The sequence below is a fragment of the Anomaloglossus baeobatrachus genome, chromosome 5, assembly GCF_048569485.1.
Source record: "Anomaloglossus baeobatrachus isolate aAnoBae1 chromosome 5, aAnoBae1.hap1, whole genome shotgun sequence".
NCBI classification, from domain to species: domain Eukaryota; kingdom Metazoa; phylum Chordata; class Amphibia; order Anura; family Aromobatidae; genus Anomaloglossus; species Anomaloglossus baeobatrachus.
In genome coordinates, this window is record NC_134357.1 from 117982757 (window position 1) to 118243114 (window position 260358).

Sequence of the window (260358 nt, forward strand, 5' to 3'; positions counted from 1 at the left end):
AAAACATTAGTATTGATACATAGAAAAAGAGGATGGGGAACAGATGGTATGATCAAAAAACCCTTTGCCGGGTATGGACTGGCAGGTAGAAATGATCTATATTGTTAATCCCCTAGTCACCTGACATAATTGGAAAAACAACCTGTGTGCTAGAAAAAATGGGGTCAAACAAATGGGTAATCCCTGAATGATTAGGACATGGAGGGCATAACCCTGTGAAAAATTGGTATGCTAAAAAGAGGGAAGACCCTTTAGAGGATCAGAATTGCTAACCAGGTGTATGGCTAACAATCAAAAACCATCCTGGGGTGAAAGGTATGTGCAAAATATCTCAAGTGAGAGCAAAAAACCCCCTATACAAAGATGTTCCTGATTGGATGATCAACAGATGATCAAGGGCTAAACCAGGGCATACCACCTCAAAAATAGCAATGTGTAGTAATAAAGGGGTATTGATGTAATAAACCGTGATAAGAAACATAAAACAGGGATTGCCCCAGGTATAATATGTGATCTTAATGGGTATTAGAATGGCAAACCCCAGTTTTGCAGGCTTAAGGCCCAGTCACAACAACGACTTACCAGCGATCTCGAAAACAATGCGACCTGTTAGGGATCGCAGGTAAGTCGCTGGGAGGTCGCAGGTGAGATGTCACACAGTCAGATCTTACCAGCGATGCCGCAACTATACAGGTCGCAGTAGCGACCTGTATAATGATCTCAGCAGTCACTGTGACCCTGTCACACTGTCAAACACAGCGATGCGTCCAGCCCAGCAGGACATCACCTTTGAAGAAAATGTCCTGGACCATTCTGCAACGACTAGAGATCTTATAGCAGGGGCCTGATCGCTGGTAGATGTCACACATAACAAGATCGCTAACGGGATCGCTACTGCGTCACAGAAACCGTGACTCAGCTGCGATCTCACTAGCGATATCGTTATGTGTGACTGTACCTTAAATTGTAGTTAGAGTGAAATCATGACAGATATCCAGTAATTAATGGCAGGAGTAGCCGATAGGGTAGTATATGATAGTGCAAAGATATTGGTGTAATAGACCGCAATAAGAAAAAAAGGGATTATCCCAGGTACAATATGTGATGTTAAATGGGTATTGGTATAACAAACCACAGACCTACATTGCAGTTTAACCCAAATCAGGGAAAAAGATTCAGTACTTATTAACAAGGCTAACCCTGGAATCAATATGTGATAGTAAATGGATAGCAGTATAATGAACCACAAGAGAGCAGCAATAAAAACAGGGACACCCAGAAGGCAATATGTGATAGTAAATGGATCATCAGTTTAGCAAACCACAGGAAGTACAGGGATAGTTGTGCAGGGTTAAGATACAATTAAACCCAAATCAGCAGTCAGGTAGGGGCATGGCAGGTTGCCCGTTTAGGAGAACACATTACCTAGGTCCAGTGGCAGGGGGCCCGACGCACGTTTCGCGGCTTTCAGCGCGTCGCTTGCCGCTTCATCATGGGGGAAGGTGAAAAGTGGTGCACATATCCGGTTGGGTGACCCATAAATACCTCTGCGGAAGTGGAAACCGCAAATGAGATTCGCAGTTCCGGAGTCAGATGGCGCATGCGCGGGCCCGCCGAGACGTCCCCTGTAACGCAGCTGTGGCGCCCCAGGACCTGGTCGCCACAACAGCATTGCCCTCCCAAAGGGTTAATGCTGAGCCTGGAGGTAATTGGGAGATCTATTGGCCAGTAAGTTAACACTCAACACAATTCTCCCTCCGGCCAGCAGAGGGAGCTCTGAACCTGGAACTTCAGGGAGGATTCCTTAAGTCTGGCTGAAGGGAGGAAGTAGTGGTTAGTCTGGAGACAGGAGTGAAAGAGTGCAGACGCAGGGTAGTGCTGCCTTGTGAAACTGGGGCCTAGAGCTTGGATAGCTTGGCCCAGTGAAGCAAGGGGAGCAGAGAGGCACAGCAGAGACTCGGACATCGGAGTCTGTAGTTGCCAGGGCATAAAATCCATCCCTGGTAGCTGAATCCGGAGGGCAGGAGAGCTGCAAGCCCCCTGTCCCAGAAGCAATCTGAAGGTACAACTGCATCCCAAGGGCCTGGTGTGGGCTCCAGCAGAGAAGCACCAGAGAGGGCCTGCGCAGTCTACCACACAGAAAAGGGGACGAACAACAAGTCCCAGCAGCAAGAGGGCAATTGCAAACCTAAAGTGCAGTGTCCTAAAACAGCAGAGAAAGATTAAGGAGTAGGCCTCATACTCAACTGGCCAAAGATCACCCCAGGCACTTTCAGGCCGGCCGGATCATCTTTACCATCTGTGACGGTCTCCCTGGACTAAGTTTCTGCCGAGTAAAAGAGGAGAAGGTAAAGAGACTACTGTTTGTGCCTGTTTCTTTCATTGCTTGTCGGCCCTGCACCGTGTTAGTCACACAGCACCATAGACTTCCACAAGCACCAACTGTGCCCCGGGCATTGCTCCACCTGTGGGGAGCAGTACCACCATTGCTGCTATAACATCATCCCGCTGGCCTCACACAGCAGCGGCGGCTTAATAGCCGCAGACCACAGGTGGCGTCACGAATACAAACTTAAAGTCATCCGCCACATATTCAACTGACACCCACCAGGGCCACGGAGCCGGGCCCAGCCACCACTGACTACCACCGGACTAGTCCGGCCCGGCACCGGGTGTCCCATAGCCCTGGGGTGGGCGAGTCAACTTTTGGCGTCACGAACAGGATTTCGTGCCCGGTCACACCGGGTACTGTGCGCCTGCAGGAATTGTGCTTAAAAGACTGTGTACTGTCTGTAAACCGCCGCCGCCATTAGCCTCGCCGAGCGCAGGAAGAAGGGGGGCGTGCCTGAAAAAGAGCGCGAAGGGAGCGCGCCATCAGAGCAGAGCGCTGTTAACCCCGCGCGACCCAGAAGGAAATTTGAAAAGTGAACGGAGCCTGGTAAGGTTCACTAAGGGGGAGGAAGATGTCCGACTCAGAGGGAGAGCAGGTGGCTGCCATCACCCAAGGCGCCGCAGCACCGGCCGAAGCAGTCCCAGTCGCCGTCGCCCCGGCCCCCACTGTAGCGCTGGTAATGCCGATCACCATGCCGTACATACCGGGAGCAGAATGGCTGCCGCAGTACTCCGGGGAGTCCCATACCTTGAGTGACTTCAGAGAAAGCCTGCACAGCTTATTCCGGGTGTATCCGCTGACTGAGAGCCAGAAGGTGGGCATAGTAATGGGACAGCTAGCCGGCGCAGCCCAGCGTGAAGCGAAGTCCTGGCCTGATACAGATAAAGGGACAGCAGCCCAGATACTGGCCAAGCTAAAGAGTACGTTTGACACCCGCACCGCAGCAGAGATAAAGATGAGATTCTTTGGGTTCAAGCAGCGGGCCACAGACAGCATAAGGGACTATGCCTTAAACTTGCAGGAGGCCCTGAAAGCAGTTAAACAGGTGGATCCAGAGAGTGTACGTGAAGAAGACAAACTCCTAACTGAGCAGTTCATAGAGGGGCTCCTGTCAGATGCCCACAGGACCCAGCTGCGTATCCTGGTCCTGCAGAACCCTGCTCTGGACTTTGCCAAGTTTAAGGACCAGGCCATCAGGGTACTGAGAGAATCTACACCGAATGACCCAGTACCCCTCCGGCCTCTTGCTATCACGTACCCCGGAGTGGTGCCTGCAACACGAGCCACTGCAGGGGCTGAGACGCAGTCCCTGGATAAGGATCCCACTGCAGAGCTCAGACAGCAGTTCCAGGAGCTGACCAAGACTGTGGCTGCCCTTGCCAAGACCGTGCAGTCTCTACAAATGACCCCCTCGCCTGCAAAAATCGAGTTGGCCTCCAGCCCAGAGGACGTCCCATGGATGCGACAGAGGAGGATTCCGCCGACCCGAGGCAGAGACACAGACCGGTATGATTCAACAGGACAACCGATCTGCCGCCACTGCAACCAGGCGGGCCACATTGCACGACGCTGTCCTTTAAATGGGCTGAGCCTGGGGCCAGGAGCCAACCCCCAGGTGTAAGGAAGCCCGGCTCAAACCCCAGCCGCAGCAAGTATGTGGGAGGACGACCGGTCCTTCCCATTGTGCTGGATGGGATCCCTTTGAATGCCCTCCTGGATACGGGGTCCCAGGTAACAACCATCCCCCACAAACTGTACAAAAGATATTGGGCGGATTCAGACATTGACCATGGCCCAGATGATGATTTAACAATTGTGGCCAGTAATGGTCAGCCCTTACCTCAAATTGGGTACAAAGAAGTAACCATTAAAGTGGGGCGGGTGGAATTGCCATGTCAGGGGATGATAATTGTAGATATTGATCGCAAAGAATCTGACCCACTGCTAACCATTGGTACAAATGTGATAGAAAATTGTATTGCCGAAGTGATAATTTTGTTGCAACAGGCGTCTGAAACTGCCAGCTCCGGGCAGCAGCGTGTCCTACAGAGGGAGATCAGAGCCCTGATGAGGAGGCAGCAGGTAGAGCTGGCCGGAGGAGAAATTGGCAGTGTGAGGGTAAGTGACCCCCTCCCCATTGTAATACCCCCAAGAAGTGAAATGTTGATATGGTGTCGGGCAGCAATAGGCCTCAAGGGTCAGGATTACCATGCCTTGGTAGAACCGGTGTATTCAGACAGTAGGCCTGGAGTCCTGATAGCCAGAGGGGTAGCGGACGTCCGCAAGGGGAGAGTGCCCGTCCGTGTCTTGAATTGTGGGGAGGAGGAGGCCAAATTGCCCCGGTACGCCACTGTAGCAAAACTGTACACTGTCAGCAACAATACCATTAAAGCAGTGGAACCCTTGATCCCGTCCGACCAGGCGGAAGACAATGGCTCCAAGGGGCAGCCGGAAGACTGGTGCCAAAAATTACATGTAGGCACCGACTCCACCCCCTCGCACCAAAAGCATGGGGTTTACAGGGTGGTACAGGAGTACGAGCGGGTCTTCAGCAAACACCCCCTAGATTTTGGGCAGGTGAAAGGGGTTAAACATCAAATCCCCACGGGTGATCATCATCCCATTAAAGAGAGATACCACCCTGTACCCCCCGCACAGTATCAGTGTGCCAAGGAAATGTTACGGGAAATGAAGGAGGCTGGGGTTATCAGAGATAGTTGTAGCCCCTGGGCAGCTCCACTAGTGCTCGTAAAGAAAAAAGATGGTACGATGAGAATGTGTGTAGATTACAGGCAAATTAACCGCATTACACATAAAGATGCTTATCCACTGCCCAGAATAGAGGAGTCACTAACAGCCTTAAAGTCAGCTAACTATTTCTCCACCTTGGATCTCACCAGTGGGTATTGGCAGGTTCCCGTGGCAGAGGCGGACAAGGAGAAGACTGCATTCACGACACCAATGGGCCTCTGTGAGTTCAATTGTATGCCATTCGGGCTCTGCAACGCCCCAGGGACATTCCAAAGGTTGATGGAGTGCTGCTTGGGCCACCACAACTTTGAAACCGTGCTGTTGTACCTGGATGACGTCATAGTCTACTCCAAGACTTATGAGGACCACCTGAAGCACTTAGCAGAAGTGTTTGAGTCCTTGTCGAAATATGGCCTGAAGATCAAGCCGTCCAAATGTCACCTCTTGAAGCCAAAGGTACAGTACCTGGGTCATGTGGTCAGCGCAGAAGGTGTGGCACCTGATCCGGAGAAAGTCACTGTAATCAAGGACTGGCCAAGACCCACCACAGTGAAGGAGGTGCGGCAGTTCCTTGGACTGGTGGGCTACTACCGAAGGTTCATTGATGGTTTCACCAAGATAGCAGCGCCCCTTCAAGATCTCCTGGTGGGCCAGCCAAAGCAGGCTAAGAAGCAGAGCCCTCCATTTGAATGGAGCAGCCAACTGGAAACATCCTTTGTCCGGCTGAAAGGGGCTCTCACGGGAGAAGAAATTCTGGCCTACCCTGACTACAGCCAACCGTTTGTACTGTATACAGACGCCAGCAACGTGGGACTGGGAGCAGTTCTGTCCCAGGTACAGGGAGGCAGAGAGAGGGTGATAGCGTACGCCAGTAGGAAGCTTCGGCCCACAGAAAGGAATCCAGAAAACTACAGTTCCTTCAAGCTGGAGTTCCTCGCTATTGTTTGGGCAGTGACTGAACGCTTCAAGCACTATCTGGCATCGGCCAAGTTCACCATCTTCACGGACAACAATCCGTTGACACACCTGGCAACAGCCAAGTTAGGTGCGATGGAACAGCGATGGATGGCCCGGCTGTCTAACTTTGACTTTACCATCAAGTATCGGGCTGGCAAGAAGAATAACAATGCTGATGCGCTGTCCAGAATGCCTCACTTACCCGAGTCTGGAGAAGACCTGGATGAACTCGAAGAGATAGAGTTACCGGCTTTCCATCACCAAGGTGTTTCCCAGTGTGAGCATGCTGTGGGAGTGAAGCGCTCAAGCCAGCACGAGGTCTCGGTCAACCCATTACTCCACCATAATTGGGAAGAAACACAGAATGGTGACCCGGCCGTGCGATTGGTCAAAGAGAAGCTAGCGCAAGCTGAGACCCATCTTGGCCCAGACGCTCCAGAGGAAGCCCAGCAGCTGTGGAAGGAGAGGGGACGACTGTTCACCTACCAAGGCAAGCTCTGCAAGAGATATGTCAACTGGCGAACAAATGAACTTGTCTGGCAGATAGTGGTTCCGCAGAGGGATGCTCCAATGGTCCTAGCAGCGTATCATGATAACGCAGGACACTTCGGGTGGAAGAAGTTGGAGGCCCTACTCCGTGATCGGTTCTATTGGGTGCACATGAGAAAGATGATCGAGAAGTGGTGCCGAGACTGTGGCCCGTGTAACCTGAGGCGGAAGGATGAGGCCAGCCAAAGGTCTCCCCTACAGCCAATTGTCACGAAGCAGCCCCTGGAGTTGGTGGCCCTGGACCACGTGAAGCTAACACCAAGCCGGTCAGGCTATGTGTACGCCCTCACCATTGTGGACCATTACTCTCGTTTCCTGGTAGTAGTGCCTGTGAAGGACCAGACAGCCAGGACAGCAGCTAGAGCGTTCCAGGCATCCTTTTGTCGACCTCACGGCTATCCGGAAAGGGTACTGACTGATCAGGGTCCTGCATTCGAGGCTGAAGTGTTCCAAGAGTTCTGTAACATGTACGGTTGTAAGAAAATCCGAACCACACCGTACCACCCCCAAACCAATGGACTGTGCGAGAAAATGAACCATGTGGTTATTGATATGCTGAAGACCCTACCGCTGGAGGAAAGGAACCAATGGCCAGAAAAGTTGCCAGATCTGGTAGACCTGTACAACCATATCCCAGTGAATTCGACCAACTGCAGCCCCGCTTACCTGATGCGAGCCAGGCCTGGCAAGTTGCCTGTAGACTTTGAGATGGGGACTGTGTCGCCTGAGGCGGTTCAAGAAATAGAGGATTGGGATACAGAACGGCAGCAGCGGTACCGTAAGGTCCAGGAGTGCGTAGAGAGGAGCCTGTCTCAAGCAAGAACGAGACAAGAGCAGCATTACAATCAAACAGCCCCAGCAACTCCCTTAGCACCTGGAGAACAAGTCCTCAAGAAGAAGCGGAGGACGCATAAATTGGATGATCAGTGGGAAAACGAGCCCTACACCATTATCCCCTCCAACTTTGACAATAGTAAGGTATGCCTCATAAGCAAGGATGAAGGCAAGACCTATCAAGCAATTTTCCGAGACCGCCTGAAAGCGTGCCCTGAACGATGCAGAATCCAAAGAGAAATGGAAGGAGTACAAGGAAGTCCCCAAAGTCAAGAGAAAGAAGGGGAGATGATTCAAACCATCCTTGGAAAGTTCCCCAAAACTTGGACCCGAATAAACAATGCTATAGTGGTACCAGTTTTGACGTTTCCGCAGTTGGTCGAGCCAGAAACAGAAAAGGTTCCGGATCCACCTAAAGAACCGTCCGCGCCAGCACGAGATGACACGCCAGCAGTGGAACAGGAGGATCAACCCCCTGTCAGTGGTGAACCTGTCATACCCTTGGCGACTCTTAGCCCACAAAGGCAACCATCACGCTTACCTATTGGGGTTAGGCCCACCTGTAGTGCTGAGATAGAAGACGCACCACGTAGTCAGGGGCAAACACCAGAGCTACGTAGGTCCCAGCGCAGCACTCGGGGACAACCCCCTCCAAGGTATAGAGAGTCAACTGTATAAGGGAAATAGAAGGAGTATTTATTAGAATGTACATAGTTATGCAAAATGTCTGTAAGGTTGTGTACAAAATGTTTTTCTTTTCTTTGATTGCGAAAATGGACAATTGGGCCACTGGACTATGGGTGGCCAACACCTAAATTGTTCATAGTTAGCACCAATGTGCTCGACACCCCTGAAGAAAAACCCGTCCGGCGTGCATAGAGTGGGGTCATCAATGCTCTGACGCACGCCCAGAGCCTACGTTGGGGGTTTGATCGCGGCGGGTCCCCCATGGAGCAGTGTAATGGACACCCGGCAGGTTGCCACACTGGACTCTTATAGTAATGTTTAAGTTTGTAACGTTAAAGTATTTGCGCCTCCCATAATGGGATGAAATGTTCTAACATGTCATGTTTGTTTCTACAGTCCGGGAGTACTGAATTTAACTAAGGGGGAGTGTGGCGCCCCAGGACCTGGTCGCCACAACAGCATTGCCCTCCCAAAGGGTTAATGCTGAGCCTGGAGGTAATTGGGAGATCTATTGGCCAGTAAGTTAACACTCAACACAATTCTCCCTCCGGCCAACAGAGGGAGCTCTGAACCTGGAACTTCAGGGAGGATTCCTTAAGTCTGGCTGAAGGGAGGAAGTAGTGGTTAGTCTGGAGACAGGAGTGAAAGAGTGCAGACGCAGGGTAGTGCTGCCTTGTGAAACTGGGGCCTAGAGCTTGGATAGCTTGGCCCAGTGAAGCAAGGGGAGCAGAGAGGCACAGCAGAGACTCGGACATCGGAGTCTGTAGTTGCCAGGGCATAAAATCCATCCCTGGTAGCTGAATCCGGAGGGCAGGAGAGCTGCAAGCCCCCTGTCCCAGAAGCAATCTGAAGGTACAACTGCATCCCAAGGGCCTGGTGTGGGCTCCAGCAGAGAAGCACCAGAGAGGGCCTGCGCAGTCTACCACACAGAAAAGGGGACGAACAACAAGTCCCAGCAGCAAGAGGGCAATTGCAAACCTAAAGTGCAGTGTCCTAAAACAGCAGAGAAAGATTAAGGAGTAGGCCTCATACTCAACTGGCCAAAGATCACCCCAGGCACTTCCAGGCCGGCCGGATCATCTTTACCATCTGTGACGGTCTCCCTGGACTAAGTTTCTGCCGAGTAAAAGAGGAGAAGGTAAAGAGACTACTGTTTGTGCCTGTTTCTTTCATTGCTTGTCGGCCCTGCACCGTGTTAGTCACACAGCACCATAGACTTCCACAAGCACCAACTGTGCCCCGGGCATTGCTCCACCTGTGGGGAGCAGTACCACCATTGCTGCTATAACATCATCCCGGTGGCCTCACACAGCAGCGGCGGCTTAATAGCCGCAGACCACAGGTGGCGTCACGAATACAAACTTAAAGTCATCCGCCACATATTCAACTGACACCCACCAGGGCCACGGAGCCGGGCCCAGCCACCACTGACTACCACCGGACTAGTCCGGCCCGGCACCGGGTGTCCCATAGCCCTGGGGTGGGCGAGTCACAGCCCCAGCAGTCAAGGAGTCAGGCGCATGCGCGGAGGTCCGAGCAAGATTACGCAGACCACCACGCATGCGCGGACTCCATGGAGACGCCGGAGCACGGCCAAAAGACGAGAGGCAGGCGCACGCATGCGCAGAAGACTCTGGACACAGTGAATGAGTGTATGCAGATGTGAGAATGGTAAGGAGGAGTAACAACTAGACTGGCGGTAGCGGCAGGACATATAGCAGGCATGAAAAACATAAAGTCATTCAAAATAAATTGCGCAAATATGGAGAACACACCTAACAATGCATATCACAGGATAAGTCATAGTCGTGTACAACATATGAAATGGCTAAAAGACAAAAAACTGCCGGATAAGATGTAAGATGAAGTCGCATCTCCAGAATGACACTGATACTTTCCAAATAAGCAGATCCACTCCATATTATTAAAGTCACATAGGATATGTTGCACCATATTAAAAAATCTAAAAGAAGAAAGGAAGAACAAATACATAAGTGAATTAAGGGGGCTTTACACGCTATGACATCGCTAATGCGAACTCGTTGGGGTCACGGAATTGGTGACGCACATCCGGCCGATTAGCGATGCCGTTGCGTGTGACACCTATGAGCGATTTTGCATCGTTGCAAAAACGTGCAAAATCGCTCATTGGTGACATGGGCGTCCATTCTCAAAAATGGTTACTGCAGCAGTAACGAGGTTGTTCCTCGTTCCTGCGGCAGCACACATCGCTCCGTGTGACACCGCAGGAACGAGGAACCTCTCCTTACCTGCCTCCCGGCCGCTATGCGGAAGGAAGGAGGTGGGCAGGATGTTACGTCCTGCTCATCTCCACCCCTCCGCTTCTATTGGGCGGCGTTTCAGTGACGCAGCTGTGACGTCGCTGTGACTCTGAACGAACCGCCCCCTTAGAAAGGAGGCGGTTCGCCGGTCACAGCGACGTCGCCGGGCAGGTAAGTATGTGTGACAGGTCTGGGCGATATTGTTCGGCACGGGCAGCGATTTGCCCGTGTCGCACAACAGATGGGGGCGGGTACCCACGCTAGCGATATCGGTACTGATATTGCAGCGTGTAAAGCGGCCTTTAGACAAAAAATATTAAAAGCCACAAAAAACAACAATAAAGGGGATGCAATGGATAGATGACCATGCGTTATCATAATCAGTAATTTCAAAATCCGAAATGCACAGTAACCGCATAAGCAAACAGCACCATTGCAATTATAAAAACCAGAGAAGAAAATATCCCATTAGGAGAAAAAAGGGGGGAGGAAGGTAAGACTGGCCTAAGGGAAGGAGGCAAAACTGAGGGCTTCATTTAGACCTTTAGGGGCAACCGTGTCCAAAGCCACGATCCATTTGGTTTCCCTTTGGGAAAGCATTTTTTTGATGTTGCCACCCCGTATGCCGCAGTGGACCACATCAATACCACGTATTTTTAAGGTTTTGGGGTCACAGTTATGATATTTTTTAAAATGGCGGGGTAGAATGTTTAATAAAGAAAAGTCATCCACTGTCCTGGCTGCGCCAATGTCCCTCACGTGCTCCCTCACCCGTAACCGGAACTCTCTTGATGTGAGTCCCACATAAATGTAAGGGCAATTACAAATAGCATCATAGATGATGTTTTCAGTAGTACAAGAAATCCGATGTTGAATGGTAAATGAGCGTAGAGAGTCGGAACTGGTGAAGGAGTTGCAGCGAAGGACATTGGTGCATGCAAGGCAGTGCTCGCAAGGGAAACACCCCAAAGTGGGACCGCTGGAACCAAATGGATTGGATTTTTTAGCAATGTAGTGGCTATGGACAAGGAAGTCACCCAGGTTTCTAGCTCTCCTGGCCGTAGCTAGCGGTGTGGGGGAAAGAGACCGAGATAGAACGGTGTCAGTTTTAAGAACCAACCAATGGCGGGTCAAGATGTCTCGCATTTTGTACCCTGTTGGAATTAAGGCACTGAACGAACGAGTCGAGCTGCTCCACCGTGCCCTGCCAAAACATCAGAATGTCATCAATGTACCTAATCCAGCACTGCGCATGGGCAGCGGCCTGCACGCCCTCGTCACCAAAAACCTGTCTCTCCCAAAAACCAAGAAACAGGTTAGCGTACGAAGGCGCACAGGTCGCGCCCATCGCAGTGCCGCGCTCCTGAAGATAGAAGGAATCCTTGAAGGTAAAGTAATTGTGTGACAGGGCAAAGTTTAACAGCTCGACTACCAATTCGTTCAGCTCAGGATCCCGACCGGACATTTCGAGGAAAAAGCGGGCTGCTCGGATGCCATCATCATGTCGTATACAAGTGCCTTAATTCCAACATATATAACATCCGACTCACCTATAAATTTAGCTCTATCCGTATACATTTCCTGGATATTGTCCTTGAAGTTGATGGCAACCAACGTGTTCAAACCGATGTTTTTCGCAAAACTACATCGGTCAATGCACTCCTCCATGCCTCCTCTGGACACATGGGATCTACGGTTAGAGCTATCCCGACCGGTCAGTTTTTGTGGATGAGGTGGATCTGTTCATCGGACGCCAGATTCGAGGTACAGGCTGATGATTTAAAATTACGTTTTATGGAGAAGGGATATAGTCGTCTGTGCATAAAAAAGGGCTATTTAAGGGCGAAACACACCCCTAGGACTTCACTCCTCCATCAGCCATCTAAGCGTATTTCTTGTGACTCCAATCCTCGATTTGTCTCCACCTACAACTCTGAGTGGTACAAAATGCGAGACATCTTGACCCGCCATTGGTCAGTTCTTAAAACCGACCCCGTTCTATCTCGGTCTCTTTCCCCCACACCGCTAGCTACGGCCAGGAGAGCTAGAAACCTGGGTGACTTCCTTGTCCATAGCCACTACATTGCTAAAAAATCCAATCCATTTGGTTCCAGCGGTTCCACTTTGGGGTGTTTCCCTTGTGGGCACTGCCTTGCCTGTGTCGCGGGCGGGGAGGACGCCGTTGCTGCTGCGCTCTCGCTAACGCTTGGGTCCAGCGCTGCTGCAATGGCTGCTCGGTGGCTCGATCGGTGGGCCGGATCCGGGGACTCGAGCGGCACTCCTCGCCCGTGAGTGAAAGGGGTGGTTGGTTTGGGGAATTTAGTCCGTGACGCCACCCACGGGTCATGGTGAAGATAGGCACCACTGCTGCTGATGACGGGGATCCTGGGAGCGATGGTAAGGAGCAGCTGGGATGTTGTTTCCCCCCCCCGTGGGTAGGGGTCAGTGGTCCCGGGGCCCGGTGATGTTGTGACGGGGAGCCAGGGTTGGTGAGGTGCAGGGTAGCAAGGACAGCGCGGCGCGGTGCCGGATGGCACGGGTGAACTCACTCAGCAAGAAAGGTACAAAGTCCTCGGTAAACCAAACGGCTGGATGGACGGGTCCCGCAGCCGGCTGCAGTGTCTCTCCCCGGGCAGGTGATGGCGGCTGTCTTTCCCTGCACCTTGATGTTCTCCTTCTGACTACTATGGCTTCCCAACGGTAGTCCGCTCCCCGGTGTATGGGTATCGGAGGAGCCCGTTTGCCCGCAGGCGCTGGCCCTTGGGTCTCTAGCCTTAGGCGGTAGCTGTATACCCTCACGGTGTGGGCTGTTGCCTTCAATCGGGACTTTTGCTGTTGTGAAACCCCTGGGGTTCCAGTCACATTCGAATCTGACTATTGACGGCGGCTCCAAGCCTGGTTGGGGTCCGATGGCCCTGCCTATGTGTGCTGGCTTCACTTCGCTCCCCGGTCGGTACCGGCGGGCCGTCGCCTGACCCCGGTCCTACGGTTCCACGTTGCTCCACTACTCCTGCAGACAGCCACCACTGTCTGCCAACCTTGCTGTCAGTGCCTGGGCCACAAACCCAGACACCCAAGTGCTTACTCCTCACTCCTCAAACTCCAAACTCTATCTGTCACTTTTCCCGCCTCCAGGCCTGTGAAGTCCTCGGTGGGTGGGGCCAACCACTTGGCTCCGCCCCACCTGGTGTGGACATCAGACACTGGAGGGAGGCAACAAGGATTTTTGTTTGGCTGGTGTCCCTGTCTAATGGGGGTGGGGGTGTTTGTATGTTATCTGTGACGACCTGGCTAGGCCAGGGCGCCACACCTGCGCCAATGTCCTTCGCTGTAACTCCTTCACCAGTTCCGACTCTCTACGCTCATTTACCATTCAACATCGGATTTCTTGTAGTACTGAAAACGTCATCTATTATGCTACTTGTAATTGCCCTTACATTTATGTGGGACTCACATCAAGAGAGTTCAGGATAGGAGTGAGGGACATTGTGAGGGACATTGGCGCAGCCAGGATAGTGGATGACTTTTTTTTTATTAAAAACTCTACCCCGCCATTTTAAAAAATATAACTGTGACCCCAAAACCTTAAAAATACGTGGTATTGATGTGGTCCACTGCGGCATACGGGGTGGCAACATCAAAAAAATGCTTTCCCAAAGGGAAACCAAATGGATCGTGGCTTTGGACACGGTTGCCCCTAAAGGTCTAAATGAAGCCCTCAGTTTTGCCTCTTTCCTTTAGGCCAGTCTTACCTTCCTCCCCCTTTTTTCTCCTAATGGGATATTTTCTTCTCTGGTTTTTATAATTGTAATGGTGCTGTTTGCTTATGCGGTTACTGTGCATTTCGGATTTTGAAATTACTGATTATGATAACGCATGGTCATCTATCCATTGCATCCCCTTTATCGTGTTTTTTGTGGCTTTTAATATTTTTTGTCTTATTCACTTATGTATTTGTTCTTCCTTTCTTCTTTTAGATTTTTTAATATGGTGCAACATATCCTATGTGACTTTAATAATATGGAGTGGATTTGCTTATTTGGAAAGTATCAGTGTCGTTCTGGAGATGCGACTTCATCTTACATCTTATCCGGCAGTTTTTTGTCTTTTAGCCATTTCATATGTTGTACACGACTATGACTTATCCTGTGATATGTTAGGTGTGTCCTCCATATTTGCGCAATTTATTTTGAATGTTGAAACTTTATGTTTTTCATGCCTGTTATATGTCCTGTCACTACCGCCAGTCTAGTTGTTACTCCTCCTTACCATTCTCGCATCTCCATACACTCATTCACTGTTTCCGGAGTTTTGTGCGCATGCGTGCGCCCGCCTCTCGTCCTCTGGCCGCGCTCCGGCGTCTCCATGGAGTCCGCGCATGCGCGGTGGTCTGGGCAATCTTGCTCGGTCCTTCGCGCATGCGCCTGATTCCTTGACTGCTGGGGCTGCGTTAAGGGGGACGTCTCGGCGGACCCGCGCATGCGCCGTCTGACTCCGGAACTGCAAATCTCATTTGCGGTTTCCACTTCTGCGGAGGTATTTATGGGTCACCCCACCGGATATGTGCACCACTTTTCACCTTCCCCCATGATGAAGCGGCAAGCAATGCTCTGAAAGCCACGAAACGTGCGTCGGGCCCCCTGCCACTGGACCTAGGTAATGTGTTCTCCTAAACGGGCAACCTGCCATGCCCCTACCTGACTGCTGATTTGGGTTTAATTGTATCTTAACCCTGCACAACTATCCCTGTACTTCCTGTGGTTTGCTAAACTGATTATCCATTTACTATCACATATTGCCCTCTAGGTGTCCCTGTTTTTATTGCTGCTTTCTTGTGGTTCATTATACTGCTATCCATTTACTATCACATATTGATTCTAGGGTTAGCCTTGTTACTAAGTACTGAATCTTTTTCCCTGATTTGGGTTAAACTGCAATGTAGGTCTGTGGTTTGTTATAGCAATACCCATTTAACATCACATATTGTACCTGGGATAATCCCTTTTTTTCTTATTGCTGTCTATTACACCAATATCTTTGCACTATCATATATTACCCTATCGGCTACTCCTGCCATTAATTACTGGATATCTGTCATGATTTGACTCTAACTACAATTTAGCCTGCAAAACTGGGGTTTGCCATTCTAATACCCATTTAAGATCACATATTATACCTGGGGCAATCCCTGTTTTATGTTTCTTATCGCGGTTTATTACATCAATACCCCTTTATTACTACACATTGCTATTTTTGAGGTGGTATGCCCTGGTTTAGCCCTTGATCATCCGTTGATCATCCAATCAGGAACATCTCCGTATAGGGGGTTTTTTGCTCTCACTTGAGATTTTTTGCACATACCTTTCACCCCAGGATGTTTTTTGATTGTTAGCCATACACCTGGTTAGCAATTCTGATCCTCTAAAGGGTCTTCCCTCTTTTTAGCATACCAATTTTTCACAGGGTTATGCCCTCCATGTCCTAATCATTCAGGGATTACCCATTTGTTTGACCCCATTTTTTCTAGCACACAGGTTGTTTTTCCAATTATGTCAGGTGACTAGGGGATTAACAATATAGATCATTTCTACCTGCCAGTCCATACCCGGCAAAGGGTTTTTTGATCATACCATCTGTTCCCCATCCTCTTTTTCTATGTATCAATACTAATGTTTTATTGTATTGCACTGTGCACTTTGAACATAATGTATAAATAAAAAATCTTTTGATATTGATTCAGCATGTTGCTCTAGTCCTCCTTTTTCTCATGTATTTTAAGCTGCTGTAAACCTGTTGCGGCCTCTCCACCAGGTTTTTCTTGTTTTTGAATTTCCAATGGAATGTACATTTCTCATAATGGATAACAGGTGTAGGTGGGGCCGCGATCCACCCGCGCCTGTTAACCCCTTAAATAGAACAGTCAAAATGTGACAGTGCAATTTAAATAGCCCCATGATGCGATCATGGGAGTCAATGGTTGTTATGGTAGCGAAAGGTCATGTAATGTAACCTGTCGCTATCATGACATACTTCCTGTTACAGCCGTCAGAGCAGTGGCTGGAACAAGAATGCAGCATTTCTGCTGATCAGAACTGTGCAACTCTGATCAACAGAAATGAATCAGCGATCAGACTGTTGATCCTTATAGTCCTCTAGGGGGACTGGTAAAATAAAATAAAAAAGTAAAAAAAAATGTAAAAAAAATAAAAAAACCTAAAAGTTCAAATCAACCTCCCCTTCGCCCCATTGAAAATTAAAGGGTTAAAAAGCTAAAAAAATATACACACACTTGGTATCACCGCATTCAAAAATGCCCGATCTATCAAAATATAAAATTAATAATTCTGTTAGTAAACAGCATAGCGGCAAAAAAATTCCAAACGCTAAAATTATGTTTTTTGGTCATCGCAAAATGCAATAACAGGCGATCAAAATGTAGCATCTGCGCAAAAATGGTGCCATTAAAAAAGTTAGCGCAATACACAAAAAATAAGCCATTACTGAGCCCCATTGTAAAAAGAGGAAAATTATCAGCGCACCTTACCCCTTTGAAGATCTATTGCTCGGATGCTGTGGTGCCAAACAGGAATTTATAATGAATGAAGGAAGTCCAGCAACCGATCTTCTAAAAATCCAAATCCTTTATTATCAAAAAGTTAAAATCATAAGGATGATAGTACAAAAAACAGAGAGCCATAGTATCAAAAACTGACGCGTTTCGGAAGTTTATTCATGGTCATTGTTCCTGACAAGAAGCAATATATATTTTATATATATTATATTTTATATGTATATATGTGTGTGTATATATATATATATATATATATATATATATTATATATCTGTCACTGCTCAGGTGTTCTATGGCAAATATACGATTGATTTTCATTGGTGTATTTATCACACATGATCCTGGGGAAATGACGTAAAATGCCATACAGCACGAGCTTCTTGTGAGGAACTGTGGCGCCCCTGACCTGGTCAGGCACCACTGAGTACTGCACCCATGCTGGGGACAGTACAATACAGGTAATCCAGAAGGCTGACCGGGGTGTGGAACACAGGCGCATAGTGATCAGGTCTCACACATGTACCCATGAGAGGACCCCTGGGGATCCCAGGAGGGGGCAAGCCTTCACCTTCACTGGAATAGTGGAGGGGGTAGAGCCTCCATCTCCTCTCAAGGGGTGTGGTAAGAGAATCTGGTTGCTAGGTGGCGTAGGCAAGAACAGGAGAGGAGGGGCAGTGAGTCAGTTGGGGCAGAACTCCATAGGGCTCAGTGAGGAGCAGACCTGTGGGGCTGTTGCTGTCTAACAGCGCCCGCGCAGTGGCTACAGACGGGGGAGAACGGTCAACTAGGAGTGCTGCCTGAAAGCCAGCTTCAGCTAGAGAGTGCACGGAGTGGGAAGTAAGGAGACTGCTAGAGAGCACCAGGCCCAACCGGGCGGCAGATCCCGAAGCGAAGATAGATCCAGCTTTCTTCTGCTAAACCTGCCGGTGTGGGGCTCTTAAAGCCCACACCACAACACTACAAAAGCCGCAGCCACGTAACCGCAGTGAGGGCCCATAGGTCATAGGAGGCAAGAGGCTGGAGTGGCCTGGTCCGGGGAACAAGCATACGGCGAACGAAGGGGAGAGAGGCTGCAGCATCTTCCCTGGGTGACCCCCATAGGGACTCAAAGTCGGGGTCACCCCAAACCACCAAGGGCTAAGGAAGGCGAGTCAGTAGTCACCCTCATAAAGTCAGCCTGAAGGATACCTGGTTCCTACCTGGTTCATCTCAGCTACGCCCGGGTTACTCACCCTGCCATCTAATGTGAGTAAAAACCCTGAAAGACATCCTGCCTGTGTGGTCATTCTGCGACTTGTGGTACTACAAACCTACACAGGGCCCTGGGGCTTGCCTCACTCTCAGGAGGCTCCTACATCTAACTGCACACACCATCAGCCCCAGGCGACCCTCAACCTGCAGTGGCGGTCCCTACTGGCCGCAATACTGAGAGTGGCGTCACGATCAAAAACAGAAGATTTCCTACCAGTGACGGAGATCCAGCTGAGTGGAGTCCCTGAAGGTAATGCACCGACACTACACCTGTGGGGCTTCACATCTGGCGTCACGAACAGGATAAGGACTAGACCTGTCCAGACAGGTGACCATGTGCCTGGGCGGTCCGCTTGAAAAATTGGAAGCGCCGCCATATTGCCACCATGAAAAGCGCGCTGAAAAACAACAGCAGCCCGCGCTGGAAGAAGTTACCGCCCACGAAGAGGTGTGGCTACCCAGAGATCCTCTGCAGAGTTCTGACCTTGCCGGCTATGAGAGCGGAAGCGTCCAGAGACGGCGGAGCAGAAGAGAAGCCAGCAGCTTGCTAATGAAGATGGCGTCTGAGAGCAGAGATCCAGAGCCAGGCTCCGCTGCCTGGTGGTGCCGGGAGCTTGCTATTTTCTGTGACCAGCTGGAGGCTAGGATTGTGCGACAGCTCAGGGAAGAACGCACGGAGCTCCTGGAGATGGCTGCGGCGGTGCGGACCTACGAGGAGGGAGCCGCGCGACGCCTGCCAGACCGAGCGGCGACGACGCAGACCCCGATGCTGCCCCAGATGGGTGAGTCGAGTGATGCCCCGGCCAGCGCAAGTGCCCCGACCCCTGCTGCCACGCTCGCGGTCCCAGAAGAGGCGCCCGGCGACGCTGGACCAGGCCGCAGCCACGCTAGAAGCGGCCCGCCAAATCCAGGCCGCCGCAGCGATGCCCCGCCTGTCCCGCAGGGCTCCGACCACCACGGCAGTGCTCATCCGTGCTGCAGGTGTGACGCTGACCCAGGCTGCCACCCTGCTGAACCCGGTCCGCCAAGACCCCACCGCAGCAGCGACGCTCGTTCGCGCCGCAAGTGATATGCTGAACCAGGCCGCAGCCCCGCCGGGTGCGGCCCGCCAAGCTCCGATCGCTGCAGCGACGTCCAGCCCAGCCTGCACAGAGCCCCCTGCAACAGCGACACTGATCCAGGCCGCCGCCCGCCAAGACCAGGCCGCTGCCATGCCAGGCGCGGCCCGCCAAGACCAGGCCGCTGCCATGCCAGGCGCGGCCCGCCAAGACCAGGCCGCCGCCATGCCAGGCGCGGCCCGCCAAGACCAGGCCGCCGCCATACAGGGCGCGGCCCGCCAAGAAGAGAAGACTACCTCACTATTTTCCCCGGCCTGCAAGGCCAGAGCAGACACCGCTCCCCAGCTCAAAGAGGTCCCTGCTAGGAAGACCCTGATAGGAGAGGACCCCGCATACTGGAAGCTGAAGGCTGATCTGGAGGCCCAGTTCCCGCAAGAGATGGTGGATCGGTACCTGCTCCCTCCGCATACCCCCAAAGAGATTCAGGCAACCCCTGCAGCCGCGCCAGAGAGTCCACCGCCCAGACCAGCTGAAGAGAGCCCATCCCCAGCACTGCCACAACCAGAGTGCAGTGAAGAACTAAGGGGGAGAGGAGGCCAGGAAGCTGAGGAGCTGACTCCGACGCCAACCGCAGCAGACTCCTACCCAGAGCCAGAGATGCTGCCCTATTCCCGCTGGGCGGAGAAAAAGCTGTGGAAAAACAAGCGCATAGGGTCTTACCCCAATATGTGAGGGGTGGGGGTGGGGGAGTGAAACTACTCACCAGATGTAGTTGTGAGAAGCCACAACTACTGTAATCGCATGTATCACACAATCCAAGGCTGCAGCCACCAAAACGGTAGATAACAGAGAGCACAAGAGAGTGGTGTTTTAATGCCGCGCCAATAGATCACTTCAGATGATGTTCAGACCAGTGTTACTTTATTGTTTTCCAGGTCAACGCGTTTCTGGGGCATCTGCCCCCTTCATCAGGACCACCAAAGAAACAGATAACATCCAATCGATTGGATGTTATCTGTTTCTTTGGTGGTCCTGATGAAGGGGGCAGATGCCCCAGAAACGCGTTGACCTGGAAAACAATAAAGTAACACTGGTCTGAACATCATCTGAAGTGATCTATTGGCGCGGCATTAAAACACCACTCTCTTGTGCTCTCTGTTATCTATTCCCGCTGGGAGGAGGAAGACCTGACACCGTCAGCAGATGAAGATCAACCTAAAGACCTCACCTGGAAGCCTGCAAGCATGAACCCAGCCCGCAAGACACGGCGCAGCAGAACGCAGGTTCCTCCAACACCACAGTCTCCAGAGCAGAGGGAGGTCACAGCTAGAGACCTACAGGAGAAAAGATTACTGAGAAGGTCTAGAGCCCAGGTCAGAGGACCCCTTTACAGAGGAATAGTAGAGGACTTCAATTTGAAAAGCGGATACGGCTTTATTGTAGTAAGAGGAATAAAAGAGGGCATATTTGTAAATCGGAGAGATGTTCAAGCCCACCTGCCCAGAGGACATTCAGGCAGAAATTTGAAAATTGGGGACTTAGTACAGTTCACCTTACATCAAGGAGAAAGGGGCTACTATGCCTTAGACGTAGCACCATGTCCAAGACAAGAAAGACAAGAAAGACAAGAAAGACAAGAAAGACAAGAAAGAAAAGACAGAGATAAAGAACCAGATGTAGAAACAGACGAAGATCAAGAAAGGAAAGATAAAGAACCTATAGATGAAACAACCACAGACAAAGATCCTACAGATGAAACAACGACGGACGACGACGGAGAGCAAGAAAGTCACAGGTGCCGGTGCCCTACATGCCCACGCCCTAGTGAAAAAAAGGAGTAAAGTAAAGGAAAGTAAGAAGTTACTCTTTTGACCAGTTTTGACAAGTTTTGTTTGCAACGTTTAAGAAATGCGCCCACAAAAACTATTGTGAGAAATAAACTTTAAGGCTATGAACTGGCTATAGCCACAAACTCTCGCAGTGTAAATAGTTACACCAGAGGGCACCACCGCCACCAGAGTCAGCCTGTTTAGGGGCTTGGCTCGTCTGCAACCAGGAGGAGCCCGTCCGTATATAGGGCCTTGGCTCACCTGCGACCAGAGAGCACGCCTGTTTATGGGGCCTTGGCTCACCACCACAAAGAGGGTACCTGGCCAGCACCAACTGTGGAGGCCGCCTCTGCATCCTGCCAGAAGAGGCTGAAGGCGCGGATCCACCAGGCCAGGTATGCCCTGAAACCACCAGCCCATGAAAGCCGCCTCTACATCCTGCCAGAAGTGGCTGAAGCCGCGGCCAACGGGAGAGGAAGATTGGAGGAAAGGTCTGGGGAAGTAGATGGCCCAGATCTGGTTACCAAAAGGACCGGTGACCTGCCTCCTGAGAGGGTTTTGGGTGGGTTAACGGACTTGTGGGTGGAGGGAGGTGATGTCTGATACCTGGTGCTTTTAAAAATGTTTTACCATGTTTTAATGTTTTATGCATTTTAAAATGTTGTCTTGCAGCCCGAGGACGTGCTGGTGATAACTAAGGGGGAATGTGGCGCCCCTGACCTGGTCAGGCACCACTGAGTACTGCACCCATGCTGGGGACAGTACAATACAGGTAATCCAGAAGGCTGACCGGGGTGTGGAACACAGGCGCATAGTGATCAGGTCTCACACATGTACCCATGAGAGGACCCCTGGGGATCCCAGGAGGGGGCAAGCCTTCACCTTCACTGGAATAGTGGAGGGGGTAGAGCCTCCATCTCCTCTCAAGGGGTGTGGTAAGAGAATCTGGTTGCTAGGTGGCGTAGGCAAGAACAGGAGAGGAGGGGCAGTGAGTCAGTTGGGGCAGAACTCCATAGGGCTCAGTGAGGAGCAGACCTGTGGGGCTGTTGCTGTCTAACAGCGCCCGCGCAGTGGCTACAGACGGGGGAGAACGGTCAACTAGGAGTGCTGCCTGAAAGCCAGCTTCAGCTAGAGAGTGCACGGAGTGGGAAGTAAGGAGACTGCTAGAGAGCACCAGGCCCAACCGGGCGGCAGATCCCGAAGCGAAGATAGATCCAGCTTTCTTCTGCTAAACCTGCCGGTGTGGGGCTCTTAAAGCCCACACCACAACACTACAAAAGCCGCAGCCACGTAACCGCAGTGAGGGCCCATAGGTCATAGGAGGCAAGAGGCTGGAGTGGCCTGGTCCGGGGAACAAGCATACGGCGAACGAAGGGGAGAGAGGCTGCAGCATCTTCCCTGGGTGACCCCCATAGGGACTCAAAGTCGGGGTCACCCCAAACCACCAAGGGCTAAGGAAGGCGAGTCAGTAGTCACCCTCATAAAGTCAGCCTGAAGGATACCTGGTTCCTACCTGGTTCATCTCAGCTACGCCCGGGTTACTCACCCTGCCATCTAGTGTGAGTAAAAACCCTGAAAGACATCCTGCCTGTGTGGTCATTCTGCGACTTGTGGTACTACAAACCTACACAGGGCCCTGGGGCTTGCCTCACTCTCAGGAGGCTCCTACATCTAACTGCACACACCATCAGCCCCAGGCGACCCTCAACCTGCAGTGGCGGTCCCTACTGGCCGCAATACTGAGAGTGGCGTCACGATCAAAAACAGAAGATTTCCTACCAGTGACGGAGATCCAGCTGAGTGGAGTCCCTGAAGGTAATGCACCGACACTACACCTGTGGGGCTTCACAGAACAATGACTAAGGAGTAAACTTCCGAAACGCGTCTGTTTTTGATACTATGGCTCTCGGGTTTTTGTTACTACCATCCTTATGATTTTAACTTTTTTTAACTTTTTAATAATAAAGGATTTGGATTTTTGGAAGATCGGTTGCTGGACTTCCTTCATTCATCACTGGGCCTTATATCTCAAAAAATGAAAATGTTACGGATCGCAGAAAATGGCCCAAAAAGTGCTCCACTTTTTTGGACAAACTTCTGAATTTTTTTAACTCGTTAGATAAATGTAAATCTATACATGTTTGGTATCTACAAACTCGCACCAACCTGAGGCATCACACCGACACATCAGTTATACCGTGTAGTGAACATGGCGAATAAAATACCACAAAAACAATCGTACAATCACACTTTTTGCAACTCTTCCTCACTTGGAATTTTTTTGCCGTTTTCCAGTACACTATATGGTAAAACTCATGGTTTCATTTACTTACATTTCATTTACCCGCAAAAAGCTAGCCCTCATATGGCAAGATTAATGGAAAAATAAAAAAGTTCCGGCTCTTGAAGAAAGTGAGCAAAAAACAAAACCGAAAAACAGAAAATCGACGGGGGGTGAAGGGGTTAAATAGCAAAAAAGCCACTGATAGACCCCCTTTAACAGTGGAATATAGAAAATGTAAACATTTTGGCAAATAAAGTACCTGGGATGGAGGGAGAAGGGGAGGAATTTACCCAATATTGTTATGGTTACTAATGCTGATGAACATCGTAATAATTTATTTCTTTTCCATGTACAATAGAGAGGAGGACATATTTATTCTGGCAAACCATATCCGAAAGGAGAATATCAAATTAGAGAAAGTAGACCTGACTCTGTAAGTACTTATTGCATAATGATATATTGTTACAGATTTCCTCTATCCTCCTGTGGACTTAAGGCCGCTTTACACGCTACGACATCGCTCAAGCGATCTCGTTGGGGTCACGGAATTTGTGACGCACATCCGGCCGCTTTAGCGATGTCGTTGTGTGTGACACCTATGAGCGATTTTAAATCGTAGCAAAAACGTGCAAAATCGCTCATCGTGATATGCCCCCCCTATTCCCAATTATCGTTGCTGCTGCTTGTACGATGTTGTTCGTCGTTCCTGCGGCAGCACACATCGCTATGTGTGACAACGCAGGAGCAACGAACATCTCTTTACCTGTGTCCATCGGCAATGCGGAAGGAAGGAGGTGGGCGGGATGTTACGTCCCGCTCATCTCCGCCCCCTCAGCTTCTATTGGGCGGTTGTTTAGTGACGCTGCTGTGACGCCGAATTAGAAAGGTCGCGGTTCGCCGGTCACGGTGACGTTGCTAGGCAGGTAAGTAGTGTGACGGGTCCGTGCGATTTTGTGCGCCACAGGCAGCGATTTGCCCGTGTCGCACAAACGATGGGGGCGGATACGCACGCTAGCGATATCGGTAACGATATCGCAGTGTGTAAAGCGGCCTTTAGGCTATGTTCACACAGGGCGTTTTTGCAGCATTTTTGTAGCTTTTTTTAGCTACGGATTTGCCTCGGTTTAATGCAAATCTATACTTATAAAAAGCTGCTTTTTACAGTCCCAGCAAAATCTATGAGATTTCTGAAATCTCGTGCACACACAAACACGTCAGATTTTTTCCTAATGGTTTTTTGACCCACCTCCGGTTTTGCTGCGCTATGAAAAAAATGAACATGTGAATTAATTTCAGCGCTTTTGCCACGGTTTTTCACCCTAATGACAGGTGGACTCGCAGATACCCTGAATCAGCGGGTCTAACTGGGTTAATAAAAAACCCGGTTAGGCCCGGAATTGATCCAGGGTATCTGGCCGGCACTTAAAAATGGTGGTGGGGATAGGGGAATTGGAGCAGGCGCGCTATATTTACCGAATCACTGGCGCGGCTGTACACTCCCGCGGCTCCTCCACGTCCCTGCTCATTACATATTCACTGCTTTCATCTGTGATTGGTTGCAGTCAGACGCACCCCAGCATCTGACTGCAACCAATCACAGACCTGGCCTGGGGGTCTAGTGTAGAGAGAATGAATGAGCCGCTCATTTAGCGGTGACCTCACTTAGGCTATTTACGGTCACAGGTATCGCCAGCTGTGACCGGGAATCACCTGAGTGAACTGACCGGTGATTACGCGGCTCATTCATTCTCTGGAGCTGACAGCGGGAAGTCCAGTTCTATGGCCACTCGCTGTGATCTTCAGATGTAGCAGAGCTAAATTGTCGTGGGACCTCGTGTGGATTACGTCAGACCTTCTGGGGTGTGATTATTGGGTTAATAAAGTGGTGAAAGAGGTGGCTTTTTGCATTTTATTTCAAATGAAGGATTTTTTCAGTGTTTGTGTTTATTTCTTTTCCCTTATTACAAATTGGTGATGGGGTGTCTCATAGACTCCTGCCATTACCAGTCTAGGGCTTAGTCGCAGCTATGAGCTGCAATTAACCCTTGGTATTACCACAATTGCCACTGCACCGGGGCAATTCAGGAAGAGTCGGGTAAAGTGCTGGGATTGTCGCGTCAAATGGATGCAACAATCCTGGGCGGCTGCAGACTGATATTTTTAAGGCTGGGTCTCCCCAGCCTGAGAATACCAGCCCCCAGATGTGGGTTGTATCGTGGCTGGGTATCAAATTGGAGGGGACCGCATGCTGTATTTTTTTAAATTATTTATTTAAATAATTAAAAAATAGCATGGGGTCCCTCTTATTTTGATACCCAGCCAAGATAAAGCACACAGCTAGGGGCTACAGCCTGTGGCTGTAAGCTTTATCTGTTTTGGGTATCATAATATGGGGGACCCTACGTCATTTTTTTAAATGTATCTATTTATTTTATTATTGTACAATAGACCCGCAGACTCCAGTGGGGGAGGGGGGAAGCGGTGAATATGCATGTTTCTAATGAGCGGCACCGGGAGGAGTAGGAGGGGCCGCGGGAGCAGATACGGATGAGCTAGAATGTATGGGCTCCTTCCAGGTTAGTGGGTGTGACCAGCTGGGTTAGTGGGCGTGAACGGCTTGTTTAGTGAGTTTGGCGATGTTTTCTCCCTTCCAATACAATCATGCTTCGCCCCCCTGCCCCCATGTGATAGGGGCCTGTTGAATTACGTCATACCTGGAAAGAGCCCATACACTCTAGCATCTACCGGAGACTGGTAAGTATAGCGCGCTTGCTTTACTTCTTTTTTTTCTTTCTACCTTTTTTTTTTCTAAACGAAGTCAATTCTGGCCCGGCTCAGCACTTGGGTACTCTTGAACCCTTGCTGGTCTTGACATCACTGATAAAACGCTGTAAAACATCATAAAAAATACCACAAAAAACGCACCAAAACCACACCAAAATGGCACCAAAACCACAGATGACTCCTAGGAGACATCCTGCCACAAGATCAGGTAATGGTCAGGAAAAAAATTCTACAAAAACTTCCGGTGTGAACATAGCCTACGTGTGCTCCTTAGTTACACTTTACACTGATTTACAGGGAAACAATGAGAATTTAACTGCATAGAAGAACAGTTACCAGCAAGACTCAATGAGAATGGAGGGGCCTCGATACAGCTCCACGTAACTCAGAGGACCCCAACCCTTGTGATATTCAGAGCCACATTCAGGCATGAGGGAGGTCATGAGCCACATCCAGAACTCACCCCGTTCACAGTAGTGACACCCAAAGCCCCCATTACCAGTATAAAGAAAGATTTTCCACAGAAATCACACTGAGGCAGTATACCGAGATCCAGGGCCTCCTACCATACCCTTATGACTTAGGGGTAGGTTCTTCTTTGGCTTTTCTGTCCCTCCACCTGCTTTTTCTGTTTCTTTTCCAGTTCACTGATTATTCATTATTGGGGTGGACGGCGCGTGCACACTGTGATTCCACAGACATTCTTCAATAAAGTGGTGCCAGAGGTAGATCAAGATTTCAGCTTACTAAGAAAGTAATTGAGTTGAAATCTCATTCTGTACATGCGCTGCCTCCCACACCAATTTATTTAAGACTTGCAGACCCACCGCAAAATCACACTGCATACGTGCCACCCACCTTAACCCCTTAACGACCGCGGGCCGTACTGGTACATCCTAAACCATCATAGTGTAATCACCTGCGGCTGCTGTGGGCAGTCGGCGGTGTTCTGCGCACATGTTTGCTGATTTGTACAGAAGACATGTGGACCTTGCAACCACGAGTGGATCAGTGATCCACTCGCGCCTGTGATCTCAGCTGTGTAGCTGTGATCAACAGAAATGAATGAGTGATCAGACTGCTGATCCTTATAGTGGTAAAATGTATGGACTCACTTAAAAGTACAACTCGTCCCTCAAAATACAAGCCCTTATATGGCAAGATTGAAAATAAAAAAGTTATGGCTCTCGGAAGAAGGGGAGCAAAAAAAAAAAACCCCAAAAAATGGAAAATTGGCCAGGGGTGAAGGAATTAATGATGGCGGTGGTGTGGAATTTCAAAAGCAGGCAGGTCCATAAATATTCATTCACCAGTAGAAGAAATGCAGGAGGCAGGTGGACGGGCAGAGGAGAAGAAAACTCTACCCACAAGTCTCACCCTAATGCACAGAACACATCATTAGATGAAAACTTACAGCATGATTATTCAAAAAAACGCAGATGGCTTCCTTCCCCGCAGGCTGCAGCCCCCGGCCGTGCACTTATCTTGGCTGTGTATCAAAATAAGAGGAGTTTAATATTTACATAGCGACAAATTGCGCCGTGTGCTGAAAGTGTAAGGATTGTAAATGTATGAATGGAAGGATTAGGCTGATGGCATCGCTGCCTTCCCCATACATCTCCAATACCAAGCAACATGTTACATGTAACATCACAGAATATTTAGAGAAACCGTTGATTTTTTTTTACTTTTACCAAGAATGAATATTACATGTGAAAACAACAACTGTAACAATTATTATCAGAGAATTCTGAACTGAAAGTGAAATATCCGTCCGAGAGGAGAAAGAAGCAGATTTCTCTGATAATATAGAGTAGAAAGTTGATGATGTAACAACAGTTACCGTTCTCCATAGAACTTTCTGAGCACCAACCGTCATCTCCTATCTCAGTAATGGGAACATTTGTACTCAATAAAGATTTTACCCATGAATTGAGAATTTTGAGAATGAAGAAGTAAGAGAAAGGCGATATCTATAATAAGGAATATGGCAAAGTTTCTTATTTTCACAGGTACTATTGATTCATGAGAAAAAATAATTAAAAAAAGGTGGTTACTCTTTAAATTGTGTGATGCTCACGTAGGTAAGGGGGCCACTTTCATCTCCAAATCAGGTGGAATTGTGCATTACGATAAGCTACAGGACTACACAGGCCCATATATTATTCTGGCACATGGCGCATATATTATTCTGACACAGAACCCATATATTATTCTGACACAAGCCCATATATTATTCTGGCACAGGGCACATATATTATTCTGGCACAGGGCACATATATTATTCTGGCACAGGGCACATATATTATTCTAACACAGGGCACATATACTATTCTGGCACAGGGCGCATATATTATTCTGACACAGGGCACATATATTATTCTGGCACAGGGTCCATGTATTATTCTGCCACAGAGCCCATATTGTTGTGAATGTCAGTTATGCTTTGGCTGCTGGGAGGCTCCCTCTTGTGGCCAGGAATGGTTTGGACATAGACCAGGTGTGTTGAGCTATGGGCATTTCCATTGCTAACTTTCTGCTTATTTAAATCCTGGTCTGATAGCAGGCTATGCTGGATGTCAGTTGTTTTTTGATCACCAGCCTGCTTCTTTCTGCTCCACACCACATCTACCCCAGATAAGTGTTTTGCTCTTTATTTGTTGTTTGGTTCTTTTACTCTTATCTGGGTTTGTCTTTTGCTGTGTTTGTGTTCAGTTTATGGGCATGCAGGGATCTTCCCTCTCAGTTGTTTAGCTGGGAAACTCCCTGCAGTTTTGTTTGGAGTATAGCTCCTATAAGTCCACGTGTTTTTGGCTTTTTGAATTTGTAATGATTCTTGTTTTCTGTTCATTGGTATGACAAGAGCGCCTGGTATAGGACGGAGTGCAGATCGTGCGATCTGAGGGCCTTTTTGTACTATCAGGAATTCGGAATTTTGCAGGGTTTTTTTCTGGCCACCATCAGCCCCTTTCCTGTCCTTTCCTATTTTAGTCAGTGGGGGCCTCACCTTTTGCTAATCCTATCATCTATCTGTGTATTGTGTTTTCCTATATCACCGCAGTCTTTGAATGTGGGGGGCTTGCTATTCTTTGCCTATTTTCTGAGACAGAGAGTTATTCATCTTTCCTTCCTTTAGGATAGCTAGTTCTCCGGCTGGGTTCGCGGTGCACAGGATGTTAGTTCACCCCTCGGCTACTTCTAGTTGTGATGGTTAGTAAGGGAATGGCGGCCAGATTAGTTGCCAATGCTCTTGTCACCTTTTACCAATGATTTATGGTGGTCTTCCATGGTTCCGGATCATAACACCTTATATTATTCTGTCACAGGGCCCATATATTATTCTGGTACAGGGCACATATATTATTTTGGCACAGGGCCCATATATTATTCTGGCACGGGGCCTATATATTATTCGGGCACAGGGCACATATATTATTCTGGCACAGGGCACATATATTATTATGGCACAGGGCCCATATATTATTCTGGCACAGGGCTTATATATTTTTCTGGCACAGGGCCCATATATTATTTGGGCACAGGACCCATATATTATTATGGCACAGGGCACATATATTATTCGGGCACAGGTCCGTCTTCTGTCTGTCTCTGATCCAGACATCAATGCTCATCAGAAATCCTAATATCCACATTCATAAATGTAATATTCCTTTAGTGCCTCGATTCCTCTGTAATTACTAGGTGATCGCTGAAGCCAATAATATTGCATCTAACATATTTATTTTAAGTACAGTTGTAGTGTAAAGTCGGGGTCCGACTGATGGGACTTCTAGCCATCTAGAGATCAGGGCTCTGACATTTAGTGAATAATCTGTCATGTGTGCACATGAGGACTATTTCTGGCCATTAGATGCCTTGTGTCCTATATTTTTCTCCAGTCCCTCTGTAATTTTCAGTTGTCTCTGGTCTAGTGGGAAGAGACTAGCTGTTATGGCATCTCCTATGCACAGTACACAGAAATAGAGGGATTCCTGATCTTTTTTCTCTACTTTACACATGTTTAGAAGCAGCAGCAGCATGAAGGACATTATACCGCAGCACTCAGCAGTGTAGCTGTGAAGTGAGCTCGTGGATAGGTTTCGCTACTTTCTAACTGCAGCACGATATTTCTGTGTCTCTTCCTGTTTTCTCACTTCTCCTCCCTCTCCACAGACTATAATGGGCTGTGTACTCATTCACCACAGAGAGCTGGCACTACATTTTGTTTAGACTAAGAAGGATTTAAACCTTTTTTTTTCAGAGTTGATGGTTAGTTCAGGATACAATAGAAGTGGCTCATAAGTGGATAAAATCTATAAAAAAACTTCTTATATTTGCTTGTATTATTGCATTTGTGACCATTTAACACACGTTGTTGTATTTTCCATGCACAATAGTGAGGACGTCACTGTGACAGAATTTTTGAACAAGACAGAACTGATATGCAAAGAGATTACCACTATGTAAGTGCAGAAAATTACTGATCTAATATAGAAAACCTTATAGATTCCATAATGATATAGAGGTTTCCTTATCTGTGATGCATTGTATTCAGGTATAGATAATATAGAGCCTGTCCGCACATGATATATATCTACACAGATAGCTGCACTTTACTGGGTGCCACTCATGCATCACATCTTATTTACAAAAATGCCAAAGTGTTTTTTATGGGTTACAAACATTAGAGGAATTGTAATCTGAATTGTTACATAGAAGTGAGAAGAAAAGAAAAATGAGACAATATCTTAAACTGGCTTCTGTAGAAATATATCAGACATTATATATAATAAACATATACAAAAAGTTCCCGCTGGTGTGTGGAGGACCCCAGATTCCATGGACATCCGCCCGGAGTCACAAACATTTGTTATCGGGGTCTGTAACAATGCAACGTAATGCACAAGAAACTCAATACAAATAGATTGACACATTGTATGTGCGTGAGAATGGTGTCCATAAACAGGACAGCTCAGGTCTACAGACACAAGTCCCAGAAAATGCTTTATTCACAAAAGTTTTTAATTAGTTTTCACAACTAAAGAACTGTTTGGTATCCTGTTTTTCAATATATTAAATGGTAAAGTGAATGGTGTCATTAAAAACTACAACTTACTACACAAAATACCCCAAGCCCTCAAATGAGTTTGTCAGCCAAAGTAAAAAGATTTGTCTCTTGGAAAAAGGACAGTAAAAAAATAAAAGCTCAAAGACAAAAAATTCCCAGTCATTAAATAATTCTGGGATAGACATATATGAAAAGTAAATTCTATGGTGGCAGATGCTCTATGAGGCCAGTTTATACCGCCGCCTTCTAGGCTTCTTCTGTCCCTATACAGTGAGCGCCCTCTAGTGAAGGTTCAAAACAGACAAAATTGTACCATGTGTGTGATGTAAATGGAAACTGCTGGCAAAGTATTTGGGATGGAGGGTCAAGGGGCGAAATTACTAATTATTTTCAAATTGCTGATATTGATACATTTATATATGAGCTAATGAAAGATGTTCCATGTACAACAGGAAAAACGCCAAACAAAAGTTAATAAACCAGTGGGAAAAGATGATGCAAGAACTGAACTCAGTGGACAAAACTTTGTAAGTGCAGAGGTTTACTTTTAGAAAGTTTTCCATTACATAATGTCACATGTTTCCATATTTCTGATCACTTTTTTCTCAGGTAGAGATGATATAAGACATGTCTGCACACACTATATATCTGACTACACTGATAGTTGTCATTTAGTGTTTGACAGTTATTTCTCACTTTGGGAGGTTTCTAGGACATACTGTGTGAATTAGATAAATTACTGTATATTTATTTGACAGTTTAAAATTGAGAAAAAAAACCCATGACCCATCATTATTATATGGCGTCTTTAGAATGACACAGCTTATAATCATAAGTAAATATACTTTGTTTAGCATAACTCATGTTTAGGACGCTGGATTTGGGAAGCTGTGTCAGGAGGTCGGCACACGCCCAAACTGTGTCCTCATAGATTTGGACGAACATAATAGTGGAGTAGGGAGCCGCCAGCTTCCTGCACCACCACAGTCTATGCTATTTGCCCCGTCTAAGGTTTGGTGCGGCAGACAAGATGATGTGGCTACTAGAGATGATCACATGGGCAGTCTTTAACCTTTCCTCGCGCCTGTGCAGGACTGCAATGCTGGCCTATAGGGATGACGTAGGACACATCATCCACACAGGGCTTGATAGAAGGACAGCGATCGCAGCAAAGAGGAGGCGCCGGACTGTAAACCAGCAAAACCCATTGGACCGGATCGCCCCCTAGGTGAGTATAATAAAAGGTATACAGAGTGACTTGGGCTCTTATATACAGTATTCTGGAATGCAGTATATAAGAGCCTACTGGTGGTGGCTAGAGGTGAGTGAACATTTAAAAGTTCAGTTCACCAAGCCTAACCGAACAAACGCTAAGTTGCCGAAACAAACTTTTTTAAGGCTTTTCGAACCCCATTGAATTCAATGGATGGTTAAATGTAAGGCAGAGAAAACACCTTTTGGAAAGTTGAAAACTTCCAAAACAGCAAAGAAGGGAATTTTGTTACTTACCGTAAATTCCTTTTCTTCTAGCTCTTATTGGGAGACCCAGACGATTGGGGTATAGCTACTGCCCTCCGGAGGCCACACAAAGCACTACACTAAAAAGTGCAAGGCCCCTCCCCTTCTGGCTATACCCCCCCGTGGTATCACGGGTTCTCCAGTTTTAGTGCCAAAGCAAGAAGGAGGAAGCCAATAACTGGTTTAAACAAATTAACTCCGAATAACGTCGGAGAACTGAAAAACCGTTCAACATGAACAACATGTGTACCCGCAAACAACAAAAAAATCCCGAAGGACAACAGGGCGGGTGCTGGGTCTCCCAATAAGAGCTAGAAGAAAAGGAATTTACGGTAAGTAACAAAATTCCCTTCTTCTTCAGCGCTCTATTGGGAGACCCAAAAGCTGTCCCTGGGTGGGTAAAGAGATACCTCATGTTAGAGCTGCAAAACAGCCCTCCCCTACGGGGATGTCACTGCCGCCTGCAGGACTCTTCTACCTAAGCTGGCATCCGCCGAAGCATAGGTATGCACCTGATAATGTTTGGTGAAAGTGTGCAGACTCGACCAGGTAGCTGCCTGGCACACCTGTTGAGCCGAAGCCTGGTGTCGCAAAGCCCAGGACGCACCCACAGCTCTGGTTGAGTGGGCTTTCAGCCCTGAAGGAACCGGAAGCCCAGCAGAACGGTAGGCTTCCAGAATTGGTTCTTTGATCCATCGAGCCAGGGTGGCTTTAGAAGCCTGCGACCCCTTGCGCTGGCCAGCGACAAGGACAAAAAGTGCATCTGAACGGCGGATAGGCGCCGTGCGAGAAATATAGATTCTGAGTGCTCTCACCAGATCTAGCAAACTTAAGTCTTTCTCATACCGGTGAACCGGCTGAGGACAAAAGGAAGGCAAGGATATATCCTGATTAAGATGAAACGAGGATACAACCTTAGGGAGAAACTCCGGAATGGGGCGCAGCACTACCTTGTCCTGGTGGAACACCAGGAAGGGAGCCTTGGATGACAGAGCTGCCAGCTCAGACACTCGCCGAAGCGATGTGATCGCAACAAGAAACGCCACTTTCTGTGACAGGCGAGAAAAGGAAACGTCCTTTAGAGGCTCGAAGGGCGGCTTTTGCAGAGCAACTAGTACTCTGTTCAGATCCCATGGATCTAACGGCCGCTTGTACGGGGGCACAATATGACAGACCCCCTGTAGGAACGTGCGCACCTTAGGAAGACGTGCTAGACGCTTCTGAAAAAACACAGATAGTGCCGAGACTTGCCCTTTAAGGGAGCTGAGCGACAAGCCCTTTTCCAACCCCGATTGCAGGAAGGAAAGAAAGGTGGGCAATGCAAATGGCCAAGGGGATACTCTCTGTGCAGAGCACCAGGATAAGAAAATCTTCCACGTTCTGTGGTAGATCTTAGCAGACGTTGACTTCCTAGCTTGTCTCATTGTGGCTACGACTCCTTGAGATAATCCTGCGGACGCTAGGATCCAGGACTCAATGGCCACACAGTCAGGTTCAGGGCCGCAGAATTCTGATGGAAAAACGGCCCTTGGGACAGTAAGTCTGGTCGGTCTGGCAGTGACCACGGTCGACCGACCGTGAGATGCCACAGATCCGGATACCACGATCTCCTCGGCCAGTCTGGGGCGACGAGTATGACGCGGCTGCAATCGGATCTGATCTTGCGTAACACTCTGGGCAAGAGTGCCAGAGGTGGGAAGACGTATGGGAGCCGGAACTGCGACCAATCTTGAACTAATGCGTCTGCCGCCAGAGCTCTTTGATCGCGCGACCTCGCCATGAATGCCGGGACCTTGTTGTTGTGCCGGGACGCCATTAGGTCGACGTCCGGCACTCCCCATCGGCGACAGATTTCCTGAAACACGTCCGGGTGAAGGGACCACTCCCCTGCGTCCATGCCCTGGCGACTGAGGAAGTCTGCTTCCCAATTTTCTACGCCTGGGATGTGAACCGCGGATATGGTGGATGCTGTGTCCTCCACCCACATTAGAATGCGCCGGACTTCTTGGAATGCTTGCCGACTGCGCGTCCCTCCTTGGTGGTTGATGTATGCCACCGCTGTGGAGTTGTCCGACTGGATTCGGATCTGCTTTCCTTCCAGCCACTGTTGGAAGGCCAGTAGGGCAAGATACACTGCCCTGATTTCCAGAACATTGATCTGAAGGGTGGACTCCTGCGGAGTCCACGTCCCCTGGGCCCTGTGGTGGAGAAACACTGCTCCCCACCCTGACAGACTCGCATCTGTCGTGACCACTGCCCAGGATGGGGGCAGGAAGGATCTTCCCTGAGACAATGAGGTGGGAAGGAGCCACCATTGTAGAGAGTCCTTGGCCGTCTGGGAAAGAGAGACTTTCCTGTCCAGGGACGTTGACTTCCCGTCCCATTGGCGGAGAATGTCCCATTGAAGTGGGCGCAGATGAAACTGCGCAAAGGGAACTGCTTCCATGGCTGCCACCATCTTCCCGAGGAAGTGCATGAGGCGCCGCAAGGGGTGCGACTGACCCTGAAGGAGAGATTGCACCCCTGTCTGTAGGGACCGCTGCTTGTTCAGCGGAAGCTTCACTATCGCTGAGAGAGTATGAAACTCCATGCCAAGATACGTTAGCGACTGTGACGGTGACAGATTCGACTTTGGAAAGTTGATGATCCATCCGAACGTCTGTAGAGTCTCCAGCGTAGCATGTAGACTGAGTTGGCATGCCTCTTGAGAAGGTGCCTTGACAAGTAGATCGTCTAGGTAAGGGATCACCGAGTGTCCCTGAGAGTGCAAGACTGCTACCACCGCCGCCATGACCTTGGTGAAGACCCGGGGGGCTGTCGCCAGACCGAATGGCAGAGCTACGAACTGAAGATGGTCGTTTCCTATCACAAAACGTAGAAAACGTTGATGTTCTGTAGCAATTGGCACGTGGAGATAGGCATCTTTGATGTCTATTGAGGCAAGGAAGTCTCCTTGAGACATTGAGGCAACGACAGAGCGGAGGGTTTCCATCCGGAACCGTCTGGCGTTCACATGCTTGTTGAGCAGCTTTAGATCCAGAACAGGACGGAACGAGCCGTCCTTTTTTGGAACCACAAAGAGATTGGAGTAAAACCCTCGCCCTTGTTCCTGAGGCGGTACAGGAACCACTAGTCCTTCCGCTCTTAGGGAGTCCACCGCCTGCAGCAGGGCATCTGCTCGGTCTGGATGTGGGGAGGTTCTGAAGAACCGAGCTGGAGGACGAGAACTGAACTCGATTCTGTACCCGCGAGACAAAATGTTTGTCACCCACCGGTCTGTGACCTGTGACATCCAAATGTCGGAAAAGCGGGAGAGCCTGCCCCCGACCGGAGATGCGGAGGGGGGGGGCTGGAAGTCATGAGGTAGCCGCTTTGGAAGCGGTTCCTCCATTTGCTTTCTTGGGGCGTGCGTGAGCCCGCCAGGAATCTGAGACTCTTTGCGTCCTCTGAGTCCCTTTGGACGAGGAGAATTGTGTCTTGCCCGAACCTCGAAAGGACTGAAACCTCTGCTGCCATTTTTTCTGCTGAGGTTTGCTTGATCTGGGCTGGGGTAAGGAAGAGTCTTTACCCTTGGACTGTTTAATGATGTCAGCCAATGGCTCGCCAAACAGTCTATCTCTAGATAAAGGTAAGCTGGTTAAACATTTTTTGGAACCAGCATCTGCTTTCCAGTCCTTTAACCACAAGGCTCTGCGCAAAACTACCGAATTGGCGGACGCCATTGAGGTGCGGCTGGTAGATTCTAGGACCGCATTGATAGCGTAAGACGCAAACGCAGACATCTGCGAGGTAAGGGACGCCACTTGCGGCACCGCTGGATGTATGATAGCATCCACTTTTGCTAAACCAGCTGAAATAGCTTGGAGTGCCCATATGGCTGCGAATGCTGGAGCAAACGACGCGCCGATAGCTTCATAGACAGATTTTAACCAAAGGTCCATCTGTCTGTCATTGGCATCCTTAAGTGAAGCGCCATCCTCCACTGCAACTATGGATCTAGCTGCAAGTTTGGAAATCGGGGGGTCTACTTTTGGACACTGGGTCCAGCGCTTGACCACATCAGGGGGGAAAGGAAAACGTGTATCCTTAGAACGTTTAGAGAAACGCCTTTCTGGATGAGCGTCGTGTTTCTGGATTGACTCTCTGAAGTCAGAGTGATCCAAGAAAGCACTCAATTTACGCTTGGGATAGAGGAAACGAAACTTCTCCTGCTCTGCAGCTGCCTCCTCTGCAGAAGGAGCTGGGGGAGAAATATCCAACAGTCTATTGATGGCTGAGATAAGCTCGTTTACCATGGCGTCCCCATCCGGGGTATCCAGATTGAGAGGGGTTCCAGGATAAGACTCCTGATCACTCTCTTCAGACGCATCACAGGGCGACTGATTGCGCTGAGACCCTGAGCAGTGTGATGACGTTGAGGGTCTTTCCCAGCGAGCTCGCTTAGGGTGGCTGGGGCTATCATCTGAGTCATAATCCTCAGCTTGTGAAGCCGGGGACCCCCTTGCAGTCTGGATTAATTCCAACTGAGGGGGATTAGAGGACAGAGACCTCGCCGTGTCCATAGACTGAGCCCCAGTCATGGATTGCAAAGTTTCAAGGATTTTTGCCATAGTCACAGACATTCCATCAGCAAAAACTGCAAAGTCTGTCCCTGACACCGGGGCAGGACTTACAAGCGTCTCAGCCTGGGTCACTACCCCTCCGGACTCCGGCTGGCGAAGCAGCACCGGATCTGAGCATTGCACACAATGGGGGTCTTTGGAACCTGCTGGTAGAGCAGCCCCACATGCAGCACACGCAGTGTACACAGCCCTAGCCTTGGCAGCCTTGCGTTTTGTGGATGACATGTTGCTGCCTCCTCAGAGCGATCTGGGGTATCCAGCCAGGGAGCGACCTCACAGTGCAAGAAATAAATAAATATATATATCTGGTGACACAGTACACCAATACACACTGAGGCACTAGAGGGGCCAGCTGAAATGCCGCTTACCGCCCGCTTAAGAGCGGGTGTGTGGTATCCAAAAGCCCCCTAGTCCAGGTCTCCCAGAGCCTTGCGTCCTTCCTCTAGCCAGACTGCATGTAATGGCTGCCGGCGTCCTGGGAGAGGAGGGGGGGCGGGCCCTGGGCGTTCCTGACTAAGAGCGGGAAGCCTGCTTCCCTCTGTGCCTAGTGAGAGGGCTGGAGCATGTAAATCAGGCTCCAGCCCTCGTCGCTGCTGCGAAACAGCGTCTCTCCCCTACCCTGATTGACAGGGTGGGGGCGGGAACGAAGCGGAGCTAGGCCGCAAAAGCCGGGGACTGGATTTATAAACGCCGCCGCCGTAAAAGCGCGGTCGGCGTGTCCCCGGCGCACTACAAGTCACAGCAGCGCCGCCGGTCCAGTGGGGGTCGGCGCTGCATTCCCACAACACAAAAGTCCCCCAGTAAACTGCAGGAACACCAACTCAATCGTTACGGTCCCCGGCGCACTACAACACCCAGCCAGCCCGGAGTGTGTCTGTGCCTGCCGGGGACACAGAGTACCTGTATGATGCAGGGCCTTGTCCCTGATTGTACTCCTGCTCCGTATCCATCAGGTGCTATGGGTCTGTGGATGGAGCCCGGCGTCAGAGCTTAGAGGCCGGCAGGATCCCACTTCCACAGAGCCCTACAAGGGGATGTGGAAGGAAAACAGCATGTGGGGCTACAGCCCCTGTACCAGCAATAGGTACCTCAACCTTACAACACCATCCACGGGTGAGAAGGGAGCATGCTGGGGGCCCTATATGGGCCCTCTTTTCTTCCATCCGAAATAGTCAGCAGCTACTGCTGACTAAAATCTGTGGAGCTATGCGTGGATGTCTGACCTCCTTCGCACAAAGCTTGAAAACTGGAGAACCCGTGATACCACGGGGGGGTATAGCCAGAAGGGGAGGGGCCTTGCACTTTTTAGTGTAGTGCTTTGTGTGGCCTCCGGAGGGCAGTAGCTATACCCCAATCGTCTGGGTCTCCCAATAGAGCGCTGAAGAAAATACATTTTACAGTGCAGCACCTCTTTTGGCGTTAGGTGTTAAGGCCGATTCTGAAAACCCGAAGGACATTCCTGAAGGATCCGGACCTTGAAGCTCATCCCAGTGGGCTTTGTGAGCTGACAGTGTATGACCTGGATGGGGAGTTGGGTCAAGGGAAATGGGACGATCCTGGAGCACCATAGACCAGTGTGAAGAACTCTGAGGATATTGACAGAGAAAGGAGAGGTTTCTGCTGCTCAATATGGTAACCTGGGAACGGTGAAGCTGCTGCACCCATAGTGGGAGCTTTTAGAAGGAAGGAGGGCTGCCACTGCATTTATATGGTTTTCCTAAAGGGAAGCAATACCCCAGTCAAAGTGAAGGAACAACCTATCTGATATTCAACTGATAATGGAAAGTATAGAACTTTTTGTTAAAAAGACCCTGGTGTGGTGTGAAGTCTGTCCGAAAGCACCTGCATGTGTGTACAGAAAGATGGACGGTGTCCCCCAGGAGCAAGTGACTGTCTTACACCCTACACAGAGATGCACACAACCAGGGGACCATTGATGAAGGAGCACGGCATCTTTATGGCCCTGCGCCTCCCTCCTTTACATGTAAGAGGATATGCTACTGTGATAGACGCTAAGTGCACTCACTACACATGACCTTCATTTCTGTCTTTCAAAAGTGGAAGGTATGATGCAGGAATGTGATCTTAAAAGCACAGTGGACCTCAAATGTGCAAATTAAAGACAGTAATTGCCTAAAACCATTTTCATGCCATCATCATTTATAATATTAAAGTTGATAATAACAACCAGAATGTCACTTTTTATTGTAAATGTTGAATTTATGCAACAAGTAAAAATATTGAGTGCACAACCGATCTGCATTAGGTGCATTTTAAACCCTTATTGATGTGACTAAGTTTAACTTTAAGAAACAGTTACGTTTCTTAATAGAACAAAAAATTGGGTCAGAGATATACTAAGAAAAGAAAATTAAGGTCTCGATACATCAAGACAGGTGATTTTCTCACCGCTCTTGAAGAAGGGCGTGGTGGTGTCAGACACTCCTGATCCATGAAGTGGTGTATGCATAGGCTGATTATAATGAGGGCAATTTGTGCTACCGCCCGGGGACCATAGCCATATTGCCTGGTAAGACGTACTCACCTTGCTCCTCTTCCCTCGGCGCAGATATTGGAGCAGGGAACTACGCTGTCAGCAATGCAGAACAGCAGCGCATTTACAGGGAGCTCACGTGGCCTGAGCAATTATGTTATCAGCCAGCGCTAACCCAAGCTCTAAAATGTATGAGTCAGTATCAAGACGAAGAAGAGCCCCGGGGGAACGGAAGTGTACCGCCCAGTTCTCGGCAGCCGAGCCGCTCGGATCCGGACCTTCAGTGGGTGGCTCGAGGGTCTCCGGACCCAGGGGTCTCGCGGTCCCTTCGACTGAAAGTGGGGTTGGGGACGTAGATGTACGGCCGGAGCTGTGTTAAGTTTGTGACGCCACTCACGGGATGTGGTGATGGTGGACACCACCGCTGCAGTTACGGGGCACCCGGGGGAGATGTTACGCAGCAAGTTGTTAACCCCTCCGTGGGCAGGGATGGTGTCGCCGGGACCCGTTGGGGAGATGTTTGGCAGTGCAGGGAGACGGGCGACCGGAGGATGCTGTTGTACTCACTATTAGTAAACACACGAGTCTCTGGTAAACCAAGGTGATGGTGGTCGGTGCCCGCAGCCGGCTGCGGTCTGGTCCCCTACCCAGCTGGTGGTCTCTGTCTTTCTCCCGCACCTGCGTTGGATGGTGGACTGCCTGCGTTTGCAACTTCAGGAGTCCGCTCCCGGCTTGTGGTTGCCTAAGCAGCCCTTTGCCCGCAGACGCTGGCCCGTGGGATCTCTGAGCCGTGGAGATGGCCTTTTATCCCCCTCTAGTCCTGGCCGCAAATCAGTTAATTAGCTAGCCCCCAGTAGCATCTGGACCTAGCTTCAGGGTCTGAGTACCCCCTTTGTGCTGCAGTTTCCGAGTCGGTTCCTCAGGTCGAACCGGCGGGCTACAACCCTGTCCCGGTCCACCTCGGTTCCACCGAGCAGTCTTCCTGGCTCCTGCAGACGGAGACCGCTGTCTGCTTCCTAGCCGAAGGTACCAGGGCTCCTACCCCGGCACCTGCTCAAATTGGTTTCTCTCCTCTGCTGGAGCTGCACACAGCTCCAGCCCACACACCTCTCCAACTTGAACTCTAAACCTTATCTTCTGGCTACTTTCCCATCCCAGGCTGTCTGAACTCCTCGGTAGGCATCTTCCAACCGCCTGGTTCCGCCCCCTGGTGTGTCCATCAAGCCCTGAGGGGGGTGACTAGGGTTTTAATGTTTGGCTGTATGTTACCTATGAGGAACAGGTGTAATGCGGGGCCCTATCTGTGCCTACCTGGCCGGGCCAGTGCGTCACACTCCCTCCTTGGTTAACCACAGACCGTCCGCGGGCTGTCCAACCATCACCGGTTTATTTTTGCTTTTGAACTGTAAAAGATAAAAGACATATTTACAATTATAATAACTTTTGTACAATTAAGCATATTTTTGTTTTCTTCCCTTGCGGGAGGCAGTTTACTTAAACGTTGCATAAAAACATTTTTATTAACCGGGAACGGGACGGGACCAGGTCCTTTTCACTTTTGCCCACCCAAACAAACCTAGCTCTGATGCTGCCTCTAAAAACCAGGTCAGCACCCCTTTTCCCCAGTCCAGGAAATGGGTTCGGGTCCGGGTGTTGCCCACACGGGCCGGGTAAAAAGTTCCTTACCCGGCAGTCTCACTCAGAGGCCCCACGTCCAGGGGACCCTTGACCCAGAGGGTAGTCACCGGTCTCACTAGTGACAGGACCTCGGCCTACAATTTCCTGCAGGCCCTTCCTCCAACCAGCCTCTCCGGAGACTGCCGGACTATGAAAAGGGTGGTCAGGGGCTATTTACAAGGCCCAATAGTTTTTGGGTTGGCCTGCAAGTTCTCGGCCTTGTCTTTTTGTATAAACGGGGTAAAACTGGAATGGGAACATCAACTTGGTCCCAACGGGGACTTGCAGAAAGGTAACCGGGAACCGCTACCAATTAATACTCTTCTTAATCAGGTGACATGGGGCCGGGCGGCTCCATCAGCTGCTTGGAGACGGGCTTTCCGAACCAAGTGCCATACATCCCGGGGTTCAGAGCTTGCACGGAAGTCTTGGATGGCTCCACAGGTGGCGGCGCCTCTCCCAGAGGCCAGGCCAACCGGGGCTCACTGGTCTCACCGTGAGCGAGTCCTGTCTCCTGACGGGTCAGCGGGACTGGAGGGATCTGGGTGGCTTTATCCTGCCGGGGTGCCTTCCATGAGGCGGGTCTCTCGTTTGCCCACACCACGGCCACTATTTTCTGCATCTCCTTCTTCCAGCCCAAGGTTTGCTGCATCGACTCCACCCGTACCTGGATACAGAACTGCGCCAGCTTCCGTTCTAGCCAAGCGGCGGTCCCCGGCGGCAACCGATCCCATGCCGCCTCTGCTCCTGCGTCCGGAGCGGAATCTGCAGCCTCCTCATCGGCTGCTTTCCCCTCAGGCGCCGCCGCTCCAGCGGTCGGCGCGAGGCCGGCATCAGGTTCAGGAGCAGACATCCTCCATCTGCTTGGCTGTATGTTACCTATGAGGGACAGGTGTAATGCGGGGCCCTATCTGTGACTACTTGGACGGGCCAGGGCGTCAGAAGCAAGGTGGGTATGTGTTATTTTATATGTGTATGGGATGTGTGGGGACTCATGCTGGATATACGGAGCTATGTGGGGGCTCATGCTCTATATAGGAGGCTATATGGGGGGTTCAAGCTGTATATATCAGGCTATGTGAGGGATCATGTTCTATATAGGAGGCTATGTGAGGAATCATGCTGTATATATGACGCTATTTGGGGCTCCTTCTGTATATATGATGCTATGTGGAGGCCCATGTTATATGTAAGAGTATGTGTGGGGGCTCATGCTGTATATAGGAGGATGTGTAGGAGTTCATGCTGTATATAGGAGGCTATATGGGTGCTCATGATGTATATAGAAGGCTATGTGGGCACTTCTGTTGTATAGAGGTGATCTGTGGCTCATACTATATATAGGAGGATCTGTGGACGCTTATGCTGAGGATGTGCGGGGGCTCCTGCTGTATATAGAAGTATGTGTGGAGGCTCATGATGTATATAGGAGTATGTGTGTGGACTCATGCTGTATATAGGAGTATGTGTGGGGGCTTATGCTATATATACGGGCTGTGTGTGGCTCATACTGTGTACAAAAGGCTATGTGTGGTCTCATGCTGTATATAGGAGGCTATGTGAGGGTTCATATTATAGACTAGAAGGTGGCCCGATTCTACGCGGGTATTCTAGAATTTACGTATTGTGTAGTTAATGTATGATTTTTGTTATTTTATATATATATATATATATATATATAGAGATATAGATATAGATATAGATATTGTTGTGTGTAGTTACCAAGTGTTTGTGTAGGGCGCTGTACATGTTCTGGGTGTGGCGGGGGGTGAGAGCGGTGTTGTTTGTGTGTTGCGTTGTCTGTAGAGCGCTGTGTGTCTGTAGCGTTGTGTGTGTGTGTGTGTGTGTGTGTGTTGCGCGGTTTGTGTGGGTGTGGGGTGTGTGTGTGTGTTTTGGAGGGAGGTATGTTTTGTGCAATGTGTGTGTTGTGCGGTATGTGCGTATATTTGTGTGTGCCGCGGTGTTTGTGTGTTGGGTGTTGTGTGTGTGCGGCGTTGTCTGTGTGTGTGGGTGTCTGTGTAGGGCAGTGTTTGTGGTTCCCAGTGTGTGTGTGGTGTGTTGTGCAGTGCGTGTGTGGCGGTGTGTGTGTGTGTGTGTGTTTTGGGGGGAGGTGTGCACTCCCCATCCCCCATGCTGCGCACCCCCCATCGTGCTCCATCCCCCATGCTGCGCACCCCCCATCGTGCTCCATCCCCCATGCTGTGTACTCCCCATCGTGCTCCATCCCCCATGGTGCGCACTCCCCATCGTGCTCCATCCCCCATGCTGCGCACCCCCCATCGTGCTCCATCCCCCATGCTGCGCACCCCCCATCGTGCTCCATCCCCCATGCTGCGAACCCCCCATCGTGCTCCATCCCCCATGCTGTGCACTCCCCATCGTGCTCCATCCCCCATGCTGCGCACTCCCCATCGTGTTCTATCCCCCATGCTGCGCACTCTCCATCGTGCTCTATCCCCCATGCTGCGCACCCCCCATCGTGCTCCAACCCCCATACTGCACACTCCCCATCGTGCTCTATCCCCCATGCTGCGCACTCCCCATCGTGCTCCATCCCCCATGCTGTGCACCCCCCATCGTGCTCCACAGTCACACATCAGACAGTATACACGCACACATCTGATCGCATACACTCACACACACCCCACTTCTCCCTGTGCCCACCGGTGGGCGGTCCCAGCAGCTGTGCTGCACGCCGTGCTCCTCTGCAGACACTCACAGATCCGATCGCATACACTCACACACTCACACATCAGAACACACTCACACACATCCGATCGCATACACGCACACACACACTGACGATATCGCACATACGCGCTCACACAATCACAACATCCGGAGATACCACATGCTTCCGGCCATGTGATCCTCTGGCAGGTCCTGGAAGGTCACTGCACGCACAGTATCGCCGCCGAGAAGCAAGCGATATGACGGGATGTTGTGAGTGTGTGGATGCGATCTGATGTGTGTGTGAGGTGTGTGTGAGAGTGAGTGTGATCTGATGTGTGTGTGTGTGTGTCTGTTCTTATGTGTGTGCGTGTGTGTGTGTTCCGCCGCTGCAGGACCTTGATGCGCTCACCTGGGAGCCGCTGTACGCTGGTAACCATGCTACAATATTACTCGATGTGTTCCATGGTTACCAGCGTACGGGAGCCCACACCAGCGTACGCCGATGTTGGCTCCCGGGGGTACAGCACTCACCTGGGAGTCGGTTCGGGGAATGCGTGAGGGCGGCGGGGCGTGGCCGAGTTGCCAATGCGTGCAGGGGGCCGGGGCGAGAGGCCAATCCGTCTGAGGGGGCGGAGACGAGGCGAGCGGCCAATCCGTGCGGGGGGGCGGGGCCATGGCGAGCCCAGCGGCCAATCCGCTGTTTGTCACCGTAAGGACACAATTTTGGAGCAAGACAGACAGACAGACAGACAGAATAAGGCAATTATATATATATATATATATATAGATAGGAAGATATGTTAGGGCTAATGCTGTATGTAGCAGGCTATTTGGATTATCTTGCTGTGTATTGGGGCTATTTGGGGCTATACTGTATTTAGGATGCTATGAGGGGGCTCCTTCTGTCTATTGGGGGCTATGTAGGGGCTTCTGCTGTCTATAGGGGCTGTATGGGGGCTCCTGCTGTTTATATGGGACATTGTGGGGGCTCCTGCTGTCTATAAAGGTAGTATATGGAGGTGTCTGCTCTCTATAGGGGTCTGTGTGGAGGATCCTGCTGTCTATATAGGGAGTTATGTGGGGCTCCTGCTGTCTGTAGGCGACTGTATGGTGCTCCTGTTGTCTATCTGAGACAGTGTGGGGCTATTTAGGGCCTTCTGCTGTCTGTGTTGGGGCTCCTGCTGTCTACATAGGGGGCTCTGTGGGGACTCCTGCTGTCTATATAGGGGACTCTGTGGGGTCTCCTGCTGTCTATATAGGGGGCTCCATAGGGTCTCCTGCTGTCTATATAGTGGGCTACGTGGGGTCTCCTGCTGTCTATATAGGGGGCTCCGGCATCTTTGCTGGACCCAGTGACATTTTTAGTGATCGAATATTCTTTTTCTATCCATCTTTTAGATCACATATTTTGAACATTTTTTGCTTGTTTATTACAAATGTGCACTTTTTTCATTTCAGTTTATCTATAAAAAAAATTTAATGAGGAAAAAAATGATATTTTTTTTTGGTTTTTTTTTTTAAACATTTTATCCCCTTGTAAGTAATTAAGTTATATAATTACCCCATATAATAATTTTGGCCAACATTTTGTAGTATTTCCATCCTGGTCCTCATCTTATAGTAATGTGCCCATCCTGCACTAATATCCCATTATGATATTGTTCACATGCAAAAAATAAAAATAAAAGATTCTTTCACGTGTTCTCTTACCTGCTTCTTGCAGCCTGCAGGCACCTAGACCCCATGACGATTGCTGTCCGGTGCACAGGGCCTCTGTCATCAGCGGTTTTCTTCTGGGGAAATATTTGCGCACTTCTATCCTCACATCTTCACTAATGGCCGCAGACGACCAATCAGAATACACCCACATTAGCTGCTGGCCTTTGATTGGCCGGTGGAAGCTGCCATTAGTAAAGATGTTTAGAGACATGTTTCTCTGTACAGTGTCACAAAATATATTCACCTGAAGGAAAGCATGGACGGTGGCGGCCCCGTGTATGTATCGGGCCGCAATTGTCAAGGGGTCTAGGTGTCTGTGGGCTGCAAGAAGCAGCTTCAGGGGCCGCGTGTTTGAACCTCTGCTCTAATCTATCTCTTTCAGTCGTCTATCTAGCTTTTGACTGTTTGGAAAACTCCATGTTAAAAATGGACAACACACTGAGACTAGGCAAGGGGGGAAAAAAGCAGTCGCATGACATAGGGAATGACACTCACATCTCACTGCAAGACACTTCAGGAGCAACAGGAGCTATAATTTAACATTAGCATATGGCATCTGATGTGAGAGCATCAGATAATCTAATGACCCTCATCTCCCGCTCTGCTGCGAGCGTGAGCCGAGTGTCATGCGACTGTTATCCGATCTTGTGATCGGATCACAGTTGTGGAGGAGAGGAAGAGATTGATCTCTCTATATTCTCCATTGTCAGCCTGTGCGTATATCACACTGCACTTGGTTGACATCTGAGTGCAGTCCAATGTTTCTCTCGCACCCATTGACTTGTATGGGCGCGAGTGATCCGAGACTCGCAGACTATCTTAGCATGCTGCGATTATTTTTACTCAGACCAATTAGGGCTGAGTAAATCTGTCAGGAAAAACTCACAGATCTGGGTTGCAGCATTGTCTTTGTTAGGCCCCCTTCACATGTCCGTGAAACACGTGCGTGTTTGGTCCGTTTCCGTATGTACTGGAGACACGGCCAAGCATGCACCAATGTTAATCTATGTTTGAGGTCACACGTGCGTTATTTCATAATGTCCGTGTCCGTGATCCGTATGTGTTTCCGTTTTGCACGGAAGCATGTCTGTTTTCTGCACGGAACACGCACACACGGACACCATGAAAGTCAAATGGTTATGTGCGCACAATACGTGACACAGATGCATCTCAGTATGCTCCGTGTACGTTTTGTGCTTTTTTTTTCTAGCGATGTCGGTCATTCTTTCTTTTCCTGTCTATATCGGTCAATCTCCCTCAGTCCGTCGGTCGGTCTCTCTGTCTGTCTGTCTGTCAGTCTCTCTCTGTCTTGTCTGTCCCTCTCTCGCTGTCTGTTGGTCAGTCTCCCCCCTCTCTCATACTTACCGATCCCCGATCACCGGCGCGGCGCTGCACGGCTGTTCACTAAACTCCGGCGGCTTTTCCTCTTTTGAAAAAGCCAGCCGCTCATTAAACAATCTCGTATTCCCTGCTTTCCCCACCCGCCTATGGATCCAGCGGTGGCCGCGGGTAATCTCAGTGACAGCTCAGCTGATCGCGCTACTCACCTCATTTGCTGCGTGGAGCTGACAGGAGCGGCGGTGTATTCTGCTGCTCCTGTCACCTTCATGCAGCAGAGCTGGGTGCGACGCTGGTGGTCCGTGGATTACGCCGGACATGGAGGGCTTTGTTGGGGTTAATAAATTGGTGACGAGGGAATTTGTTAGTGTTTTTTATTTCTAATAAAGGATTTTCAGGTGTGTCTGATTTTTAACTGTAACCTACAGATTAATCATGGAAGGTATCTCGGGGAGACGCCTGACATGATTAATCTAGGATTTAGTGGCAGCTATGGGCTGCCATTAACTCCTTATTACCCCGATTGCCAACGCACCAGGGCCAATCGGGAAGAGCCGGGTAGAGTCCCAGAACAGTCGCATCTAATGGATGCGGCCATTCTGGGCGGCAGCTGGCTGATATTGTTAGGCTGGGGGGCTCCCCATAACGTGGAGCTCCCCATCCTGAGAATACCAGCCTTCAGCCGTGTGACTTTACCCTGGCTGGTATCAAATGGGGGGGGGGGGAAACCGCATGTCATTTTTTTTTTAATTATTTATTTATTTTTTAACTGCACAGTAAAGTCCCGCCCCCCGGCGGCTGTGATTGGTTGCAGTGAGACAGCTGTCAATCAGCGTGGGGGCATGTCTAACTGCAACCAATCATAGGCGTCGGTGGGCGGGGAAAGCAGGGAATACGAGATTATTTAATGAGCGGCCGGCTTTTTCAAAATAGTAAAAGCTGCCAGAGTTTAGAGAACAGCCGTATAGCGCCGCGCCGGTGATCGGGGAACGGTGAGTATGCGAGAGGGGTACACCATTCAGTCACTCTGGTGATTAGCGGTCACCGGTGAGTCCTTCACGGGTGACCGCTAATCAGGACGCGACACAGACAGAGCCGCGGTATGACAATGAAGTCGGGTGAAGTTCACCCCAGTTCATTCTCCACGCGTGACTCTGTCTGCTGTCAGCGGGTATGTATCTACGACATTGTGCATCACAAACACGCATAAATTCACATGGACAACACATAGACATGTCAGTTATTTCTCTCACGCATAAACGGACAATCAACACGCACACACGGCTAGCATACGGCATTCACACAAATGGCACACGGACACAAAAAAAGGACACAAAAACGGAAAACGGACCCGAAAAACGGACGTAACACACGTGCGTGTTTTTTCATGTACGTGTGAAGGGGGCCTCACATGGGGTTGAGTGCAATGTGAGATTTTCTTGTACTGCCCTCGTGCGAGTCATACGCCAGTGTGACTCTACCCTTAGAATGAAGCTTATGATCGACTCAACCACTGATCCATTAATTCCCTCAGTGGTTGTGAGCGCAGCACTTGGCATTTTCTAGAAGCCCCAAAAAGGATTAATGGAGCTGCGGTCAGACATCCGAGCTGCCTCTGCATTTTATAATGGGATAAAAGTGCCTTGTCAGGGATAAAAGTTTGGATACCGCTAATAAGTTTACACCGATCTTGTGGATCGGTGATAACTTGTTCTCACAATGGAATCGTTTTATTACAAATTACCATCATTGTACATGCCAGTTATGGTGTGCGCACAGTAATGAGCAGGAGCCGCTGTATTTTACTCTCCACGCTCCATTATAAATGGGATAATGAATAACAGGTATTTGCATATAGTTGTAGTATGGGCCTCTAGAGTCAATGCCTTCTGTGGGCCCCAGACACCCCAGTCCGACCTTGATAGTGCCCCCTACAGTCACACTGCACCCTGAATGGTGAGATCTCTCTGATAGGTCCCCAGATCATTGTAGGTCGGAGGTCACGATGATACATTCGCTGTTGTGAAATCTTTGTCATTACTTTTCTTTTCTCCACTTCTTGAACAGATGGAGCCTCAGAATCCCGAGCGATCCCTGGGCAATGTACGTATATTATTTATGGTCATAAAATATTATACGACAAGTCTAGTATGTTATACAAGGTTAGGTTCTCGCGTGACCGAGTGGTGGAGCGCAGCAGTTTGCAGTGACCCAGTGGTGGGCGCAGCAGTTTGCAGTGACCCAGTGGTGGGGTGCAGCACTTTGCAGTGACCCAGTAGTGGGGCGCAGCAATTTGCAGTAACCCAGTGGTAGGGCGCAGCAATTTGCAGTAACCCAGTGGTGGGGTGCAGCAGCTTTCAGTGACCCAGTGGTGGGGCGCAGCAGTTTGCATTGACCCAGTGTGGAGCGCAGCAGTTTGCAGCGACCCAGTGGTGGTGCGCAGCAGCTTTGAGCGACCCAGTGGTGGTGTGCAGCAGTTTGCAGCGACCCAGTGGTGGTGCGCAGCGACCCAGTGTAGGAGCGCAGCAGTTTGCAGCAAACCAGGGGTGGTGCGTAGCAGTTTGCAGTGACCCAGTGGTGGGGCGCAGCATTTGTAGTGACCCAGTAGTGGGGTGCAGCATTTTGCAGTGATCCAGTGGTGGGGCGCAGCAGCTTGCAGTGACCCAGTGGTGGGGCGCAGCAGTTTGCAGCGACCCAGTGGTGGTGCGCAGCGACCCAGTGTAGGAGCGCAGCAGTTTGCAGCAAACCAGGGGTGGTGCGTAGCAGTTTGCAGTGACCCAGTGGTGGGGCGCAGCATTTGTAGTGACCCAGTAGTGGGGTGCAGCATTTTGCAGTGATCCAGTGGTGGGGCGCAGCAGATTGCAGTGACCCAGTGGTGGGGCGCAGCAGTTTGCAGTGACCCAGTAGTGGGTTGCAGCAGTTTGCAGTGACCCAGACCTTTATTGCTGACGCCCGCTGGTCCAGTGCTTTTTATTACTCCCTAGTTATCCCGTAGTTGTTTCACCACCACAGCTTAATAATAGCATAAATGGTATTGCAGGAGTTAATATTAAAGGGCTTGCTTTGTAAAAACCATTTCCAACATCTGAATGAGGCATTACTGTATTCTAATAAATTGTGGACCCTGCAACCCCCTGCATGGTTGCTACTAAGTAAAAGTCAGTGTTGTCTAATTAGTGGAATGTCCATGGGGATTTGGATATCTGCTGCCCTAATATTGGGGGCAGAATTGGTCATCAATAGTTGATCTTGGGAAAACCCCTTTATCTGTTATGTAGGAAATGCCCAAAGTTTGTCACGGAAGTATTTGGGTTGGATTGAGAAAATGAGGAATATTCTATGTCTGTCGTGCTCTTGAAATCCCACCTTTTACAACTCCTAATCTCCTCCATTACTTGTACATTTACATGAGATGATATATGTTTCATGTACTATAGGGATCAGACCACCGAGGATGAAATGGAGAAGAACGGCTGCAAGACCAGGTAAGAGCAGAGATTTACTGAGCAAACCTAGATGATTCCTTATTACTGTGTATATCTGACTACACAGAGCGGCCAGTTAGGGGTTATTTTGTGTCACTCATATAGTCCCCCATGTGAGAGCATTAGGATATCCTTTTATATTGTGCACACATTCACCTCTTACACACAATGCTTTATATTCCTCATAATCTTTCTACTTTTTTTTTCTTCATGCCACACTTCTGCATTTTATGAGTGCCTGGCATTATGCATGTGCGGGTTGTGTCCGGCTGGTTCCTGGCTCTCTGTCTTCCCATGGCTCCCCCGCATTGTAAAATCATTGCTGCTCTGCATTCATGTGACGCAGATGTCCATGTTCTCCCGGAAGACTCCACCCAAGCATGCATCACCACATGCTGCACCCTCATCTCATTAACCACATTCGTCATTTTAAATCCCCCTGAACCCTACTGACAGCACCCCCAGAAGGTTAGACGAAACGTTCATTGGGGTTGGGTGTCCCACACTACAGGATCTCACTGTCACCAGACACCCATTACTGAACTATTATGTGGCTTACAATCTTCACTTTACTATTACCAGGGACCCGTCAGTACACTACCATAGAGCTCATGATCTCCATCTAATGCACTGTCACTTCCCTATTAGCAGGGACCCTTCAGTACACTACCATTGGGCTCATGCTCTCCATCTAATGCACTCTCACTTCCCTATTACCAGGGACCCTTCTGTACAGTACCATGGGGCTCATGCTCTCCATCTAAATGCAGTGTCACTTTGCCATGCAATGCCTATGTCGCGGGCGGGGAGGAGGGTGTCAGCACACCACGCTCACCCCCTTCTGCTCGGGTCCGGCGGCTGCTGCTCAGTGGTGGCTCGAGCTGTGGGCCGGATCCCGGGGGTTCTCGAGCGGCACTCCTTGCCCGTGAGTGAAAGGGGGGTTGTTGGGTGTGGGGATAGTTTATTGTCCGTGACGCCACCCACGGTTGTGGTGATTTCACCACCGCTGCTCAATATGGGGATCCCGGGGATGGTGATGCGGAGCAGCCAGGTGTTGCGTTGCCCCTCCGTGGGTAGGGGTTGGTGATCCCGGGGCCCGGTGATGAGATGGGAGATGCAGGGCCTGGTGGGCGCAGGGACGCGGGGGCAGCGCTGTGCCTTGCGGCACTGTGGTACTCACTCAGCCTGAGACGTTGACACAGTTTTACGGTAAACCACACGGCTGGAAAGACGGTTCCCACGTTCGGCTGCACTTGCTCTCCCAGTAGGTAACGGTGATGTCCCTCTGACCTGCACCTGATGTTTCTAAGTTGGTAGCGATGGGTCCCCACCGGTAACCCGCTCCCCGGCTTCAAGCTGGACCGGAGGAGCTCTACTTTGCCCGCAGACGCTGGCCCTGAGGAACTGGTGCCTTGGCGGTGGCGGTGTTCCTCCTTAATGGTTGGACTGTTGCCTTCAATCGGGACTTGGTTGTTGGGGGATCAACGTCCCCTTCACTGACGGATTCGGCAAATTATGGCGACTCCTAGCCTTGCCGGGGTCCGAGAGGCCCCTGCCCTGGTGCTGACTGTCCTTTGCCCTCTGCTCCAGACCGCCGGGTCACTACCCGTCCGCGGTCCTTCCAGGAACTCCCGAACAGTCACCCCTCTGGACAGTCACCGTCGTTGCTGACCTTGCTGACCCGGTCCTGCACACAGCTGGACCCTTCAGGCTTTCCACTCTCTTTCTTTCCTGTCACCACTCTTGCTTTCCTCCTTTACCACTTTACTTCCTTCCACTTCTTGTTTACTCCTCCACTTAGCTCCTCACTCTAGCTCCCCCTGAGCTAATCTGCCCGGTTTCTCCCGCCTCCAGAGCTGTGAACTCCTCGGTGGGCGGAGCCAACCGCCTGGCCCACCCCCTGGTGTGAATCATCAGCCTCTGGAGGAAGGCAACAAGGATTTTTGGTTAGCTTTGATGTTCCTGACTGGGATGTAGGGTGTGTTGGTGCATGACCTGTGACCCCTGGCTTGCCCAGGGCGTCACATTCCCCCTTAGCAAAATGCAGACCGTCCGCGGGCTGCCCGTCCAACACCGGTTTTATTTTTCTGCAAAATATAACATGGTAAACGGTAACATATATACACATTTTTAATAACTCTTCCCATAACGAGAGGCACATTTCTTAAACGTTGCAAACGGTTTACGGTTACGGTTTCCGCTCTCTCCCACCCAAGCAACCTGGCCCTGATGCTGCCCCTAAAGCCCAGGCAGCACCCCTTGACCCACAGTCCAGCACAAATTACCCGAGCGGGATCTGTCCTTTCCCTCCAGAGGGTAGCCACCGGTTCCTTTGGTGGCTGGGCCCCAGCCTGCTCTGCTGAGGGCCCTCCCTCCAACCTGCCTCTCCGGAGGTGGCATTGCGGAAAACGGTAACGGCAAACAACTTATTTACAAGCCACTTAACGTTTGTGGTTGCCCTGCAAGTTCATGGGCTTGTCCATGGATAGTCCTCCATGCAAAACTTTTTAAACGGTCCCCACTGGGACAATGGTGCCGGCTCCAGCCGGATGCAAATCACTTTTTGACAATCAGGTTAGGTACTCGGTAATCATTTTCATCATTAGCAGAACTTTCAAACACACTGACTTCTGGTCCCAACGGGGACAACTTTTAGGCGGAGGACCGCCGGCTTAGCAGTCCATCCTCAATCGTGGGGCTCTAGTGCCACCTTCACATGGTGCACCGCCGTGGACCCCGATGGTAGCTAGCTGCGGGTCATCTTCCTCCATATTCATGCGGGCATGCACATCCGCTCTACACCCCTCTCGGGCATCGATCTCCCTGCGCAGCTGCTGTTGCCGTCGCTCCCAGCCGGGAGCACTTTCTGTTTGCTCCGGTTCAGCGTGTGCGAGGGACGGGCCCAGCCAGAGTCCCTCCGTGTCGGCTACGACCGGCACCTTCAGTAATGAGGGACCCCGCTGTGACATGGCCTGCTCTGCCTCCTGGCAGCTGCATCCCCGCCGTGCCTCCGGTGCATCTTTGCTGACGGCTTCAGCCTTCGGCTCCTTCCATGGAAGCGGATCAGGGCGGTCACGAGCTTCTGCTGCAGGGCGGTCCGCTGGGGCGGATTGGCAGGGTACCACTACCGGTGGTGGTGGTAGCGGGCCTAGTGGCGGGGCAGCAGCAGCCAACACGGGTAGCGGGGGAGGTAGCAGGGCGAGCGGGTATGGACCGGGTCCCTCAGCCGCGATGACCGACCCTCTAAGGGCACAGGGGCGTGGGTCACTTACCCTCCCTTCCAAGACTCCCTCCACCTCGCGTCTCCGTATGGCCGCCACCACTTTCGCCATGTCGGCCTCCCACTCCTCCATGAGGAGCTGCATCTTGACCTGCAGACGGCTGCTTTGCTGGACGGTCCAGACTTCCACCCGCGCTGCGGGGCCAGGCGCGGGGACCACGGTGTTGTCGGTCGGACTCAGCATCTTTAGCAGCGGCCCCTTCCAGGAACCAGTCAATGGCCGCAGGGTCCTGGCGTCCCTGCTTCTATAGCTGCGCTCACATGCAGCCAGCCGCCATCGCGTCCCCCTTAGCTCTTTCCGGCCCCTCCTCTCTCGGGGCGGGGTTTTGGCCTTCGCGCCTCTGCTACTCGAGAAGACGCTCGAGCGGGAACTTTTCGCGCCAAACATGGCGACTTCTGAAATTTTTCAGCCGGATACCTCCGGCGGTAACAAGGCGCACCTCTACCAAACGGCAGAGCAGTAAGATCCTGTTCGTGACGCCAAGTTGTCGCGAGCGGGGAGGAGGGTGTCAGCACACCACGCTCACCCCCTTCTGCTTGGGTCCGGCGGCTGCTGCTCAGTGGTGGCTCGAGCTGTGGGCCGGATCCCGGGGGTTCTCGAGCGGCACTCCTCGCCCATGAGTGAAAGGGGGGTTGTTGGGTGTGGGGATAGTTTATTGTCCGTGACGCCACCCACGGTTGTGGTGATTTCACCACCGCTGCTCAATATGGGGATCCCGGGGATGGTGATGCGGAGCAGCCAGGTGTTGCGTTGCCCCTCCGTGGGTAGGGGTTGGTGATCCCGGGGCCCGGTGATGAGATGGGAGATGCAGGGCCTGGTGGGCGCAGGGACGCGGGGGCAGCGCTGTGCCTTGCGGCACTGTGGTACTCACTCAGCCTGAGACGTTGACACAGTTTTACGGTAAACCACACGGCTGGAAAGACGGTTCCCACGGACGGCTGCACTTGCTCTCCCAGTAGGTAACGGTGATGTCCCTCTGACCTGCACCTGATGTTTCTAAGTTGGTAGCGATGGGTCCCCACCGGTAACCCGCTCCCCGGCTTCAAGCTGGACCGGAGGAGCTCTACTTTGCCCGCAGACGCTGGCCCTGAGGAACTGGTGCCTTGGCGGTGGCGGTGTTCCTCCTTAATGGTTGGACTGTTGCCTTCAATCGGGACTTGGTTGTTGGGGGATCAACGTCCCCTTCACTGACGGATTCGGCAAATTATGGCGACTCCTAGCCTTGCCGGGGTCCGAGAGGCCCCTGCCCTGGTGCTGACTGTCCTTTGCCCTCTGCTCCAGACCGCCGGGTCACTACCCGTCCGCGGTACTTCCAGGAACTCCCGAACAGTCACCCCTCTGGACAGTCACCGTCGTTGCTGACCCGGTCCTGCACACAGCTGGACCCTTCAGGCTTTCCACTCTCTTTCTTTCCTGTCACCACTCTTGCTTTCCTCCTTTACCACTTTACTTCCTTCCACTTCTTGTTTACTCCTCCACTTAGCTCCTCACTCTAGCTCCCCCTGAGCTAATCTGCCCGGTTTCTCCCGCCTCCAGAGCTGTGAACTCTTCGGTGGGCGGAGCCAACCGCCTGGCCCACCCCCTGGTGTGAATCATCAGCCTCTGGAGGAAGGCAACAAGGATTTTTGGTTAGCTTTGATGTTCCTGACTGGGATGTAGGGTGTGTTGGTGCATGACCTGTGACCCCTGGCTTGCCCAGGGCGTCACACCTATTCTTTATACTTACTATAATCAGAGTTTTATTTCCCACTATAGTCACTTCTATTTTACTAGTTGTTTCAATGTTGATCCATATATGCATATTGTCATCTCGCAGTGCATCTACTATTTATGTGACTGCTCTAGAATAAGTAGAAATTTTAGCTTCATTGTTCTACTTATTTACTAATTACTTTCTTATTTAATTTGTCTGCCATTATATTGATGGACATAATCTTACTATAACCATATGAATCCATTACCTCTTAAGGCCACTTTAGATGCTGCGATCTCACTAGCGAGATCGCTAGCGTGCGTTCCCGCCCCCATCGGTTGTGCGTCACGGGCAAATCGCTGCCCGTGGCGCACAGCCGCACAACATCGCTCGGACCCATCATGCTACTTACCTGCCTATCGACGTCGCTGTGACCGGCGAATCGCCTCCTTTCTAAGGGGGCGGTTTGTTCGGCGTCACAGCAACATCACTAAGCGGGCGCCCAATAGAAGCGGAGGGGCGGGGATGAGCGGCCATAACATCCTGCCCACCTCCTTCATTCCTCATTGCCGGCGGCCGCAGGTAAGGTGAGGTTCCTTGTTCCTGCGGTGTCACACGTAGCGATGTATGCTGCCGCAGGAACGACGAACAACATCGTACCTGCAGCAGCAATGATAATTGGGAATAGGGGAGCATGTCAACGATTAACAATTTTGCACGATTTTGCGACCTTTTTCAATCGCTCGTAGGTTTCACACGCAACGACCTCGCTAAAGAGGCCGGATGTGCGACACGCATTCCGTGACCCCAGCGACGTCGCTGCGTGAAAAGCGGCCTTTAGTGTGAGATGCCTGTTTTCTCTGCTGGAAGCACAACCATGTGCCCTAGTGTAACCTATATTGTTTAATAAAGTACAGTGGAACCTGGGTTTACAAGTAACCCGGTTTGCGAGTATTTTGCTATACGAGCAAAGCTTGCTGTAAATTTGTAACTCCGTTTACGAGCAAGCTTTGCTGAACGAGCAAATACTCACCGCACACACTTCTGGTTCCGTACTTTCACCGCGCTCTGACCCGCTCTTGCAGTTCGCACAAATACACACAAAACACGCACAAGCACGCACACACACACACACGCACACGCACACACATTATGCTCACCTTACCTTCCGTTCCATCGCCATCCTCATGGTTCTTGTACTTCGCTGATACAGGATGTGTATCGGGTAACCATCGCGACAATGGAGGAACTTCCACTTGTCAGCCGCTACTCAAAGGCTCTGCCTTTGACGTCAGCGCTCTGGCAGCGGAAGTTCCTCCATTGTCGCAATGGTTACCCAATACACATCCTGTACCGGCGAACTACAAGAACCATGAGGCCGGCGATGGAACGGTAGGTAAGGTGAGCATAATGTGCGCGTGCTTGTGTGTGTTTGTGCATGTGTGGGATGACACAATAGGGGACCAGGATAGGACATTGAATAAGTTGTGGAACGAATTGTCTGAGCTTGCATTATTTCCTATAGGAAATTTTGCTTTGCTAGACGAGTAACTTGGTTTACAAGCACACTCCCAGAACGGATTGTTCTCGTAAACCGAGGTTCCACTGTATTTACATATATATATGACTTATCACCAGTTTTTTCCTGTGTATCTCCTCCTTTGTTCTTACCGTCTACTAACAACCTATGCCCTATGTATACGATATACATATTTTCATACTTTCCATCTACCTGTATAAGCCATAGTATTCGTATATAATTATTGTGTTCCTACACAAACTCCTTTACAGCAATACCACAGTGTAGCTGTATATAGTAAAAATACACCCACTACCGACTTACACAATACATGAATGGTGGATATCGCTAAGGGTTAATCGATGGTAGTTTTATTCACTTGAATGGTGCGAGTTGCATTACCAGGCACTTCCATTCATACAGACAGTGACCTCAGGACAGACTATAACCCGTGCTACGTATCTACTGTACAGAGAGTGCAGGAGATCCCCATATTTCATCTGCCTTCTGCACACATTTGTACAGTATTGAGTGTATTCAGTATCACAGAATATCTGGAAATATCTCGTTACATTGTTTATATTTTTTAGACTACAACGCTGTGTGTCTGGGATATGTTGTGTCAGCAACAACTAACTCCGTGAGTATACGAGATTCTCTCTGTACAATGTATATCCCCAGGTCTTACCGTCATTCTGTAATATTCTGCTTTAGCTTTAAAAGTGGTTTGGTTTTTTTTGTTGTTTTTTTGTACTAATTTTTACTAATATATTACAAACTAGTATAATTCATGGAGGTCAATATGGACTCAATCAACTTTCTATGTCTGCTGTTCTTTGTCTGCATTTGGGCATACAAAAACATTATTCCCCAAATGGCAATAATTTAGACAAAGCTGCAAATCTGCATAATTATTGTTAATGGGGAAATAATGAGACAGCGCTGCATATGTTTAACTGATAGCATTTATAACATGTGATGGCAACAAGAAGAGGGGATTTGCCAAAAGGGCGAGAGTTACGGTAAATATAAGCTGCATTGGTCTAAACAAATACATATATATGTACAAAATTAAAAGACCATATTATGATATTGGAAGTACCCCTTGAAATGAACGTTTTGTAAAACATATCAATATTTTTAAAGTGTATACAATCCCAATGACCACATAATTGCAAAGGCATTTCCTTTAAATCGTGCAGCATTCAGCCATTGCATGTAGGATTGGTTATAACATTAAAAGCCATCCTTGTAGTTTTAGCAAATTACAGTTAGGTCCAGAAATATTTGGAGAGTGACACAATTTTCGCGAGTTGGGCTCTGCATGCCACCACATTGGATTTGAAATGAAACCTCTACAACAGAATTCAAGTGCAGATTGTAACGTTTAATTTGAAGGTTTGAACAAAAATATCTGATAGAAATTGTAGGAATTGTACACATTTCTTTACAAACACTCCACATTTTAGGAGGTCAAAAGTAATTGGACAAATAAACCAAACCCAAACAAAATATTTTTATTTTCAATATTTTGTTGCGAATCCTTTGGAGGCAATCACTGCCTTAAGTCTGGAACCCATGGACATCAGCAAACGCTGGGTTTCCTCCTTCTTAATGCTTTGCCAGGCCTTTACAGCCGCAGCCTTCAGGTCTTGCTTGTTTGTGGGTCTTTCCGTCTTAAGTCTGGATTTGAGCAAGTGAAATGCATGCTCAATTGGGTTAAGATCTGGTGATTGACTTGGCCATTGCAGAATGTTCCACTTTTTTGCACTCATGAACTCCTGGGTAGCTTTGGCTGTATGCTTGGGGTCATTGTCCATCTGTACTATGAAGTGCCAAAGAAAGTATGCGGCGATCATCCACCACTGTTGTCATCCGTGGACGCCCAGGCCTTTTTGAGTTCCCAAGCTCACCAGTCAATTCCTTTTTTCTCAGAATGTACCCAACTGTTGATTTTGCTACTCCAAGCATGTCTGCTATCTCTCTGATGGATTTTTTCAGCCTCAGGATGTTCTGGTTCACCTCAATTGAGAGTTCCTTAGACCGCATGTTGTCTGGTCATAGCAACAGCTTCCAAATGCAAAACCACACACCTGTAATCAACCCCAGACCTTTTAACTACTTCATTGATTACAGGTTAACGAGGGAGACGCCTTCAGAGTTAATTGCAGCCCTTAGAGTCCCTTGTCCAATTACTTTTGGTCCCTTGAAAAAGAGGAGGCTATGCATTACAGAGCTATGATTCCTAAACCCTTTCTCCGATTTGGATGTGAAAACTCTTATTGCAGCTGGGAGTGTGCACTTTCAGCCCATATTATATATAGAATTGTATTTCTGAACATGTTTTTGTAAACAGCTAAAATAACAAAACTTGTGTCACTGTCCAAATATTTCTGGACCTAACTGTATGTAGTAAACCGTTTAAAACATAAAAATATAGCTTGTCTGTTTCTTAAAAGGGTTGTCCTTTCACATCCCAAGATACTGATTATCTATACTTGGTATAGGTCATCTATATCACAGAAGTGGGGGTCAAACACCAGCTGTGATCCAATATGGAGCTGAATTCATGAGTTCAATATATAGTGGTTACCACCAGAAAATGTAGATCAGGTCCTAGATACAGATAGATCCTGAGGACAGCTCCTCAATATCTTATGAATGGATTGTACTTAAACATTGTTTGTTATCTCCACCGTATATAGGCATAACAGCATAACATCAACATCTGGCAAGAGTAACATCAACAATAACATCTGGCAAATGTAACAACATCTGGCAAGCGTAACATCAACAACATCTGGCAAGAGTAACATCAACAATAACATCTGGCAAGTGTAACATCAACATCTGGCAAGCATAACATCAACAATATCTGGCAAGCGTAACATCAACATCTGGCAATCATAACTACAATAACATCTGGCAAGCGTAACATCAACATCTGGCAAGCGTAACATCAACATCTGGCAAGCGTAACATGAACAACATCTGGCAAGCGTAACATCAACAACATCTGGCAAGCGCAACATCAACATCTGGCAAGCGCAACATCAACATCTGGCAAGCGCAACATCAACATCTGGCAAGCGCAACATCAACATCTGGCAAGCGCAACATCAACATCTGGCAAGCGCAACATCAACATCTGGCAAGCGCAACATCAACATCTGGCAAGCGCAACATCAACATCTGGCAAGCGCAACATCAACATCTGGCAAGCGCAACATCAACATCTGGCAAGCGCAACATCAACATCTGGCAAGCGTAACATCAACATCTGGCAAGCATAACAAAAACATCTGGCAAGCGTACCATCAATAACATCTGGCAAACATAACATCAACATCTGGCAAGCATAATATCAACAACATCTGGCAAGCGTAACATCAACAACATCTGGCAAGCGTAACATCAACAACATCTGGCAAGCGTAACATCAACAACATCTGGCAAGCGTAACATCAACATCTGGCAAGCATAAACAGCTGGCAAGCGTACCATCAATAACATCTGGCAAACATAACATCAACATCTGGCAAGCGTACCATCAATAACATCTGGCAAACATAACATCAACATCTGTCAAGCGTAAGATCAACAACAACTGGCAAGTTTAACATCAACATTTGGCAAGCATAACAAAAACATCTGGCAAGCGTACCATCAATAACATCTGGCAAGCATAACATCATCAACATCTGGCAAGCGTAATATCAAGATCTGGCAAGCATAACATCTGGAAAGCGTAAAATCATCAACATATGGCAATCGTAACATCAACAACATCTGGAAGCGTAACATCAACATATGGCAAGCGTAACATCAACAACATATGGCAAGCGTAACATCAACATCTGGCAATCGTAACAACATCTGGCAAGCATATCATCAACATCTGGCAAGCGTAACATCAACATCTGGCAAGTTCAACAACATCTGACAAGCGTAACATCAAAAACATCTGGCAAACGTAACATCAAAAACAACATCTGGCAAGCGTAACATCAACAACATCAACATCTGGCAAGTGGAACATCTGGCAAGTGGAACATCAACAAGATCTAGCAAGTGTAACAACAAAATCTGGCAAGCATAACAACAACATCTTTTAAAAATAAAATTTTCCAGCTAAGTGAATACATAATTTATTGTGTGCACACATAGGAAAAAATTATTTTCAATTTAAAAGCAATGGGGAGTCATGTGAATCCACTGGGTGAGAGAAAAAAGGGGCTCTGGAGACATTCGGGGAGATCATACAGATATTCCACTGCTGCAACCAAGTTGTCAGGAACAAGCCCTCCGCTCCCACCAATCATGAGGATAATACACAACTGACTGATGGACGAGAATTAGTATTGAGCAAGTACTTGACTATTCGTACTCGCTATGCTGTTAGCGAGTACTGTCCACTACTCACATATTCGTTACGAGTAGCGGACGCAATGTAAGTGGGAAATACTCGCTAAGCTAGTAACCTGAAAGCCATACTTTTCCTGCAAGTAGCGAATAGTACGGCTTTCGGATTACTCGCTACTTAGCGAGTATTTTCCATTGCCTTACATTGTGCCCGCTACACGAATATAAGAGTAGCGGACAGAACTCGCTAACAGCATAGAAAGTACGAATAGTCAACTACTCGCTCAACACTAACGAGAATACGGCTGCTTTTGCTACTAGATTGACTATTGGGTGCTTTCATAGTGAACGTATGTTATATACAGAAAGATAAATATAGATAGTACTCCTGCGTAGTGCCGTAACTACAGTCCAATGGAGCCCGGAGCAAAGTTGAATCCGGGACTGCCCCTCCCCTCCCCAATCTGGATCATCGTAGCATTCAGTATCCTACAAAGACATACAAGTTGCCCCCCCTTTCATTTTCTGTCACGCCTGGAGTAGCGGTGTCCGAATACGCTGCATGACAGCTGTGCTCAAGATTACCAAATATTCCTATGTTTTTCAATAGAGGCAGTAGCTCAGTGGTAGAGGTGCTGCCTATGGACAATGAGTTCACGAGTTCGAGTCACGGCCTTCCCATTTAATTTATTCACTCCACTGAGGGGAGGAGCAGGGACAACTGTGACACCCCTGGACTATTCAGGTCGTCACAGGGTACTGCACAATCTTTCTCTTCAGTGTAGGACTCAACCCCCCATGGTTCTGGGTCTCAATCCTACAGTACTGTCTCCACCAACAAATAAAATCCTAGATACACCTTGCACCACACCCTGTCAGGCACACCAGTGGTCGGCTTAAGCTGGAATAGGGCCGCCCACCTAGGAGTCAGGCAGGGAGGTGGAAGGTGTCAGTTAGTTGAGTGGTAGCCCTCGAGCTTTGAAGAGCTCTGAGGAAGCTGGGAGTTGCAGTTCCCAGGGGAGAAGCAGACTAGGTCGTAGACGGTGGTCTGGACCTAGAGGAGTCGGACCCCCGGTAGCAGGTGATTGAGGCTAGGTGCCTGGGACCTGTCTTGGAGGACGGTCAGCAGCCTGGGCCTAATCACTGGTCCGGGACCAAAGGCACGACGGGGTACACGGACCCTAGGTCGGGGAAAAGCTTCACACGACCCGGCAATTAACCTGCGGAGGACAGGGCTTCTATGGACTGTTCCCACGAAGCTCAGAGATCGGGGGCACTAGCGCAATGAGGGGGATAGGGCTTTCCAAGCAGCCCACTGAAATCCCAAGCGTGGGCTCCTGAGAGCAAGCTCTTCTACTTAGCCACAGTGGGGAGTGGGACCCAGAAAGCTCCAAGCTGACGGGCCACAAAGGACATTCTAAAAATACTGTGCCAGGAGGCAGGTCACGGACCACCAGGCAGTGCTACAGGGGACGAGACCCGGAAGAGCTCCCTCTAGAGGGTAGCGGCACCCAGAGACTTGGTTTACCACGTTGTCAGCATCTGCTTTATTGCTGAGTGAGTACCTGATTAACCCCTGCAACCAGCGAGCCTGCGCTTCCCCGCACCCCATCACACCATCCAGAGTCCCGGGGCCTTTCCCTACCCATGGAGGGTAATGTCATCTTGCTGCCCCTCTCCATCACCCCGGGTACTCCCAACGGCAGCGGCGGTACTCCCAATTACCGTACATCATGGGTGGCGTCACAAACTATATCTCCCCTGTAAATACCCCCTTCTTCAGTTGAGTGTGACCCCTAGCCCCCGGTTAGACTGCTGCAGGGGCGGTACACAACAGCTGTGAATCCGGGACGGTTGGGAGGTATTGCTCTCCCCCTCCACCCCGGCAGTCATCATTAGCTGAATTTCCCCCCGGCAGTCATTATTAGCTGCTCTCCCCCTCCCCCCTAGCAGTCATCATTAGCTTCTCTCTTCTTCCCCTAGCAGTCATCATTAGCTGCTCCCCCCCCAGCAGCCATTATCTCTTCTCCCCCCCCAGCATTCCTCATTAGGTGCTCTCCCCCTCAGCATTCCTCATTAGCTCCTCTTCCCCTCCCCCCAGCAGTCATCATTGGATCCTCTCTTCCTCCCCCAGAAGTCATCATTAGGTGCCCCCCCTTTCCCCCAGCAGTCTTTATTCACTCCTCTCTCCCAGCAGTCATTAGCTCTTCTCCCCCTCAATCATCATCGTTAGGTGCTCTCCCCTTCCCCACAGTCATTAGCTGCTCTCCCCCCACCCTTCCACGCAGTCAATATTAGTATTAGGAAGTGCCTGGCATTCAGAAGCGCGGTCATAGTGAACACAGGTACGCACGGCCCCGCTTGTGATGCTGATTTTAATAGCATGTTAGTACACCCCTGTGGGCATCCTAACATGCTAAGAGGGTGGCTATAACGCCCTTGGGACTAGTCCCCGCTCTCATTAGCATAAATAAAAGATCTTTAGAAATCTTTTTTGTAAAGATCTCTTTTATCTATGTTAGTCTATACAGGGACAGTTAGGCAGAGATTAGCAATATGCACCCAGAACGGATCGTGGCTCTGGGTGCATATTGCACCTGACAGGTTCCCTTTAATGAAATTCTGGTAGATAAGGAGACTCTCCAAGCTACCAAGTTTGCAGATGACATACTCCTGTTCCTGTCTGACCCACATGACCAAGTGCCAGAGATACTGGATATCTTAAAATCATTTGGAGATTACTCGGGTTTCAAAATAAATGTATCAAACTGTGAACTGTTGTTTTTTGGAAGTCAGGACTAGAGCTGGGCGACCTCGCAGAAAACCGTAACCGGCGGATCCCCCCTTTTTTTGTTTAAAAAATCTGGATCTGGCCCCCATATAAGTCTATGAGGATCAGAATCAGGAGATTAAAAATAGTGGTAGAAGGGATAGGGGAATGGGAGCAAGCACACTGTACTTACCAAGGATCCAGCATGGCTGTACGCTGCTCCCAGGCCTCGCATTCACTTTCTGGGCCGCTAATTGCAGTCAGGTGCGCTCCCACCCTGAGTGGCAGCGTGTCAGCTGGCTGCATCCAGGACAGGCATGCAGGGTTTTTTTTATTTTTTTTTTTAATTTAAATAAATAATAAAAAAAAAAAAAAGACATGCAGTGCCCCCCAATTTTGATACCCAGCCAAGATAAAGCCCCACAGCTGGGGGCTGGTATTCTCAGGCTGGGGAGACCAAGCCTAAAGATATCAGTCTCCAGCTGTCTGGAATTGTCACATCCATTAAATGAGACAAGCCCGGCGCTTTACCCAGCTCTTCCCGAATGCCATGGGGCGGTGGCAATCAGGGTAATTAGGGGTTAATAGCAGCCCACAGCTGCTATTAAACCCTTAATTAGTGATGGCAGCATCTATGACACCTGCATCACTAATCTGTAAGTGAAAGTAAACAAACACAGAAACAATCCTTTATTTGGAATAACATACAAAAAAGCACCCTCCTTCAATATCATAATAGAGCAGCATGATTGCCTGCTGTGAGGGCAGAATGAATGAGCTGCGCAATGGGCAGTGACATCATTTGCGGTCACAGCTGGAGGTTCCCTTAGTCCTTCACCTGTGATTTCAGGTAACCTGACCTCAGGTGAAGTCACTGATTTCACAAACCGTAGTTTGTTTTCCTGAAGTAGATTTAGTGCTGACATTTTTACACCATATTCCTGCACCCAATCTACACCTACCGCATGCGGTATGATGCGTTTTTTTGCGAGGAGGTGTATATTGAGTGCAGGAATATGGTATAAAACTTTCAGCTCCAAAATTTGCATCTCTTGGCCCAAAAATGAAAAAAAAAAAAAAAGGGGGTGTTCTGCCAGGAAGAGCAAATTTGGTGCTGAAATCTGGTGCAGCCAACTTCAGTACCAAATGTGCACCTCCTGGCAGAATAAAAATGAGCAAAAAAAACGCATCTTTTTTGCAGGAGGTGTAGATTAGGTGCAGGAATATGGAGTAAAATTTTCAGCATCAAATCTACATCTCTTGGCAAAACCCCCTATGGTTTTCTGCCAGGAGATGCTGGTCTCAGCTGAGGTGAGGTCACTGACTTTACTGAGGTCACCTGAGGTCAGGTTACCTGCTGTTGCAGGTGGAGGACCGTGAGAATCTCCAGCTGCGACCGCAATTAACCTGAGTGACGTCATTGTTCATTTTGGCTCAGTCATTGTCTGTGTGCACTCACAGCGGGCAGTCATTTTCTATGGCATTCACTGTGAGATTCAGATGTAGTAGGCCATGGAATCTCGTGTGGATTACTTCGGACCTGCAGGTGTCTTTGGGGGTTAATAAAGGGGTGAAAAAGAGTGTTTTTTGTCTTTTTTTCCAAATAAAGGATTTTATTGGTGTCTGTGTTTATTTACTTTCTCTTATATATTAATGAAGTGGGTTGTCTGCCATCACTAATCTAGGGTTTAGTAACAGCTGTGGACTGTTATTAAGCCCTGCTATTAACCCGATTGCCACCGCACCAGGGCAACGGAAAGAGCTGGACGAGCCAGCAAAACGAAGGGCTTGTCGCATCTAATGGATATGAAAATGGGGGGGGGTTGCATGTCGCTTTTTAAATTATTTATTTTTATACCTTGATACTGATCACCAATCACAGAAGACAGGACGGCCGGTGGGCAGGGAAAGCTGTGTGTATACGATGAGCCTAATATGAGGCACGGAGTGAATGCGCAACCTGGAAGCAGCAGTGTGCCACATGACACGGAGTCTCGGTAAGTATGAAGCGCTCGCTTCATTCTTGTTTTCTTTATGATTCCTTTATTTTTTTTTCCATTTCCCCAGTGCCAAATCCGAATCAAACACCCGGAATCCCGGGCCCGGGCCCAGCACCCGGGCATCTTTGTAACCGCACATATCCGGACTTTTATAGACCAGGTCCGCCCAGCCTTAACCACATTCCCAAACTCCAGGTCACAGACAGCGATGGGTCATATGGAACCGACACTACAAAGTAACGGTGAGAAAGTATCACACAGGAGAAGATTAGATACACCGTCCAGCAGGCAGTATCATACAGGAAAGGATTAGATACACAGCTCAGCAGACTGTATCACACAGGATGGGATAAGATACATAGCTCAGCAGACGGTATCACACAGGATAGGATTAGATACACAGCTCAGCAGACTGTATCACACAGTATAGGATTAGATACAAAGCTCAGCAGACGGTATCAAACAGGATAGGATTAGGTACCCAACTTGGCAGACAGTATCACACAGGATAGGATTAGATACACAGCAATACAGTATCACACAGGATGGGATTAGTTGCACAGCTCAGCAGACTGTGTCACAGAGGATAGGATTAGATGCACAGCCTGGCAAACATCAGAAAGCTGCTGTTGATGGATCTTGTTTATATAGCGTATTTACGACCGTGATGTAGTCGTGGCCATGGTGTGACGGCAGCAGGGTGTCCATGGCTTTCCCTATGATGACTACAGGCCCAACACTGAGTAGATATGAGTTATTTTACCTTTTTATATACAGTGGAACCTCGGTTTACAAGTAACCCAGATTGCGAGCATTTCGCTATATGAGCAAAGCTTGCTGTAAATTTGTAACTCAGTTTACGAGCAAGCTTTGCTGTACGAGCAAATATTCACTGCACACACTTCCGGTTCCGTACTTTAACCGCGCTCTGACCCACTCTTGCAGTCCGCACAAACACACACAATCACGCACACATATTATGCTCACCTAACCTTCTGTTCCATCGTCGGCCTCATGGTACTTGTAGTTCGCCGATCCAGGATGTGTATCTGGTAACCATTGCGACGATGGAGGAACTTCCGCTTGTCAGCCGCTTCTCAAAGGCAGCGCACTGGCCAATCAGAGGCAAGTGGCTCTGCTTTTGACGTCAGCGCTCTAGCAGCGGAAATTCCTCCATCGTCGCTATAGTTACCCGATACACATCCTGTACCGGCGGACTACAAGAACCGGGAGGCCGGCGATGGAACGGAAGAGAAGGTGAGCATAATATGTGTGTGTTTGTGTGTGTTTGTGCATGTGTGGGATGACACAATAGGGCACGAGGATAGGACACTGAACAAGTTGTGGAACAAATTGATTGAGCTTCCATTATTTCCTATGGGAAATTTTGCTTTGCTAGACGAGTAACTTGGTTTACAAGCACACTCCCAGAACGGATTGTTCTCGTAAACCGAGGTTCCACTGTACATTATTGCCTATTTTTACTCTGTTGTTCAATTGATTGACTTTTTATCACGTAGGAATTTATATTACTACCTGGAAACTGTCAGCAAGTTGCTGTGAATGGATCTTTTCAGAAATTTATTTTAAACAGAGCTAACAATTAGACTTTAATATCAAGGAATTAGGGAAGGATTAGAAAAAAAACAGTTGTTTCTTCCCTGTCCATTGGTGGAGCTAAATGTTTGCTAAATTTTTGATATTTTCACAAATAAACACAAAAAATATTGTCTTAAATTTACCACAATCATTAACTACATTAAGCCACAAAAAAAAGAACAATTTTAGAATCACCAGGATCCGTTGAAGCGTTTCAGAGTTATAACCTGAAACAGAATTGAAAAATAATGGCCTGGTTATGAAGCTGAAAACCATCCTCTGGGGTAAAGGGGTTAAAGTGTATACTAAACAATAACAATAATAATAATAATAATAATAATAATAATGCCCATTTCCTGATAACCCCAACCACAACTGTCTATTCACAAATTTTCCAAGCTTTATACCAATTAAAAATATTTGTCACTAGTTCATTTTAAGGGGTGAGGACATTTTCGCCAATATCTGAGTAACGAATTGGCTAGGTATGCAATGAAGCTGTATAAAATGTGATATTATAACAGTCTATACACACAGACTTGTATTTCTGAAGGAAGGGATTTCCATATAGAGCCACTCATCCTCCCCATACTAAAACTTAATGGTAAATTTATTCCAGCAGCTAAATAGGAAAGGGTTCTTTACAGTTAGAGCAGCCAGACCATGGAAAGCCCTGCCGCAAGAGGTAGTAATGGCAGATACTATAACAGCTTTTAAAAAGGGCTAAAGCAATAGCAGACATCATGAGGATTTCCCGTGAACATGTTTGTGTCATTATCCATGAACATTTGGACATGAGGAGGCTATTTACAAAGTGGGTCCCCAAATGTTTGACAACAGATCAGAGAACCATGTGAGTGACACCTTCCCAGTCCATTTGTCAGTGTTTCTGGACTGATAAGAACTTCCTGGATTGACTGGTCACCATGGATGAGACCTGGATTTATTTATATGACCCTGAAAACAAGGAGCAGTCAAAGAGTGGAGGTACCGTGTTTCTCCTCGTCCAAAGAAGTTCAGGGTGCAAAAATCACCAATAAGGTGATGGTGTCTGTGTTCTGAGATAAAGAGGGAGTGCTGCTAGAGGACTACCTTCAAAAGGGTTCCACTATCAATGCAATGTATTACATTGAATTATGGACGAATTGAAGGCAGCTCTGAAGGCCAAAAGGTGCGGCAAGCTGTCCAAAGGAATCTTGTTCCTGCAAGACAATGCCTTCGCTCACACTGCACTGCAAGCAACTACGGGAAAACTGGCAGAGCTGGGCTTCCAGCTGGTTGACCACCCACCTTATTCACCAGATCTAGCGCCCTCTGACTATCATCTGTTTCCAAACCTGAAGAAACACCTCATGGGTACCAAATTTCACACCAATTATGTTGCCATAGCTACTTTGTATGCCTGGTTTGAGGCACAACCGAAATCCTACTTTTTGCTAGGCTTACAGAACTTGGAATACCAGTGTAAGAAGTGTGCTGACAGCAGTGGAGAGTATGTGGAAAAAATGTAAAGTTTCATCATCCTATCTCTTTTCTTTCTGGGTAAAGCCAAAGACTTATCAACAGCCCCTCGTATCAGCACAGGAGCCTTTCATAGCAATCAATGAGCACAGTGATCAGGTGTAGTATCCGCACTGCGGCCGGTGATGGTGCACATTGCAGCAGCAATAACTTGCTCATAATTTCCTTCTGCAGCCAGACAGTGGTCGGAAACCAGGGCGGCATGTGCACTTCATTGTGGGGAATTTCATAAATTAAATATGTGACTTTTGTACAGTATGTACTGGAAAACGGGAAAGAAGGGAATTTTGTTACTTACCGTAAATTCCTTTTCTTCTAGCTCCAATTGGGAGACCCAGACGATTGGGTGTATAGCTACTGCCTCCGGAGGCCACACAAAGTATTACACTAAAAAGTGTAAGGCCCCTCCCCTTCTGCGTATACACCCCCCGTGGGATCACGGGCTGCTCCAGTTTTAGTGCAAAAGCAAGAAGGAGGAAAGCCAATAACTGGTTAAACAAATTCAATCCGAAGGAACATCGGAGAACTGAAACCATTCAACATGAACAACATGTGTACCCGAACAACCAAAAAACCCGAAGGAACAGGGGCGGGTGCTGGGTCTCCCAATTGGAGCTAGAAGAAAAGGAATTTACGGTAAGTAACAAAATTCCCTTCTTCTTCGGCGCTCCATTGGGAGACCCAGACGATTGGGACGTCCAAAAGCAGTCCCTGGGTGGGTAAATTAATACCTCAAGTTTGGACTGTAAAAACAGCCCTTCCCTACATGGAGGCAACCGCCGCCTGCAGGACTCTTCTACTTAGGCTGGCATCCGCCTAAGCGTAGGCATGCACCTGATAACGCTTGGTGAAGGTGTGCAGACTCGCCCAGGTAGCCGCCTGGCACACCTGCTGAGCCGTAGCCTGGTGCCGTAATGCCCAGGACGCACCCACGGCTCTGGTAGAATGGGCCTTCAGCCCTGATGGAACCGGAAGCCCAGCAGAACGGTAGGCTTCAAGGATTGGTTCCTTGATCCATCGAGCCAGGGTGGATTTGGCAGCCTGCGACCCCTTGCGCTGACCAGTGACAAGGACAAAAAGTGCATCCGATCGGCGCAGGGGCGCCGTGCGGGAAATGTAGATTCTGAGTGCTCTTCACCAGATCCAACAATGCAAATCCATTTCATATCGATGAAATGGACAAGAACAAAAGGAAGGTAAGGAGATATCCTGATTGTGATGAAAAGGGAATACCACCTTAGGGAGAAAAACTCCGGAATCGGGCGCAGCACTACGTTGTCTTGGTGAAACACCAGGAAGGGAGCTTTGGATGACCGCGCTGCTAGCTCGGACACTCTCCGAAGGGACGTGACCGCTACCAGAAAGGCCACTTTCTGTGAAAGTCGAGAAAGTGAAACATCCCTCAGAGGCTCGAATGGCGGCTTCTGGAGAGCAATTAGTACCCTGGTCAGATCCCATGGGTCTAACGGCCTCAGTACGGAGGGACAATGTGACAAACCCCCTGCAGGAACGTGCGTACCTGAGGAAGTCGTGCTAGGCGCTTCTGAAAGAATACAGACAGCGCTGGAACTTGTCCTTTAAGGGAGCCGAGCAACAAACCTGTTTCCCAACCCGATTGCAGGAAGGAAAGACAAGTAGGCAATGCAAATGGCCAGGGAGACAGTCCCTGAGCAGAGCACTAAGGTAAGAATATCTTCCACGTCCAGTGGTAGATCTTGGCAGACGTCGGCTTCCTAGCCCGTCACATAGTGGCAATGACGTCATGAGATAATCCTGAAGACGCTAGGATCCAGGACTCAATGGCCACCCAGTCAGGATTAGGGCCGTAGGATTCAGATGGAAAACACGGCCCTTGGGACAGTAAGTTTGTCCGGTCTGGTAGTGCCCACGGCTGGCCGACTGTGAGATGCCACAGATCCGGGTACCACGACCTCCTCTGCCAGTCTGGGGCGACGAGGATGGCGCGGCGGCAATCGGCGCTGATCTTGCGTAGCACTCTGGGCAACAGTGCCAGAGGGGGAAACACATAGGGTAGCTGGAACTGCGACCCATCCTAAACTAAGGCGCCTGCCGCCAGAGCTCGTTGATCGTAAGACCACACCATGAAACTCGTGACCTTGGTGTTGTGCCTAGACGCCATTAGGTCGACGTCCGGCCTCCACCGAAGGCCCCAGATTTCCTGAAACCCGTCCGGGTGCAGAGACCATTCCCCTGCGTCCATACCCTGGCGACTGAGGAAGTCTGCTTCCCAGTTTTCTACGCCCGGGATGTGAACTGCGGATATGGTGGATGCTCTGTCTTCCACCCACATCAGAATCCGCCGGACTTCTTGGGAGGCTTGCCGACTGCGTATTCTGACTTGGTTGTTGATGTATGCTACCGCTGTGGAGTTGTCCGACTGAACTCGGATCTGTTTGCATTCCAGCCACTGCTGGAAGGCTTGCAGGGCAAGATACACTGCTTAGATTTCCAGAACATTGATCTGAAGGGTGGACTCCTGCTGAGTCCACGTACCCTGAGCCCTGTGGTGGAGAAAGACTATTCTCCACCCTGACAGACTCACGTCTGTCGTGACCACCGTCCAGGATGGGGGTAGGAAGGACCTTCCTTTTGACAATGAGGTGGGAAGAAGTCACCACTGAAGAGAGTCCTTGACCGTCTGAGAAAAGGAGACGTTCCTGTCTAGGGACGTCGACTTCCCATCGCTTTGGCGGAGAATGTCCCCTTGAAGTGGACGCAGATGAAACTGCGCGAAAGGGACTGCCTCCATTGCTGCTACCATCTTCGCTAGGAAGTGCATGAGGCGTCTTAAGGGGTGTGACTGGCCTTGAAGGAGAGACTGCACCCCCGTCTGTAGTGAACGCTGTTTGTCCAGCGGAAGCTTCACTATCGCTGAGAGAGTATAGAACTCTATGCCAAGATATGTCAGTAATTGGGTCGGTGTCAGATTTAACTTTGAAAAGTTGATGATCCACCCGAAACTCTGGAGAGTCTCCAGCGCAACGTTCAGGCTGCGTTGGCATGCCTCTTGAGAGGGTGCGTTGACAAGTAGATCGTCCAAGTAAGGGATCACAGAGTGACCCTGAGAGTGCAGGACTGCTACCACTGCTGCCGTGACCTTGGTGAAAACCCGTGGGGCTGTCGCCAGACCTAAGGGCAGGTCTACGAACTGAGGATACTCGTTTTCTATAACGAATCGCAGCAAACGCTGGTGCTCTGGAGCAATTGGCACGTGGAGATAAGCATCCTGATGTCTCTTGATGCCAGGAATCTCCTTGAGACCTTGAGGCAATGACGGAGCGGAGGGATTCCATCCGGAACCGCCTGGTTTACACTGCTTTTTGAGCAGTTTTAGGTCTAGAACGGAACGGAAGAGCCGTCCTTTTTTGGCACCACAACCAGATTGGAGTAAAAACCGTGACCTTGTTCCTGAAGAGGAACAGGGATTATCACTCCTTCTGCCTGCAGAAGAGCATCGGCTCGGTCGAGAGGTGGGGAAGTTCTGAAGAATCGAGCCGGAGGACGAGAACAAAACTCTATCCTGTACACGTGAGACAAAATGTCTCTCACCCACCGGTCTTTGACCTGTGGCAGCTAAATGCCGCCAAAGCGGGAGAGTCTGCCGACCGACCGTGGATGCGGAGAGAGAGAGAGCTGAAAGTCATGAGGAAACCGCCTTGGTAGCGGTTCCTCCGGCTGCCTTCTGTGGGCGTGATTGAGCCCGCCAGGAGTCTGAGCCCCTCTGAGCCTTTTGAGTCCTTTTGGACTAGGAAAATTGGGACCAGCCCGAGCCTGGAAAGGACCGAAACGTCGACTGTCCTTCCTTGGGTTTTGTTTGATCTGGGCTGGTGTAAGGAAGAATCCTTACCCTTGGCCTGTTTAATGATTTCATCCAATCGCTCAGCCAACAGTCTGTCACCAGATAATGGCAAACTGGTTAAGCCCTTTTTGGAAGCAGGAGCTGCCTTCCATTCCCTTAACCCCAAGGGTCTGCGCAAAACCACGGAGTTGGCGTATGCCACCGGCGTATGGCCCGTAGAGTCCAGGACAGCATGAATAGCGTAAGTCGCAATGCATGCGAGGTTAAGGACGCCACCTGCGGCACAGATGTACGTGTGACAGTGTCTATCTGCGCAAGACCAGCTGAAAAAGCTTGGAGTGCCCATACGGCTGCGAATGCCGGAGCAAACGACACGCCGATAGCTTCACAGACAGATTTCAACCAGAGGTCCATCTGTCTGTCAATGGCATCTTTAAGTGAAGTCCCATCTTCCACTGCAACTATGGAGGATGTCGCGGTGGAGAAAAGCTTGTCTGGATAAGCGTAGTGTTTCTGGACTGCTCCTCTAAGTCAGAGAGGCCCAAAAGGTACTGAATTTACGCTTGGGATACCTGAAATGGAATTTCTCCTGCTGAAGCTGCCTCCTCCACTGGAGGGGCTGAGGGAGAAATATCCACCAGTGTATTGATGGGCGCTATGAGATCATTCACCATGGCGTCCCATTAGGAGCATCCAGAATGAAAGCGGTCTCAGGATCAGAAACCTGACCAGCTACCTTATCATACAGAGAATCCCCTCGCTGAGACCCTGACCAGTGTGTGAAGTCGAGGGTCTCTCCCAGCGAGCTCGCTTAGGCTGTCTGGGACTGTCGTCCGTGTCAGAGCTTTCAGTCTGGGTTGTATGGGACCCCCTTGGAGCACGGATTAGTTCCAACTGAGGGAGACCGGGGAGCCTTGATTCAACAATGCCCTTGGTCTGAGTCACCACCCTGGACTGCAAAGTTGCTAGAATTTTGTTCATAGTCCAAGACATTTTATCAGCAAAAAAAAAAAAAAACTGCAAACTCTGTCCTCTGGACAGTTTCACAGGTGGCCCTCTCTGGGTCACCACTAGCAGAGACTCTACCCATTAGGGGTTAGTGGAACCTGCCGGTACAACAGCCTCACGTGCGGTACAGACAGCATAGAAAGCCTGTGCCGTGGCCCCCTTGCTCTATGCTGACGACATGCTGTTGTCTCCTAAGAGCTATCTAGGGGTATATCGCCAAGAAGCGACCGTACAGCCACAAGTCTCAGCCGCGCCGCAGCCTCCAGCGCGGCAGTTTCCCACAGATAAACTCACTCAGCTAAGCTGCAGTGAGTATAGTCCAAGCGCGCAGCGCTGTTGTCCTCGGCGCACTAACACGCCCAGCAATGCTGGCGTGTGTCTGTGTATGGTCTTGCAAATATAAGTACAAGGATAAAGTACACAAAAAAACACTGTGGCAATAGTGGGGTCAGCACCAAGGTGCTGCTTACCGCCCGCATAAGCGGGTAAGTGGTCGCCAGAATCCCTTTGCTGGGTCTCCCAGAGCCTGTGTCCGTTCTCCAGCTTAGATTGCCTGCAGGAATGGCTGCCGGCGTCCTGTGAAGAGGGGCGGGCCGTGGGCGTGCCCCAGACAAGAGCGGGAAACTGGCGTCCCCCTGTGCCCAGTGAGAGGGCTGGAGTATGTAAATAAGACTCCAGCCCTCGGCGCTGACTATTGTACAGCGTCTCTCCCCTTCCCTGACTGACAGGGCTGGGGGCGGGAACGAAACGTAACTAGGCCGCAAAAGCCGGGGACTAGATTTATAAGCGCTGCCGTCGTAAAAGCGCGGCAGCGCGAAAGTCCCCGGCGCACCACAAGTCTCAGCCGCGCCGCAGCTCCAGCAGCGGCTGGCGCGGTAGTTCCCGACACAAACTCACTCAGCTAAGCTGCAGTGAGTAAAGCCCAAGCGCGCAGCGCTACTGTCCCCGGCGCACTAACACACCCAGCAACGCTGGAGTGTGTCTGTGCATAGACTGTACGGGGACACAGAGTACCTTAACGTTGCAGGGCCTGTCCCTGACGATACTCCGCTCCATTCCAGCAGGATCTCCGGGTCTGTGGATGGAGCCCGGCCTCAGAGCCTGGAGGCCGGTAAGATCCCACTTCACCAGAGCCCTTCAGGGGGATGGGGAAGGAAAACAGCATGTGGGCTCCAGCCTCCGTACCCGCAATGGGTACCTCAACCTTAACAAACACCGCCGACAAAAGTGGGGTGAGAAGGGAGCATGCTGGGGGCCCTAGTATGGGCCCTCTTTTCTTCCATCCGACATAGTCAGCAGCTGCTGCTGACTAAAAACAATGGAGCTATGCGTGGATGTCTGACCTCCTTCGCACAAAGCATAAAACTGGAGCAGCCCGTGATCCCACGGGGGGTGTATACGCAGAAGGGGAGGGGCCTTACACTTTTTAGTGTAATACTTTGTGTGGCCTCCGGAGGCAGTAGCTATACACCCAATCGTCTGGGTCTCCCAATGGAGCGCCGAAGAAATAAAAAATTAAACTTGGGGAATAAAGAGTAAGTCTACCTTTTTTGGGGTTTTTTTTGGAGGGGGGGGCATGGAATACAGAATCCTGCTTTTACGGAGTTTACTCTGTGGTAAAATTTACCCAGAAAAATGATTCTCCGGGTCAGAGCAATTACGGCGAGAAAAAACCTGCAAAGATTCTTCTGTTTTATTGTTACTGAAATCCCTTTTTGCATTTACAGCATTTATTACTCCATAAAGCTGCCCTGGCCCTGCTGCTCCTCAGCCCAGGACGGGTGCAGAAACAACAAAATTATCAGGGGTTTAATAATTTAAAAAATTCTGATCTTTATAAAATAGGAAAGATTGCTTTGTGTCGCCATTTTCTGAATCCCAAAAACTTTTATATTTTTCCATCAATGGAAATTTGTCAGTTCTTGTTTCTTGTTGATACAGTTTAAGTGTTAGACATTTGTAGTAAATCAGCCCCATATTTCTGAAGACGCCCCTCACTCTCCGTGGCTCACAGCCAACGTTATGTCCCGTGTCCAATACATTAAGGCCACGTTCCCACAATGAGCTTCTGGGGAGTTTTGGATGTTGCAGAATTTCTGCTCCTATTATGCAATTTACGTTACTTGCGTTTTTCATTGCATTTTTATGTCTGTTATTTTATCATGTGTTTTTATCGCATTTTTGATGCTGCGTTTTTTGTCTCTTCTTGGTGTGTCGTGCTTTAAATAAAGTTGCTTGGTTTTTGATACTTCCTGGTATTTTGATTTGAGAAAACTTAATTGATACACTTAAGTGTGGAAATGCACTAAAACCCAGACGCTTTTCCTTCCTGCAGATTTTCTGTATCTGATGCAAGTCTATGGGGGAAATCTGCACAGAGAAATTCAGTGTACCCGCAGGAGAAATGGACACGCTGCGGATCTGAGGCACGCACCGCGGTCAGATTACACTGAGAAGCCGAGTGCCGGAAAGCTCTATAAATCCTTCCACTTTGCTGTAAGCAGCATCAAAACCTCACCACAAGTTACTCATGGGAACGTTGTATAACTGACACTTCAGACATGAAATAATTTTATTTCTTACAGGTGCCTACCTTCAATTCATCTAAACAAACATCATGGATTACTGTGAGTGAAATATGTGGCTGACCCTGGCATTGCCCATGTCTGGGGCGGGGGCCGGTTTCCCCATCGCGGGGGCTGCTCGGGGAGATCGCGCTCGGATCAGGTGCCTTCTCCTCGGTGGCTCAAGTGGGGCCGGACCCGGGGCTCGAGCAGCGCTCCTCGCCCACGAGTGAAAAGGGGGTGGGGAATTGGATTTTGTTTGGGATATGTAGAGTTCGTGATGCCACCCACGGGTTGTGGTGATGGTAGGCACCACCGCTGCTGGTGACGGGGTTCCCGGGAGCGATGGCGGGGAGCAACTAGGTGTTGACCCCTCCGTGGGTAGGGGCTGCTGGTCCCGGGGCCCAGTAGGCCGGGAGGGTGGCCGTAGGATGGGGTTCGCAGGGTGCAGTGTTGCGGTGCAGCGCGGTGCCGGATGGCACAGGTGTACTCACTTAGACACAGATGGACAGAGTCTCTGGTAAACGAAACGGCTGGATGGACGGGGCCCGCAGCCGGCTGCGGTCTTTTCCCTGGATGGGTTGGTGGTGGCTGGCATCTCCCTGCACCTGTGTTTTGTATCTGGACTCCGATGCCTGGGCACAGGTAGTCCGCTCCCCGGCGTATACGTGTCAGAGGAGCCCATTTGCCCGCAGACGCTGGCCCTTTGGATCTCTGGCCCTTGGCGGTGGCACTTATCCATAACGGTTGGGCTGTTGCCTTCACTCGGGACTTGGGTGGGAATGAACCCCTGAGGTCCAGACCGCAATCAGGAAATTTGACTAAAGGTTGGCTTCAAGCCTAGTCGGGGTCTGAGTACCCTGCCTGGTGCTTGGCTCCAATTGGCTCCCCGGTTCGGTACCGGCGGGCCACCGCCCGACCCCGGTCCTATGGTTCCGCTGACCTTCACCAACTCCTGCAGACGGCCACCACCATCTGCCGACCTTGCTGGACGTGCCTGGGCTCCAACCCAGACACCAACAGTTTTTACTCTTCTCTCTCCACTGCCCACAACTGGACTCTCCGACTGACTGACTACTGTGTTTTTCCCGTCTTTAGGCCTGTGAACTCCTCGGTGGGCGGGGTCAACCACTTGGCTCCGCCCCACCTGGTGTGGACATCAACCCTGGAGGGTGGCAAAAAAGGTTTAATGTGTGACTGGTGTGACCTGTCCAGGGAAGGGGGTGTATGATGTTATGTCTGTGACTACCTGGCTAGGCCAGGGCGTCACACCCAGCAAAATCAGCAGCTTACTGGAGAATACAGAAGGCTTCGAAAAACTCAGGTTAAAGGGGAATTCTCATCTCCAAGATCCTATCCCAATATGTAGTAGGTGTAATAATAATATTAGCAAATACCTCCACTTAGAAATGTAGTATGGTTCTTCTGAATATCTGTTTCTTACCTCATGTGCAGGGCATTTCAGCTTAGGTTTCCATGGTTACAATCACAAGCAACTAAATAACCGGCTTTAACCATATGAGTGAGATGTAACCATGGATACCTAAGCTACTGTAATTCCCTGCACATGAGGTAAGCGACAGCAAATCAGGAGACCTATATTACATTTCTGATTGGAGGCATTTGCTAATATAATTATTTTTACACCTACTAAATATCGGGACAGGATCTTGGAGATGGGAATAACTCTTTAAGGCCAAACGCAGTGACAGAATAACTGATCCTGATCACCACTGTGTTTTCTAGTTTATCAGACAATCGCTTGATTTTTCAGAGGAAATGCTGAATTCCCCATAAACCTGAGCGGCCATTAGAAATGCAAAGGTCTAATTTCACCAATGTATCTACCATGTCACCCAGGATGAGTGTTATTGGTGACACACACACCACATTGCAGTATCTCAGTATCTGCTATTTCTCCACTCTAATGTATTATATTATTTAGAAATAATATTATTATTATTATTATTATTAATAAATAAATAATAAAAAATACATAAAATAATACAATTCATGTATTGTTTATTTTTTGGGGTGGGGGAGTTCAAAAGCGATTATTCCAGAAATTTGCCATTAAGTGCTTTGAAACGTTGCACTTTTTTTTTCACAAAGCGGGAGATGCCAAAAGTTGCAAACGTTTTGCACATGAGGCTCACGCCAGTTTTCAGATGCTCCTGACTCATTAAAGGATTTCCCCACAAAGTTAATTTTAAAGTTGATTTTAATTTATAGATCTTGGAATAATAATAATTTCCACAATTGGACGTGTTTAAAAAAAAAAAGTCCCTGTTCTGAGATAATCTTATATGTGTCCCTGCCATGTACTGTGTAATGGCTGTGTTTGACCGTACAGGGACATGGTCTGATCATACCACATCTCCTGGGCCGGGGAGGAAGCAAATGGGAGTATACAGACAGGACAGCACGGGATCACAGCTTATTTCAAAGAAAGAATAATATATGATCCCGTACTGTAATGTCTTCATACTCTTTTGCTTTCTCCCCGGCCCAGGAGATGTGGTATGATCACACCATGTCCCTGTACGGTCAGACACGGCCATTACACAGTACATAGCAGGGACACATATATAAGATTATCTCAGAACAGGAACAATTTTTTTAAACATGTCCAATTGTGGAAATTATTATTAGTCCAAGATCTATTGATTAAAATCAACTTTAAAATTAAAAACTTTGTTTCTGGTGAAAATCCTTTAATGAGTCAGAAGCATCTGAAAAGTGGCGTGCGCCTCAGGCCAAAAGTTACTAAATTTTTGCACAACTCTGATCTATTGAGCAAAATGAACTTTGTTGATGGGAAAATCTCTTGAAGAGACATGCGCCTCCCAAAGAATCAAAACCGTCTGACTCCAGCACGACCCCTCATCAAGACTGGCATCATAACCGCTAATCCTGATGATTGGGGAATAAATCTTCACTTGAAAGCTTTAAATGTAAGAGAAATGTGGTGTCTGCAGAGAGGAGGTCATGTGACCGGCAGGTGCCGGCAGGTGAGTGGCAGTTACTGGTCACTACGGCAACTGCACACTTCTTGGATTGAGAGAGAAGAGAAGAGCGAGCGACCGGAGCGACTTGTCTACAAGGAGCATCAGGAGACTTTTTTAGCCTCATAGGCACCTTCTTTTCCCCATTTTTTTCTTCCTTCCTATTGGTCCCTTCCCCCATTTTCCCCTTTTCCCTGTTTGTTTTACATTTTGCCGGATTTCCAGGATTACACCAGACTTTACTGATCATCGTGTGGTGAGGATCATTCTCTGTACCCCATGTACAGTACATACAGCACAATACACTCACATCACACAGTCTATATGCACAGAGATAAGGAGAGAACTGTTCCCATGATTTGGAAGGAGCTGTATAACATATTTCTAGTGTGAATCTTAATGAAATCCTCTCAGCGGATAAATATCTGCAGATAAATGCTGTGTTACATAACGTGTGGCGGTCCAATTGGGAAAATGGAAAACAATGAATTTCTGTTCTCCCTGCAGCCGCTCACTTCCAGCTCTTGGGGCGGCCCCAGGGCAGTGACCAGTCAGCGATCACTACACAGCGAGCGATGGGTGAGATTACAGAGCCCTCACTGTGTGGTGATCACTGACGGATCACTGTCCGGCACCGATGACTGGAAGTGAGCGGCTGCAGGGAGAACATCATTTATTTTCTCCCTGGAGTCACACTTCCTATTACATTGCTGCACATGGTTAAAACGGTATTTATCTACAAATAGCTCCTATGCCTGCAGATTACTGGCGTTTTATTGCAGACAAGTTTCCTTCTACAGCAGTATACCCCTCATGGTTTAAGTTTTATTGGGAACTGACCAGTAAGACTGCTTACATCATATGCAGACATTTCCTTAATGTATACACTATTTATATTTAATTTGTTTATGTTAAAATGACTGGTATAGAATAATTGTATTAAAGTTAAGAAAATTTTCTACCCTACAACCTCTCCATTTTTTTTTTTTTTTCTAATTCCTTTTAATTTTTTCTTTCTCCTCCTCTTCCTCTGTTGATTGCGGGTGGGAAAAAGAACACACAAGTGCTGTAAAGTGAACGTGTTTGTACAAAACTTAATAACCAATAAAGTTACAATTATTAAATAAAGAAAATTAAAATGTTAATTGTATACATTTTTCTGCTCTGGATTCCTGAGGTGACAGATGTCCCTGTGTATTATTGGTCAGAGGATCTGTTTAGCTTATACAGTGTCTCAGTATATACATTAACCTTGACAACGCCGACAAGTTCCGTTTTTGCATTTTCAATTTTTCCTCCACTTTTTCCCAGAGCCATAACATGTTTATTTTTCTGTCTTCATAGACATATGATGGGGTTTTTTTCAGCGTTGAGTTGTACTTTTGAATGGCTCCATTCATTTTACTACATAGTTTACTAAAAAAATGAGAAAAAAAATAAGATAAATATTCCAATTGCGGTGACATACAAAAACATAATTCTGACATTGGTTTTTGGGGATTGTTTTAACGGAATATACTGTATGGTAAAATGTCCTGGCAATATGATTCTCCTTATCAGTCCCATTACGGTGATACCAAACATGCCAATTTGTGGAATTTGGTGATACCATATGAGTATTTTTCTAATTTTTCTTAGCATCTTTATTTTTAACCCATTCACGCCTTGCTAGTTTTCATTTTTATGACCAGGCCATTTTTTTCGTGACACGTTTTACGTCATGTTAGTGGTAAATTAAGGATGATATTTGTTTATTTGAGAAAATATTTGGTGAAAATTTAGTAGTTTTTCAAAATTTTTATTTTTATGCCCTTAAGCCAGAGAGTTCTGTGACACAAAATAGTGAATAAACATTTCCCACATGTCTACTTTACATCAACACAATATTTCAAACATTATATTTTTGTTAGGAAGTTGGAGGGGTTAAAAGTTTGAGCAATTTTTCGTTTCTCCAAGAAAATTAACAAAAATATTTTTTAGTGCCAGATCACATTTGAAGTGACTTTAAAAATACCCCAAACTGACACCATTTCCCAAACCGCACCCGTCAAACTGCTCAAATCCACATTCAAGACATTTATTAACCCTGTAGGTGTTTCCGAGGAAATAAGGCAATGTCGAAGGCAAAAAAATGAAAATTTTACTTTTTCCCACAAAAATGTTACTTTAGCCTCAAGTTTTCCATTTTTACAAGGGTAACAGGAGAAAATGCCCTGACCCCTTCCCAACATTGCCCATACTGGGTACATCCTGATGGTCAGTGTGTTCCCAACCAAGAACATACCCAGTAAGCCCTGGCAATTGTGGGAGCACGGGAAATGTGGCCATGAGATCGCTGCCGGAGACTCTGCTTATGCAACAGCCAAGCCCCGGCTCTTACAGCCAGGGACGGTCTCAATTGTGTTTAACCTTCTAAATGCTGCAATTGCTATCGGGCTGGTTCGAGGGATTATGTTCCCTCTCCCCTCCGATTGGAACCTCCACAAAGTGATAGTGAAGGCCTAATTGTTGCTATGGTGCTTGAGGTCGTCATGACGACCTCCGGGTTACCAAAGCACAGAAAGCCTTTGGGATAATACCAGGAGCATGATCCCAGATGTCTGTCAGTGCTGCACAGAGTATAATATATTGCAAAGCGGGGGTATTTCAATACATTATACATGCGATCAATGCAATAAAAATTAATGTCTCATATAGGGACTAAGTAAAAAAAAAACAAACAAAAAAAACAAACGTTAAAAAAAGTAAAAAAACTAAATCAGAAAGTAAACAACAAAAAAAGACATTATACCAATAGGTATGTATATTAAAAAAAAACAAACAAAACACATTTGGTATTGCAGTGTCTGTAACAACCAGATCTATGAACCTGTCAGAAGAGTTAATGTCGCGGGCGGAGGAGGGGACGCTGCGCTCTCCCACTGCTCGGGTCCGGCCGCTGCTGCTGCGGCTGCTGCTGCTCGGTGGTGGCTCGAGCGGTGGGCCGGATCCCAGGGACTCGAGCGGCGCTCCTCGCCCGTGAGTGAAAAGGGTGGGGATTGATTGTGGGGATTTGGTTATTGTCCGTGACGCCACCCACGGTTGTGGTGAGTTTGGTGACACCACCGCTGCTCTGAACGGGGATCCCGGGAGCGATGACAGGGAGCAGCCTGGATGTTAGTTCTCCCCTCCGTGGGTAGGGGGGTTGGTAGTCCCGGGGCCCGGTGATGGGGTAGGGATGGATGGCAGGCGGGTTACGGGGCCTGGCGAGGTGCAGGGTCGCGGGGGCAGCGCTGTGCCGCACGGCACGGTGGTACTCACTCAGCCAATGATGAGGACACAGTTCTCGGTAAAACACACGGCTGTATGGATGGGTCCCACAGATGGCTGCGGTGTTTCTCCTCCCGGCAGGTTGATGGTGACTGCCTTTCCCTGCACCTGTGTAACGTGTACGGTTCCAATGGGTTCCCACCGGTAACCCGCTCCCCAGCTTGGATGGATGCTGAGGGAGCCCCTTTTGCCCGCAGGCTCTGGCCTTTAGCCTTGGCGGTGACTGTGTTTCCCTCTCTCGGTTGGACTGTTGCCTTCTGTCAGGACTTGGCTGCTGGGAAACCCAGGAGGTTCCCTTCGCTAACGGATTTGGCAAATTCGCGGCGACTCCTAGCCTTGCCGGGGTCCGTAAGCCCCTGCCGGATGGTGCTGGCTTCTCTTTGCATACCGGTCCGGTAACGCCGGGCCACCGCCCATCCACGGTCCTTACGGCTGGCTCCAATAGGCCTCTCCTGCAGACGGTCACCACCGTCTGCCAACCTTGCTGATCCGTCCGGGCCACACACCCGGACCAACTTCAGGCTTCTCTAATGCCACTTCCCTCCTTCCACTTTCACTTCCAACACTAATCTCTCTCTGCCCTACTTTTCCCGCCTCCAGGACTGTGAACTCCTCGGTGGGCGGGGCCAACCGCCTGGCCCACCCCCTGGTGTGGACATCAGCCCCTGGAGGAAGGCAACAAGGGTTTTTGTCTGACTTCGGTGTACCTGACCGGTAGTGTGGGATGTGTTGGTGTTGTTCTGTGACGACCTGGCTTGTCCAGGGCGCCACATTCCCCCTTAGTAAAATGCAGACCGTCCGCGGGCTGCCCGTCCATCACCGGTTTTATTTCCACAAACTGGAAAAGATAAAACGGTAAACATATTACAAGTATAATAACATCTTCCCACATCGGGAGGTACTCTTACTTAAACGTTGCTAACGGTGTTTGCTTCCTCTCTCTCCCACCCAAGCAACCTGGCCCTGATGCTGCCCCTAAGCAAACAGGCAGCATCCCTTGACCCCAGTCCAGCACAAGTTACCCGAGCGGGTTCTGTCCTTTTCAGGGGACCCACGTCCATGGGGAACCCCTGAAATCCCCAGAGGATCGCCACCGGTTCCGGTGGTGGCTGGGCCCCAGCCTGCTCCACTGCGGGCCCTTCCTCCAATCTGCCTCTCCGGAGGCGGTAATGGTTTAGCCATAAAAACCATCATTTTTATTTACAGACCACAAGTTCGTGGTTGCCCTGCCAGTTTTTGGGCTTGTCCGTAGTAGTTACTACGCAGTGGTTTGTAAGGGGTCCCAACGGGGACCAGTTGCCGGCAACGACAGGCTTCAATCAGGTGAATCTTCGGTTAATCATTCACTTATTCATTTTCAACTTTTAAACGGTACTTTCAACACATACAGACACAATTTCCCCCCCCCTTTAAAGAGTAGTTTCCCTGTACCTAAGTGGGGGTCTACCTAAGTTAGGACGAGTGAACCTTCGGGGTCCGGTGTCAGTGGTGACAGGCAGTGGGGCAGAGGGAACAATCAGTTCCTCTTCCCTGCTATCGTGTGGGGCAGGCGGAGGCATAGGGGAGCTGGGTACAGGTTCATCCCTGGGCACTGGCTCATGGTTGACCACTTCCATCACTTCCTCATCCACGGGTTGTGGGAACAGTATCACTGGAAGAATCACCGCGCCATTCTGTGTAGGCCAGTCTGCTGGAAAGTCACCCATTATGGTGTGGATTACCTCTTTTGCCTTCTCCGCCGGTCTAGGAACCGGAGCTTCAGCCGCTGCCCTCAATGCTGGTGGGCACCTCTTTAGATGGTCCCGGGAAACCGTGGCCAAAGTGCCCCCTTGGTCACGACTGATCTGGTAGGCCTTCCCATCTTCCCATCCTGTGGGCTGTATGACATATGGGGTTTGCTCCCATTGATCATCCAGCTTGTGGGTCCTCCTCTTTCGCTTCAGCACTACATCTCCAGGCTGGAAAGGGCCAGCAGACTCCTTCTGGTTGAAGCGCTGCTCCTGTTGTTACCGACTCCGACTCAAGTTCTTCTCAACATACTCCTGAATTTGTCGATACTGCACCCTCCGCTGAGTGTCCCATTCAGCTGTCGAAGGGAGTGCTTCTGGGGCTTCCAATCCCATGTCCAGATCCACCGGTAGCCGGGGTGCATTTCGTTGAGCTGGAAGGGATATTGTTGTACATATCGACCAAGTCAGGTAGCTACTCCGGCCACAGGTTCCGCTCTTCTAGCGGCAACGTCTTGAGGAGGCCCAGGACCAGGTGGTTCATCTTTTCACACATGCCGTTGGTTTGGGCATGGTAAGGCGTGATCCGGATTTTCTTGCAGCCGTACAACTGACAAAATTCATGGAATACCTCCGCTTCAAAGGCCGGGCCTTGGTCAGTAAGCACCTTCTCAGGGTATCCTTGTGGTCGGCAGAAATAAGCCTGGAACGCTCTAGCAGCGGTACGGCCAGTTAGGTCTTTGACTGGGACAACCACCATGAACCTTGAATAGTGGTCTACAATGGTTAGAGCGTAGGTGTACCCACTTCGGCTGGGGGTGAGCTTTGCATGGACCAGATCAACCAGCTCCAGCGGTTGATGTGTAACGATCGGGTGTAGGGGCACCTTCTGGCTGGCCTCATCCTTCCTTCTCAGCGTGCAAGGGCCACACTCTCGGCGCCAGGCCTCTACAGATTCCCGCATTCCACTCCAATAGAACCGCTCTCTCAACAGCATCTCTAGTTTCTCCCATCCGAAGTGTAGAGCACCATCATGGTATGCTTGCAGGACGGTGGGCACGTTAGCTTGGGGAATCACCAACTGGCGGATCTTCTCATGAGTCTTCGGGTTAATCACCTCACGGTACAACTTCCCCTGGTGTAGATACAGCCGGGTCCGTTCTCGCCACAGGCGTTGGGCTTCGGCTGGGGCGGCAGGGTCTATCCCAGCAGCGCCTTGTTCCACCAAGATCTTGACTAGGCGGATAGCGGGTGCCTAGTCCTGGGCTTCTTGCCACTCCTGGCTGGGCAGCGGGTCCAGGTTTACCCGTTGTTGATGGACATGCACCTTCTCAGTCGGTGGTTGATGAAATGCGGGCAACTCAATCTCTTCGAGGTCGTCATCCTCGGGCCTTTCTTCCAACAGGTGGGGCATCCGAGAGAGTGCATCAGCATTAACGTTGGCACGGCCGGCCCTGTACTTGATGGTGAAATCGTAGTTGGCTAGCCTAGCCACCCACCGCTGTTCCAACGCGCCCAGCTTGGCTGTGTCCAGGTGGGTCAGCGACTTATTATCCGTGAAAGCGGTAAACTTAGCCGCTGCCAGGTAATGGCGGAACCGCTCGGTGATAGCCCACACCAGTGCCAGGAGTTCAAGCTTGAAAGAGCTGTAGTTCTCGGGGTTCCTCTCAGTCGGTCGAAGCCTTTGGCTAGCATAAACAATCACTTTTTCTCTTCCGTCTTGGACCTGGGATAAAACTGCCCCCAAGCCTACATTACTGGCATCGGTGTAGAGGATGAAGGGGTGGTTGTAATCAGGGTATGCTAGGATTTCTTCTCCGGTCAGGGCCGCTCTCAGCTGATGGAAGGATTCCTCATGCCTTTCTTCCCACACCAATGGGGCTCCTAGGGGTCTACCACCTTTGGTCTGTCCCACGAGGAGGTCTTGCATGGGGGCGGCCATCTTCGTGTACCCCTTGATGAAGCGACGGTAATACCCCACTAGGCCTAGGAACTGCCTCACCTCTCTCACCGTGGTCGGCCTCGGCCAGTCCTGGATGGTGGAGATTTTCTCAGGGTCAGGGGCGACACCCTCTGCACTGACCACATGCCCTAGGTACTGCACTCTGGGTTTCAGCAGATGACACTTTGAGGGCTTCAACTTCATCCCATATTTGGCAAGGGACGCGAACATCTCGGCTAGGTGCTCCAGGTGGGCTTCATATGTCTGGGAGTACACAATCACATCATCCAGGTACAGCAGGACGGTCTCAAAATTTAGATGCCCCAGACAGCATTCCATCAGCCGTTGGAAGGTTCCAGGGGCATTGCACAGCCCGAACGGCATGCTATTAAACTCACAGAGTCCCATAGGGGTGGCAAATGCAGTCTTCTCTCGGTCTTCTGGCGCCACAGGCACCTGCCAGTACCCACTGGTGAGGTCAAGGGTGGAAAAATAGTTAGCGGTTCTCAGCGCAGCCAGAGATTCCTCAATGCGGGGCAGAGGGTAAGCATCCTTATGCGTTATCTGGTTAATTTTCCGGTAATCCACACACATCCGCATGGTGCCATCCTTCTTCTTAACCAGTACCAACAGGGCAGCCCAGGGACTACAGCTGTCCCTAATAACCCCTGCCTCCTTCATGTTCCTCAACATGTCCTTGGCACATTGGTAGTGTGCAGGGCGAATAGGCCTGTACCTCTCTTTGATAGGGGGGTGCTCACCGGTGGGGATATGGTGTTGGACCCCTTTAATCTGCCCAAAGTCTAGGGGATGTTTGCTGCTAAAAACTCGCTCATACTCCCGTACCACCCGGTATACCCCTTCTTTGTGATGTGTAGGAGTATCGTCAGTGCCTACATGTAGCTGTCGGCACCACTCGTCTAACTCCCCTTGGGATGGGTGAGTGCTGGCAGTAGGTGGTGAGGTTGGGGGAACGGCCTCGCTGATGGTGTGGGGATCCAGAGTGAACAACTTTGCAAGGGTAGCGTACCGGGGAAGCCTGACTTCTTCCTCCCCGCAGTTCAGCACCCTTACGGGCACTCTCCCCTTCTTTACATCTACCACCCTTCGGGCGGCCATTACTGTCGGCCAGTGTTCAGAGGGCATGGGCTCTATCATGGCGGGGTAGTCACGCCCCTGGGGCCCTACCGCTGCCCTACAGCAAATCATCATCTCGCTCCTGGGAGGTACAATCAAAGGGGCAACATCCATCACTCTCACCCCGCCAATCTCTCCTCCTGTCGAGTTCACATGTTGGCGGTACATCAGGGCTCGGATCTCACGCTGCACAGCTCTCTGTCGGCTCCCCGCCGCCGTGGCGGCCAGCTGCTGCAGTAGGGTCAGCACATCACTCATACAGTGCTCAATACGTTAGTCCCTAGCACTACCTTCGGGTTATGATCACTGGGTTCATTCATTATTACAATCATACCCTGGTGTTGCAGTTCAGCTCGTCCCACAGTCATGGCCACTTGCTTGTACCCCACTTGGGTCAATGGGAGTCCATCGGCAGCAATCAGTGTCATACTGGCATCTGGGGGAGCCAGTTCGTCTTTTCCCCAATACCGTTGATACAGTGTGTATGGTATGGTGGTTACCTGTGATCCAGTGTCCAGGAGAGCCATCACCGGTATGCCATCCACAGCCACGGGGATGATGGGCCGGGCCCCGATGTACCGGTCCCGCCAGTCTGGGGGCCATGGGGTTCTACTCCTGAGGATTGGCCCGTGCCTCCAGGGGTTGCTCGTTTAACGGACACCGTCGGGAGTAGTGGCCGGGTTTGCTGCACCTGTAACAGATTGGGGGTCCATACCGTGAGTCATTGGCCCTTCGCCGCTGCATCCAGGGGACGTCCTCAGGGCTGTCGACGAGCTGCATCTTCACCGGGGCCTGGGATCTGGTCAGAGGCTGGAGTGCGGCGAGGATCTTAGCGAGGTCCCCAGCCATGCGGCGAACCTGAGCAGCGAGTTCTTCCATCGTTCCGCTTGGGGCTGCAGGCACTGGAGGTGCTGGTGGGGTAGGGGCCACCACGACGGGAGCAGTCTCAACCGGCCAAGGGGCTGGCTCAGGGGCTTCAGCTGCGGGGGGTTGCAGAGCTTTGATGGCCCGTTCCTTTAATACGGCAAAGTCCACATCAGGGTGTTCTAGAGCCCACAGCCGAAGTTGTTTGCGGTCCTCTGAGGACCTCATCCCCTGCACAAACTGCTCACTTAACATTTTGATACTGTCCGCACTGTTGATGGTGTCCACCCGCTTCAGTGTGCGGAGTGAGGTTTGCAGGCGCAAGGCATAGTCCCGAATGCTATCTGCGGGCCGTTGCCGGCATTGATAGAACTGCATCCGCAACTCTGCCTCGGTACGGGTCTCAAAGACGGTCTGCAACTTCTCAAAGATGGTGGCTACAGAGGCCCGGTCCCCCTCAGCCCAGGTCTCTGCCTCTTGCTCAGCCGCGCGGTTAGCTGCCCAAGCACTAGCGCTGCACGTCAGGGGGTACAGCTCTAGTAGCGGACTAAGCTTTTTCCGGAAAACCTGCAAGGCATCAGGTTTCCCATCGTACTGCGGTAGCCAGGCAGCTCCGGGCACATAGGGCAGAGAGAACGGCATCACCTGAGCGAGAGCTGGGGCCGCGGCGCCCCCCGCCAGCGCGGCCGGGACCTGTGCAGGCCCATTCCCATCTACGGGTGCTCCCACGACTGCGTCCGCCGCTCCTCCAGCGGCTTCGTCGGGCGCAGACATCTTGTTTCCGTCCTCCTTAGTCTCTTTCTGGCTCCTCCTCTACAGGGGCGGGGTTTTGGCCTTCGCGCCTCCACGCTCGAGGAGACGCTCGAGCAGGAATTTTTTGCGCCCAAGATGGCGGCTTCTCCAAATTTTCGGCCGGACACCTCCGGCGGTCACAAGGCGCACCTCTACCAGACGGCAGAGCGGTAAGATCCTGTTCGTGACGCCAAGTTGTCGCGGGCGGAGGAGGGGACGCTGCGCTCTCCCACTGCTCGGGTCCGGCCGCTGCTGCTGCAGCTGCAGCTGCTCGGTGGTGGCTCGAGCGGTGGGCCAGATCCCGGGGACTCGAGCGGCGCTCCTCGCCCATGAGTGAAAATGGTGGGGATTGATTGTGGGGATTTGGTTATTGTCCGTGACGCCACCCACGGTTGTAGTGAGTTTGGTGACACCACCGCTGCTCTGAACGGGGATCCCGGGAGCGATGACAGGGAGCAGCCTAGATGTTAGTTCTCCCCTCCGTGGGTAGGGGGGTTGGTAGTCCCGGGGCCCGGTGATGGGGTAGGGATGGATGGCAGGCGGGTTACGGGGCCTGGCGAGGTGCAGGGTTGCGGGGGCAGCGCTGTGCCGCACGGCACGGTGGTACTCACTCAGTCAATGATGAGGACACAGTTCTCGGTAAAACACACGGCTGGATGGACGGGTCCAACAGACGGCTGCGGTGTTTCTCCTCCCGGCAGGTTGATAGTGACTGCCTTTCCCTGCACCTGTGTAACGTGTACGGTTCCAATGGGTTCCCACTGGTAACCCGCTCCCCAGCTTGGATGGATGCTGAGGGAGCCCCTTTTGCCCGCAGGCTCTGGCCCTGGGAACTTTAGCCTTGGCGGTGACTGTGTTTCCCTCTCTCGGTTGGACTGTTGCCTTCTGTCGGGACTTGGCTGCTGGGAAACCCAGGAGGTTCCCTTCGCTAACAGATTTGGCAAATTCACAGCGACTCCTAGCCTTGCCGGGGTCCGTAAGCCCCTGCCGGATGGTGCTGGCTTCTCTTTGCGTACCGGTCCGGTACCGCCGGGCCACCGCCCGTCCACGGTCCTTATGGCTGGCTCCAATAGGCCTCTCCTGCAGACGGTCACCACCATCTGCCAACCTTGCTGATCCGTCCGGGCCACACACCTGGACCAACTTCAGGCTTCTCTACTGCCACTTCCCTCCTTCCACTTTCACTTCCAACACTAATCTCTCTCTCTGCCCTACTTTTCCCGCCTCCAGGACTGTGAACTCCTCGGTGGGCGGGGCCAACCGCCTGGCCCACCCCCTGGTGTGGACATCAGCCCCTGGAAAAAGGCAACAAGGGTTTTTGTCTGACTTCGGTGTGCCTGACCGGGAGTGTGGGGTGTGTTGGTGTTGTTCTGTGACGACCTGGCTTGTCCAGGGCGCCACATTAACACCTTCAGTGAGCAACGTATAAAATAAAAAAAGTAGCAACAACTACTTTTTCATCATACAGCTGACAAAAAAAAGTGGAATAGAAAATGATCAAAAAGCCATATGTAATTAAAAATGGTATCAATGAGAACGTCATCTTGTCCTGCAGAATAAAACAAACCACCTGATCTCTGTCAGAGAAACCTTAAAAAAGCTATAGCCCTGAAAATACAGCAATGCAAAAACAGCTTTGATCTATTAAATTGTTTTTATGGTGTAAAAGTGGCAAACCATAAAAAAAACCCCCATAAATGTGGTATCGCTGTATTGCTACTGATTTGAAGAATAAAGCTGCCTTATCGCTTTTATGATATGGTGAACGGCGTAAAAAAAAACCAAAACAAACAAACAATGCCTTAATTGCTGTTTATTTTTGATTTTGTCTCACAAAAAAAAAAAATCAGACTAGAAAGCGGTGAAAAATTATTATATGGCCCAAAATGGTTGCAAGAAAAACTCCAACTCATCCAGCAAAAATTAAGCTCTCACATGACTCTGGAAAATAAAAAACTATAGCCTGCAAAATTCAGTGATGCAAAAAAGCTTTATTTTGTAAAAAAGCTTTTAGTGTGATAATAGCCAAATCTGAAAAAACTATATAACTTTGGCATCGCTATAATCATACTGACCTAAGGAATAAAGCTGCCTAATGACTTATACCGCCTGGTGTAAGTAAAAACAATAAATAAAGCCAATTCTTCAACTGATGTTGATTTGTTCATTATGCCTCACAAAGATGGCAGTATGGCACGGCTGACATTTATCCTGCGCTCCACACTGAGCGCTTACACCAGTGATTATGTGTAAATCTCTGACAAACGTGATTTAGATAAAATTCCCAATGGAATTCCCTAGATTTATTGATCATGTTTGTTCAACCCATTTGAGTAATCCAGATTGTTTAATGTTTGCTGGTATTTACAGTTTTTATTTCCCAGATAGGCGACAATACAAACAAAATTCTCTTACAAAAAGAAGCACGTAGGATAACTGAACTGAAGGCACCTTAGGCTTGAATGAAGAAAAAGAAAAAAAAGAACTTTCAGTATTATTGTGAACAAATTTAAATCTATGTTTTGTCAACTATCGTTCCTAGGTCCATCGATTTATTTTATTTTCTCAGATGATATTGTCATATCTATATATTTCCATGCTTGAATTATGTATTTTGTTGTTTTTAACTTTGATTTTTGGAATTTCTGCATTTCTTTTCGCTGTAATTATTACTATCCACTGTACTCACCATTAAGGATGTGAGGTGTATTAGTGACGTTTGGACCCGTAGAAGCGCTAGGAGCGAAACGGCAGTAGTCGTCCTTGCTTTCCGCATCCTCCCTTTATTTCATATGGGTGAAAAAAAAAACAAACAAAGGACTGTTTCTTTGCCTTGGGTGAGTGCCTTCCTCCTTTCTATAATTTCTTGAACTTGTTGTCCATCTCACTTTTGGTTGGCACCCCATTTTCCGGTCCTAGCTCTCTACTCCAGCTAGTTGCTATTGCTGGAGAAAAAAAAAAGGAAAAAAAAAAAAGGGGGCTCTCGTTAGGACTGTGGTGCTGGACTTTCTGCTTGCTGTGGTATTGTCACATTTAGACAGCGAGATGCAAGGCGTTAACAGGCATGAGTGGAACACAGATCCACTTGTGCATGATAACAGCACATATCAGCTGTTTAAATCAGCTGACATGTGTATGGGTTGCTGCCGGCAGCAACCAGCGGCGATTAACCTATCACAATCCATGACGCACTTAATACGTCATGTGTCATGAAGAGGTTAAGGATCCTGATATAGCCCCCCAAAAAAAAAAAATCCTACTTTGGTGCAATAAAACGTTTTGTGGAGAAACATTATGGCAAAATTATATAATTTAGTATTTTTGGTAGAGAAAGTTAAAAATCTGCCATGAGGAGGAGATTGGCAGAAGAAAGTGCTGCTAAGGGAAGCATATTGGAAAGGTAAAGTAGACACAAAATATCCAAAAAAAATGAACTGAGTGATACATTATTTACATATTAATGGTTTAGTTTTGGTATATTTTTGCTGTAATATGATGTATAAAGTAATGATTATTGTACATATATACACATACACCATGATTGGCTGATACTTGTTTTTAGCCCCTTCACCCCCAGATGATATTTTGGGTTTTTTTTTGCTCTCCTTCTTCAGAAAGCCGGAACTTATTTTTCCCTCAATTTTGCCATATGAGGGCTTGTGTTTTTGCGGCACGAGTTTTACTTTTAAATGTAACCATAACTTTTACCATCTAGTGTAGTGGAGAATGGCAAAAAAAAAAATCCAAAGTCAAACAGTCAGCTTTTTGCCAACGTTTCGGCTCTTATATTCAGAGTCTTCGTCTGGGCAAAGTTGTCAGTAATTAGTGCCTTGTTATTAGGACAAGGAAGCAGCAAAATTAATGTCAGGGCTGCAGTGAATCTGTGGTGAAGATAATGGAGTGCTGGCGCCTTAGGAGAGCAGCTGGGTGTCTGGGAGGAATATCCGGTGTGAAGGCTGCTGCTTCCTTGTCCTAATAACAAGGCACTCATTACTGCCTCAGGCAACTAGTGCTGCAAGTCTCTCAGTCATCCATAGGCTATGTGCCCACGGGAGCTTGTTTGTGTGGATTTTGCAGCGGAAAACCTGCGGATTTTTCTGGATTTTCCAGATAAATCCGCAGGTTTTAGCATGTACAGGCACTCCCCATGTTATCCTATGGGACATGGGGAGTGATGTGTCCACGCTGCGGAAAGTGCGGCCGCCGGACATGCTGCGGATGTAGGCATCCGCATGTATAATTGCATGTCAATTATTCATGCGGAATTACCTGCGGATGTCCCGGACCTCCGCTATGGAGATGAGAGGCCGAGACGTCCGCAAGTAAGCCGCGTGAATCTCCGCATGTTTCCCGCAGCTATTCCGCTGTAATCTAGCAGCTAAAAATAAGCTGGGGACGCCGGCGGGCAGCTGCGGGAAACATGCGCTCGTACCTGCGGATACATCCGCAGGTACGAACGCCCGTGGGCACATAGCCTCAGGATCAATTTTGCCCAGATGAAGGCTCTGAATATAAAAGCCAAAACATTGACAAAAAAAACAAAAAAAACAAAAAAAAACCACACACACAACAACTGACTTTTTGCAGAAATCACTAAAATAAAAAATATTTTCTCACAATCCCACATGTGCCAGAAATTTGTATTATATTGATCATCATTTTTCTGAGCAGCATTTACAATTATAAGGATCAGCAGTCTGATCGCTCATGTATTTCTGTTCATTACAGCTACACAGCTGTGATCACCAGAAACACTCACCTCTTGTCACTGGCAGCAGCCGGCCGAGTAAAACAAGAAGTGATTAATGCTAGCTACAGGAGTTATCATCACATGACCCTGTGCTACCATGACAACTATCGGTTAACAGCAAATATTTCAAAAAAACTGACCCGCACATCCTACAAGTGTGTATAGGTGCCAGCTGAAAAAACCTAGCAAATACAAAATGGATACAGCCGCACACTAAATGCCATCAATGTATAAGGGAACTCTGGTACTGCATTACTGCTATATGAAAAAATGAGATTTTTAGTTTATGTATTGGCCAATGCATGTAAGCCCGGAAACCAACGGCAAGGTAAATCTCAATATTCCGGGTCCCTAACTAAATTGCCACTATCTAGGTTAAAAACATCCATGTCTGGGCAGCTAGACTAAAAATCTAACTTGAAATGCCACTATCTGGACTAACCTCCATGTCTGGGCAGCTAGGACTCCTGGTATAAGGATTATGAACACAGCCTGGTTTATAGGGCGGAGTGCTCCTTACAGCTAAGGTGCTTTGCACTCAGTCACTGCAGGAGAGAGGAGACACATGTGAGCGTTCAGGGGGAAAGCGAAAAAGACAAAGAATTTCGAAATCAAAGAATGAGAAGGAAAGCGTGGAGAGAGAAACTGAATGGAGAACATGGACACTGAAAGGAGAGTAAAGACAAGAAAAAAAATAAAATAAAATAACTACTTCTTAGCGCACCTTCACGGAGCAATGACAAGACTCACCAGATGTAAATGGAGGACGAGCAATTACAGCAAATCTTCCAGAGACCCAGGACCACGTCACATCAGCCTGGTGGGCAACAAAGGTGAGGAGTTATGGAGATTATATACCAGTATTACAACTGTTCTTGTTACCCCATAGCAACCAGTCAGGCCTCAGCTTTTATTAATCCTGACTGGTTTCTATGGATGACTAGGAGAGGTTTGTCTTTTTTTTAAAAAATTATAAAGCCTTGATAAATGAGGAGAGGTTTCACAAGACTAAGGGGGGGGGGGGGGGGGGCTAAGTCAGTCTGGAAGGCCTCACATTGTGTTACTAAACTCTAGGGAGCGCACATACCATTAATCCATTAATGCCGTTCATCTGCACAGGGGGCCTAATAGGTTAGGGCAGGGGTCTCAAACTTGGCTGAGTATAAGTCGCATATAGACAGAAAAAAAGAAAAAAAAAAAACAAAGAAAAAATATTTGTGGGGCTGCATTCTTTGCTGGACCCAGTGACATTTTTAGTCATTGCATATTTTATTCTATAAACCTTTGGATCATCATTTTTCGCTCAATTATAACAAATGTGCACTTTTTTATTTCAGTTTATATATAAAAAAGTATTTTTAATGGGGAAAAAAAATCTTTTTTTCTCATTTTATCCACTTTTTGTAAGTAATATTTTACAATTACCACCATATAGTAATGTAAGCCAACATTTTGTAGTAATGTCCCCATCCTGGGGTAACGTACCCATATTGTCCCCTTGCAGCAATGTGCTCATCCTGTTGTAATATCCCCTGTTATTAGTGTAGATGTGTAGAGACGCTTCTCTGCGCGGTGCTGCAAATTATATTCACTTGAAGTAAAGCGCTAACCCCGTGTACAGAGCCGCAATAGTCACGGGGTCTAGGTGTCTGCAGGCCGTGTGCTTGAGACCTCTGGGTTAGGGATTCACTTACATTCTGTAATAGTCTCTTACCCATGTAGCGGAGCTGCGTGTATTAGACATATGTGGGCGGGTATGTACTGTGGAGGTGTATAAAACATATGTATCGGCTCTCATGATTGGTCTGTATGGTTGCTATGATATTTAGATGTGTTCACAGGATTGGACAGCATTGACACCTTTATGATTGGCCTTTCAGTTGCCTGGATACCACAATGCGTTGTGTGATTGGACAGTTCTACTATATAAGTGCTGGATCTTGGGACTTGGTATCTGCTAGGTTTACTCTTTTTAGACATTTATCTCTATGAGTCATACGGCTACCAAACATCAAATAGCATAATATCCTATCTAGGCCCACCACCCAATCTCTCCAGTCCCTTTTAGGCCCCCCAATCAAGTCTCTCCAGTCCCTTCTAAGCCACCACCAAGACTCTCCAGTCATGTTTAAGCACCCCCAGTGATATCTATGCCTCCAGCCCCTCATGTAGTGTATATACCCCCAGCATCTCCTGTGATGTATATGCACCCAACATTTCCTGTGGTGTCTAGTCCCCCAGTCCTGTCTGGGCCCCATCAGCCTCCACAGTCCCATATAGGCCTCACAGTACCATGTAGGCCCCTCCCAGCCTCCCCAGTACAGTACCATGTAGGCACCCCAGCCCTCCCCAGTGATGTATATGCCCCCAGCGTCTCCTCTGATGTATATGTCCCCAGTCGTGTCTGGGCCCCATCAGCCTCCCCAACCTATATAGCCTGCCCAGTCACATCTAGACCCCCCAGCCCACCTCAGTAATGCATATCACCCCAGCATTTCCTAAGTGATGTATATACTGAAGTCCCAGCTGACAAACCTGGAAGAGCAGTTGTGAGAATCAATAAGATCTATATCTCCTAATATCAAACCCGCACAAAAAAACTGCTCCAGCCACCACAGTAGGCATGAGTTAATTGTTTTACCAAACATAGCAGGGTAACTTTCAAGTTAATCATTTTGTGCGGCCCTCCAAATGATGGTAGAAAATTTCAATTGGCCTCCAGCCCGGATGTGTACAGATGCTCCCAGCACATACAATACCCAGGGCACACAGTGGCATACCGCTAATAGAGGCAGGCCACACGATCGCTATGGGGCCTGGAGTCAGCACTGATTACCATCGAGAAACACACTTTCAATTGTATCAGCAATTGGGGACCTGCTAGGATGGCCGAGCCTGCCAGGATGGAGGACATGCATAATGATGGGGCCATGATAGGGACAAATATACTAGAATGTAGGAAGTATATAACAGGATGGAGGACATTTACCAGGAAGGGGGATGTTAATACAGGATGGGGACATTACTACATAATGACAGGGGAGAGGAACAACTCATATGTCTTAATAAGATTTAGAGAGGTTCATACTTTGAAATGTAGATGTGAATATCAGGGTGGAATCTGATTGCAATCTAAGCTAAAATCTATGGAATATTCTGCAGTTTTTTCTGTAAAGATCGATCCAACTGCTGTCTCTAGAAAGAGCAGTGGCTCAGCGTCAATGTGTGGTAAGCATGCATGAGCTGGATGCCCCCTGCTGAAGAGAAGACTGCAAAGGTATGTTTAAAATTAATTGTTATCATAACAGAATTTGTTAAGTTACCATGTTGGCACTTTGCAGAAAAAAAAAAAATTGGGTTGTGTTGCTGTTTGGGCACGCAGCCTGTGAAAGGTTCGCCATCACTGCTTTATCATCACTCTCCGCGGTGTCTGCGGCACTCTGATGTATCAGCACAGCGGAGCACGGTCACGTCACTACTGCGTGCGGCTGTGCTGAGATGTGAAGAAAGCAGCAGTTCAGTAGACTTGCTAAGGAGACCAAAGCAGCGGAAATAGTGAGTATTTATGTATCACGGTAGTCAGACGACTATGGGGGCTGCACACTACTATATGGCAGTTGCATAAAAGTATATGGAGGTGCACAATTCTATATGGGGGATGCATAATACTATATGGAGAAATATAAAATGTGCATAACACTATTGTTATACAAGGGGTGCATAACACGAAATATGGAGTTCATTATAATACATGGAGGACTATGAAGAGTGCATTAAACTATATTAAGGACTATGGTGTGCATTATACTATGTGAAGGACTATGGTGGATGCATTATAATATATGGAGGGCTATGAGGTGCATTAGATGGTATGGAGTACCATGTGGGGCAAATTACTCTATGGAGGACTATGTGGGGCTCATTATACTATGTGGAAAGCTTTGTAAGGCCAATTATATTATTTGGAGGGCTATGAGGAAGTCTTTATACTTTACCTACAATTATTGGAGTGCCATTATACTGTATGCAAGCATCTTTTCAGTATGAAGATTTGTGTGGGATCTATCAGACTGGCCGTAGGGCTGTGAGGGGGCCATTATGCTGCGTGGAAGGCTGTATGGAGACCATTATACTATTTGGAGAGATACTGAACTTGAAGAAAAAGGATCCAGCATCCAAGTTCCAATTGAGTTACATTTTTTTCGTTATTCATTTAAGATAAAAGGGTTCTTCCATAATAATAAATCCAACTTACATGGCAGGGTGGAAAAAACATAATGCGTTTCGGAGTTGTGTGTGTGTTCTGATGTGTGTGTGTGTTCTGATGTGTGTGTGTGTGTTCTGATGTGTGTGTGTGTTCTGATGTGTGTGTCTGTTCTGATGTGTGTGTCTGTTCTGATGTGTGTGTCTGTTCTGATGTGTGTGTCTGTTCTGATGTGTGTGTGTGTTCTGATGTGTGTGTGTGTTCTGATGTGTGTGTGTGTTCTGATGTGTGTGTGTGTGTGTGTGTGTGTTCTGATGTGTGTGTGTGTGTTCTGATGTGTGTGTGTGTGTTCTGATGTGTGTGTGTGTTCTGATGTGTGTGTGTGTGTTCTGATGTGTGTGTGTGTTCTGATGTGTGTGTGTGTTCTGATGTGTGTGTGTGTGTTCTGATGTGTGTGTGTGTTCTGATGTGTGTGTGTTCTGATGTGTGTGTGTTCTGATGTGTGTGTGTGTGTTCTGATGTGTGTGTGTGTGTTCTGATGTGTGTGTTCTGATGTGTGTGTGTGTGTTCTGATGTGTGTGTTCTGATGTGTGTGTTCTGATGTGTGTGTTCTGATGTGTGTGTTCTGATGTGTGTGTTCTGATGTGTGTGTTCTGATGTGTGTGTTCTGATGTGTGTGTTCTGATGTGTGTGTTCTGATTTGTGTGTTCTGATGTGTGTGTGTTCAGATGTGTGTGTGTTCAGATGTGTGTGTCTGTTCAGATGTGTGTGTTCTGATGTGTGTGTGTGTGTGTGTGTGTGTGTTCTGATGTGTGTGTTCTGATGTGTGTGTTCTGATGTGTGTGTGTGTTCTGATGTGTGTGTGTGTGTTCTGATGTGTGTGTGTGTGTGTGTGTGTTCTGATGTGTGTGTTCTGATGTGTGTGTGTGTTCTGATGTGTGTGTGTGTGTTCTGATGTGTGTGTGTGTGTGTGTTCTGATGTGTGTGTTCTGATGTGTGTGTGTGTTCTGATGTGTGTGTGTGTGTGTGTGTGTGTGTGTTCTGATGTGTGTGTTCTGATGTGTGTGTGTGTTCTGATGTGTGTGTGTGTGTGTGTTCTGATGTGTGTGTGTGTGTTCTGATGTGTGTGTGTGTTCTGATGTGTGTGTGTGTTCTGATGTGTGTGTGTGTGTTCTGATGTGTGTGTCTGTTCTGATGTGTGTGTTCTGATGTGTGTGTGTGTTCTGATGTGTGTGTGTGTGTGTGTGTTCTGATGTGTGTGTGTGTGTGTTCTGATGTGTGTGTGTGTTCTGATGTGTGTGTGTTCTGATATGTGTGTGTGTGTTCTGATGTGTGTGTTCTGATATGTGTGTGTGTGTGTTCTGATATGTGTGTGTGTTCTGATATGTGTGTGTGTTCTGATATGTGTGTGCGTGTTCTGATGTGTGTGCGTGTTCTGATGTGTGTGCGTGTTCTGATGTGTGTGCGTGTTCTGATGTGTGTGCGTGTTCTGATGTGTGTGCGTGTTCTGATGTGTGTGTGTGTGTGTGTGTTCTGATGTGTGTGTGTGTGTGTTCTGGTGTGTGTGTGTGTTCTGATGTGTGTGTGTGTTCTGATATGTGTGTGTGTGTTCTGATGTGTGTGTGTGTGTTCTGATGTGTGTGTGTGTTCTGATGTGTGTGTGTGTTCTGATGTGTGTGTGTGTTCTGATGTGTGTGTGTGTGTTCTGATGTGTGACAGGGGAGAGGAACAACTCATATGTCTTGATAAGATTTAGAGAGGTTCATACTTTGAAATGTAGATGTGAATATCAGGGTGGAATCTGATTGCAATCTAAGCTAAAATCTATGGAATATTCTGCAGTTTTTTCTGTAAAGATCGATCCAACTGCTGTCTCTAGAAAGAGCAGTGGCTCAGCGTCAATGTGTGGTAAGCATGCATGAGCTGGATGCCCCCTGCTGAAGAGAAGACTGCAAAGGTATGTTTAAAATTAATTGTTATCATAACAGAATTTGTTAAGTTACCATGTTGGCACTTTGCAGAAAAAAAAAAAATTGGGTTGTGTTGCTGTTTGGGCACGCAGGCTGTGAAAGGTTCGCCATCACTGCTTTATCATCACTCTCCGCGGTGTCTGCGGCACTCTGATGTATCAGCACAGCGGAGCACGGTCACGTCACTACTGCGTGCGGCTGTGCTGAGATGTGAAGAAAGCAGCAGTTCAGTAGACTTGCTAAGGAGACCGAAGCAGCGGAAGTAGTGAGTATTTATGTATCACGGTAGTCAGACGACTATGGGGGCTGCACACTACTATATGGCAGTTGCATAAAAGTATATGGAGGTGCACAATTCTATATGGGGGATGCATAATACTATATGGAGAAATATAAAATGTGCATAACACTATTGTTATACAAGGGGTGCATAACACGAAATATGGAGTTCATTATAATACATGGAGGACTATGAAGAGTGCATTAAACTATATTAAGGACTATGGTGTGCATTATACTATGTGAAGGACTATGGTGGATGCATTATAATATATGGAGGGCTATGAGGTGCATTAGATGGTATGGAGTACCATGTGGGGCAAATTACTCTATGGAGGACTATGTGGGGCTCATTATACTATGTGGAAAGCGTTGTAAGGCCAATTATATTATTTGGAGGGCTATGAGGAAGTCTTTATACTTTACCTACAATTATTGGAGTGCCATTATACTGTATGCAAGCATCTTTTCAGTATGAAGATTTGTGTGGGATCTATCAGACTGGCCGTAGGGCTGTGAGGGGGCCATTATGCTGCGTGGAAGGCTGTATGGAGACCATTATACTATTTGGAGAGATACTGAACTTGAAGAAAAAGGATCCAGCATCCAAGTTCCAATTGAGTTACATTTTTTTCGTTATTCATTTAAGATAAAAGGGTTCTTCCATAATAATAAATCCAACTTACATGGCAGGGTGGAAAAAACATAATGCGTTTCGGAGTTGTGTGTGTGTTCTGATGTGTGTGTGTGTTCTGATTAGTGTGTGTGTTCTGATGTGTGTGTTCTGATTTGTGTGTGTGTGTGTGTGCGTGTGTGTTCTGATGTGTGTGTTCTGATGTGTGTGTTCAGATGTGTGTGTGTGTTCTGATGTGTGTGTTCTGATGTGTGTGTGTGTGTGTGTTCTGATGTGTGTGTTCTGATGTGTGTGTGTGTGTGTTCTGATGTGTGTGTGTGTGTGTTCTGGTGTGTGTGTGTTCTGGTGTGTGTGTGTGTGTGTGTTCTGATGTGTGTGTGTGTTCTGATGTGTGTGTGTGTGTGTTCTGATGTGTGTGTTCTGATGTGTGTGTTCTGATGTGTGTGTTCTGATGTGTGTGTGTTCTGATGTGTGTGTGTTCTGATGTGTGTGTGTGTTCTGATGTGTGTGTGTGTTCTGATGTGTGTGTGTGTTCTGATGTGTGTGTGTGTTCTGATGTGTGTGTGTGTGTGTGTTCTGATGTGTGTGTGTGTTCTGATGTGTGTGTTCTGATGTGTGTGTGTTCTGATTTGTGTGTGTGTTCTGATTTGTGTGTGTGTTCTGATGTGTGTGTGTTCAAATGTGTGTGTGTGTGTTCTGATGTGTGTGTGTGTGTGTTCTGATGTGTTTGTTCTGATGTGTGTGTGTGTGTGTGTTCTGATGTGTGTGTTCTGATGTGTGTGTGTGTGTGTGTGTGTTTTGATGTGTGTGTCTGTTCTGATGTGTCTGTTCTGATGTGTGTTCTGATGTGTGTGTGTGTGTTCTGATGTGTGTGTTCTGATGTGTGTGTGTGTTCTGATGTGTGTGTGTGTGCTCTGATGTGTGTGTGTGTGTGTGTTCGATGTGTGTGTCTGTTCTGATGTGTGTGTTCTGATGTGTGTGTGTGTTCTGATGTGTGTGTTCTGATGTGTGTGTGTGTTCTGATGTGTGTGTGTGTTCTGATGTGTGTGTGTGTGTGTGTGCTCTGATGTGTGTGTGTGTGTTCTGATGTGTGTGTGTGTTCTGATGTGTGTGTGTTCTGATGTGTGTGTGTGTTCTGATGTGTGTGTGTGTGTTCTGATGTGTGTGTGTGTGTGTTCTGATGTGTGTGTGTTCTGATGTGTGTGTGTGTGTGTTCTGATGTGTGTGTGTGTTCTGATGTGTGTGTTCTGATGTGTGTGTGTGTGTTCTGATGTGTGTGTGTGTTCTGATGTGTGTGTGTTCTGATATGTGTGTGTGTGTGTTCTGATGTGTGTGTGTGTTCTGATGTGTGTGTTCTGATGTGTATGTTCTGATGTGTGTGTTCTGATGTGTGTGTTCTGATGTGTGTGTTCTGATGTGTGTGTTCTGATGTGTGTGTTCTGATGTGTGTGTGTTCAGATGTGTGTGCGTGTTCTGATGTGTGTGCGTGTTCTGATGTGTGTGCGTGTTCTGATGTGTGTGCGTGTTCTGATGTGTGTGCGTGTTCTGATGTGTGTGTGTGTGTGTGTGTTCTGATGTGTGTGTGTGTGTTCTGATGTGTGTGTGTGTGTTCTGATGTGTGTGTGTGTGTTCTGGTGTGTGTGTGTTCTGATGTGTGTGTGTGTGTTCTGGTGTGTGTGTGTTCTGATGTGTGTGTGTGTGTTCTGATATGTGTGTGTGTGTTCTGATGTGTGTGTGTGTTCTGATGTGTGTGTGTGTTCTGATGTGTGTGTGTGTTCTGATGTGTGTGTGTGTGTTCTGATGTGTGACAGGGGAGAGGAACAACTCATATGTCTTGATAAGATTTAGAGAGGTTCATACTTTGAAATGTAGATGTGAATATCAGGGTGGAATCTGATTGCAATCTAAGCTAAAATCTATGGAATATTCTGCAGTTTTTTCTGTAAAGATCGATCCAACTGCTGTCTCTAGAAAGAGCAGTGGCTCAGCGTCAATGTGTGGTAAGCATGCATGAGCTGGATGCCCCCTGCTGAAGAGAAGACTGCAAAGGTATGTTTAAAATTAATTGTTATCATAACAGAATTTGTTAAGTTACCATGTTGGCACTTTGCAGAAAGAAAAAAAAATTGGGTTGTGTTGCTGTTTGGGCACGCAGCCTGTGAAATGTTCGCCATCACTGCTCTATCATCACTCTCCACGGTGTCTGCGGCACTCTGATGTATCAGCACAGCGGAGCACGGTCACGTCACTACTGCGTGCGGCTGTGCTGAGATGTGAAGAAAGCAGCAGTTCAGTAGACTTGCTGAGGAGACCGAAGCAGCGGAAGTAGTGAGTATTTATGTATCACGGTAGTCAGACGACTATGGGGGCTGCACACTACTATATGGCAGTTGCATAAAAGTATATGGAGGTGCACAATTCTATATGGGGGATGCATAATACTATATGGAGAAATATAAAATGTCCATAACACTATTGTTATACAAGGGGTGCATAACACAAAATATGGGGTTCATTATAATACATGGAGGACTATGATGAGTGCATTAAACTATATTAAGGACTATGGTGTGCATTATACTATGTGAAGGACTATGGTGGATGCATTATAATATATGGAGGGCTATGAGGTGCATTAGATGGTATGGAGTACCATGTGGGGCAAATTACTCTATGGAGGACTATGTGGGGCTCATTATACTATGTGGAAGGCTTTGTAAGGCCAAATATATTATTTGGAGGGCTATGAGGAAGTCTTTATACTTTACCTACAATTATTGGAGTGCCATTATACTGTATGCAAGCATCTTTTCAGTATGAAGATTTGTGTGGGATCTATCAGACTGGCCGTAGGGCTGTGAGGGGGCCATTATGCTGCGTGGAAGGCTGTATGGAGACCATTATACTATTTGGAGAGATACTGAACTTGAAGAAAAAGGATCCAGCATCCAAGTTCCAATTGAGTTACATTTTTTTTCGTTATTCATTTAAGATAAAAGGGTTCTTCCATAATAATAAATCCAAGTTACATGGCAGGGTGGAAAAAAGAAAATGCGTTTCGGAGTTAGGTGTGTGTTCTGATGTGTGTGTGTGTGTGTATTCTGGTGTGTGTGTGTGTTCTGATTTGTGTGTGTGTTCTGATGTGTGTGTGTTCTGATGTATGTGTGTTCTGATTTGTTTGTGTGTGTTCTGATGTGTGTGTGTGTTCTGATGTGTGTGTGTTCTGATGTGTGTGTGTGTGTGTATGTGTGTGTGTTCTAATGTGTGTGTACTCTGGTGTGTGTGGGTTCTGGTGTGTGTGTGTGTTCTGATGTTTGTGTGTTCTGATGTGTGTGTGTGTTTGTTCTGATGTTTGTGTGTTCTGATGTGTTTGTGTGTTCTGATGTGTGTGTGTTCTGATGTGTGTGTGTGTTCTGGTGTGTGTGTGTGTGTGTTCTGATGTGTGTGTGTGTGTTCTGATGTGTGTTCTGATGTGTGTGTGTTCTGGTGTGTGTGTGTGTGTTCTTGTGTGTGTGTTCTGATGTGTGTGTGTTCTGGTGTGTGTGTGTGTGTTCTGATGTGTGTGTTCTAATGTGTGTGTACTCTGGTGTGTGTGGGTTCTGGTGTGTGTGTGTGTGTTCTGATGTTTGTGTGTTCTGATGTGTGTGTGTGTTCTGATGTGTGTGTGTTCTGATGTGTGTGTGTTCTGATGTGTATGTGTGTGTGTTCTAATGTGCGTGTGTGTTCTGATGTGAGTGTGTTCTGATGTGTGTGTGTTCTGATTTGTTTGTGTGTTCTGATGTGTGTGTATGTGTGTGTTCTGATGTGTGTGTTCTGATGTGCGAAGGTGTGTTCAATGGGCGTGTGTGTTCTGATGTGTGTGTGTGTTCTGATGTGTGCGTGTGTTCTGATGTGTGCGTGTGTTCTGATGTGTGCGTGTGTTCTGATGTGTGCGTGTGTTCTGATGTGTGCGTGTGTTCTGATGTGTGCGTGTGTTCTGATGTGTGCGTGTGTTCTGATGTGTGCGTGTGTTCTGATGTGTGCGTGTGTTCTGATGTGTGCGTGTGTTCTGATGTGTGCGTGTGTTCTGATGTGTGTGTGTTCTGATGTGTGTGTGTTCTGATGTGTTTGTGTGTTGTGATGTGTGTGTGTGTTGTGATGTGTGTGTGTGTTCTGATGTGTGTGTGTGTTCTGGTTTGTTTGTGTGTTCTGATGTGTGTGTATGTGTGTGTTCTGATGTGTGTGTTCTGATGTGCGAAGGTGTGTTCAATGGGCGTGTGTGTTCTGATGTGTGTGTGTGTTCTGATGTGTGTGTGTGTTCTGATGTGTGCGTGTGTTCTGATGTGTGCGTGTGTTCTGATGTGTGCGTGTGTTCTGATGTGTGCGTGTGTTCTGATGTGTGCGTTCTGATGTGTGCGTGTGTTCTGATGTGTGCGTGTGTTCTGATGTGTGCGTGTGTTCTGATGTGTGTGTGTTCTGATGTGTTTGTGTGTTGTGATGTGTGTGTGTGTTGTGATGTGTGTGTGTTGTGATGTGTGTGTGTGTTCAGATGTGTGTGTTCTGATGTGCGAAGGTGTGTTCAATGGGCGTGTGTGTTCTGATGTGTGTGTGTGTTCTGATGTGTGTGTGTGTTCTGATGTGTGCGTGTGTTCTGATGTGTGCGTGTGTTCTGATGTGTGCGTGTGTTCTGATGTGTGCGTGTGTTCTGATGTGTGCGTTCTGATGTGTGCGTGTGTTCTGATGTGTGCGTGTGTTCTGATGTGTGCGTGTGTTCTGATGTGTGCGTGTGTTCTGATGTGTGCGTGTGTTCTGATGTGTGCGTGTGTTCTGATGTGTGCGTGTGTTCTGATGTGTGTGTGTTCTGATGTGTGTGTGTTCTGATGTGTGTGTGTTCTGATGTGTTTGTGTATTGTGATGTGTGTGTGTGTTGTGATGTGTGTGTGTGTTCTGATTTGTTTGTGTGTTCTGATGTGTGTGTATGTGTGTGTTCTGATGTGTGTGTTCTGATGTGCGAAGGTGTGTTCAATGGGCGTGTGTGTTCTGATGTGTGTGTGTGTTCTGATGTGTGTGTGTGTTCTGATGTGTGCGTGTGTTCTGATGTGTGCGTTCTGATGTGTGCGTTCTGATGTGTGCGTGTGTTCTGATGTGTGCGTGTGTTCTGATGTGTGCGTGTGTTCTGATGTGTGCGTGTGTTCTGATGTGTGCGTGTGTTCTGATGTGTGTGTGTTCTGATGTGTTTGTGTGATGTGCGTGTGTGTTGTGATGTGCGTGTGTGTTCTGATGTGTGTGTGTTCTGATGTGTGTGTGTTCTGATGTGTGTGTTCTGATGTGTGTGTTCTGATGTGTGTGTTCTGATGTGTGTGTTCTGATGTGTGTGTGTGTGTGTGTGTGTTCTGGTGTGTGTGTTCTGATCTGTGTGTGTGTGTGTGTGTGTTCTGGTGTGTGTGTGTTCTGATGTGTGTGTGTCTGTGTTCTGATGTGTGTGTGTCTGTGTTCTGATGTGTGTGTTCTGATGTGTGCGTGTGTTCTGATGTGTGCGTGTGTTCTGATGTGTGCGTGTGTTCTGATGTGTGCGTGTGTTCTGATGTGTGCGTGTGTTCTATGTGTGCGTGTGTTCTGATGTGTGCGTGTGTGTTCTGATGTGTGCGTGTGTGTTCTGATGTGTGCGTGTGTGTTCTGATGTGTGCGTGTGTGTTCTGATGTGTGCGTGTGTGTTCTGATGTGTGCGTGTGTGTTCTGATGTGTGCGTGTGTGTTCTGATGTGTGTGTGTGTGTTCTGATGTGTGTGTTCTGATGTGTGTGTGTGTTCTGATGTGTGTGTTCTGATGTGTGCGTGTGTGTTCTGATGTGTGTGTGTGTTCTGATGTGTGTGTTCTGATTTGTGTGTGTGTTCTGATGTGTGTGTTCTGGTGTGTTCTGATGTGTGTGTTCTGATGTGAGTGTGTGTTCTGATGTGTGTTCTGATGTGTGTGTTCTGATGTGTGTGTTCTGATGTGTGTGTGTGTTCTGATGTGTGTGTGTGTTCTGATGTGAGTGTGTGTTCTGATGTGAGTGTGTGTGTTCTGATGTGAGTGTGTGTGTTCTGGTGTGTGTGTGTTCTGATGTGTGTGTGTTCTGATGTGTGTGTGTGTGTGTGTTCTGATGTGTGTGTTCTGATGTGTGTTCTGATGTGTGTTCTGATGTGTGTGTTCTGATGTGTGTGTTCTGATGTGTGTGTGTGTTCTGATGTGTGTGTGTGTTCTGATGTGAGTGTGTGTTCTGATGTGAGTGTGTGTTCTGATGTGAGTGTGTGTTCTGATGTGTGTGTTCTGATGTGAGTGTGTGTTCTGATGTGAGTGTGTGTGTTCTGATGTGAGTGTGTGTGTTCTGATGTGAGTGTGTGTTCTGGTGTGTGTGTTCTGATATGTGGTTTCTGATGTGTGTGTGTGTTCTGATGTGAGTGTGTGTGTTCTGATGTGAGTGTGTATGTTCTGATGTGAGTGTGTGTGTTCTGATGTGAGTGTGTGTGTTCTGATGTGAGTGTGTGTGTTCTGATGTGAGTGTGTGTTCTGGTGTGTGTTCTGGTGTGTGTGTGTTCTGATATGTGGTTTCTGATGTGTGTGTGTGTTCTGATGTGTGTGTGTGTGTGTGTGTGTGTGTTCTAATGTGTGTGTGTGTGTGTTCTGGTGTGTGTGTGTGTTCTGATGTGTGTGTGTGTTCTGATGTGTGTGTGTGTTCTGATGTGTGTGTGTGTTCTGATGTGTGTGTGTGTTCTGATGTGTGTGTGTGTTCTGATGTGTGTGTGTGTTCTGATGTGTGTGTGTGTTCTGATGTGTGTGTGTGTGTATGTGTGTGTGTGTTCTGATGTGTGTGTGTTCTGATGTGTGTGTGTACTGATGTGTGTGTGTGTTCTGATGTGTGTGTGTGTGTTCTGATGTGTGTGTTCTGATGTGTGTGTGTGTTCTGATGTGTGTGTGTGTTCTGATGTGTGTGTGTGTGTTCTGATGTGTGTGTGTTCTGATGTGTGTGTGTGTGTTCTGATGTGTGTGTGTGTGTGTGTATTTTGGTGTGTGTGGGTTCTGTTGTGTGTTCTGATGTGTGTGTGTGTGTGTGTATTTTGGTGTGTGTGGGTTCTGGTGTGTGTGTGTGTGTTCTGGTGTGTGTGTGTGTGTGTGTGTGTTCTAATGTGTGTGTGTGTTCTGATGTGTGTGTTTATTCTAGTGTGTGTGTTCTGATGTGTGTGTGTGTGTTCTGATCTGTGTTCTGATTTGTGTGTGTGTTCTGATGTGTGTGTGTGTGTGTGTGTGTGTATGTGTGTGTGTTCTAATGTGTGTGTACTCTGGTGTGTGTGGGTTTTGGTGTGTGTGTGTGTGTGTGTTCTGATTGTGTGTTCTGATGTGTGTGTGTTTGTTCTGATGTTTGTGTGTTCTGATGTGTGCGTGTGTTCTGATGTGTGCGTGTGTTCTGATGTGTGCGTGTGTTCTGATGTGTGCGTGTGTTCTATGTGTGCGTGTGTTCTATGTGTGCGTGTGTTCTGATGTGTGCGTGTGTTCTGATGTGTGCGTGTGTGTTCTGATGTGTGCGTGTGTGTTCTGATGTGTGCGTGTGTGTTCTGATGTGTGCGTGTGTGTTCTGATGTGTGTGTGTGTGTTCTGATGTGTGTGTTCTGATGTGTGTGTGTGTTCTGATGTGTGTGTTCCGATGTGTGCGTGTGTGTTCTGATGTGTGTGTGTGTGTTCTGATGTGTGTGTTCTGATGTGTGTGTGTGTTCTGATGTGTGTGTTCTGATGTGTGCGTGTGTGTTCTGATGTGTGTGTGTGTGTGTGTTCTGATGTGTGTGTTCTGATTTGTGTGTGTGTTCTGATGTGTGTGTTCTGGTGTGTTCTGATGTGTGTGTGTGTTCTGATGTGTGTGTGTGTTCTGATGTGAGTGTGTGTTCTGATGTGTGTGTTCTGATGTGTGTGTTCTGATGTGTGTGTTCTGATGTGTGTGTGTGTTCTGATGTGTGTGTGTGTTCTGATGTGTGTGTGTTCTGATGTGTGTGTGTGTGTTCTGATGTGAGTGTGTGTTCTGATGTGAGTGTGTGTGTTCTGATGTGAGTGTGTGTGTTCTGGTGTGTGTGTGTTCTGATGTGTGTGTGTGTGTGTGTTCTGATGTGAGTGTGTGTTCTGATGTGTGCGTGTGTGTTCTGATGTGTGTGTGTGTTCTGATGTGTGTGTTCTGATGTGTGCGTGTGTGTTCTGATGTGTGTGTGTGTGTTCTGATGTGTGTGTTCTGATGTGTGTGTGTGTTCTGATGTGTGTGTTCTGGTGTGTTCTGATGTGTGTGTGTGTTCTGATGTGAGTGTGTGTTCTGATGTGTGTTCTGATGTGTGTGTTCTGATGTGTGTGTTCTGATGTGTGTGTTCTGATGTGTGTGTTCTGATGTGTGTGTTCTGATGTGTGTGTGTGTTCTGATGTGAGTGTGTGTTCTGATGTGAGTGTGTGTTCTGATGTGAGTGTGTGTGTTCTGATGTGAGTGTGTGTGTTCTGATGTGAGTGTGTGTGTTCTGGTGTGTGTGTGTTCTGATGTGTGTGTGTGTGTTCTGATGTGTGTGTTCTGATGTGTGTTCTGATGTGTGTTCTGATGTGTGTTCTGATGTGTGTTCTGATGTGTGTGTGTGTGTGTTCTGATGTGAGTGTGTGTGTTCTGATGTGAGTGTGTGTGTTCTGATGTGAGTGTGTGTGTTCTGATGTCAGTGTGTGTTCTGGTGTGTGTGTTCTGATATGTGGTTTCTGATGTGTGTGTGTGTTCTGATGTGAGTGTGTGTGTTCTGATGTGAGTGTGTGTTCTGGTGTGTGTGTGTTCTGATGTGTGTGTGTGTATGTGTGTGTTCTGATGTGTGTGTGTGTTCTGATGTGTGTGTGTGTTCTGATGTGTGTGTGTTCTGATGTGTGTGTGTTCTGATGTGTGTGTGTTCTGATGTGTGTGTGTTCTGATGTGAGTGTGTTCTGATGTGAGTGTGTGTGTTCTGATGTGAGTGTGTGTGTTCTGGTGTGTGTGTGTTCTGATGTGTGTGTGTGTGTGTGTGTTCTGATGTGTGTGTTCTGATGTGTGTGTGTGTTCTGATGTGAGTGTGTGTTCTGATGTGTGCGTGTGTGTTCTGATGTGTGCGTGTGTGTTCTGATGTGTGTGTTCTGATGTGTGTGTTCTGATGTGTGTGTGTTCTGATGTGTGTGTGTTCTGATGTGTGTGTGTTCTGATGTGTGCGTGTGTTCTGATGTGTGTGTGTGTGTATATTTTGGTGTGTGTGGGTTCTGTTGTGTGTTCTGATGTGTGTGTGTGTGTGTGTGTGTGTGTGTATTTTGGTGTGTGTGGGTTCTGGTGTGTGTGTGTGTGTGTTCTGATGTGTGTGTTTATTCTAGTGTGTGTGTTCTGATGTGTGTGTGTGTGTGTTCTGATGTGTGTTCTGATTTGTGTGTGTGTGTGCGTGTGTGTGTGTGTGTGTGTGTGTATGTGTTCTAATGTGTGTGTACTCTGGTGTGTGTGTGTTCTGATGTGTGTGTGTGTTCTGATGTGTGTGTGTTCTGATGTGTGTGTGTTCTGATGTGTGTGTGTTCTGATGTGTTTGTGTTCTGATGTGTTTGTGTGTTCTGATGTGTTTGTGTGTTCTGATGTGTTTGTGTGTTCTGATGTGTGTGTGTTCTGATGTGTGTGTGTTCTGATGTGTGTGTGTGTGTGTTCTGGTGTGTGTGTGTTCTGGTGTGTGTGTGTGTGTTCTGATGTGTGTGTGTTCTGATGTGTGTTCTGATGTGTGTGTGTGTTCTCGTGTGTGTGTGTGTGTGTGTGTGTGTGTGTTCTGGTGTGTGTGTGTGTTCTGATGTGTGTTCTGATGTGTGTGTGTTCTGGTGTGTGTGTGTGTGTGTTCTGATGTGTGTGTGTTCTGATGTGTGTGTACTCTGGTGTGTGTGGGTTCTGGTGTGTGTGTGTGTGTGTTCTGATGTTTGTGTGTTCTGATGTGTTTGTGTGTTCTGATGTGTGTGTTTTGATGTTTGTGTTCTGATGTTTGTGTGTGTGTGTTCTGATGTTTGTGTGTGTGTGTTCTGATATGTGTGTGTGTGTTCTGATGTGTGTGTGTGTGTTCTGATGTGTGTGTGTGTGTTCTGATGTGTGTGTGTTCTGGTGTGTGTGTGTGTGTGTTCTGGTGTGTGTGTTCTGATGTGTGTGTGTGTGTTCTGATGTGTGTGTGTTCTGATGTGTGTGTGTTCTGATGTGTGTGTGTGTGTTCTGATGTGTGTGTGTGTGTGTTCTGATGTGTGTGTGTGTGTTCTGGTGTGTGTGTGTATGTGTGTGTGTGTTCTGGTGTGTGTGTGTTCTGATGTGTGTGTGTGTTCTGATGTGTGTGTGTGTTCTGATGTGTGTTCTGATGTGTGTGTGTGTTCTGATGTGTGTGTGTGTTCTGATGTGTGTGTGTTCTGATGTGTGTGTGTTCTGATGTGTGTGTGTTCTGATGTGTGTGTGTTCTGATGTGTGTGTGTTCTGATGTGTGTGTGTTCTGATGTGTGTGTGTTCTGATGTGTGTGTGTTCTGATGTGTGTGTGTTCTGATGTGTGTGTGTTCTGATGTGTGTGTGTTCTGATGTGTGTGTGTTCTGATGTGTGTGTGTTCTGATGTGTGTGTGTTCTGATGTGTGTGTGTTCTGATGTGTGTGTGTTCTGATGTGTGTGTGTTCTGATGTGTGTGTGTTCTGATGTGTGTGTGTTCTGATGTGTGTGTGTGTATTTTGGTGTGTGTGGGTTCTGTTGTGTGTTCTGATGTGTGTGTGTGTGTGTATTTTGGTGTGTGTGGGTTCTGGTGTGTGTGTGTGTGTGTGTTCTGGTGTGTGTGTGTGTGTGTGTTCTGGTGTGTGTGTGTTCTAATGTGTGTGTGTGTTCTGATGTGTGTTTATTCTAGTGTGTGTGTTCTGATGTGTGTGTGTGTTCTGATCTGTGTGTGTTCTGATCTGTGTGTGTTCTGATCTGTGTGTGTTCTGATCTGTGTGTGTTCTGATCTGTGTGTGTTCTGATCTGTGTGTGTTCTGATCTGTGTGTGGGTTCTGATGTGTGCGTGGGTTCTGATCTGTGTGTGTTCTGATCTGTGTGTGTTCTGATCTGTGTGTGGGTTCTGATGTGTGCGTGGGTTCTGATGTGTGTGTGTTCTGATGTGTGTGTGTGTGTGTGTGTGTGTTCTGGTGTGTGTGTTCTGATATGTGTGTGTGTGTTCTGGTGTGTGTGTTCTGATATGTGTGTGTGTGTGTGTGTGTTCTGGTGTGTGTGTGTGTTCTGGTGTGTGTGTGTGTGTGTTCTGGTGTGTGTGTGTGTTCTGGTGTGTGTGTGTGTTCTGGTGTGTGTGTTCTGATGTGTGTGTGTGTTCTGATGTGTGTGTGTGTTCTGATGTGTGTGTGTTCTGATGTGTGTGTGTTCTGATGTGTGTGTGTGTTCTGATGTGTTCTGATGTGTGTGTGTGTTCTGATGTGTGTGTGTGTGTGTGTATTCTAATTTATGTGTACTCTGGTGTGTGTGGGTTCTGATGTGTGTGTGTTCTGATGTGTGTGTGTGTGTGTGTGTGTGTGTGTGTGTGTGTTCTGGTGTGTGTGTTCTGATATGTGTGTGTGTGTTCTGGTGTGTGTGTTCTGATATGTGTGTGTGTGTGTTCTGGTGTGTGTGTGTGTTCTGGTGTGTGTGTTCTGATATGTGTGTGTGTGTGTTCTGGTGTGTGTGTGTGTTCTGGTGTGTGTGTTCTGATGTGTGTGTGTGTTCTGATGTGTGTGTGTTCTGATGTGTGTGTGTGTTCTGATGTGTGTGTGTTCTGATGTGTGTGTGTTCTGATGTGTGTGTGTGTTCTGATGTGTTCTGATGTGTGTGTGTGTTCTGATGTGTGTGTGTTTGTTCTGATGTTTGTGTGTTCTGATGTGTGTGTGTGTGTTCTGATGTGTGTGTGTTCTGGTGTGTGTGTGTTCTGGTGTGTGTGTGTGTGTGTTCTGATGTGTGTGTGTGTTCTGATGTGTGTGTGTGTGTGTGTTCTGATGTGTGTGTGTGTGTGTGTTCTGATGTGTGTGTGTTCTGATGTGTGTGTGTGTGTGTGTGTGTGTGTTCTGATGTGTGTGTACTCTGGTGTGTGTGGGTTCTGGTGTGTGTGTGTGTGTGTGTGTGTTCTGATGTGTGTGTGTTTTGATGTTTGTGTGTGTGTGTTCTGATATGTGTGTGTGTGTTCTGATGTGTGTGTGTTCTTCTGGTGTGTGTGTGTGTGTGTGTTCTGGTGTGTGTGTTCTGATGTGTGTGTGTGTGTGTGTGTTCTGATGTGTGTGTGTGTGTGTTCTGATGTGTGTTCTGATGTGTGTGTGTGTTCTGATGTGTGTGTGTTCTGATGTGTGTGTGTGTGTGTGTGTGTGTGTTCTGATGTGTGTGTGTGTGTGTTCTGATGTGTGTGTGTTCTGATGTGTGTGTGTTCTGATGTGTGTGTGTTCTGATGTGTGTGTGTTCTGATGTGTGTGTGTTCTGATGTGTGTGTGTACGTGTGTTCTGATCTGTGTGTGTTCTGATGTGTGTGTGGGTTCTGATGTGTGTGTGGGTTCTGATGTGTGTGTGGGTTCTGGTGTGTGTGTTCTGATATGTGTGTGTGTGTGTTCTGATGTGTGTGTTCTGATGTGTGTGTGTGTGTTCTGGTGTGTGTGTTCTGATGTGTGTGTGTGTTCTGATGTGTGTTCTGATGTGTGTGTTCTGATGTGTGTGTGTGTGTGTTCTGGTGTGTGTGTTCTGATGTGTGTGTGTGTTCTGATGTGTGTGTGTGTTCTGATGTGTGTGTGTGTTCTGATGTGTGTGTGTGTGTTCTGATGTGTGTGTGTGTTCTGGTGTGTTCTGATGTGTGTGTGTTCTGATGTGTGTGTGTTCTGATGTGTGTATGTGTGTTCTGATGTGTGTTTGTGTTCTGGTGTGTTCTGATGTGTGCGTATGTGTGTTCTGATGTGTGTGTGTGTTCTGGTGTGTTCTGATGTGTGCGTATGTGTGTTCTGATGTGTGTGTGTGTTCTGGTGTGTTCTGATGTGTTCTGATGTGTGCGTGTTCTGATGTGTGCGTGTTCTGATGTGTGCGTGTTCTGATGTGTGCGTGTTCTGATGTGTGTGTGTGTCTGTTCTGATGTGTGTCTGTTCTGATGTGTGTGTGTGTGTGTGTGTTCTGGTGTGTGTGTTCTGATGTGTGTGTGTGTTCTGATGTGTGTGTGTTCTGATGTGTGTGTGTGTGTTCTGATGTGTGTGTGTGTTCTGATGTGTGCATGTGTGTTCTGATGTGCGTTCTGATGTGTGTGTGTGTGTGTTCTGATGTGTGTGTGTGTTCTAATGTGTGTGTGTGTTCTGATGTGTGTGTGTGTTCTGATGTGTGTGTGTGTGTGTATGTGTGTTCTGATGTGTGTGTGTGTGTGTTCTGGTGTGTTCTGATGTGTGCGTGTTCTGATGTGTGCGTGTGTGTTCTGATGTGTGTGTTCTGATGTGTGTGTTCTGATGTGTGTGTTCTGATGTGTGTGTGTGTCTCCTGGGACGTATGAAACCGAGAAACAACCTTGGGGAGGTACGCAGGGTCAGGGCGCAAAACTACCCTATCGTCCAGTATTTGAGGGTAAGGTGGGTCAATAGAAAGGGCCTGAATGTCGCTAATCCTACGGGCCGAGGTCAGGGCTACCAGGAGGACCGTCTTAAGGTAAATTTGCCCATCTAGGACGCTGGCGCGAACTAGCCCTGATAAACCGAGCCACCCAAGGGTTCCCCGCGACATCATAATTGTAAAGTGCTGCTAAAGCAGAGATCTGGACCTTGAGTGTGCTAACCGCCAACCCCTTGTCCAACCCACACTGCAGGAATTCCAGGATGGGACCGATGGGAACCTCCCCGGTTACACTAGCACTCGAGGAAGAAAACAACTTTCTCCAAGTCCTACAGTAGATCTTGGTTGTCACAGGTTTTCTACAACCTAACAGTGTGGAAACTAAATTGGGGGAAAACCCCTTACTGATCTGTAACGCCCTCTCAAATTCCATGCAGTCAGGTGCAACTTGACTGTCGGAGGATGGCACACAGGTCACTGGGACAGGAGATTCGGAAGTTCTGGGAGGACCCACGGGTCGGTCAGAGACATCCGAACCAGCCAAAAAACCATGGTTGCTTTGGCCAGAAGGGAGCAATCAAAAGGACTCTGGCCCTGTCGTCCCTGATTTTCTTCAGGACTGCGGGGAGAAGGACCAGTGGGGAAAATGCATAAGCTAGGGGAAAGTCCCACGGGATTGACAGGGCGTTCACAGCATACGGAAGTTCCTTGGGATTGAGAGAGCAGAACTGAGGAACCTTCCTGTTCCGTTTGGTGGAAAAAGGTTGATGGCTGGAACCCCCCACCTGGCCGTGATGAGGTTGAAGACGGACGGGTTGAGCTTCCACTCCCCCTCGCGCAGGCGAGTGCGACTCAGAAAATCCGCCGCGAGGTTGTCTTTCCCCCAGATGTGAACAGCAGTGAGGGACAGAAGGTGAGTTTCTGCTAGTAGTAGAATCCTGTCGGCTATAATCATAAGGGACCTGGATCTTGTGCCCCCCTGATGGTTCAGATAAGCCACAGTCACCTGATTGTCCGACATCACCCGGGTATGGTGACCAGTCAGTGAAGGGAGAAGTCCAGTCAGGGCCCGTTCCACAGCCAGCAGCTCTCTGATATTGGAGGAGGAAGCTGCCTCCCTGGGTGACCAGAGACCTTGAATCGGACGGTCCAGCAGGTGAGCCCCCCATCCGGACACACTGGCATCCGTGGTCACAATTCGGGACACCGGGACAGACCATGGGACTCCCCTTGTGAGGTGCGCAGGAACCAGCCACCAGTGAAGGGAGGCGATGGAGCTGGAGCTCAGAGTAATCCGATTGTTCAAACTGTCCCCCAGAAACGACTGATGACCCAAAATGTCCCACTGGAGGGCTCTGGTATGTCCTTGAGCCCATAAAACTGCAGGGAGAGTAGAGGTCAGGGAGCCCAGAAGAGACATAGCCCGTCTCAGGGACATGTGCGGAACCGCCACCGCCTGCTGCACCAGAGAGCGAATCTTCTCCACTTTGGAAGGTGGTAGGCGACATTCTGTAGGAGAGAGTCCAAAGTAAGTCCCAAAAAGACTTGCACCGTGGCTGGAAGCAACCTTGACTTCTCCCTGTTCAAAATCCAGCCGAGACCTTCCAGCTTTGAGCAGACAGTCTGAAGCACGGTAGTACAATGGTTCGCTGAATCCCCCACCACGAGGAAGTCGTCGAGATACGGGATAATGAGAATTCTGTCTTCCCGCAGGTGGGCAGTGATTTCCAGGACGAGCTTCATGAAGATTCGGGGCGCAATTGCCAGGCCGAATGGTAAGGCCCTGAACTGTAGATGACGCACTGACCCGTCGAGCATCACCGCCACCCTAAGATATTTCTGGAAGGGAGGAGCGATGGGAACATGATAATACACGTCCTTCAGATCCAGGACAGCCATATGACAATTCGGGTAGAGAGACTTGATTGTGGACTTCATCGATTCCATCTTGAAGGACAAGATTTGCAGGTGGCTGTTCAGGCCTTTGAGGTTTATGATGACCCGAAAGGAGCCATCCGGTTTCCTGACCAGAAAGAGAGGAGAGTAAAACCACTCTCCCCTTTCCGCCAATGGGACATCAGTCAGGACCACCAGGCGCAATAGGGACGTCACTTCCCCCTACAAGGCATGTTGTTCGCTCGGGGACGTCCTCGGGGGATGTCTGGAGAAAGCACCTGGGAGGAACACTGCGGAATGGAAATGTCAGACCTGAACGGATGATATTGAGAATCCACGGGCTTGAAGAAATACGTTCCCAGGCCGGAAGAAAGTAGGTCAATCTCCCCCCCACCTGGGGAAGGGAGTCATTGGGAAGACTTCTTGGATTGGGAAGGGCCCTTGAACAAGAACCCCTTATCCTTCTTTCGATCCGACCAGGTACTTCTATTCCTGGGGGTGAACTTACGGGTGAACTGCTTCTTACGAAAGGATCGTTTGAAGGAGGGAAAGGACGGGGCCGGAAAATTCCTTTTTCTGTCCCCCGTCTTCTCAAGAACATCATCCAGAACCAATCCAAAAAGAAACTCGCCCTGACAGGGAATGGAATACAGCTTAGACTTAACCTGTAGATCCCCCGAGCAACATTTCAACCATAACGCCCGACGAGCCGCATTAGAAAGGGCCGCAGTCTTAGCAGCTAGTCGAGTGGAATCTGCCGATGCATCTGAGATGAAAGCCGCCGCTCCCTGCAGCCTGGGCAGAGAAGAAATAGAGTACATTACTTATCGGTAATGGGATTTTCCTGAGTCCACGACAGCACCCACAAGAGAGGGATCCGCCCCCTTCAGGACAGGAAACCTACAGATAAAGGGGCAGTCCCCCTTCCTCATCAGTTGGTTGCAGAGAACCGGGAGAGGAACCGCCAATGAATGAATATACAAAAAAGCCAGACCCCAGGACACTAAATGGTGACAAACAAACAAGAAAGGGTAGGGGTGTAAAGGGTGCTGTCGTGGACTCAGGAAAATCCCATTACCGGTAAGTAATGTACTCTTTTCCTTTCGTCACGACAGCACCCACGAGAGACTTAGAGAGATTACACTCAGAGGGAGGGAAAAACCACACGAAGGGCCAAGCCTCCAACGGAAGACAGCGGAAGAACAAAGGCTAGCCGGCAAAGACCGGAAAGGCGGACGGAGAGGATCAGGATACAGCCGTACAATACCATCGAAGGAGACACAGGCCACATCCATCCAAGGAGGAGGCAACCACCCAGGAGAAGGATCCGACACCGAGGAGGCCAGGGGAACCCGCTGCATCACAGACGATAGGGGAACAGCATCCCACAGCCATCAGGACAAGGGACGTCACGCCACGCGAGGGCCACAGCCGGAATCCTGAAAGACAAAGAACAACAAAACAAAGACCAAACCCCCCAAGGGGCCGACCGAGCGACCAAAGCAGGAAGGACCAATGGACAGGGCCGGACAGGCGTGAACACGCCCCGCAGAAGCAAGGACGACCAAGAGACAGCACCGGAACGGACGAGGAGGGGAAGAGACGCAGAGGCGAAGCAGGAAGCCCAAGGCGCCAGGCCAGGCGGAAGGCCCGGGAGGCGCAAGGCGGCAGGGCGCAAGGCAGGAACGCCGCAAGAAGCACAAAAGCGCAAGGCCTAGAGACGCAGGACGAGAACACAGGCCCACACGACCCAGAGGCCCCGAGGCACAGAGGCCTAGAGGTACAGAGGCACAGACGCCAAGAGGCACAGAGGTACAGACGCCAAGAGGCCCCGAGGCCCAGAGCCCAAGAGTCCCAGACCCCAGGAGGCCCTGAGCCCAAGAGGTACAGAGGCCCCGAACCCAAGAGGTACAGAGGCCCAGAGACCGAGAGGCCCAGAGACCAAGAGGAACAGCGGCCAAGAGGCACAGCGGCCAAGAGGCACAGCGGCCAAGAGGCACAGAGACCAAGAGGCCCAGAAACCAAGAGGCCCAGAAACCAAGAGGCCCAGAAGCGAAGAGGCACAGAGGACAAGAGGCACAGAGGACAAGAGGCACAGAGGACAAGAGGCACAGAGGACAAGAGGCACAGAGGACAAGAGGCACAGAGGACAAGAGGCACAGAGGCCCCGAAACCAAGAGGCCAAGAGGCCCAGAGGCACAGAAGCACAGAGGCACAGAGGCCAAGAGGCCCAAGGGCCAGGAGGCCCAGAGTCCAAGAGGGCCAGAGGCCAAGAGGCCCCGAGGCCAAGAGGCACAGAGGCACAGAGGCCCGGAGGCCAAGAGGCCCAAAGGGCAGGAGGCCCAGACCCCAAGAGGGCCAGAGGCCAAGAGGCCCAGAGACCAAGAGGCAGAGAGGCGAAGAGGCACAGAGGCCAAGAAGCACAGAGGCACGGAGCGGAGGCCAAGAGTCAAGAGGCAACGCGGCACAAGGGCCAAGAGGCACAGAGGCCAAGAGGCACAGAGGCCAAGAGGCACAGAGGCCAAGAGGCACAGAGGCCAAGAGGCACAGAGGCCAAACGGCACAGAGGCCAAACGGCACAGAGGCCAAACGGCACAGAGGCCAAACGGCACAGAGTCCAAGAGGCACAGAGGCCAAGAGGCACAGAGGCCAAGAGGCACAGAGGCCAAGAGGCACAGAGGCCAAGAGGCACAGAGGCCAAGAGGCACAGAGGCCAAGAGGCACAGAGGCCAAGGGGCACAGAGGCCAAGAGGCACAGAGGCCAAGAGGCACAGAGGCAGAAAGGCCAAGACGACAAGGGCCAAGAGGCACAGAGGCCAAGAGGCACAGAGGTCAAATGGCACAGAGGCCAAGAGACACAGGGGCCAAGAGGCACAGAGGCACAAGGGCCAAAACGACAAAGGCCAAGAGGCACAGAGGCCAAGAGGCACAGAGGCCAAGAGGCACAGAGGCACAAGGGCCAAAACGACAAAGGCCAAGAGGCACAGCGGCCAAGAGGCACCGAGGCCAAGAGGCACAGCGGCCAAGAGGCACAGAGGCCAAGAGGCACCGAGGCCAAGAGGCACAGAGGCACAGAGGCCGGAGCCAGGAGGCACAGGGTCAGGAGGCCCAAGCCAGCAGGTACCGAGACCAGGAAGGCCCCGAGGCCAAGAAGGCAAAGAGGCCAGGACGGCACAGAGGCCAAGAAGGCACAGAGGCCAAGAAGGCACAGAGGCCAAGAGGCACAGAGGCCAAGAGGTACAAAGGCCGGAGCCAAGAGGCACAAGAGACCAAGAAGTACAGAGGCCGGAGGCAGCAGGCACAGAGGCACGGGCCCAGGAGGCCCAGAAGCCAAGAAGGCACAGAGGCCAAGATGGTACAGAGACCAGGAAGCCAAGAGGCGCAGAAGGCCAAGAGACACAGAGGCCTGAGCCAGAAGGCACAGAGGCACGGGGCCAGGAGGCCCAGAGGCCCGGAAGGCCCACAGAGGCCCGGAAGGCCACACGGAGGCCCGGAAGGCCACACGGAGGCCCGGAAGGCCACACGGAGGCCCGGAAGGCCACACGGAGGCCAGGAAGCCACACGGAGGCCAGGAAGCCACACGGAGGCCAGGAAGCCACACGGAGGCCAGGAAGCCACACGGAGGCCAGGAAGCCACACGGAGGCCAGGAAGCCACACAGAGGCCAGGAAGCCACACAGAGGCCAGGAAGCCACACAGAGGCCAGGAAGCCACACAGAGGCCAGGAAGCCACACAGAGGCCAGGAAGCCACACAGAGGCCAGGAAGCCACACAGAGGCCAGGGAGCCACACACACAGAGGCCAGGGAGCCACACACAGAGGCCAGGGAGCCACACACAGAGGCCAGGCAGCCACAGAGACCAGGAACCCGAGAGGCCAGAGGCACCGAGGCAGGAGGCATGAGGCCAGGAGGCAACCGAGGTGCGTGGCCAGGAAGCCCAAGGCACAGAGACAGTACACACAGAGGTCCGAAGGCAGGAGGCACCGAGGCTAGGAGGTACACAGACCCGAGACTAAGAAGGCACAGAGGCCCGAGGCCAGAAGGCACCGAGGCCCGAGGCCAGAAGGCACAGAGGCCCGAGGCCAGAAGGCACAGAGGTCCGAGGCCAGAAGGCACAGAGGTCCGAGGCCAGAAGGCACAACGGCCCGAGGCCAGAAGGCACAGCGGCCCAAGGCCCGGAGGCACAGCGGTCAAGGCTAGGAGGTACAGCGGCCCCAGGCCAGGAGGCAACAAGGGCAGGCAGCACAGAGGGCCAAGGCCATGAGACACAAAGGACCAAGGGCAGGCAGCACAGAGGAACAGAGGCACAAGCCAGGAAGCACGAGTCTGAGAGACACAGAGGCCCGAGACCCAACCTCAGAAGGCGCAAAGGCCAGGAGGCGCAGAGGCCGGGAGGGCCAGAGGCCCGAGGCCAGGAGGACCCGAGACCAGAGGACAGGAGGGCCAGAGGACACGGAGGCCCAGAGGCTAGGAGGTCCAGAGGCGTGAAAAAACACACAGGCCACATGGGTCAGGACATACAGAATGCACAGGGGCCCGGAGGCCACAGGGACCAGGAGGACACAGAGGCCCAGGGGCCAAGAACCCACAGAGGCCAGGACCCCACAGGGGTACGAGTCCATAGAGCCCACAGGAGCCAGGAGCCTACAGGGGCCAGGAGCTCACAGAGGCCACAGTAGCCAGGAGACCACAGAGGCCACGAAGGCCAGGAGTCCCAGAGAGGCCACGAGGGCCAGAAGTCCCAGAGAGGCCACGAGGGCCAAGAGTCCACAGAGGCCACGAGGGCCAAGAGTCCACAGAGGCCACGAGGGCCAGGAGTCCACAGAGGCCACGAGGGCCAGGAGTCCACAGAGGCCACGAGGGCCAGTAGTCCACAGAGGCCACGAGGGCCAGGAGTCCACAGAGGCCACGAGGGCCAGGAGTCCACAGAGGCCCAGGAGTCCACAGAGGCCCAGGAGTCCACAGAGGCCCAGGAGTCCACAGAGGCCCAGGAGTCCACAGAGGCCACAGGAGCCCCACAGAGGCCGGAGTCAGGCGAGTCCACAGAGGCCACAGGAGCCCCACAGAGGCCGGAGTCAGGCGAGTCCACAGAGGCCTTACCGGGCCCGGAGGCCACAGAGGATACAGGGGCCAGGTGAACACAAAGGCCCCAGGGACCCCGGCCATGTATGCAGAATCCAGCTCCAAAGCCCGGGACGATCCTCCCTGCACTGCCGGGACACCGCCGAGGAGACAGAGCGGGGACGCGGCCCGGACACATCGCACCCGCCGTGTAACCGGAGGCGCAGCCCGCGCCACAGGGAGAGGCGCCGGCCGCCGAGTACCGACAGCAACTTACCCCGCGTCCGGCTCAGGAAGGAGGGATCCACGGCCTTCACAAGGAACCTGCCCGGTCCACTCCCCCGGAAGCGCTCCAGTGCACTTCCGGGTCACGGCAGCAGAGAGAGCGCGCGGACACGGCAGGGCCCCCCCTGCCGTCCACAGAGCCAGGCGCGCGCAGGTGCCGGCGTCATTACCCCGGAGGCAAAGCCGAACCAAGGGAAAGAGGACGAGACGCACCGGAGGATGGAGTCCACGAGGGGAGCTCCACCGACCGTGCTTCTGGGCCTAGAGCTCCGCCGTTCCCACGGAGACCGCACGGACTCAACCGGACCCAGGTACTGTAGGTTCCTCTCCATTCAGGACAGGAAACCAACTGATGAGGGAGGGGGACTGCCCCTTTTTTATCTGTAGGTTTCCTGTCCTGAAGGGGGTGGATCCCTCTCTCGTGGGTGCTGTCGTGACGAAAGGAAAAATCTCGTCCCGAGTAACCTTGGTCCTCAGTTTCTCCTCTAATTCAGACAACCACATTGCCAGAGACCGTGCCGTACATGTAGCTGCATGTAGCAGGCCAGAGAGCACCTGCTGAGGACTCCCATGCGGTTTTAAGGAAGACATCCGCCTTCCGATCCATAGTCCATAGGGTCCTTTAAGGATCCCATGTCCTCGAAGGGAATGGAAAACATTTTTGATGCTTTAGCCACTGCCACATCCAATTTGGGTGCCCTATCCCAATGGGAACAGGTAGCGTCCTCAAAGGGATACTTGCGCTTGAAGCCGCCTGGAAGAGAACCCCGCTTATCTGGTTTCTTCCATTCCCTGGAGATCAACGCCTGTATCTTATCCACTACCGGGAAGATCCTGTGCTTTCTATGCTCCAGACCCTTAAACATCACATCTTGGACTGAAGGCTGCAATTTCTCCTCAGTAATGCCTATAGTGTCTCTGACAGCTTTAATCAATTTGCTCGTGCCTTCTACTGGGAAACATTGGTGGACGTCAGCCTCACTGTCAGAGGAAGAAGATGCAGAACCAGAAGACCCACACTCTCCCTCGGATCGACTGGATGGCGAAGCCGGGGAGGCCTGTTTATACAGTTTACGAGGAGGCTCTTTCAGGGACTGCAGAGAACTCTGGACTTCGGACCGGATGATGGCATGAAGATCACTAGCAAACCCAGGAGTCTCATCAGAAATGGTCTGCTGGATACAGTTCTTGCAGAGCCGTTTGGACCAGGACGGAGCCAGTTCCCGGTTACAGAGGGCGCATTCCCTGTTATTCGATTTGGCAGTACACTTCCGTGGTTTTTTAACCTATGCATGACAGGGACGGAGGGGAGACACAACACCAGGAAAACAATGAACAACAGGTACACATGCCCGAAGATCACTCACCCATAGGAGATGAAGGGTCGGTACCGGGTCTGGGGAAGGAGCTTTCATCAAAGTCTTCCCTCTGGAGGCGCCTTTGCCGTCAGATGCATCTCGGGTCTGTTTAGTGGCCCGGGTGCCACGCTTGCTGGATAAGCTGGCATCTGAGCCAGAGTCGCTCCTGCGACGCTCCGGTGGTTTCACCACTTTCTTGCCAGCAGGAGGGGAGGAGGACTCACGCACCGAGTGCCGGTCCTCCTCACGGTGCCCATCCTTGTCCATATTCCTAAGCCCTTTTTGCACTGGCAACAAACACCTCCGTCATGCAGGAGGACTGGAGCACGTTCCCCCAGCTCAGAGCTCCGTTTTTAAACTGAGCGTTGGAGCACAGGAGCACGCCCCCCCACCCCTCCCGCACGTCCGGACCCACTTCCTGGGTCTGACGTCATCGCCGACGTCAGCGCATGTCAGGTGCGGCTGCCGTGCATGCGCAACGCCCGCACTCAAAACACGCCCCCAAGATGGCGGCGGCGTGCAGCACACGCGGCCGCAAGCAGCCCCACCGCCCTGGAAGGACCGGCCGGCTGCTGTACTTACCTGCCGCCCGATGCGCTGCACCCGCTCATGGACGTAACCCCCGGGGGTCTGTCATGGCGCCTCCAGGCACCCGAACGGAGTGAGGCAGGACCCGTGCCGCCGCCAGAACCGCCCGTCGGGACCGGGTAAGATTTGCTAGAAGATCCACAGCCCTCCAGGACCGCATCCTGAGGTATCCGTCCAGGACAGGAAACCAAACTGAAGCGGCGAGAGGACCGCCCCTTTTTAACCTGAAGGTTTCCTGTCCTGGATGGGCGGATCGTGGTGCAGTCATAGGGTGAGGGAAAAAAACATTTGCATACAAAAAGGTAAGAATTTATAAAGTTAATTATTTAGGTCTCAAAGTGGGCACAATAGCAAGAGGAACCTTTCTACAATGCAGCCCAGGAGCTGCAGAAGGGGAATCTTTTAGTTTTATTGCGAAATTTCTGCTGACAGGTTCCCTTTAACCTGACATACCTGTGGCCAGAAGATTCCAAACACGTGAAGACCCTGAGGTGACCTGAAGGTGAGCAGGGCTTCACATTTCCAATTCACAAAGCGGAGCGATATAAAGGATTGCGCACTAAAATAAAAAAAAAAAAAAATAAAATTAATTAAAAATGAATAAAAAAAGATGAAAACACTGAGACCAGTTTAGCAAGTGGAGATTAAATATAGGAGAAAATTGTATACGGGCGGAGTGTAGCCAAAAAAAAAAAATCACAATTAGGCCCCTTTCACACGTCAGTGATTCTGGTACGTTTGTGCTTTTTTTTTTTAAACGTACCAGAATCACTGACACAGGCAGACCCATTATAATGAATGGGTCTGCTCACACATCAGTGATTTTTCACTGCACGTGTCTCCGTGCGGCGTATCCACGTGTCCGTGATTGCCGCACGGAGACATGTCTATTTTTTTCTGGCATCACTGATGTCCCATGGACCACGCAGTGGTGTGGTCCGTGAAACACGTACCAGAAAAAAACGTGCTTCTAAAATAAAAAGCATTTTAACTCACCCGGTTCCAGCGGCGTTCTCTGCAGCCCGTTCTCCCTGCTGCTTCTGAGCCGGCTCATTACTGTCGCGCATATTCATGATGCACGACACAGTCGACTCGGAAGCAGCTGCTGCGGGGGTCAGCGCCGGCCGGATGCTGCACCGCGGGAGCGATCAGCACCATGGAGAGCGGGAGCGCGCACAGGTGAGTTAATCTCTAAGTGCAATCACGGACCACGGAGAACGGAGCCCGGACTGCACTTAGACAACCAACGTGTGCCGTGATTCACGGCACACGGAGGGACATGTGCGTGTTTTACATGCCAGTGAAAAACGCCAGTGTTTTTCACTGACGTGTGAGACGGGCCTTAAAGAAATGGAGCAAAACTCATGCATTCATGCAAGCCAAAAGGCTGCAGAGTCTTGAGAGTCCAGATCCATTTTGTTTCGCATTGTGCTAGGAGGCGACTAACGTTGCCCCCCGAACATTCATTATTATTTGGTCTACACCACGCACTTTCAGATTAGAATTGCACTGATGATTTATTTTAAAGTGTTTGGGCAAGCATTTCAGACCCTTCGCATGTTACTCATCTCTGGCGGCCAGAATGTCATGATTGTGTTCTCTGACATGTACCTTTAAGGCCGACATAGATGCATGGACATGGGCACGTTGGGTAATAAACTACGGCTTTTGACAAGCAGTTGATTTTCTTCTTAATCTGGAGTGAGTGCACCACCTGCTGGTCCTCACATAAAAGTTCTTGTTTTTAACCTTGTGACTTTGTCTGTTTTTTCATGTGCCTTTCATAAACATTAATAAAATTTATATAGATTTTTTTGAAGTGCCGTTGTACAGATTTGTATTTCTTTTTTGCATTCTACGTTCTGTATATGGCATTATCCATGTACAATTTATGGCATGGATTATTTTTCCCTGTATGTTGGTTGTTCCCCCTCTTGGGGATGCAGGACCTACCCCCTGGGACCTGGAGTGCCAGTACCAATACCACCAAAGCACACCCAAAATCCTAGTTCTCCACTCCACACCGGGCATAAAGGGTTACCCATTTAAGGGGATGGTCGCCATGGAAAGGAACAAGTCCCGGGATTAGCCAACCTGTTGGGAGTGGTCAGCAGTCATTCGAGAGTCTAGAGAGTGTGGCACACTGAGAGATGTGCGGATGTGCCTGACCTGGGTCCGTGCAAGGCTGACCCCGGGGGCACGGGAAAGAGGTTGCCAGGGCAGGTACCACAGCACGAACGGGGCACAGGGCCCTAGATCAGGCGCCAGTTTTAGATGGCTTGATAAATACCTGCCCGGTGAGGACACCTTCATGGACTTCACCGAACCAAATAATCCGAGGGCATCAGCAGTAAACTAGGATCGGGGTTTAGACATTTACCTCCCCGCAGGGTCCGCCGTACGGAGGAGACTGCACCCCAAAAGGGACAGTTGGCCTCAAACGCTCCACGCTACGGGGACTCAACCAACGGAGAGTGTCAGGGACAGAGCAACCGGGGTCACTACATTTGCACTGATACTCCAAGGGACCTGAACTAGAAACCCCTGGGTCCGAGTGAGTAGAGACTTTTAAAAGACAACCTGGTGTGGTCTCTGTTATTATCCCTCATCAACTCCCAGGCACTGCACTACCTGCGGAGGGCCTAACACCATTGCTGCAATCACCACCAGCTCTGGGAGTACCCACATTTAGCAGTGGTGATTCTCTATCCTCTATCCCGCAGGTGGCGTCACATGACATTAACGCTTATCTCTCCTGTAAATACCCCCTTTTACAAAAGATGCCCCAGGGCACAGGACCAGGCAACGGCCACCAGAGTGACATTCCCATTTGTTACTGCCTGGAACGAGTACCCCTTCTGTGGGCACGACATATAAACTAGAGCTGTCTGGCACCGCATGTAGGGCACATACACCAGAGCCACATTTCACCACATGTAGGGCACAGCCTCCTGGCACTGCATGTAGGGCACATACACCAGAGCCGCCTTTCACATGTAGGGCACATACACCAGAGCCGCTTGGCAGCAGCAGTGAGGGCACCGGGGGCCGCTGTACGGACACACAAGTCTCCAGAACCAGCGATTCTCTGTGCTTTGTATATAAGGTGGCAGAGTTCCTCCCTCCCACCAAAATAATCTCGCTGTGATTTATTTTTAAACACACGCTGCGCCCTGTGCAGGCTCTCCCCCCTGACTCGGGGACAGTGATCTGAGGGAAGACCCCGGCAGCTCCAGTATAAAGCGTTACTCCCCCACACACAGCCAGGAGTATCAGCACGGTAACATAGCCGGCACACGCCGAACACAGTTTTGTCTTTCTTCCCCCCTCTTATATCCGTCCTGCCTCCAGGCTGCACCACGCACACACCATCGCCTCAGAGGATGTAATTCCCGCGCTTTTTCCCCCCAGCCTTTCACAGTGGCTTTTCCAGAGCCCGGGCCCCGCCCCCAGCTGTCAGCCACCAATCAGACTCAGCAGGCCTCGTGGCTCGCGATATTTTCAATGTGTGATACCCGGAAGCAGCTGAGAGCGCAGAGTGGGCGGGGCTGCAGGACGCGTTATTGCCGCCGCTGGAGGTTTTGGCGCCAGATTCTTCTCGTGTGTTGGTGAATGACTGACGAGGTTTCCCGCCATCCTAGCAGCATGCCTGTGGAAGAGCTGTCCTGCCAGCGGCCGGGTAACGTCACACTCCGTACACGGGAATTTTGTGATACGAGCGGGGTGCACGGGAGTGGGTGTACCGGAGCGGGCACCGGCGCGTGCTTCTGTCTGGGCTGTGTGCATAGTTTCCCTGCCGTTTTGGATGCAGGAAAAAGTATTTCAGTTGTTGGTGTGAGTTTTGTTTCTTGTGCTGTGTGTGGGGTTTTTGTGTACTTCTAACCATTGAGTTCACTAAAAAAAGTGTGTTTTTTTTTTTTTTGTTTTTTTTTCTGCAATAAGGTGCAGAATATTCATGCATCAAAAGCTGTGTGTGGATGCTGCGCGTCGTCCCCCGCGGCGGATGCTGCGCGTCGTCCCCCGCCATGAGACCACAGTGGACTGTGGTCAGGGTTCAGGCCCCTATGGTCTCTCGTGGTAATAGATGACATGCTGTGGCTCTGGAAGCTGCACCACAGGTCACTTTCCACTGTGGAAAAACAAGCACAGTGGGCAGGAGACTTCTATAAATCCTTCCACTGTGCTTGCACTGTACAATGCAGTGTTTTAGATGCAGAGATAAGATGTGATCAAAACACTGAACCCTGATCGCGGGCATGTAGCCTAAAATTTCACACCTGAGCTGTTTCTATGTAGCTCCTGCACTTATTTTCCTGAGTGGTACATGTGCTGGGGTTGCCATGCTCCTGCCAGTTACTGCTGCGCCCTTTAACCATATGTGGTGTAGCAATGCATTTGAATGACTACTGCTCCAGTGATGTTGGAGCCCCAGCTCTTGGTCAGTGAGGGTCCCTGTGATGGGTCCCTGTGATCAGGAGGCTCTCTTCTATCGTTTGGTTGGCTGATAACTTCCACACTTGATAATAGCTATAAGAAGCTGTTGCTGGGGTGGATGCTCACCTCACACACTTTGATTTGACAGATTCGTTGAAACTCAACTCTGATTTAATAGTTTTTGTCTAATGTATCTGTCAAACATAATACAAAACTATGTGATGTGAACCGTCCCTGCTAAACTGCCAGTGCACTGACTTGTGCAGGATATAGGGCCGGGTGCAAACTATCATATTTTTGGTCAGTGTGTAACATTGCATAAGGGCCAGCTGTCTCAGAGCGATTATTGCAAAGCGGCTCCTGCATCGGTCTTAGTTGTGGCTTAGGCTAGTTTTACACTTGCGTTGAACGGCATCCATTGTATTGCGTGACGGATGCATAGCATTTAATGGCGAAATGGATCATACAAAACGGAAAGTTTTTTTTTTGTTTTTTTTTGTTTTACCAGCGGCAGACTATTGTGAACAGCCGATCACCCGGCTGCCGGGGGCGATCAGCTGAGCGCTCTCAAAAGCCGGCTGCCGGGCCCTCAGCTGATCGTTCAGCCGAGAGACAAAATAAACTTTCTGTGATTTAAAAAAAAAAAATGAGCATGTGCAGTGAAAAAAATGAAGGATTCCACCGCTCAAAAAATGTTACATGCTGCGTTCCGCCTGGCGGAAGCAACACAGCGTCGGCCAGCGGAAGCAACTCAGGTCCATCAGTCGCAATCTGTCATCCATACAAGTCTGAAAAACGGCGGAATCCGTTAACTGATTCCGCTGTTTTCCAAAATGGCGGATTGCGACTTAAGGAAAACAACACAAGTGTGAAAACAGCCTTAGTGCACAGAGGTGCGAACATGTCTGTCCTGTGGTGTTTTTCTTCGGCGCTCCATTGGGAGACCCAGACGATTGGGTGTATAGCTACTGCCTCCGGAGGCCACACAAAGTATTACACTAAAAAGTGTAAGGCCCCTCCCCTTCTGCATATACACCCCCCGTGGGATCACGGGCTCCTCAGTTTTATGCTTTGTGCGAAGGAGGTCAGACATCCACGCATAGCTCCACTGTTTAGTCAGCAGCAGCTGCTGACTATGTCGGATGGAAGAAAAGAGGGCCCATACTAGGGCCCCCAGCATGCTCCCTTCTCACCCCACTTTTGTCGGCGGTGTTTGTTAAGGTTGAGGTACCCATTGCGGGTACGGAGGCTGGAGCCCACATGCTGCTTTCCTTCCCCATCCCCCTGAGGGCTCTGGGTGAAGTGGGATCTTACCGGCCTCCAGGCTCTGAGGCCGGGCTCCATCCACAGACCCGGAGATCCTGCTGTAATGGAGCTGAGTATCGTCAGGGACAAGGCCCTGCAACGTTAAGGTACTCTGTGTCCCCGTACAGACCACGCACACACACACCAGCATGCTGGGTGTGTTAGTGCGCCGGGGACAACAGCGCTGCGCGCTGGGGCTATACTCACTGCAGCTTAGCTGAGTGAGTTAATGTGTGGGAAACTGCCGCGCCGGCCGCTGCTAGAAGCTGCGGCGCGGATGAGACTTGTGGTGCGCCGGGGACTTCCGCGCTGACCGTGCTTTTACGACGGCAACGCTTATAAATCGAGTCCCCGGCTTTTGCGGCCTAGTTTCGTTTCCTTCCCACCCCCGGGCCTGCCAGTCAGGGAAGGGGCGGGACGCTGTACAATGGTCAGCACCGAGGGCTGGAGTCTTATTTACATACTCCAGCCCCCTCACTGGGCACAGTGGGACGCCAGTTTCCCGCTCGTTGTCTGGGGCACGCCCACGGCCCGCCCCTCTTCACAGGACGCCGGCAGCCATTCCTGCATGCAGTCTAAGCTGGAGAACGGACACAGGCTCTGGGAGACCCGGTCAAGGGATTCTGGCGACCACACACCCGCTTAAGCGGGCGGTAAGCAGCACCTTGGTGCTGACCCCACTAGTGCCACAGTGTTTTGTGTACTTTATGCTTGTACCTATATTTGCACTGTACGGTCGCTTCTTGGCTAGATACCCCTGGATTGCTCTGAGGAGACAACAGCATGTCGTCCGCAGAAAAGCAAGGGTGCCAAGGCACAGGCTTTCTATGCTGTCTGTACCGCATGTGAGGCTGTTTTACCGGCAGGTTCCACTAACCCCCATTGGGTAGAGTCTCTGCTAGTGGTGGCCCAGAGAGAGCCACCTGTGAAACTGTCCAGAGGACAGAGTTTGCAGTTTTTTGCGGATAAAATGTCTGGGACTATGACCAAGATTCTAGAAACTTGCAGTCCAGGCCGGTGACTCAGACAATGGGCACTGTTGAACAATGCCCCCCGGTCTCCCTCAGTTGGAACGAATACGTGCTCCAAGGGGGTCCCATACATCCCAGGCTGAAGGCTCTGCACGGACGACAGTCCCAGTCAGCCTAAGCGAGCTCGCTGGGAGAGACCCTCGACTTCACACACTAGTCAGGGTCTCAGCGAGAGGATTCTCTGTATGATGAGGCAGAGGTAGCTGATCAGGATTCTGATCCTGAGACCGCTTTCAATCTGGATGCTCCTAATAGTGACGCCATGGTGAACGATCTCATAGCGTCCATCAATAGACTGGTGGATATTTCTCCCTCAGCCCCTCCAGTGGAGGAGTCAGCTTCGCAGCAGGAGAAATTCCATTTCAGGTATCCCAAGCGTAAATTGAGTACTTTTCTGGACCACTCTGACTTCAGAGAATCAGTCCAGAAACATCATGCTTATCCAGATAAGCGTTTCTCCAAACGTCTTAAGGATACACGTTATCCCTTTCCCCCTGACGTGGTCAAGCGCTGGACCCAGTGTCCAAAGGTGGATCCCCCAATCTCCAGGCTTGCGGCTAGATCCATAGTTGCAGTGGAAGATGGGACTTCACTTAAAGATGCCATTGTCAGACAGATGGACCTCTGGTTGAAATCTGTCTATGAAGCTATCGGCGTGTCGTTTGCTCCGGCATTCGCAGCCGTATGGGCGCTCCAAGCTATTTCAGCTGGTCTTGCGCAGGTGGACACTGTCACACGTATATCTGTGCCGCAGATGGCGTCCTTAACCTCGCATTTGTTTGCATTGCGACTTACGCTATTAATGCTGTCCTGGACTCTACGAGCCGTACGTCAGTGGCGTCCGCCAACTCCGTGGTTTTTACGCAGAGCCTTGTGGTTAAGGGAATGGAAGGCAGATTCTGCTTCCAAAAAGTGTTTAACCAGTTTGCCATTATCTGGTGTCAGACTGTTTGGTGAGCGATTGGATGAAATCATTAAACAGTCCAAGGGTAAGGATTCTTCCTTACACCAGCCCAGATCAAACAAAACCCAACAGAGGAAAGGACAGTCGAGGTTTCGATCCTTTCCAGGCTCGGGCAGGTCCCAGTTTTCCTCGTCCATAAGGACTCAAAAGGCTCAGAGGGGCTCAGATTCCTGGCGGGCTCAATCACGCCCAAAGAAGGCAGCCGGAGGAACCGCTACCAAGGCTGTTTCCTCATGACTTTCAGCCCTCTCTCTCCGCATCCGCGGTCGGTGGCAGACTCTCCCGCTTTGGCGACATTTAGCTGCCACAGGTAAAAAACCGGTGGGTGAGAGACATTTTGTCTCACGTGTACAGGATAGAGTTCTGTTCTCGTCCTCCGGCTCGATTCTTCAGAACTTCCCCACCTCCCGACCGAGCCGATGCTCTTCTGCAGGCAGAAGGAGTGGTAATCCCTGTTCCTCTGCAGGAACAAGGTCACGGTTTTTACTCCAATCTGGTTGTGGTGCCAAAAAAGGACGGCTCTTTCCGTTCCGTTCTGGACCTATAACTGCTCAACACATGAAAACCAGGCGGTTCCGGATGGAATCCCTCCGCTCCGTCATTGCCTCAATGTCTCAAGGAGATTTCCTAGCATCAATAGACATCAGGATGCTTATCTCCACGTGCCGATTGCTCCAGAGCACCAGTGTTTGCTACGATTCGTTATAGAAGACGAGCATCTTCAGTTCGTAGCCCTGCCCTTCAGTCTGGCGACAGCCCCACGGGTTTTCACCAAGGTCATGGCAGCAGTGGTAGCAGTCCTGCACTCTCAGGGTCACTCTGTGATCCCTTACTTGGACGATCTACTTGTCAAGGCACCCTCTCAGAGGCATGCCAACACAGCCTGAACGTTGCGCTGGAGACTCTCCAGAGTTTCGGGTGCATCATCAACTTTTCAAAGTTAATTCTGACCCTGACCCAATCGCTGAGATATCTTGGCATGGAGTTTCATACTCTCTCAGCGATAGTGAAGCTTCCGCTGGACAAACAGCGTTCACTACAGACGGGGGTGCAGTCTCTCCTTCAAGGCCAGTCACACCCCTTAAGACGCCTCATGCACTTCTTAGCGAAGATGGTAGCAGCAATGGAGGCAGTCCCTTTCGCGCAGTTTCATCTGCGTCCACTGCAATGGGACATTCTCCGCCAATGGGATGGGAAGTCGACGTCCCTAGACAGGAACGTCTCCCTTTCTCAGACGGTCAAGGAATCTCTTCGGTGGTGGCTTCTTCCCACCTCATTGTCAAAAGGAAAGTCCTTCCTACCCCCATCCTGGGCGGTGGTCACGACAGACGCGAGTCTGTCAGGGTGGGGAGCAGTCTTTCTCCACCACAGGGCTCAGGGTACGTGGACTCAGCAAGAGTCCACCCTTCAGATCAATGTTCTGGAAATCTGGGCAGTGTATCTTGCCCTGCAACCCTTCCAGCAGTGGCTGGAAGGCAAACAGATCCGAATTCAGTCGGACAACTCCACAGCGGTGGCATACATCAACCACCAAGGCGGAACACGCAGTCGGCAAGCCTCCCAGGCAGTCCGGCGGATTCTGATGTGGGTGGAAGACAGAGCATCCACCATATCCGCAGTTCACATCCCGGGCGTAGAAAACTGGGAAGCAGACTTCTTCAGTCGCCAGGGTATGGACGCAGGGGAATGGTCTCTGCACCCGGACGTGTTTCAGGAAATCTGTAGCCGCTGGGGGATGCCGGACGTCGACCTAATGGCGTCTCGGCACAACAACAAGGTCCCGATTTTCATGGCGCGGTCTCACGATCAAAGAGCTCTGGCGGCAGGCGCCTTAGTTCAGGATGGGTCGCAGTTCCAGCTACCCTATGTGTTTCCCCCTCTGGCACTGTTGCCCAGAGTGCTACGCAAGATCAGCTCCGATTGCCGCCGCGCCATCCTCGTCGCCCCAGACTGGCCGAGGAGGTCGTGGTACCCGGATCTGTGGCATCTCACGGTCGGCCAACCGTGGGCACTACCAGACCGGCCAGACTTACTGTCCCAAGGGCCGTTTTTTTCTGTCTGAATTCTACGGCCCTGAACCTGACTGTGTGGCCATTGAGTCCTGGATCCTAGCGTCTTCAGGATTATCTCAAGACGTCATTGCCACCATGAGACGGGCTAGGAAGCCGACGTCTGCCAAGATCTACCACAGGACGTGGAAGATATTCTTATCTTAGTGCTCTGCTCAGGGAGTGTCTCCCTGGCCATTTGCATTGCCTACTTTTCTTTCCTTCCTGCTCTGGTTTGGAAAAAGGTTTGTCGCTCGGCTCCCTTAAAGGACAAGTCCCAGCGCTGTCTGTATTCTTTCAGAAGCGCCTAGCACGACTTCCTCAGGTACGCACGTTCCTGCAGGGGGTTTGTCACATTGTCCCTCCGTACTAGAGGCCGTTAGACCCATGGGATCTGAACAGGGTACTAATTGCTCTCCAGAAGCCGTCCTTCGAGCCTCTGAGGGATGTTTCACTTTCTCGACTTTCACAGAAAGTGGCCTTTCTGGTAGCGGTCACATCTCTTCGGAGAGTGTCCGAACTAGCAGCGCGGTCAGCCAAAGCTCCCTTCCTGGTGTTTCACCAAGACAAGGTAGTGCTGCGCCTGATTCCGGAGTTTCTCCCTATGGTGGTATCCCCCTTCCTTCTCAATCAGGATATCTCCTTACCTTCCTTTTGTCCTCATCCAGTTCATCGATATGAAATGGATTTGCATTTGTTGGATCTGGTGAGAGCACTCAGAATCTACATTTCCCGCACGGCGCCCCTGCGCCGCTCGGATGCACTCTTTGTACTTGACTCTGGTCAGCGTAAAGGGTCGCAGGCTTCCAAATCCACCCTGGCTCGATGGATCAAGGAACCAATTCTTGAAGCCTACCGTTCTGCTGGGCTTCCGGTTCCATCAGGGCTGAAGGCCCATTCTACCAGAGCCGTGGGTGCGTCCTGGGCATTACGGCACCAGGCTACGGCTCAGCAGGTGTGCCAGGCAGCTACCTGGTCGAGTCTGCACACTTTCCCAAGCATTATCAGGTGCATACCTACGCTTAGGCGGATGCCAGCCTAGGTAGAAGAGTTCTGCAGGCGGCGGTTGCCTCCATGTAGGGAAGGGCTGTTTTACGGCCCTAACTTGAGGTATTAATTTACCCACCCAGGGACTGCTTTTGGACGTCCCAATCGTCTGGGTCTCCCAATGGAGCGCCGAAGAAGGGAATTTTGTTACTTACCGTAAATTCCTTTTCTTCTAGCTCCAATTGGGAGACCCAGCACCCGCCCTGTTTCCTTCGGGATTTTTGTTTTTTCCGGGTACACATGTTGTTCATGTTGAATGGTTTCAGTTCTCCGATGTTCCTTCGGATTGAATTTGTTTAACCAGTTATTGGCTTTCCTCCTTCTTGCTTTTGCACTAAAACTGAGGAGCCCGTGATCCCACGGGGGGTGTATATGCAGAAGGGGAGGGGCCTTACACTTTTTAGTGTAATACTTTGTGTGGCCTCCGGAGGCAGTAGCTATACACCCAATCGTCTGGGTCTCCCAATTGGAGCTAGAAGAAAAGGAATTTACGGTAAGTAACAAAATTCCCTTCTTTTTTGTTTTTTTTCTTAATAAATATGCATTCTCTGGGCAGCGGTGCACTTTGCATGGGGCCATTCCAAATTTGACTTTTCTACATGATTCTCTGACCACCTAGGCATCCAGAGGACTGGCTGCTGTGTGCCTGGCCCTGACTTGCTGCCCCAGTGTTAGGACACATATGATGGCTCAGTCACATTCACCCTATAATTCTGCATTATGTGGGCAGCTGCAGAGCACATGTGGTCCCTTATGTAAGTGCTAGTAGGAGGATTGCTCTAGGGCATGTATTAAGCGTGTTCTGACATTGAAGGCTGCATAGTCAAACACTGCACTGTATATTTCTGGCAATGTCTCTTTCCATATCCTGAACAGCGCACCCCCGTTTGCACACTACTTGGTACAAACCAGGGCTAACTGAAGTGTGGGTCATGTGATGCCCCACGTGTCATGTGACTACTGGTAACATCTGGATCATGCGGTTATTCTGTTGGGTCCGAGGGCTGATCAGCCAGGGTTACACAGTGGATGAGACACCGGCATATCTATAACTACAGAAAAGCCGTGGGATGTATCTGAAAGTTGTTTAGGAATAGTTTGCTCTGGTATGGCCTCATTACGCTAAATAGATTGCAGAAATGTCTGTGGATGTGGCCTAGAAGTAACTGCATCTTACTTTTAACTCTGTTTGGCCCTTTTTAAGTTCAAGAAATTGCACTGGGTATTAAAGGGGAGGGGAAAAAAATAACTTTGTGAATAAACTTATTTACCATTTTCTGAGACCTGTAACTATATATATTTTCCAAAACAAGGAAGCCGCGGAGACACAATCACATGTTTCTCAACGCTGGCAGGAACTAGCCAGGTCTTTCACCGGGAAGGAAAAACCATGGGAAGGGCAGTCTCCAGTCAAGGAGACCACCTATGCTAAAACATGGTATCCATCCATAGACAGCTGTTTCGGGGTATTTGCCCCTCATCAGTGTGGAGTAGGAAACTGGCTAGTGGGAGCAATGCTTAGTAGATATGCCTTTGCATATTTCCCAGGGGGCATTGCTCTAGAATCATTGCATTGAGAAAACGCTTGATGGTGCTCCACGGTGCTGGATTTTGATCTCCCTAAGGTCAACCATCCTTGCCTATATATATTTTCCAAAGATGACCTGTATGGGAAATTTTTTTGCTTGGTGAGCTCAAATCTTTATCAGTATCATTTTAGGAGTATGTACAGACACCCAATACTTTCCACTGATGAGGGGCAAGCAACCCGTAACACCGTGTCTGCAAATTGGGATTCTGATCTGGCATATATATCCTAGGTCATATGCAAAGATTGTTAAAAATCCACATTTGACTTTTAAGATCGCTACTTCCAATAGGTGGCGCTGCGCTAGAGTTTCTCCTTTCCTGGAGAGACAATTACAATGTTTTGATCACTTATATATAATTTTAATTATTTTTTTTTGGGGGGGGGGGGGGCAGTTGCACTCAATGCAGTAAATGTTTTTCTGTTGTAGTTACATGGAAAAGAATGGGGGGGGGGGGTGCTGACTGCTTCTTCTGATAAGGGCCCCTCCTCTTTATCTGGGGCCTGAAAACTGCAGCTGATTCAGATTTTTAGTTTTACTTTTGTTTTCTTACTTTAATCACTAATTTGTCCGTACCCGCAGTTTCTCCAGACTCCGAGATGGATTCATCTTTGGATGGAATAATAACTGCTGAAATGATAAAGGAGGAGGAGAAACTTGAGGAGGCGGCTGAAGCAAAAGAGCAAAAGTTGATGGAAAAGGTAATTTTTTATTTTTACATAATTACCCTAGAAAAAATGTTCTCATTTATTTAAAAATTGTATTTGTAGATTAAACTTATTGTAGCTATTTTACTCTGACCCTCCAAATGTAAACTGTAGGTTGTTACTACCGTGGGCAATAATGTAACAAAGAATATAAAAGCTTTTTTTTTTTTTTTTTTTCCCTCTTCTCTACTTTCAGTGACCTACGTTTTTGGGTGACTGACCACATTATTTTAATAATGGCTACAAGAAAATGATCATTAGGCTGGGGCCACACAGGGATTACTGCAATCCCCTCACGTGACACTTGGCTCATGCTGGCAGCATAGCAGAGCCGAGTGTCATGCATGTGTCCCTGCGACTGAGGTCCGACTGTGCCAGCGGACCTCAGCTGCGGGGGGGTGGGCCGGCACTGAGGGGAGGGGGGTATTGCTGGCTATTGCCATTCTCACACTGCACTCGTGGTACACAATTGTACCGTGAGTGCGTTGATTTTTCTCACCCCATACACTTGAATAGGTGCGAGAGTTGAATGGATGCGAGAGAGAGTCTCGCATTAGTCGCAGCATACTGCGGTTGTTTTCTCGGTCTGATTAGTGCTGAGAATAATGGCTGATGTGTGCTGACACACAGGCTAATACTGGTCTGAGTGGAATGCAATTTATTTTTATTTTTTTTTTTTTTCTCCCATGCCACTCCACTCGCACCTATTTTCATGCCATGTGGCTTAGGCCTTAGTGTTATACAGATGAGATGTGGAAATACTCTGCTGATCTCACTAGATGGGATGCTTTCCTGTTCACACTACATGCTGTACGTGTCCAGTGTCAGTCATAAGAAACAACTCCCAGTAATGTCATTACTCCTCACACAGGCTCGTATGTCTTGGGAAAGAGATTCCAATGAAATGCGGTTCAAGAGACTTCAACATTTACTTGAGAAAAGCAACATTTATTCAAAGTTCCTCTTAACTAAAATGGAACAGCAGCAACAAGAGGTGAGCCCCTGCCTTGTTCATATACAATCAGTTTAGCTACTACTTTAAGCCATTTTTGCCCTTTACGAATCTTTATCAAAGCATAGCTGTCTGCCATATTGGTTTATACAGATTTAATAAAGCACATTTTTTTTTTTTAACCTATCCTATGACTGCTTGTGTAATCCTGCTATACCCTAATTATGTCTGACATGTAGCTAGCTAGGTTTTTCCTTTTTTGCCTGCTTTTAAAATTTCACATGTTAATGTAAAACCACCTTGTGTGCCGCAGTCATTATTGATTGCCGCATCTGAGGGGTAAGCAGTTTGTTCTAAGGGTAGCACGGTGGCTCAGTGGTTAGCACTGCAGTCTTGGACTATGTGCCCACGGGGGAAAGTGTCCTGCGGTTATATCCGCAGGACATTCCGCAGGATCTCTCAGAAATCCGCAGCACAACTTTGTCTGTTTCCATGCTGCGGTTTATTTGCGGAATGTCCTGCGGATATGGTGCGGGCATTCTGCATTGAGGATACAGTAACATGGCTTCAGCACTGCATCCTCAATGCAGAACAAGTGCTGAGTGGTCGGGGCGTTCATACCTCCATCATGCAGCACTTCTCTCAGTCTCCGGCTGTGTTTACACTGTGAAGGAGAAGGTGGGCGGGCCTGAACTAGCTCTGGCTGTCACATGACCGGAGCTCGTGCAGGCCCCGCCCACCTCCTCCTTCCTGCTCCTGTGCACCGAGGGAAAATGACCGGGTGTCTGCTATTAAGGCAGGTAAGTATGGGACCAAGCAGGGGATTTCTGCAGGTAATGCCGCATGAATAATTGACATGTAGTTAAGTGCGGCTGCGGGATATCCACAGTATATTCCGCAACCGCACATTCCGCAACGTGGACACAGCACTCCCCATGTCCCATAGGATAACATGGGGAGTGTCTGTATATGCTGAAACCTGCGGATTTATCTGGAAAATCCAGATAAATCTGCAGGTTTTCCGCGGCAAAATCCGCAGAAGCAAGCTCCCGTGGGCACGGGGCCTTGCAGCGCTGGAGTCCTGGGTTCAAATCCCACAAACAACATCTGCAAGGAGTTTGTATGTTCTCCCTGTGTTTGCGTGGGTTTCCTCTGGGTGCTCCAGTTTCCTCCCACACTCCACAAACATATTGATGGGGAACTTAGATTGTGAGCCACGAAGAGGACCGTGTTATTGTATGTAAATCACTGTGGAATTAACAGCGTTATATAAACAAATATTATAATATTGTGTTGCCGCAGAATATCCCACCCTCTAGGTGATGTAGACACTGGTCCTGAACTTCATCCTGACAGTGTTGTAAATTGTCTGCATGAAGGGAATAACCATATGTAGATTGACCAATGCACCATGTGCATGAAGCCTTAAATTATTTTATTGGTATAGTTGCCACTGTTTACTGCAGAATTTTAATGAATATCACATTTGCATTGTTTTTAGGAGATGAGAAGGAATGAAAAAGTTGAAAAGAAGAAACTAGCAGAAAATGCAAAGGTATTCTCACATTGATCACTGTTATAAATGGCATATTGCTATTTGTAGTTTTCTGTTCTCACAGCATTGGTGGTTTTTCATAGCTTATAAAAATGACTTTCTGTTGATTTAGTTTTTACTGGCTGCATTTATAATTGTCAAAGCCTCTAAATGACAATAGAGCTCCTTTACTACTTGAATCTGGAAAAGATGGAAGATGCAGCCAATGTATCAGTGACAAACGCAGTGTGCTAGATCTGCTTATACTTAAGTTTTTGATTTTTTTTTCTGTTTTTTTTTATTGGATTCTTCAATACAATTTACACTGTCTAGAAAAGATGGGTTAAAAGGCTAAAATATTCATTGAGTTCCTGAACGCTGATTTATTTTATCTAATAGCCAAATATCACAAAAGGAATATTTGATGTCTTTAATGTAATTCACATGAGAATTTACAGTGTGAAAATTTGATTTTGATTAAAATTATCCTTAAATGTCTTGATTTAAAGTTTTATTCCCTACAATGACAATACCAGAGCACCTCTGCATTATGGCACTCCTCTATGCCTCAATCTTCAAAGGGGTTGTCCGTTACTGAGAGGGAGAACCCATTCTGATTTTACATGTTTCTCCAAGGTAAAATAAAGCCTATACTCTCTTCCCATACCGATGCTGTTCCAGTGGTACCGTGGCTTGCTTTCCCAGTTGTCATGTGACACTGGACACGAGGCTCGCGTCACATCGATCAGCACAGGCCTCTGCCCACCCCACCTTCAGAAAGAGGCCTGTGCTGATTGGCGTGACGTCACAATGTCATGTGAGCCTCTGCACTCCTGGCACTGCACTGCACTGGACGGGATGTGAGTATAGGCTTTATTTTTTACCTTGGGGATACATGTGGAATCAAGAGTTTGTACTAGTAGTGGACAACCCTTTTTATATAATCAGCTTGTCCAGGATTAGGCTAACATGGCTACTTTCTGTCAAAAAAACACTAGTACTGCGGAATGGGGCAATTGAAATGACTGCTTCAATGTTTCTATGCACAATGTTTCTATGCACAATCGGGGTACAAGTGCAGTGTTGTCTTAATGACAAGCCAGTGTTTTGTTTTTAAGTTTTTTTTTTTTTAACCCCTTCAACCCCCAGGCATTTTGTTTTTCCATTTTGTTTTTTTTCCGATAGCTGTAACTTTTTTATTTTTCTGTCAATCTTGCCATATGAGGGCTTGTTTTTTGCGGGACGAGTTGTACTTTTAAATGAAATCATAGGTTTTACCATATAGTATACTGGAAAACGGCAAAAAAATTCCAAGTGCGGAAAAATTGCAAAAGAAGTGTGATCGTACCATAGTTTTTGGGATATTTTATTCAGTGTTCACTATATGGTAAAAGTGATGTATCTGTGATGCCTGAGGTAATTTCAAGTTTGTAGACACCAAACATGAATGTTTACTTGTATTTAAGGGGTTAAAAATTCACAAGCTTGTCCAAAAAAAATCGGTGCACATTTTGCGCCATTTTCCAAAACCCATAGCGTTATCATTTTTCAGGATCTGAGGTTAGTGACTGCTTTTTTTGCGTCTCGAGCTGATGTTAACTGTACCATTTTTGCGCAGATGCTACGTTTTGATCGCCTGTTGTTGCATTTTGCGCAAAATTTGCAGCGACCAAAAACGTAATTTCTTTTTCGCTCCTAATTGGGAGACCCAGACAGTGGGTGTATAGCTACTGCCTCTGGAGGCCGCACAAAGAACTACACTTAAAAGTGTAAGGCCCCTCCCCTTCTGGCTATACACCGTCCCGTAGGAGTACGGATTCCTCAGTTTTAGCTTTGTGCGCAGGAGGTCAGACACGCACGCATAGCTCCATTGTTTTTAGTCAGCAGCAGCTGCTGACTATGTCGGATGGAAGAAAAGAGGGCCCATACAGGGCTCCCAGCATGCTCCCTTCTCACCCCACTGTATGTCGGAGGTGTTTGTAAGGTTGAGGTACCCATTGCGGGTACGGCGGCAGGAGCCCACATGCTGATTCCTTCCCCATCCCTTTTTACAGGGCTCTGGGTGAAGTGGGATTTACTGGTCTCCAGGCACTGAGACCGTGCTCCATCTACAGCCCCTGGAGAAGATGCTGGATGGAGCGGAGTACATCAGGGACATGGCCCTGCTTCCTCAAGGTACTCTGTGTCCCCGTGCATTTGGCGCTCACACCGCAGCATGCTGGGTGTTGTAGTGCGCCGGGGGACATCAGCGCTACGGCGCTTGTGCCATGGCCTCATTCAGCTTCGCTGAAGCAGGCACACTTCTGGGAATCGGTCGCGCCGGCCGCTGGGACTGCGGCGCGGCTGGCACTTGTGGTGCGCCGGGGACTTCAGCGCGGCCCGCGCTTTTACGGCGGCCGCGCTGATAACTCGAGTCCCCGGCTTTTGCGGCCTGCTTCCGTTCGTTCCCGCCCCCAGACCTGTCAGTCAGGAGAGGGGCGGGACGCTGGCCAGTGCATCAGCGCCGAGGGCTGGAGTCGTTTTTACATACTCCAGCCCTCACAATCGGCACAGAGGGGACACTGTTTCCCGCACTTTTGTTTGGGAACTCCCACGGACCGCCCCTCTCCACAGACGCCGGCAGCCATTCCTGCTGACACGCTGAGCTGCAGAGGGGAGCCGGGGAGACCCAGACAAGGAATTCTGCGCCTCTTACCCGCTATTCAGCGGGCGGTAAGCAGCCCTCAGGGCTCACCCCCTCTTGTGCCAGTAGTATTCTTAGTATTTTGTTTCTACAAATACTTGGTATTACATAGCGCTGGTCGCCCTTTGGCTATAGACTCTCTCACATTGCAGAGAGCCAGCAGCATGTCGTCCGTAAAACGCAAGGGTGCCAAGGCACAGACATTATATGCTTCCTGCACCGCATGTGGGACTTTTCTACCGGCAGGCTCCACGGACCCCCATTGTGTGCAGTGCTCGGCCCCTGCGGCGCTTGCACAGTCGGGACCTCTGCTGGACGTGACCCAGGGTGTACCACCTGTGAATGCTGTCCAGGTGACAGGAACTGAGTTTGCAGCTTTTGCTGACAGAATGTCTCTCACTATGTCACAAATTCTTGACACATTGCGAGCTAGGCCTGTACTTCAGGCCACGGACACTGTGCAATCATTGCCCCCTGGTCCCCCTCAGCTCCAAGCTCCGGGACGGGCATATACACCTCAGGGTGAAGACTCTGACTCGGACGATGGCCCCGGGCAGCCTAAGCGGGCTCGCTATGACGGGCCTTCACATTCATCTCAATGGTCAGGATCCCAGCGAGATGAATCTATGGGTGATGAGGCGGACGTAACTGATCAGGATTCTGATCCTGGGACCGCTCTCAATCTAGATACACCAGATGGTGACGCCATAGTTAATGATCTTATATTTAACATCAATAAGATGTTAAATATTTCCCCACCAGCTCCTCTTGTAGAGGAGTCAGCTTCGCAGCACGAGAGAATCCATTTCAGATACCCTAAGCGTACATTAAGCACTTTTCTGGACCACGCTGACTTTAGAGACGCAATCCAGAAACCCCACGCTTATCCTGAAAGGCGTTTTCCTAAACGGCTTAAAGATACACGCTACCCTTTTCCCCCTGAGGTGGTCAAGGGTTGGACCCAGTGTCCAAAAGTGGATCCTCCAATTTCCAGGCTTGCAGCTAGATCCTTGGTTGCAGTTGAAGATGGAGCGGCACTTAAAGATGCCACTGACAGGCAGATGGAGCTCTGGCTGAAATCCATCTATGAAGCGATTGGAGCGTCATTAGCGCCTTCTTTTGCGGCCGTATGGGCACTCCAAGCTATCTCAGCCGGGCTTGCGCGAGTCGACTCAGCCACACGTGCATTTGCCCCGCAGGTAGCACCATTGACCTCGCAAATGGCGGCATTCGCGTCGTACGCGATTAATGCTGTTCTTGACGCTACAAGCCGCACGGCAGTGGCGTCAGCCAACTCCGTTGTTTTGCGTAGGGCCCTGTGGTTGAGACATTGGAAAGCAGATTCTCATTCCAAGAAGTGCTTAACCAATTTGCCTTTTTCTCGTGACCGATTGTTTGGAGAGCGTTTGGATGAAATCATCAAACACTCCAAGGGTAAGGACTCATCCTTACCGCAACACAGACAAAACAAACCCCAACAGAGGAAGGGTCAGTCTGGTTATCGGTCCTTTCGAGGACCGGGCAGGTCCCAATTCGCCTCGTCAAAAAAGACTCAAAAAGACCAGAGACGCTCAGATTCTTGGAGGTCTCAGTCACGCCCAAAAAGGACAGCCGGAGGAACCGTTGCCAAGACGGCGTCCTCCTGACTTGCGGTCTCCGATTCCCACACCCGCGGTCGGTGGGAGGCTTTCCCACTTTGGCGACATTTGGCTGTCACGCGTCAAAGACCGTTGGGTGAGGGATATTCTGTCTCACGGGTACAGGATAGAGTTCAGTTCTCGTCCGCCAACTCGTTTCTTCAGAACTTCTCCACCACCAGACCGAGCCGATGCTCTGTTGCAGGCGGTGGCCGCTCTAAAGGCGGAAGGAGTGGTGACCTCCGTCCCTCTTCAGGAACAAGGTCACGGTTTTTACTCCAATCTGTTTGTGGTCCCAAAAAAGGACGGATCGTATCGACCCGTCCTGGATCTAAAGTTGCTCAACAGACACGTAAAAGTCAGGAGGTTCCGGATGGAATCCCTACGCTCCGTCATAGCCTCAATGTCTCAAGGAGATTTTCTAGCATCAATAGATATCAAAGATGCGTATCTCCACGTGCCGATTGCACCAGAGCATCAGCGTTTCCTACGCTTCGTCATACACGACGAACACCTACAGTTCGTAGCGTTACCTTTCGGTCTGGCAACAGCCCCCCGGGTCTTCACCAAAGTCATGGCAGCAGTAGTAGCTGTTCTGCACTCGCAGGGTCACTCGGTCATCCCGTATCTAGACGACCTGCTTATAAAGGCACCCTCTCAAGAGGCATGCCAACACAGTCTGAAGGTGGCACTAGACACTCTCCAGAGTTTCGGGTGGATTATCAACTTTCCAAAGTCTCATCTAACCCCGACCCAATCTCTGACTTATCTTGGCATGGAGTTTCATACTCTCTCAGCGATAGTGAGGCTTCCACTGGACAAGCAGTGCTCGCTACGGACTGGAGTGCAATCTCTCCTTCAGAGCCAGTCGCACTCACTGAGGCGCCTCATGCATTTCCTAGGAAAGATGGTAGCAGCAATGGAGGCAGTCCCGTTCGCGCAGTTTCATCTGCGCCCTCTACAATGGGACATTCTACGCCAATGGGATGGGAAATCGACGTCCCTCGACAGGACTGTCTCCCTCTCTCAGACTGCCAAGGACTCTCTGCGTTGGTGGCTTCTCCCCACCTCATTGTCACAGGGAAAGTCGTTCCTTCCCCCGTCCTGGGCAGTGGTCACGACGGATGCGAGCCTATCAGGGTGGGGAGCGGTGTTTCTCCACCACAGGGCTCAGGGGACGTGGACTCAGGAAGAGTCCACCCTGCAGATCAATGTTCTGGAAATCAGAGCAATCTATCTTGCCCTGCGAGCCTTCCAACAATGGCTGGAAGGCAAGCAGATTCGGATTCAGTCGGACAATTCCACGGCGGTGGCGTACATCAACCACCAAGGGGGAACACGCAGTCGCCAAGCTTTTCAAGAAGTCCAGCGGATTTTGACGTGGGTGGAAAGCAGAGCGTCCACCATATCCGCAGTTCACATCCCAGGCGTGGAAAACTGGGAAGCAGACTTTCTCAGTCGCCAGGGCATGGACGCAGGAGAATGGTCCCTTCACCCGGACGTGTTTCAGCAGATCTGTTGCCGCTGGGGGACGCCGGACGTCGATCTGATGGCGTCACGGCACAACAACAAGGTCCCAGTTTTCATGGCACGGTCTCACGATCACCGAGCGCTGGCGGCAGACGCCTTGGTTCAGGATTGGTCGCAATTCCGACTCCCCTATGTGTTCCCACCTCTAGCATTGTTACCCAGAGTTCTCCGGAAAATCAAGTCCGACTGCCATCGAGCCATACTCGTCGCTCCAGATTGGCCAAGAAGGTCGTGGTACCCGGATCTGTGGCATCTCACGGTAGGCCAACCGTGGACACTACCAAACCGTCCAGATTTGCTGTCTCAAGGGCCGTTTTTCCATCTGAATTCTGCGGCCCTGAACCTGACTGTGTGGCCATTGAGTCCTGGATCCTAGCGGACTCAGGTTTATCTCATAAAGTTGTTGCCACAATGAGACAGGCTAGAAAACCATCCTCAGCTAAGATCTATCACAGGACGTGGAAGATATTCTTAGCGTGGTGCTTGGCTCAAGGGTTTTCTCCCTGGCCATTTGCATTGCCAATTTTTCTTTCCTTCCTGCAGTCTGGGTTGGAAAAAGGTTTGTCGCTTAGCTCGCTTAAGGGTCAAGTCTCCGCGCTATCCGTATTCTTTCAGAAGCGCTTGGCACGGCTTTCTAAAGTACGCACGTTTCTCCAAGGAGTTTGTCATATCGTTCCTCCTTACAGACGGCCATTGGAACCCTGGGATCTGAACAAGGTTCTCATTGCTCTCCAGAAGCCGCCTTTCGAGCCTTTGAAAGAGGTTCCCCTTTCTCGGCTTTCACAAAAGGTAGTTTTTCTTGTGGCGGTCACGTCTCTTCGAAGAGTGTCCGAGCTAGCGGCGTTATCTTGCAAATCTCCCTTCCTGGTGTTTCACCAAGACAAGGTAGTACTGCGTCCAATTCCAGAGTTTTCTCCCAAGGTGGTTTCTTCCTTTCATCTCAATCAGGATATCACTTTGCCATCTTTGTGTCCGCATCCAGTTCACCAATTTGAAAAGGGTTTACATCTGTTGGACCTGGTGAGAGCACTCAGGATTTACATTTCTCGCACGGCGTCTCTACGCCGTTCTGATGCGCTCTTTGTCCTAGTCGCTGGTCAGCATAAGGGATCGCAAGCTTCCAAATCCACCCTGGCGCGGTGGATCAAGGAACCGATTCTTCACACATACCGTTCTGCTGGGCTTCCGATTCCATCTGGACTGAAGGCCCATTCTACCAGAGCCGTGGGTGCGTCCTGGGCATTGCGGCATCAGGCTACGGCTCAGCAAGTGTGCCAGGCGGCTACCTGGTCGAGTCTGCACACGTTTACCAAACACTATCAAGTGCATACCTACGCTTCGGCAGATGCCAGCCTAGGTAGACAGGTCCTTCAGGCGGCGGTGGCCCACCTGTAGGAAGAGGCTGTCTGACAGCCCGTTCATGTGGTATCTTTTTACCCACCCAGGGACTGCTTTTGGACGTCCCACTGTCTGGGTCTCCCAATTAGGAGCGAAAAAGAAGGGAATTTTGTTTACTTACCGTAAATTCCTTTTCTTCTAGCTCCAATTGGGAGACCCAGCACCCGCCCTATTTGTTCTTAGGGTTTCGTTTTTCGGGTGCACATGTTGTTCATGTTGTTTCTTAAGTTCTCCGATCTTGTTATCGGATTGAATTTGTTTTTGAAACTGTTATTGGCTTTCCTCCTTCTTGCTTTGGTACTAAAACTGAGGAATCCGTACTCCTACGGGAGGGTGTATAGCCAGAAGGGGAGGGGCCTTACACTTTTAAGTGTAGTTCTTTGTGCGGCCTCCAGAGGCAGTAGCTATACACCCACTGTCTGGGTCTCCCAATTGGAGCTAGAAGAAAAGGAATTTACGGTAAGTAAACTTAATTCCCTTCTTTGGCGTTTGAATTTTTTTGCCGCCACGCAGTTTACTGATCAGATTAATTGATTTTTATATTTTGATCGGGCATTTCTAAACATGGCGATACCAAATGTGTAGATTTTTTTTATTTTTTTAACCCTTTAATTTTTAATGGGGTGAAAGTGGGGATTTGAACTTTTTTAGGTTTTTGGGTTTTTTTTCTTTCTTTGTCGCTCCATTGGGAGATCCAGACAATTGGGTGTATAGCTTCTGCCTCCGGAGGCCACACAAAGTATTACACTTTAAAAAAGTGTAACCCCTCCCCTCTGCCTATACACCCTCCCGTGCATCACGGGCTCCTCAGTTTTATGCTTTGTGTGGAAGGAGGCACACATCCACTCATGCATTCTCATATTAGTTATATCGGTTGGAAGAAAAGTGGGCCCCCACGGGGCCCCCGGCATGTTCCCTTCTCACCCCACTACGTCGGCGGTGCTGTTAACTTTGAGGTACCCATTGTGGGTACAAAGGCCGGAGCCTCATGCCGTTTCCTTCACCATCCCTTAACAACTCTGGGAGAAGTGGGATCCTGACCGGTCATCCATTTACTGGGACCATGCTCCCTCCGCAGCCCCTATGGGAATCTGCCGGACAGGAGTCGATTCATCCTCAGGGACCGGGCCCTGCATCTATAAGGTACTCTGCGTCACCATGGGGGCTGTGCATGGAGCGCCTTCATCCCGGACGCTGCAGCAGCTGCTGATTTGTGAAGACCGGCGGACTTCCGCGCCGACCGCGCCTGCTTGTCGGCCGCGGTCTTAAATTTAGTCCCCGGCTTCATTGCGGCCTAGTAGCAAAACTCCCGCCCCCGGGCCTGTCTGTCAGGGGTAAGGGCTCGACTGCCGACCTGACGTCGGATGTGAGGGCTGGAGCATCCTGTATGTTTCCACCCCCCTCACTGATCACTGTGGGGACCCCAGATTCCCGCACTTTTTTAGCGCCGCCCACGGCTCCACTCCTCCCCAGAGAGCTCCGGCAGCCATTTTCTTGGCTTTCTGCCGGTGGAGGATTACCTGGAAAGAGCTCTGCAACTCTGGGAGACCTAAGGCAGGGAATCTGGAGGACACACGCTCCGCTTTTTAGCGGTCGGTAAGCCACACCGGTCACCCGGTGCTGGTCCCCTTAGGGTGCTGGAATAGATACTAACTATATATATATATATATATATATATATATATATATATATATATATATATATATATATATATATATATATATATATATATATATATATATATATATATATATATATATATATATATATATATATATATATATATATATATATATATATATATATATATATATATATATATATATTATATATATTCTATATATTCTGTTCGGTCGGGCTGTATACCCTTCCCATATACCCTCAGTGATCACTCTCCTAGGAGACAACAGCATGTCGTCCACAAGGAGCAAGGGTGCCAAGGCACAGGGTTATTTTGCGACCTGTACCTCTTGTGCGGCTATGTTACCTGCGGGTTCCACCTACCCTCACTGTGAGCAATGCTCGACCCCTGTTTTGCTTGCTCAGCTGGAGCCTCGGTCACTAGTGGGCCCCTCGGCTCAGGTAGACCCCCCTGCTCCCCCTGTCCAGGCGGCAGGGACAGAGTTTGCCGTTTTTGCTGAGAAACTGAGTCACTTTCACAATCCATGGCTCAGTCTATGGACAAATGGTCTGCCAAGCTGCTAGAAGCTTTGCAGTCCAGACCGGTCCTTACACAGGCCCCGGGCCCTGTTGGATCGTCGCCTCCAGGCCCCTCTCTGTCCGCGCTGCAGCGCGCCCCCAGGGGGGGCCCTAGGTCTCACGTGGAGGACTCCTGCCCGGACCACAGTCTCAGACCGGCTAAGCGGGCTCGCTGGGAATCTTCCCCGACTTCTTCACGCTGCTCAGGTTCCCAGCTTGAGGACTCTCTGGAGGACGAGGCGGACGTCGCAGCTCAGGGCTCTGACCCTGACGTTGCTCTCAATCTTGATGCATCTGAAGGGGACGCCATAGTAAATGACCTTATCTCGTCCATCAACCAGGTGTTAGATCTATCTCCCCCGCCGCCACCTGTAGAGGAGTCGGCTTCTCAGCAGGAGAAACACCAGTTTCGGTTCCCTAAACGTACACGGAGTGCATTTTTCGATCACTCTAACTTCAGAGATGCTGTCCAGAAGCCCAGAGCGGTTCCGGACAAGCGCTTTACTAAGCGCCTTACTGACACACGTTACCCCTTTTCCCCCCTGACGTAGTTAAGGGTTGGGCTCACTGTCCCAAGGTGGATCCTCCAGTCTCTAGATTGGCGGCTAGATCTGTGGTATCGGTTGCAGATGGCTCATTGCTAAAGGATGCCACTGACAGGCAATAGAGCTCCTGGTGAAATCCATCTATGAAGCCACGGGCGTGTCTTTTGCCCCGGCTTTTGCAGCAGTGTGGGCACTCCACGCTATCTCAGCTTGTCTGGCTGAGATTAATGCGGTCACACGTAATTCTGCTCCGCAGGTTGCGTCTTTGACTTCTCAGGCGTCAGCTTTTTCTTCCTACGCCATGAACGCAGTTCTAGACTCTGCTAGCCGTACAGCGGTGGCATCCGCTAATTCTGTGGCAGTCCGCAGGGCCATGTGGCTGCGCGAATGGAAGGCAGACTCTGCTTCCAAGAGGTTCTTAACCGGTTTGCCGTTTTCTGGCGACCGATTGTTTGGCGAACGATTGGACGAGATTATTAAGGAATCCAAGGGAAAGGACTCCTTACCCCAGTCCAAACCGAAGAGACCTCGGCAACGGAAAATACAATCGAGGTTTCGGTCCTTTCGTCCCTCCACCAAGCCCCAATCCTCTTCGTCCAACAGGCCGGAGAAAGGCCAGAGGAACTCTTATGCGTGGCGGGCTAAGTCACGCCCCCAAAAACCCGCCGGAGGCAATGCTTCCAAGGCGGCCTCTTCATGACTCTCGGCATCCCCGAACCGCATCCTCGGTCGGTGGCAGGCTCTCCCACTTTTGCGACGCCTGGTGGCCACATGTTCAAGACCGATGGGTGAGAGACATTCTGTCTCACGGTTACAGGATAGAGTTCAGTCTCGTCCCCCGACTCGTTTCTTCAGAACCTCTCCGCCCCCCGCGCGGGCCGATGCACTGTTTCAGGCGGTGGACGCTCTGAAGACAGAAGGAGTTGTGATCCCTGTTCCCCCCCCCCCCCCAGGAACATGGTCGCGGCTTTTACTCCAACTTGTTCGTGGTGCCAAAGAAGGACAGTTCATTCCGTCCCGTTCTGGACCTCAAACTACTCAACAGACATGTGAGCACCAGACGGTTTCGGATGGAATCTCTCCGCTCGGTCATCGCATCGATGTCACAAGGAGACTTCCTAGCATCGATCGACATCAAGGATGCTTATCTCCATGTGCCGATCGCACCCGAACATCAACGCTTTTTGCGTTTCGCCATCGGGGACGAACACCTTCAGTTCGTGGCATTGCCTTTCAGCCTGGCGACAGCCCCACGGGTGTTCACCAAGGTCATGGCATCCGTTGTGGCGGTCCTACACTCTCAGGGCCACTCGGTGATTCCCTACTTAGACGATCTTCTAGTCAGGGCACCTTCTCAGATGGCGTGTCAAAACAGCCTTACCGTCGCTCTGGCGACACTCCAGCAGTTCGGGTGGATCATCAACTTCCCAAAATCCAAGTTGACACCGACCCAATCACTGACGTACCTTGGGATGGAGTTTCATTCTCAGTCAGCGGTAGTCATGCTACCGCTGGACAAACGGCTTTCTCTGCAGGCAGGGGTGCATGTAATCTCTTCTTCGGGGTCAGTCACACCCCTTGAGGCGCCTCATGCACTTCCTGGGGAAGATGGTGGCAGCGATGGAGGCAGTGCCCTTCGCGCAATTCCATCTGCGGCCACTCCAGTGGGACATTCTCCGCAAATGGGACAGGAGGTCGACTTCCCTCGACAGGAACGTCTTTCTTTCCCTTGCAACCAAGACGTCACTTCAGTGGTGGCTCCTTCCCAACTCTGTCGCACGGAAAATCCTTCCTACCCCCAACCTGGGCTGTGGTCACGACGGACGCGAGCATGTCAGGGTGGGAGGCGGTTTTTCTCCACCACAGGGCTCAGGGAACCTGGACTCCGATAGTCATCCCTTCAGATCAATATTCTGGAGATAAGGGCAGTGTATCTAGCCCTATTAGCTTTTCATCGGTGGCTGGAGGGCAGGCAGATCCGTATCCAGTCGGACAACGCCACTGCCGTCGCATACATCAACCACCAAGGCGGCACTCGCAGTCGCCAAGCCTTCCAGGAAGTCCGGCGGATTCTGCAGTGGGTGGAAGCCACAGCCTCCACCATCTCCGCAGTTCACATCCCGGGCGTAGAAAACTGGGAAGCAGATTTTCTCAGTCGTCAGGACATGGACGCGGGGGAATGGTCTCTTCACCCAGACGTGTTTCGAGAGATCTGTCGCCGCTGGGGAACGCCGGACGTCGATCTCATGGCGTCACGGCACAACAACAAGGTCCCGGCATTCATGGCCCGTTCTCAAGATCACAGAGCTCTGGCGGCGGACGCATTAGTTCAGGATTGGTCGCAGTTTCGACTGCCTTATGTATTTCCTCCTCTGGCGATGCTGCCCAGAGTGCTGCGCAAAATCAGGTCCGACTGTCGTCGCGCCATTCTCGTCGCTCCCGATTGGCCGAGGCGGTCGTGGTACCCGGATCTGTGGCATCTCACGGTGGGTCAACCGTGGGCGCTCCCAGACCGCCCAGACTTGCTGTCACAAGGGCCGTTTTTCCATCTGAATTCTGCGGCCCTCAACCTGACTGTGTGGCCATTGAGTCCTGGATCCTAGCGTCCTCAGGGTTATCTCAAGATGTCATTGCCACCATGAGACAGGCCAGGAAACCAACGTCCGCCAAGATCTATCACAGGTGTTAGAGGATCTTCTTATCCTGGTGCTCTGATAATAGTTTTTCTCCCTGGCCATTTGCCTTACCCACTTTTCTTTCATTCCTTCAATCCGGAATGGACAAGGGTTTGTCTCTCGGCTCTCTCAAGGGACAAGTATCGGCGCTATCCGTATTTTTTCAAAAGCGTCTAGCCAGGCTTCCGCAGGTCCGCACGTTCCTGCAGGGAGTTTGCCACAGTCCCACCTTACAAGCGTCCGCTGGGACCTTAACAGGGTGCTAACGGCTCTTCAGAAACCACCTTTCTAGCCGCTGCGGGATGTCTTTATCACGTCTTTCGCAGAAGGTGGCATTTCTAGTGGCAGTTACATCGCTCCGTAGAGTGTCGGAGCTGGCAGCGCTGTCATGCAAAGCCCCCTTCCTGGTTTTTCACCAGGATAAGGTGGTTCTGCGTCCTGTTCCGGAATTTCTCCTCAAGGTGGTATCTCCTTTTCATCTCAATCAGGATATCTCCTTACCTTCATTTTGCCCTAATCCAATTCACCAATGTGAAAAGGATTTGCACTCATTAGATCTGGTGAGAGCACTCCGGTTCTACATGTCTCGCACGGCGCCCCTGCGCCGTTCAGATGTGCTCTTTGTCCTTGTCGCTGGCCAGCGTAAGGGTTCGCAGGCTTCCAAGTCAACCTTGGCTCTGTGGATCAAGGAACCGATTCTTGAAGCCTACCGTTCTTCTGGGCTTCTGCTTCCTTTGGGGCTGAAAGCCCATTCTACCAGAGCCGTGGGTGCGTCCTGGGCATTGCGGCACCGGGCTACGGCTCAGCAGGTGTGTCAGGCAGCTACCTGGTCAAGTCTGCACACTTTCACGAAACACTATCAAGTGCATACCTATGCTTCGGCAGACGCCAGTCTAGGTAGGCGAGTCCTTCAGGCGGCGGTTGCCCACCTGTAAGAGGGGGTAGTCTTCGGCTCTTTTTATTGAGGTATTCTTTTACCCACCCAGGGACTGCTTTTGGACGTCCCAATTGTCTGGGTCTCCCAATGGAGCGACAAAGGGAATTTTGTTTACTTGCCGTAAATTCCTTTTCTTTGTCGCTCCATTGGGAGACCCAGACAATTGGGTGTATAGGCTATGCCTCCGGAGGCCGCACAAAGTATTACACTAAAAGTGTAAAGCCCCTCCCCTTCTGCCTATACACCCCCCGTGCTCCCACGGGCTCCTCAGTTTTTTGCTTTGTGCGAAGGAGGTCAGACACGCACGCACAGCTCCACAGATTGGTCAGCAGCAGCTGCTGACTATATCGGATGGAAGAAAAGTGGGCCCATATAGGGCCCCCAGCATGCTCCCTTCTCACCCCACTCTTGTCGGCGGTGTAGTTAAGGTTGAGGTATCCATTGCGGGTACGGAGGCTGGAGCCCACATGCTGCTTTCCTTCCCCATCCCCCTCAGGGCTCTGGTGAAGTGGGATCCTATCGGTCTCCAGGCACTGAGACCGTGCTTCATCCACAACTCCTGGGAGACTGCTAGATAGGAGCCGTGTATCGTTCAGGGACATGGCCCTGCTACTTGGAGGTACTCTGTGTCCCCGTGGGGACCGCGCACAGCAACACTCCAGCATTGCTGGGTGTGCTAGTGCACCGGGGACCGCGGCGCTGACCGGGTTAATATGTGCCATTACACTCAGCGCTGCTGAGTGTGTTTATGTATAGGGACTGCCGCACTAACCGCCGCTGCCAGGGAAACACTGCGGCGCGGCTGGGACTTGTAGTGCGCCGGGGACTTTCGCGCCGGCCGCGCTTTTACGGCGGCCGCGTTTATTACTAGAGTCCCCGGCTTTTTGCGGCCTAGTTTGCTTTCCTCCCGCCCACAGCCCTGACAGGCAGGGGAAGGGCGGGACGCTGCACAGAACGAGCAGCACTGAGGGCTGGAGCATGCTTTGCATACTCCACTCCCCTCACTGTGCACAGTGCAGGCACCAGCTCCCGCTCTTTCTGAGCCACGCCCACGGCTCCCACCTCTCCTCAGGACGCCGGCAGCCATTCCTGTCAGCTCCTTGGACGCTACAGAGGGGGACAAAGTCTGGGAGACTCAGGCAGGGACTCTGGTGGCCTCACAACCGCTTTAAGCGGGTGGTAAGCAGCACCTGTGGTGCTAGTCCCATTGTGCAGTAGTGTAACATTATATGTTTATGGTATACATATTTTACACTGTATGGTGCACAGTTGATTTCTGGCTATATACCCTATTGTGTTACTCAGGGAAGATAATAGCATGGCGCCCACGAAAGGCAGGGGTGCCAAAACACAGGCTTATTATGCTGCCTGCGCCGCATGTATGACCCCGCTACCGGCAGGTTCCACTGACCCTCATTGTGTGCACTGTTCGGCCCCTGTGGCACTTACTCAGCTAGAGCCTCTGCTAAGGGGGGCCCAGGGGGAGCCACCTGCTGACACTGTTCAGGTGACGGGGACAGAGTTTGCAAAACTCTCTGAGACTATGGCTAAGATACTAGAAGCCTTGCAGTCCAGGCCGGTATCTCAGCACAGGGACTCTGTTGAATCTTTGTCCCCTGGCCCACCTCAGTTGGACCAACAATGTCCTCCTGGGGTGTCTCATGGATCCCAGGCTGAGGGTTCTGACACAGACCCCGGCCCCAGACAGACTAAGCGAGCTCGCTTGACAATTCCCTTGACATCCTCATATTGTTCAGGGTCTCAGCGGGGGGAAATCTCTAGTTGATGATGCGGAGACAGCTGATCATGATTCTGATCCTGAGGCCGCTCTCAATCTTGATACTCCGGACGGGGACGCCATAGTGAACGACCTTATTGCGTCCATCAATCGTATGTTGGATATTTCTCCCTCAGCTCCTCCGGTGGAGGAGTCAGCTTCACAGCAGGAGAAATTCCGTTTCAGGTTTCCCAAGCGTACACAGAGTATGTTTCTGGACCACTCTGATTTCAGAGAGGCAGTCCAGAATCACCATGCTTGTCCAGATAAGCGTTTTTCTAAGCGCCTTAAGGATACACGTTATCCCTTTCCCCCTGACGTGGTCAAAAGTTGGGCTCAGTGTCCCAAAGTGGATCCTCCAATCTCCAGACTGGCAGCTAGATCCATACTTGCAGTGGAAGATGGGGCTTCACTCAAAGATGCCACTGACAGGCAGATGGAGCTCTGGTTGAAATCCATCTATGAAGCTATCGGCGCTTCTTTTGCCCCAGCATTCGCAGCCGTATGGGCGCTGCAAACTATCTCAGCAGGTCAAGCGCAAATCGACGCAGCCACACGCACGTCCGCGCCACAGGTGGCGTCCATAACCACACAGACTTCGGCATTTGCGTCTTACGCTATTAATGCTGTTCTGGACTCTGCGAGCCGTACGGCGGTTGCAGCCGCCAATTCGGTGGTACTCCGCAGGGCCTTGTGGCTACGGGAATGGAAGGCAGATTCTGTTTCCAAAAAGCGCTTAACCAGTTTGCCAATTTCTGCCAACCGATTGTTTGGCGAGCGTTTGGATGAAATCATCAAACAATCCAAGGGAAAGGATACATCCTTACCCCAGCCCAAACCGAAAATACCCCAACAGAGGAGGGGGCAGTCGAGTTTTCGGTCCTTTCGGGGCGCGGGCAGGTCCCAATTCTCCTCGTCCACAAGGCCTCAGAAAGATCAAAGGAACTCTGATGCATGGCGGTCTAAGTCACGTCCTAAAAAGGCCACCGGAGGTGCCGCTACCAAAGCGGCTTCCTCATGACTTTCGGCCTCCCCACTCCGCATCTTCGGTCGGTGGCAGGCTCTCCCGCTTTTGCGACACCTGGCTGCCACGGGTAAAAGACCGTTGGGTGAGAGACCTTCTGTCTCACGGTTACAAGATAGAGTTCACCTCTCGTCCCCCGACTCGATTCTTCAGGTCATCCCCGCCTCCCGAGCGAGCCGAGGCTCTTCTGCAGGCGCTGGGCACTCTGAAGGCAGAAGGAGTGGTGGTCCCTGTTCCTATTCAGCAACAGGGTCACGGTTTTTACTCCAACCTGTTTGTGGTCCCAAAGAAGGACGGGTCTTTCCGTCCTGTCCTGGACCTGAAACTGCTCAACAAACACGTAAAGACCAGGCGGTTCCGGATGGAATCCCTCCGCTCCGTCATCGCCTCAATGTCCCAAGGAGATTTCCTTGCATCGATCGATATCAAGGATGCATATCTCCACGTACCGATTGCTCCAGAGCACCAGCGCTTCTTGCGCTTCGCCATAGAAAACGAACACCTGCAGTTCGTGGCACTGCCGTTCGGCCTAGCAACAGCCCCACGGGTTTTCACCAAGGTGATGGCTACTGTAGTAGCGGTCCTCCACTCTCAGGGTCACTCGGTGATCCCGTACTTGGACGATCTGTTGATCAAGGCACCCTCTCTAGAGGCATGCCAACACAGCCTCGACGCTACCCTGGAGACTCTCCAGAGTTTCGGGTGGATCATCAATTTTCCAAAGTCAAATCTGACACCGGCCCAATCGCTGACATATCTTGGCATGGAGTTTCATACATTCTCAGCGATAGTGAAGCTTCCACTGATCAAGCAGCGGTCACTACAGACAGGGGTACAATCTCTCCTTCAAGGCCAGTCACACCCCTTGAGGCGCCTCATGCACTTCCTGGGGAAGATGGTGGCAGCAATGGAGGCAGTTCCGTTCGCGCAGTTTCACCTGCGTCCACTTCAATGGGACATCCTACGCAAATGGGACAGGAAGCCGACGTCCCTCGACAGGAACGTCTCCCTCTCTCAGGCGACCAAAGCTTCCCTTCGGTGGTGGCTTCTTCCCATTTCATTATCGAAGGGGAAATCCTTCCTACCCCCATCCTGGGAGGTGGTCACGACGGACGCGAGTCGGTCAGGGTGGGGAGCGGTTTTTCTCCACCACAGGGCTCAGGGTACGTGGACCCAGCAAGAGTCCTCGCTTCAGATCAATGTGCTGGAAATACGGGCAGTGTATCTTGCCCTGAAGGCGTTCCAGCAGTGGCTGGAAGGCAAGCAGATCAGAATTCAGTCGGACAATTCCACAGCGGTGGCATACATCAATCACCAAGGCGGCACACGCAGTCGGCAAGCCTTCCAGGAAGTCCGGCGGATTTTGATGTGGGTGGAAGCCACGGCCTCCACCATCTCTGCAGTTCACATTCCAGGCGTGGAAAACTGGGAAGCAGATTATCTCAGTCGCCAGGGCATGGACGCAGGGGAATGGTCCCTTCACCCGGACGTGTTTCAGGAGATCTGTTGCCGCTGGGGGGTGCCGGACGTCGACCTCATGGCGTCCCGGCACAACAACAAGGTACCAACGTTCATGGCACGGTCTCAAGATCCCAGAGCTCTGGCGGCAGATGCCTTAGTTCAGGATTGGTCGCAGTTTCAGCTCCCTTATGTGTTTCCTGCGCTGTCACTGTTGCCCAGAGTGTTACGCAAGATCAGGGCCGACTGCCGCCACGTCATCCTCGTCGCTCCAGACTGGCCGAGGCGGTCGTGGTACCCGGATCTGTGGCATCTCACGGTCGGCCAACCGTGGGCACTACCAGACCGACCAGACTTGCTATCTCAAGGGCCGTTTTTCCATCTGAATTCTGCGGCCCTCAACCTGACTGTGTGGCCATTGAGTCCTGGATCCTAGCGTCTTCAGGGTTATCTCAAGAAGTCATTGCCACTATGAGACAGGCTAGGAAACCAACGTCCGCCAAGATCTACCACAGGACGTGGAAAATTTTCCTGTCGTGGTGCTCTGCTCAGGGTTTTTCTCCCTGGCCTTTTGCCTTGCCCACTTTTCTGTCCTTCCTTCAATCTGGACTGGAAAAGGGTTTGTCGCTCGGCTCCCTTAAGGGACAAGTCTCAGCGCTTTCTGTGTTTTTCCAGAAGCGCCTAGCCAGACTTCCACAGGTACGCACGTTCCTGCAGGGGGTTTGTCACATCGTTCCTCCTTACAAGCGGCCGTTAGAACCCTGGGATCTGAACAGCGTGCTGCTTGGTTCTTCAGAAACCACCATTCGAGCCAATGAGAGATATTTCTCTCTCACGCCTTTCGCAGAAAGTGGTTTTTCTAGTAGCAGTCACTTCACTTCGGAGAGTGTCTGAGCTAGCAGCGCTGTCATGCAAAGCCCCTTTCCTGGTTTTTCACCAGGACAAGGTGGTTCTGCGTCCGGTTCCGGAATTTCTCCCTAAGGTGGTATCCCCCTTTCATCTCAATCAGGATATCTCCTTACCTTCTTTTTGTCCTCATCCAGTTCACCAATGTGAAAAGGATTTGCACTTGTTAGATCTGGTGAGAGCACTCAGACTCTACATTTCTCGTACGGCGCCGCTCGGATGCACTCTTTGTCCTTGTCGCTGGCCAGCATAAAGGGTCACAGGCTTCCAAATCAACCTTGGCTCGGTGGATCAAGGAGCCAATTCTCGAAGCCTACCGTTCGGCTGGGCTTCCAGTTCCCTCAGGGCTGAAGGCCCATTCTACCAGAGCCGTGGGCGCGTCCTGGGCTTTGAGGCACCAGGCTACGGCTCAGCAGGTGTGTCAGGCGGCTACCTGGTCGAGCCTGCACACTTTCACGAAACACTATCAGGTGCATACCTATGCTTCGGCGGATGCCAGCCTAGGTAGACGAGTCCTTCAGGCGGCGGTTGCCCACCTGTGGGAAGAGGCCGTTTTACGGCTCTCTTACAAGGTATTATTTTACCCACCCAGGGACTGCTTTTGGACGTCCCAATTGTCTGGGTCTCCCAATGGAGCGACAAAGAAGAAGGGAATTTTGTTTACTTACCGTAAATTCCTTTTCTTCTAGCTCCAATTGGGAGACCCAGCGCCCGCCCCTGTTTTTTTGTGTACACATGTTGTTCATGTTGAATGGTTTCAGTTATCCGATATTCCTTCGGATTGAAGTTACTTTAAACCAGTTTTTAATTCTTTTCCTCCTTCTTGCTTTTGCACCAAAACTGAGGAGCCCGTGGGAGCACGGGGGGTGTATAGGCAGAAGGGGAGGGGCTTAACACTTTTTTAGTGTAATACTTTGTGCGGCCTCCGGAGGCATAGCCTATACACCCAATTGTCTGGGTCTCCCAATTGGAGCTAGAAGAAAAGGAATTTACGGTAAGTAAACAAAATTCCCTTCTTCTTCTAGCTCCTATTGGGAGACCCAGCACCCGCCCCTGTGCCCTTCGGGCTGTTTGTTCTTTTGTGTACACATGTTGTTCATGTTAAATTGTTCTTTTGGTTCATGGTTTTCAGTTCTCCGAACATCCTTCGGATTGAATTTACCTTAGACCAATTTATAAGTTTCCTCCTTCCTGCTTTTGCACCAAAACTGAGGAGCCCGTGATGCACGGGGGGTGTATAGGCAGAGGGGAGGGGTTACACTTTTTAAAGTGTAATACTTTGTGTGGCCTCCGGAGGCAGAAGCTATACACCCAATTGTCTGGGTCTCCCTATAGGAGCTAGAAGAAAAGGAATTTACGGTAAGTAAACAAAATTCCCTTTTCTTTGTTCCCCTAGTCGACTATAGGGCAGAGCGATCGGATTGCTGATCGCTATCTGCAGATCACAACTACAGAGCTGAGCACTGCAGATTTGGTGCTTTACTTTCAATGCCGGCTGTATTCCGGCATTGAGAGGAAGTGGCTCGTGTTAGCTACAGGCGTCATTGCATGACCCTGTGCTACCATGGCAACCACTTAGTCACATGATCATGTCAAGTGACTTCCGATGGGGGCGGGGTAAGTCACTGTCATGGCGGCACGCATATTCATCTCGCTGCCAGATATTGGCAGCGAGATGTAAGGGGTTAATGGCCGCGGGTGGAAGCTATTCCACCTGCGACTAGCAGGCACAAATGTCAGCTGTAGAAAACAGCCGATATGTGCGCAGATCGCCGCTGACAGCAGGGGGCAGGGATTAACGGCACACGATCCATGACATACCCAGTACTTCATGGGTCGTTAAGGGGTTAATCCTGTACATTAATAACAGTGTAACTATGCATACTAAAGCTAAATGTTGTTGTTTTTTTTTTTTTTTTTTTTTAGAGTGGGAAGAGGACTTCATCTGATACTAGCAAAACAGGTGAACCTATACAAATTTATATATACTAAATGTTGGTTTCAGAATTTTTCTGGGAACTAAAGAGATGTTTTGGTGTTTTTTATACTAAAAAAAAAAAACTTAAGGGTTGAGTCTAAGAGTGTGTGTATATGACTGACTTCAGACTTGTCAATTTAGACTGGTCAACCCCACCACAATTTTAAAGGATGTTTCACATTTAAATACTATTTCAAAGTGCTTGTAAAAGGTCTGCAAATTATTAGTTTTTCTTCAAAACGGCAAGATTTTTAAGATTTTTGGGTTTTAGAATGCACAACACATCTGGCTGGTTATTGGCATTTGGCAAAAGCCATGCCCAGTGCTTTACAGCCTGCCGTGCTCTGTCGCCGGCTCTGTATCTGGCCAGCTATAAATCCCCCAACCCCCCATCCATGATATGCCTCTGATCCGAATGGCTGGGACTGTGGGGAAAAACCTGATCTGAAAGTTTAATTACCCTCTCTTGATGGGATTTCTGTTTTTTTTTTTTTTTTTTTTTGTTTTGTTGTACCTTGCCTAAACCCCTAACTGAACACCCATATAATTTAAGGTTTTGGGGTTTTTTTGTTTTTCTTAGCAAGGAAAAGAAAACAGAAGGAAAATTACAGTATTTCAGATGTTATGTCAAAGGAGGTGAGTGTTTATCTAAAAACCACACATTGAATTTTGACGTAAAAGGATGTGGTAACAACAAATGTTTTGCTTCCTTTGTTAGCACATCATCTCTGCAGCCAAAAAAAGCAAGCAAGACTCTGAAGTATGTATGCACACATTTCAAGATCTAAGATTTACGGATGTACATCCATTTTATTAACAAGTTTATCCTCACCCTGTCCAGGATGTCATCGCCTCCTGCAATTTAACGACTGAAGCGTTAGAGCAAAATGAAGATTCCAACTCTGTTATTAAAGATCGCCTGTCCCAAACTGTGAGACAGAACGCAAAACATCTTTTTGATCCTGTGAGGAAAGTGGATGGTCAACCAGTTCCTTACCAGCAGCCAAAGTACTTTACTGGTGGTGTGATGCGGTGGTACCAAATAGAAGGCATGGAGTGGCTCAGGGTATCTTTCATATTGTATTTTGAGCTTTGTTTTTTGTACCTTTTTTTTTTGTGCTCTTTAAATTTAATTACTAAAGCCCCAAACATAAACCATTATCTTAATATGAATTGTCCGTTTGGGAACTTATAGCTAAAGAAGCATTGCAAGAATATCAGTTTGAGACAACACTTATGGTATTTGCAGATATGGCCATAAACAAGACATGCTCAGTCATTCACAAAGTTAATAAGTTCGTTTCCAGACTTCATTACAAATTGTTTGCTGACTTGTATATTTAAAGATGGCTGTACATTGGGGCGGGACATGAAATAGAGTAGACCTGGTTTGCGAAGACCACCCAAACTTCATTAACACAAAGTCCCAGGACTCGAGCTCCATAGGGTTCCAATGGTAGAAATGTTAAATGACCCCTCTCTGTGACTTCTAGTGTTAATTGATAATCATGTCAAAGATGGGGAGTATGTATAATTTTAGGATTATGGATTATTCCTAGCTTCACAAATGACTGAATTCAAGCAGTCATGCAAATTACGACTTTAAAATTTTAAACTTTGAGGAGTGAATACAATTTTGTAGATTGCCATATCTGCTAGACAGCAGAACATGTGCACTGCTTGCAATTTTTTATTTTAATTTTTTTTTTTTAACCTTTGTTATAAGCAGGGTTTTGAAGCTGGACAGGATAGCTGGCGTGCACTGTTACTTCTGGCCAGCTTCAGGACAATGTTTACAAGCTAAACAGCAATGGTGGCCGGTCTCCTCTTAAGCTGGGGTCACACATAACGACGACGACAACGACGTCGCTGCAACGTCACCATATTCTGTGACGTAGCAGCGACCATCGATGATCGTTAGTAAGCTGTCAAACATGTTAGAAAAAGCAGCGATGGAGCAGCGATCATAGCGATGTCGACGGTCGTTGTGTGGTTTCAGACGTAGCGTCGCTGCTGCGGTGTCAAACACAAGGATTATCAGCTTATCAGCATGGCGCAGCGGGATAGCAGCGATCAAAAAATGACTTTGAGCATTCAGGAGCGAGCAACGATTTCGCAGCAGGGGTCTGATCGTTGTGTCACACACAGCGACGTCGCTGTTGAGGTCGCTGCAACGTCACAGAATATGGTGACGTTGCAGCGACGTCGTTGTCGTCATGTGTGACACCAGCTTTAGGCAACAAGCTGTGAACAAATGTTATCTCACAAACAGTTGTAACAAACAGCAAACAGCAAATTGTAATAAGTCTTAAACTGAAAGTGCTTATTGGTTCCTTTTTTTTTTTTTTTTTTTTTTTTTTTTTTTTTGTGTAAAAGATCAATATTAACCTGTGAGGCTCAAGTAAATAATTTTATTTCTCCTTGGGGGCCATGAGCAATCAGTGCTGGCTCAGTGGATGTCAGGGCATGCTTACAGGAGCTGCGAGTGTTGACTCAAAAGCACGCCTATGACTGAAAGCCAACTGATAATGAACTTTAGGGTATGTGCGCACATCTGCGTTCTGGTTGTCAAATATTCTGCAGTGTTTGTCACTGCTTGTGCGTTTCAAAGCGCAGGTGAAAAGCTGCATTTTGAAAGTATTTTGATTGCGGAATGGATGCAGAATTCATGCGCTCTGGATGCTTGCTCTGCCATAGAGTGGGAAAAGCATCCAAAACGCACAAGTGATGCTTTTTAGAACTCAGCGATGTGGCCAAAAATTCCAGCATGCAAAACGCTGCGTTCTAAAAACCAACGTGCACATGGAATTTGCACAGGTTACATAGACTTTGCTGGGGATGCAGAACACTTGAGTTTACAATGCAGTGCAATACGCAGCATAAAGGCATGCAAAATGCACATGTGCGCACACAGCCTTATTCCTCCTGGGAGCTGCACCTTCCTTACACGACTAAACTGCAGACTAACATAACATATCTGCAGGTTAATAGCATTAGTTGATGTGACAGGTTCCTGTGTGGTGTGAATGTACTGGGGTGTGTTTTTAGATAGCTATAGATAGCTATAGATATATGTATGTATGTATGTATGTATATGTATATGTTTGTTTTTGTTTTTTATACAATTTTGCAATATGCTCTTTAGAGGAGGTTGTGTACTGAGCCATACTTAAATACTGCATGCTTTACTATACTACAATCTAGCAATATTTTTATGCTTCCTTGTATGGCGTAGAGTAAAACTGATTTTAATACATATACTTTAGTAAGTGTTTTAATGCAATGTCTAATACTATATACTTGTTCACAGATGCTGTGGGAGAATGGTATCAATGGCATATTGGCAGATGAAATGGGCCTTGGAAAGACTGTCCAATGTATTGCAACTATTTCCATGATGATTGAGAGAGGTGTCCAAGGGCCATTCTTTGTCTGTGGCCCTTTATCTACCCTACCAAATTGGTTGTCGGAATTTAAACGATTTTGTCCTGAGGTAAGCACAGAAAAGATCTTCACTCACTTCTTGCAGCTGTCTTAACATCTAGATTTTTAGGACTGGCATAACCATAACTTCAGGATAGGTCATCAATATCAGATTTGGGGAGTGTCAGACTACATCTGCATGTACAGAGCTCAGACAGCACAGCTCCAGGCATCATGTAGTGGCTGATCTTTTGTGCTACAGCTCAAGCCTTGTTATATCTTGTATAGCATCATTTATATTCCCCTTTACAGTCATAATCACTGTCCCCATTGGGACTCACAATCTGCCTTTCACCTTGAGAGCTTGTGTTTTGCACAATAAGTTGTACTTTTGGATGTAGCCATTTATTTTGCCACCTATTACACTTGAAAAGAGGTGACATTTTAAACACCCCCCCCCCCCCCAAAAAAAATAGACTAGCATTTAATTGTGGTTGTAATGCACATGGGACATGGGAGAACCTGCTGCTTACGCTAAAAATTAAAATTGCTGAAAATTAAAAATTCTACTTTCCTCTGTAACCACCGGCATGTGGAAGGCTCTTCTTATACTGGCAAATTAATTCAGCATGCAAGTGACGGCAGCATGTCACTGCCATGCGCCCACAGGCTGATGTTGGCTGCTGGTTAAGCAGATGTTAATCCAAAATGAGAATTCACTGTTCCACATGCCCATAATCCCACCCACCTCTAGGTGCCTGTGGCAGTGAGATTATGGGTGTGGCGTGGAGAGCAGTGACTATTCAATTTTGCTTTAATGGACATTCCAAATCACCCAACTCCTGTCACCGCTGGCTACCTGTAGCAGCGACCCTGCTCTCCTGCCCCTGAGGATGCCACCCTTCAGCGTGTCAGGTGCATGTGGAGTATAAGGCTGTGTGCACATTGCCTTTTTTTTTTATGACAACAAAGATGCAGCGGTTTTGCCTGCAAAAAAACGCACAAATGCACCCGCGGTAAAAACACATCAAAAACAGCTTGCGTCTTTTGCTGCCTTTTTGTTGCTGCATTTTTTTCCAATGCATTGCATGGGTGAAAAACGCAGAAAAAATTGACATGTTGCATCTTTGTGGTCACCACCACAAAAATGCACCTAAATCAAAACTGCACTGTGCGCACAGCAAAAATGAAAAGTCATGCAGTTGTTAGACCAAAAAACGCACCTGAAAAAAGTGCAAAGACATCGTTAAAAATTCAGCGTGCGCACATACCCTAACACGCACTCTCTCATTTTCATTCCAAACTTGGGGGCATCCAGTGCTGCTTTTCTGGAAAATATTGTAAATACCCTAGCACCGTCTTGGCTTTTGTTAAACCATGCAAACGTGGGGGAACATACAAAAAAAAATTTAATTGGGATTTTATACCCCAAACTAAGAACATTTATGTAAAGGTGTTATCCAGGATTTTTGTGTATGGAGCTAAGACCTAAGTTGCTACCTTCCGGTGTCCTGCACGGGGATGACCTCTACCTGCTGATATGGCAATGCTGCGGCTTCATTTCACCTCTCGCCAGAGCTGCTGTTAACAAGGCATCACTGCAGACATGCTGACTGTCGGCTCCCGGCTACCTATAAGCACAACATTGACTGAGACCTGCCAATGGAAGGGAAGACTGTCAAGGGGACTTCAGCGGAAGCCTGGGAATTGTCTCAGTAGTGGTTCATGTCTGCTCTGAGCCAGCAGAGATCGTTATCGGCAGAACAAGCATGTAGTTGAGAACCACCTGCTTCATGCCATATGCAAGAATATTAAGTCCTTGATGAGGTGTCAACTCTGTTGTAGAAATCTATTTTTGCTCGGTTTAGCATCTCCCCAGCATGCTCCCTTCTCACCCCGCTTGTGGTTTGTAAGGTTGAGGTACCTATTGCTGGTACGGCGGCTGGAGCCCACATGCTGTTTTCCTTCCACATCCCCCTGAGGGGCTCTGAGGAAGTGGGATCTTACCGGCCCCAAAGCCCTGAGGCCGGGCTCCATCCACAGACCTATTGAACCTGCTGGATGCGGAGCTGGGTACCGTTCAGGGACATGGCCCTGCACCATTCAGGTACTCTGTGTCCCCGTACACACAGGCACAGCACACTCAAGACTTGCTGGGTGTGCTAGTGCGCCGGGGACAGTAAAGGGTTACAGTCACTGCAGCCTAGCTGAGTGACTTTAGGTATGGGGAACTACCGCGCCGGACGCTCCGGGAGCGGCGGCGCGGCTGGGACTTGTAGTGCGCCGGGGACTTAGCGCCGACCGCGCTTTTACGGCGGCGGCGCTTATAAATCCAGTCCCCGGCTTTTGCGGCCTAGCTCCGCTTCGTTCCCGCCCCCACCCTGTCAATCAGCAGCGCCGAGGGCTGGAGCCTTATTTACATGCTCCAGCCCTCTCACTGGACACTGTGGGACGCCGGTTTCCCGCTCTGACTTGGGGGCACGCCCACGGCCCGCCCCTACTCACACGAGCTGGAGAAGACGCCGGCAGCCATTCCTGCAGTCCGAGCTGAGAGATCGGACTCTGGGCAACCAGGCACAGGACTAGGGCGACCACACACCCGCTTATAGGCGGGCGGTAAGCGGCACCTGAAGTGCTGACCCCACTAAATACCGCAGGTTGTCCATTTGTATTTTTATGCTTACACTGCATAGGTCGCTATCTTTGGCTATATGCCCTCTTAGATGGCGACACATCAGCAGCAGGAAAGCAGGGGTGCTAAGGCACAGGCTTTCTATGCTGCTTGTATTGCACGTACTGAAGTGTTCATGTGTATTTATGCTTGTATGCTATACACTGCACTGTACGGTCGCTAGTCTGGGCTATTTTCGCCTAGAATGACTAGACTACAGCAGCAGAAAAGCAGGGGTGCTGAGGCACAGGCTTTCTATGCTGCTTGTATTGCATGTGCTGCAGTGTTCATTGTACTTTATGCTTGTATGCTATACATTGCATTGTACGGTCGCCATTATTGGCTCTGTCCTAGATGGCTAGTCGGCAGCAGCATATAAGCAACACAGGCTTTCGATGCTGTTTTTACTGCATGTGATACTGTTCCACGGCACTGAACCCCATTGTGTGCAATGCTCCCCTGGAGCACTTGGTCAGCCGGGGTCTCTACTAGACGTGGCCAAAGGAACCACCTGTCAACCCTGTCCAAGGACAGGGATGGAGTTGCAATGGGATAGAGACTTGCAGTCCGGACAGGCCATGGGCAATCTGGATCATTGCTCCCTGGCCACCCTCATTGGGAATAAAATCGGTGCTCCGGGAGGGGTCCCAGGAGGCTCTCTGTATGATGAGGCAGACGTAGCTCATCAGGACTTTGATCCTGACAACGCTCTCAATCCGGATACACCGGATGGTGACGCCATAAGGAATGATCCTATAGCGTCCATCAATGGAATGTTGGATCTTTCTCCCTCAGCTCCCCCAGCGGAGGAGTCAGCTTCACAGCAGGAGAAGTCCCATTTCAGTAGCTCCAACGTATATTGAGTATTTTTCTGGCCACGCTGACTTCAGAGAAGCAGTCCAGGAACACCACGCTTACCAGATAAGCGTTTTCTCCAAACGTATTAAGGATACACGTTATCCTTTTCCCCCTGACGTGGTCAAGCGCGGGACCCAGGGTCCAAAGGTGGATTCTCCAATCTCCAGGCTTGCGGCTAGAGCTATAGTTGCAGTGGAGATGGGACTTCACTTAAAGATGCCAGACAGATGGACTCTGGTTGAAATCTGTCTATGAGGCTATCGGCGTGTCGGTTGCTCCGGCATTTACAGCCGTATGGGCACCCTAAGCTTTTCAGCTGTTCTTGCACAGCTGGTCTTGAGCATATGTACATTTGTGCCGCGGGGGCGTCCGTAACCAGGGCTGTGGAGTCGGAGTCGTGGAGTCGGAGTCGGAGCTCATTTTGGTGGAGTCGGAGTCGGTATAAAATGCACCGACTCCGACTCCTAAAATATATAATAAATTGGGGACAGGAGTGCAATGCAGAATGTGCTGAATATTTTACTAAATAACAACATTTAGTATAATGCTTATATTTACGTGAAAAATTTATTGTAGTACAATGTGAACATCAGACATTTAATTGTTTTTATGATACAATAATCAAGATATTTGGATAGAACATAAAATATTTATTGGAATACAACTTTAGAACACAAACTAATAAATTGTAAATATGTAATATATATAATATATATATATACAGTGTATATACACACACACAAGATATATATGTAATCTACTGTATATTACATAGTGTATTACATATTTACAATTTATTACAGTTTTTTGTGTTCTAAAGTTGTATTCCAATAAATATATTTTATGTTCTATCCAAATATCTTGATTATTGTATCATAAATTATTAAATGTCTGATGTTCACATACACATATTCATGTACTACAATAAATTTTTCACCTAACTATAAGCAATATATGTCTGAGTCTGAGTCTGAGTCTGAGTCTGAGTCTGAGTCTGAGTCTGAGTCTGAGTCTGAGTCTGAGTCTGAGTCTGAGTCTGAGTCTGAGTCTGAGTCTGAGTCTGAGTCTGAGTCTGAGTCTGAGTCTGAGTCTGAGTCTGAGTCTGAGTCTGAGTCTGAGTCTGAGTCTGAGTCTGAGTCTGAGTCTGAGTCTGAGTCTGAGTCTGAGTCTGAGTCTGAGTCTGAGTCTGAGTCTGAGTCTGAGTCTGAGTCTGAGTCTGAGTCTGAGTCTGAGTCTGAGTCTGAGTCTGAGTCTGAGTCTGAGTCTGAGTCTGAGTCTGAGTCTGAGTCTGAGTCTGAGTCTGAGTCTGAGTCTGAGTCTGAGTCTGAGTCTGAGTCTGAGTCTGAGTCTGAGTCTGAGTCGAAGGTTTGGCTTACCGACTCCACAGCCCTGTCCGTAACCTCGCAATGTCTGCATTGCGACTTACCCTATTAATGCTGTCATGGAAGGACAGTCGAGATTTCGGTCCTTCCCAAGCTCGGGCAGGTCCCAATTGTCCTCGTCCAGAGGAGCTGAAAAGCCTCAGAGGGGCTCAGTTTCCGGGGGCTCAATCACGCCCAAGGAAGGCAGCCGGAGGAACCGCTACCAAGGCGGTCTCCTCATGACTCTCAGCTCTCTCATCTCTCCGCATCCGCGGTTGATGGCAGACTCGCTCGCCTTTGGCGACATTTAGCTGCCACAGGTCACAGACCGGTGGGGGAGGGACATTGTGCCCACGTGCACAGGACAGAGTTCTGTTCTCGTCCTCCGACTCGATTCTTCAGAACGTCCCCACCTCCCCACCGAGCCGATGCTCTTCTGCAGGCAGAAGGAGTGGTAATCCCTGTTCCTCTTCAGGAACAAGACACGGTTTTCCTCCAATCTGGTTGTGGTGCCAAAAAAGGATGGCTCTTTCCGTTCCGTTCTGGACCTAAAACTGCTCAACAAGCACGTGGAGGCCAGGCGGTTCCGGATGAAACCCTCCGCTCCGTCATTGCCTCAATGTCTCAAGGATATTTCCTAGCATCAATAGACTCAAAGATGCTTATCTCCACGTGCCGATTGCTACAGAGCACCAATGTTTTCTACGTTTCGTGATGGGAGACGACCATCTTCAGTTCGTAGCTCTGCCATTCGGTCTGGCGACAACCCCACGGGTGTTCACCAAGGTCATGGCGGCAGTGGTAGCAGTCTTGCACTCACAGGGACACTCTGTGATCCCTTACTTGGACGATCTACTTGTCAAGGCACCCTCTCAAGAGGCATGCCAACTCAGCCTGAATGTTGCGCTGGAGACTCTCCAGACGTTCGGGTGGATCATCGACTTCTCAAAGTCAAACCTGTCACCGACCCAATCACTAACGTATCTTGGCATGGAGTTTCATACCCTGTCAGCGCTAGTGAAGCTTCCGCTGGACAAGCAGCGGTCACTACAGACTGGGGTGCAGACTCTCCGTCAAGGTCAGTCGCACTCCTTAAGACGCCTCATGCACTTCCTCGGGAAGATGGTGGCGGCAATGGAGGCGGTTCCGTTTGCGCAGTTTCATCTGCGTCCTCTTATTAGGACATTCTCCGCCAATGGGACGGGAAGTCAACATCCCTGAACAGGAAAGTATCCTTTTCGGAAGGACTCTCTGCAATGGTGGCTTCTTCCCACCTCATTATCACAGGGAAGATCCTTCCTACCACCGTCTTGGGCGGTAGTCACGACAGACGCGAGTCTGTCAGGGTGGGGAGCAGTTTTTCTCCACCACAGGGCTCAGGGTAGGTGGACTCAGCAGGAGTCCACCCTTCAGATCCATGTTCTGGAAATCAGAGCAGTGTATCTTGCCCTACTAGCCTTCCAGCAGTGGCTGGAAGGAAAGCAGATCCGAATTCAGTCGGACAACTCCACAGCGGTGGCATACATCAATCACCAAGGAGGGACACGCAGTCGGCAAGCCTTCCAGGAAGTCCGGCGGATTCTGACGTGGGTGGAAGCCACGGCTTCCACCGTATCCGCAGTTCACATCCCCGGCGTAGAAAACTGGGAAGCAGACTTCCTCAGCCGCCAGGGCATGGACGCAGGGGAATGGTCCCTTCACCCGGACGTGTTTCAGGAAATCTGTAGCCGCTGGGGAAGGCCGGACGTCGACCTAATGGCGTCCAGGCACAACAACAAGGTCCCAACCTTCATAGCACGGTCTCGCGATCACAGAACTCTGGCGGCAGACGCCTTAGTGCAAGATTGGTCGCAGTTCCGGCTCCCTTATGTGTTTCCACCTCTGGCACTCTTGCCCAGAGTGCTACGCAAGATCAGATCCGACTGCAGCCGCGTCATACTCGTCGCCCCAGACTGGCCAAGGAGGGCGTGGTATCCGGATCTGTGGCATCTCACGGTCGGCCAACCGTCGGCACTACCAGACCGACCAGACTTGCTGTCCCAAGGGCCGTTTTTCCATCGGAATTCTGCGGCCCTGAACCTGACTGTGTGGCCATTGAGTCCTGGATCCTAGGGTCTTCAGGATTATCCCAAGGGGTCGTTGCCACCATGAGACAGGCTAGGAAGCCCACGTCCGCTAAGATCTACCACAGAACGTGGAAGATATTCTTATCCTGGTGCTCTGCTCAGGGAGTGTCTCCCTGGCCTTTTGCATTGCCTACCTTTCTTTCTTTCCTGCAATCTGGGTTAGAAAAAGGTTTGTCGCTCGGCTCCCTTAAAGGGCAAGTCTCGGCGCTATCCGTCTTTTTTCAAAAGCGTCTAGCACGGCTTCCTAAGGTGCGCACGTTCCTGCAGGGGGTTTGTCATATTGTACCCCCGTACAAGCGGCCGTTAGATCCATGGGATCTGAACAGGGTGCTAGTTGCCCTCCAGAAGCCGCCCTTCGAGCCTCTGAGGGAGGTTTCACTTTCTAGACTATCACAGAAAGTGGCTTTTCTGGTAGCGATCACATCTCTTCGGAGAGTGTCTCAGCTAGCAGCGCTGTCATCCAAGGCTCCTTTCCTGGTCTTCCACCAGGACAAGGTAGTGCTGCGCCCCATTCAGGAGTTTCTCCCGAAGGTGGTATCCTCTTTTCATCTTAATCAGGATATCTCTTTGCCTTCTTTTTGTCCTCATGCAGTTCATCGGTATGAGAAGAATTTACATTTGTTAGATCTGGTGAGAGCACTCAGAATCTACATTTCCCGCACGGCGCCCCTGCACCGCTCCGATGCACTCTTTGTCCTTGTCGCTGGTAAGCGCAAAGGGTCGCAGGCTTCCAAAGCCACCCTGGCTCGATGGATCAAAGAACCAATTCTTGAAGCCTACCGTTCTGCTGGGCTTCCGGTTCCATCAGGGCTGAAGGCCCATTCTACCAGAGCCGTGGGTGCGTCCTGGGCATTACGACACCAGGCTACGGCTCAACAGGTGTGCCAGGCAGCTACCTGGTCGAGTCTGCACACTTTCACCAAACATTATCAGGTGCATACCTACGCTTCGGCGGACGCCAGCCTAGGTAGAAGAGTCCTGCAGGCGGCGGTTGCCTCCTCGTAGGGGAGAGCTGTTTTGCAGCTCTAACTTGAGGTATTAATTTACCCACCCAGGGACAGCTTTTGGACGTCCCAATCGTCTGGGTCTCCCAATGGAGCGACGAAGAAGGGAATTTTGTTACTTACTGTAAATTCCTTTTCTTCTAGCTCCTATTGGGAGACCCAGCACCCGCCCTGTTGTCCTTCGGGATTTTTGGGTTTTTTCGGGTACACATGTTGTTCATGTTGAACGGTTTTTCAGTTCTCCGATGTTACTCGGAGTGAATTTGTTTAACCAAGTTATTGGCTTTCCTCCTTCTTGCTTTTGCACTAAAACTGGTGAGCCAGTGATCCCACTGGGGGTGTATAGCCAGAAGGGGAGGGGCCTTACACTTTTTAGTGTAATGCTTTGTGTGGCCTCCGGAGGCAGTAGCTATACACCCAATCGTCTGGGTCTCCCAATAGGAGCTAGAAGAAAAGGAATTTACGGTAAGTAACAAAATTCCCTTCTTTATATACATGCCATTAGTTTTAGGGATAAAATCCTGATAACAGGTTCTTGAAGTGACTTCTGTTAACTATGCTACATAGTTGTGGGCTTTTATAAATTTGTTTTTAAATTTTTTTTTTTTTTTTTTTTTTTTTTTTTTTTTTTTTTTTTTTATTGCAGATTTCGGTTCTCTTGTATCATGGCACTAAACCGGAACGCCTGGCGCTTTCAAAGAAAATTGGCAAACGAGATGGAACTTTACAAACTCATCCTGTTGTAATTACTTCATTTGAGATTGCAATGAATGATCGTAAAATTTTACAGGTACTCGTTTTATTCGTTTATAAATCTTTAACCCCTTTCTTATGGGCAATTTTTTTTTTTTTTTTTTTTTTCAAATAGACACGAGGGCTTGGTGATTTTATATATTCTTATTGATATTGGCTCCAAACTTATTCTACCTCAGGACAATAACCTTAAGCATAAAGCCAATCAAAATTTGCATTGTATTTGCTTGTGTTTTGCAATGTTGAGTACCATGCTGCAGTGGTCAACCAGGCAAACTTGGTGCTGCAGATATCTTGCTTCCCCCTTTTAAAATCAGAAGTAGTCTTCAAGGAAGAATTGCAGCCAAAAGCCATGTCTTCATGGCAACCCTTTAGCACCCTTGAATGGTGCATGTAACAGTGTGCTCCACTGATCGGCGCTCTGCTGATGTTTGCTTTTACAGGCACACTGTGTATAGCAATTGGGATCAGTACAAATGTATGAGATCATGAAATACTTTATTCAAAACAAACTATTTAAAAACAAAGACCCAGACAGGGTAAAATTCCAGCATGTGTTCCTGTATGTAATAATCACCCCACCCCCCCCCCCCACCCCCAACATGCACTAAAATCACAATAGGATAAATATTGCAATAAGCTAACAAACTTCACATATGTACTACAATCAACAAATAAAGGTCTCTTTAATCCTTTTGGTTAAAAAGGAAAATCACACAAGACGCATGAAAACAATAAGCGCGTGGCAAGAAAATGGGGGTCAAGATGGAAAATAACATTCCATGTGGCTGACACAGCCATACATGGTAGATTGGACCCCTAGAAAAAAAAAAACCACATGATTATATTACGGTGTTGCGGAGGCAACTGGTATGGTACGGTTTTTCTTTGTCTTGAATTTTGGTGTTTTAAATACTTTATTTCATGGTCTTATAAATTTGTGGTGGTCTCAATTGCTACAGTCTTGCTTTTCTTTTTTGTATCCATTGTCTGTACTGGTGTAATTGCTTTAGTTCCCATTTATGTCTGGTGAACTCTACACTATTTTGCTGCAGGCTGACTCTGATTGCGTATGAAGTCTGCAGATGCCTGCATATACCTTACATAAACATACTAGACATGCCATAATGTCTTTTGATAATGGGTTAAAATGGTATTGTTGCATTTGATGGGTTTTTTTGTTCTTTACAGAATAAACCCTGGAAGTATATGATTTTGGATGAAGGGCATAGGATCAAAAATATGAACTGTCGTCTCATTAGGGAATTAAAGCAGTTTCGGTCGGATAACAAGCTGCTTCTCACTGGGACACCTTTGCAAAACAATTTGGCAGAACTGTGGTCTCTCCTGAACTTTTTGTTGCCAGATGTATTTGATGATCTCCATAGGTAAACACTAACTATCTTGTGAAAGTTGTCCTTTTGTAAATTAAAGCAAATAGTTTTCATTGTACTTCAAAGGTTAAGTCTGCACTGCACTTTTGACATGCATGCATACAGGAGTTTTGCATCTGGCAGTGCCCAGTCAGCATAAGCCTAGGCATATAGAGGTGCTCCTTTATGGAGTCCAAAAAAAACCCTTGTTATACTGCAGTGTTCAGTATGCCGCCATTTAGACAGTTAAAAAAAGCTCCTGATAGGCTGACAACAGAAGCAGCATGCACTTCGGCCTAAGATAGCAGAGCGCTCTGTCATCTCCACCAGCTCCATATTGGTGAAGGGGAATCTGTCAGCAGGGTGTTGCTATGTAAGGCTAGTTTCACACTTGCGCTATTTTGACGCAAACGGAATCCGTCAGTAATGTAGTACAGTTCATTTATTTACAGTGGAAGCGCGTTAATATGCCGCGTGTGTCATGCAGTACCCGCTTGTGTCCACATGGTGTCGCGCTTCCACAGTAAATGAACTGTACTACATTACTGACGGATTCCGTTTGCGGCAAAATAGCGCAAGTGTGAGTGGGGCCTTATCTTGACGGTATGATATGGGACAAACCCAAATTCTAGTGATGCATCACATTCGAGTGCAGCAGTAGTGAAACAGTTTGCTATGCTGAGGATCTATCGGCATTCAAAATGTGAAGTCTTGTGGTCTCCTGTTGGTAAAACACTGATTTTTATATTGAAATATCAGTAAGTGATACATTGATGGAATTGGGGTCTCTGTCCCTATGTTCTATTGCTCTTAGAGTACGTTGCAAAAACCTGGTGACCACTTTTCCTTTAAAATGTAATCGCAGCACCTACTGCTAAAAGTGCTCCTTTCCAATAGGGGACACAGGACATACAGGGGATACACTTGCTATCACCTATTCCATTGGTGGCACTTGATACATTTTTACTTGCTTTTTCTCAAAGTTGACGTTTGAGAAATATATATAATTTTATTTTTATTTTTTTTTTCTTAGCTTTGAGTCCTGGTTTGATATTGCTGGTATGACACACAATGCTGAAGATCTTGTTGCCAAGGAAAGAGAACAGAACATTCTACATATGCTGCATCAGGTGAGCATGAAGCTGCATATTGACACATTGTAGACTCCCCTCCCCTCTTATGAAGGAAACTTCCAGTTTCAGTAACAAAAAAATGTATGTATGTATGTATGTATGTATGTATGTATGTATGTATAATTTTTTTTTTTTTTTTATTCTTTAGATTCTCACACCGTTTCTTTTGAGAAGACTGAAATGTGATGTAACATTAGAGGTCCCTCCAAAGAGGGAGGTTGTGGTTTATGCCCCGCTGACTAAGAAACAAGAGACTTTCTACACCGCTATAGTAAACCGGACCATTGAGAAAATGTTGGGACAGGATAAGGTATTACATGTTTTGTGTAGTTCTTTTCTTAGCGTAACTACAAGTTTTTGTTTCGTGGCTTTTTTTTTTTTTTTTTTTTTTTTTTTTTTTTTTTTTCTTTCCTCCAATATTCTGTTCTGGTTGTTGATGGTGGTGTGATAAGTATTACATGCCGGCTACCTGCAACTCGTTGCCATGATTATTTCAAATTGTTATTGAGTTCAATGAAAGGCTGTGGTAAACACCACTTAGTGGTGGCAGCAAGTAACACTCATAATGTTGCCTTCATGGTTTGTGCATGGCATATGAAGGTAAAGGGAAAGCATTTACAACTGTTGAGATCATGACGTTAGCAAAGAAATTTAGACATCAGATTATAAGATGAAGAAAAGGCTAATTTCGAAAACCTTTAAACTGTAATTCCATTTCTTTTTCGCTCTATTGGGAGACCCAGACAATTGGGTGTATAGGCTATGCCTCCGGAGGCCGCACAAAGTACTACACTTAAAAGTGTTAGGCCCCTCCCCTTCTGCCTATACACCCCCCCGTGCTCCCACGGGCTCCTCAGTTTTCTTCAGCGCTCTATTGGGAGACCCAGACGATTGGGGTATAGCTACTGCCCTCTGGAGGCCACACAAAGCACTACATCAAAAGTGCAAGGCCCCTCCCCCTCTGGCTATACCCCCCCCGTGGTATCACGGGTTCTCCAGTTTTAGCTTTGTGTGCGAAGGTCAGACATCCACGCATAGCTCCACAGATTTTAGTCAGCAGTAGCTGCTGACTATTTCGGATGGAAGAAAAGAGGACACATATAGTGTCCCCAGCATGCTCCCTTCTCACCCCTGGATGGTGTTGTAAGGTTGAGGTACCTATTGCTGGTACAGGGCTGGAGCCCACATGCTGCTTTCCTTCCACATCCCCCTGAGGGGCTCTGTGGAAGTGGGATCCTGCCGGCCTCAAAGCTCTGACGCCGGGCTCCATCCACAGACCCATTTGAACCTGCTGGATACGGAGCTGGAGTACCGTTCAGGGACATGGCCCTGCACCATTACAGGTACTCTGTGTCCCCGTACACACAGGCACAGCACACTCCAGACTTGCTGGGTGTGCTAGTGCGCCGGGGACAGTAATGGGTTAGTCACTGCAGCTTTGCTGAGTGACTTTGTGTTTTGGGAATTACCGCGCCGGACGCTCCGGGAGCGGCGGCGCGGCTGGGACTTGTAGTTCGCCGGGGACTGGGCGCCGACCGCGCTTTTACGGCGGCGGCGCTTATAAATCCAGTCCCCGGCTTCTGCGGCCTAGTGCCGCTTCGTTCCCGCCCCCTCCCTGTCACTCAGGGAAGGGGACAGGCGCTGAGCAATCAGCAGCGCCGAGGGCTGGAGCCTTTTTACATGCTCCAGCCCTCTCACTGCACACTGTCGGGCGCCGGACTCCCGCTCTGCCTTGGGGGCACACCCACGGCCCGCCCCTCCTCACATGAGCTGGGGAAGAAGCCGGCAGCCATTACTGAAGTCCGAGCTCGGATTTTCAGCAACCAGGCAGGACGGTGGCGATCATACACCCGCTTATAGGCGGGCGGTAAGCGGCACACATAGTGCTGACCACAGATAACTGCAGTGTGTACATGTGTTGTTTTTAACTGCACAGGTCGCTATATGCCCGCTTGGGGAGCGACACATTAGCAGCAGGAAAGCAGGTGTGCTAAGGCACAGGCTTTCTAGGCTGCTTGTATTGCACGACTGAGGTGTTCATTTGTGTTTGTGTTATACATTGCACTGTACAGTCGCTAGTCTTAGCTATATTCTCCTGGAATGGCTAGACTACAGCAGCAGAAAACCAAGGGTGCTGGGGCACAGGTTTTTTTCTATGCTGCTTGTATTGCATGGGCTGCAGTGTGCATTTGTACTTGTGCTTGTATGCTATACATTGCACTGTATGGTCACTCTTCTGGGCCATATTCCCCTAGATGACTTGTCTACAGCAGCAGAAGAGCTGGGGTGCTGGGGCACAGGCTTCTATGCTGCTTGTATTGCATGTGCTGCAGTGTTCATTTGTACTTGTGCTTGTATGCTATACATTGCACTGTAGGGTCACTCTTGGCTATATTCCCCTAGATGACTAGTATACAGCAGCATAAGAGCAGGGGTGCCAGGGCACAGGCTTCTATGCTGCTTGTATTGCTTGTGCTGCAGTGGTCATTTGTACTTTATGCCTGTATGCTATACATTGCACCGTACGGTCACCAATCTTGGCTATATAATTCTAGATAGCTAGTCGGCAGCGGCAAAACAGCAACACAGATTTTCAGTGCTGTTTTTACTACATGGGATGCTGTTCATGACACCGTCCCATTGTGTGCATGCTCCCCCGTAGCACGTGCCGGGGTCTCTAGCACTTCGTCTGCCTGGGTCTCTACTAGTTGTGGCCAAAGAAACCACCTGTCAACCCTGTCCATGGACAGGGACGGAGTAGTCATAATATAGAGACTTGCAGTCCAGACAGGCCATGGGCAATCTACTTGACCAAAAGGCAGCTCTTCAGGGCTTTGATACTGACATAGCTATCGATCCGGATACACCGGGTGGTAACGCCATACGGAATGATCCTATACCGTCCATCAATGGAAGGTTGGATTTTTCTCCCTCAGCTCCCCCAGTGGAGATAGGAGACGAACAGGAGAAGTCCCTTTTCAGTATCTCACACAGATGTTGAGTATTTTTCTGGCCACGCTGACTTCAGAGAAGCAGTCCAGGAACACCACGCTTACCAGATAAGCGTCTTCTCCAAACGTTTTTAGGATACACGTTATCCCTTTTCCCCTGACGCGGTCAGTGCTGGACCCAGGGTCCAAAGGTGGATTCTCCAATCTCCAGGCTTGCGTCTAGAGGCATAGTTGCACTGGAGATGGGGCTTCACTTAAAGACGCCAGTCACAGACAGATGGACTCTGGTTGAAATCTGTCTAGGAAGCTATCGGCGTGTCGGTTGCTCCGGCATCCACAGCCGTATAGGCAACCTAACCTTTTCAGCTGTTCTTGCGCAGCTGGCCTTGAGCACAGGGACATCTGTACCGCAGAGGCATCCGTAACCCGCAATGTCTGCACTGCGACTTACCCTGTTAATACTGTCCTAAAAGTACAGTCGAGGTTTCGGTCCTTCCCAAGCTCCGGTAGGTCCCAATTGTCCTCGGGCAAAAGGGCTACTAAACCTCAGACGGGCTCAGATTCCGGCCGGGCTCAATCACGCCCAAGGAAGGCAGTCGGAGGAACCGCTACAAGGCGGTCTCCTCAGGACTCTCAGTTCTCTCTCTCTCTCCGCATCCGCGGTTGATGGCAGAACCCCCCGCCTTTGGCGACATTTAGCTGCCACAGGTCACAGACCGGTGGGTGGCGAACATTGTACTCACGTGCACAGGACAGTGTTCTAATCTCGTCCTCCGACTCCATTTCCCTGCTGCAGGCGGTGGATGCTCTAAGAGCAGAAGGAGTGGTGATCCCTGTCCCCCCTCAGGAACGAGGGCGAGGGTTTGTACTCCAATCTCTTTGTGGCTCCAAAAAAGGACGGTTCCTTCCGTCCCGTTCTGGTCCTGACACTGCTCAACGAGCATGCGAACTCCAGGCGGTTCCGGATGGGATCCCTCCGATCCGTCATTACCTCAATGTCTCGAGGAGACTTCCTTGCCTCAACAGACATCAAAGATGCCTATCTCCACGTGCCAATTGCTACGGAGCACCAACGTTTTCTACGTTTTGTGATAGGAGACGAACATCTTCAGTTCGTAGCTCTGCCATTCAGTCTGGCGACAGCCCCACGGGTGTTCACCAAGGTCATGGCAGCAGTGGTAGCAGTCTTGCACTTTCAGGGACACCCGGTGATTCCATACTTGGACGATCTACTCGTCAAAGCACCCTCCCTCGAGGCATGCCAACGCAGCCTGAATGTTACGCTGGAGACTCTCCAGACTTTCGGGTGGATCATCAATTTGGCAAGGTCAAATCTGTCTCCGACTCAATCACTAACGTATCTCGGCATGGAGTTTCATACTCTATCAGCAATAGTGAAGCTTCCGCTGAACAAGCAGCGTTCACTGCAGACAGAGGTGCAGTCTCTCCTTCAAGGCCAGTCGCACCCCTTAAGGCGCCTCATGCACTTCCTAAGGAAGATGGTGGCAGCCATCGAGGCAGTTCTCTTTGCGCAGTTTCATCTGCGCCAACGGCAATGGGACATTCTCCGCCAATGGGACGGGCAGTCAACCTCCCTGGACAGGGAAGTCTCCCTTTCCCAGACGGCCGAGGACTCTCTGCTATAGTGGCCATAGCCCCCATCCTGGGCACTGGTCACGACAGATACGAGTCTGTCAGGGTGGGGAGCAGTTTGTCTCCGCCACATGGCTCAGGGGACGTGGACTCAGCAGGAGTCCACCCTTCAGATCGATGTTCAAATCGGGGCAGGGTATCTTACCCTATTAGCCTTCCAGAAGTGGCTAGAAAGAGAGCAGATCCGAATCCAGTCGGACATCTCCACAGCGGTGGCATACATCAACCACCAAGAAGGGGCGCGCAGTCAGCAAGCCTTCCAGGAAGTCCGGCGAATCCTCATGTGGGTGGAGGACACAGCATCCACCATATCCGCAGTTCACATCCCGGGCGTAGAAAACTGGGAAGCAGACTTCCTCAGTCGCCAGGGTATGGACGCGGGGGAATGGTCCCTTCACTCGGACGTGTTTCAGGAAATCTGTTGCCGCTGGGGGGTGCCGGACGTCGACCTAATGGCGTCTCGGCACACCAACAAGGTCCCGGCATTTATGGCACGATCGCGCGATCACAGAGCTCTGGCGGCAGACGCCTTAGTGCAAGATTGGTCGCAGTTCCGGCTCACATATGTGTTTCCACCTCTGGCACTCTTGCCCAGAGTACTGCGCAAAAATCAGATCCGATTGCAGCCGCGTCATACTCGTCGCACCAGACTGGCCGAGGAGATCGTGGTACCCGGATCTGTGGCATCTCACGGTCGGCCGACCGTGGTCACTACCAGACCGACCAGACTTACTGTCCCAAGGGCCGTTTTCTCCATCGGAATTCTGCGGCCCTGAACCTGACTGGGTGGCTTTTGTGTCCTGGATCCTAGCGTCTTCAGGATTATCCCAAGGGGTCGTTGCCACCATGAGACGGGCTAGGAAGCCCACGTCTGCTAAGATATACCACAGAACGTGGAAGATTTTCTTATTCTGGTGCTCTACTCAGGGAGTGTCTCCCTGGCCATTTGCATTGCCTACTTTTCTTTCCTTCCTACAATAGGAGTCAGAAAAGGGCTCGTCGCTCGACTCCCTCAAAGGGCAAGTCTCAGCACTATCCGTGTTTTTTCAGAAGCGGCTAGCACGTCTTTCTAAGGTGTGCACGTTCCCGCAGGGGGTTTGTCATATCGTACCCCCGTACAAGCGGCCGTTAGATCCATGGGATCTGAACAGGGTTCTAGTTGCTCTCCAGAAGCCGCCTTTCGAGACTCTGAAGGAAGTTTCTTTTTCTCGCCTGTCACAGAAGGTGGCGTTTCTCGTTGCGATCACATCGCTTCGGCGAGTGTCTGAGCTGGCAGCTCTGTCATCCAAGGCTCCCTTCCTGGTCTTCCACCAGGACAAGGTAGTGCTGCGCCCCATTCCGGAGTTTCTCCCTAAGGTCGTATCCTCGTTTCATCTTAATCAGGATATCTCCTTACCGTCTTTTTGCACTCATCCGGTTCACCGGTATGAGAATGATTTACGTTTGCTAGATTTGGTGAGAGCACTCAGAATCTACATTTCCCGCACGGCGCCCATGCGCCGTGCCGATGCACTTTTTGTCCTTGTCGCTGGTCCGCGCAAGGGGTTGCAGGCTTCTAAAGCCACCCTGGCTCGATGGATCAAAGAACCAATTCTAGAGGCCTACCGTTCTGCGGGGCTTCCGGTTCCTTCAGGGCTAAAAGCCCACTCAACCAGAGCCGTGGGTGCGTCCTGGGCATTACGTCACCAGGCTTCGGCTCAACAGGTGTGCCAGGCAGCTACCTGGTCCAGTCTGCACACTTTCACCAAGCATTATCAGGTGCATACCTATGCTTCGGCGGATGCCAGCTTAGGTAGAAGAGTCCTGCAGGCGGCAGTGACACCCCCGTAGGGGAGGGCTGTTTTGCAGCTCTAACATGAGGTATTTCTTTACCCACCCAGGGACAGCTTTTGGACGTCCCAATCGTCTGGGTCTCCCAATAGAGCGCTGAAGAAGAAGGGAATTTTGTTACTTACCGTAAATTCCTTTTCTTCTAGCTCTTATTGGGAGACCCAGCACCCGCCCTGTTGTCCTTCGGGATGTTTTTTTGTTGTTTGCGGGTACACATGTTGTTCATGTTGAACGGTTTTTCAGTTCTCCGATGTTATTCGGAGTTAATTTGTTTAAACCAGTTATTGGCTTCCTCCTTCTTGCTTTGGCACTAAAACTGGAGAACCCGTGATACCACGGGGGGGGGGGGTATAGCCAGAGGGGGAGGGGCCTTGCACTTTTGATGTAGTGCTTTGTGTGGCCTCCAGAGGGCAGTAGCTATACCCCAATCGTCTGGGTCTCCCAATAAGAGCTAGAAGAAAAGGAATTTACGGTAAGTAACAAAATTCCCTTCTTTTGCTTTGTGCGAAGGTCAGACACGCACAGCACAGCTCCACAGATTAGTCAGCAGCAGCTGCTGACTATGTCGGATGGAAGAAAAGTGGGCCCATATAGGGCCCCCAGCATGCTCCCTTCTCACCCCACTCTTGTCGGCGGTGTTGTTAAGGTTGAGGTATCCATTGCGGGTACGGAGGCTGGAGCCCACATGCTGCTTTCCTTCCCCATCCCCCTCTGGGCGAAGTGGGATCTTACCGGTCTCCAGGCACTGAGACCGTGCTCCATCCACAACTCCTGTGGAGCCTGATGGATAGGAGCCGAGTATCGTTCAGGGACATGGCCCTGCATCTTGGAGGTACTCTGTATCCCTGTGGGGACCGCGCACGGCATCACCTCAGCTTTGCTGGGTGTGCTAGTGCACCGGGGACCGCGGCGCTGACCGGGTCTATATGTGCCATTACACACTCAGCGTCGCTGAGTGTGTTTATATGTAAGGGCTACCGCACTAACCGCCGCTGCCATGGGACACTGCGGCGCGGCTGGGACTTGTAGTTCGCCGGGGACTTTCACGCCGGCCGCGCTTTTACGGCGGCCGCGTTTATTACTAGAGTCCCCGGCTTCCTTGCGGCCTAGTTTACTTTTCTCCCGCCCTCAGCCCTGACAGGCAGGGGGAAGGGCGGGACGCTGCACGGAGCGAGCAGCTCTGAGGGCTGGAGTATGATTTACATACTCCACCCCCCTCACTGTGCACGGTGTGAGCACCAGTTCGCGCTCTTTCTCGGCCACGCCCACAGCTCCCTCATCTCGTCAGGACGCCGCAGCCATTCCTGTCAGCTCCACCGACGCTGCAGAAGAGGGACAAGTCCTGGGAGACCCAGACACGGTCTCTGGTGGCCTCACAACCGCTTTAGGCGGCTGGTAAGCAGCACCTGTTGGTGCTAGCTCCATGGTGCTGTAGTGTATTGGTACATTATTTGTGTATCATATATACTTTACACTGTATGAGCACAGTGCATTCTGGCTATATACCCTTTTGTGTAACTCAAGGAAAACTATAGCATGGCGCCCACAAAAGGCAGGGGTGCCAAAACACAGGCTTATTATGCTGCCTGCGCCGCTTGTAAGACCCCACTACCGGCAGGTTCCACTGACCCTCATTGTGTGCAGTGTTCGACCCCTGTGCCACTTCTTCAGCCGGAGCCTATGCTAAGAGGGGCCCAGGGGGAGACACCTGTTGACACTGTCCAGGTGACGGGGACTGAGTTTGCTAAACTCTCTGAGACTATGGCTAAGATACTAGAAGCCTTGCAGTCCAGGCCGGTATCTCAGCAACGGGACCCTGTTGAATCGTTGTTCCCGGGCCCCCCTCAGTTGGACCAACAATGTCCTCCCGGGGTATCTCCTACATCCCAGTCTGAGGGTTCTGACTTAGACCCCAGCCCCAGATTGACTAAGCGGGCTCGCTTAGAATTTCCCTCGACATCATATTGTTTAGGGTCTCAGCGGGGGGAATCTTTGGTTGATGATGCGGAGACAGCTGATCAGGATTCTGATCCTGAGAGCGCTCTCAATCTTAATACTCCAGACGGGGACGCCATAGTGAACGATCTTATTGCGTCCATCCATCAGTTGCTGGATATTTCTCCCTCAGCCCCTCCGGCGGAGGAGTCAGCTTCTCAGCAGGAGAAATTTCGTTTCAGGTTTCCCAAGCGGACACAGAGTATGTTTCTAGACCACTCTGATTTCAGAGAGGCAATCCAGAATCACCATGCTTGTCCAGATAAGCGTTTTTCTAAGCGCCTTAAGGATACACGTTATCCTTTCCCCCCGGACGTGGTTAAAGGTTGGACTCAATGTCCCAAAGTGGATCCTCCAATCTCCAGACTGGCGGCTAGATCCATACTTGCAGTGGAAGATGGGGCCTCGCTCAAAGATGCCACTGACAGGCAGATGGAGCTCTGGTTGAAATCCATCTATGAAGCTATCGGAGCTTCTTTTGCCCCAGCATTCGCAGCCGTATGGGCGCTGCAAGCTATCTCAGCAGGTCAAGCGCAAATTGAAGCAGCCACTTGCACGGCCGCGCCACAAGTGGCATCCATTACCACCCAGACCTCGGCAATTGCGTCTTACGCTATTAATGCTGTCCTGGACTCTGTGAGCCGTACGGCGGTGGCGACCGCCAATTCGGTGGTACTCCGCAGGGCCTTGTGGCTACGGGAATGGAAGGCAGATTCTGCTTCCAAAAAGCGCTTAACCAGTTTGCCAATTTCTGGCGACAGGCTGTTTGGCGAGCGTCTGGATGAAATCATCAAACAATCCAAGGGAAAGGATACATCCTTACCCCAGCCCAAACAGAACATTCCCCAACAGAGGAGAGGGCAGGCGAGGTTTCGGTCCTTTCGGGGCGCGGGCAGGTCCCAATTCTCCTCGTCCAAAAGGTCTCAGAAAGAACAAAGGAACTCTGATGCATGGCGGTCCAAGTCACGTCCTAAAAAGAACATTGGAGGCACCGCTAACAAGGCGGCTTCCTCATGACTTTCGACCTCCTCTAGTAGCATCCTCGGTCGGTGGCAGGCTCTCCCGCTTTTGCGACGCCTGGCTGCCACAAATAAAAGACCGCTGGGTGAGAGACATTCTGTCTCACGGTTCCAAGATAGAGTTCATCTCTCGTCCCCCGACTCGATTCTTCAGGTCTTCTCCGCCTCCCGAGAGAGCCGAGGCTCTTCTGCAGGCGCTGGGCACTCTGAAGGCAGAAGGAGTGGTGGTCCCTGTTCCTCTTCATCAACAGGGCCACGGTTTTTACTCCAACTTGTTTGTGGTCCCAAAGAAGGACGGGTCTTTCCGTCCTGTCCTAGACCTGAAACTTCTCAACAAACACGTAAAGACCAGACGGTTCCGGATGGAATCCCTTCGCTCAGTCATCGCCTCAATGTCCCAAGGAGATTTCCTTGCATCGATCGATATCAAAGATGCTTATCTCCACGTTCCGATTGCCCCAGAGCACCAGCGCTTCTTGCGCTTCGCCATAGGAAACGAACACCTGCAGTTCGTGGCACTGCCATTCGGCCTGGCAACAGCCCCACGGGTTTTCACCAAGGTTATGGCTACTGTAGTAGCGGTCCTCCATTCTCAGGGTCACTCGGTGATCCCGTACTTGGACGATCTGTTGATCAAGGCACCCTCTCAAGAGGCATGCCAACACAGCCTCGACGCTACCCTGGAGACTCTCCAGAGTTTCGGGTGGATCATCAATTTTCCAAAGTCAAATCTGACACCGGCCCAATCGCTCACATACCTTGGCATGGAGTTTCATACCCTCTCAGCGATAGTGAAGCTTCCGCTGATCAAGCAGCGGTCACTACAGACAGGGATACAATCTCTCCTTCAAGGCCAGTCACACCCCTTGAGGCGCCTCATGCACTTCCTGGGGAAGATGGTGGCAGCAATGGAAGCAGTCCCTTTCGCGCAGTTTCACCTGCGTCCTCTTCAATGGGACATCCTACGCAAATGGGACAGGAAGCCGACGTCCCTCGACAGGACCGTCTCCCTCTCTCAGGCGACCAAAGCTTCCCTTCGGTGGTGGCTTCTTCCCACTTCATTATCGAAGGGGAAATCCTTCCTACCCCCATCCTGGGAAGTAGTCACGACGGACGCAAGTCTGTCAGGGTGGGGAGCGGTTTTTCTCCACCACAGGACTCAGGGTACGTGGTCCCGGCAAGAGTCCTCGCTTCAGATCAATGTTCTGGAAATTCGGGCAGTGTATCTTGCCCTGAAAGCGTTCCAGCAGTGGCTGGAAGGCAAGCAGATCCGAATTCAGTCGGACAATTCCACAGCGGTGGCATACATCAACCACCAAGGCGGCACACGCAGTCGACAAGCCTTCCAGGAAGTCCGGCGGATTTTGATGTGGGTGGAAGCCACGGCCTCCACCATATCCGCAGTTCACATCCCAGGCGTGGAAAACTGGGAAGCAGATTATCTCAGTTGCCAGGGCATGGACGCAGGGGAATGGTCCCTTCACCCGGACGTGTTTCAGGAGATCTGTTGCCGCTGGGGGGTGCCGGACGTCGACCTCATGGCGTCCCGGCACAACAACAAGGTACCAACGTTCATGGCACGGTCTCAAGATCCCAGAGCTCTGGCAGCAGACGCCTTAGTTCAGGATTGGTCGCAGTTTCAGCTCCCTTATGTGTTTCCTCCGCTGGCACTGTTGCCCAGAGTGTTACGCAAGATCAGGGCCGACTGCCGCCGCGCCATCCTCGTCGCTCCAGACTGGCCGAGGAGGTCGTGGTACCCGGATCTGTGGCATCTCACGGTCGGCCAACCGTGGGCACTACCAGACCGACCAGACTTGCTGTCTCAAGGGCCGTTTTTCCATCTGAATTCTGCGGCCCTCAACCTGACTGTGTGGCCATTGAGTCCTGGATCTTGGCGTCTTCAGGGTTATCTCAAGAAGTCATTGCCACTATGAGACAGGCTAGGAAACCAACGTCCGCCAAGATTTATCACAGGACGTGGAAAATTTTCCTGTCGTGGTGCTCTGCTCAGGGTTTTTCTCCCTGGCCATTTGCATTACCTACTTTTCTGTCCTTCCTTCAATCTGGACTGGAAAAGGGTTTGTCGCTCGGTTCCCTTAAGGGACAAGTTTCAGCGCTCTGTGTTTTTCCAGAAGCGCCTAGCTAGACTTCCACAGGTACGCACGTTCCTGCAGGGAGTTTGTCACATCGTTCCACCTTACAAGCGGCCGTTAGAACCCTGGGATCTAAACGGGGTGCTGATGGTTCTTCAGAAACCACCATTCGAGCCAATGAGAGATATCTCCCTCTCACGACTTTCGCAGAGTGTCTGAGCTAGCAGCGTTGTCGTGCAAAGCCCCTTTTCTGGTTTTTCACCAGGACAAGGTGGTTCTACGTCCGGTTCCGGAATTTCTCCCTAAGGTGGTATCCCCCTTTCATCTCAATCAGGATATTTCCTTACCCTCTTTTTATCCTCATCCAGTTCACCAATGTGAAAAGGATTTGCACTTGTTAGATCTGGTGAGAGCACTCAGACTCTACATTTCTCGTACGGCGCCCCTGCGCCGCTCGGATGCACTCTTTGTCCTTGTCGCTGGCCAGCGTAAAGGGTCACAGGCTTCCAAATCAACCCTGGCTCGGTGGATCAAGGAGCCAATTATCGAAGCTTACCATTCGGCTGGGCTTCCGGTTCCCTCAGGGCTGAAGGCCCATTCTACCAGAGCCGTGGGAGCGTCCTGGGCTTTGAGGCACCAGGCTACGGCTCAACAGGTGTGTCAGGCGGCTACCTGGTCGAGCCTGCACACTTTCACGAAGCACTATCAGGTGCATACCTATGCTGCGGCGGATGCCAGCCTAGGTAGACGAGTCCTTCAGGCGGCGGTTGCCCACCTGTAGGAAAGGGCCGTTTTACGGCTCTCTTACGAGGTATTATTTTACCCACCCAGGGACTGCTTTTGGACGTCCCAATTGTCTGGGTCTCCCAATAGAGCGAAAAAGAAGGGAATTTTGTTTACTTACCGTAAATTCCTTTTCTTCTAGCTCTAATTGGGAGACCCAGCACCCGCCCCTGTTTTTTTGTGTACACATGTTGTTCATGTTGAATGGTTTCAGTTCTCCGAGTTTCCTTCGGATTGAAGTTACTTTAAACCAGTTTATAATTTTTCCTCCTTCTTGCTTTTGCACCAAAACTGAGGAGCCCGTGGGAGCACGGGGGGTGTATAGGCAGAAGGGGAGGGGCCTAACACTTTTAAGTGTAGTACTTTGTGCGGCCTCCGGAGGCATAGCCTATACACCCAATTGTCTGGGTCTCCCAATTAGAGCTAGAAGAAAAGGAATTTACGGTAAGTAAACAAAATTCCCTTCTTTTCTGGAGAACGGTCCCCAAATGTTTGCTGTTCTGGTTAAATAACAGACCCTATTTAGCTTTAGGTCCCTACTGCTCGAATACGTAAGCAAAGCCTTTTGTGTTTAGTGACTGGCTGCAGCAGTTAATTGTGCTGTAGCCGTGATGCCGCCACACGTGAGGGTAATTACCGTTGGTCTTTCACATGTCAGCGTTCATTTGCAGACCACTTTAAATCCTTTTATTAGAGCCAAATCTTTTGTTTAAAGTCCTCAGAAACCATGATCAATTCCGTAGAATCTAAGGAGAAAGTGAAAAGGAAAAGTCGTAAAGTAGTTGATTACAGTGAACGGGACACTGGAGATGATATTGAACGGTTTATTAAGAAGATGCAGCAACAACTTGAGCAACAAGCTAAAGAAAGGTATGCATCTATGGAAACCTGATGTTTGTGTCTGTTTTTCCACCATTGACAAATGTTCTTTTACAGACTTGCAGGAGATGTGGCCATGCCAGTGGATGCAGATGTACACCTCAATATGAGGAACAACATGATGGTGCTGCGAAAGTGCTGTAATCATCCTTATTTGATTGAATATCCTCTTGATCCATTTACTCAGGACTTTAAGGTAAGTGTTTTACATAGAGAGAAGTGGCATGAAAATTAGACTTTTGTGTACTCACCGTAAAATCTGTTTCTCTGAGCCTTCATTGGGGGGGGGAGCAGGAAACAATGGGATGTCCTAAAGAAGTTCCTGAGGGTGGGGAAAAAAATGACTAAAGAGTACAAGGCAGGGAAACCGGTTCCTGTAATGGAAACAGTCACTGCTGAAGAGGCTAAATTGGCTAGGTCAAAAAGAGCTGAGTACCTCTAGGCAGAAGAAACATGGAACCTCATCCTCTAAAGAGGGAAATGGAAAACCCAATATCATTCCGCCGAGAAAACGGAAGTATGAAGTATCTCTAAAAGGAGAATTTGAAGTATTCCTAGAATGGGAGGTAGACCGAGGAAGCTAAAACGGTTGCGACCGTCTACCTGAAAGTTCTCCCCTCCCCAAATGTTTAGCGAGAGTATACATGCCGGGGAGGAATCTGGAGCGTGTGCTCGTTTTCACAGTGAGATGACGAAAGCTTGAATGTAGTCTGTTGAAATGCAGGCTCTGAAAGCGAAGAAAATAAACACCAACCAATATTCGTTGAAAATGCACGCAAAAAACCTTCTCGGGCCATGGTGTGAGACAGAATGAGGTGCTCCGTTGCGTATAGTTGTCGTGCTATACGGGCAGGGTTGCCTTGACTTACCAGAGCTAAGGAACCTCTTAGGAGGATGAGTATGGCCTGACCTACCAGATAGCAGACCCAGCTGTTGGATGTCTCTGGCATTGGTGAGAGCAGATAATGCTGTTGCACCTCCCTGGCGATGGCGACTATCTGAAGCGTGGACTCTGAGCTGTCTGAGACCATATGGTAGCTGGCGAGGAGCTGTGTGTTTTGATTAAAGGTTAGCATACGTGACTACTTCCTGAAAATTAGTAGTTAGTAGATGACAACAGTCATGGAAGGTAAAGCGGCGACTAGGCAAGGTCGCTTAGAATACCGCTGTAATGACACGTATGGGGGTTACTTAATGAGCCATATGTCACCGGAAGACCTAGTCTGTCTGCAGTCATGTGAGGTGCGGAAGCGGAGAGGCCATCCAGCAAACAGTGAGCAGGGGCAGAGCCCCCTATGTGGAAGAAATGTGGTGAACAGAGGAATCTTACTCGATAGAGGACACAGCTTAGGGCAGTGATAGTCTTTAAATAGTCTAAGACAAGGTGAGTCTGTTACCTGGAGGAGAGGCAGAGAATCTGCAACACTGTTGTAAAGAGTATTTGACAAGAGCAGAGTATGTATACAATGGCACATGAGAACGATAAGGCTATACTGCAGTCATCTAACAGGAATATCAAGTAATGGCTGAGACCCTAGACCACAAGGAGGGCGCTAGCCCATACAGAGTGTAGCTGTCTGGTTCTGGCTCCTGAACAGTGGACAGAAGCTGCCAGGGCGCATAAGTATCTAGGTCATATGTCCTATGGCTAGAGAATTAGACTTCATAACGCGGCATGCGTGGACCCGTGACTCACTTGATCGTTGATGAGATCAGTCTTCTTCAAGGTCTGCAGCATGTGTGGGAACTGGTAGATCCGGTTCACTCAGTGATACAGGGCCAAGCTACTGAAAAGGATAGATTCGTACAGTTATAGGCACCCAGAGGTAGCTGGAGGTTCTGGCTCACTTGATGAGGACAGAATCCGGCCACTTCGGCAGGTACCCGGGCAGTATGTGATAGACGGTGGTTCCAGCCGACCTGAAGGGACCAGACGTAAAGCGGCCAGAGTTGTAGCTGGAGGCCTCTCCAGGTGCACGGAAGCTGTGTTCTGCTGCTTAGTGGTGACAAGAACTAGGCCGCAGCTGCATATAGCAGTACAATGAGAAAACATGGGATTCTGACTCGCCTGAAAGTGGCAGATCCGTAATTGTTGTTGCAGACAACTATAGATTGCATAATCGCTAAAGGTCCTGGCTCACTCAGTGGTGGATAGAACTAGCCCGCTGCTGCATATAGCAGTAAGGTAAGTGATAACACGGGAAGCCCATGGTTTCCTGTGTCCCCCACCACCCACCCCTCCATGAGGTGAGCGAGAAAGATTGATAAATGCTGTGTATGATGGGGACCATATGGTTTAATAAGCAACTACGTTCCCAACATTTTCATTCTCTGTAAAATACTTTCTAATAGTTCAGAGTAAGAGGCAGAGCCCACCAAATGTAAGTCACAATCTACATTCAATTTGATTACTTAATGGTCCCAGTGGTTTACTAATTGCTACAAGCGCGTTATTACACTTTCAAAGCGGAGACTTACTGACTACAGTAAGGTCATGTGCAGTGTGGTTTTTCTTCATCGTTCCTATGGGAGACCCAGACCATGGGTGTATAGCTTCTGCCTCCGGAGGACACACAAAGTACTACACTAAAAAGTGTAGCCCCTCCCTCCGAGCATATACACCCCCTGGATAACCAAATATAGCCAGTTCAATGCTTTGTGTTCAGGAGGCACACATCCACACATGCATTCTCATCTGATTTTGATTTTTGGAAAGAGTTTAAAGAAAAGCGGGTCCAAGCCTGGACTCCCGCATGTCCCTTCTCACCCCACTGTGTCGGCGGTGTTGTTAAGGTTGATTTCAGGGCTGGAGCCTTCCATGCCGCGCTCCTTCACCATCCCTCGGGCTCTGGCTTGAAGTGGGAGCCAGCACGGTTCTCACTGCCTTGCAGGAGACCGGTCTCCATCCGCAGCCCTTTCAGGATCCTGCCGGACGGAGCACTCATCCCTCAGGGACCTGGCCCTGCGTCTCACAAGCTAAGTATCTGAGACTTTATTATCGGGGGTCCCTTGTACTTTATTGTTGAGGAGAGTGTGCTGTGTATCTATTGTGACATTTCCGGCTGGTTCTCTGGTTTTCACCTAAGAACCGCGCCGATGGTGCCTGCTCGCCGGCCGCATCGTTAAATTTAGGTCCCGGCTTCGCCTGAGGCCTAGTTTCGTTTTCACTGCCCCTGCATGCCAATCATGCAGAGGGACAGTGCGGCTCCGCCCAGCGACCGTTCGGCACAGGGGAGGGACACTCCTCTCTGAGGTAATATTCCCTTCCCTGTATATCTCCTTGGCCCTCCGGATCCCGCTCTTAGAGTAGGCCCCGCCCCCTCTCCTCGCTCCGGCGCCATTTTATCAGCGTTCTTATGCATGTCTGCATAACCACATTGTGACAGCGATCGGCGCTGGCCATTTCTCTGGGGGTCCGGGCTGTGGGATCTGGAGGGCACAGATGTCCCAATGTCAAACGGTCTGGCAAGCCACAACCTCCGGTTGTGGATCTGCTTATATACTCTGCGTATATACTCTGCTGGGGGTCATTCTGGCTCAGAGCCCCCACTTCAGCAGCATGTCTCACACGAGGAGCAAGGCTGTACTTAATATGTACTGCATGTAGGCTCGTACCGCCTGTACTGAGCACATAACCACATTGTGATGCCTGCTCTAACATGAGGTGCCTCAGCCTGGAGGCTCATCCCCAGTGGTCCCTCCGGCTGCTCCGGCTCCGGGGGCTGAACCCCCGGCTTGGGTAGAATCCTTCTTTCCAAGGGACAGATGTCCCGGACACTGCTGAGCATGCATCAGCCCCCTCCTCAGGGCGCTTCTGCTGCTACGGCTCGCTCAGCAAAGCTCACAGAGGATTCTTCATCTGGCTCAGACCCCGTCCTCCTAAAATGGAGACGCAGGGCTCCCTCTCCTTCCCCGTCCCGCGGCTCTGATTCACAAGCTGACTCGCAGGACAAGGAGGATGCCTTTACTGGGGACTCGGACGCTACCTCCATGTACCCCATTTTTCTGTTCGAAAGTGACGCAGATGCTAGTGATTTGATTGCGTCCATTAATTTTGTACTGGACCTCAATCCGCCTGTATCAGGGGAGCACCCCTCTCTGGCAGAAAAGCATCAGTATACCTTGCCTAAGTGAACAAGGAGTGTGTTCCTTAACCACTCCAGTTTTCAGGCCACTGTGACCAACCCAGAGCCTGTCCTGACAGACGCTTCCCAAAGCGTGGTTCTGATGACCGTTTTCCGTTTCCACCAGAGGTGGTCAAGGAGTGGGCTCATTCACCACAGGTAGACCCTCCGGTGTCTAGACTCGCAGCCCGGAAAGTTGTATCAGTGGCTGATGGCAACTCTCTTAAGGATTCCAACCGCCATCTGTATATGAGGCGGCAGGGGCCTCGTGCTCCCCATCTTTTGCAGCAGTGTGGGCTTTCAAAGCCATCTCTGCTTCTCTAGAGGGGATGCATTCCCTCACCAGGGATTCTATGCCCGAGATGGTTGCCTTAACTTCCAGGCTTCAGCCTTTTCATCCTACGCCATATCTGCCATGCTGGAGGCTCCGCACTGCGGTGGCTTCGGCCAATTCTCTCGCTATCCACAGGATCTTGTGGCTTCGAGTGGAAGGCAGACGCTTCTTCAAAGAAGTACCTTGCTGGGCTCCCATTTGCTGGGCCCAGGCTGTTCGGTGAACAACTGGATGGAATTATTCAGGAAGCTACTGGCGGGAAGAGTACTTCCATGCCACAAACCAAATCTAGGAACCTGTCCAGAGCAGGAACCAGTCGGTTTCGTTCCTTTCGTTCCGCCAACTGGTCGTCCTCTAAGCCCTCGGCCTCGTCCACTAACTCAGCCAAGGACCAAAAACCTAACTGGCGCACAAAGCCGCGTCCTCAGAAGACGCAGGAGCTGCTGCCACTAAGGCAGCCTCCTCTTGACTATCTGGCCGCGCCGGCAACGTCCTTGGTCGGTGGCAGGCTCTCCCGCCTGGCGACATGTGGTTTCAACACGTCTCCGATCAGCGGGTGCGGAATATCATCTCCCACGGCTACAGGATAGAATTCTATCCAGCCCGCCAAACAGATTTTTTTTCTGTCAACTCCCCCCTGCTTCGAGGCCGCTGCCTTCTCTGAGGCTGTGGCATCCTTGCAGGCCAACGGAGTAATTGTACCGGTTCCCGCCTGGGAACGGTTCAGAGGTTTCTACTCAAATCTCTTCCTAGTCCCCTAAAGGGACGGTTCCTTCCGGCCCATCCTGGATCTCAGGCTTCTCAACAAGCATGTTCAGGTGCGGCATTTTCGCATGGAGTCTCTGCGATCAGTCATTGCCTCAATGACCCAAGGAGATTCCTTGCATCCTCGACATTAGAGATGTCTATATGCATGTGCCAATTGCAGTTTCACACCAGCGTTGGCTACGTTTTGCAATCGGAGAGGAACATTTCCGATTCGTGGCTCTTCCCTTCGGGTTAGCCACGGTCCCTCGAGTATTCATCAAGGTCATGGCAGCTGTGGTTGCGGTTCTGCACCTCCAAGGGTTGGAATCCCTTTTCCTGGACGGCTTTCTAGCAAGGCTTCATCCAGTGCAGACTGTCGGTGGAGTGCTTCGCTCACTCTCGCCACTCTAGTCCAATTCGGGTGGCTTGTCTTTTCCCCAAGTCCACTCTGACTCCGACCCAAAAGCTCACGTACCTAGGGATGCAATTCGAGACTCTGCAGGCACTTGTGAAGCTGCCCTTAGTAAAACAGCAGTCCCTTCACTAGCGGTGCACTCTTTGCTGAGGCCCCGCCGTCATTCCATCAGGCACCTAATGCAGGTGCTGGGTCAGATGGTGGCGTCAATGGAAGCGGTTCCCTTGCCCAGTTCCATCTGCGTCCTCTGCAGCTGGACATTCTCCGCTGTTGGGACAGGCTTCCTCCTTGCACTGGTTAGTGGCTCTGTCGCCACAGACCAGGGGCTCCCTTCAGCGGTGGCTTCGGCCCCTCTCTCTTCAGGGACGCTCCTTCCTGGCCCCGTCCTGGGTGATCCTCACCACGGATGCCAGTCTATCCGGCTGGGGAGCAGTATATCTCCACCACAGAGCGCAGGGCACTTGGACTCCGTCCGAATCAGCCCTCTCGATCAATGTGCTGGAAATCAGAGCTGTGCTTCTAGCTCTCTTGGCCTTTCACCAAGTTGGCGGGCAAGCACATTCGAGTCCAGTCAGACAACGCCACAGCGGTTGCCTACATCAACCACCAGGGCGTGACACTCAGCCGCCTGGCAACGTTGGAGGTTCAACGCATCCTTCAGTGGACGGAGGATTCCAGGTCCACCACATCCGTAATCCACAACCCAGGCGTGGAAAACTGGGAGGCAGATTATCTCACCCGTCAAACCGTGGACGGAGGCGAGTGGGCTCTGCATCCGGCAGTGTTTCGGTCAATCTGCCGCACTTGGGGCACTCCGGAAGTGGATCTTCGCTCCCACGATCCTCAGGCCTTGGCAGCAGACGCGCTGGTTCAAGATTGGTCCCAGTTTCGTCTGTCTTGCGTGTTTTCCCCCTCTAGCTCTTGCCCAGAGTCCTGCGCAAGATCAGAATGGAGGGCCGTCGGGTCATTCTCATTGCGCCAGACTGGCCCAGGCGAGCTTGGTACCCTGACCTGCTCCATCTGTCCGTTGAGGTGCTGTGGCATCTCCCGGACCGTCCAGACCTTCTCTCACAAGGTCCGTCTTTCCGCCAGAATTCTGCGGCTCTCAGATTGACGGCGTGGCTCTTGAGTCCTGGATCTTGACGACTTCTGGTATCCCTCCTGAAGTCATCTCCACTATGACTCGGGCTCGGAAGTATTCCTTGGCCAAAATCTATCACAGGACCTGGAGAATTTTCCTGTCCTGGTGTCACCCTTCCGGCCATGCTTCTTGGCCTTTTTCCTTGCCGACCCTCCTGTCCCTTCTACAGTCCGGTTTGCAGCTAGGACTATCCCTCAATTCCCTCAAGGGACAGGTCTCGGCTCTGCCAGTGTTTTGTTCCAGCGGCGTATCGCCCGACTGGCTCAGGTGCACTCCTTCATACAGGGCGCATCTCACATCATGCCGCCTTCCGGCGGTCTTTGGATCCCTGGGACCTTAATCTGGTCCTCACGGCTTCCAGAAACCCCCCCCCCCTTTGAGCCTCTTAGGGAGGTTTCTTTGTCTAGTCTTTCACAGAAAGTGGTCTTTCTAGTGGCCATAACTTCCCTCGGGAGAGTCTCTGATTTGGCTGCACTCTTCGGAGTCACCTTTTTTGGTTTTTCATCAAAACAAAGTGGTTCTCCGTCCAACTCCGGACTTCCTCCCTAAGGTGGTTTCTCCTTCCACCTTAACCAGGACATTTCCCTGCCTTCCTTTTGTCCGGCTCCTGTTCATCGCTTTGAAAAAGCGTTGCATACTCTGGATCTGGTGCGGGCGCTCCGGATCTATGTGTCTCGCACCGCTGTTCTTAGGCGGTGCACCTCTTTTTGTGCTGACCACAGGTCGGCGTAAGGGCCTCTGCTTCTAAGCCGACCCTAGCTTGTTGGATTGGGTCGACCATTTCCGATGCCTACCAGTGTACTCAAGTGCCTCTCCCGCCGGGGATCAAGGCACACTCGACCAGAGCTGTCGGTGCCTCTTGGATTTCGGGCACCAGGCTACGGCTCAGCAGGTCTGTCAGACTGCCACTTGGACTAGTCTGCATGCCTTTTCGAAGCACTACCAAGTGCATGCTCCTGCTTCGGCAGATGCGAGCTTGGGCAGACGCACCCTTCAGGCGGCTGTCGCCCATTTGCTAAGTTAGGTTTCGCCTACTTCCCAGTTTTCTGTTTATTCGCACCCATGGACTGCTTTGAGACGTCCCATGGTCTGGGTCTCCCATAGGAACGATGAAGAAAAAGAGAATTTTGTTTACTTATCGTAAATTCTTTTTCTTATAGTTCCGTATTGGGAGACCCAGCACCCTGCCTGTTGGCAGTTTCTCGTTCCGCGTGTTATCACCGGCTGTTGTTGTAGACAGAGGCTCTGGTTGTTCCGGTTCTTGCTCGATCTCTACTTGTGGGTGGCTACTCCTTCAGCTTTTGCACTAAACTGGCTATATTTGGTTATCCAGGGGGTGTATAAGCTCAGAGGGAGGAGCTACACTTTAGTGTAGTACTTTGTGTGTCCTCCGGAGGCAGAAGCTATACACCCATGGTCTGGGTCTCCCAATACGGAACTATAAGAAAAAGAATTTACGGTAAGTAAACAAAAATTCTCTTATCAGTTATTAGTGCGTTTTTGTCACAAAAAGGCAAGTAAATCCTTATGCCAGCAAAGTGAAAAACCTGGAGTGTAGTGCACATGTTAGGGGTGGTTTTGTTTGTGTGGTGTGTGTGTGGTTTGTGTTTTTGTTTTTTTTTTTTTTTTTTTGTTTTTCTCTTCAGTTTTGTTTCAGAATCTTTTATGTAATGTTGTGTTTTTTCCATGATTTGAAAGCAATGAAAATGCATTCAAAGTGAAATAAAAATCACTTTTTTGCTCTGCACTTTTCATGCTTTGGTTGCAGAAATGTCTGCATCTCTAATGCTCAACATACATAGTTTTAGATTCCCTTGTCTAAAGTCCCCCACCACCGTCACATCCTACCCATTAAAGTTGAAATTATAGTTTAAAGCTTACTCTGTATAATATTACATATATTTGCATCAGAGGTAGTGTCCCTACTTTGTGTGCCCGCACACAGAGCCTGCATCTTTTCCTGCATATGTTGGCTGATCTGATTAGCAGTCATGTGCCTCAAGACCAGGGGTGGATCTGAGATCTGCCCACGCTTGTTAACCAGTTTAACACGTGCTAGCAGGATTGCGCCTAATCTCCTGCTCCGCAGCAGCTCTGTGATGTGATCTTGTGTTGCTGATGTGGTGATATGTCAGCCAGAGATCAGCTGATTACCCCTATGTCTGTCATGATGACCTTCCTGTGATCCTGTGAATGCCAACATTCATAGATCATGATTTCAGCTATACAGAGCGATGCTGATACGCTGCTCTGTATAGCACTGCAGATTACAAGAAGTGAGTTTTAAAAAAATAAAGTTCAAATCGCGTTTTTTTTTTTTTTTTTTTTCCACTGAAAAAATAAAAATGCACATTTGGTATCGCTAATTTCAGAAATGTCCGATATTTATCAATATAAAATTTGATCAGTAACGGGAAAAATTTGGTGTCCCTGCAATATAACAATAAATGTGACTTAAAACATTGAATCTACCCCAAAGATATATGGTATAACTGAAAAAATCAGCTTTAGTTAAAAAAATAAGCCATTTAGCCCCAGACCCAAATACAAAAAATAACACTTCCTTAAGGGAATCTGTCACCAGGTTTTTGCCAACTAATCTGAAAGCATAATGTAGGGGCAGAGATCCTGATTCCAGCACTGTTTCACTTACTGTGCTGCTTAGTGTAAATTTGATGATTATGCTATTTAAACAGTGATTTTATCATTGGAGGACTACTTTTCACGCTGCCGGGTAGTCCAGCATAATCAGGTGCTCTGTATAACTGCTAGATATGAGCAGAGAAAACATTTTATTTTTATCAAAATGACAGCAAACAGATCAGTAAGTGACATCGCTGGAATCAGGGTCTCTGTCTCTAAATTATGCTACTCTCAGATAAGGGAGCAATAACATTGTGATATTACTTTTTAAAGCAAATTGAATACTTGCAGAGTGTCAAAATAAAAAGGTTGACCACTACTTATACAGTGTATGCTTAGGATGGATCATCAATTTCTGATCGGCCAAGGACCGACACCCAGCGCTGACTATCAGCTGTTCTCGATGACAGCAGGTGGCCAGAAATGCTCACTTCCAGAACTGCCCCTCCAAATCAATAGCATTGATGCCTGTTTGTGCATATGGGTTTTCTCCTACACTCCAAAGACATGCCAATTTAGATTGCGTGCTCCAATGAGGACAGTGATGGTCACATCTGTGGGATTTTAATAAGTGAAATAGCAGACGGATGTGCATTGCCTGGCCACGATCAGAAGACCGAGCCGCTCCGGAACTGAGCATTTGTGACCACCTGCTGCCACTGCCGGAACAGTAGCTGATTTGGCTGGGGTCTGGCACCCCCGATCACACATTGAGCTATCCTAAGGATAGGTAATCAATGTTAAAGTAGTGGATAATCTTTTTGTTCTTAAAATTATCGCTAAAAAATTCTCCTCTCTTAAAGCAGTATGATTGGATCTATATTCTACTAATTTAGTTTCTTACTGTACTCCAGATAGATGAACAGCTGATAACAAGTTCAGGAAAATTCTTAGTCCTAGATCGCATGCTGCCAGAGTTAAAGAAAAGAGGACACAAGGTAAAAACCCACACATTTTGATTTCCGTTTTTGTATGATACAATGTTTTGGGGTTTTGTTTTTTTTTTTTATTTTTTTCTCCACTTAATACTGGACTTAATACTGTCATAAAAGCACTTGGACTCATCTTGCTTATTGTCTTTTAGGTCTTGATTTTTTCACAGATGACCTCAATGTTGGATATATTAATGGATTACTGCTACTACAGGAAGTTTACATTTTGCCGGTTGGATGGATCAATGTCCTTTACAGAAAGGGAAGAGAATGTAAGACTTGATGCCATGTTCAGTCGGTTTAGTTTTACCATTGATGAAGATGCCATTCACTAACTATTAAGATGCTTTGTCAGTAAATGATCCTGTTTAAAGGGAACCTGTCATCAGAAATTTAGCTTTAAACCTAAGATTCCCCCTCTGCAGCTCCCGGGCTGCATTCTAGCAATGTTCCTGTACTTTCTTTTTCGCTCCTAATTGGGAGACCCAGACAATTGGGTGTATAGCTACTGCCTCCGGAGGCCGCACAAAGTACTACACTCAAAAGTGTAAGGCCCCTCCCCTTCTGGCTATACACCCCCCCCCCCGTGGGAGCACGGGTCCTTCAGTTTTTTGCTTTGTGCGAAGGTCAGCCCGATCGCGAGGTATTATTTCTTCGGCGCTCCATTGGGAGACCCAGACGATTGGGTGTATAGCACTGCCTCCGGAGGCCACACAAAGCAATTACACTAAAAAGTGTAAGGCCCCTCCCCTTCTGGCTATACACCCCCAGTGGGATCACTGGCTCACCAGTTTTCTGCTTTGTGCGAAGGAGGTCAGACATCCACGCATAGCTCCACTGTTTAGTCAGCAGTAGCTGCTGACTATATCGGATGGAAGAAAAGAGGGCCCATATGGGGCCCCCAGCATGCTCCCTTCTTACCCCACTTGTGGTTTGTAAGGTTGAGGTACCCATTGCGGGTACGGAGGCTGGAGCCCACATGCTGTTTTCCTTCCCCATCCCCTTGAGGGGCTCTGAGGAAGTGGGATCTTACCGGCCTCCAAGCCCTGAGGCCGGGCTCCGTCCACAGACCCATTGAACCTGCTGGATAAGGAGCCGGGGTACCGTTCAGGGACAAGGCCCTGCAACTTTCAGGTACTCTGTGTCCCCGTACAGACAGGCACGCACACGCCAGACTTGCTGGGTGTGTTAGTGCGCCGGGGACAGTAGCGCTCCACGCTGGGGTTTGAGTCACAGCAGCTTAGCTGTGTGGATTCATGTGCTGGGAACTACCGCGCCGGCCACTCTCGGAGCGGCGGCGCGGCTGGGACTTGTAGTGCGCCGGGGACTTAGCGCCGACCGCGCTTTTACGGCGGCGGCGCTTATAAATTTAGTCCCCGGCTTTTGCGGCCTAGCTCCGCTTCGTTCCCGCCCCCTCCCTGTCAATCAGGGAATGGGACAGACGCTGTGCAATCGTCAGCGCCGAGGGCTGGAGCCTTATTTACATGCTCCAGCCCTCTCACTAGGCACAGTGGGACGCAGGTTTCCCGCTTTTGGTCTGAGCACGCCCAGGGCCCGCCCCCCCCTCCACAGGACGCCGGCAGCCATTCCTGCATGCAGTCTGGCTGGAGGACGGACACAGGCTCTGGGAGACCCAGACTAGGGATTTCTGGCGACCACACACCCGCGTTGGCGGGCGGTAAGCAGCACATTAGTGCTGGCCCCACTAGTGCCACAGTGTGTATTGGTGTATTTTTTCCTGTACCAGTTATATATATATATATATATATATATATATATATATATATATATATATATTATATATACTGCACTGTAAGGTCGCTTCTTGGCTGTATACCCCTATATTGCTCTGAGGAGACAGCAACATGTCATCCACAAAACGCAAGGGTGCCAAGGCACGGGCTGTATACACTGCTTGTACAGCATGTGGGGCTAATCTACCAGCAGGCTCCAACGACTCTCATTGTGTGCAATGTTCAGTCCCAGTGGCACTTCGTCAGCCAGAGCATATGGTGGTGGTAGCCCAGGCTGAGACGCCTGTGAACCCTGCCCCGGTGACAGGGACAGAATTTGCAGTCTTTGCTGATAAAATGTCTGTGACTATGACAAAAATCCTGGAGACCTTGCAGTCCAGGCCAGTTGCTCAGACCATGGACACTGCTGTGGCTATGTTCCCAGGTCCCCCTCAGTTGGAACTAATCCGTACTTCAAGGGGGTCCCAGGCATCACAGGCTGAGGGCTCTGACTCTGATGACAGTCCCAGGCCGCCTAAGCGAGCTCGCTGGGAGAGACCCTCCACGTCGTCACGCGGGTCAGGGTCTCAGCGAGAAGGGTCTCTATATGATGAGACAGAGGTGGGTGATCAGGAGTCTGGTCCTGACACCGCACTCAATTTGGATACGCCAGATGGTGACGCCATGGTAAATGACCTTATAGCGGCCATCAATAGGCTGTTGGATATTTCTCCACCAGCCCCTTCAGCAGAGGAGGCAGCTGCCCAGCAGGAGAAATTCCATTTCCTGTATCCCAAGCGAAAATTGAGTACTTTTCTGGACCACTCTGACTTCAGGGAATCAATCCAGAAACACCATGCTTATCCGGACAAGCGTTTTTCCAAACGTATGAAGGATACACGTTATCCCTTTCCCCCTGACGTGGTCAAACGCTGGACCCAGTGTCCAAAAGTGGACCCTCCAATATCCAGGCTTGCAGCTAGATCCTTAGTTGCAGTGGAGGATGGGGCTTCACTTAAAGATGCCAATGACAGACAGATGGACCTTTGGTTGAAATCTGTCTATGAAGCTATTGGCGCGTCGTTTGCTCCAGCATTCGCGGCCGTGTGGGTGCTCCAAGCTATTTCAGCTGGTCTGGCACAGGTGGACTCTATCATACGTCCAGCAGTGCCGCGAGTAGCGTCCCTAACCTCGCAAATGTCTGCGTTTGCGACTTACGCTATCAATGCGGTACTAGACTCTACGAGCCGTACCTCAATGGCATCCGCCAACTCTGTAGTTTTGCGCAGAGCCTTGTGGTTAAAAGAATGGAAAGCAGATTCTGCTTCTAAAAAATGTTTAACCAGCTTGCCATTATCTGGAGACAGACTGTTTGGTGAGCAATTGGCGGAAATCATTAAACAGTCCAAAGGTAAGGACTCTTCCTTACCCCAGCCCAGATCAAGCAAACCTCAACAGAGGAAGTGGCAGTCAAAGTTTCGGTCCTTTCGAGGCTCGGGCAAGCCCCAATTCTCCTCGTCCAAAGGGGCTCAGAAAGAGCAAAGGAGCTCTGATTCCTGGCGGACTCACTCACGCCCCAAGAAAGCAACCGGAGGTACCGCTTCCAAGGCGGCTGCCTCATGACTTTCGGCCGCCTCCCTCCGCATCCTCGGTCGGTGGCAGGCTCTCCCGCTTTTGCGACATTTGGCTGCCACAGGTCAAAGACCGGTGGGTAACAGACATTTTGTCTCACGGGTACAGGATAGAGTTCAGTTCTCGTCCTCCGCCTCGGTTCTTCAGAACTTCCCCACATCCCGACCGAGCAGATGCCCTTCTGCAGGCGGTGCATTCTCTAAGAGCAGAAGGAGTGGTGGTCCCTGTTCCTCTTCGGGAACAAGGACAAGGTTTTTACTCCAATCTCTTTGTGGTGCCAAAAAAGGACGGCTCATTCCGTCCTGTTCTGGACCTAAAACTGCTCAACAAGCATGTGAACGCCAGGCGGTTCCGGATGGAATCCCTCCGCTCAGTCATTGCCTCAATGTCTCAAGGAGATTTCCTAGCATCAATAGACATCAAAGATGCTTATCTCCACGTGCCGATTGCTACAGAGCACCAACGCTTTCTACGCTTCGTGATAGGAGACGACCATCTTCAGTTCGTAGCTCTGCCATTTGGTCTGGCGACAGCCCCACGGGTTTTCACCAAGGTCATGGCAGCAGTGGTAGCAGTCTTGCACTCTCAGGGACACTCGGTGATCCCTTACTTGGACGATCTACTTGTCAAGGCACCCTCTCAGGAGGCATGCCAACTCAGCCTGAACGTTGCACTGGAGACTCTCCAGAGGTTCGGGTGGATCATCAACTTCTCAAAGTCAAATCTGTTACCGACCCAATCACTGACGTATCTTGGCATGGAGTTTCATACTCTCTCAGCGATAGTGAAACTTCCGCTGGACAAGCAGCGGTCACTACAGACTGGGGTGCAGGCTCTCCTTCAAAGTCAGTCGCACTCCTTAAGACGCCTCATGCACTTCCTCGGGAAGATGGTGGCGGCAATGGAGGCGGTTCCGTTTGCGCAGTTTCATCTGCGCCCACTTCAATGGGACATTCTCCGCCAATGGGACGGGAAGTCAACATCCCTGGACAGGAAAGTCTCCCTTTCCCAGACGGCCAAGGACTCTCTCTGCAGTGGTGGCTTCTTCCCACCTCATTATCACAGGGAAGATCCTTCCTACCCCCATCCTGGGCGGTGGTCACGACAGACGCAAGTCTGTCAGGGTGGGGAGCAGTTTTTCTCCACCACAGGGCTCAGGGTACGTGGACCCAGCAGGAGTCCACCCTTCAGATCAATGTTCTGGAAATCAGAGCAGTGTATCTTGCCCTACTAGCCTTCCAGCAGTGGCTGGAAGGAAGGCGGATCCGAATTCAGTCGGACAACTCCACAGCGGTGGCATACATCAACCACCAAGGGGGGACACGCAGTCGGCAAGCCTTCCAGGAAGTCCGGCGGATTCTGATGTGGGTGGAAGCCACGGCCTCCACCATATCCGCAGTTCACATCCCCGGCGTAGAAAACTGGGAAGCAGACTTCCTCAGTCGCCAGGGCATGGACGCAGGGGAATGGTCTCTTCACCCGGACGTGTTTCAGGAAATCTGTCGCCGCTGGGGAAGGCCGGACGTCGACTTAATGGCGTCCCGGCACAACAACAAGGTCCCAACCTTCATGGCACGGTCTCGCGATCACAGAGCTCTGGCGGCAGACGCCTTAGTGCAAGATTGGTAGCAGTTCCGGCTCCCTTATGTGTTTCCACCTCTGGCACTCTTGCCCAGGGTGCTACGCAAGATCAGATCCGACTGCAGCCGCGTCATACTCGTCGCCCCAGACTGGCCAAGGAGGGCGTGGTATCCGGATCTGTGGCATCTCACGGTCGGCCAACCGTGGGCACTACCAGACCGACCAGACGTTCTGTCCCAAGGGCCGTTTTTCCATCGGAATTCTGCGGCCCTGAACCTGACTGTGTGGCCATTGAGTCCTGGATCCTAGCGTCTTCAGGATTATCCCAAGGGGTCGTTGCCACCATGAGACAGGCTAGGAAGCCCACGTCCGCTAAGATCTACCACAGAACGTGGAGGATATTCTTATCCTGGTGCTCTGCTCAGGGAGTGTCTCCCTGGCCATTTGCATTGCCTACATTTCTTTCTTTCCTGCAATCTGGGTTAGAAAAAGGTTTGTCGCTCGGCTCCCTTAAAGGGCAAGTCTCGGCGCTATCCGTCTTTTTTCAGAAGCGTCTAGCACGACTTTCTAAGGTACGCACGTTCCTGCAGGGGGTTTGTCATATCGTACCCCCGTACAAGCGGCCGTTAGATCCATGGGATCTGAACAGGGTACTGGTTGCCCTCCAGAAGCCGCCCTTCGAGCCTCTGAGGGAGGTTTCACTTTCTAGACTATCACAGAAAGTGGCTTTTCTGGTAGCGATCACATCTCTTCGGAGAGTGTCTGAGCTAGCAGCGCTGTCATCCAAGGCTCCCTTCCTGGTCTTCCACCAGGACAAGGTAGTGCTGCGCCCCATTCAGGAGTTTCTCCCGAAGGTGGTATCCTCTTTTCATCTTAATCAGGATATCTCTTTGCCTTCTTTTTGTCCTCATGCAGTTCATCGCTATGAGAAGGATTTACATTTGTTAGATCTGGTGAGAGCACTCAGAATCTACATTTCCCGCACGGCGCCCCTGCGCCGTTCGGATGCACTCTTTGTCCTTGTCGCTGGTAAGCGCAAAGGGTCGCAGGCTTCCAAGGCCACCCTGGCTCGATGGATCAAAGAACCAATTCTTGAAGCCTACCGTTCTGCTGGGCTTCCGGTTCCATCAGGGCTGAAGGCCCATTCTACCAGAGCCGTGGGTGCGTCCTGGGCATTACGACACCAGGCTACGGCTCAACAGGTGTGCCAGGCAGCTACCTGGTCGAGTCTGCACACTTTCACCAAACATTATCAGGTGCATACCTATGCTTCGGCGGACGCCAGCCTAGGTAGAAGAGTCCTGCAGGCGGCAGTTGCCTCCCCGTAGGGGAGGGCTGTCTTTGCAGCTCTAACATGAGGTATTTCTTTACCCACCCAGGGACAGCTTTTGGACGTCCCAATCGTCTGGGTCTCCCAATGGAGCGCCGAAGAAGAAGGGAATTTTGTTACTTACCGTAAATTCCTTTTCTTCTAGCTCCTATTGGGAGACCCAGCACCCGCCCTGTTGTCCTTCGGGATTTTTGGTTGTTTTTCGGGTACACATGTTGTTCATGTTGAATGGTTTTCAGTTCTCCGACGTTACTTCGGAGTGAATTTGTTTAAACCAGTTATTGGCTTTCCTCCTTCTTGCTTTTGCACTAAAACTGGTGAGCCAGTGATCCCACTGGGGGTGTATAGCCAGAAGGGGAGGGGCCTTACACTTTTTAGTGTAATTGCTTTGTGTGGCCTCCGGAGGCAGTGCTATACACCCAATCGTCTGGGTCTCCCAATAAGAGCTAGAAGAAAAGGAATTTACGGTAAGTAACAAAATTCCCTTCATTTTACCCACCCAGGGACTGCTTTTGGACGTCCCAATTGTCTGGGTCTCCCAATTAGGAGCGAAAAAGAAGGGAATTTTGTTTACTTACCGTAAATTCCTTTTCTTCTAGCTCCAATTGGGAGACCCAGCACCCGCCCTGTTTTTCTGAGGGTATTTGTTTTTCGGGTGCACATGTTGTTCATGTTAATAACTTACGTTCTCCGATATTGTTTATCGGATTGAATTTGTTTTTGAAACAGTTATTGGCTTTCCTCCTTCTTGCTTTTGCACTAAAACTGAAGGACCCGTGCTCCCACGGGGGGGTGTATAGCCAGAAGGGGAGGGGCCTTACACTTTTGAGTGTAGTACTTTGTGCGGCCTCCGGAGGCAGTAGCTATACACCCAATTGTCTGGGTCTCCCAATTGGAGCTAGAAGAAAAGGAATTTACGGTAAGTAAACAAAATTCCCTTCTTTTGTGCCCCCTTTTAAACCAAATTAAACACTTTATAAAGTTGTACCTTTTTTTTTTTTTTTTTTTTTTTTTTTTTTTTGTCTGCAATTCTTGTAAATTCTCCATGTGGGCGGGCCATGTGGTGTCTGTTACTGTCCGTCCTTCTGGTTTACGCCGTCCCCCATTGCTTCATTTCATAGATCAGGACGCCGCCCACAGCTCCTGAGGTCCCGTGCACGCGAGGACTGCTGGTGACGTGGTCGCAGGCACAATATTATGGGCGGCGCTGTGAATGCATCACAAGTGCCCGCCCATAATACCGTGGCCGCGCTCTCCCCTTTGCCTCCTGCGTTCTGCGCAAGTGCTGGCCAAATGATCCGACGTCACCTTCTTCCCATCCTGCCCTGCAGCAGGAAATAGATGGGAGGAGCGGATCAGGCCACCACAGGTTACGAGGAGACGCTTGCGCAGAACGCAGGAGGCAAAGGGGAAAGTGCGGTCACGAGGTTATGGGCGGCACTTGCTGATGACACTCACAGCGCCGCCCATAACCTCGTGCCCGCGCAAAGCATCACCAGCGGTCACATGTGCACACAGTGCACGGCACCGCTACAGTCGCACAGCGCATGCGCGGGACAACGGGCGCCCAGGGGCGGCGTCCTGAGGTTTGAAATTCAGCATTCGGGGGTGGCGTAAATCGGCAGGAGGAAAGTAACCGACACCAGGCAGCCCGCCCCCATGGATAATTTTCAAAATTTGCATGCGAAAAGGTAAAAGTTTATAAAGTATTTATTTATTTTGGTATAAAAGGAGCCACAAAAACTATAGGAACATTGCTAGAATGCAGCCCAGGAGCTGCAGAGGGGGAAACTTAGGTTTCTTTGTCGCTCCATTGGGAGACCCAGACAATTGGGTGTATAGGCTATGCCTCCGGAGGCCGCACAAAGTATTACACTAAAAGTGTAAAGCCCCTCCCCTTCTGCCTATACACCCCCCCGTGCTCCCACGGGCTCCTCAGTTTTTTGCTTTGTGCGAAGGAGGCAGACATGCACGCATAGCTCCACAGATTAGTCAGCAGCAGCTGCTGACTGTCGGATGGAAGAAAAGAGGGCCCTTAACAGGGCCCCCAGCATGCTCCCTTCTCACCCCACTGTGTCGGCGGTGTTGTTAAGGTTGAGGTATCCATTGCGGGTACGGAGGCTGGAGCCCACATGCTGTTTTTCCTTCCCCATCCCCCTTAGGGCTCTGGGTGAAGTGGGATCCTATCGGTCTCCAGGCACTGAGACCGTGCTCCATCCACAGCCCCTGGGGATTCTGCTGGATAAGGAGCCGAGTATCGTCAGGGACATGGCCCTGCTACTTTCAGGTACTCTGTGTCCCCGTGGGGACCGCGCACAGAAACACTCCAGCATTGCTGGGTGTGTTAGTGCGCCGGGGACCGCGGCGCTGACCGCACTTGTGCCATCACACGCTGCAGCGTGGCTGGGTGTGTAGTGTATTGGGGACTACCGCGCTGACCGCCGCTGCCATTGTTATACATGCGGCGCGGCTGGGACTGTTAGTGCGCCGGGGACATCCGCGCCGACCGCGCTTATACGGCGGCCGCGCTTATAACTATAGTCCCCGACTTCTGCGGCCTAGTCTCATTCTCTTCCCGCCCCCAGGCCTGTCAGTCAGGGGAAGGGCGGGACGCTGTACAGAATGTCAGCACTGAGGGCTGGAGCATGCTTTGCATACTCCTCCCCCCTCACTGTGCACAGTGGGGCACCAGTTTCCCGCACTTTCTAGGGCACGCCCACGGCCCCCTCCTCTCCTCAGGACGCCGGCAGCCATTCCTGTCAGCTCCTCCGACGCTGCAGAGGGGGACAAACCCTGGGAGACACAGACACGGTCTCTGGTGGCCTCATAACCGCTTTAGGCGGCTGGTAAGCAGCACCTATGGTGCTAGCCCCATGGTGCTGTAGTGTATTGATACATTATTTGTGTATAGTATATATTTTACACTGTATGAGCACAGTTCATTCTGGCTATATACCCTATTGTGTTACTCAGGGAAAACAATAGCATGGCGCCCACAAAAGGCAGGGGTGCCAAAAACACAGGCTTATTATGCTGCCTGCGCTGCTTGTACGACCCCGCTGCCGGCAGGTTCCATTGACCCTCATCGTGTGCAATGTTGGGCCCCTGTGACACTTCTTCAGCCAGGGCCTCTGCTAAGAGGGGCCCAGGGGGAGCCACCTGTTGACACTGTCCTAGTGACGGGGACGGAGTTTGCAAAACTCTCTGAGACTATGGCTAAGATACTAGAAGCCTTGCAGTCCAGGCCGGTATCTCAGCACAGGGACTCTGTTAAATCATTGTTCCCTGGCCCCCCTCAGTTGGACCAACAATGTCCTCCCGGGGTATCTCATACATCCCAGGCTGAGGGTTCTGACACAGACCCCAGCCCCAGACCGACTAAGCGAGCTCGCTTAGAATTTCCCTCGACATCATATTGTTCAGGGTCTCAGCGGGGGGAATCTCTGGTTGATGATGCGGAGACAACTGATCAGGATTCTGATCCTGAGGGAGCTCTCAATCTTAATACTCCAGACGGGGACGCCATAGTGAACGATCTTATTGCGTCCATCGATCAAACGCTGGATATTTCTCCCTCAGCTCCTCCGGCGGAGGAGTCAGCTTCTCATACACCGAGTATGTTTCTAGACCACTCTGATTTCAGAGAGGCAGTCCAGAATCATCATGCTTGTCCAGATAAGCGTTTTTTCTGAGCGCCTTAAGGATACACGTTATCCTTTTCCCCCTGACGTGGTTAAAGGTTGGACTCAATGTCCCACAGTGGATCCTCCAATCTCCAGACTGGCGGCTAGATCCATACTTGCAGTGGAAAATGGGGCCTCGCTCAAAGATGCCACTGACAGGCAGATGGAGCTCTGGTTGAAATCCATCTATGAAGCTATCGGAGCTTCTTTTGCCCCAGCTTTCGCAGCCGTATGGGCGCTACAAGCTATCTCAGCAGGTCAAGCGCAAATTGAAGCAGCCACATGCACGGCCGCGCCACAAGTGGCATCCATTACCACCCAGACCTCGGCAATTGCGTCTTACGCTATTAAGGCTGTCCTGGACTCTGCGAGCCGTACGGCGGCTGCCAATTCGGTGGTACTCCGCAGGGCCTTGTGGCTACGGGAATGGAAGGCAGATTCTGCTTCCAAAAAAGCTCTTAACCAGTTTGCCAATTTCTGTCGACAGGCTGTTTGGCGAGCGTCTGGATGAAATCATCACACAATCCAAGGGAAAGGATACATCCTTACCCCAGCCCAAACAGAACATACCCCAACAGAGGAGAGGGCAGTCGAGGTTTCGGTCCTTTCAGGGCGCGGGCAGGTCCCAATTCTCCTCGTCCAAAAGGTCTCAAAGAACAAAGGAACTCTGATGCATGGCGGTCTAAGTCACGTCCTTAAAAGGCCACCGGAGGCGCCGCTAACAAAGCGGCTTCCTCATGACTTTCGACCTCCTCTAGTAGCATCCTCGGTCGGTGGCAGGCTCTCCCGCTTTTGCGACACCTGGCTGCCACAAATAAAAGACCGCTGGGTGAGAGACATTCTGTCTCACGGTTACAAGATAGAGTTCACCTCTCGTCCCCCGACTCGATTCTTCAGGTCATCCCCGCCTCCCTAGCGAGCCGAGGCTCTTCTGCAGGCGATGCGCACTCTGAAGGCAGAAGGAGTGGTGATCCCGGTTCCTCTTCAGCAACAGAGCCACGGTTTTTACTCCAACTTGTTTGTGGTCCCAAAGGAGGACGGGTCTTTCCGCCCGGTCCTGGACCCGAAACTGCTCAACAAACATGTAAAAAACCAGACGGTTCAGGATGGAATACCTCCGCTCCGTCATCGCCTCAATGTCCCAAGGAGATTTCCTTGCATCGATCGATATCAAAGATTCTTATCTCCACGTACCGATTGCTCCAGAGCACCAGCGCTTCTTGCGCTTCGCCATAGGAAACGAACACCTGCAAGTCGTGGCAACAGCCCCACGGGTTTTTACCAAGGTTATGGCTACTGTAGTAGCGCTCCTACACTCGCAGGGTCACTTGGTGATCCCGTACTTGGATTGCTGATCAAGGCACCCTCTCAAGAGGCATGCCAACGCAGCCTCGACGCTTCCCTGGAGACTCTCCAGGGTTTCGGGTGGATCATCAATTTTCCAAAGTCAAATCTGACACCGGCCCAATCGCTCACATACCTTGGCATGGAGTTTCATACCCTCTCAGCGATAGTGAAGCTTCCGCTGATCAAGCAGCGGTCACTACAGACAGGGATACAATCTCTCCTTCAAGGCCAGTCACACCCCTTGAGGCGCCTCATGCACTTCCTGGGGAAGATGGTGGCAGCAATGGAGGCAGTCCCTTTCGCGCAGTTTCACCTGCGTCCTCTTCAATGGGACATCCTACGCAAATGGGACAGGAAGCAGACGTCCCTCGACAGGACCGTCTCCCTCTCTCAGGCGACCAAAGCTTCCCTTCGGTGGTGGCTTCTTCCCACTTCATTATCGAAGGGGAAATCCTTCCTACCCCCATCCTGGGAAGTAGTCACGACGGACGCGAGTCGGTCAGGGTGGGGAGCGGTTTTTCTCCACCACAGGGCTCAGGGTACGTGGACCCAGCAAGAGTCCTCGCTTCAGATCAACGTTCTGGAAATACGGGCAGTGTATCTTGCCCAGAAAGCGTTCCAGCAGCGGCTGGAGGGCAAGCAGATCCGAATTCAGTCGGACAATCCCACAGCGGTGGCATACATCAACCACCAAGGCGGCACACGCAGCCGGCAAGCCTTCCAGGAAGTCCGGCGGATTTTGATGTGGGTGGAAGCCACGGCATCCACCATATCCGCAGTTCACATCCCAGGCGTGGGAAACTGGGAAGCAGATTATCTCAGTTGCCAGGGCATGGACGCAGGGGAATGGTCCCTTCACCCGGACGTGTTTCAGGAGATCTGTTGCTGCTGGGGGCTGCCGGACGTCGACCTCATGGCGTCCCGGCACAACAACAAGGTACCAATGTTCATGGCACGGTCTCAATATCCCAGAGCTCTGGCGGCAGACGCCTTAGTTCAGGATTGGTCGCAGTTTCAGCTCCCTTATGTGTTTCCTCCGCTGGCACTGTTGCCCAGAGTGTTACGCAAGATCAGGACCGACTGCCGCCGCGTCATCCTCGTCGCTCCAGACTGGCCAAGGAGGTCGTGGGACCCGGATCTGTGGCATCTCACGGTCGGCCAACCGTGGACACTACCAGACCGAACAGACTTGCTATCTCGAGGGCCGTTTTTTCCATCTGAATTCTGCGGCCCTCAACCTGACTGTGTGGCCATTGAGTCCTGGACCCTAGCGTCTTCAGGGTTATCTCAAGACGTCATTGCCACTATGAGACAGGCTAGGAAACCAACGTCCGCCAAGAACTATCACTGGACGTGAAGAATTTTTTCTGTCATGGTGCTCTGTTCAGGGTTTTTCTCCCTGGCCATTTGCATTACCTACTTTTCTGTCCTTCCTTCAATCTGGACTGGAAAAGGGTTTGTCGCTCGGCTCCCTTAAGGGACAAGTCTCAGCGCTCTCTGTGTTTTTCCAGAAGCGCCTAGCCAGGCTTCCACAGGTACGCACGTTCCTGCAGGGGGTTGGTCACATCGTTCCACCTTACAAGCGGCCGTTAGAACCCTGGGATCTAAACAGGGTTCTGATGGTTCTTCAGAAACCACCATTCGAGCCAATGAGAGATATTTCCCTCTCACGACTTTCGCAGAAAGTGGTTTTTCTAGTAGCAGTCACTTCTCTTCGGAGAGTGTCTGAGCTAGCAGCATTGTCGCGCAAAGCCCCTTTCCTGGTGTTTCACCAGGACAAGGTGGTTCTACGTCCGGTTCCGGATTTTATCCCTAAGGTGTATCCTCCTTTCATCTCAATCAGGATATTTCCTTACCTTCTCTTTATCCTCATCCAGTTAACCAATGTGAAAAGGATTTGCACTTGTTAGATCTGGTGAGAGCACTCAGACTCTACATTTCTCGTACGGCGCCCCTGCGCCGCTCGGATGCACTCTTTGTCCTTGTCGCTGGCCAGCGTAAAGGATCACAGGCTTCCAAATCAACCCTGGCTCGGTTGATCAAGGAGCCAATTATCGAAGCTTACCGTTCGGCTGGGCTTCCGGTTCCCTCAGGGCTGAAGGCCCATTCTACCAGAGCCGTGGGTGCGTCCTGGGCTTTGAGGCACCAGGCTACGGCTCAGCAGGTGTGTCAGGCGGCTACCTGGTCGAGCCTGCACACTTTCACGAAGCACTATCAGGTGCATACCTATGCTTCGGCGGATGCCAGCCTAGGTAGACTAGTCCTTCAGGCGGCGGTTGCCCACCTGTTGGAAAGGGCCGTTTTACGGCTCTCTTACGAGGTATTATTTTACCCACCCAGGGACTGCTTTTGGACGTCCCAATTGTCTGGGTCTCCCAATAGAGCGACAAAGAAGGGAATTTTGTTTACTTACCGTAAATTCCTTTTCTTCTAGCTCTAATTGGGAGACCCAGCACCCGCCCCTGTTTTTTTGTGTACACATGTTGTTCATGTTGAATGGTTTCAGTTCTCTGATATCCCTTCGGATTGAAGTTACGTTAAACCAGTTTATAATTCTTTTTCCTCCTTCTTGCTTTTGCACCAAAACTGAGGAGCCCGTGGGAGCACGGGAGGTGTATAGGCAGAAGGGGAGGGGCTTAACACTTTTGAGTGTAATACTTTGTGCGGCCTCCGGAGGCATAGCCTATACACCCAATTGTCTGGGTCTCCCAATTAGAGCTAGAAGAAAAGGAATTTACGGTAAGTAAACAAAATTCCCTTCTTTTGACTATATACCCTCCTGGGTTGCTCAGGGGAGACAACAGCATGGCGCCCACAAGAAGCAGGGGTGCCAAAACACAGGCTTACTATGCTGCCTGCGCCGCATGTACGGCTTCACTACCGGCAGGTTCCACTGACCCTCATTGTGTGCACTGCTCGGCCCCTGTGGCACTTACTCAGCCGGAGCCTCTGCTAAGGGTGGCCCAGGGGGAACCACCTGCTAACACTGTCCAGGTGACAGGGACGGAGTTTACAGTTTTTACTGAAAGGCTTTCTGAGACTATGGCTAAGATACTAGAAGCTTTGCAGTCCAGACCGGTATCTCAGACCATGGGCACTGTGGAATCATTGCCCCCTGGTTCCCCTCAGTTGGAACAACCATGTCCTCCCGGGGTGTCTCAAAGATGGGGCTTCACTCAAGGATGCCACTGACAGACAGATGGAGCTCTGGTTGAAATCCATCTATGAAGCTATCGGCGCGTCTTTTGCTCCAGCATTCGCAGCCGTATGGGCACTCCAAGCTATCTCAGCGGGTCAAGCGCAAATTGACGCACTCACACGTACGTCTGCGCCGCAAGTGGCTTCCATAACATCTCAAACGTCGGCATTTGCGTCCTACGCTATTAATGCTGTCCTGGACTCTGCGAGCCGTACGGCGGTTGCAGCCGACAATTCGGTGGCAATACGCAGGGCCTTGTGGCTACGGGAATGGAAGGCAGATTCGGCTTCCAAAAAGTGCTTAACCGGTTTGCCATTTTCTGGCGACCGTTTGTTTGGTGAGAGATTGGATGAAATCATCAAGCAATCCAAGGGAAAGGAAACATCCTTACCCCAGGCCAAACCAAACTTACCCCAACAGAGGAGGGGACAGTCGAGGTTTCGGTCCTTTCGGGGTGCGGGCAGGTCCCAATTCTCCTCGTCCAAAAGGCCTCAGAAGGATCAGAGGAACTCCGATTCATGGCGGTCTAAGTCACGCCCTAAAAAGACCGCCGGAGGTGCCGCTACCAAGGCGGCTTCCTCATGACTTACGGCCACTTCACACCGCATCCTCGGTCGGTGGCAGGCTCTCCCGCTTTTGCGACACCTGGCTGCCACAGGTAAAAGACCGTTGGGTGAGAGACATTCTGTCTCACGGTTACAGGATAGAGTTCAGCTCTCATCCTCCGACTCGATTCTTCAGGACATCTCCGCCTCCCGAGCGAGCCGATGCTCTTCTGCAGGCGCTGGGCACTCTGAAGGCAGAAGGAGTGGTGGTCCCTGTTCCTCTTCAGCAACAGGGTCACGGTTTTTACTCCAACCGGTTTGTGGTTCCAAAGAAGGACGGGTCTTTCCGTCCTGTCCTGGACCTAAAACTGCTCAACAAACACGTAAAGACCAGGCGGTTCCGGATGGAATCCCTCCTCCGTCATCGCCTCAATGTCTCAAGGAGATTTCCTTGCATCGATCGATATCAAAGATGCTTATCTCCGCGTTCCGATTGCTCCAGAGCATCAGCACTTTCTGCGCTTCGCCATAGGAGACTAACACCTTCAGTTCGTGGCACTGCCCTTCGGCCTGGCGACAGCCCCACGGGTTTTCACCAAGGTCATGGCTACAGTAGTCGCGGTCCTCCACTCTCATGGTCACTCGGTGATCCCTTACTTAGACGATCTGCTGGTCAAGGCTCCCTCTCAAGAGGCATGCCAGCACAGCCTCACCGCTACTCTGGAGACTCTCCAGAGTTTCGGGTGGATCATCAATTTTCCAAAGTCAAATCTGACACCGGCCCAATCGCTGACGTATCTTGGCATGGAGTTTCATACCCTCTCAGCGATAGTGAAGCTTCCGCTGAACAAGCAGCGTTCACTACAGACGGGGGTGCAATCTCTCCTTCAAGGTCAGTCACACCCCTTGAGGCGCCTCATGCACTTCCTGGGGAAGATGGTGGCAGCAATGGAGGCAGTTCCTTTCGCGCAGTTTCACCTGCGTCCTCTTCAATGGGACATCCTACGCAAATGGGACAGGAAGCCGACGTCCCTCGACAGGAACGTCTCCCTCTCTCAGGCAACCAAAGCTTCCCTTCGGTGGTGGCTTCTTCCCACTTCATTATCGAAGGGGAAATCCTTCCTACCCCCATCCTGGGCGGTGGTCACGACGGACGCGAGTCTGTCAGGGTGGGGAGCAGTTTTTCTCCACCACAGGGCTCAGGGTACGTGGACCCAGCAAGAGTCCTCACTTCAGATCAATGTTCTGGAGATCAGGGCAGTGTATCTTGCCCTAAAAGCGTTCCAGCAGTGGCTGGAAGGCAAGCAGATCCGAATTCAGTCGGACAACTCCACAGCGGTGGCTTACATCAACCACCAAGGAGGAACACGCAGTCGGCAAGCCTTCCAGGAAGTCCGGCGGATTTTGATGTGGGTGGAAGCCACGGTCTCCACCATCTCCGCAGTTCACATCCCAGGCGTGGAAAACTGGGAAGCAGATTATCTCAGTCGCCAGGGCATGGACGCAGGGGAATGGTCCCTTCACCCGGACGTGTTTCAGGAGATCTGTTGCCGCTGGGGGATGCCGGACGTCGACCTAATGGCGTCCCGGCAAAACAACAAGGTCACGGCATTCATGGCACGTTCTCACGATCACAGAGCTCTGGCGGCAGACGCCTTAGTTCAAGATTGGTCGCAGTTTCAGCTCCCTTATGTGTTTCCTCCGCTGGCACTGTTGCCCAGAGTGTTACGCAAGATCAGGGCCGACTGCCGCCGCGCCATCCTCGTCGCTCCAGACTGGCCGAGGAGGTCGTGGTACCCGGATCTGTGGCATCTCACGGTCGGCCAACCGTGGGCACTACCAGACCGACCAGACTTGCTGTCTCAAGGGCCGTTTTTCTATCTGAATTCTGCGGCCCTCAACCTGACTGTGTGGCCATTGAGTCCTGGATCCTAGCGTCTTCAGGATTATCCCAGGAGGTCATTGCCACTATGAGACAGGCTAGGAAACCAACGTCCGCCAGGATCTACCACAGGACGTGGAAAATATTCCTGTCATGGTGCTCTGCTCGGGGTTTTTCTCCCTGGCCATTTGCCTTGCCCACTTTCCTGTCCTCTTCAGTCCGGATTGGAAAAGGGTTTGTCACTCGGCTCCCTTAAGGGCGCTCTGTGTTTTTTCAGAAGCGCCTGGCCAGACTTCCACAGGTACGCACGTTCCTGCAGGGGGTTTGTCACATCGTTCCTCCTTACAAACGTCCGTTGGAACCCTGGGATCTGAACAGGGTGCTGATGGTTCTTCAGAAACCACCGTTCGAGCCAATGAGGGATATTTCTCTCGCACGCCTTTCGCAGAAAGTGGTTTTCCTAGTAGCAGTCACTTCACTTCGGAGAGTGTCTGAGCTGGCAGCTCTGTCATGCAAAGCCCCCTTCCTGGTGTTTCACCAGGACAAGGTGGTTCTGCGTCCGGTTCCGGAATTTCTCCCTAAGGTGGTATCCCCCTTTCATCTCAATCAGGATATCTCCTTACCCTCTTTTTGTCCTCATCCAGTTCACCAATGTGAAAAGGATTTGCACTTGTTAGATCTGGTGAGAGCACTCAGGCTCTACATTTCTCGTACGGCGCCCCTGCGCCGCTCGGATGCACTCTTTGTCCTTGTCGCTGGCCAGCGTAAAGGGTCACAGGCTTCCAAATCAACCCTGGCTCGGTGGATCAAGGAACCAATTCTCGAAGCTTACCGTTCTGCTGGGCTTCCGGTTCCCTCAGGGCTGAAGGCCCATTCTACCAGAGCCGTGGGTGCGTCCTGGGCTTTGAGGCACCAGGCTACGGCTCAGCAGGTGTGTCAGGCGGCTACCTGGTTGAGCCTGCACACTTTCACGAAACACTATCAGGTGCATACCTATGCTTCGGCAGATGCCAGCCTAGGTAGGCGAGTCCTTCAGGCGGCGGTTGCCCACCTGTAGGACGGAGCCGTTTCGGCTCTATTATGAGGTATTATTTACCCACCCAGGGACTGCTTTTGGACGTCCCAATTGTCTGGGTCTCCCAATGGAGCGACAAAGAAGGGAATTTTGTTTACTTACCGTAAATTCCTTTTCTTCTAGCTCCAATTGGGAGACCCAGCACCCGCCCCTGTTTTTTTGTGTACACATGTTGTTCATGTTGAATGGTTTCAGTTCTCCGATATTCCTTCGGATTGAATTTACTTTAAACCAGTTTATAATTTTTTTCCTCCTTCTTGCTTTTGCACCAAAACTGAGGAGCCCGTGGGAGCACGGGGGGTGTATAGGCAGAAGGGGAGGGGCTTTACACTTTTAGTGTAATACTTTGTGCGGCCTCCGGAGGCATAGCCTATACACCCAATTGTCTGGGTCTCCCAATTGGAGCTAGAAGAAAAGGAATTTACGGTAAGTAAACAAAATTCCTTTCTTACAGGTAAATTTCTGATGACCGGTTCCCTTTAACATTTGGAGGCTGAAATCGTTCCCTGCTTTGTACACATTTGCACTTTTTTTTTTTTTCTCCCTTACAGATGAGGCTCATGTGCATTTCCTCACATGTATGTGGGAAGATGGCTTTCTGCACTGCACAAAGTATTGGCATACGTCTTTGCTTTGACATTGAGCACTGCAATTTTTTTTTATTTGTTTTGCAGATGAGACAATTTAACACAGACCCTGATGTTTTCATTTTCCTGGTCAGCACCCGTGCGGGAGGACTGGGCATCAATCTAACTGCAGCAGACACTGTGATCATTTATGACAGTGATTGGGTAAGTTAATTTGGTTGCATAAAGATGCCTTGTGAATAACGCACACTGCAAATGGGAAAACGTTTGCATGCTTTTGAACCCAAATTATAAAGTGTGTGTTGAAAGTATAATCTTAAACTGGTATCCTTGGGTAAAGTTAATTTATCTAGCGTGGTAGGTGAACACGCAAAGAATTTATACATTATTTTTAATCTAAGACCAGCCAAGCAAAAGTTGTATGAATAGAACTGAAACACAAGCAGGTAAATGAGTATATATTAAAATGCTTGATAACTTTAAAATTTCATGCAAGGAAACAAAAAATGGCAGAATAAAAAGTGAGTCATGGAAAGACATATTGGGAATAATGGGGAGGCAATTGGAAATATAACCATTACTTGTTAACTTTAATATTAATCTGCAAGTGCTGTTTACATTAAAAAAAGCATAAAACAGTTACATTAAAAAAAAGTTTACATTAAAAAAGCATAAGTTATGTGACACGCCTACCTACTAAAAGGGAACCTGTAGAAAATGCTATTAACCTCCAGATACGCTGGGCAGGATTCAAACACTATCAACCCCATATCTGCAGGTTGTGTTTTACAGGTGACTGACTAGGTCCTTGTAAACCACCCAAAATAATGGTATCCTGCCATTGATAGTTTTCAACTGTTTAATCGTAGCCATTAAACATTTCTAGTTCTTTACTTGACAGGCTTGAAAATTGTGATGTGGTCTGTGTTGCGTCAGCTTTTGGGGTGTCTGTCTTAGAAAAGAGTTGCCCAAACAAATTGAGCCAAAAGCTGGTGTACACACTGGAAGCCACATTTATTACAATTTTCAAGCCGGTTTTTAAGGTTTTGGGGTTTTTTGTTTTTGTGAATGCATTCACGTACAAGTACACTTTCACTTTTTGCAATTTATTTAGTCTTCCATTTTCCAATATTTCTAGAATCCACAAGCGGACTTGCAGGCTCAGGACAGATGTCACAGGATTGGTCAAACCAGGCCAGTTGTTGTCTACCGGCTGGTGACTGCTAATACCATTGATCAAAAAATTGTTGAAAGAGCTGCTGCGAAACGAAAACTAGAAAAACTGGTGATACACAAAAGTATGTGATTCAATAGTCTGCTTAACTATGCAATTTTTTTTTTTTTTTTTTTTTACCTCCATGGTTTGGTCTGATTTTTAGTTTTGTTTAGTAGAAATAATTTAAAAAAAAAAACGTAACCGTGGCATAACGTATATGTAAATCTGCATGTGGAGAGTGCTCAGGGGCAGAACTTTCACATGTGGGTAAATGCCAACTACCGGGCGGTGCAGAGCTCAGACTGCTGCCGTCAACCACTTCTTAAATTCTAAAAGTGACATTTAAAAGAAGTAGTTGACTCTGTGCCGCCCCCCCCCCTCCACCGCCTTCATCAACCCTCTGTGACATACTGATGGGGTTGTCTTGGCAGCCAGGGTCTTGCCTAAAGGGGTTGTTGGCACAGAATGACTGACCAAGACCAAGCAAAGTACAGGCGCTCATGCATAATGTTGAGATTGCTCATTTAAATACACCTTCCCTTCTGCTTGTTTTCCATCTATCGCCACCCTTTTCTGCTCTGAAGCCAGAGCCATCAATCGGAGGGGAGAGTTGAGACAGATGGGAAAACTGCACAGAATGACTATCCTTGCTTCCATGAAGGTTGGAACAAAGCCCCTTTAAGCCCCTCCCCGCTCCATCGCTGCAATCTTGCTTCATAGGACCTCAGTTTGCAGTATATTAATGGTTGCATAAATAGTGTAAAGTTAGATTTGCTCTGATCGTCAAATCGCTTCAGGGGCTAAACAAAGTTTTGAATACAACACCTCCCACCCCCTCCAATTAAAAAAAAAAAAAAAAAAAAAAAAAAAGTCATGTCCTTAAGTCCGGTCTTTCAGATTGTAAAATTTAACCCGTGCCATAAGGAGGAGAAAAATTGCATCACAGAATTTGTCATATAGATGGATAACAATCGTGTAGTAAACAAAAGCCAGAAAAGCGTGTTTGGGTTTTTTGTTATGGAGGGCTGGTGGTCTAAATTGTATTTTACAATGAACACTGAAAACTACAGTTCGACCCACATAATCATTCCCTCATATGGCTATATTGGAGCAGAAAGATATGGCTCTTTAAAGAAATAGAAGGGGAAAAATGCAAACTTAGAAACACTGCAAATAAGGGGTCAATGACAAAGCATAGGGGGAAGGTGGAGAGACTTCTGTACAAATCATGGATCAGATTAAGGCAAAGCCAGCTATTTCCAATATGACTTATCATGGCTTGTAGACTCTACGCAACAATACGAGTAGTGACTCTTCTAATTTGCAAATACACGTTCTTTCTAGATCATGAACATGCTTATTTTTATTTTTGATATAGATAAATTCAAAGGTGGTCAGATGGGGATTAATCAGTCAAGAAACTGTTTGGATCCTAAAGAGTTGCTTGATTTACTTCAGTCCCGGGATCACGAACGGTAGGTATCTACAGATTACTTTTGCTTCTGATTCATCCCTTTCTAACATCAGACTTGAAAGGATTTGTTATATGCCATAAACCACTTAACTTCCTTATTCTCTTCATTTAGACTTTCTTTTAAAATAAAATCTTTTTATAGCTGCCAACACCTTAACAAATGTTCTGGAGACATGATTTTGTAGTACTACTTATGCATGTGCACCACCTCTTCTGAAGCATTTCATGCTTTTTACTTTGGTGCAAGTAAAAAAAAATGCAGAAGAAAGCTATCTGCAAATATTTCAGGATGTCTATTTATGCAATGCATAAAGTTAGTACATAATTTGTAGTGCATATTGCAATGGGTTACATGTGAATTGCAAAGCTTTTATGCAGCGTTCAATCAAAATTTTCAAATGGTTTCTTAAAATTATGTAACTTGGCTGACTTTAAGAAATGTTAAACTGAGTTCCAATGGTGCAAAAATGTTAACATGTGAAAATCAGCTGTAATTTCCATTCATTTCACCTGCATTACATTTTATTAAAAATTATTTATCTGCAGCACTAAAGGGGTTGTCCCACAGTCTACATTTTAATAGATCTTTTAACTGTGCCACAATATCAAATTTCTCCCAGAAAATGATTGCAGTTGCACATGTTTTGTGCCATACAAAAGAAATAAACATGAGTATATTGGAAGATTAACACAATAAAAAGGCAAATTGTCTATAATTTCACACCCCAAAAATGGTCCATATTTACAAAATTCTGGGTAAACTGTTTCAAGCATGTGATGCACATTCAAACTTCCCTGTGGCGAGTAACTGGTGTGGGCAATATGAAAATCACACCTGAAACTAGATAAGATGTTGACTCCATCTTTGCATTCTGTGCCCCTCACTAAGCATGGAGAACAGAAAAAGGGGAGAAACTGTCAACCTTGAAAACCAAAATTGTTTAAAAAAAAGTCATCTCCAGAAATCTTGGTGATAATGTTGTGCACCAGGGGACAAAATGATGAGGCAGTTTACAACCCATGACACAGTAGCTAATCTCTGTGGACTGCACAGAAATATTGATAAAAGGTTGCAATGCGTGATGGTGGAAATGCAGCCTTAAGTTCCAAAGAGATTCAAGCTGTCCTGCTGCAGGCTCAGGGTGAATAGGTGTTAGTGTGAACAATCGACATTTTGAATGAAATCCAGAGACCCAGGAGGACCCAAATAGTGACAAACACAAAGCTAGATGCAGTTTACCTAAAAGCTCTATCTTTATCTCCTGTTCACAAGACCTTCCCAGAAGGATTTTGGTAAAACACCTCATTCTATTTACTGTAAACGGAATGATGCCTACAAAGAAAAGAACAGTCCCTACTGTAAAGTATGGTGGAGGTTACAAGAGTTTTTGCTACCTCTGGCACTGGCTGCTTTGCTGTGAAAGGTATCGTGAAATCTGAAGATTACCAAAGGATTTTGGGTCGTAATGTAGTGGCTTGTGTAAGAAAGCTGGGAATGTGTCCTAGGTCACAGGTCTTCATACAGGACAACTACCCCAAACAAACTTCAAGAAGTGTCCAGAAATGGATGGAAACAAATCTCTGGAGAGTTCTGAGTGGCAGCAAGGAGTCTGGATCTAAATGCCATTGAACACCTGGAGAGATCTTTAATTGAAAGCTCCTCAGCCAGAGCTGTAGGTGCAGTGCCTGGCTCCTCCAATTCTAGCTATTGCTTAACTAATTTCTTCAAACGAAATTCTGCACAGTTAGGATTTAATAATGCTTAACATACATGCTATAGGGGTTTAATATCCTGAACAGTTTCACTGATTGAATTTGTGACAAAGTAACTTCCAGCACAGACTTGGGTTTGGCCTAACCTACTCCTTATTGATTAAATTTAACCCACAAATTATAAGGTTGTAACTTTTTTTTTTTTTTGTTTTTTTTTTTCCCTGCTTTCCTTATACAGAGAAGTGAAGGGGTCAAATGGAAAAGTCATTAGTGACAAAGACCTAGAGCTTTTGCTGGACAGGAGTGATCTTGTCGGTAAGTTATTTATCTCTGACTCATAGGACATAGTTGGCTACAATGCAATGCAGTATATGTTCGCCAGATACGTTGGATTCTGCAAGGTGTGCAGTGTTTTAGCTCAATAGTTTAATTGGAAAATAGGACGCCCATATATTAAACATTGTGGTTTTTTTGTTTTTTTCTTTGTAGCACAAATGACAATGAAAACCCCAGCACCTAAAGCGAAGAGTGGTCTATTTTCTGTAGTTGAAAACCAAGATGACATTGAAGTGTAATTCTTGCTTTAGATTTCGCTTAAAGGCTTTAAAATTTTGAAAATGTTTAATTGGTTGTAAAATATTTTTCTATGCACTTTTTAATCAAACTTCCCGTGGAAGTTTTTTGGTTGTCTGTTTGTAGTTTTATATATTGTCAATAAATAAAACCTTTGTACTAATACTTGGCTTCATACATGGCCACAGGGCTTTTATATACATTCTAAAGTACAGAATGGATTTTTTTTGTTGTTGTTGTTGTTAAACACTTAATTTCCTACACACTTGAAAAGGGGATAGTTTCTGTTTACCATGTGTATTAAAAAAAATCACAGGTGCCTATAGATTCCTTTTTTTTTTTTTTTCCCCTCCCCCCACAAAGGTTTTATAAATAAACAAGTTTATCAAAACAATTTAAAGTGTTTGAGATTTTATTTTAAAACACCATATTTTTCAGATTAGAAGACACACACTTTTCCTCCAAAAACATTGAGAGGAAAATAAGGGGTTGCATCTTAATCTGAACATAGCTCACCAGGAGGTGGAGAATTGGTGCAGGGGGCAGTCTGTGTGGCTGAAGTGGGGGGGGGGGGGGGGCTTTTATTTCTAAATTTGGGGTGAGTTATAATCTGGTGTCTTTATAAAGCGAAAAATAGTGTACTGTGGTGACTGAAATATATTTTTCATTGCTATTGTTACATCAGCTTGTTTAAAAAAATAAATAGAACATATATAATGTACTATAGGATCTATATATGAATAGCTCAAACTCTGGAAAACTCAGTCATAAAACAAATTTCATTGAAACTATGCAATCTTCACTTATAAGACACAACCAAAGTCCTTTGATCCCTATCCTGTGCAAGAAAAGTTGGTGCTATTGTGATGGCTGAAGGAGAACCAAGAAGTATAAATTCCAACATATGAGTGCCTCTTGGACCTAATAGGACCAGGGAGGGGAAAGGGTTCAGAAAAACATTTGAGGTGGGAAATCTCGAGGAATAACCTGCTTATTGTGTTATATTCCATACAAAAACAATTGTAAAATTATCAAACTGCAAATCAATATTATCCTTGACCATAATCGATTCATAGATATTAAGTATATACCGTGAATGATAAAAAAAATAAACATTTATATTGTATCAGTACATTTATAACAAATCATTCTTAAAATTCATCCCAGAAGGGAATTTCTTTGTCGCTCCATTGGGAGACCCAGACAATTGGGTGTATAGCTACTGCCTCCGGAGGCCACACAAAGTATTACACTTTAAAAAGTGTAACCCCTCCCCTCTGCCTATACACCCTCCCGTGCATCACGGGCCCATCAGTTTTTTGCTTTGTGTTGAAGGAGGCACACATGCACACAATGCTCCACATTTTAGTCAGCAGCAGCTGCTGACTATTTCGGATGGAAAAAAAAGAGGGCCCCTAAGGGCCCCCGGCATGCTCCCTTCTCACCCCACTGAGTCGGCGGTGTTGTTAAGGTTGAGGTACCCATTGCGGGTACAGAGGCTGGAGCCCACATGCCGTTTTCCTTCCCCATCCCTTAGGGGCTCTGGGTGAAGTGGGATCCTAACCGGTCTTCCAGGCACTGGGACCGGGCTCCCTCCGCAGCCCCTGGTGGTATCTGCCGGACAGGAGACTGAGTATCGTCAGGGACAAGGCCCTGCAACTACAGGTACTCTGTGTCCCCTTTGGGACGGTGCATGGAGCACCTGGTCCTCAGACGCTGCAGCGCCTGCAGTGTTGTTTTTTTGCCGGGACTACCGCGCCGACCGTGCCTGCTTGCCGGCCGCGGTTTCTACTTTAGTCCCCGGCTTTTGCGGCCTAGTACATTAAACGCCCGCCCCCGGGCCTGCCAGTCAGGGGCAAGGGCGGGACGGTCGGTCTGACGCCAACAGTGAGGGCTGGAGCACACATTGCTGTCCTCCTCCCCCCTCACTAATCCCTATGGGGCACCAGTTCCCGCACTTTTGTAAGTTACGCCCACGGCTCCCTCCTCCCCTGTGAATGCCGACAGCCATGTTTTAACACATCCTGCCGGTGGAGGACGTCTGGCTGCAGCTCTGGGAGACCCGAGGCAGGGAATCTGGTGGCCACACACCGCTGGAGCGGTTGGTAAGCCACACCGGTTACCGGTGCTGGTACCCCTAGGGTGCTGAACTGTATATAGATACATTATATTTGTATACTTTTTCCGGTTCAGCTATACTGTTCACTTGTGGCTATATACCCTCAGTGATCACGCTCCTGGGAGACAACAGCATGTCGTTCACAAGGAGCAAGGGGGCCAAGGCACAGGGTTATTTTGCTACCTGTACCTCTTGTGCGGCTATGTTACCTGCAGGTTCCACCTACCCTCACTGTGAGCAATGCTCGGCCCCTGTGGCACTCGCTCAGCCGGAGCCTGAGGCACTAGGGGGTCCCTCGGCCCAGGTAGAACTGCCGGCACCCCCTGTCCAGATGGCAGGGACAAAGTTTGCTGTTTTAGCCGACAAACTCTGAGTCGCTTTCTCATTCCATGACTCAGTCTATGGATAAATGGTCTGCTAAGTTTCTAGAGGTTTTGCAGTCCAGACCGGCTCTTACACAGGCCCCGGGCACTGCGGGATCACCCCCAGGCACCTCTCGGTCTGCGACTAAGCGTGTTCCTGGTGTGGCCTCTAGTTATTACGTGCAGGACTCCGGCACGGACCGCAGTCCCAGACCAGCTAAGCGGGCTCGCTTAGAATCTTCCCCGACTTCATCACGCAGTTCGGGGTCTCAGCTTGAGGATTCTCTAGAGGAGGAGGCGGAGGTCGCAGCTCAGGACTCTGACCCTGATGTTGCTCTCAATCTGGATACACCTGAAGGGGACGCCATAGTAAATGACCTTATAGCGTCCATCAACCAGGTGCTAGATCTGTCTCCCCCAACTCCGCCTACAGAGGATTCAGCTTCACAACAGGAGAAACACCAGTTTAGGTTTCCTAAACGTACCCGGAGTGTTTTCTTCGATCACTCTAACTTTAGAGATGCTGTCCAGAAGCACAGGGCTTTCCCGGACAAGCGATTTTACTAAACTCCTTAATGACACACGTTACCCCTTCCCCGCTGACGTGGTTAAGGGTTGGGCTCAGTGTCCCAAGGTGGATCCTCCAGTCTCTAGACTGGCGGCCAGATCCGTAGTAGCAGTGGCTGACGGTGCATCGCTCAAGGATGCCACGGACAGGCAGATAGAGCTCCTACTGAAATCCATCTATGAAGCCATAGGCGTGTCTTTTGCCCCAGCCTTTGCAGCTGTGTGGGCACTCCAGGCTATCTCAGCTTGTCTGTCTGAGATTAATGCGGTCACCCGTACCGCTGCGCCACAAGTAACATCTTTGACTTCTCAGGCGTCAGTATTTGCATCCTACGCCATGAATGCTGTCCTGGACTCGGCTAGCCGTACAGGGGTATCATCCGCCAATTCTGTGGCAGTACGCAGAGCCATGTGGCTACGCGAATGGAAGGCAGACTCTGCTTCCAAAAAGTTCTTGACCGGTTTGCCTTTTTCTGGCGACCGACTGGCGAGCAATTGGATGAAATTATTAAGCAATCCAAGGGAAAGGACTCGTCCTTACCCCAACCCAAACCAAACAGACCTCAGCAACGGAAAGTTCAAGCGAGGTTTCGGTCCTTTCGGCCCTCAGCCAGATCCCAACCCTCCTCGTCCAACAGGCCACAGAAGAGCCAGAGGAACTCTTCTGCATGGCGGTCTAAGTCACGTCCTCCAAAGACCACCGGAGGCACCGTCTCCAAGGCGGCCTCCTCATGACTTTCGGCCGCCCCAAACCGCATCCTCGGTCGGTGGCAGGCTCTCCCGCTTTTGCGACGCCTGGTGGCCACATGTCCAAGACCGATGGGTGAGAGACATTCTGTCTCACGGTTACAGGATAGAGTTCAGCTCTCGTCCTCCGACTCGTTTTTTCAGAACATCTCCGCCCCCCGAGCGGACTGTTGCGCTTTTTCAGGCGGTGGACACTCTGAAAACAGAAGGAGTGGTGATCCCCGTTCCCCTTCAGGAACGCGGTCGCGGTTTTTACTCCAATCTGTTCGTGGTGCCAAAAAAGGACGGCTCATTCCGTCCCGTTTTGGACCTCAAATTGCTCAACAGACATGTGACAACCAGGCGGTTTCGCATGGAATCCCTCCAGTCTGTCATCGCTTCGATGTCCCAAGGAGACTTCCTAGGCATCTTTGATGTCGATTGATGCTATCTCCATGTGCCGATCGCTCAAGAGCATCAACGCTTCCTGCATTTCGCCATCGGGGACGAACACCTTCAGTTTGTGGCACTGCCTTTCGGCCTGGCGACAGCCACACGGGTCTTCACCAAGGTCATGGCATCCGTCGTAGCGATCCTACACTCTCAGGGCCACTCGGTGATCCCTTACCTAGACGATCTCCTAGTCAAGGCACCCTCACGGGTGGCTTGTCAACACAGTCTGACCGTTGCTCTGGAGACTCTCCAGAGGTTCGGGTGGATCATCAATTTTCCAAAGTCAAAATTGTCTCCGACCCAGTCACTGACGTACCTCGGGATGGAGTTTCATACTCTCTCAGCGATGGTAAAGCTGCCGCTGGACAAACAGCGGTCGCTGCAGACAGGGGTGCAATTCCTTCTTCGGGCCCAGTCGCACCCCTTGAGGCGCCTCATGCACTTCCTGGGGAAGATGGTGGCAGCAATGGAGGCAGTTCCATTTGCGCAATTTCATCTGCGTCCTCTCCAATGGGACATTCTCCGCAAATGGGACAAGAGGCCGACGTCCTTAGACAGGAACGTCTCTCTGTCTCTGGAAGCCAAGACCTCGCTTCAGTGGTGGCTTCTCCCCACTTCTCTGTCGAAAGGAAAATCCTTTCTGCCCCCATCCTGGGCTGTGGTCACGACGGACGCGAGCCTGTCAGGATGGGGAGCGGTTTTTCTCCACCACAAGGCTCAGGGAACCTGGACTCTGACAGAGTCCTCCCTTCAGATCAATGTTCTGGAGATAAGGGCAGTGTATCTAGCCCTCAAGGCGTTCCATCGATGGCTCGAGGGCAGGCAGATCCGCATACAGTCGGACAACGCCACGGCGGTTGCGTACATCAACCACCAGGGCGGCACTCGCAGTCGTCAAGCCTTCCAAGAAGTCCGGCGGATTCTGCTGTGGGCGGAGGCCACAGCCTCCACCATCTCCACGGTTCACATTCCGGGCGTAGAAAACTGGGAAGCAGACTTCCTCAGTCGCCAGGGCATGGACGCGGGGGAATGGTCTCTCCACCCGGACGTGTTTCAAGAGATCTGTTGCCGCTGGGGAACGCCGGACGTCGATCTCATGGCGTCTCGGCACAACAACAAGGTTGTTACTTCTTAGCCTGGTGCTCTGAGAGGGGGTTCATTCCCCTGGCCGTTTGCCTTACCCAGATTTCTTTCCTTCCTTCAATCGGGATTGGACAAGGGTTTGTCTCTCAGCTCTCTCAAAGGTCAAGTCTTGGCGCTTTCCGTGTTTTTTCAAAAGCGTCTAGCCAGGCTTCCGCAGGTCCGCACGTTCCTGCAGGGAGTTTGCCACAGTCCCACCTTACAAGCGTCCGCTGGAACCCTGGGATCTCAACATGGTTCTACGGGCTCTTCAAAAACCACCTTTTGAGCCGCTGCGGGATGTCTCTCTATCGCGTCTTTCGCAGAAGGTGGCATTTCTAGTGGCGGTTACTTCACTCCGTAGAGTGTCAGAGCTTGCAGCGCTGTCTTGCAAAGGCCCTTTCCTGGTATTTCACCAGGATAAGGTGGTTCTGCGTCCGGTCCCGGACTTTCTCCCTAAGGTGGTGTCCACTTTTCATCTCAATCAGGATATCTCCTTACCTTCATTTTGCCCTCATCCAATTCACCAATGTGAAAAGGATTTGCATTTGTTAGATCTAGTGAGAGCACTCCGGATCTACGTGTCTCGCACGGCGCCACTGCGCCGCTCTGATGCGCTCTTTGTCCTTGTCGCTGGCCAGTGTAAGGGGTCGCAGGCTTCAAAGTCCACCTTGGCTCGGTGGATCAAGGAACCGATTTTTGAAGCCTACCGTTCTTCTGGGCTTCGAAAGCCCATTCTACCAGAGCCGTGGGTGCGTCCTGGGCATTGCGGCACCAGGCTACGGCTCAGCAGGTGTGTCAGGCGGCTACCTGGTCGAGTCTGCACACTTTCACGAAACACTATCAGGTGCATGCCTATGCTTCGGCAGACGCCAGCCTAGGTAGGCGAGTCCTTCAGGCGGCGGTTGCCCACCTGTAAGAGGGGGCCGTTGTTTTGGCTCTTTTTATCAAGGTATTCTTTTACCCACCCAGGGACTGCTTTTTAAAGTGTAATACTTTGTGTGGCCTCCGGAGGCAGTAGCTATACACCCAATTGTCTGGGTCTCCCAATAGGAGCTAGAAGAAAAGGAATTTACGGTAAGTAAACAAAATTCCCTTCATATTCAAAGATAGAATCCAATATGCCTCACGAATGGTTGCAGATCTCTGCCAATCTCCTCCACTCTTAACACAAAGTCCCAGAGAGGGGTCATTTAACATTTCTACCATTGGAACCCTATGGAGCTCGAAATTCCTGGGACTTCTAGTGTTTAAAGCCAACTTTTTCTATACTGAAACATCTGGAAGTCATAATGGGAATCTAAAAACCTAAGTGTTTCACAGCTCCAGAATAAAAACAATTCATATTTATGTTCTGCAATGCGTCTTTTCAATTTCCTAATAGTGCAGCCCATATATTGGACACCGCATTCAATACAATATACAACGTGAGGCATATTGCAGTTGATGAATTCTCTGGTGTGGGATGCATCATTAGGAAAGAGAAACTGTTTTGTACCTGTAAATTTACACACTTTGCAGCAACTCACTGCACATTTGTAAAAGCCTTTATGGGTAGGCCAGTGGATGATCTGGAGTTTTCCTGGAAGAAGCTGGGGGAGATGTTGTTCCATAGGGAACGTCCTCTCCTGGCTATACAGTGCTGGAAATTTTTTTTATTTTTTTTTTAAATGGCATCTTGATTATTGGCAGATATTTAGAAATACCTTTTTTTAAATCTCACTAAACTAAATTGGGTTGAACATAACTGGGGGAACTTTTTTTTTTCTTTGTCGCTCCATTGGGAGACCCAGACAATTGGGTGTATAGCTTCTGCCTCCGGAGGCCACACAAAGTATTACACTTTAAAAAGTGTAACCCCTCCCCTCTGCCTATACAGCCTCCCGTGCATCACGGGCTCCTCAGTTTTATGCTTTGTGTGGAAGGAGGCACACATCCACTCATGCTCCCATTTTAGTCAGCAGCAGCTGCTGATTTTATCAGTTGGAAGAAAAGAGGGCCCCCACAGGGCCCCCGGCATGCTCCCTTCTCACCCCACTCAGTCGGCGCTACTGTTAAGGTTGAGGTACCCATTGCGGGTACAGAGGCTGGAGCCACATGCCGTTTTCCTTCACCATCCCTTAGAGGCTCTGGGAGAAGTGGGATCCTAACCGGTCATCCATTCACTGGGACCGGGCACCCTCCACAGCCCCTGTGGGAATCTGCCGGACAGGAGACTTTGTATCAGGGACAGGGTCCTGCATCTAAAGGTACTCTGTGTCCCCATGGGGACGGTGCATGGAGCGCTTGTCTCACAGACGCTGCAGCTGCTGCTGGTTTTGTGACGACCGGGACTTCCGCGCCTGTTTGTCGGCCGCGGTATTAAATTTAGTCCCTGGCTTCATGCGGCCTAGTACCATAACTCCCGCCCCCGGGCCTGCCAGTCAGGGGTAAGGGCGGGACGGTCGACCGACCTGACGTCGGCAGTGAGGGCTGGAGCATACTTTAGGTTTCCTCCCCCCCCCCCCCTCACTGATCACTGTGGGGCACCAGATTCCCGCACTTTACTAGTCGCCGCCCACGGCTCCCTCCTCCCCTGAGAGCTCCGGCAGCCATTTTTACACATTCTGCCGGTGGAGGATTTCAGGAACGAGCCCTGCAGCTCTGGGAGACCCAAGGCAGGGAATCTGGTGGACACACACCACTTTGGGCGGTCGGTAAGCCACACCGGTCACCCGGTGCTGGTCCCCCTAGGGTGCCGAAGTGTGTGTGTGTATATATGTGTATATATATATGTATATATATGTATATGTGTATATGTGTATATGTGTATATGTGTATGTATGTATATGTATGTATGTATGTATATATATGTATATATATGTATATGTATATGTGTGTGTGTGTGTGTGTGTGTGTGTGTGTGTTATAATTGTATATATTTTTCTCTGTTCGGCCGAGGAGTTTTGCTTTTGGCTATATACCCTCAGTGATCACTCTCCTAGGAGACAACAGCATGTCGTCCACAAGGAGCAAGGGCGCTAAGGCAAAGGGTTATTTTGCAACCTGTAGCTCTTGTGCGGCTATGTTACCTGCAGGTTCCACCTACCCTCACTGTGAGCAATGCTCGGCCCCTGTTGCACTTGCTCAGCCGGAGCCTCGGGCACTAGTGGGACCCTCGGCTCAGGCAGACCCGCCTGCTTCCCCTGTCCAGGTGGCAGGGACAGAGTTTGCAGCTGAGAAACTGAGTCGCTTTCACAATCCATGGCTCAGTCTATGGACAAATGGTCTGCTAAGCTACTAGAAGCCTTGCAGTCCAGATCGGTCCTTACACAGGCCCCGGGCACTGTTGGATCATCACCTCCAGGCCCCTCTCGGTCTGCGCCGCAACGTGCTCCCGGGGTGGCCCCTAGGTCTCACGTGGAGGACTCCGGCACGGACCACAGTCCCAGACCGGCTAAGCGGGATTGCTGGCAACCTTCCCCGACTTCCTCACGCTGCTCGGGGTCTCAGCTTGAGGACTCTCTGTAGGATGAGGCGGACGTCGCAGCTCAGGGCTCTGACCCTGACGCTGCTCTCAATCTTGATACACCTGAAGGGGACGCCATAGTAAATGACCTTATAGCGTCCATCAACCAGGTGCTAGATCTTTCTCCCCCAACTCCACCTGTAGAGGAGTCGGCTTCGCAGCAGGAGAAACACCAGTTTAGGTTTCCCAAACGTACACGGAGTGTGTTTTTCGATCACTCTAACTTCAGAGATGCTGTCCAGAAGCACAGAGCATTTCCGGACAAGCGCTTTACTAAGCGCCTTAATGACACACGTTACCCCTTCCCCTCTGACGTAATTAAGGGTTGGGCTCAATGTCCCAAGGTGGATCCTCCAGTCTCTAGACTGGCGGCTAGATCTGTAGTATCAGTTGCAGTTGGCGAGCGATTGGATGAAATTATTAAGGAATCCAAGGGAAAGGACTCGTCCTTACCCCAGTCCAAGCCGCAGAGACCTCAGCAACGGAAAATACAATCGAGGTTTCGGTCCTTTCGGCCCTCAGCCAAGTCCCAATCCTCCTCGTCCAACAGGCCAGAGAAGGGCCAGAGGAACTCTTATGCGTGGTGGTCTAAGTCACGTCCCCAAAAAACCGCCGGAGGCACTGCCTCCAAGGCGGCCTCCTTATGACTTTCGGCCTCCCCAAACCGCATCCTCGGTCGGTGGCAGGCTCTCCCGCTTTTGCGACGCCTGGTGGCCACATGTCCAAGACCGATGGGTGAGAGACATTCTGTCTCACGATTACAGGATAGAGTTCAGCTCTCGTCCTCCGACTCGTTTCTTCAGAACATCTCCGCCCCCATCTCGGGCCGGCACACTTTTTCAGGCTGTGGGCGTCCTGAAGTCAGAGGGAGTGGTGATTCCCGTTTCCCCTCAGGAACATGGTCACGGTTTCTACTCCAGCTTGTTCGTGGTGCCAAAGAAGGACGGATCATTCCGTCCCGTTCTGGACCTCAAACTGCTCAACAGGCATGTGAGCACCAAAAGGTTTTGGATGGAATCTCTCCGCTCGGTCATCGCTTCGATGTCACAAGGAGACTTCCTAGCATCAATCGACATCAAGGATGCTTATCTCCATATGCCGATCGCACCCGAGCATTAACGCTTCCTGCGTTTCGCCATCGGGGACGAACACCTTCAGTTCGTGGCACTGCCTTTCGGCCTGGCGACAGCCCCACGGGTCTTCACCAAGGTCATGGCATCCGTTGTGGCGGTCCTACACTCTCAGGGCCACTCGGTGATCCCTTACTTAGACGATCTCCTATTCAGGGCACCCTCCCGGGTGGCGTGTCAACACAGCCTGACCGTCGCTCTGGAGACTCTCCAGCGGTTCGGGTGGATCATCAATTTCCCAAAGTCCAAGTTGACACCGACCCAATCACTGACTTACCTCGGGATGGAGTTTCATACTCTCTCAGCGATAGTCAAGCTACCGCTGGACAAACAGCTTTCGCTGCAGACAGGGGTGCAATCTCTTCTTCGGGGCCAATCACACCCCTTGAGGCGCCTCATGCACTTCCTGGGGAAGATGGTGGCAGCAATGGAGGCAGTCCCCTTCGCGCAGTTTCATCTGCGCCCACTCCAATGGGACATTCTCCGCAAATGGGACAGGAGGTCGACGTCCCTCGACAGGAACGTCTCTCTTTCCCTTGCAGCCAAAACCTCTCTTCAGTGGTGGCTTCTTCCCACTTCTCTGTCGCAGGGAAAGTCCTTCCTGCCCCCATCCTGGGCTGTGGTCACGACGGACGCGAGTCTGTCAGGGTGGGGAGCGGTTTTTCTCCACCACAGGGCTCAGGGAACCTGGACTCCGACAGAGTCCTCCCTTCAGATCAATGTTCTGGAGATAAGGGCAGTGTATCTAGCCCTAAAGGCGTTCCATCGGTGGCTGGAGGGCAGGCAGATCCGCATACAGTCGGACAACGCCACGGCGGTCGCGTACATCAACCACCAGGGCGGCACGCGCAGCTGTCAAGCCTTCCAGGAAGTCCGGCGGATTCTGCTGTGGGCGGAGGCCACAGCCTCCACCATCTCCGCAGTTCACATCCCGGGCGTAGAAAACTGGGAAGCAGACTTTCTCAGTCGTCAGGGCATGGATGCGGGGGAATGGTCTCTTCACCCAGACGTGTTTCGAGAGATCTGTCGCCGCTGGGGAACGCCGGACGTCGATCTCATGGCGTCACGGCACAACAACAAAGTCCCGGCATTCATGGCACGGTCTCAAGATCACAGAGCTCTGGCGGCGGACGCATTAGTTCAGGATTGGTCGCAGTTTCAACTGCCTTATGTATTTCCCCCTCTGGCGATGCTGCCCAGAGTGCTGCGCAAAATCAGGTCCGACTGTCGTCGCGCCATTCTCGTCGCTCCAGATTGGCCGAGGCGGTCGTGGTACCCGGATCTGTGGCATCTCACGGTGGGTCAACCGTGGGCGCTCCAAGACCGCCCAGACTTGCTGTCACAAGGGCCGTTTTTCCATCTGAATTCTGTGGCCCTCAACCTGACTGTGTGGCCATTGAGTCCTGGCTCCTAGCGTTCTCAGGGTTATCTCAAGATGTCATTGCCACCATGAGACAGGCCAGGAAACCAACGTCCGCCAAGATCTATCACAGGTCTTGGAGGATCTTCTTATCCTGGTGCTCTGATAATGGTTTTGCTCCATGGCCTTTTGCCTTACCCACTTTTCTTTCATTCCTTCAATCCGGAATGGACAAGGGTTTGTCTCTCGGCTCTCTCAAGGGACAAGTATCGGCGCTATCCGTATTTTTTCAAAAGCGTCTAGCCAGGCTTCCGCAGGTCCGCACGTTCCTGCAGGGAGTTTGCAACATAGTCCCACCTTACAAGCGTCCGCTGGAACCCTGGGACCTTAACAGGGTGCTAACGGCTCTTCAGAAACCACCTTTCGAGCCGCTGCGGGATGTCACTTTATCACGTCTTTCGCAGAAGGTGGCATTTCTAGTGGCAGTTACATCGCTCTGTAGAGTGTCGGAGCTGGCAGCGCTGTCATGCAAAGCCCCCTTCCTGGTTTTTCACCAGGATAAGGTGGTTCTGCGTCCCGTTCCGGAATTTCTCCCTAAGGTGGTATCTCCTTTTCATCTCAATCAGGATATCTCCTTACCTTCATTTTGCACTAATCCAGTTCACCAATGTGAAAAGGATTTGCACTCATTAGATCTGGTGACAGCACTCCGGTTCTACGTGTCTCGCACGGCGCCCCTGCGCCGTTCTGATGCGCTCTTTGTCCTTGTCGCTGGCCAGCGTAAGGGTTCGCAGGCTTCCAAGTCAACCTTGGCTCGGTGGATCAAGGAACCGATTCTTGAAGCATACCGTTCTTCTGGGCTTCCGCTTCCTTTGGGGCTGAAAGCCCATTCTACCAGAGCCGTGGGTGCGTCCTGGGCATTGCGGCACCGGGCTACGGCTCAGCAGGTGTCAGGCAGCTACCTGGTCTAGTCTGCACACTTTCACGAAACACTATCAGGTGCATACCTAAGCTTCGGCAGACGCCAGTCTAGGTAGGCGAGTCCTTCAGGCGGCGGTTGCCCACCTGTAAGAGGGGGCCGTTTCGGCTCTTTTTATTGAGGTATTCTTTTACCCACCCAGGGACTGCTTTTGGACGTCCCAATTGTCTGGGTCTCCCAATGGAGCAACAAAGAAGGGAATTTTGTTTACTTACCGTAAATTCCTTTTCTTCTAGCTCCTATTGGGAGACACAGCACCCGCCCCTGTTACCTTCGGGCTGTTTGTTCTTTTGTGTACACGTGTTGTTCATGTTGAATCGTTTTTTTTGGTTCATGATTTTCAGTTCTCCGAACATCCTTCCTTAGCTTCCTTACCTTAGACCAATTTATAAGTTTCCTCCTTCCTGCTTTTGCACCAAAACTGAGGAGCCCGTGATGCACGGGAGGGTGTATAGGCAGAGGGGAGGGGTTACACTTTTTAAAGTGTAATACTTTGTGTGGCCTCCGGAGGCAGAAGCTATACACCCAATTGTCTGGGTCTCCCAATAGGAGCTAGAAGAAAAGGAATTTACGGTAAGTAAACAAAATTCCCTTCTTTGCCCATATACCCTCAGTGATCATTCTCCTAGGAGACAACAGCATGTCGTCCACAAGGAGCAAAGCTGTTAAGGCACAGGGTTTTTTTTGCGGCCTGTACCTCTTGTGGGGCTATGTTACCTGCGGGTTCCACCTACCCTCACTGTGAGCAATGCTCGACCCCTGTTTCACTTGCTCAGCCGGAGCCTCGGTCACTAGTGGACCCCTCGGCTCATGTACACCCCCCTGCTCCCCCTGTCCAGGCGGCAGGGACAGAGTTCTCCTCTTTTGCTGAGAAACTGAGTCACTTTCACAATCCATGGCTCACTCTATGGACAAATGGTCTGCCAAGCTGCTAGAAGCTTTGCAGTCCAGACCGGTCCTTACACAGGCCCCGGTCCCTGTTGGATCGTCACCTCCAGGCCCCTCTCGGTCCGAGCCGCAGCGCGCTCCCAGGTTGGGCGCTAGGTCCCACGCGGAGGACTCCTGCCAGGACCACAGTCCTAGTCAGGCTAAGCGGGCTCGCTGGGAATCTTCCCCGACTTCTTCACGCTGCTCGGGTTCCCAGCTTGAGGACTCTCTGGAGGACGAGGCGGACGTCACAGCTCAGGGTTCTGACCCCGACGTCGCCCTTAACCTTGATACACCTGAGGGGGACGCATTAGTGAATGATCTTATCTCGTCCATCAACCAGGTGTTGGATCTCTCTCCCCCGCCTCCTACTGTGGAGGAGTCGGTGTCTCAGCAGGAAAAACACCAGTTTCGGTTCCCCAAACGTACACGTAGTGCGTTCTTCGATCACTCTAACTTCAGAGACGCTGTCCAGAAGCCCAGAGCGCTTCCGGACAAGCGCTTTACTAAGCGCCTCACTGACACGCGTTACCCCTTCCCCGCTGAAGTCGTTAAGGGGTGGGCTCAATGTCCCAAGGTCGATCCTCCAGTCTCTAGATTGGCGGCTAGATCTGTGGTATCGGTGGCAGATGGCTCATCGCTAAAGGATGCCACTGACAGGCAGATAGAGCTCCTGGTGAAGTCCATCTATGAGGCCACGGGCGCATCTTTTGCCCCGGCCTTTGCAGCCGTGTGGGCACTCCACGCTATCTCAGCTTGTCTGGCTGAGATTAATGCTGTCACAGGTAATTCTGCTCCACAAGTTGCGTCTTTGACTTCTCAAGCGTCAGCTTTTTCTTCCTATGCCATGAACGCAGTCCTAGACTCGGCTAGCCGTACAGCTGTGGCATCCGCTAACTCTGTGGCAGTCCGCAGGGCCATGTGGCTGCGCGAATGGAAGGCAGACTCGGCCTCCAAGAGGTTCTTAACCGGTTTGCCGTTTTCTGGCGAACGCTTGTTTGGCGAACGATTGGATGAGATTATTAAGGAATCCAAGGGAAAGGACTCCTCCTTACCCCAGTCCAAACCTAAGAGACCTCAACAACGGAAAATACAATCGAGGTTTCGGTCCTTTCGTCCCTCCGCCAAGCCCCAATCCTCTTCGTCCAGCAGGCAGGAGAAAGGCCAGAGGAACTCCTATGCGTGGCGGTCCAAGTCACGCCCCCAAAAGGCCGCAGGAGGCACTGCCTCCAAGCCGGCCTCCTCATGACTCTCAGCATCCCCGAACCGCATCCTCGGTCGGTGGCAGGCTCTCCCGCTTTGGCGACGCCTGGTGGCCACATGTTCAAGACCGATGGGTGAGAGACATTCTGTCTCACGGTTACAGGATAGAGTTCAGCTCCCGTCCTGCGGCTCGTTTCTTCAGAACCTCTCCGCCCCCCGCTCAGGCCGACGCACTTTTTCAGGCGGTGGACGCTCTGAAGACAGAAGGAGTTGTGACCCCCGTTCCCCTTCAGGAACGTGGTCGCGGCTTTTACTCCAACTTGTTCGTGGTGCCAAAAAAGGACGGATCATTCCGTCCCGTTCTGGACCTCAAACTGCTCAACAGACACGTGAGAACCAGACGGTTTCGGATGGAATCTCTCCGCTCGGTCATCGCCTCGATGTCACAAGGAGACTTCCTAGCATCGATTGACATCAAAGATGCTTATCTCCACGTGCCGATCGCACCCGAACATCAACGCTTCTTGCGTTTCGCCATCAGGGACGAACACCTTCAGTTCGTGGCATTGCCTTTCGGCCTGGCGACAGCCCCACGGGTTTTCACCAAAGTCATGGCATCCGTCGTGGCGGTCCTACACTCTCAGGGCCACTCGGTGATTCCCTACCTAGACGATCTCCTAGTCAGGGCCCCTTCTCGGGTGGCGTGTCAACACAGCCTTACAGTCGCTCTGACGACTCTCCAGCAGTTCGGGTGGATCATCAGCTTCCCGAAATCCAAGTTGACACCGACCCAATCACTGACTTACCTCGGGATGGAGTTTCATACACAGTCAGCGGTAGTCAAGCTACCGCGGGACAAACAGCTTTCTCTGCAGGCAGGGGTGCAATCACTTCTTCGGAGTCAGTCACACCCCTTAAGGCGCCTCATGCACTTCCTGGGGAAGATGGTGGCAGCGATGGAGGTAGTGCCGTTCGCGCAATTCCATCTACGGCAACTCCAATGGGACATTCTCCGCAAATGGGACAGGAGGTCGGCTTCCCTCGACAGGAACGTCTCTCCTTTGCAACCAAGACGTCACTTCAGTGGTGGCTCCTTCCCAATTCTCTATCGCAGGGAAAATCCTTCCTACCCCCAACCTGGGCTGTGGTCACCACGGACGCGAGCCTGTCAGGGTGGGGAGCGGTTTTTCTCCACCACAGGGCTGAGGGAACCTGGACTCCGATAGTCTTCCCTTCAGATCAATGTTCTGGAAATAAGGGCAGTGTATCTAGCCCTATTGGCTTTTCAGCGGTGGCTGGAGGGCAGGCAGATCCGTATCCAGTCGGACAACGCCACTGCCGTCGCATACATCAACCACCAAGGCGGCACTCGCAGTCGTCAAGCCTTCCAGGAAGTCCGGCGGATTCTGCAGTGGGTGGAAGCCACAGCCTCCACCATCTCCGCAGTTCACATCCCGGGCGTAGAAAACTGGGAAGCAGATTTTCTCAGTCGTCAGGGCATGGATGCGGGGGAATGGTCTCTGCACCCAGAAGTGTTTCGAGAGATCTGTCGCCGCTGGGGAACGCCGGACGTCGATCTCATGGCGTCACGGCACAACAACAAAGTCCCGGCATTCATGGCACGGTCTCAGGATCACAGAGCTCTGGCGGCGGACGCGTTAGTTCAGGACTGGTCGCAGTTCCGACTGCCTTATGTGTTTCCTCCTCTGGCGATGCTGCCCAGAGTGTTACGCAAGATCAGGTCCGACTGCCGTCGCGCCATTCTCGTCGCTCCAGACTGGCCGAGGCGGTCGTGGTTCTCGGATCTGTGGCATCTCACGGTGGGTCAGCCGTGGGCGCTTCCAGACCGCCCAGACTTGCTGTCACAAGGGCCATTTTTCCATCTGAATTCTGTGGCGCTCAACCTGACTGTGTGGCCATTGAGTCCTGGCTCCTAGCGTCTTCAGGGTTATCTCAGGATGTCATTGCCACCATGAGACAGGCCAGGAAGCCAACGTCCGCCAAGATCTATTACAGGTCTTGGCAAATCTTCTTATCCTGGTGCTCTGATAACGGTTTCTCTCCATGGCCGTTTGCCTTACCCACTTTTCTTTCATTCCTCCAATCCGGAATGGACAAGGGTTTGTCACTCGGCTCTCTCAAGGGCCAAGTATCGGCGCTCTCCGTATTTTTTCAAAAGCGTCTAGCCAGGCTTCCGCAGGTCCGCACGTTCCTGCAGGGAGTTTGCCACATAGTCCCGCCTTACAAGCGTCCGCTGGAACCCTGGGATCTTAACAGGGTGCTAACGGCTCTTCAGAAACCACCTTTCGAGCCGCTGTGGGATGTCTCTTTATCACGTCTTTCGCAAAAGGTGGCATTTCTAGTGGCAGTTACATCACTCCGGAGAGTGTCTGAGCTTGCAGCGCTATTATGCAAAGCCCCCTTCCTGGTGTTTCACCAGGATAAGGTGGTTCTGCGTCCGGTTCCGGAATTTCTCCCTAAGGTGGTATCTCCTTTTCATCTCAATCAGGATATCTCCTTGCCTTCATTTTGCCCTAATCCAATTCACCAATGTGAAAAGGATTTGCACTCTTTGGATCTGGTGAGAGCACTCCGGCTCTACGTGTCTCGCACGGCGCCCCTGCGTCGTTCAGATGCGCTCTTTGTCCTTGTCGCTGGCCAGCGTAAGGGTTTGCAGGCTTCCAAGTCAACCTTGGCTCGGTGGATCAAGGAACCGATTCTCGAAACCTACCGTTCTTCTGGGCTTCCGCTTCCTTCAGGGCTGAAAGCCCATTCTACCAGAGCCGTGGGTGCGTCCTGGGCATTGCGGCACCGGGCTACGGCTCAGCAGGTGTGTCAGGCAGCGACGTGGTCTAGTCTGCACACTTTCACGAAACACTATCAAGTGCATACCTATGCTTCGGCAGACGCCAGTCTAGGTAGGCGAGTCCTTCAGGCGGCGGTTGCCCACCTGTAAGAGGAGGGCCGTTTCGGCTCTTTTTATTGAGGTATTCTTTTACCCACCCAGGGACTGCTTTTGGACGTCCCAATTGTCTGGGTCTCCCAATGGAGCGACAAAGAAGAAGGGAATTTTGTTTACTTACCGTAAATTCCTTTTCTTCTAGCTCCTATTGGGAGACCCAGCACCCGCCCCTGTTCCCTTCGGGCTGGTTGTTCTTTTGTGTACACATGTTGTTCATGTTGAATTGTTCTTTTGGTTCACGGTTCAGTTCTCCGAACATCCTTCGGATTGAATTTACCCTAGACCAATTCATAAGTCTTCTCCTTCCTGCTTTTGCACCAAAACTGAGGAGCCCGTGATCCACGGGAGGGTGTATAGGCAGAGGGGAGGGGTTACACTTTTTAAAGTGTAATACTTTGTGTGGCCTCCGGAGGCATCGGGCGGGGGTGGGTGGCAGGTGCCGTTTCTGGGATCCTGGACTGATGCTCTAGCCTTCCCACCCTGCGCTCCCTGCTGCTTAGGACTTTTGGGTGCATGGCCGCGCGGCAGGCACGCTGGGATATGGAGGCGGGCCCGCGTGATGTCACCGGAAGAAGATGGTGGCGTCCATGCAGTGCTGCCGTGCATGCAGGCACCGCTTAGAATACGGGCGTCTCCTGTCCGTACACCGAGGGGAGCGTGGGGCAACGGGGAGGAGCCTCTCTGGGGACCGGAAAGCTGAGTATCACATTTAACCGGTGCTCTTCTGGCCATGTCGGGTGCTTGTGCCTGCATTGTGACATGGATACTGATGAGCAGCAGTACACTCAGGTGCGTAGTCAGCACAGCCAAAAAAATGATGGTCGCTCTAGTGACGCAGCCCAAACGGGCCGTGGCAGCCAGGAAAGCAGATCGTCTTGCGGCTCTAAAACTCCTGTGAGACCTGTGGATGTTCCGAAGCAGCCTTCAAAACCGGTGCCCTTGATATCCTATGGTGGTGAGTGATCTTCGTGCATGTCAACTTACTCATAGGTTCCTTGTGGGTTTTTTTTTTTCTCCCACTTTTGTCTTGCATCATAGGCCCCTAAAAAATAGACATCCAAAAAGAAACAGTGTGCCCCCTAGGCAGGGAACCCCTCTCGGATCAGTGGCAAAAGAAGTTGTGTGCGGCATGTAGCTGTCGCACGATTGCGGAGGAATCTCCAGGAATCTCAGCAGATCTCCGTTCGGTTATCCGCTCGGAGGTATAAGATTGCATGAAGGCTTTCTTGAAGCAAAAGTCAAAACCAGTTGCCTCTGACGTCCCCTCCTCATATTCATCCAGTACTACTTCAGATTCAGACTCCTCATCCTCCGATAGCAATATGGGAGGCAGGCTGTGCTTCTCCATTGATATTGGGACACTGGTCAAGTCGGTCAGGGCAACTATGGGGTTGACAGAGGAGAAATCTTCTAGATCCCTGGAGGAGATTGTTTGGAGGAACGGAAGAAGCGTACCTTTCCGGTCAACAACAAGATTGAGACGCTTATTCAGAAGGAGTGGAAGCTTCCGGACAAGGCAGGTCCCCCCCACTCCTCAAAGCAGAAATATCCGTTTGATGAGGACAAGACAGCCTTATGAGATAAAGCACCACGGATCGATGCTGCTGTCGCAAAGTCCTCTCGACGAGGAGGCATCCCCTTAGAGGACTCGGGAACATTGAATGATCCTCTGGACAAAAAGGTGGATGTCGGTCTTAAACGCTTATGGGAAACATTGGCAGGGATATTGAAGCTGGCTATAGCAAATACCTGCACAGTCCGTTCCTTAATGGTCTGACTCAAACAGGTAGCGGATCAGTCACGGGATAACACCTCCCGGGAGAAGATCCTCTCTAGATTTCCACTTTTGCAGGGCGCAGCGGCTTTTCTGGCTGATTCCTCAGCGGATGTTATCAGACTTGGAGCATGCTCAGCGGAGTTATCCAATCAAGCCAGATGGGCATTGTGGTTGAAGGGTTGTTCAGGAGACCTGCAATCCAAACACAAATTGTGTATGGTGCCCTGTGATGGCCAACTACTTTTTTGTAAAACAGCTGGAGGATGTATTAGACAGCATCCGATAGCAAAAAGTCCTTCCTAAGGTTCCACTCTGGCTCGTCTCTGTCCTTTCGGAGGCAAAACTTCTCCAGGGGCAAACCCCCGGATAATCAGCGGTGGGAGAGCAGACCCAAACGGGAATCAGGCTTCATGTTCGGGGGTGCCGCGGCCTCCTCGAAGAAATCTTCCCAGTGACGCCAGGCTGCCGGTCGGAGGACGCCTTTCTCATTTTCTGGAGCCATGGGAAAGCATTTCCTCCAACGCCTATGTTCGATCCATTATAAAAGACTTTCTCCAGTTGCAATTTCTCCTTCAGCCACCACAACATTTCGTCATCACGCCTCTTCAGAGGTCAAAGGAAGAACAACAGGCTCTGGAATCAAAGATCATACTGTTGATGGAAAAGAAAGTCCTGTGCGAGGTACCGCTTGCAAAAAGGGGAAGGGGGTTCTATTCCCCTCTTTTCTTTATCGTTCCTATGGGAGACCCAGACATTGGGTGTATAGCTTCTGCCTCCGGAGGACACACAAAGTACTACACTAAAAAGTGTAGCTCCTCCCTCTGAGCCTATACACCCCCTGGAGAACGAGATCTAGCCAGTTCATTGCTTTGTGTTCAGGAGGCATACATCCACACATGCATTCTCATCTGATTTTTCATTTTTGGAAAGAGTTTGAAGAAAAGCGGGTCCAAGCCTGGACTCCCGGCATGTCCCTTCTCACCCCACTGTGTCGGCAGTGTTGTTAAGGTTGATTCCAAGGCTGGAGCCTTACATGCCGCGCTCCTTCACCATCCCTCGGGCTCTGGATTGAAGTGGGAGCCAGCACGGTTCTCCATGCTTTGCAGGAGACCGGTCTCCATCCGCAGCCCTTCAGGATCCTGCTGGACGGAGCACTCATCCCCAGGGACTTGGAACCCTGCGTCTCAGCAAGCTAAGTACCTGAGACGTTTATATTCTGGGGGTCCCTGTACTTTATTATGGTGGGAGAGTGTGCTGTGTAACTTTTCTGACATTTCCGGCCGGTTCTCTGGTTGTCGCCTGAGAACCACGGCGATGGTGCCTGCGCGACGGCCGCATCGCTCAAATTTAGGCCCCGGCTTCGCCGGAGGCCTACTTTCAATTTCACTGCCCTCGCATGTCAATCATGCAGAGGGACAGTGCGGCTCCGCCCAGCGGCCGTTCGGCACAGGGGAGGGACACTCCTCTCTGAGTACATGTCCCCCTCCCCTGTAAGTCTCATTGGCCCTCCAGATCCCGCTCTCAGAGCAGGTCCCGCCCCCTCTTCTCGCTCCGGCGCCATTTTATCAGCGTTTTTCTCTGCGATCAGTGCTGGCTGCAGCATCCCTGCTAAGCTGCTTGGGCGTCCGGGCTGTGGGATCTGGAGGGCACACAAACGATCTGGTAAGCCACAACCTCCGGTTGTGGACATTCTTATATACTCTCTGGGGGTCATTCTGGCTCAGAGCCCCCACTCCAGCAGCATGTCTCACACGAGGAGCAAGGCTGTACTCAGTATGCACTGCATGTAAGCTCGTGCTGCCTGAACCGAGCACATATCCACATTGTGATGCCTGCTCTAACCTGACAATGCCTCAGCCTGGAATTGCGCCCACAGTGGTCCCTCCGGCTCCGGTGGCTGAACCCCCGGCTTGGGTAGAATCCTTCTCTAGGTCAATCTCTCAGTCTTTTGCCGACTCCATGGGACAGCTGTCCCGGACTTTGCTGAACATGCATCAGCCCCCTTCTCAGGGCGCCTCTGCTGCTAGGGCTCTCTCAGCGGAGCTCACAGAGGATTCTTCATCTGGTCCCAGACCCCGTCCTCCTAAGAGGAGACATAGGGCTCCTTCCCCTTCCTCATCTCGCGGCTCTGCTTCTGAAGCTGACTCGCCGGACGGGGAGGATGCCTTTACAGGGGGCTCGGAGGCTACCTCCATGTGCCCCATTGATCTGTCCGAAGGTGACTCAGATGTTAGTGATTTGATTGCGTCCATTAATTCGGTACTGGACCTCAATCCGCCAGTATCAGAGGAGCAACCCTCTCTGGCAGAAAAGCACCAGTTTACCTTGCCTAAGAGGACAAAGAGTGTGTTCTTTAACCACTCCAGTTTTCAGGCCGCTGTGACCAAGCCTAGGGCCTGTCCTGACAAACGCTTCCCAAAGCGTGGTTCTGATGACCGTTTTCCTTTTCCACCTGAGGTGGTCAAGGAGTGGGCTCATTCACCAAAGGTAGACCCCCCGGTGTCTAGACTCTCAGCCCGGACTGTTGTATCAGTGGCTGATGGCACCTCTCTTAAGGATTCCACTGACCGCCAGGTTGACCTTCTGGCCAAATCCGTATATGAGGCAGCAGGGGCCTCGTTCTCCCCATCTTTTGCAGCAGTGTGGGCTCTCAAAGCCATCTCTGCTGCTCTAGAGGAGATGCATTCCCTCACCAGGGAATCTATTCCCGAAATGGTTGCCTTAACTTCCCAAGCTTCAGCTTTTTCATCCTATGCCATGTCTGCCATGCTGGAGGCTTCTCACCGCACTGCGGTGGCTTCGGCTAATTCCCTCGCTATCCGCAGGATCTTGTGGCTTCGAGAGTGGAAGGCAGATGCTTCTTCAAAGAAGTACCTTGCTGGACTCCCTTTTGCTGGGTCCAGGCTGTTCGGTGAACAACTGGATGAAATTATGAAGGAAGCTACTGGCAGGAAGAGTACTTCCATGCCATAAACCAAAACCAGGAAACCTGTCCAGGGTAGGAACCAGTCGAGGTTTCGTTCCTCCAACTGGTCATCCTCTAAGCCCTCGGCCTCGTCCACTAACTCAGCCAAGGACCAAAAATCCAACTGGCGCACAAAGGCGCGTCCACAGAAGACCGCAGGAGCTGCTGCCACTAAGGCAGCCTCCTCTTGACTATCTGTCCGCGCCAGCAACGTCCTTAGTCGGTGGCAGGCTCTCCCACTTTGGCGACGCTTGGTTTCAACACGTCTCCGATCAGTGGGTGCGGGATGTCATCTTCCACGGCTACAGGATAGAATCCTCTTCCAGCCCGCCAAACAGATTTTTTCTGTCAACTCCCCCTGTTCCAAGGCCGCCGCCTTCTCTCAGGCCGTGGCATCCTTGCAGGCCAACGGAGTAATTGTACCGGTTCCCGCCCGGGAACGGTTCAGAGGTTTCTACTCAAATCTCTTCCTAGTCCCCAAAAAGGACGGTTCCTTCCGGCCCATCCTGGATCTCAAGCTTCTCAACAAGCATGTTCAGGTGCGGCATTTTCTCATGGAATCTCTGCGGTCAGTCATTGCCTCAATGACCCAAGGGGATTTCCTGGCATCCATCGACATCAGAGATGCCTATCTGCACGTGCCAATTGCAATTTCTCACCAGCGTTGGCTACGTTTTGCAATCGGAGAGGAACATTTCCAATTCGTGGCTCTCCCCTTTCGGGTTAGCCACGGCCCCTCGGGTATTCACTAAGGTCATGGCAGCAGTGGTTGCGGTTCTGCACCTCCAGGGGTTGGCAGTGATTCCTTACCTGGACGACCTTCTAGTCAAGGCTTCATCCAGCGCAGACTGTCAGCGGAGTGTCTCGCTCACTCTCGCCACTCTAGCCCAATTCGGGTGGCTGGTCAATTTTTCCAAATCAACTCTGACTCCGACCCAGAGGCTCACGTACCTAGGGATGCAGTTCGAGACTCTGCCGGCACTTGTGAAGTTGCCCTTGATCAAACAGCAGTCCCTCCAGTTAGCGGTGCGCTCTCTGCTGAGACCCCGCCGTTATTCCATCAGGCACCTGATGCAGGTGCTGTGTCAGATGGTGGCGTCAATGGAGGCTGTTCCCTTTGCCCAGTTCCATCTGCGTCCTCTGCAGCTGGACATTCTCCGCTGTTGGGACAAGCAGCCTTCCTCCTTGCGCAGGTTAGTGGCTTTGTCGCCACAGACCAGGAGCTCTCTTCAGTGGTGGCTTCGGCCCCTCTCTCTGTCTCAGGGACGCTCCTTCCTGGCTCCGTCCTGGGTGATACTCACCACGGATGCCAGTCTATCCGGCTGGGGAGCGGTATGTCTCCACCACCGAGCTCAGGGCACTTGGACTCCGTCTGAGTCAGCCCTCTCGATCAATGCGCTGGAAACCAGAGCCGTGCTCCTGGCTCTCCTAGCTTTTCACCACCTATTGGCGGGCAAACACATCAGAGTCCAGTCAGACAATGTGACAGCGGTTGCCTACATCAATCACCAGGGCGGGACACGCAGCCGCCTGGCAATGTTGGAGGTACAACGCATCCTTCAATGGGCGGAGGACTCCAAGTCCACCATATCCGCAGTCCACATCCCAGGCGTGGAAAACTGGGAGGCAGATTATCTCAGCCATCAAACCGTGGACAGTGGCGAGTGGTCCCTGCATCCGGCAGTGTTTCAGTCAATCTGCCGCAAGTGGGGCACTCCGGACGTGGATCTAATGGCATCCCGTCACAACAACAAGGTTCCGATTTATGTGGCTCGCCCCCACGATCCTCAGGCCTTCGCAGCGGACGCTCTGGTTCAGGACTCGTCCCAGTTTCGTCTGTCCTACGTGTTTCCCCCTCTAGCTCTCTTGCCCAGAGTCCTGCGCAAGATCAGAATAGAGGGCCGTCGGGTCATACTCAGTGCTCCGGACTGGCCCAGGCAAGCTTGGTATCCAGACCTGCTCCATCTGTCCGTAGAGGTGCCGTGGCACCTTCCGGACCGTCCAGACCTTCTCTCACAAGGTCCGTTTTTCCGCCAGAATTCTGCGGCTCTCAGATTGACGGCGTGGCTCTTGAGTCCTGGAGCTTGACGGCTTCTGGTATTCCTCCTGAAGTCATCTCCACTATGACTCGGGCCCGGAAGTCTTCCTCGGCCAAGATCTATCACAGGACATGGAAAATTTTCCTGTCCTGGTGTCGCTCTTCCGGCCATCCTCCTTGGCCTTTTTCCTTGCCGACCCTTCTGTCCTTTCTACAGTCCGGTCTGCAGCTGGGACTGTCCCTCAACTCTCTCAAGGGACAAGTCTCGGCTCTGTCAGTACTGTTCCAGCGGCGTATCGCCCGGCTGGCTCAGGTCCGCACCTTCATGCAAGGTGCGTCTCACATCATTCCGCCTTACCGGCGGCCCTTGGATCCCTGGGACCTCAATTTGGTCCGCACGGGCTTGCAGAAACCCCCCTTTGAGCCTCTTAGGGAGGTTTCCTTGTTTCGTCTTTCACAGAAAGTAGTCTTTCTAGTGGCCATAACTTCGCTCAGGAGAGTCTCTGATTTGGCTGCGCTCTCTTCGGAGTCACCTTTTTTGATTTTCCATCAAGACAAGGTGGTTCTCCGTCCGACTCCGGACTTTCTCCCTAAGGTGGTTTCTCCTTTCCACCTTAACCAAGACATTACCCTGCCTTCCTTTTGTCCGGCTCCTGTTCATCGCTTTGAAAAAGCGTTGCACACTCTGGATCTGGTGCGGGCGCTCCGGATCTATGTGTCTCGCACCGCTGCTCTTAGGCGGTGCACCTCTCTTTTTGTGCTAACCACAGGTCGGCGTAAGGGCCTCTCTGCTTCTAAGCCGACCTTAGCCCGTTGGATTAGGTCGACCATTTCCAATGCCTACCAAGGTTCTCGGGTGCCTCCCCCGCCGGGGATCAAGGCACACTCGACCAGAGCTGTCGATGCCTCTTGGGCTTTCAGGCACCAGGCTACGGCTCAGCAAGTCTGTCAGGCTGCCACTTGGTAGTGCTTTGAAAAGGTATGCAGGCTAGTCCAAGTGCATGCTCATGCTTCGGCAGATGCGAGCTTGAGTAGACGCATCCTTCAGGCGGCTGTCGCCCATTTGTGAAGTTAGGCTCTGCCTACTTCTCAGTTTTTCTGTTTACTCCTACCCATGGACTGCTTTGCGACGTCCCAATGTCTGGGTCTCCCATAGGAACGATAAAGAAAAAGAGAATCTTGTTTACTTACCGTAAAATCTTTTTCTTATAGTTCCGTATTGGGAGACCCAGCACCCTCCCTGTTGCCTGTTGGCAGTTTCTTGTTCCGCGTGTTATCACCGGCTGTTGTCGTGGACAGAGTCTCCGGTTGTTCCGGTTCTTGCTCTGTTTTTACTTGTGGGTGGCTATTCTCCTTCAGCTTTTGCACTAAACTGGCTAGATCTCGTTCTCCAGGGGGTGTATAGGCTCAGAGGGAGGAGCTACACTTTTTAGTGTAGTACTTTGTGTGTCCTCCGGAGGCAGAAGCTATACACCCAATGTCTGGGTCTCGCAATACGGAACTATAAGAAAAAGAATTTACGGTAAGTAAACAAAATTCTCTTTTTTCCTCTTAGGAAAAAGGGACGGTTCCTTCTGAACAATCATAAACCTCAAACGTCTCAACCGGTTTTTACAGTATTTTCCATTCAAGATGGAGTCCATTCAGTCGGCATTAAAGCTGCTTTTCCACAACTGTTATTTGGCGATAATAGACTTAAAAGATGCCTATTACCATGTCCCTATACATCCACATTTTCAACAGTTTCTGCGAGTAGCCATTTCAATCAACAACAATCTGTCATTTTCAGTTACGAGCCCTAAGGGGAGGGCTATCTGTCGTCCCCAGGATCTTTACGAAGATGGTGGCAGAGATGGTGGCTCATTTACGGATTCAGAATGTCCTGCTGGTTCCTTACATGGACGACTTCCTGGTGATTGGAGATGTGCTGTACATTGCTGTTTGGAGTTTCCAGTTTCTTCAACTGACTCTGCAAAACCTAGGTTGGATGGTGAATTATGACAAGTCCCGGTTGGACCCGGTTACGATTCAATTGTTTCTCGGTCTCGTTCTCAACGCGGAGCATCAGCGGTGCCATTTGCGAGCAGAAAAGATTCAGAGGGTTTCAGAATTGGCCCTGCGGGCGATCCACCATCCCAGGATGTCTCTGAGGAAAGCCATGTCCTTGCTGGGTACTCTGAGCTCATGCTTCCCGGCGGTTCCATGGGGTCAGGTCCACTCCAGGGCTTTCCAATGGCAGGTTCTGTCTGCCCAGATTACATTAAACAATTGTTTGGAAGGGGTTGTCACCCTATCCTTAGCGGTCAGAAGTTCCCTCCTCTGGTGGACGTCTGTGGACAACTTGTCTGTAGGTGTTCCCTGGCTCTCTCGGGACCGGAGGGTGGTCACTACCGATGCCAGTCAGGTCCGGCTGGGGAGCTCACCTTCACTAGCACATCTCCCAGGGATGGTGATTACCACAGAAGGCGGCACAACCCTCGAATCTCCGAGAACTATGGGCAGTGGAGCGAGCACTAAAGGCCTTTCTTCCTCACCTCCGTGGGCAGCATGTTCGTATCATATCGGACAATCAGTCCACAGTCTCATATATAAACCACCAAGGAGACACGAGAGCCCCATCCCTCATGCAGGTGTCTTACAGAATGTTTCTCTGGGCAGAGCAACATTTTCTCTCCCTCTCAGCTCTCCACATCAAGGGTCGTCTCATAGCAGATTACCTCAGTCGCCATCAACTGCGACAAGGTGAATGGTCCTTGAACCCTCAGATCTTTTGGCAGATAGGTCTATATGCGGCATGCCCCATAGAGTCACTATTTGCCACCAAGCTGGTAGTGCAGTTCTGTTCGCTAAACCCATCAGACCAGCACCGTGGACCTACGAACTGGCTTATGCATTTCCCCCAATTCTCATGCTGCTGACTGTTCTGCAAAAGATCAGGGAGGACCGGGCGAGGGTACTTCTTATCGCCCCCTTCTGGCCCAAAAGACCGTGGTTTTATCTCCTGAGGGCAATGTTGGTCATGGATCCCTGGGTTCTGCTGGAGGTTCTGGACCTTTTTAGTACAGGGGCTAGTATTCCACGCACAAGCGAAGGGGTTCCATTTGACAGCTTGGAATTTGAAAGGTCACTGTTGAGCAGAGAATTTTCCCCTGCCCTAATCTCTACATTGTTAAAAAGTCGTAAACCAGTTACCACCAAAATCTACGGGAGAGTGTGGCAGAAATTCCTGGCGTTCTCCAATAGTCCCCTGGGTCCGGAAGCTCCTATTGAGTGCATTTTAGAATTCCTACAAAAGAGGTTTGATCTGGGGTTAGTTGTGAACACTCTCAAGGTTCAAGTCTCTGCCTTAAGCTGGGGTCACACTAAACAACAGCAACAACGACGTCGTCGCTGTTACGTCACCATTTTCTGTGATGTAGCAGCGACCTTGTAAGTCGCTGTTATGATCGCTGCTTAGCTGTCAAACACAGCAGCCGAAGCAGCGATCATAACGACACGCGTTGCTGTGCTGCAACATGTGCAGAGAGCAGGGAGCCGCGCACACTGAGCGCTGGCTCCTTGCTCTCCTAGCTACAGTACACATCGGGTTAATTAACCCGATGTGTACTGCAGCTACATGTCACAGTGCAGAGAGCAGGGAGCCGCGCACACTGCTTAGCGCTGGCTCCTTGCTCTCCTAGCTACAGTACACATCGGGTTAATTACACGATGTGTACTGCAGCTACATGTGCAGAGAGCAGGAGCCGGCACTAGCAGCAAGAGCAGCGGAGGCTGGTAACGAAGGTAAATATCGGGTAACCACTTTGGTTACCCGATGTTTACCTTGGTTACAGCTTACCGCAGCTGCCAGATGCCGGCTCCTGCTCCCTGCTCGCTTCATTTCGTCACTCTCTCGCTGTCACACACAGCGATGTGTGCTTCACAGCGGGAGAGCGACGACCAAAAAATGAAGCTGGACATTCAGCAACGAGCGGCGACCTCACAGCAGGGGCCAGCTCGTTGCTGGATGTCACACACAGCGACAGCGACGGGACATCGCTGCAACGTCACAGAAAATGGTGACGTAGCAGCGACGTCGTTGTCGCTGTGTGTGACACCACCTTTAGGGGCCTTATACAATTGTAACCTGGCAGCCAACAAGTGGATTAAAAGGTTTATTACAGCTAGTGGTGGGGCTAAACCAGTGGTCATACCTAAAGTTCCCCCTTGGTACCTGAAATTAGTCTTGGATGCCCTCACTGGGCCTCCCTTTGAGCCCCTGACAGAGCTCTCCCTGAAGTTGCTAACGCTTAAAACAATATTACTAGTCGCATTACCCTCGGCGCGGAGAATCCGTGATTTACAGGCCTTATCAGTTGTGCAGCCTTACACTCAGGTCCTTAATGATAGTCCTGTTACGGCCAGACCCAGCATATCTCCCAAAAGTCACATCTCATTTTCATGGGACACAAGCAATTGTGCTGCCCTCCTTCAGAAGCCACCCCATTAGTGAAGGGGAACGTAGATTTCACACCCTGGATGTGCGTAGGGCCCTCCTTCAATACATTTCAGAGACACGGGCAGTGAGGAAAGCACAATCATTATTCATCTCCTTTCAGGGTAGTACAAAGGGTTGGGGGTGTCAAAGGGCACTATTCCTAGGTGGATTAGGGAGGCCATTACTCTTCTTTACTCCTTTAGTGGGGCCCCCGTTTCAGAACACATTCGGGCCCATTCCACCAGGGCTGTGTCTACCTCCTGGGCTGCATGTGTGCAGGTATCTATTTGAACAAATTTGTAGGGCCCCTACCTGGTCATCAGTCTACTTTTTTGCCGACACTATCGGTTGGATCTATCCTCCTCGGCTGATCTTTCGTTCGGTAGAAGGGTGCTTGAGGCGGTGGTCCCTCCTTAAATAAGTATTCTCTGGGAATCTCTCACGTGGTGCAGTCATGGGTGAGGGGAAAACACCACGGTTACTTACCGGTAGCCATTTTGTTCCAGAACCCATGACAGCACCCATATAATCCCTCCCTTTCTCATCCGTTGGGTACACTTCTGGGTGTACATGTGTGTTATAGTTGGTGATGGAGTAAGTTCTAACGATTGTTGGAGGTCCTCTCATTTCTCGGTAATCAACTGATAAAAGGGCGGTGCCTCTCCCCTTCATTTCAGAATGGTTTCCTGTCCTTGATGGGTGGATCCCTCTCTCACGTGGTACTGTCATGGGTTCTGGAAAAACCGGCTACTGGTAAGTAACCGTGGTATTTTTCTCAAGAAAAATCCAGACCCTCTTAAAAAATCCCACAACTGCGGTAAAAAACGCACCAAAACCGCAATGAAATCCGCTTGCGGTTTTGGTGTGAATTTGCTGTGGTTTTACCGCAAGTTCGTCTCTGTGGATTTTTTATCACATCTATGGCAAAAATCGCAGGTTCCTGTGGGAAAAGTAACATGCACATTAATTGCACAGCGGAATTTCCGCAGGTAAATCTGCAAGTATAAAAAAAAAAAAAGTGTGCACACACCATTTTTTTTTTATACCTATAGGTTTTGCTGGGGGAATGACTGCAGAAATGTTAGACACATTTTCTGCAGCAAATCCACGGTAAAACCGCAGCGTGCGCACATAGCCTTAAAGGCCATTCTCCTGCATCCAAGCATTTGTGGCTTAAAAGGTCTGCATCTGTATTCACTTTCCCTTTTTTGTGTTGCGGTTCATTTAAAGACTTAGATAAAAAGCTTTAAACTGAATATTTCAGGCTAGGTTCGCACACAGTCTTTTTGACGCTGCGTTTTTGTGCGTTTTTGGCCGCTAAAAACGCACCTGCGTCGAAAAAAACTCAAAAAAACGCACACCTTTTTACCGCGATTTGGTGCGTTTTTGGCTGCGTTTTGCTGCGTTTTTGATTTCTGCGTTTTGCTGCGTTTTTTCCAATGCATTGCATGGGGGGAAAACGCAGAAAAACGCAGGAAAGAAGTGACATGTCCATTTTTTTTTTTTAACTCAAAAACGCAGGTAAAAAAAACAGATGTGTGCGGACAGCAAAAATGAAAACTCATAGACTTTGCTGGGGAAGCAAAGTCCTGCAGTTTTAAGGCCAAAAACGCACCCGAAAAACGCGCCAAAACGCACTGTGCGCACATAGCCTCACACATACAAGTGCATCTCAATAAATTAGAATATCACCAAAAATTTAATTTCAGTAATTCAATACAAATGGGAAACACATATTTTATAGTAATTACAAACCAGAGTGATCTATTTTAAGTGTTTATCTCTGTTAATGATTATGGCGTACAGACAATGACAACCCAGAAGTCATTATTTCAGAAAATTAGATTAACTGAAAAAAGGATTTTAAATTCAGAAATGTTTGCCTACTGGAAAGACTGTACTGTAAAATTAGAATAATTTCCACAAAACACCTGCAAAGGCTTCCTACGCATTTAAAATTTGTCTGGTTCAGTAGGCTGCACAATCATGGAGAAGACTGCTAACTTGACAAATGTCCAAAAGGCACAAGGAGGGTAAGCCACAAAAAGTCATTGCTAAAGAAGCTGGCTATTCACAGAGTGCTATATCCAAACATATTAATGGAAAGTAGAGGGGAAGGAAAAAGTGTTGTAGAAAAAGGTGCACAAGCAACCGGGATAACTGCAGCCTTGATAGCATTGCGAAGAAAAAAACATTCAAAAATTTGGGGGAGATTCACAAGTAGGGGGACTGCTGCAGGAGTCAGTGCTTCTCACACACACACACACACACACACACACACACACACACACACACACACACACACACACACACACACACACACGACACTACTGTCGCTTTCCTTGTGTCAAGCCGCTCATGACCAATAGACCTCGCCAGAAGCATCTTACCTGGGGCAAGGAGAAAAAGAACTGGACTGCTCCTCATTGATCTAAGGTGTTTTCAGATAAAATTACCATATTTTTCGGACTATAAGATGCACACCCCCCCCCCAAATGTTGGGGGAAAGTGGGGGGGTGCGTCTTATAGTCTAAATGTAGGGCTGTGGGGAATGAGGGTGCTGTGGTGGAGAGGGTCATCAGCACGAGCAGGCTGTAGCAGCGCCTGCCGTGATCACGTGGCCTCGCTCATTTCATATGCACGCCCATCCTCCTGCCCATCATCTCTCAGCGCTGCAGCCGGCGCTGACAGGTGGGTGGGAGAGCCGGCCCGCGTGAGCACCCCTGGCAACTACAGCCTGGAGTGATCATGTGCGGCTATATTTGCTGCCCCCCCCGCGCATAATCATCAGAGCGGGGGGCAGTGAATAAGTACAGTATACTCACCAGTCATTGTCCACTGCAGCATCGTAATGTCCTTGTGTCAGCTGGCCAGCTGATCTGTGTAGAGAGAGGTGAGCACAGGGATTACGTCATCGCTGTACACACAGCTAGTCTCCACACACATCAGCGGATGGCAGAAAGGAAGACATCGCGATGCTGCATTCAACGGTGATGGCTTCACAAAGGTCAGCAGCGCTGCTGCTGAGACAGAGAGAAAGATGATCGATGCTGCTGGAGTGAGCAAAGGTGAGTATAAAAGTTTATTTTTTTCTGTGCCATAGGAAACATGCCATTTAGCAGGATGGGAGGCTTTACCAGGATGAGGGACATATATACAAGGATGGGGATCATATGCAAGGCAGGAGGATCATTACCAGGATGGGGTACTTTAGTAGAGAATTTGGGGACATTACCCCATAACAGTGTCAGCAGCAGATCCTCGCCCCATAACTGTGTGTCATGACCACATTTTTTGCTTAAAATTTTATTTTCCTCCTCTAAAACCAGCATGTGTCTTATGGTCTGGTGCATCTTATAGTCCGAAAAATACGGTAAATTATGCATTTAATTTGGAAATCAAGGTCCCAGAGTCTGAAGGAAGAGTGGAGAGGCCACAATCCAAGCTGCTTGAGGTCTAGTGTAAAGTTTCCACAATCAGTGATTGTTTGGGGAGCCATGTCATCTGCTGGTGTAGGACCACTGTGTTTTATTAACACCAAAATCAGTGCAGCCATCTACCAGCAAATTTTAGAGCACTTCATTCTTCCCTCTGCCGACAAGCTTTTTGGAGATGGAAATTTCATTTTCCAGCAGGACTTGGCACCTGTCCACACTGCTAAAAGTACCAATACCTGGTTTAATAACCAGAGTATCCCTGTGCTTGATTGGCCAGCAAACTTCTGACCTAAACCCCATAGAGAATCTATGAGGTATTGTCAAGAGGAAGGCGAGAAACACCAGACCCAACAATGCAGACGAGCTGAAGGCTGCTATCAAAGTAACCTGGGCTTCCATAATACCTCAGCAGAGCCACAGGCTGATCGCCTCCATGTCACGCCGCATTGATGCAGTAATTCATACAAAAGGAGCCTCGATCAAGTATTGAGTGCATTTAGTGTACAGACTTTCCAGTAGGTGCCAACATTTCTGAGTTTAAAATCCTTTTTTTCCATTTGTGCTAAATAATATTCTAATTTTCTGAGATAATGACATTAACAGAAATAAACACTTGAAATAGATCACTGTGTGTGTAATGACTAATATAGGTGTTTCCCTTTTTGTATTGAATTACTGAAATAAATTAACACTTTGATATTTTAATTTATTCAGCTGCACTTGTATAATATATCCTATTACCATTTGTGCTGAAGGTATTCATCCTTCACCTGTGCTCTCCAACCACAAGAACTTGCATCTGTAGTGATTGAAACTCACAGATTCTACTGTACACCTTGCTTCTGCTGGAGATTGGAAATTTCCTTACCCTTATTGACCACCTCATGCTTGCATGTAGTATCCACCGAGAGCCATTCCAGACCTTCAAGATTTGGGGCTGAAGGTGATGGGAGTGGAATTGGGATCAGGCTACTGCTGAGGTACAGGCTTTCATCACCCCCAGGATGGACATTGCTTCAGTGGTAAAGCAGACCATTTGTAAAATGTGCATTTTTTTTTTTAGGGGAGGGGGATGGGAAAGGGGGGTGTCTGGGAGAGCAGTATATAGTCTTTAATAAAGAATAGTTCCTTGGAATACTTTTCTGTGGGATATTTTCTGAATTCAAGATGCACCAAGTCTAACAAGCAATAATACTAAGGAATTGTTCACACCTGAGTAACTTTTCATCAAGCAGTGCAGCTTGCCAAATTTGAAAGATGCGACATACACACTGTTAGGATTTGACTCCGCTGGCCGGGTCCAGTGGTGGTCACTTGACTGCATGTTATTTGTTGGGGGGGTTTTTTGCTCCCATGCTGACTAGTCTCCACACATTGAGCAAAAGATGTTGGATAGGTGATAACGTCTGGATTGGTGGAGGGTCTGACTGCTGGGACCCACTGAAATCTTGAGAATCATGTCTTTGAAAAGCCCTGTGTGATTGGGCGGTGGGTGATCATGTGCACTGCTAGTGCATTGCTCTTGGCTGGTCTTTGGCGCGTTACCATAAGAATGAACGAAACAGCAGTGTGCGTGATCGACTATCGCTCCATTCACACAAAGCCTTGGCTCGGTGGAGACTCCAGTATGCAGATTCACCAGAGATTGGGAAGTTCTCCCCATCCAATGGATAAGTGATAAAGTTGAAACCTGAGACTACCCCTTTAAGCCCGTTTCACACGTCAGTGAAAAACACAGACGTTTTTCACTGGCGTGTAAAACACGCACATGTCCCTGCGTGTGCCGAAAATCACGGCACACGTGGGTTGTCTAAGTGCAATCCGGGCTCTGTTCTCAGTGGCCCGTGATTGCACTTAAGAGATTCACTCACCTGCGCCCGCTCCCGCTGTCCATGGTGCCGATCGCTCCCGTGGTGCAGCATCCGGCCGGCGGTGACCCCTGCAGGAGCTGCTTCCGGGTCGGCTGTGTCGCGCATAATGAATATGCGCGACAGTAATCAGCCGGCACAGAAGGAGCAAGCTGCACGGGCTGCAGAGGACATCGCTGGACGCCGGGTGAGTTAAAATGTTTTTTATTTTAAAAGTATGTTTTTTTCTGGCACGTGTTTCACGGACCACACCACTGCGTGGTCCGTGGAACATCAGTGATGCCAGAAAAAATGGACATGTCTCCGTGCAGCAATCACGCACACGCGGGTACGCTGCACGGAGACACGTGCAGTGACAAATCACTGACGTGTGAGCAGACCCATTCATTATAATGGGTCTGCGTATGTCCGTGATTCTGGTACGTTTAAAAAAAAAAAAAAGCACAAACGTACCAGAATCACTGACGTGTGAAACGGGCCTAAATCTGATCTGGTCTATCATTTATTGACTGCAGTTCACCAGCTGATTGCAGTAGCTTATAAGATATACATACTAATTTCAGGTGGATGAAAATGCTGCTATACACTGGACTGGACAGACACAGAGGCAACATCCAACATCTGACCAGTATCGTTTAATTGCTGCAATCCACTAATATTCATGAAATATAAAAAATATTATTGACCAGTGTAAATGTGATGGATTCATACCAGAAACTGCACATATTCCATGTTTTCCCCTCCTAACAAGCACAGAAAATTCAATACACCTATGAAAAGATGTCCTTTCAGGAAGAGCTGATTATAATCAGAGGCAGGATTATAATGACAGGTTACACCTCTATACACAAATGTCATAACTGATCTGGCTTCATCTCCCCTCACAATGACCATTGCACATGCTAAATGGATGCTTCAGAACAAAAGATAGGGTCAAGGTCTAATCATTGTAGCTAATGTACATGTGTTCATTCCTAAAACTGGAAATCCCAGTGACCAGTATAAAAAGTGTAAAACAAAAAATTTTTTTTTGCAATATAGATTGTGGGAAAAAAAACCCTGACAATTTGTTTAAAAAAAAAAAAAAAAAAAAAAATACATTTAACAAAAATCTGATTTAAAACATTGTCATTTTCTCACGATATATTTCAGCAAGGAGTTGATGAAAAGCTGACATACATTTATGTTGGGTACCATTCCTCGGTGAATTACCATAAAACCCTCTTAAAACGTAACATTTAATATTGATATTAAAAGGTACAATACCACACTATGTGATCAAAGTGAAATAGTGCACAGAAGAGAGAGGGAATTAATTCCCTACAATGTCCGCTCCCTCCTGTGTTCTACCTAACCGTGGAGATTGGCACCCTAAAGATACGTAGTGGCGCCCCCACTCCTCGACGGCTGTCCCTGCTAATGACCCTATGAGCCCCTAGCCAAAAGATAAAGTGCAGTGCATGTAAATAAAGTGCAGTGCAAAAATATATATAAAGTGATACTGTGCCAAAATAGAGCTCATAAACAGCCTCAAATAATAAGAGGCCGCAATCCTATCTCAAATGAGAAATTCAATAATAGCAGGGACATAAAAACTTCGCTTAATACTGCCTCAACGCGTTTCCCCATCTCATGGTTCATCAGGAGGCAGATATCCATATGCTGTGGTATGATAAGCCTGTGGCAGTAACAGTGCTGCCAGATTCACATGACTCCGTCTATGTGTAAAAAAATAAAAAAATTTCAGCAAGAACTACTTTGACCCATATTTTGGATAGGACTCAACCCATCATACAAGTTAATGAGTGTGTTTAAAAAATAAGTAAAGAAATTACAAGGTAAATTGATAAAAGTGCAAACTCTGTTTTCTAAGTTTACATTTAAATAAAGGGATGGATATATGGATTAAATGTGCAAATAAAAAAACCTGACACACTGATGGCATATGGAGTATATACAGATGACCATAAGGGCGAAATATAATTTTTTTCTTGACGTAAAATGGGCGATTTTGCATATGTTCGTGTACAGCCAGCCTTAATCAGCTAGCATATGCGGCTAACAGCATAGGTGTATCTGAGCTCTGCTCACTGCTGTTAGCCACTTAGATGCTGCTGTGAATCCCTGCAAGCCAAGGTGGGGTGCGCAGTTACAAGAGGATGATGAGTTGCTATGGCACCAGGTGGTTTGATGAATACTCCCATGTCAGACATAACAGTACATCAGTGAAGACCTGTGTGTAGTTAGGTGTCATTAAAGATATACAGTATAAAAAGAGAATTGAATTGCCCCCTTTTCATCTACAGTAGAGAAATAAAAAAAAAAAACTACAGTATACACGTGATACCATTGTATTTGTAAAAGTCCAATATGTAAAATTAACATTCAAAAATATTTGGTGAATGTTTAAAAAAAAAAAATTGCATTTTTTGACACCGCATCATCACAAAAAATGCTTTATGAAACAATCAAAACATTGTCTGGAACACAAAATGATAATCGATAAAACAGCTCGCTATGCCAAAAAAAAAACAAGACAAAATACTGGTCCCTTGATAGGAAACAGAAAAACAGTTATGGGAATCAGAAAACAACTGTCAGCAATTTTTTTTTTTCTTATTAAAATAAATAATTCTACTGACCTGAAGAATTCACATTCTCAGGTCATTTTTACTGCTCAATGAATGCAATTAAAAGAACCCCCCCCACCACCACAAAAAAAAAAAAAAATGTAGAGTTGCGCGATTATTTTTTTTTGCACAATTTTACTGCACTTGAAATCCTGTTCATGGTACATTGAATGATATCATTCAAAACACTCTTGAAGGAGGTAGAATAAAAAAAATTGAAGAAGGATTTTAGTATTCTGCTTGGACAGTTCAATATCTAAGCTACCATACAATATCACATGATCCATCTTACAATAGGGGCCTGGAAGAAGGTTAGGATACCTTTTTAAGTTACCTGTCTTGTTGTCTAAGTGGGTGCCTCTCTGGGATCACTCAGAATTCCCAGAAGGGAAGTAACATAAAAAGAAGTATGGAGGAATAATAACCGCTTCCTATCTGATGCAAAAAAAAATGTTTAATTCTGAAGGACAATTTTCTTAAGTGCAGACTAGCCAAAACTCAGATCTACCTCTATCCTTTTGTTAAAACCGAGCACTGGACATAAGATGTGCACACAAATAGTTTAGGCGACATAATAAGTCCAGGCTCTTCAAAAATTACGTTGTCGTCATGTCTTCCTTATATGACACACTTCGCAATTATTTTTTTAAAAATCTTAGTAGACCTCATATTTTGGTAAAAGGGAGGAAATTACAGATAAGACAATAGAGAGATAAGATAAGGTGAGATCTTACATATTAAAAGAGAGATGGAGAGGATACTTTAAGCTGACGCACCACTCCATTTATACAATTAATATACTTTCATTAGACTTGACACCAATGCATTTACATTGGGAATGATGCATCTTCGCTTATCACAAGCCTTGTCAAGGACAGTTAAGCCCACCCCATACATATTGGACAATGGTTCTGCCAACTTTTCGGTGTCTGGGAGAGACAACCAAGGTAGTTACCGTGCGGAGCCTGAAATCGGACATGCCGGATGTTTAACTCCCCTGACAATCCGCGGTCCCCATACAAATTAGACAGTTGGCAGAACTTGTTGATATTGGAGGCTTTGGCCAACATTATTCTACTATATATGGGGGTCTTTAGCCAATGCCACATTTGGCCATCCTATTGGTGTAAAATCATGCGGATGAGATTATACAGTGTGTCCACCCATATCCTGTCCACCGCCATTAACAGGAGAACGGCGGCAGCTATAGGCATAGAAGTGGTGTTTAGGTATAGTAAAGTAGCCA

The 260358-nt window shown here is 49.7% G+C and overlaps 1 protein-coding gene and 1 long non-coding RNA gene across 3 annotated transcripts; one reads left to right on the forward strand and one right to left on the reverse strand.

The window, feature by feature from the left end:
* Positions 1-81354: 81354 nt before the first annotated feature.
* Positions 81355-127743, reverse strand: LOC142309768 (uncharacterized). Its single transcript, XR_012753991.1, has 5 exons — positions 127705-127743; positions 124789-124894; positions 95237-95303; positions 94929-95031; positions 81355-81381 (listed from the first exon to the last, which is right to left on the reverse strand). It is a non-coding gene; the product is annotated as an uncharacterized LOC142309768 (long non-coding RNA).
* A 141-nt stretch (positions 127744-127884) lies between these two features.
* Positions 127885-222899, forward strand: HELLS (helicase, lymphoid specific). Of its 2 annotated transcripts, none has more exons than XM_075348800.1 (22): positions 127885-128014; positions 137336-137454; positions 138332-138454; positions 139914-139967; positions 160643-160679; positions 161275-161330; positions 161413-161454; positions 161536-161760; positions 164005-164187; positions 172784-172927; positions 174082-174278; positions 175297-175393; positions 175545-175706; positions 188436-188590; positions 188657-188795; positions 198858-198941; positions 199088-199207; positions 217617-217733; positions 218668-218827; positions 220124-220220; positions 222171-222247; positions 222422-222899. In XM_075348800.1, the coding sequence occupies exons 1-22, from the start codon at positions 127948-127950 to the stop codon at positions 222505-222507; spliced, it is 2541 nt and encodes an 846-aa protein (XP_075204915.1). In that variant the 5' UTR covers positions 127885-127947; the 3' UTR covers positions 222508-222899. The 2 variants fall into 2 exon arrangements, with proteins under 2 accessions (XP_075204915.1, XP_075204916.1); XM_075348801.1 differs by lacking the exon at positions 127885-128014 and adding an exon at positions 136175-136270.
* Positions 222900-260358: the final 37459 nt, after the last annotated feature.

Bases quoted from the DNA above. Each gene is read 5' to 3' on its own strand.
- HELLS (XM_075348800.1), top strand. From the start codon at position 127,948: ATGACTGACGAGGTTTCCCGCCATCCTAGCAGCATGCCTGTGGAAGAG. The intron at 172,928-174,081 runs GTACTCGTTTTA...TGTTCTTTACAG, and splicing joins ATGATCGTAAAATTTTACAG to AATAAACCCTGGAAGTATAT. The intron at 188,591-188,656 runs GTATGCATCTAT...GTTCTTTTACAG, and splicing joins GAGCAACAAGCTAAAGAAAG to ACTTGCAGGAGATGTGGCCA.